Source organism: Ambystoma mexicanum, chromosome 2q, assembly GCF_040938575.1.
Source record: "Ambystoma mexicanum isolate Mex_15411 chromosome 2q, UKY_AmexF1_1, whole genome shotgun sequence".
NCBI classification, from domain to species: Eukaryota; Metazoa; Chordata; class Amphibia; order Caudata; family Ambystomatidae; genus Ambystoma; species Ambystoma mexicanum.
The window spans coordinates 552,936,074-553,224,431 of record NC_090924.1 but is presented as its reverse complement, the minus strand read 5'-3'; the positions used below and the strand labels follow the sequence as shown (position 1 = coordinate 553,224,431).

At 46.2% G+C, this 288,358-nt stretch overlaps 1 protein-coding gene across 4 annotated transcripts; it reads right to left on the bottom strand.

Moving 5' to 3' along the window:
* Positions 1-112,327: 112,327 nt before the first annotated feature.
* Positions 112,328-276,606, bottom strand: DNAJC19 (DnaJ heat shock protein family (Hsp40) member C19). 4 transcript variants are annotated; one of them, XM_069647701.1, is made up of 7 exons: positions 276,426-276,606; positions 244,512-244,557; positions 240,919-240,970; positions 239,097-239,170; positions 187,525-187,604; positions 167,489-167,559; positions 112,328-112,775 (listed from the first exon to the last, which is right to left on the bottom strand). In XM_069647701.1, the coding sequence occupies exons 2-7, from the start codon at positions 244,512-244,514 to the stop codon at positions 112,705-112,707; spliced, it is 351 nt and encodes a 116-aa protein (XP_069503802.1). In that variant the 5' UTR covers positions 244,515-244,557; positions 276,426-276,606; the 3' UTR covers positions 112,328-112,704. The 4 variants fall into 4 exon arrangements, with proteins under 4 accessions (XP_069503802.1, XP_069503801.1, XP_069503804.1 ...); XM_069647700.1 differs by lacking the exon at positions 276,426-276,606 and adding an exon at positions 256,626-256,862; XM_069647703.1 differs by lacking the exon at positions 276,426-276,606 and adding an exon at positions 252,147-252,242.
* Between the last annotated feature and the right edge of the window lie 11,752 nt (positions 276,607-288,358).

Here is a 288,358-nt window from a genome sequence, read left to right as displayed (position 1 = left end):
TATATATCCCTTTTTCTTCCCAGCGTCTGAGGTGTTGCAGGTCCATGTCGCATCTGCATAGGTCCGAGATCATTGGTATGTCTGGGGAGTAGTGATGTTTTGCGTGGGCGAGTGCCTCTGCTCTGTGCCATACTTTTCGCCCTAGGGCAGCCAAGAAGGGGGCATTTCGCATCAGGTGTCTGGGGGCCCAAATAAGTTCCTTCAGATGGATCGGGGAGACCAAGGGTTGTAGCAGGGGCGTCTCAGATGTGGTGTCGTCTGCTAGCCACTTGGTCACGCTGCCAAATAATATTTCTCGAAGTTTGGGAGTTGAATTCCCCCCTGGCTATGCGGTAGGACCAAGGTGGTGAGTGCTATCTTGCGTCTTCCTTTCCCCCATAGGAAATCACGGAGTATCACTTCTAGCAGGTGAAAAAAGGAAGCATTGATGTAGTAATGTACATTTTGGAACCTGTACAGGAATCTAGGGAGGACAATCATTTTAATTATTGAGGCTCTGCCCATCATAGACAGGGGAAGTTTTGCCCAGAATTTCATGGATTTTCTTAAGACGGGGATTTCTGATTTCGTGTTGTGTTCGTGCATCAGTGCAGGGGTGTGCATTATGTGCATTCCCAGGTATTTAAACAAGGTGACCTCCCACTGTATCCCCACGGAAGGAAGTTCTACAATATTCTTGCTCTTGAGGCCAGCTAGAGGGAAGAGGCAGGACTTCGCCCTGCTAAATTGTATGCCTGAGACCTTCGCAAAGTTGTCTAAGACTTCTAGCATTGTGGCACGCTATTGTGTGGGTCCGTAACATATAGCAGCAAATAGTCTGCATAAAGTGAGATGATGTGGTCCAGTCCCCCCAGGCGTATCCCAGCATCGAAGAATTGTTTGCGAAAATACATGGCAATAGGTTCCAGTCCTAGTACATAAAGTATGGGGGATAGTGGACATCCCTGCCTAGTGCCCCTGCATATGCCCCAGACCTCAGATACATACTTTACGGTTTTTACCCTAGCCCTGGGTTTTGTATAAAGTATCTTGATGCACCTAATGAACCCCGGGCCAAAGCCGAAACCTTCTAGAACCACTACGAGCCATTCCCAATATATAGAATTGAATGCCTTAATGGCATCAAGGGATAGCAGTGCACATGCCTCCGTGCTAGCCTCAGTTTGGTTTATAACCTGTTGTAATCTGCGTAAGTTCATGGTCGTGTTCCGGCTCGGTATGAAGCCGCATTGATCCATGTGCACAATCTCTCCTATGATTCTAGCCAACCTCTTTGCTAATATCGTTGTCAGTATTTTCACATCATAATTGAGCATGGCTATTGGGCGGTAAGAGCCGCATTTGTCGACAGGTTTGTTAGGTTAAATGATCAGGATCAAAAGGGTCTCTCTCATGCTGTCGGGCAATATCCCTCTCTCATATGCTTCTTGAAAAACCTCATGTAATAAAGGTGTTAGGGAGGTCTCGTACGCTTTATAAAACTCAGCGGGTAGCCCATAGGTCCCAGGGGTCTTGCAGTTGGCCAGCAGTTTAATCGCCTCTGTTATATCTTCGGTCGTGATGTCTGCATCTAGGGCCTCAGTCTGTTCAGGGGTTATTCTGGGGGGTCCTATTTCCTCCAAAGTATCTGTGATTTGGTCTCGGGGAACTTGGTCCTTGTGGGAGTATAGGTGTTCATAAAAGCGCTTGAAGGCGTCGTTTATGCCTTCTTGTGTTTGGAATTCATTGCCCTCTGCATCCTGTATCTTGGTGATTGTGTGCCTGGGGTGTTCTTTCTTGCACAGCCAGGCCAGCATTCTACTCGGCCTGTCGGCTTCTGTGTGTGCTCTGTTAGTCTTGGTGGTGTAGTCAAATTTAGCTAGTCTAGCCCATGCCGATGTGCATTTAACTCTAAGTGCTTTGAGGGTGTCCTCTCTCTGGTGAGTGTTCACCGGGGTGGCCTCAAATTGCCCAATCTCTTGCTCCCACTGGTCTAGTTCGCCTCGCAGCTGTTTTCTAATACCTCCTGCTTTTGTTATAGTTTCCCCCTTATCACTACTTTTAGGGCGTCCCACATCGTGCTCAGGTGGTCGACACTTCCGGTATTTACCTCTATAAAGTTATCTATAAAGTCGTGCAGCTCCTCTCTGAATGCCAGGTCACCCAGGGCGTCAATCGGCATTCTCCACATAGGGATAGGGGGTCTAGGGCCAGCGTGGTTCCATTCTACTAGAAGTGGCGAGTGGTCTGAGATGGTTCTCCCTAGGTGTTGTTCACTGTCTATTTGTGACAGGTGTTCTTTGCTAATGAAAACGTAATCTAACCTCGTATGAAGGTCATGTGGGGAGGAGAAGTACGAGTATCTCCAAGCGTTGGGGTGCTGCTCCCTCCATGTGTCAGCAAGATCTAGTCCATCTATTAATAGGGATAGGGCTACCGTGGCTGCTGAGGGACCTTTCGGGTGGGGCTGGGACCTATCAAGGTTGGGATCTCGTACACAGTTGAAGTCCCCTGCCCAAAAAAAGATGCTGTGCCTGTATGGGGCGGTTTTGGGATACAATGAGTTCAGATGTGCCGGAATAATAGTGTTGCGAAGATAGGAGTTCACTATACATACCTCTTCCTGTTCTAGTCGGCCCCACAGTATTGCAAACCTGCCTTCCGGATCTATCTCGGACTTAATAAAATGGAATGGGAGTTGGGGTGAATCCAGGTGTATACTCCTCTGGCATATTTGGAGTAGGTGGTTCCAATTCCTTGTCCTCCCCAATGCTCGCCTAATTTGGCCAGAGAGTCCGCTGTGCAATGTGTCTCCTGCAACAGTGCTATTTGCACTCCCTTTCTGTTCAAGTAGGACTTGATTCTGTTCCGGCTTGGGAACCCAAGCCCCTCACGTTCCAAGTCATTATTTTTATTCTAGTTGCCATGGTGGGTTAATAGGATTTCCACTGCTTCAGTCCAGCAACCGTCAACCTCTTCCGTTCGCTCACCCCTTTTTGGCTTCTTCCCTCCGTGGCCGTCCTCCCCGGCACCACCTGTTACACCTGTTGGAGACTTTTTAACTTAACTTGAGTAACTCCCATTGTGTGAATGGGGAAAACAAACAAAAAACAACTCGAACTGCCCCTAGCAGTTGCTTTCAACTTGCAGCACTCAGGGGGTCCCGAGCCTTCAGGCCACTCCTGGCCTTCCGGATCAGGTAGTGTGTAGGCGGATTGCCTGCACAGATTCCGGTAGGGTGGGGCGCCTTTCTTTTATTTCGCGTGGTCCTCCGAGCTCCTGTCCGATCTGGCTTACTTCACAGTAGGACTCAATTGTAGTATAATTGTCTGCTGTCTGTATTCGTGTGGGGTAATAGCTTTGCTCTTCTTGCCATGGTGGGTGTGTAGTCAGCCCATGTCTGATTGTGGTGGTTCCTCCTTGCCATCAGCCAGGTTATTGTGTTCGAGTGTAACGCTCACCTGATTCCCACGGAGGCGCTGATCCCGGCTGGGCTGCTATCGTTTCTTCAATTGAGAAGCGTAGAGCTCGGCCGACTCTCAGGACTGGGCTTCCTCTTATCGAATGTCTGACTTGCAGGGTAAGTTTTCTGCAGGTGGAAGAAAAAGGGTTAATCACCATTTGATGGGATTCCTTCTCCCACCAATCGCCAGTTTCTCCCACAGCCTAGCTTTCTACTTGTCTCGGCGAGCTCTCACCTTAGGCGTATAAATGCTGAGCTTTCCATCCTGCGTCTGGTGCAGGGGTGCATGGATTCCAGTTACGTCACTGGATGAGTTCAGTGTTGAGGCTCAAGTCTTTTGCGGCCTTAGTTGTGGCACTGGTGCTGGGATGCCGAAGAGCGATGCCGCCGTTACTGCACAAGTGGATGCCTGTAAGTATACTGTAGTCTTTAGGCTTTAAAAGATGGGCACCTCAATAATGTCCCTTTTCCTTTGTTTCAGGCCTCGGGATGCTGTGGGTGTAGTTTTCCGTTGCCGCTGCACGTGCCGATGCACGTAAGTATAATGATCGTTGGCCGCTTTTAATGGCACCCCTAATAATGTCCTTTTTCTAGTTTTCAGGTGCCGGGATGCTGTGGTTGATGCGGCCACTTCTGCGCGTGCAAAAACTGGTAAGTTAAGATGAATGCGACTGCCTTCACCCGAACCCCTATTTAATTATGTCCTTTGCCTTTCAGGTGCAGAGAAGCTGCTGAAGAGAAGGACGCGGTTAGCTCCGTTGCATTCACGGATGGATCAGGTAAGCGGGCGCGGCTGCGAGCGAGTTGCACTTTTCTAACCTTATGTTTATTCTTTGCAGGTTTTGCCGGTGACTGGATTCCGGGATCTGGTAAGTATTGTTCTGTGTCTTTCTTCATCCACAGGTTGCTGTGCGGAAGCTGAAGATGACTCTGGACCTGGAATGCAGGAGCCGACTCGGTGAGCGTCCTGCTGCTGCTGCAGAATAACGCGAAGCACGTGTTTTCCATCGGGCGTGGTTTAAATAGCAGAGAAGTGCTTCCAGTGTGTGTTCTTCCACCGGTTCCACCCAGGTAAGAAAAGAGTTCCTGAATGGAGGGAATAGTTCCTCCCAGCCCTGATGGCTGGGGACTTCAACCAGACTGGATTGTTCTGGGTAAATATGCAGCATGGTCTGCCTCAGGTAAGTCCACCCAAGCATTATTACACTGTTTATCAATATGAGCCCGGCGCCTATGGCGCCGGGACTGAAACCCTTCATGAGCCTGGCGCCAAAGGCGCCAGGACACGGTCCAAAGGGCCCCTGTAGGGGTCTGCTGGGTCCGGAGTAGTGGAAGACAGGTCTGCTTCCGAGGGCGCTGGGCCAGTCCTGGCCCCTCGGGAGTAGCGCCCATGACAGCACCCCCCCTCAAGGCCCCTCCCAAACTTGTCCTCCCCGGGGGTTTTGGTTTATCGGGAAAGGTTCGGTGAAATTTCTGGACTAGACGAGGAGCATGGACGTGGTCATAGGGTTCCCATGACCTTTCCTGAGGTCCGTAGCCTTTCCAGTCGATTAGGTAGAATAGCTTCGATCTGATGATTTTAGAGTCCAAAATGTCTTTTACTTCAAATTCGGGCTCCCCATTCACTTGAATGGGCTCTGGAGGATTGGTCAATCTGGTTCCAGGTTGCATGGGTTTCAAAAGAGATACGTGAAATACAGGATGTATTCTCATATGGGTTGGCAATTCTAATTTAACGGCCACTGGATTAATTATGGCCGTAATTGGATATGGTCCCAGGTATTTGGGGTTGAAGGTGCGAGGCCCTTTAAGCGATAAATGTTTGGTGGACAGCCAGACTTGATCCCCAACCTGGTATTGAGGGGCATTGCTTCATTGTTGATCTGCTCCTTTTTTGTACCTCTCTTTAGCTTGTTGTAGATGTGCAGTCGCTTCCTTAAAAGCTTGGGTAATCACGGTGTGCAATTGATCCACGGCGGGTGTTCCAAGATCTTGAGGTGGATCAAGGTTGGAGGTTCGAGGATGAATCCCATACAAGATGTAGAAGGGACTCTTCCCGGTGCCCGAATGAACTGAATTGTTGTAAGCATATTCAGCTATCCAAAGGATGTCCTTCCAGTTACTCTCCGACTGTTGTAGCATGCATTGTAAATATTGCTCGAGAGTCTGGTTTGTTCTCTCGGTTTGCCCGTCGGACTGGGGATGATGGCTGGTCGAAAGTCTTACATCAATTTGAGCTAATCGACAACAGCTATGCCAAAAGTGGGAAATAAACTGGCTCCCCCTATCTGAGATTAGTACTGACGGGAAGCCGTGTAGCCGGACGATGTTTTCAAGAAATACTTTGGCTAGGACTGATGCTGAAGGTAAGCCTTTTAGCGGAATGAAGTGGGCCATTTTAGAAAACAGGTCCACAATAACAAGAATGATGTTGTACCCGGAACAGGAGGGTAAGTCTGTGATGAAGTCCATGGAAAGGGTATGCCAGGGACACGGTGGGATGTCTAATGGTTGCAGAAGACCAGCCGGCCTCTTCTTCTGACCCTTGTTTTGAGCGCACACACCGCAGGACATCACAAATTCCTTTATGTCTTTTCTCCACAACGGCCACCAGAAGTGTCTCTTCACCTTTTCTGTGGTTTTGGCAATGCCAGGTTGACCCTCAATTAATGAATCATGATAGCAGGAGATTACCTGTCTTTGTAAATCGGCGTGTGGTAGGAACAATCGTCCTTGGAAATAAGGCAAGTCATTGCTTACGGTGAAATCTTTTCCTTTTTGTAACCAGTTCAGTAAGTCTGGTGAGGTTACAAGTTGTTTAGTTTTTTCTTCAATATCCTCAATGGATTTTGAAGAAATCAGACCCACGACCCTTTGTTCAGGAATTATTGGTACAGGTTCTGGATTGGCAACGTTATCTCCCATTCCAATTCGGGAAAGAGCATCCGCTTTGCCGTTCTTGTTGCCGGCGCGATAAGTGATCACGAAGTCAAATTCAGCAAAGAATAGAGCCCAGCGAAGCTGTCTGGAGGATTGAGCCTTGGCGGTTTTCAGATACTGCAGATTTCGATGATCGGTGATCACTGTGACGGTGTGTCTGGCCCCGAGGAGATAATGCCGCCATGCCTTAAAGGCTGATTTAATCGTTAGAAGCTCTTTGTCTGTGATGGTGTAGTTGATCTCAGGCGCCGAGAACTTCCGAGACCAGAATGCCACAGGATGCAGTTGGTTAATCTCTGGATCTCTTTGTGATAGGACTGCTCCCATTGCTAAGCTGGAGGCGTCGGTTTCAACGATGTAAGGGAGGTCCGGGCGTGGGTGTTTCAGTATTGGCGCCGATGTTACTCACCGGACGGGAAGTAAACCAATCGGTGGCCGGAAGACACAGGACTGCACTCTTGATTGAAGAGCTAGGTCGGGGCCTCCAACCTAGCCTCCTCTCTGTGAGGGCACAAGACCTTTTTAACGATATGACCCTCTGCTGGGTAGGACCAGGCAGATGGACTGATCGCTCAAAAGGGCGGGGAGGATACGCCGCCAAGAACCCAGCTGTAAAGGAAAAAACAAGAGGTGAGCAATTGGAACTGTAAGAAGAATCCTTTCCCTTGATACTTCTTTCTAGTAGTACCTGAGCTATGCCCTCCCCTTGTTTAAGGCAACCGGAACCACCTATAAGTAAGAAAGGAGAATGTAACCTATACTAATGATAGTGGTCGCTTAGCTACGAAGTATGGAATCATAAATTAGAGAACCCTTACCACGGCTGTGCTGTTGAGTCTGAGTTGTCCAAAAGAGTTCAAAAACGGAAGTGCAAAATAAGAAATGGGTAGGTTAGTTAGGGAACTAAACCCGGGCGGAACGAGGGCCGCGCTAGAGTCGAGTGGGTGCACTATCTGCAAGGCGTCCCTGTGCACTACTGAAGAATGTCCAACAGAAGTCTGATTGTGGAGATGATGGGAACAACAACCATAAGAGACACTATGGAATTGGAGAATTGTAGGTGATGGTTTCGGTGGCAGGCAAAGGCAGTCCGTGATGGAGAAAATAGGTCTGGTACACAGGTAAGTAGTTTTCCAAAAGCGGCAGGCAAAGGCAGTCCGTGAAGGAGAAAACAGGTCTGGTACACAGGTAAGTAGTTTTCCAAAAGCGGCAGGCAGAGGCAGTCCGTGAAGGAGAAAACAGGTCTGGTACACAGGTAAGTAGTTTTCCAAAAGCGGCAGGCAAAGGCAGTCCGTGAAGGAGAAAACAGGTCTGGTACACAGGTAAGAATAGTAGGATCGAAGACGGAACTTCTAAACACCGGGATGCAACTTTAATCAGAAGCAGCGTCTTTCCCGGTTGTGCGGTTTAAATCGGGAAGGGGAAAGGCGGAACCGGACGAAACCGAGGTTCACGCATCATCGCCCATCTGCTGAGAGCGGGAGGCGGAAGGCTGGGAATCGTAGTTCAACTTGCCGCAGGGCGCCGCGGAGTGAGCCGAAGCCACTATTTTCCAGGGCAGTTGCCAGTGGGCGTAGAATGGATTTGCAATGTGACGCATGCCTTTCCGAAGGGCAATAATCCTCCTCCGTGCCTGCCGAGGCGTAACAGCATCCACCCCCAAAGGCGGCACCACCCCCCTACGAGCATGAAAGCGGCGAAGCAGGGCCGGAGCATGTATATTAGGTAAAGGCTCCCAAGATCTATCCTCAGGGCCAAAACCTTTCCAGTCAACCAGGTAAAAAGGACGACCCCTCCGAAGTCGGAAATCCAGGATATCGGCCACCTCGTACTCATCATTACCATCCACCCACACCGGGGCCGGGCGTATCGGCAATCGCATGTTGGCCGGACAAGGCTTCAGCAAGCTGACATGAAACACAGGATGCTGTTTCCAGGACGAGGGCAATGAAAGACGTACAGCAACTGGATTCAAAACCTTAGTGACAGGAAAGGGTCCTACGAACTTGGGTAAGAGCATCCGTTTTCCAGGCATTCTCAGGTTGCGTGATGACAGCCAAACCTTCATACCTACACGGTAGTCGGGTGCCGGTGCCCGATGCTTGTCAGCGAATTTCTTAGCTTTGGCCTGAGCATGCAGCAGGTGTTGACGAACAACCTCATGAATGGACTTGAGGTCCCGAACACACGCATGAGCCGCTGGATTGTCAATTGGAAGATCAGGATCCAGGGGCAAGGACCGTGGATGGTGTCCGTATAGTGCAAAAAAGGGAGATACACCAGAAGCGGCATGCAGAGAATTGTTATAAGCGAATTCAGCAGGTGGTAACAACGCCAACCAAGACGACTGGAAACGAAGTGTGAGGCAGCGCAGGTATTGCTCGAGAGTGGCGTTGAGCCGTTCAGTCTGCCCATCAGTTTGTGGATGGAAGGCAGAGCTGAACCTGTCATCAATGCCCAGAGATGCCGTCAGAGCCCTCCAGAAACGTGATGTAAACTGCGGTCCGCGATCCGAAACCACAATAGAGGGCAGACCAAAGAAACGAAATACGTTCCTAAGGAACAATGAGGCCAAAGTCGGAGCAGAGGGCAAACCCACACAAGGAACGAAGAGTGCCATTTTTGTGAAATAATCAATTACCACCCAGATGGTATCAAAACCGTCCACCGGTGGCAGGTCCACGATGAAATCCATAGAGACCATGTACCATGGTTTGTGAGGAACCGGGAGTGACTGTAACAAACCCATAGGTTTAGACCGGGAGACCTTACATTGAGCACACACAGAACAGGAGGCCAGATAGCGAACCACGTCCTGTGACATAGACGGCCACCAGGCCCAACGCCGAAGCAAGTCCAGAGTCTTCTTTTGGCCTGGATGAGCCGCTATCAAGGAGTCATCGGATAAAGCAAGGGCTTGGAGACGTGCTTTCCCCGGGGGCAGAAACAGGCAGCCCTGAATATAAGGAAGTCCTCATACCACATCAAGGTTTAGGACTACACATTCTTCTTTATGTGTATTCACCCAGTCCGAGATTAAAGAACGGAGCAGAGGACGTGGAGTACACGCACATACGACCCTAGAAGGCAGCAGAAGAGGGCATTTGGGTTTGCTTTGCTCCGAGTGAGAGGGCAGGCGAGACAAGGCGTCGGCACAAACGTTGAGACGGGCTGGCCTATACGTGATGGGGAAATTGAACTGGGAAAAGAAGAGGTGCCAACGGGCCTGCCGGGCAGTGAGACACTTCATTGATTTGAATGCCAATAGACTCCGGTGGTCAGAGAAGACAGTAACCGGATGACGGGCCCCCAATAGATGATGTCGCCATTCGGCGAAAGCGTCCTTGACTGCCAGCAATTCTCTTTCCGTGATAGGATAGTTGCGTTCGTATGGTGTCAGTTTCCTCGAAAAGAATGCCACCGGATGGATCTCACCCGAATCCTGACAGGGTTGTGACAGAATAGCCCCGATGGCCATCCCAGAAGCATCAGCTTCCACAAAAAATGGCAGGAGCAGATCGGGATGTTGCAGCACTGGCGCTGAAGAAAAAGCCGCTTTTAAGGCCTCGAAGGCAGATTGCGCTTCTGGTGTCCATCGGTATGGCTTTTTTGAGCTAGTTAAAGCCGTCAAAGGAGCTGAGATGGTAGAAAATGAAAAGATAAAGCGCCTGTAAAAGTTCGAGAACCCCAGGAATGACTGTAGGGCTTTGGTTGTAGCAGGGACAGGCCATTCCAAAACGGCCTTAACCTTGGACTGGCTCATCCGGATACCCTGGTTGGTAAGGTCATAACCTAGAAACTCAACCTCCGATGAATTGAAGATACACTTCTCGGCTTTGACGAAGAGATGGTTCTCTCTCAGCCTTTGTAAGACGAATCTCACATGTCGGGTGTGTTCACTCTTGGATGAGGAGTAAATCAGTATATCGTCTAGATAGACCACAACAAACCGGTCCAGACAATCGTGAAAAACATCATTCATGAAGGCTTGAAAGGTGGCCGGGGCGTTGCACAACCCGAAGGGCATCACTAGGTATTCAAATAACCCATACCGGGTCTTGAAGGCGGTTTTCCACTCGTCCCCTTCTCTTATGCGGACTAGGTTGTAAGCACCCCGCAGATCAAGTTTGGTAAAGATCACAGAGGAACCCAGCTGATCCAAGAGTACAGAGATCAGGGGAAGAGGGTACTGGTTCTTGACTGTGATGGCGTTTAATGCCCTATAATCAATACAAGGGCGAAGGTCACCCTCTTTTTTAGGAACAAAAAACAGTGGAGACGCTGCCGGTGATCTCGATGGTCTGATGAACCCTGTAGCCAATGCCTTGTCAATATACTCTTTTAGCACTTTGTCTTCTGGCAGTGTGAGCGAATAAACCCTGCCGGCTGGTATTTTAGCCCCCGGTACCAGGTCGATAGGACAATCATACGGCCTATGTGGGGGCAACTGTTCTGCTCCACCTTTATCGAAGACGTCTCGAAAAGAAGCGTATTCCACAGGGATGCTAGGCTCAAGGGCATTGGTAATGGCACCAATCAAGGCCATCGAGGCCACCAGGGCTTGACAGGAAGTGCCGGAAATGCTACTAGTCTGAAAACAGCTTTCGTTACAGACAGAGGAAAGAAACTGTACCACCTTCCTGGCCCAGTCAATGTCGGGATTGTGATGTTGTAACCACGGAATGCCCAAAATTACACGAAGCTGGGGGGCCTTAATTAGGTCGAATGTGAGTGTTTCGGTATGTCCATCGTTCGTCTGCATACGGACGAGGGACGTACTTTGAGTAACCAGACCCGAGACCAGAGAAGAGCCGTCTACCGCATGTACGGCTTCAGGTTGTGGTTTAGAAACCACAGGAACGTTATTGCTCAGGGCATAATCATAATCCATATAATTCCCAGTAGCACCGGAATCAATTATAGCCTGAGAAGAGAAAGAACAGTCAGTTGAAGTGGAAAATACCACTGGCAGACTGACAGGTACGGTAACTGCCATATTCGAGTCCAAAGATAATACCCCCGGCATAGGGACTCCTGCTATCGCCAGGTTCTGGCGTTTCCCGCCTTCTTAACGGGTCTTTTTGGACAATCCTTGAGGTGGTGCTCCGACGAACCACAGTACATGCATAAATTGTTGGATCGACGGTGTTCACGTTGTGCAGGAGACAACAGACCACATACCGCCCCTATCTGCATAGGTTCAGAAGAAGCAGAGGAAGGAGGGTTAACAGAATCAAGGGCAAGGGGAACTGGAGTCATATTTTTCCGTTCTCCCTTCCGTTCAGATCTTCTAGCGTCTATTTGTAGTACTAAATCAAGTAACTCCCCGAATGTAGTAGGAATCACCGGCACAGTAGCAAGGATGTCTTTTAACTCCTCAGACAATCCTTTGTAGAATACCACAGATTTCTTTTCTTCCGGCCAATCCGTCTCGGCTGCCAACTGATTGAACCTAGTGAGGTATGTAAACAGGGAAGACGTACCCTGACGTAAATTTAGGAATTCTAGATCCGTGGCTTGTGACTTGTACCGGGTATCGAATACCCTATTCATGGCTGTAATAAGAGCATCACAGTCATACAAAACATAGCTATTGGATTCAAGCAAGGGATTAGCCCAAGCTGCCGCCGTCCCTCCGAGGTGCGAAAGGATAAAGGCCGCCTTTGTGGTGGGATTGGGAAAGGCCGAGGGGCGGCAAAGAAAATGCAATTTGCATTGGTTGATAAATGTCCGGTACTGCTTTGGGTCACCCGTAAAGCGTTCCGGAGGAGCCAACGGGAATTGGGTGGCCATCAGAACGGGGCCCGAGGTAAACCCAGAGGCGGAAGCTGAATGGGCTCCAGAACCTGAGGCAGTAGCACCAGACGGATCAATTCCCAGTGTCTGGGGTGCAGGAAAGGGCCTTATGTTGTCAATCCGTTGGTGTAAGGCATCATGTGCGGCAGACATGTCTGCCCGTAGTTCGGATACCAAATGAACTAGAGTGGCCAACGGATCCGCTTATGCTTCTTCCATGGCTTCTGATTTTGTTACTCACCCGACGGGAAGTAAACCAATCGGTGGCCGGAAGACACAGGACTGCACTCTTGATTGAAGAGCTAGGTCGGGGCCTCCAACCTAGCCTCCTCTCTGTGAGGGCACAAGACCTTTTTAACGATATGACCCTCTGCTGGGTAGGACCAGGCAGATGGACTGATCGCTCAAAAGGGCGGGGAGGACACGCCGCCAAGAACCCAGCTGTAAAGGAAAAAACAAGAGGTGAGCAATTGGAACTGCAAGAAGAATCCTTTCCCTTGATACTTCTTTCTAGTAGTACCTGAGCTATGCCCTCCCCTTGTTTAAGGCAACCGGAACCACCTATAAGTAAGAAAGGAGAATGTAACCTATACTAATGATAGTGGTCGCTTAGCTACGAAGTATGGAATCATAAATTAGAGAACCCTTACCACGGCTGTGCTGTTGAGTCTGAGTTGTCCAAAAGAGTTCAAAAAAACGGAAGTGCAAAATAAGAAATGGGTAGGTTAGTTAGGGAACTAAACCCGGGCGGAACGAGGGCCGCGCTAGAGTCGAGTGGGTGCACTATCTGCAAGGCGTCCCTGTGCACTACTGAAGAATGTCCAACGGAAGTCTGATTGTGGAGATGATGGGAACAACAACCATAAGAGACACTATGGAATTGGAGAATTGTAGGTGATGGTTTCGGTGGCAGGCAAAGGCAGTCCGTGATGGAGAAAATAGGTCTGGTACACAGGTAAGTAGTTTTCCAAAAGCGGCAGGCAAAGTGCAGTCCGTGAAGGAGAAAACAGGTCTGGTACACAGGTAAGTAGTTTTCCAAAAGCGGCAGGCAGAGGCAGTCCGTGAAGGAGAAAACAGGTCTGGTACACAGGTAAGAATAGTAGGATCGAAGACGGAACTTCTAAACACCGGGATGCAACTTTAATCAGAAGCAGCGTCTTTCCCGGTTGTGCGGTTTAAATCGGGAAGGGGAAAGGCGGAACCGGACGAAACCGAGGTTCACGCATCATCGCCCATCTGCTGAGAGCGGGAGGCGGAAGGCTGGGAATCGTAGTTCAACTTGCCGCAAGGCGCCGCGGAGTGAGCCGAAGCCACTATTTTCCAGGGCAGTTGCCAGTGGGCGTAGAATGGATTTGCAATGTGACGCATGCCCTTCCGAAGGGCAATAATCCTCCTCCGTGCCTGCCGAGGCGTAACAGCCGAGGTGAATTTAGCCTTTAGCTCTTGGGAGGCTTGTTCTGCTTCTGCGGACCATTCAAAGCGTTTATTTTTTCTTAAGAGGGCGGTGATGGGTTGTACCACTCGTGAAAACTCTGGAATAAATCGACGGTAAAAATTGGCAAAGCCTAGCATGCTTTGAACGCCTTTCACGGAAGTAGGAGACGGCCATTTGAGGATAGCGTCTGCTTTTCTCGAGTCCATGTGGACTCCTTTGGGTGTCAGAATAAATCCCAAAAATTCGACCTCAGTGACATGAAAAACACATTTTTCCAGCTTGGCAAAATGTTTATGTTGGCGAAATTTTTCAAGGACCGCCCTAACATGATTTCGATGGTCAGCTTCTGAAGATGAGTACACAAGAATGTCATCTATGTAGACGACAACGCAGACATCAATGAGCTCTCTGAGGACATCATTCATAAAATATTGGAAGGCGGCCGGTGCATTGCATAGTCCAAAGGGCATCACTTGGTATTCAAATAGCCCATACTTAGTGCGAAAAGCCGTCTTCCATTCATCTCCTTCCTTGACCCGTACCAAGTGATAAGCTCCCCGGAGATCAAGGGTACCGGTTTTTTACTGTTATCTGGTTCAGAGCACGATAATCTATACAGGTTCTGAGGTCACCTTCTTTTTTTGGTACGAAGAACAGAGCCGAGGATGCAGGGGGCTTCGACGGACGGATAAAGCCATTGGCCAGGTACTGGTCTAAATACTGTCGCAGATGAAGGTTCTCAGGCTCGGTAAGGGCGTAAATCCTACTGCAAGGGGGAGTTGCCCCGGATAGCAAATCTATCTGACAATCGTATGATCTGTGGGGTGGCAAGGTGTTAGCCTGTTCCTTTTGAAAAACATCTTGGAACTCTCGATAATCTAGAGGTAATTGTGGACCGTCAGCCATTACTGATGCTAGGCCAATGTTGGGTCGTGGATAACAAGTTGGTGTGCACTCTGGGAACTTTATCGTCTTTGCTCGCCAATCAATCTGAGGATTGTGTTTCTCCAACCAAGGAATCCCTAGAATTACTTGGAATTGAGGAGCCTTGATCACGTCGAACACAATTACCTCCTGATGCCCGTCTTGGCCTAGTATCGTCACTTCAGTAGTGGTATGGGTCACTGGTCCGGAGGCGATTTCCGTCCCATCCATCGTGGTAATGACGTCTTTAACCACCTTTGGACAAAGAGGTAAGTTCATCCTGGAAGCCAATTCGCGGTCCACATAATTTCCAACTGCTCCGCTATCAATGTATGCCTTAATTGCATGCAAACGATCCGGTTGCTCTGGGTTTACGAGGACCATTGGCATTATGAAGTGCAAGGTCAAAGAACTGGTTTTTACGCTCGGCAAGCGGACCTCTACACTTGTCGGGAGAGGTCGTTTCCCGGCTCAGGCTTTTCAGAACTCTTATCAGAAGCTCCCACTGTCTTCTTAGGTGGTTTCACCGGGCAATCTTGAAGAAAATGTCCTGAATTTCCACAATAGAGACATAGTTGCATTTGTCGTCTCCTGTCGCGTTCTTTCTGGGTTAGGGGACCCTTTACAACCCCAATTTGCATAGGTTCGACGGCTTCAACTCCTTTGGTGTGACTTTGAGGCTTAGGGAACACTCGTGTTTCAAACCTGGATCGATCCGCCTTTCTGTTTTGTAGTCTGTGATCCAATTGGACCACCAAATCAATGTACTCTGAACAATCCTGAGGAGGATTCACTACCTGGGCAAGGACGTCTTTGAGTTCGCCACGCAAACCCCTGTGAAAAAACGTGATTCTTTTGTTCTCAGGCCATCTGGTTTCCACGATTAGCCTATTGAATGATGCAATGTAGGCCATAAGATCTTGATTGCCCTGTCGTAGGGAAAGGAGTTCATTGTCCAGGGCCCGCCCCTGGGAATGCCTTGCAAAAAGTCTTTCCATATTTGCCTGGAAGGTCGGGATATCACGAAGGATCGGGTCATCCTGTGTAACCAGAGGGATCAACCAATCAGCGGCACTGCCACTAAAATACGAAAGCACAAAGGCTACCTTAGTCTGGTCAGTCGGAAAGGCTGCAGGTCTACAAAGAAAGTGCAATCAGCATTGATTTATAAACACCGCAAACCTTTTAGGGTCACCAGAGAAGCGTTCAGGCGGTGCCAATGGCACATTTCCGGGTAGGTTGATTTGAACAGGATTGGCTGAAGCCGCTGGGATATAGCTCCCTCCTGAATTAGGTAGCGGGGTTTGCCCCGCTTGTGTCTGTAATAACTGTCTGGCGAGATCATCAGTTCGTTCTTTTGATATTATCAATTCCCTCCTAAGGGCTTTCGTTTCCTAGCGGGCAGCATGAACTTCAGCTCTTAATTCCCCTAATAACTGGGCCAGTTGGTCTGTGTCAGAAGTTTCCATAGCGCCTGGGTAGGAGGTTATTGGTGGGCTTCGCGTTCTGTAACGCTCACCTGATTCCCACGGAGGCGCTGATCCCGGCTGGGCTGCTATCGTTTCTTCAATTGAGAAGCGTAGAGCTCGGACGACTCTCAGGACTGGGCTTCCTCTTATCGAAAGTCTGACTTGCAGGGTAAGTTTTCTGCAGGTGGAAGAAAAAGGGTTAATCTCCGTTTGATGGGATTCCTTCTCCCACCAATCGCCAGTTTCTCCCACAGCCTAGCTTTCTACTTGTCTCGGCGAGCTCTCACCTTAGGCGTATAAATGTTGAGCTCTCCATCCTGCGTCTGGTGCAGGGGTGCGTGGATTCCAGTTACGTCACTGGATGAGTTCAGTGTTGAGGCTCAAGTCTTTTGCGGCCTTAGTTGTGGCACTGGTGCTGGGATGCCGAAGAGCGATGCCGCAGTTACTGCACGAGCGGATGCCTGTAAGTATACTGTAGTCTTTAGGCTTTAAAAGATGGGCACCTCAATAATGTCCCTTTTCCTTTGTTTCAGGCCTCGGGATGCTGTGGGCGTAGTTTTCCGTTGCCACTGCACGTGCTGATGCACGTAAGTATAATGTTCGTTGGCCGCTATTAATGGCACCTCTAATAATGTCCTTTTTCTAGTTTTCAGGTGCCGGGGTGCTGCGGGCTTTATATCCATTGCCACAGCACGTGCCGATGCATGTAAGTATAATGATCGTTGCCCGCTTTTAATGGCACCTCTAATAATGTCCTTTTTCTAGTTTTTAGGTGCCGGGATGCTGCGGTTGATGCGGCCGCTTCTGCGCGTGCAAAAACTGGTACGTTAAGATGAATTTGACTGCCTCCACCCAAACCCCTTTTTAATTTTGTCCTTTGCCTTTCAGGTGCAGAGAAGCTGCCGAAGAGAAGGCCGCGATTAGCTCCGTTGCAATCACGGATGGATCAGGTAAGCGGGCGCGGCTGCGAGCGAGTTGCACTTTTCTAACCTTATGTTTATTCTTTGCAGATTTTGCCGGTGACTGGATTCCGGGATCTGGTAAGTATTGTTCTGTGTCTTTCTTCATCCACAGGTTGCTGTGCGGAAGCTGAAGATGACTCTGGACCTGGAATGCAGGAGCCGACTCGGTGAGCGTCCTGCTGCTGCTGCAGAATAACGCGAAGCACATGTTTTCCATCGGGCGTGGTTTAAATAGCAGAGAAGTGCTTCCAGTGTGTGTTCTTCCACCGGTTCCACCCAGGTAAGAAAAGAGTTCCTGAATGGAGGGAATAGTTCCTCCCAGCCCTGATGGCTGGGGACTTCAACCAGACTGGATTGTTCTGGGTAAATATGCAGCATGGTCTGCCTCAGGTAAGTCCACCCAAGCATTATTACACTGTTTATCAATATGAGCCCGGCTCCTATGGCGCCGGGACTGAAACCCTTCATGAGCCTGGCGCCAAAGGCGCCAGGACACGGTCCAAAGGGCCCCTGTAGGGGTCTGCTGGGTCCGGAGTAGTGGAAGACGGGTCTGCTTCCGAGGGCGCTGGGCCAGTCCTGGCCCCTCGGGAGTAGCGCCCATGACATCGAGCCACATGTTTGCTGTGGCTGGGGTCTCCAGAAATATCGCTCTTCCTTTGTACAGAATTTTGAGGTGCGACGGGTAGAGCAACATGTATTTTAGGTTGAGCTTTCGTAATTGTGCTTTAATTGGGATGAAGGAGTTCCTTGCTCGTTGCACTGTGGGGGTATAATCTGGGTACATGACTATTGTCCAGTCTTTCCTCTTGATCTCTCCACCTTCTATGGAGTACCGCAATATAATTTCCTGGTCACGAAAGTTTCGAATTTTGGCAATGATTGGGCGCGGGTGTGAGCAGGGTGGGGGGCGTTTCTGGAGAGATCTGTGGACTCTTTCAACTGAGAACCCCTGGGTGAGGTTTCCTGGACCAATTTCCTGTTGTAGCAATGTTTCGATAAATTCTGTCGGGTCTGGGCCTTCCAAGTCCTCTGGGACCCCCAGTATACGAATGTTATTTCGGCGGGCTCGACACTCGCCATCCTCGGAGCGTGCCTCCAGCCTTGCCACGTTTTGTTCCAAGTCTTGGACTTTTATCTTTAGGTCTTGGGTACTCTCCACGTCGACTTGCAGGGTAGTTTCTATCGCCGTGACCCTTTGAGTTAGGTTTTGGGCATCCTGACGCATGAGCTCTATGTCTGATTTCACCTCCTCTATCTTCCCTTCGACTGATGTGCAGAGGGCCGCTATTGCCTGCAGGACTTGCGTGTGTTTGAGGTCCTCTTCTTGTTGAGGCGGCTCTTACGAGGTCTCCCGGTCTTGTTGTCATTGTCTTTGGGGTCTGACTGTCGTGAAGGAATCCATCGTAACCAATTGCGGTTTATTTTTGGGGGGAGACATCTCCGGTGTCCGGTCCCACAGTCTCTTATGCCGGGTCCGGTTCCGCAAGCTATGCAGGCCTTCCCTGCGGCTCCTGGTTTGCGTTATGGTTTTCATGTCTTTTGGTGGACAGTAGCGGGTCCGTGGGTCGAGTTGGCCGCCCCCGCTTATTGGTTGGCCGTGTGGGGTGGGGTCCATCGCGCACCCGTGCCCCAAATCTGGGTGGTGGGGGGGTCCCTAGTTCTTTTCTGCCTCACTTACTGTGTTATATACTGGCTCACTGAGCCCGCTGTTTCTACGATCTTCCCATCAGCTCCGCTCGACTGCACCACGAGTGCGTCTCTCCGGCCCTCGTTCCTCCCGTGGCAACGGCTCCCCGGAGTGCCTTTGGCGCCGGTATCGCTGGGCTCGAATTTCAGTCCCTGTGGTTTCTCTGCAGCTGGGGAACGAGTGGCCCGCCCCGTCGGCTTCGGTGTGGGAGAGAGTCCTTTGTTGGCGCGCTTCGCAAGGTAATTTAGGCCTCCGTAGCTTCATTCTTATTCTGCAGTGGGCGCCGCCATCTTGTGGGTCCCAGGGGCTCAGCGTCCAGCTTCGCGTTTTCAGCTTTCCCTGCCCCGGTTCGCCCTAGGAACAGGGTCGAGTGTCGGTAATCGGTTCCCCTTCGATGTTGTTTTTTAAGTTTGCAGACCAGTTATAGCGATATTAGCTCAATTTACAAGGATCTCGGAACGGAGCTCCGCGGGAGCCTGTCCTTACAGCAGGCGTGCTGGCCACGCCCCCTGCTCCGGCTAATGATAATAGCTTAAATGTCTATGCCAATCTCCATGCCCAAAGTTTACCCATGGATGATAACTATGCCATTAGCCAATATGTTCTTGACAATTTTGCTAGCATGAATGTCAAAGCCACCTCTGACAAACAAAATGTATATGTGGATGTCAACCCTACCAAAACTGCTGTACTTACACAAGTTGCCCTACAATGGCCACCAGCTGCTCCCCCGCCCCAGACCCGGTGCAAGTGGCACGCTGTATGTGAAGTGATTTCAATCCAGTACACACCCAAGTCAAAGCCCAGCATGTAGTGCACAACTGCAACCCTTATTTATTTTTGTCTATAAATTCAACATTCTGAACGATATACCACTCATATCACACCCTTCTCCTGGAACCCCACCCACCCCCCGGTCACACTGAACCAGGAATCAGGCTAGTTTGCAAAGGTAAATATTTATTTAGGTACTTAAAATTTTATCACAATGTTTTAATAGATAAACAACAATCACCAATGGGGTGACAGAACACTGAATAATATCTTTGATACACTAGGAATAGGTAATGAGCAAAACAAATGCAGCACAGAAAATAATACTTTTGTGTTGGTTCAGATCAGATAGCACTATGGTTAGAGGTTCCCCCTGCAACACCCCTCGACCCCCAATAGGCAATGTAAATAGATGTGAGGAGAGAGCAGGTATTCAGGAATAGCACAAATCAAACAGAATATCAGTCCCACTTTCCCCCAAAAAACAAAAGAGAAAAACGGAATTGACTTTTCAGCTGTCAACGTAGCTTTTAAAATTGTCTTTAGAACTGACTGGGCGAAAACACCAAATGTGGTCAAAAATACTTACATTGTTCTAAATTCTTATGGGAGCCGCTTTGAATAGGTGCAAACAATCACAAGCAATGATTTAGTCAGCAGAAAACATTTGAAAGCTTAAGGTCCAGGTCGGGAGCGGTTTAAAGCTATTTTACACGTGTAAACCTTCCAGATTTTTAAAATCGTAGCAAACCTTTCATTGAGCGATATTCGCAATAACGGCAGAATCGCACTGTATTGCAATGAAAACTTGACTATGAAAAACCGAATACCACACAGGGATCTTACAATTACTTGATCAGGGTGACCCGCCTGCTAAGGAAACTCGATTTCTTCAGATGAGAAAAGGGTCAGCGCAAAGATGGTTCTAACAATACTGGTTCTGAAGGAAAGATAGGATGGATTTGAGATAGGGATAAGACAAATTAAATATACTATGTGCCATAGTTCTTCCTATTAATACTCACAGGATCCGTTTTTAAATCTAACCGTCAGTTCTGGTCATGGATTGGGTCTGGTCTAGGAAAGACAGCACATCAGGCACGGGACTGGATCCTCTAGGCCGGTCGCCGCATTGGCACAGGATCTGCCCTCCTAGTCTGGGGGTATTTCAATCAGATGGATGGCGAGTTCCTCAGGCAAGCCTAGTGGTGGCAAGCCAGAGGATTTCAGGATACTGGTTCACAAGGCCTTCTCACACCACACAGCGCTTTACTGAGTGGAGAGAATAAACTTGGGGATTTGGGCCTTGCTGGTTTGATTGTTCTTTATTGCTGGGAAGAGTTTTTGACATCTGGATCTGGAAGAATATTAAAGCTGGATGTAGAATGCTGGATCAGAATGCTTCGCAGGAATCAGGAAAGTGGCTGGATCAGTCAGTCCCTATGTGTTGTCAGCTGTCTCTATTTATCCTATAAAATGACATCACAAAGGGGGTGTATGGGCCGGCTTAGCTAAGCTTGCCCCTGTGAGCTGGGATAGGCCCACACTTCATCCGCGCCTTGCTATTTGAGTGATTGGATCAAGGCCGGATGATGTCACATTTTATGATTTGCTTTACAGTCCTCAGAGACCTCCCTTTAGGCACTGGTCTCAAAATCGGATTTGATACTAAATGTACATTTCTACATTGGTCACCTTTATACAAATCCCACACAAAGATGCCATATTTTATGTAGCAGCTACTCCTCAAAACCCTGCAGCGGTGGGATCTTGTCTCAACTTTCTGCAGAATTTTGCCCTTTTCGCTATGAACACAATTTCCAAATTGTATGCAAATTTCCACAAATGTGCGTGTTTAACATAGGGATATGCATGTACATTTTCACAATTCTAACAGAAATAAATTTTGCATAAAACCACATATCGTGCCATTCCTATCCAGAGCATGTCCTTGTTTATTCCTTCCAGAGGCCATTTATGACCCCCTTCACACTTCCAGTTTCCTGGCTGCAGCTTTGTCATTGTTCCTTTGCTTTCTGTAGACAAGATTCTGTTCTAACCTGCAATTAACACCTCCCAGTGAGTTCCTGCTGAGAGGAAGGCCCTCCTTCTGGGAGAAAAACCTGCTTTTCCAGTTCTTGCAGCTTCAGCCAGGCTAATTAACTTCTTAAACCCAGCAAGAACCAAATTTGTTACATCAAACATACATACATTTCTTCGTTGGCCTTAAATCTGTGGGGAAAAACACAACTAAAATCTGTATTCCTTTTTGGCAACAATCCTTTTTAAGTTTGCTAATCCAGCAGACTTTTTAGTTTAGTTCATTTTAAAGTTTCCTCAGTACTCCTGTGACAGCTGTCATTCAGGTAGCCCCGGGTACTGGACCCAGATTTTGGCATAGAGGCTGTCAGTTTTCAGACTTTCCAGTTTGTCTGAAGAATGTTTTGCTCTTCACATTGGGACTTGCTGTGTTCAGAATGTTTCATTAGATACATGCATTTTAACACCAGGCAAGAATTTGGATGTTAAAAAGTGCTGTGTTATAGGCAATTTGGGGTTCTTAGCAACAAAGCAAATGTCATGTGTGGGCACATTTTGAGGTTTCACTTGCAAAGTGCTGCTTTTCTCTCTGCACTCTGTTTGCTGGTCATGGGACCCACTGGCACATTTCTGCAGGGTGTGCTCTATTCCACTGCACATGCATCATGGGTGGTAGGTTGTGCATCCCTCTTTTTGTGTAGGTTTTTGGCACGCACAAGTGTTTTGCCGCCATTGTTGCTGTTTCTTTCCCCGTAACTGGCAGGGTGATGCCGCATAGCATAACGGAGTGGGTCAATACATCCCACAACACACCCTCTCCCAAGCACCCTCCAGCCCAAACTCCTAAATGCAAACTGCCTACCGGATAACTCGGGTCATGCACTCGCTATACAAATAAACGAAATACGAAATGCAACGACCCATAGCCCCCTTGCCACTTATACCCATTCCAAATTTCTGAGAGCCAGCCCCAGCAAGCAAACCGCTGCTCCACCAGAGACCACCCTACCACAGATCTGCTCTATAGTCCCACCTTACTCCCAAACCTGACTTGCCTAAAAGGATGAACGTGAATATATTTAGGAGACAGAGCTCAAGGACAACAACAAACATAAATTCCTACATATAATATCTAGTTAAGAACAACAACTAAAAAGCAAGGATTTCGTCAATTCCCATCAAATGGTAAGATGACACGTAAATATACAGTACATTCAACCCATATACGTGTATGGTGTACACGTGCAACCTGTAGATACAAAGAGAAAGGGGGACAGATAAGGAGCTAAGAAATAGCTAAGGTACATCTGTCTATTACCCCAAAAGGGGAAATAAGAGAACCAAACGATGGGTTATAATTACCTTTCGTGGTGCTCGTGGGAGCTCACAACATAAGTCAATCAAGTTGTAATCAGCTAGACAATTGCTAAAAAACTGTAATAAATACATGAAAAACCTAAATCAGTGTTTTTTGAAGGAGCTTAAAAAACGGTGTTCGAGAATTCCAGTTAGTCACGACCACCAGTAAGAATGATTTAATACAGTGGTGCTCACCTGACTGGAGATCAATGCGTGGACTTATACGTATAGTCGTGGCAGAAGGAGATAGGAGGGGCTCCTCAAGTAGCTCCACTCGAGAGGGTTAACTGTGGCCGCCGCATAAACATCGCTGTAAGCTAATGTCCTCTCTTCTGTCATCTTCAACAGTTTTCGTGACTAATAGAGAATACTCGAACAATAATGGCAGCTATTTCAATTCTGAATAAAGATGATATAGCAGACTCCACTCCTAATACAGATGAATGGAATGAACTGGTACAATTAAAGAAACGCCTTACAAGAACCGAATTCCATGGAGCAATTATGCTCGAGTATTTGAAAAATAAACCGCTCCTGCAAGGTTTGACAGTGATGAACGAACCAAGACTCTTTCTGGACAAAGAGAAATTCCGGGTCCAGTGAAGTTACATTGCAAACCGATGTGGCCGCGATTGGCTGATATTAATTATCGATACAACGAAAGAAACAGCATTAAAAATTGAGGTCGAATTGGTGAAGATTGAAGAAAATATTAAGAAACAACTATCACTGGAGACCTATAGGAAAAGGTTAGAAGAAATTGAAAAAGAAATGAAAGATTTCAAAGTGAACAATACCAATGAAAGAATACAACGACTAAAAAAAGATCTGGCTCGTTTCGCACATGAGAAAGCATTCCCTTATGTCAACGTTGAATATGTAAATAAGACCTTGCAACAAAACGGGCCAAATAAGAATAACAGACGAGTAAGATTTAGAAATACATCTTACAGTACCAGTAATGATAGCACTGACACTGATGATAGTGGTGAAGGAACATCTACTGGGAAGAAACAACAGACGAATAGAAGACGAGATAGACCAATGAGAGGACCAGGCACTGGGAACAGAAGAGGCAATCAGGGCCGTTTTTTATATCAGGCCCCGAATCGCAGCAAGTCGGACGAGGGAGCAAAACAAACCCAGAGCGGGAATCGCTTCTGATTAACCTCTCGAATTATCAACCCACAGAGGTAGAACTAAAAGTGCTGAACAAAGGATTAGGGTACGTAACAACCAAAGAACATGATCCATTCGAGTTCTGGATGGAATTCAACAAGTTACTTAGAAAGATCCACTTACGGGAATTCTTTGCACAAGAAACCAACATAGACAGTGACAAGATGGTGAACCATACAGGACTCCGCAATCCATCTACTTTTTGTCCACCCTCCTGCAGTTTTTCTCCCGAATCTCTCATTTTTGAGAAAAGAGTCTACACTGAAGTGGCTATTCTAGAAGCTAATCACTGCAAGCCTTTCCAAAATCTTACTAAAGCTGAACAGGGAGCACTAAATTCAATAGCCAACAACCCGCCATTATCATTAAAAAGGCAGATAAGGGCGGGGGTATCGTGATGCTTAATCGGACTGATTACATCACTGAGTGTGAAAATCAACTGGATAATACCCACTAATATAGACAGCTTAAAGAAAATCCCACTAAAGAACTCCTGGGTCTGATCACGGAGAAAGTCACCAAAGCCAAAGATCGAGAGTGGATTTCCAAACAAGAGGCTGAGTTTCTTATTAATACTAAACCCACCACACCTATTTTCTACACCCTTCCGAAAGTGCATAAGACTTTGATTAAGCCTCCGGGCAGACCTATCGTGGCAGGGATTAATTCTATTTTTGAACCCCTCTCCACTTTTGCGGATCACTACCTGAAGGGGTATGTACAGAAGATGACCTCGTACTTGAAAGACACCAGAGATGTGATTAACATCTATGAAAATCTCAATTTCAATCCCAAGACTATGCTCCTACTGGGTTTCGACATTCTATCCCTCTACACTAATATCCCGCAACAAGCGACCTTAGAGACAGTGGAAGAAATTCTACTAAACAGACTAGATCAAGATCCAGTTCCCACCTCGTTCATACTTTGGTGTGTGGAAGTCGCCTTAAAAAGAAACTATTTTGAGTTCAACGGGATGCATTACCAACCGAGTGTCGCCAATCTATATGTGGAAACTTTCGAAAAGTTTAATATATATAGCGATTGTAACCCGTTTAAACTGAACATCAAAAAATGGAATCGCTAAATAGATGACATCTTGGTGATATGGGAAGGAAATAGTGAGCAAGCAACTAACTTTCTGACATGGATGAATAATTTGAATCCCCATCTTCAATTCACGATTACTATGGATAGAGAAACTACAAACCTCCTTAATTTGACCATCTTCCACGCAAATGGGTCTTTGCAAGTAAAACCTTATCATAAATCTACTGATAAGAATTTGCTTCTTCAATATACCAGTCACCACATTAAACACCTACGTGATAATTTACCATTTGGGCAATTTCTGCGACTTAAAAGGAATAGTTCTAACAACAGTACCTACGAAATTGAAGCTAGAGTGTTGAGTAAAAAGCTCAAACAAAGGGGTTCCCCTAATAAATTGATTAAACGTGCAGCCAAACGAGCATTTAACAATAATAGAGATGCATTGTTAGAAGACAAACCCAAGAAAGCCAAGGATGAAAGAATTGTATGTGTTAACACATTCACGGATCTTAGTCTAAAAATTAAAAATGTGATAACCAAAGAGTGGACAATCTTCAAAACCTCTAAAACTCTGTTACCTACACCAATGTTTGCCTACAAAAGAAGTACCACTATTGGAAACAGAATAAGTGGAAGTAGACTTAAACCACAACCCCACAATATTGTGAATCTAACTACACTTTGGGGGTTGCCACCTGTAAGCGGCCACTATCTGTGTGGAGCCTGCGGAGTATGTAAACTTACCTGCAAAAGCAAAGAGATTGATGTAGGACTCTCCAAACCTTGGATAAAGAAAACTTTAACTAATTGTAACACCAATTATGTAGTTTATCTAATAAAATGCAGTTGCAGTCTGATGTAAGTAGGCAAAACTATACGCAAGATCAAAGTGTGGATTATGGAACACCGAAGCTGGCTCAAAAACAAAACTGATAATGCACCTATGGTTAAGCACTTTATTCAGGCCAAACATGAATATGAAGACTTCACCTGGACTGTACTCTTGACACTTACAGGTGGAAACCCACAGACACTAGAAAACAGACTCTTGAGGAAAGAACAAGAAATTATTTTTAGATTACAAAGTGATACTAGGGGTCTGAATGACTCTGTAGAATGGCATAAAATTCACTAATGATCATGTACCGAGTATCATAAAAATCATAATTGAAGTCAACATGTACATGTTTATGTACAGAACCAGGTTTGAATATTTGGTTATCAAATAAACAGATGTCAAGTAATTCTGAAATGTAATACACAAGTGATCAAGAGTCGACATTAGGGTTTGTTGTAGATGCTCTAGAAATCACAGTGTACTCCATTAATGCATTATACCTCAATGGGCAATAGGTGAAACAGCTGATTACACCCCATGACAGATAAGATGCAATTTTTAAAATATGGATGGATTTGTTGTAATATGGATGAGAAGTGTTTAAAGTCACTGACGATAGCTATGAGTCCCATAGCAACTCTCAATGTATTTGCAGATCATGGATACAAGTGTTTAGCATTTTTCTATATGAATGGTAGGCTTAATAGTGAAATTCTACACACTTCCTATTCCTTTGAATCATGTACCTAAAGGTCTCAGTGCACGTGATGTTGGCCCCGTACAACTTTGTCTTTATAATTATTGGCAATGACTGCATGTTACACTAGTCACAGCAGAATATAACACGTTAAGCTTGAGTGTTTACCTTTGCCAAACGCATTCAAACATGACCGCTCTGTTTTCCCTACTACTTTCTACCATGTCCGGATTTCCGTGCACATGTTCGCAGGGTTACCATAGTAACTATTATAAACAGAGACTGCAGCAATGCGCGCTAGCTAAAGACGCTGCATTATACCGTGGACACTGCACTAGAGGCTTGCCCAATATCTACGTACCGACAAAACACACAAGAAGTACGTTAATGCTAGACTTTGTTTTGTATAGAATAGTATCCTTTTATTAGGTATGAGTGACGGTAGCGATGTTTATAGTTATGGGTATTTCCCTTTTGCTTCTATGTCGAAGATCGATGCCTTGCATTTTGCAAGTTTCTACAGCCTGAGGGACACACGAGCCGATTCTGCCTGCCAAACAGAACAGGTGGTAAGCGTTTTTCCCTGCACCATTTAGATGCTCCACACGGGTGCCTTTCCCACGGACATGTTTCTGCACGCAGTGGTATTTGGGCTTCTGGATTTCCCTGCACTTATGCCGGTTACAGCCCTAGTGGCTCTGCACGAGTTTGTTATCGCACCTACGGACCTTAGTTTTTTCGGGGTGTCATTCATTGGCTCACACCCAAGGCCCCCTTTAAAATGCACATACAGAGATTTTTGCCTCCCCCTACGGGTAGTATGCTATTTAATCGATGATTATTTTATTTTAGCTCCTTATGCTTATTACCCAGACGTTTATTACAATGACGCCTAGGCCCCTCTCAAATTGATGAGGATGTTATATTTATCTGTTCATGGATGACTGTGCACCTAAGAGCCCCCCTCCTTTGTATGTGGTTCTTTATAGAGACTCTTGGCCTAAGGCCTTACTCCGCAGTATCTATCGACTTACGAAGAGTGGCCACAGTTAACCCTCTCGAATGGAGCTAGTTAAGGAGCCCCTCCTATCGCCTTCTGCCACAACTATACGTATAAGTCCACACATTGATCTCCAGGCGGGTGAGCACCACTGTATTAAATCATTCTTACTAGTGGTCGTGACTAACTGGAATTCTCGAACACTGTTTTTTAAGCTCCTTCGAAAAACACTGATTTAGGTTTTTCATGTATTTATTACAGTTTTTCAGCAATTGTCTAGCTGATTACAACTTGATTGACTTATGTTGTGAGCCCCCACGAGCACCACGAAAGGTAATTATAACCCATCGTTTGGTTCTCTTATTTCCCCTTTTGAGGTAATAGACAGATGTACCTTAGCTATTTCTTAGCTCCTTATCTGTCCCCCTTTCTCTTTGTACCTACAGGTTGCACGTGTACACCATACTGTTCTACTCACATAAAGGTTGATGTTTTTAAGTTGGATTTTCGTAATTTTGATAAACTCTCCTGATGAAAATTCTCTGAGTAAACCTTCCAAGAACAGAAACATGTCGAGACAATGTCCTGGATATGTACAGGATTAGAATAACCTATGTTATCAAATGATAACCAGAAACCGAAGTACATTGTCATTTGTTTGCTGAATATACTGTATATTTACGTGTCACCTTACCATTTGATGGGAATTGACGAAATCCTTGCTTTTTAGTTGTTGTTCTTAACTATATATGTAGGAATTTATGTTTGTTGTTATTAGATGAGTGATTTAGAACCTTCTTATGTGTACTAAATTAAAGATTTAAACGTTTTTTAACTTCCTGATTGTGGTGTACAACCTGTCCTTGAGCTCTGTCTCCTAAATATATTCACGTTCATCCTTTTAGGCAAGTCAGGTTTGGGAGTTCTACTCACATAACAGTTGATGTTTTTAAGTTGGATTTTCGTAATTTTGATAAACTCTCCTGATGAAAGTTCTCTGAGTAAACCTTCCAAGAACAGAAACATGTCAAGACAATGTCCTGAATATGTACAGGATTAGAATAACCTATGTTATCAAATAATTACCAGAAACCGAAGTACATTGTCATTTGTTTGTTGAATGTACTGTATATTTACGTGTCACCTTACCATTTGATGGGAATTGACGAAATCCTTGCTTTTTAGTTGTTGTTCTTAACTAGATATTATATGTAGGAATTTATGTTTGTTATCAGTTGAGTGATTTAGAACCTTTTTATGCGTACTAAATTAAACATGTTAAAGTTTTTGAACTTCCTGATTGTGGTGTACAACCTGTCCTTGAGCTCTGTCTCCTAAATATATTCACCTTTTCCCTTCCCGGGTATAGACAGAGTAGTTTTTTGGGTTCCACGCTTGCAGTGGACCACTAACCACCGGGATTCCTTTTGAATTAACAGTGTTGCTTAAAAAGATACCTCGTACCCAAACGTTGGTGGAAGTTGCTCAAACCACTTTGCCCAAGCCCATAGATCTGCAATCCCTCCACCTAGGGAAGGATCCATACCTAAACTGTGCCTTAATCAATGCCCGCTCTCTACCTGCACATGTCCTTGACATCTCAGACCTCATTACCTCCTGCAACCTTGACGCCTCAACCATCTCGAAACCTGGCTCCATGATGTCTCTGGCACAGCCCTGGCCATTGCCCTCCCCGGGGGTTACACAGATGTAGTGGTGTGACCCTGGTGACCAAAGATTCCCTCCCGTTCAGATAAATCAACACATCCCTACAAGGGAACGTGGACATAATTTCCTTAAAGCCGTCACCCTCACCTAGGTGCACCATCATCTTCAACACCGTCTACCGCCCTCCAGGCCCATTCCCTAACTTCAACGAGGACCTCCTCCACATCTTGGAAGACAACCTTAATGATGTCTACAAAAATAATCCTTCAAGGAGACCTTCATTTGGGTCTCAATGATCCAGAAGTCTCCCATGCCTCCTCTCTTGCAAAAGCCCTCAAAACTATAGGCTTCAAGCACTGTGTCAGCACTCCCCCCACGCTAAAGGTTGCACCTTAGACTGGATAGTAGATCTTAACTGTAATCCCTCAGTCAGCTCCAACATGCCCTGTGCCTGGTCTGATCACCACATTATTCACTTCTCCATCGCGCACCACCATAAACCTAAACTCTCCACCATGCCTCTGCCTCCAGTACTTACTTGTAGTTCACACAAGATCACTAAGGAAAATATTGTACCCCTGCTGGATACACATACTCTCAAAACTCCATACTCTAACCCCGACATCTTAGCTATCGTCTACGCTATCCACTATTATGGACATGATCACCCTGATAACGCCATGCATAGCTAAACCTGTCAGACACTCAAACTCATGGTTCCCCCCAGACTTGCTAGAACTTTGTAAAGAAAAGTGCCATGCTGAATCAACGTGGCACAAAAATCCATCTGATTCTACAAGAGCAGAGATTACTAAAGCATACCAAATCTACAAATTAGTTATCATATCAGCTAAATCCTCCTCCAACTCCAGAATCACTAAAGAGAAATGCAACACTAGAGAATTATTAACTATTTTTAGGGAACTTGAGACCCCAGCTTTGCCCCCAGCTAGTCACCAAAGATTAAGCCTGGTTCCCCCGACATTCAGGCAGCCATGTTGAACAAAATTGACATGCTAAACAAAAGAACCCAGAACCAACAAGCTACACTCACACCCTCACCCTGTGACCATGCTCTAGACACTCATCTGGAGCGGCGACTGGAGGGGACTCCCCAGTTTCAATTTAAAGAGGTCACTGAAACCGAAGTCCAAGCCATCCTTAATAGCCTCAAACCCTCCAGGTGCAAAGGGGATATCTCCCCTGCCTTCATAATCAAGGACTGCGCAGTAGCCTTGACACCCTTTATCACTGTGTTCATAAACACATCCTTCTCCGCAGGCCTAGTCTGCACTAGCCTTAAGGACGCGTGGGTACGCCCACTACTAAAGAAAATAAAAAAACACGCTAGACCCCACCAATCCCAATAACCACAGACCCATTACCAAAGTTCCATTCTTGCTCAAAATTCTTGCTAAAGCGGCCCACCTACAGGTCCAACACTTCCTAGAAACTCATCATATATGAGGAATGAGGCAATCAGGATTCCGCCCGGGCCATGGAACTGAATCCACGCTGCTTGATCTAAATAAACATGGATAAGCATAGAGACACTGGAAAGCCTGCCCTCCTCCCAGACCTTTCAGCGGCCTTTGACCTTCTTCCACCATTTTCTGGCCAATTTCTCCCCAAAGCAACAGCCTGGATAGCCTCCTTCCTAAAAGGAAGAGACATGAGAGTGTTTGCAGAGAACCCCAATGCTACTCCCACCCCCAACCCTTGTGGAGTCCCTCAAGCCTCATGCAGATCCACTGCACTATATAACATATTCACACAACCCCTTTTTACATCATCAACTCCATCGGCATAGCCTACACTAACTATACCGATGACAGACAAATTCTTCTCCCGCTCACTGGGAACTATGAAGAAGAGTCTAGCTCGCTCAATGCAACCTACTCCACCATCCAAGCCTGGATGGTAGCTAGCCACGTGTGCCTAAATGGGGATAAGACTGAAATCCTCCTGGTAGGATCACTGTTGGTACAACAAAATCTCAATGAACAATACTAAGCCTTCATCATCGATGACATTGCAATCCCTGTCTCAGCAATGTCAAGACTCTGGGGGTTTACCTCGACGCCACCCTTTCTCTGTCATGTCAAGTAAACTTTATTGCCGCCACTGCTGCCTATGTGACGAAACTACTTAACACCTCTAAACCGTTTTGCACCATAGAGAACTGCCTCACCATTGCACAGGCTGTTATTGGTTCAAAGCTGGACTAGTGTAACACCCTGTACGCTGGCACCTCTGAGAAAAACCTCACGACGCTGCATTTCTGATGCCAGGGGAGCAGTACACTGGCTACCAATTAGGAAACAAATTGTATTCATATCTCTGTCCATTACCCACAAATGCCTCTCCAATGCGGCTCCCCCTACCTTTAACAGAAAATCACAAGAGCCCACTCGTCCAGACCAACTAAAACTCCATATGCCCACCGCATCGTCCAACCTGAAGTCAAACGAATGAAAGAAGGGGGCTCAAGCTTCCCCTACATTTCAGCCAAACAGTGGAACGCCTTGCCCACCCCACCCTAAGAGCTCAACCATCCCACATGAACCTCCGCAAAACAATGAAAACCCAGCTATTTGGATAGCCTTCTTGCCAACACTGTAATGTTGATAACTGTACACCTGTTTGTAACTTTGCTGTAACCGTGCCTCGATGCTTTGGGCTGTTTGTGCGCTTTATAAATGAAATAAATAAAAAATAAGGTCATGCAGTAGTTTTCCAGCGACTACAAGCACAGATGTGCACACTTAACGCAACTGTTACTCACGCTTCCTTATCATTCGTTAGAAGCTGTTTCTGCTAGTAATACATGAGGATGCATTTTCAGCGAGCAAGTTTATGAATAATTCTGCTAAGGCAGCAAAACACAAGTATGCGAGTAAATACTGCATTGGTGTTCCAAGTTTCTTTCTCCCTCCTGACTGCAAACATATAATTCAAAACGGAGTCCTCTCTAAGCTACTCTAGGCCTGGTGCTCATTGTAAAAGCACATAGGCCTTCTTGAATCTGCATAGTCTTATAATTTTATTTAAACTCACTTACAATGATATTGCACCAACGTTCTTTAGATAACCACGTACATATATCTGCCTTTTTATTTCACAATGTTATTTGTTTTTCAATTCAGTGTCATCTCAGTCCAGCCATTGGCAATCCCTCATTCTATGACAAGATGGAGGCGAGCATTATGCTTTGCTTCTTTAATTACTGCTCCCACAGCAATTCAAATGAAAACATTTTTTTGTTTTTTTTCAAATTTTATAACACTTTTTTGTTTCTTACAGCTTCCCTGGAAGCTTACAACAAACATAGGGGTAGCAGAGTTTCGAAATAACAGAAAAAATGTCTTTGGACTACAAATGCCCAAAATCCCATGAGTCATTGTAGTCCTGTACCACCCCTCTTGTTTGAAGTTTAGTTTATTTGTGAAGCGCAAAACCAGGCCCAGGGGCAACCGGGCGTATACTCTTGAAAACAAGTTACAGTAACAGTACATACATAATAAATTTACACAAGTACGTAAAAATAACATTTACACATTATAATACAAGTACATTATAGACTGTATATACACGTAACCTATATTACACATGGAAGGCAGGACTGGGTGTGGAGCCTCATAAATCATGGGAGAACAGCCAAGATTTAGCGTTGTTCTTGAAAGTTTGGAACGATGGTTCAGTTCTGATGGGAGTGGGCAGAGTGTTCCAGAGTTTGGAGGCTAGGACAGGGAAGCTCACACCACCCGCTTTTTGGAGTTTGAATCTAGGCAGGGTGAGGCTGTGAATTTGGGCTGATCTAGTGGGTCGAGAGGAGGTGTGAAGTGTAAGGCGAGAGGAAAGGTAGGATGGGGCATTGTTATTCAGGCATTTGTGGGTCAAGGCCAGAGTTTTCAGGGCAATTCTTTGTTTAACCGGGAGCCATCGTAGGTCAGATCTGACGGTAGAGATATGGGATCATCTCGGGATGTTTAGGGCTGTCCTTATGGCATTATTTTGTACAGTTTGCAGTTTATTGAGGTTGGACTGACTGGTCCCTAAGTAGAGAGCACTACAGTAGTCAATTTTGGTCATAACAAGTGTTCTGGCGAGGGTGATGCAGTTAGGAGAGTTTAGAAAGGGTCTGCAAGCAGTGATGAGTTTGCAAGTATAGGCTGATGCCGACCTTACTGCATTTGTTTGTCTGTTCAAAGAGAGCGTGGAGTCCAGATAGACGCCTAAAGTTTTAGTGTCTTTAGAGACCTTGATATCATTGCCGTCGATGATGGACTTGTATGTTTGATCTAATTAGTTAAGACGATGGCTTGATCCTAGTAGTAAGAGCTCAGTCTTTTCATCGTTAAGGCACAGTTCGTGATGTGCCATCCAGGCCTGAATGACCAGGCAGACATCATTCAAGGCTTTTGTGTTGGTTGTGTAATCACCAGTGATGGGAATGAGTATCTGGGTGTCGTCCGCATAATTGGTGTAGGCGACACCCAGATAGTCAAGCACATCGAAGAGGGGCTTGGTGAATACGTTATACAACGTAGGGGACACACAAGAGCCTTGAGGGACGCCACAGTGAATGGGGGAGGGGTCTGCTGATGCTGTAGGTGAAAATACCCTCATGGATCTGTTGCTCAGGAATGAATGGATCCAGGCATTGGCAGAATCAGAGAAGTGGGCCGCAGATTTAAGATGTTGGCAGAGTATTTGGTGGTTGACCAAATCGAATGCCGCGGAGAGGTCAAGGAGAAGGAGTAGTGCTAACTTCCCATTGTCCTTTAGAGTCTCCATCTGAGTTTTCAAATCATTCCAGGCTGATTCAGTGCCGTGTTTAGGACGGAATCCTGATTGTCTTAACCCCAGGAGATTGTTGGATTCGAGGTAGTCTTGAATCTTCAAGTAGGCTGCATGATCCTGGATCTTGAGCAGGAACGGGACCGTAGAGATAGGCCTAAAGTTAGTTGGAATGTTAGGATCAAGGGAAGGTTTTTTGAGAAGTGGGATTAGCCGCGCATCCTTGAGGCTGTCAGGGACTATACCCGTTTTGAAGGAGGCATTTATGAATGCTGTGATGAAAGGGGCTAGGTTGTGAGATGCTTCCTTGATGATAGGTGCTGGGCCAGGGTCACCTTGGCAGTTGGACGGTTTGAGGTTATTTATGATTCCTTCTACTTCGAGGGTGGTGAGAGGGGAGAAGGAGAATGGTTTATGAGAGGGATTGGCTTGGTGGGTGTTGGGTATAGGTGTGGTCAGTGGTTGATCAGACTGTAGGGATTTTTGTATATCTCTAATTTTAGTTTGGAGGGTGGCAATTTTACCTAGGAGTGCCGCTTGAATATTCGAACACCAAGTACTGTCTTTGGTACATGAGACAGGGGGAGCTGCAGGTGTCTCCAGTTCCTTAAGAATTTTGAATAGCTCCTTGGTATTTGATTGGACTGACACAATACGGTTGTTGTAGGAGTCTTTTTTAGCCTGGAGTAAGGCTTCTTTGTAGTTGAGGGTGGCTAGCAGAAGACAGTCCTTATGGGCGTCAGATGGGTGGCTTTTCCAAAGTGACTCTGCCATATGTTTTTCTTTGCGTAGCACTCTAAGCTGGGGAGTGAACCACGATTTGAGGTGAGCACGTTGTTTAGGTCTCCTAAGTTTGAGCGGGGCAATAGAGTTGATGGCTGCGAGCACTGACTGGTTGTAGATGTGTGCTAAGATAGTAGGGTCCAAACAAGTGTCAGGAGCATTGTTAAGGGAGGGAAGGATGATGTGGTGATCAGACCAGATGCAAGGAGCGTTCGAGAGTACGTGGATATTGCAATTGGTGTCACAGAGCCAGTCAAGGGACTGCCCTTTGGTGTGGGTGGGTTCCTATATATGGTGTGAGAATCCTAGATCTGTTAAAGTATTGGCGAGGTCGAGGGCTGCGGGATCTGTTAGGGAGAATTCTCTCTTTAGGCTGAATTTCCTAACCTAGTGAGTCCCCCAGCAGCTTTGCTGGATTTCTGGAGTTTGTTTTTTTCTCCTGCCAAGAGTGAGACTCTTTTTCTCCCACTCTTGGACATGATTTATGGTGTTCCTTTGACTGTTAATGTGTTTCATGGGCTATGGGGTCCTTTACTCCATAGGGTCTCACACCCTCCGTGCAGTAACACAGGGGTGTCATAGTGACACCCCACCATAGACTCCATACCCTGGGACTGACTACTGTCTCCCAGGGCATGTAAAGTCACCATTGGCTTTACTAGTCCCAAATTACTAACAGAAACCAGTACAAACCAATCATATTGTGGACATAATGGTCGGGGCAATTCGATTGCCCCGGGGTCTGTTAGTCGAGGGGGCACATCTTCGTCCTCCCTGATCGAGTTTTGGCTGGTGGCAGTGGATACTACTTTTTACATTCGACCGCAAGTATTTCCCTATGGGATTTTCCCATTGTTCGAGGCTACCAACTTTAATTATTTAATTCTCATAGCCTCGAACATACTGCCGGTTTATTTATTTAATATTAATTTGCCGGTTGGTATTTTTTGCCAGGACTCGATTCTAAAATGGCGTTTGTGTTCTCTTCTGTGACTCCAACCCAAGTCGAGCCCTTTGTTCCACTTTTTGGCGGGCTTCTCCACAGAAGCCTCCAAAAGTGGTGCCACTCTGTCTGGGTACCAGAGGGGGCGTGGGAGGGGGTTTAGGCACCCTGGAGTGAGTTACCTTGGTACCTCAAGTCGCACTCTTGTGTGATTGGCCCAAGTGGTGAGCCGGCCAGCATAAAAGCAGGGCTTTGGGGACTGGAACTTCAGAAGTCACCACAGGACCTGGGAATCCGACGAGGGAGAAGCTGAGCCGACCTACCACGACAACACCACTGGTGGAGCCCTGCAGAACCGACTCACCACTTCCCGACGACACAGAAGATCTCCCGGCTGGAGAGGCTTCTTCCCCTGACTGGTGGGCACAACCAGTTTACCTTTTTTCTTCGCACCCCAGAACGGTTTGTGGTCGAACTGCCCGTGCCAAGCACCCCAGCAGCCGGATAGCCACTTACCACTGAACCGCAAATCAACGGACCGCGCCTTGTACCTGAGAAACTCCACGGCTGGTTTCTTCCCTGGCAGTGCAACGGACTCCTGTCTTCCTCCCCGACGAGATCCTCTCTTCCCCCGGACGAAGCACTGACTTGCATCCGCTGCCAGGAACAACTGCCCCCGCTGGAGTGTTCTCACCACTTTAAGGTACCGTGTCCGCCAGGCCTCCCTTTCTAAAGATTGCTACAAGGTAATAATAACCCCTTAACCTTCTGGACTGGGCTGGCCGCCTTGACCCTCAAACTGGTCCCTTTCCTTGATCCAACTCCTTTTTGAACCGTTACAAGACCTTTGTGCACTGCAACCGTGTGACCTTGGACACATTTCATTTTGATCCTCTTAAAGCGGATCCGGCCAACTGAGTCTGAATTCATGGTGTTACTTTGCCTTCCTCTCTTGTTGTGTTCGTGAAAAAGTGTTGGGATCTGTTTCAATTTATTCTCTGCTTTTCTCTCCCTTTTTAAAACGAATTATTAGAGTGTCATTTACGTTAAGCGCTCACCGCTGTCTGAAAATAAGCGGGGCATACTTAAGACTTGTCTAATATTCTTTTAAGGGAGTGTATATCTTTTAGTGACCGTGTTTTTGAATTGCTTACTATTAGTGCCTGTGTATTTTTCTAGATGTGGTTTTAAATAAATAATTATATCTCTTTTACACCAAGCCCTGGTCAGTGTTTACTTATTCTATTGTGTTCTCTTGACCTATTGTGAATACTCTGTATACTGCCTAACTCTTCTTGAGGGAAGTCTGACTGCTCAGCCACAGCTACCAAGTGAATCTGTGTGGTACAGACTGCTACCAAGTGGGTTTACTGCCAAACACCTGTAGTCCTAAATCTTTTGCAGTGGTCCCAGAGGGAACTGCACAGGTTTCTGCCTAACAGGATCATTAGGGTCTTGGTAGCCTAGATTAAAGTCACCAAGGATAAAGGTTTGCGAATTAGATTTCGCTTTATCAAATACTAAAGCAGAGATGTCATCTACAAAGGTTGTAGGCGGACCAGGGGGTCTCTATATTAAGTGGATGGCGACCGTTTGGTTGGCTGAAAGTTGGAGTTTGACTGAGAGTAACTCTGCGGATTCCACATTGATGCTCGGAATAGTTCTGAGTTCTAGTGAGTTTCTATAGATAAATGCGATTCCTCCGCCCCTAGAGGTACGGTCGCATCTGATGATAGAGTAATCTGTGGGGATAGCCAGTGAGAGTGCAGGGCCTGATGCAGAGTGTAGCCAGGACTCAGAAATGGCGATGAGGTCAAGGTCCTGAGTCTTGATGAGGTCCGCAACGTCCAGTGCATGAGCAGCTAAGGACCTTGCGTTGATCAGGGCGGCCTTGATTAAGCCGACATTGCTTGTTGAAGCAAGGTTGGTCTGAGGGCTTTGGGGCGTAGGTGAGGTGGACGTTTGGGGGGCAGGCTAGGTATCAGGGTTTTCAAGTGTAGGCTTGCGTACATAGGGTGACCCTTCTTGCCCATGAGTCTAGAGCCTAGTCTTTTGTTTCTTGTCCAATCAGGGCTCACCCCTGTCCATAAGAGGGACCCTAGCAGACTCCCAACTCCCCTTTCTTTGTTGCTGCTCCTGAGCTAAGTACCTCTTACAATTGTACACTGAAATGATGTTTAGCTATTTGGTACTTTAGTAGTTAATTAGTAGATTTGGTGCGCTTCGCACCCACATACTGTGTGTTTATACATGTTTATTCATGGGATGAGCGCTTGCGTGATAGCGTTCTTGCATTAAGCGTTTAAGTGATTGTATTTGTATAATTCATTTACTTCATGTTCCAAGGCATTTTTGTTGGAGAGCGCCTTTCGCTGCCTCGTTCATCGCTGTGCCGTCCTGCAATCCTTTTCTTTGTGTGATTTCCTTCAGAGGAGCTGGGGCCGGAGCTGCGAGCAAATGCGCTCTCACTGGCCCTCAGCCCCACCTCTTCAAGCCATGATACGTGATCACTCGCGGAGCATTCCTCCCGCCAGGGTTTTAGGACCCGGCGGGAGCCCAGCTGCGAGCAAGCTCATCCCAGCAGCCTCCACGCACCGCGCTAAGCAGTTACTTCGCGATTGGAATGCCAGAGAGTGGTTCCACGCGGCACGAATGGAGCTCTGTAGGAGTACTAGATTCAATTTTTATGAGAAAAAAAACAGTTTTATGAACATTTCGTTTTGGAAGTCGTGTGGGCATATTTTCAGTAAGAACACCTGGGCATAAAGAAACAACAAGCAACACTGAGGTTCCACTATAAATATTGAGTGATGGCACAATACAGCGAGCTCAGAGGGTCCAGATCCACATCTCCGGAGTGGAGCTCTGAGGTTTGAGTAAAAGAACCCATACAGGAGGACTAGAGGTTAGACCATCTAGAAGCTATACTTAGTAAGCAAAAAGCCAATCAAGACCAGTCCAAGAAGAGGCGGGCGCTCAGCCCTGGCGAGGGGACCTCAGTGAGACACCCCGATTCTGGGGTTGATCATAAGGGAAGTAAAAAGGCTCGGCAGAGTAGAGACTCTGTGACGCCCCCGAACCAGCCAGAAGGGGTAGGCATGATGCCCCAAGAGCCAGTTGACCCGGTAAACAGGCTAAAGGAGGCCTTTCTGAAAAGGGCAACAGTGCCAGGCTCTCGACCCCCTGCCCCAGGGGTGTACAATTCAGTGGATAAAGAGGATGTCGGGTACACACCAGATGATGAAAGTGGAGAGGAGGATATGAACACTCAGAAACCTGAGACACAGGATCAGCCCCCAGACGAAGAATCCTTGGGAGACATGTTCGATCCGGAAGCGATGAGCCATTCTAGGTCTACAGACTGGGTGCCATCACCCAGAGTTGCCCAGTACATGACTCTCCACATCAGAAAACCTCTCGATCGTGAGATCAGATCAAAGATGAGGGCGGAATTCCCCAGGCCTGAGCTTCCAGGCAAAGTAACAGACACCCCAGATCTCGACCATAAAATGGTCACCTTTGTAACAAAATCCTCCAAGGATGTGAGGAAAAGAGTGGACAGAGCATAATAGGATAAACTATTAGACCTCTCCAAGATCATGGATCTAGCCGAGAGGGCCATAGACACAGGCACTCCAGTGGACCCCCAAGTACTAGCCAACTGGGCACAACGCGCAGTTTGCTTATTGGGGAATTCGAACTGTGCGCAATCTTCAGAGAGAAGATGCGGGGTCCTCCTAAAAATAGACAGTAAGCTAAGCGACCTATCATCCTATGAAGCTGGAGAAGGAGCAAAAGGCATGCTATTCGGAGGCGCCTTCGCCAGGGAGACGAACCAGTTTGTGGGAACATATTCTGCCCTGGAGAGGCTCAGAACTCCATCAAGATAATCTTTCCCGGGCGTGTTTTTTCCGGGACCGGACGCCAAAGGGGTTGAGAGTCCGGTCGCTTTACCTCTAACAGAAGGCCCCAGGGACAGAGGACCTAGTACTGGGAAACACATCAACAGGACAACTCCTTCCCAGCAAGGAGCCCTTTCCCAAGGAATAGAAGAGGGAGAGGAGCCTTCAGACAGCAGGGGGCACCAAGCGGTGAGTACTATAGCTGCTTCATGCAAAGTAGTGGGCAGAACAATCTGGTTTTTACAAGCATGGTGCAAATTATCAAGCGATGCATGGGTGCTGCAGGCGGTGTCAGGTATGTGCCTAGAATTCGTAGGCATTCCCTCACAGGTGCGAGCACCAACCCCTAGGTACAAATCTCAGAGCGAAAGAGCGCAGCTCTTCAGCGAGTTACATGACCTAGCAGTCAAAGGGGCAATAGAAAGAGAAGTGCATGAGGGGCCAGGCTTTATCAGCAACATGTTCCTAGTCCACAGAGAGGAAAAGGTCAGACCCATGATAAATCTGAAGAGTCTGAACGAATGGGTAGTATACAGACACTGGAAGGAATTCACCTCCTTCGGGATCTCCTCAGAGCAGGGGGCTGGCTTGTCCATATGGATCTCAAAGATGCCTAGCTGACGATTCCAGTGGGGTGCCGAAGTGTGGAGGTTCACTTGCCTCCCATTCGGGCTGGCATCCGCCCCGTGGGCCTTCCACCAAGCTCATGCGCCCCGTGGCAGCTGCCATTCGCGAGAGAGGAATAAGGATCATAATATACCTAGACGATATAATGATTCTGGGACAGAGCGCAGCACAGCTACGACATCAAGCAGAATGGGTATGCAAACTGGTAACTTCCCTCGGCTCCCTCATCAATTCAGAGAAGTCGGACCTCCGCCCCGCCCAGAGAATAGAATTCCTCGGCTTCATGATAGACACCAAAAGAGCGGTGCTGGAGTTACCAACGCAGAAAGTGCGAGCGATTCGGAAAGAACTAAGGTCCATGATAGCTGAGAAGGTTATTTCGCTTTGCAATCTGGCTCGCATAGTGGGCCTCCTAGCAGCCTCGATTCAGCCGATCTTTCCAGGCCCCTTACACTACAGAACACTTCAAAGGCTGAAAATCAGACACCTGAGAGGAGGGCTAGGCTATCATCAGTTAGTGTCCCAAGACCAAGATGCCGTGACAGAACTCCATTGGTGGTTACAGAACATGGAAGCCTGGAACTGCATAGTGATCTTCAGAGATACTCCAGATTTAGTAGTAGAGTCAGACGCCAGCAGAGCAGGCTGGAGAGCTCTGTGCAGAAACCTCCAAACGTGGGGAAAATGGTCCCAGGATGAACTCAAACTCCATATAAATTGTCTGGAACTTTCAGCAGGTTCCTTCGCAGTGAATGCATTTACCAGAGACTGTGTGAATTGCTGCGTCCTTCTCAAGATGGATAACATTTCAGCGGCCGGTATATATACAAGATGGGGGGAACCTCCTCCAGGATGCTGGCGGAATTAGCAAAGGATTTTTGGCATCATTGCTTGCACCAGCAGATATCAGTGTCAGCAGAATATTTACCAGGGGCTCAGAACATTGTAGCAGACTGGAATCCGCGATATCTGGTAGACTCCAGCGACTGGAGGCTACTCTCAAACGTCTTCAACCGCTTTCAACATCTATGGGGACCATTGGGTCTATTTTTGTTAGCCACCAAACTCAATACCCAGTTGCCCAGGTTCCACAGCTGGACGATAGACCCCGAAGCAGCAGGGATGGACGCGTTCCTCCAACAGTGGTCGGGAGCCGACCACTATGCATTCCCTCCATTTATCATGCTGACGAGAGTGTTAGTGAAAGTGAGGAGAGAACAGGCGGAGCTAGTGCACGTAGTGCCGATGTGGAAATCCCAGCCATGGTTTTCAGTAGTGATGGAACATTCTATGGATTTCCCGAGAGTGATCCCTCACAGAGCGGACATTCTACAGAGTCCCGGCGGTCAGTTTCACCCACTAATAGCGGAGGGCACACTGACGTTACTGGCGTGCAAGGTTTCAGGCAACGCTGGGAGCTGCCAGGCATTTGGCAACTCGCTGCAAACTGCATTAGAAGCTTGTGGGCATCTTGCAACATTTGGAGCTATGGTGCCGCTTGGACTCGATGGCCAGATAACGGGAACCTGTCACAATCCCAGCTATTGGGAAAGCTAGCCATGCTTCTATGTCTCATAGTGTGTAGGAGAGTTTCGGATGTGTAAGCTCTAGAGATAGACAGAAAAACTTCTGGCCAGATGGAGTAGCCTTCAATATAGCGAACAGAACAAAATCCAACTCTTCAATTATTTCGTATCCATATTTACCGGATAAGGCGCAGTGCATCAAAGATTACGAGGCAGCTACAGCAACATTGAGACCTAGGGGAGTGACGCAGCTGCTAATTGCATACAGAAAGCCATTCCATGCAGTCGCTACAGTCACCATAGCAAGATGGGTTAGAGAAATAATGCATTGGGCAGGTATAGATTTGTCGCAGTTTAGCGTGCATTCAGCGAGAGGCGCGATGGCATCCAGCGCATTTTCAGCAGGCGCGTCTATGCAGGACATTATGAAATCAGCCGATTGGTCTAATAAATGTACTTTTAAGACTTTCTATTTCAAGCCTGTCTCGCAGATAGCGAATATAGTGATTAATAGCTTTGAACAAGCATAATGCTCGCCTCCGTCTTGTCATACAATGAAGATTGTCCAGTTTTACAGCTCAGGTAGTCTTGATTCGTGGGTCATGACAAGGCATGAACTGTATTTTGATAATGTGTTGAGTAAAGGCCCACCCTTATGATCACGTCTCCATTCCTTCCAGGGGAAGATCAGAAGACAACCTTAGATCAGGATCGTAAGAACCGATCGAGAGGATCAAGTGTGAGGATATCACGTCATTATCTCTAGGCCATGAGTTCAGGGAGGATGAGCGGCTACAGTTTGTCTATGTTGGTTCAAGTTGACTGTTGGACTTGGTTCAGTTTTGGTTACCAGCCAAAGAAAGAGGAGTTGGGAGTCAGCTAGGGTCCCTCTTAAGGACAGGGGTCAGCCCTGATTGGACAAGGGGGGTGGTACAGGACTACAAGGACTCATGGGATTTTGGGCATTTGTAGTCCAAAGACATTTTTTCTGTTATTTCAAAACTATGCTACCCCTATGTTTGTTGTAAGCTTCCAGGGAAGCTGGAAGGAACAAAAAAGTGTTATCAAGTTTGGGGAAAAAAAGAAATGTTTAAAGTTGAATTGCTGTGGGAGCAGTAATTAAAAGAAGTAAAGCATAATGCTTGCCTCCTTGTCTTTAATATGATATGATAGGTTATTTATAAAGCACTTAATACCCAGAGGTTTCTAAGCGTGGACCCAGGGATCGAACCTGTGTTGCTCCGTGTCGTCTTGTTTCCAAGTCGAGCACACTGCCGCTGAGCTATCCTCCTTGGACAAATATAGAATCAAGACTGCCTGAGCTGTAAGCCTGGACAATATGCATTCTTCCGTCTCGGAAAGATAGCTTAGGGGCAACGTGCTTGCCTTGGAATCAAGACGACACGAAGCAACACAGGTTCGATCCCCAGATCCATGCTTAGAAACCTCTGAGTATTAAGCGCGTTATAAACAACCTATCATATAATTATTCCTTAGATTCGGTTTTATGGGAGCCCACCCCAGACCGTAATGTTCTTCCTGGTCTTTCACTGACATGCTAACCCACTGTTCTCAGGTACCCCTAAGGAGCTTATGTGTTGGCAGTACTGCTCTGACCACTCAAGAGTCTTTAGTACTGTTGGTATACTTGCCATTTCTACCAGATCTGGCGCCTGGCTCCAGTTAGCCTGTCTTCCTATTCTGAGTTAAGTCTCTTTCATTTGATGGCAAGTCTACTTTATTCCATTTGTTGGACTGTCGAATCCAGCCAGAGCTGGTAATGGTTCCCAGGAAGCCTAACTCTTGTTTTCTCTTTCTAGTGTGGTACGGTTTAATTAAAACCAGTTTTTGCTGCAGATCAATAAGATTATCAATGGTCACAGCCCTGGTACTCTCCCCCCCCTGTCAACTCAGGAACCCACTAGCACTGCCTTCCTGCCCCTGGATCCCTTTTGGTCTCTTGGCCTTCTTGGCTTGGCCAATACTGGATTGTTCTTCTTGACCACAGCTGCCCTGCACTTTCTCTTCTCCAAATCATCCAGTAACATTTACACTTCTCTACTCTTCTCACCAGCTGGCTTTGCTCCTTCCTAGTTGCGATCGCTTCCCTATGCCAAGGTCTTCCTTTACCCGATCGTGCCTCCCTCATTCCTTTCAATGGACCTCTTTCAATTCTTTCCCCCACATGATTCATTGCTTTTTGCCTTTCTCCTTTCTCCAGATGGTTCCTTTTCACTTGCTTCCTCATAGCTTCTCCTCTCCTATTTCCAGCTTTTATCACCCTCTGTGTACATGTTACTTTAAATTCTCTTCACTCATTCACTCAACAAAAGACAACATTAATTCCTTTGCCCTAGCTTACTCTATCTGGAAATATCCATGCTCCCACACTAACCTTCCCACTCCTCTTCACCCATGTGAATCATGTCACCCTTCCCATGCCACCAATTACAAGATAAAGAAACTGGATCATAACACCGTCCACCCCACCACCCTGTACAGCTATGCCCCTCTGTATCCTACCCCCGCTGTATATCTGTTCTGCTACCTCTGAAAAGCGTCAAGTTATGCATCTGTACTGTTGCCTACCTCTGTAAAGCTCTCTCTTGCGTATCAAAGCTAGGTCTTCGCTCAATAAATACCATCATAATAACCCAAGAGCGTGGCCCTTCTACATACTATGAGAGGTGGAAATTGGATTCATTATTTGAGCAAGTACATCTGCGGGGATCTCATGGATGGGGTCCTGAAATTGGCATAGATAGTTCAGGCCTACCATCAACCTCAGTGTAGCTAAGGAACTTTCAGTTGTCAATGATGGGCATGCAGCTCTGTGGCTCAGGAGCATAAATATCTGGGCCACCGTCTTGGAATTCCACCTTATTCTGCAATGGTCTCTTCTCCTCCTGGTGCCACTGCTTTTGGTGATCTGTGGTCTGAGCCATGCATTCTTGTTCTTCAATCCTAGTGTAAGCAAAGTTCTGAAGTCCGCTGCAAGCATGCACCCAGCATATCTCAGCATCGAAGGTACACAGGCCAAGATCGAAGTCATTACGAGTCCGGCGGTAAAACCGCCTGGTTACCGCCAGACTCGTATTACTATTCCGCCTCTGTGATTCCCGGAATTACCGGGGCATTACAACCCCGGTTTTCCGGGAATCACGGAGGCGGAATGGTGTTAATCCCCATTCCCATTGAGTCCTATGGGACTCGATGGGAATGGGGATCATGGAAACACCGGCAGCATCTCGTAATGCTGCTGGTGTTTCCTCGGCCGCATGCAGGCGGGCGGTGTTAAACCCGCCAGGTCAGATCTGGCAGGAACATCACCTCCCGCCTGCCGGAGTCGGGATCAGGCGGTCCGGAAACAACGGTGGTGGCGGGTTTACCGCCACCGTTATTTCCGGACCGCCTGACCTGTAATGAGGCCCTTTGTATCTCTGACATTTAGGGGGCATGGGGGAGGGGGGTTGGCAGTGATCATTTGTATGGAAGAAGAAACTGTGAAGGGTGGAGAGGCCCTAGAGGATCCACCATGTGCCACCTTCATGGGTGACATCAGGATTCAGGTGTCTATCCTGGCTTCCAGGGCTCCCCTTTCCCAAATTCCTGACCCGAGATGTATCAAAGATTACCCAAGTATCTGCGGTCCAACTGCAGCAAATTCTTCAAACTTACTTTGAATATTTCAACAGGCCTAAGATTCCTGCATTGGCAGCCTCTGATGTCAAGGATATCATTTAAGTCTTGTTCATTGTTCACTAGCCCTCCTGAACATAGGGCCAAGTTAGCCAATTGGTGTGATTGCTAATTCCCCCAGCGATCCTTACATTCAGCAAATCATCTTTTTAACCTTTAAACATTTCAAAAAGGCTGGGCTTGAGTTAGCATATTTGAGCACCAAAGCTACGGAACTGTTAGCAGGGAATGGGAACACTAGCCCTTTAAGGAAGAGGGACCCAGGACGATGGGAGGGAGCGGGAGGCGGGAGGGAGCAGGAGGGACAGGGGAAAAGGAAGTTAGTTTATAAGGAAGAGGAATAAAGGAAGGTTATGCTGGCTGCTGAGTAGTTTGTGGAGTGCATGAAGTGTGGCCTCAATAGAGTCCAACAACTGGCGACAAAGTCCTCGACCGCCCTCGTTGTGCGGGAGGTAGGACAGGCGAGCCCAGCAGGAAGACGGTGCGACAGGTGCACCCAGCAGACAAGCGAAGGGTCGGACCGGCCCAGCAGAAGTGACGGAGGATCAACGGCGGGACAGAGACGCCCAGCAGTGTGACAGAGGGTCCGGAGAACCCAGCAATGCGGTAGAAGGAGTGAGCCTGACAGCCCGGGAACCCAGCAAGGATAACCCAGCAGTGGGCAGCCCAGCGGCAAGGAGTGAGGTGCTCTGGAGGGAGCTGCAACGACGGAACAATGCAGAAGATGGCCCAACCGGCACTGGAGAGGAGGAAGCCAAGCACTGAAGTGCCATCCAGCACCGGAGCACGGGAAGCCCAGCAGCAACGAGTGAAGTGCCATCTGGCACCGGAAAGCGGGAAGCCCAGCAGCAATGAGTGAAGTGCCCATGAGGGTGCTGCAACGAATGAACAATACGGAAGACGGCCCATCTGATGCCGGAAAGGGCCCGAAACACAGCACGTCAGACAGCGGATGCAGAGTGCCAGGTCACTATGAGCAGAGAACAGCCAATGGTAAGAGACACTTGGCCCCAAACCACGCGCCGCTCATATGGCCAAACTGTCACAGATTGCCTGCAGCCCACGCTATAAGGCTGAGCAATCCAAAAGCCCAAGGTGGAACCCTCACCAAACGCTCAGGAGACCCACAAGGCAAAACTTTCAAATATTCACACATACAAGGCCAGGCCCAAACGGTCTCATAAGGATGAGCACTACAAGGCCCAAGAGGAACACTCGACAAAGGCCCATGTGCAAACCTTCAAATATTGCCAACAGCCAACGCTCCGTGCCACTGTCACGACCCTCGCCCAAAACCCCCTCTGGCAAACCCATTGGCCAGGTGGAGTCAGGACTCGGGCCTCTAGAGCCTGGCATCCTCTTCAAAAGCCCTCATGGTGCCAGTCCTGGCACCTATGGCGCCAGGCTCATACACCATGAACAACAATGTGCTTGGGAACTACTTTATTGTATTGTCAGCCAACATGGAGGCATCCACATAGCTTGGTTCCTAAGAATCAAGCTATGCGGTCTAATGTTTTGGGTGTGGCAGGCCTGGAACTACTTTCCCTGGTACTACTTTACCTGGGCTATATAAACCACACCCTGACTGCAGAACATGCTTTGTGTTACTTTGCAGCTTGCAACGTGACGCTCACCGTGTCCAGCTATTCCCTCGAACCTCGAAGAAGCAGAACCTGCAAAGAGACAAAAGGAACATCATTAGCAGCAGCATTATCTTACCTGCTATCTTCATCTTTAAACACTTGCAGATACTGAGAACAGCTTCCTCGAATCTGCACGCCTCCCGGACAGAACGACCTGAAAGAGGAAGATAGAGGCAACATTAAAGAAAGCTGTAGAGACATTTACAAATCACGAACTGCTCAAAAGGCTTACCTGGCTTGTCCCCTCTCGGCTGGCACCACTCCGGACATTCCTCTCGCGCTGAAGAACACTGAACCTACAAGGAAGGAAACACCGGTTAGCAAAGGCAAGACTTTGCAGCACTGCGCCTAGCGCTTACTTACCGCATCATAGCGCTCTTAATGCGCCATCATTTACCAGCGGGGCTCAACCAAGCCAGTTCGCCGTGCTGAAGCTCTGCATACCTAAGGGAGAAAAAAGAGCCATTTTAAACAAAGAAAGGCATGCAGGATAGCAACAAAACTAAAGAACAGCAATAAGACCTACCTGAACAATGTCAAACGGGCCGGCGTCAGTGAAGTAACTGGACCGCAGTCGCCAATGAAACAGAAGGCGCCCCTGCAAAGAAGGCAGGACGGAGAGCACGCCTAATTCTACCACATGGTGAGGAGAGGGTATCATAGGGACTGAAAGCATACGGGGGTGGAGGGAGGATACTTACCCCAGTCGGTCAGTCTTGAACACAGTCCTCCTGTATCTTCAGGCAGAACCTTCCCCGCAGACCACATCAGGGCAAAGCTGAGAAGCATACCAGCGAGTAACCAAGGTGGGTGGCGTCCCTGTGGATACCAGGTGAGCGTAACAGCCACCCACAAGGCCAGGCCCCAACGGTCACATAAGGCTGCACACTACAAGGCCATAGAGGTACTCTCAGCAAAGACCCAAGAGACGCGTGTGCCCAGGCCCTGTGACACCCACAAGGCCAGACCCAAACTCCCACAAACCTACCAGCCTACTAGAGAGACGCAAGACCACCATAGCCCAGGGCCTCCCCACAGAACAGGCCCCCACGGCCATACCACGCCCAGGTACCCAGAGCTATGGTCGGAGTGAAGGTCCAAACGACAGGCAATCCCGTAAACGCACCACTACAGAAGACGCTAAAGCCTCAGACACGGAGGAGGATGCCCACACGACAACAACACTGCCCGGCCTGACGCCGCCACAGACACCGCTTTACAACGCCAACCGAGTGGAAGGAAACCACCGTCACAGAACCCCGATCAAAATGGTTTACCAGGCACAACAAGCTGCTGATGCAGGAGCATGCGCTCTCGCAAACCTGAGTCCAGCATCCTAAGCCAACTTCCTGCGATGACCTAACCCGTTCACCCTGAACCCGCACCAGGGCCAAATATGGGCAGAATGGGTCTAGGAGTTCGAAGATTTTATGAGGGCGATAGGAGACCACGACGCACCAAACAAAATAGACGTATTCGCCAACCTGGCAGGAAAAGAAATAAAGAGCCTAATGAAGACAATCCCCACACAGGAAAGGACCACTTATCAACGCCTCCTAGCAACACTCAACAGCAAATTAATAGTACTCCCCAATAGAGACTATGACCGATATGCGTTCAATCAGTCCACCCAGCTCCCGCATGAATCAATAGGGGAATTCGTCATCCGCCTACAGAGGAAAATCCTACACTGCCATTTTGCCAACTTTAATGACGAGGAAGCAATCCATCTGAGAATCTTTGAAGGGTGTACATCTTCACTATTCAGAAAACACCTACTGTAGAAACCCCTATCCCTGCAGGAGATCATCGATCTGGCGCGAATATACGAAAGAGTCGACGGCCAGGCAGCAGCCATCAAGAACCCCAAAAAGAGTGAAATCAGGTGTCATGGCCCTTGTCATGGCCGCAATGGAGAGCCAGGATACACCAGGCACCCTGGATTACCGGGGAGATAAGGGTTCAGAAGCCTGCAACAATGCCCACCTGGTGACAAGCAATGCTACCGGTGCAGATTCGAAATACCCTCATAGAGGACCATGCCCCACCATTGGACAAAGATGCATGTGCTGTGGCCAAGAAAACCACTTCCAGGTGATGTGTAGAGAAAAACTACCAGATCCTGCAACCTACCGGTCACCGCCACTGCCAAATCTAGCCAGACAACCGGATCAGCCAAGAGAACCCAGCAACCGACTGACCCTTGACAGAGACCCACCGAGAGCATTCCAGGAAGGGTATCCAAACCCAGTGAAAGCCCACCCTGAAATGATCACAGCCCTGGAAGACCTGTACATCGAACCACCCAGGCGCCACTCAGACATGTACGACTATCAACCCATCATCGAAATGCAAACCTACCAGAACAATCCGGAGGCAGGCCACCAAGGAGGACATGGACTAAGTCAGGAATATGACGAGTGCAAACCCCAACCTGCGCTATGTTCTCGACCCGTATGAAAACCCTCCGCCAGGAGTGCTGCCAGAATCAGAAGAATTCCAACACTACTCCTACGACAAGTACAGTAGAGGGTATGTGAGGCTCATCTCCACCTCATTGGATGACACAATGGCACCTAAGGTGACCGTACAAATCGGAGGCATCCACAACGAGTTTGTTGTGGACACAGGGGCAACCGTCGACGTCATGAATGAACAGTTATACCATGCCATTGTGGCTGCATACCCACTGTGCAAATCTCACCACTCAAATTTTTCAATGGGGGTCTACCCACCTGCTACAGTCAAAAGGACAGTTTCTCTGTATCCTGTTCCACAGAGGTCGGTGAGTCTCCACAGCCATTCAGGTCATACAGAGTCCCTCCATAGGACACTGTCTCCTCAGCTATCGGACAGCCCGAGCCCTGGCACTGATCGACCTACGGTATGAACAATCAGAAGTCATACAGGGCCTCCAGCCAAATGCACATGTTGTGCAGCCAATAGCCCACCACACGCTGGATCTTGAGAAACTTAGAACCCTATTCTTCACACTCTTAGCGGGCGTTGGCATGCTGAAAGACACTGTAATCAGCTTACACATCGACCCAAGCATCACACCCGGTAACCCAACATCCACGCAGGGTTGGGTTTCATCTTCAGGCACAGGTGACGCAGGAACTGCAGCTACTCCTACGACACATAATTGAGAGGGAGGAAGGTCCTACGCCATGGGTATCTCCCCTGGTCATCGTCCCAAAAGACAATGGATGTCTCAGTTTGTGCGTTGACATGCACATTTCAAACACGGCCATCCAGCGTGAGAGACACCCGGGGCCCAGCATAGAGGACATGCTAGTGAGGTTAAACCAGACCACTCACTTTTCAAAACGAGACTTGAACCAGGGATACCACCAACTGGTAATTGATCCCGCCTCCAGACCAACCACAACCTTCGCAACGCACAGACTGTTTCGGTACAAATGTCTCAACTTCAGGATCTCCTCGGCTGCGGAGATTTTTCAAGAGACCATACACAAGCTAATCTCTCCAGTGATCAATGCCCTCAACTACAGTGATGATATCCTCATCTTTGGTATCAATCAGGAACAACTTTTTTTTTTAAAAAGTTTTTATTATTTTAAAAACAAATAAACAATACAAACCAAACTAGCAGCATTATTTGCGACAGACACATGAACATCAATTAATGCACGCTACTGCTCCCCCAATCCCTCCCCCCTCAAGAGCTTGTATGCGTTTCTCATTCCGTATCTGCTGCGTGTGGCCGGGTATCGCTTCCTTCCGAAGCTGCAGAATCCATTATTGTGCCCAACAGTCCTGTTATTAACTCTCTCCATGCCATCAGGTTACCCACTTCTTCTTCCCCGCACTTGCTACATGCCTCCTGCCATACTACCGTTTCGGCCTCTGCCCATTTTTGCAAATCCCGCCACCATACCTCAACCCGTGGCTTGTGGCACTGCTTCCAGCCCATGGCAATCCTTCTTTTTGCAAGCACATATGCCAGGTCCCTCAGTTTCCCAACATGTTTAGTATTCCGTGGTCTGGGAAACCCTCCCAACAGGCAGGCCCAGGCCATATCTATGTTGAGCGTGACCCCTTTATCTGCTAGTTTTTGTGCCACTTCCCCCCAAAAACCTTCAATCACTGGGCAAGACCAGAACATGTGTGTCATATCAGCGTCTTCTTTATCGCATTTTGGGCATGCTTGTCTTCCTGCATTTACAAACTTAGATATTCTCTTCGGGGTCATATAGGCTCTATGCGTTATGTATAACTGTATTTGTTGCAATCTGGCGTTTCTGGACACCTTCTTGTGGTATCCCATAGCAGGCTCCCACATCCCATCGGTCATCTGTGCCCCCACCTCCGCTTCCCAGTCCAGCCTCAAATGCGTCAAATCCTTCCCCACCCGGGTCATCACCATCTCATACAATCTAGAGATCTCGTGCCCTCCTTCTGATATGTCATATATTGTCCCCATTATGGCGTCTGGCTCCTCCGCCAGTACAGTCTCTGACCAGGTTTTACGAATAATCTGCACTAGCCTAAGATACGTGACATATTGGCCTTTGTGCAAGCCTGCCTCTTCCCCCAGTTCTTCGAAATCCTTAATGATCCCCTCTTGCCATACATCTCCCAATGTGACCAGCCCGACCGATTCCCAATAGGTCCTGATTATCATTATTAGTTGGTTGTCTTCCCCTGCTAAGGCCACTAGCGGCACTTGTGGGGAACACGGGTACGGGTTCTCCATCAGTCAGCATACTCTACGCCACATCTTCCACCCAAGCAACATCATACCCGGGCGTTCTTTCATTTCAAGTCTAGGCAACCAGATAATCTCCTTTAGGTAAAACGGAGTACAGTCCTGTCCAAACAGCCTAAGTTCAGGAGTTTCCTAATCAGAAAGCCATTTGGTTTCATATTGCAACTGACCAGCTACATAATAGGCCTCAAAATTTGGCAGCTTAATGCCCCCTCTATCATAGAAGTTCTGCAGCTTCCATAGCGCCACTCTATTTCGAGTGCCATGCCATAGGAAGTCTCTGCACATGCTATTCAGTTTGACAAAAAACTTTTTGGGTATCAAGTACGGTATATTACTGAAGAAATGTAACAGCCTGGGCAGGACCACCATTTTGAGCATCGCCCCCTGTCCCATCATCGCCAGCGGCAACTTCTCCCAAAACTTCATACTTGTTCGGATTTTTCCCACAGCCACCCCGGTATTATGCTAGTGTTCCTCCTCTACCGTGTGACACATCTATTCCGAGGTAGCGGAAGGAATCAACCGCCCATGGTACAGACAACACTGGCAACTGCTCCAGAGGGGTTCCTCTGTAGCTCCCCAATGGGAACATGCTCGAGTTTTGGGGGTTCACCACTATGCCGGACAGTTCTGCATACCTTTCCATAACCTCTAGAATATATTGAAGATTTTCCTCCGGATATTTCAGGTATAGTAGCAAATCGTCAGCATACAAGGATATTAGATGTTTCTCTCCCCCTACCTCAATACCTATCATGTCATATTGTTGTCTGAGGTACACTGCCAGGGGCTCCAGGGCTAGAATGTATAACATCGGGGACCAGGGGCACCCTTGTCTGGTGCCCCTGCTAAATTGCCATCTCTCGGATATAACCGATCCTGTACGCACCCTGGCCAGTGGCTCACTGTATAGTAATTTTGCCCACCTAACATAGCCCGGCCCCATCCCGTATTCCCTCAGGACCTCCAGCAACCATGGCCACCTCACTGAGTCAAAAGCTTTGACTGCATCTAGGGACACAACCACCATTTCCCCCTCGCTCCTGTTCCCCTCTTCAATCACCCGGTGGAGTCGCCTATGGTTATGGGTTATATTTCTGCTGGGGACATAACCTGTCCGGTCCGGGTGTATCAGTTTGCTAATAACTCTACGTTGCCTATTGGCCAGGACCGCCGTCAATATCTTGCTATCCTGGTTCAACATTGACAAAGGCCTATAGGAGCCACAGCTATGCCCTGGCTTGTTGGGCTTAGGAAGCGGCACAATTAACGCTTGTCTAAGCGATTCCGGCAGCCGGCCCATCTCAAAAGACTCATTGAGCATCTCTAGCGTAGGGGGGAGTACTTCCTCTCTATATGTTTTATAAAACTCGCCAGGGAATCCGTCTGCGCCCGGGGTCTTACAGGTGGGCAGCTGCTTCACCACCTCCTCCAATTCCTCTAAGGTAATCGGTGCGTCCAACTCCTCCCTTTCTTCAGCACTAATCTTAGGTAATTCCATGTCTTTTAGAGTTTCTCTTATCTCCTCTCGATTATCCCCTCTTCTGTCGTCATATAATGTCCTATAATAGTCTAAGAATGCCTCGTTGACTCCCTCATAGGTGTCAACTACCTCCCCGTCTTCTCTAGTTATCATCCTAATCGGGGGCTTAGGGGTTTCGCTCTTATATAAACACGCCAACAAGCGGCCAGTTTTATCCCCACCTGCATGTTGCCTCTCTACATACTTCTTATAGTTAAGGTTGCAGAGCCTTTCCCAAAGCTCTGCACACCGCTGCTGTAGTTCGAGTACAAGTTCCGCATCCCCTCCTGCCCTGTTGCTTTCCCGTTCCAACTCCACTTCTGCTTTCTCTAACTCCGTTAGGACCCCACCCTGTAGGCCCTTTGATTTAGCAATAGCAGTACCCCGCAATACCACCTTAAAGGCTTCCCAGAGCGTGCGCGCTGAGTCCACACTGCCTGTGTTTCCTCAAAGTACTGTGTGATCGCATCTCTGATATCTTCCCTGAAGACCGGGTCCCGAAGCGCCTCCGCCCGGAGGCGCCACGTCGGTATCCGCGCCCTGGGGCGGCAGTACTGCCAGCTCAGAACCAGAGGCGAGTGGTCCGACAGGACCCTCGCTCTGTAGTCTATTTGGGTGGTCTCTATCACCACATCTGGTGTGGCAAAAAATAATCAAGTCTCGTATGCAGTTGTTGCGGGGCTGAGTAATGCGAGTACTGTGTTTCATTGGGGTGTTTCAGCCTCCAAACATCTGCCAGCCCGAAGTCGTCGAGTAATGTCTGCAATACCCTGGCTGCTGGGGTGGGCCTATCAATCCTATCATCGGATCTGTCTGCCTTGGGGTTGAGCACGCAGTTGAAATCCCCTCCCCAAATAACCACTCCTCCCATACACGCGCCCAGATGAGTACATAGGGTTCTAAAATATGCAGCAGTATTTTGGTTGGGGGCATACGTATTTATAATGCACACCTCTCTATTCTCCACCAAAGACTTTAATATGACCAACCTCCCCTCTGTGTCCACCACCTCTTGTGTAAGTTGGAGCGGAACGTGTGGTGCCACCCAGACCAGCACTCCCCTAGCGTAGGCAGAATATGGAGAGCCTACTACAGTACCTCTCCACTTCTTCCCCACCAGTTCCAGTTTCTGCAGGCTCAGATGTGTTTCCTGCAACAACGCAATATCAATCTTCTGTCTTTTCAAGTACATCATGACTTTGTTTCTCTTTAAGTAACTGTTGAGTCCCATGACATTTCATGTTACGATCTTAAGGTCCCCCATAGCTCATGAGTGTCCTCTTCCCTTCCGTGTAGCGAATCCCCTTTGCCCACGTGATACAGATACAGCTCTCCACCTTTACTTGTAGCTTCTTGTACAAGCTCAAACTACCCATAACTATGTACACAACAACTTCCCCACTTTCCTCCCCACCCTCCACCCATCCCTTCCCCCACACCACACACCCCAACTGTTGCCCAGCTCCGTTCTCGGAACTCAGGCACCCCCACATCTAGCCCTGCAAGCACCAAACAATGCCCAGAGCTCAGTAGGGTGAAGTCGCCCTAATGGCCACTTAACTAAGATTACTGTGGGGTAAAGAGATCCGCTCTGCAAGGCTCCCATTAATTCAATAATAATTACAGTGCTCATAATATCTAGTGTAACGGTCTGACCTTCTCTACTGAAGGCTGCGCAATTGACTATATTCAAGTGTCATGGGTCCGTGCCACGCCACCTTGTGGCACCCTCCTCGTGCATTACTTATCTCTTCCATGCTCTTTCTCCGTCCGAACTTCAGACTCCTGGGGACATCAAAAAACAAAGTTTTGTGTTTATGTATAACTTTCAATTTTGCCGGATACAGCAACATGTACTTGTGGCCCGCCTCTCTCAGTCTCCGCTTTACCGTCCCAAAGATCATGCGGCTACGCTGCACAGACAGGGTATAGTCCGGGTAGGCCGTGATGTTTGCAGCTCCTCGTATAATCGTTCCTCCCTTGCGGAAGTGTTCCAATATCCTCTCTCGGTCCCGGTAATTAAGAATTTTGGCTATCACCGGCCTAGGCGGGTTTCCTTGTTAGAGCTCTATGTGCCCGTTCCACCGCAAATCCTTGAGATAGGGCTCCTCCGGGTATCTCTTGCAGTAGCATGGACTCGATGAACTCCGTGGGATCGTGGCCCTCCAATCCCTCCGGCAGGCCCACGATGCGGATGTTGTTTCGTCTGGCGCGTCCTTCCGCCTCCTCCGCTCTGCTCTCCAAGTTGTCCACTCTCTGTATCAGGGCATGCAATTCGGCCTTATGGGAGGCACAATCTGCGGTATTCAGGCTCACTTCCTTCTCAAGGCTCTCTGTGCGCTCCGCCAAGGCCCTGACGTCCTGCCGGAGTAGATTAACTTCCTCCTGCACCTCTCCGACCTTAAGGTCCAGTGCCGTTTTCAGCTCAGTGACGGCTAGTTCAAGTTTGGCTTCCCAGGCCGCCTTTAAGTCTGCAATCGCAGCTAGGACTTCTTGGTTAGTGCCCGTTGCCGTCATGCTGCTTGCAGGCGACTTATCCGTGCTCTTGGTATTTTCTTGACCAGGGGACGTCTTAGCGAAGTCGTCCAGGGTGGGCTGCTTCGCCTTCGGCCTCACCGTTCTATTAGACATGACCCAGAGGACCTGTATTCTGCACAAGTGACAAATGCGCACCCCGTACGCCTCTTTCGCTCGATCACCGTGCGGCCTGTTCCTTCTTTTGTTCCGGACATTGGTCGGCCATTTTGTGTCGTCTTTTGTCTCCGGCGCTTCTTATCTTATCCGCACAGAACTCTGCCGCCGTTCTTCCTACACCTTCCAAAAGTTCGCAAAGCGTGGTCCAATCATTCACACACCCACATGTGTATTTTCAGCAGTCGTCGGCCCGTCGTTGCGCACTTTTACGCCTGTATCATTTCAGGATCTCGGGAGCTCCTCCAGATCACGTCCTCCTACATGGCCCTTGTATTCACGCCCCCAATCAGGAACAACTTGATGATGCATTCACAGCAGTGTGCCACATCCTTCACACTGCTGGCCTCACGCTAAATGGACCCAACTCCTTCCTACAGATCTGTCAGTTATTCGGGGCCATTTTCGGTTTAGAAAAGAAGCTTTAAACCTTTTTTTCAATCAACAGTGGATAGCTTTAATTGGACAACAATCATGTTACCTGTTGCTGCATGTCGACAGTGCCCTCATGTGCAATAACAGTTGTTAGAATAAATATGAAATGAACAAAAAACTGGTGCACAGGATTATATTTACAAAACATAACGCTGGCATACAAACAATACAATTTGTTTTCTCATAGCTATATTTGTACCCTTAGAAAGTGTCCACAAGTTCCTGCCACGGGAGTCTCCGATTCTGTGGATTATGCTGGCAAGGTGGACTCTCCTTCTCTGGATCCTGGTCCCTTCATGTAGCCTGCTGTTCCAGTGCAAGCATGGGCTTCTGATCACTCTATTGTGTAATATTCAGCACAGGGTGACAACATGCCAAGGTTCTCAGGGCTGTACTACAAATGCACCACCTGTACAATGCAGGCAGACCTTTGGGAGCACAACTGCCTGTTCTGATGACAGAAAGGTAAAATACAAGTTTGGTTATAGTTTTCCTTAAGTGTGTTTCTGGATCATTGCTTGGGGGGTAAACAGATCTTCCATAGGGTTAAAATGAATATGGACATTGTGATAATCCAACATTGGCTCTTAATGTGGGGGCATTGCAGGTTCAGTGACTGTGAATGCATTCCATCTTTCTCCACTCGTCCATATACACAGCCATGACACTGCTGTCAATGATTCACACCATGAGAGGTGGAGGAAGCCTGGGCAAAGAACGGTAATTAAAGGTTTGTTACAGGAGTGTCTAATTTACTTCCACTTTATAGTCTCCCTTACTCCTTTATCTTGCGAGTTTCTTTTTTTTTTAAATTCAATTTTATTGGTTTTTAAAGACAACAGAGAGGTTGTTCAGAATAACAACTTTGGGCATATGACCCAATAACTCCAAAAGGAAGCCATAGTTCCCTGATATATGCACCCACCGTCGCCCCTCCCCCGAACTCATTGTCTCGGGACACAGGATCCGCTTGTCCATGGTAAACCTCTCTGGGCAGCTCCGACCGGGCTCAAGACCGTTGGTGGCTGACCGACTCCCATAAATCAAGGGCAATGTGTTATGTACTAAGGCGGGTTTCAGGCCGAGTCGAGGGCCCATGTGGTCCTCAGGGCCTGTCCTCCGTGTTGACAAACACCTCCATGAACTGTAGCCAATCAGTCTCTATCTGTACACTTGAGCCCTGTATCGCTGCTGTAATTCTTTCCATAAAATAGATGTTCTTGGCCACTGCCACCCATTCTCTCCTCGTAGGAAGGGCGGCCCTCTTCCATGTTCTGGCCCGAGCGGCTCTGGCTGCCAAAAGTAATGAGTGTGTCTGGTCCGGGAGTTTTTCCCAGTGTTCATTCCTTTTCTGTAGCCCAAATATTAACAGGATTGGGTCTCGTGGGTAAACCCCCTCTCCCGCCTCCTTGAGCCAGCTGAGCACTTCTGACCAGTAAGCTTGGACCTTTTTGCACGACCACCACATGTGCCAATAATTGGCTTTTTACCCACATCCGTGCCAACACACAGGGATGACACCCGGGAACATCCTTGAGAGTGTGATCGGGTCATACTGCCACCTGTGGAGGAGTTTGATGGCATGCGTCTTATATTGGCAAGAGATCGATGTCTTAAATGCCCTGCTGCAGAGTCACCCCCAGAGACTGTCCCCGATTCGACAGCCCAGGTCCCTCTCCCATTTCCTTCTAAGGCTTTTGGTTGTTCCCTCCCGGGGGGTCATAAGCGCTCCATAAAGGAGGGAGATGAGTCATTTAATTTCTACATGGGTGTCTAGGACTTTTTCGACCGGGGTGAGCTTTCTTTGTATGCATGGCTTTAGTTTCGGCTTCATCAGGACTCCCTTTAGCCATAGGTATAGGAGCGGAGAGAGTCTGCCAATTCCCAATGCCTCCTCAAGCTGCTGGATACTTATGAAGGCGTCCTCCCTCACCAGCTGGCCGACCCTACAGAGTCCAGCATCGAACCAGGACTGGTAATGTTCATGGCCTGGGATTTCTTTTAACACTGGTGAGGACCAAATGTGGCTCAGTGGCGAGGGCCACGTGGTCACCTTTTCTCTATTTCCCTTCCCTGCTAACGCTTTCCACATTGTTCCTAGTATTGGGTGGTCCCTGATTCTTTTTGGAAGCTTTTTCAACGGAACCCACAACCATTCACCTACTGTGACTGGGCACAGGTGAAAGTTTTCGAGGTAGACCCATTGTTTGTTGGGGTCCTATCTAAGGTGGGGGGCCAGTGCCCTTAGTTGGGCTGCTCTGTGATAGGTCTGCAGATCTGGGAGGGTGACCCCCCCTCTTTCTTTGGGGAGGGTGAGGGTCTTGTATCCTATTCTAGGTCTTTGGTCTTGCCAAATGAATTTCGTTATGCGCTTTTTGGCTTCTCTGAGGTATGTTTCTGGAGCCTCCAGTGGGAGCATCTGGAAGACATATAGCACCCTGGGGAGGAGATTCATCTTCATGGCGTTTATCCTTCCCATCCAGGATATTTGCCCCTTCCCCCAGCCCTCCATGTCCCTGAATAATTTAACGAACAAGGTGGGGGTAGTTTGCCTGACTCATATCCTCATTGGGTCTAACAATATTGATCCCCAGGTATTTTATCCCCTCAGTGTAGATTTGGAGGCCCAAGGGAGTCAGTTCAACCAGGTTTCTATCCGTGTCTGGTGCAAAGGGAAAGATCATTGACTTGCCTACGTTTACCCTGAAACCTGAGAAACGTCCAAACTGTTCAATAACCTGCAAGGCGGCTGGGACCGACCTAGAGGGCTCCCTCAGATGTAACAAAATATGATCTGCATAAAGGCCGAGTTTAAAGGTACGGTCTCCCATGTCAATACCCCGTACCATCGGGGAACCTCTGAGGTATTCTGCGAGTATCTCCATGGTCATGGCGAACAGGAGCGGAGAGAGGGGACAGCCCTGCCTAGTCCCTCTTTGAAGGCTATATATGCGTGACAAGTGCCCATTCACCATGACTCTAGCTGATGGGGCTATGTTTAGGGCCTTAATAGCTTGCCGGATCCCCTCTCCAAAACCCAGTTTCTTGAGTACCCCTTGTACGAACCCCCAGTCCACCCGGTCGAATGCCTTTTCAGCATCGATGGCCACCAGGACCGGGTTATCCCCCCTCGGTGCTGCCTCCCTCATGAAATGCAGAGTTTTACGAAGGGTGTCCACCCCCTGCCACCCCTGTATAAAACCCACCTGGTCAGAGTGGATAAACCCCGGCATATGGCCGTCCAGCCTCATAGCAATGATCTTGGTGAATAGCTTTGCATCCACTTTCAGGAGAGAGATTGGTCTGTAGGACCGGCTGTCGGCTGGGTCCTTCTTTTCCTTCGGGATCACTGTGATTAATGCTTTGTCAAAGGATGGGGGAGCCCTCCCCGTCGTCATTATGTTAGAAAATAGACCTGCTAGGAACCCCGCCAGTTGGCCCGAGAAGTCCTTATAGAAGCCTGCAGTAAACCCATCCTCCCCTTCAGGCCCGATATTGCCTGAAGTACTTCCTCCTCTGTTACCGGGGCACCCAGAGCGGACGCCTCTGTGATTCCAAGGATGGGGAGGGTAACCCCATTGAGGTATGCCTCCAGTGCTTCCTTCTCTGGCTCCCCTTTCCTCCCGTATAAGGTCTCATAGAAACCGGCAAATTTCTCTGCTTTGTCTTCCCGGTCCAATCTTTCCCCCTCTTCCCCACTCGCAATTCTTGCCACCCATCTGTCCGCACGCTGGCTCGGAAGTTTAGCTGCCAGCATGGCATTGGCCTTGTCATCTTTTTCGTAATATCTTTGACGCAGGTGTTGGAGTCCAGCTACAATTTTGCCCATCTCCAATTCGCTCATTTCTTGTCTCTTCCTTCTTGCAATGCCCAGGTCCCTCTCCTTCTCTTCCTCCCCTTTCCCTTCCGACCTCTCCAGTAAAAGTATCTCTGACCTCAATCTGTGCGCCAGGAGGGTCCTAACCCTCTTTTTGGATGCCCCTTCACTAATCAACCTACCCCTCCAGGTTGCCTTCGCTGCCTCCCATACTATCTCCCGGTTAACTTCTCCAGGATCATTCAGCTCAAAATATTCTCTGCCGTTATCATCTCCTCCTTAAAAACCGCATCCCTAAGTAGGCAGTCATTACATTTCCATAGGGATTCCCTGGGTTTCAGGTCTGATATGCTAATGTCTGACCAGACCAGGTTGTGGTCCGACCAGCTGACCGGGCGGCCCTCACAAGCGTCTATTCTGCTCATGCACTGGTTCTGCGTGAAAACAATCTATTTTCGTCCTAGTGCCATGGACTGCTGAGTAGAAAGTATATCCTTTTCTGATTGGGTGTAGCTCCCTCCATATGTCCACCAACCCATGCTTCCACATTAGGTCCTGGAACGCCCCATGCGGTCGTCCCCCTCTACTGCCTAGCGGGATGGTCTTCCCACTGTGGTCCAACTCCCGGTCAGCCCACATGTTGAAATCCCCACCCAGGAGAAGGAGCCCTTCCGCTTTGGCCATCACCTCTCTCAGGGCTTCTTGAATGAATTCCATCTGACCCACGTTGGGGCAGTATATGGCTGCCAAGGTGACTCTGGAGTTGTGCAAATTGCCTGACACCATCATGGCCCTCCCATCCGCCCTTCCCCACCAAATTACCTCAGTGAGCTTATGGTTCCTGTGTAGTATGATTCCAACTCCGCCTCTCTTTGTGTGGCCGGATGCCCAGAAGGTCTGGCCCACATGCGATCCTGGGATGGCCCTCTCCTCCCCCTTCACTGTTCTAGTTTCTTGCACGAAGAGAACATCTACTCCCACATTCTTCATTTCCCTCCCCAGAAGGGAGCGCTTTGCTGGGGAGTTAAGCCCCTTAACATTGAGAGAGCCCATCCTGCGTGTCTCGACCTGGCCCTTCCTCTCATTGTCTGCCATTGAGTCTTTGCCTTGTGTTCATTGTCCTCCCGGACCTATGGGGGCTGCTCTGTTCCCTTTTGAAGCTGGATCCATGCTGAGCCCGAGAACCCCTACCCCCAACTCCCTTCCTTCCTCCCTCCCCTGTTCACGACGCCTGCCAACGGGCAAGCCACCAGGGTGAATGTACGTCCGTCCACCGCAGCTCCCCTGGTGAACTATGTCCCCGGCCGGGATTGGTTAACTATTGCCCTTGCACGCCCTGATGGTGTGTCTTTATTCACCTAGTCCTCTCCTTCATTCATCGTCGGGGTGTTTGTTTTTTTGAATTTTCTCCTGCCCTTTGTCTTCTTCTTTGTGGACCAGGGGCCCTCTGGTTCTCTCCTGGTTTCTGGTAATGCCTGTATGCCCTCCTCGTTTCCTTCCTCTAAGGCGTCTCCCTTGAGCACCTGCAGTACTTGTGAGGCCTCCTTGCCACTAGTCACTCTGTAGTCTACGCCGGCTTGTTCGAAGGAAATGGCAAATGGGAACGACCACCTCTATTTTATGCCCTGGCTGGTGAGCCACTGGGTGAGCGGACGGCACTCTTCTGTGGGTGAGCGCGAGGGTGGACAGGTCTTGGTAGATCCTGATTGTATCTCCTTCAAAGATAAAGCTCCCCAGCCTTTTTGCCTTCTCCAGAACCTCCATTTTCTCTCTATAGCGAAGGAACCACACCACAATGGTCCTTGGGCCCCCCGCCCCCTCCACCTCGATGTGCTCTTTCCAGCTGGACTTCCTTGCCCCCCTGTAATGTGAAGAGTTGGTTTATCAGACCTTGGACTTTCCTTCCCACGTCGGCTGCTGTCTCCCCTCTTTGCTGGGTCACGCCCATAATGCACAGATTGTTTTGGCGTTCCCTATTTTCAAAGTTGTCCATCTTCAGGATTTTGTCCTCCTCCCTCATTTCTAGGTCTGTTAACCTCACCTCGTATTTCATGTCCAACAGGTCTGTCTGGAGGTGGTTATTTTCCATTCCTTCCATTTTTTCTTCCAGGGTATCCACTCTCCCTCCTCTGTGGACACTGCTGTGTGCGGGACGCCGCTGGGGCTTTCCAGTTCTAGAGGCAGGTCCGTGTCACAGAACGGGTGGGGAGCTCTTGGGATTCTCCAGGGCGCTCACCTGCACTGTCTGGCGTGCTGTTCGTAGTGGGGGGCCCGGGCTGGGCTCCTCTCCGCCCCTGGGCCCGTGCAGCCCTTTGTCTTGGCTGGGTAATGGCGCCCTCTGCTCGGGATTGTGTGTGTTGGGACGCCACCCCCAGCGCCCGACTTCTGGATGTGCTCTATTGGTGCGGGGGGGGGGCCTCAGTATTTGCAGGCTTCTCAGAGGTCCTCTGGGGGTTCGATGGCACAGTGGTGCGAATTGCCTCCCGGGTCCTGGGCGCGTAATAAGCTCCTTTCCGGGTATCTTCCCAATAACCCTCTCAGGGAGCTTCACTCCGAAACTGCATAGGGGTGGGCCCCTGTGCCTGCTCACTTAGTAGGGCAGACTACGCGGGCACAGGTCTTCTTCGGCTCAATTTCATACTCCCGGCCGGGGATTGAAAAGGCACACTAGGCCCTTTGGTGCTGTCGGAGCGCGAGCTTCACATGTCCGTCATGCTCCACGCCCCCTGGCGGTCTCCATCTTGCGACTTTCAACCTGGAGGGGACAGACCCAAACCATTGTTTCCCAGGAAAAATATTCTCTGTTTATTAAATTAACAAGTGCAATTGCATGCATGCATGCAGCCATGCTATTCTAGGTGCCACGCCCGGCCTTTCCAATCCTTTTCCATCTCCCAAGCCATATCTAATCCTGAAATATTCTAGGACTGGAGGTTATAATAGTAAATACCAGTCCTAAAATAAATTGGGGAAGACTTTCAGGGGTACAGGCAAGACCACCTCCCAAAAAAAAGCAAAATAGAATCACCTCCCTGGCGACCATTTTCCCAGCAAGATTATCACACAGAACCAGCTATAGTCTATGTTTTAACTGGGAGGTTGTAGGAAGGAAAGGGAACTATACTATAGTGAGTAACTTTAACGTATTCCTTCCCGTACACCCTCATTCTTATACGTTGGAGCCATTGTTTTCCAGCAAATATATTCTCCCTTTAATTAATTATTAAGTACAGTAGCATGCATTCGACCATTCTCTTCTAGGCATCACACCCAGACTTGCCAGTCCTTTTCCATCTCCCTAGGCCACAAATGATATGTAGGTTGTATAGAGGAAGGGGAACTAGGACAGTAATCCCTCTTTATTCTGCAACTCCAGCTACTCTGTCTTCATTTTCCTTTTCTTTTTCACAGATCTGCCGTCCTTCTGGATGCGGTGGAGGTGTTGGTATACTTTCTTTGATTTCCCTTACTTCAGTCCCTGTTTTTCCCAATCTCCCCCTCATTTCCTATGTTTGAATATCCTCTCGCCTGTTTTTCTAAGCCTTATTCACTCACTCTGTTGACTACCTTTAATCCTCAGGGCCGCTTCTCTGTTTCTGTGATGTTTTGGGTGCTATTCCCCAATTTCTTCTTCCTTTTGAGTCTGCATTGATTTCTTCTTGTGGACTTAAATCTGCATCTGTGTTCTACTCATTGCAATATTCAGTCCCTATCTCACTTTGAATCAAATCATTTCTTTAATATTCCTCCTCCTCCTATTGTCGGCTCCTCCCTTGATCTATTCTTAACTACTATTCCATTTACATCTTCTGTTTCTGATCTTCCGGTCTCTTCCTCTGATCACTTTCTTATTAATTTTTCTTTTCTCTTACCTTCTCCTCTGCCCTTACTGTCAACCTTTCACTGCTTTACTTGATGATCTTGATACTCTTTACCCTCTCTCTTCATTCACACCTTCTCAGCCTTTGACGAGCCAGTCCATTCGCTTGTTGAGACGTATCCTACACATAGCTGAGCCTTGTTGGCTAAAATCTCAATCTCCTGTTGAACTTGTATTTCTCATCTCTACATTTTGTCTAGGACTCTCTGCTCCTTACTGCTAAAAAAAAAAAAAAGTACATTTTTCTAATCTACAGAATTCCTTTTTTTTGTCAGCGTTGTTATTTGCATCATACTGTGAACCGCATTCTTGTGCCTCCTGCTCCAGATCCTGCTAATCTTTTCTCATTTTGCTAATACTTTTCTACAAAAATTTCTATCATCTGTTCTTCCATCTTTACTTTCTCTAACTGTTCTTTATCTCCCCCTAATTACTTCACTTTTCTCACTAATATCCACTTTCTCCCCTCTTATAGACACAGACATTTCCCCTCTTCTTGCTTGTTAGGAAATATTTCTCTTTACAACAACTTCCCTCCATTTTTATGGACACCCAAACTTATTTATTTTTGAATCTGACCCGCTATCTTTGAAGTACAATGAAGCCTCCGGCTTCACTACACTGGCTTTTGCTCATTTGTCATGGGGAAGCGGATATGTCATTCAGGCTGTCAGTACTGGGAAACATGTTTACCTTAGTCTTATTTTGTTACCACTTTTGGTAATTTGTTACCACTGTACCATGCATTTTACAATGCAGTACAATGGGGTATACTATTTATTATGCCCTACACTAACACTCAGAGGATTTTGGTTACTTTAAGTGTGCCTAATGGACAAGCTTGTGGCCGCAGTTACTTTTTGCTATTTTTTGGTGTATTTTATGTTAGCCTTACTGCGTTTACCACGTTTGGCTACCTATTGTGGCTAGTGCCCAACATTGCCATACCACAAGGTTTGTGTTTGCCCCATGGCCATCTATTCTCTAACCCTTCTTCCCGACCTGTGAGAACAGGAAACGTCTTATATAGACTTCCAGTGCCGGGAAAGCTGGAGGCTTTTTGCACGCTACTGCAGGGCCATGTGTGTTTGCTGCCAGGAAGTGGGTTTGGACTGTCTGGTCCCAATTCACAAACTGGTTTCAGGGTGTCTGAATGGCCCGCATGAGCTGTGCCACCAGTGGTCCTGATTGGACCACAGATAGGGTGTGTGTGAGGGCCAGATCTTTGATTGGCTAGTGCGACCTTCAGCTCTTACCTGCTTTTTTAGTAAGAAGAGGACCCCTGCACCCATTCTTCAGAGATCCTGGAAGAAACCTGAAGCAACCAAGTATACTGTCTAGCTGCAAGACATGTAGGGAGACTGTGGACCCATTGGAAGGAGGCCTGGCAACCAACGTCTGCTAATGTCCTGAAAGAGCCCTCTCGTGTAAATGCTCTTCAGAAGTCCTGTAAAGGAGCTTCAACCCTTGGAGTGGAGGGAACATCCATTCTCGACGTCAGCTTGGAGTCCTGGTAAGAGGAGCCCTCAGAAGTACCTGTGGATCACACAGTGGCTGACCAGCTCAGAGTTTGGGCTACCGTGCTGCAGATGTCACCATTCTGCATTGAAGCATGCAACTTTGGAGATAGATAGCTTGTGCTACAGGACTCCTCTCTACCAAAGTTTGTTGTGCAAGCATCAAGGGGACTCGAGATACGAGGTGAAGTGTGACTGTGACAAGTGTGCCCCCCTGCATCGGTGGCAGTTGTCCAAAACAGCTTTCCTGCATCATGTCCTGTGTTGAGCGAGGCCCTGCACCAAGTTCTTCTGCATTCTCTATCCTGAAGACCTTGCAACAGCATTTGTCACAGCCTGGAGAAGTGCTCAAACCTGCAACCCTTGGGCATCCAGAACAGTAGCTGAAGGAGGGAAAAGCGACCCTGGACTCTCTTCTGCCAAATCCTAAGAAGAATCAGAGTATGGGGGTGGGTTGTAACAGTACTTCCCTGAATCCCTATCTCCCCTTTAAAAAATTGGTACCTTTTCCAAAGTTTTCTAACAGTTTGGCTTTGCCATTGCTTGCTCGCACACACACTCCCAAAGTGGAAGACAAATTTATTAGCTAGGATAACTTGTTCTCTACCCTTTGGAACTCTTCATTGAACCCCAGAAGCCCTCCACTAACATGTTCCCATCTCACAAGACTGTATGGAACTTTGGTGAACTTTTGGGCACAAGGTTCCATACCATTTTAGGATAGACTTTTAAAAAGTTAGTGTTGTATCTCTGTGGACCTGTAGTGCTGCATACCAATATTTACCTTCCTTTGCAGGGGTTGTTCTGTATTGTACCCTACTCCAGTTATTGTATATACATGTATCATTTATTTAGTATTGTGTGATAATATTACATGTAATTTTTCATAGTGTTACATGGCCATAAAGAAGTATTTTAGAAAAGTTTGCCTAAGTGTGTTTCTTGACTTTTCACTGTGTACTTATTGAGGACCCCATACCAGGCTCACCCCTCCGGATACCTAGCCTTCACCACTCACTTTTCTATCTTTAACTGGTTTGGCTACAACTTCCAGAGTTGTCCCTGTCACAGGGTCGGACTGGGACAAGAAATAGGCCCGGACACCCAAATAAAACTGGCCCACCCTTCGCCTCAAAAAAGTGGCCCACACCTCGCCTCAAAAAAGAGGCCCAACCTGTGCCTCTTAAAAAGTAGCCCTCAAACCATCTACTGTGAATCGTTTCAATTCAAAATGCTACTTATGGAGGGGTCGTGTGTCTGTTACATTACAACACAACTCATAAAATAACATAACTTTGCATACAGTTCTGTGACAGGGTCCACAGCTCTGAGGCGCAGGCCTGAACAAAGTACACTACAAAAAATATGGTTGTGATTTCACTAATGTGATATACATTTCATACAAGAATGGATCACCATATGTATCATTAATATCTGTGTGTATAGATACATATTGGCAAATTACTGTGAATGCAAGCAGACGTCCAAGGTCAAATGATAATATCTTATTGTATAGCACTTACGTTAAGCTCTTTTTGTATAGAACAAATATGCATACAATATCACCCAAGCTGTGTTGGTACTCATTTATCGACCTCAGAAGGATGAAAGTCTGAGATGGTTCGAAGCTGCAGCCTGCGGATCACACACTCATCGCAGCAGGGAGCGCTCAGCCCACTGAGCTATCATATGGGCTATAGTAAAATGAGCAATTATTCTGTATAGCAATTATTTTGTAATTATTCTGTACATCAAGCAAATGGCCACAACTACAAGGATGTGAAAAGCATGCACTTCAAGTAGGAACGGTACTAAATGATGAGGCTGTGATGGCAAACGGTTTAACGGTTTAAACATAGCTTTACAGACAAAAGCAGAGAAATAAAATCTGCTGTGAAATTTGGCAATCCAATGTAGTGGCCAGAGTGGGGTAGACTAAGACATAGAAGCACAGGCTTTCATCCACCCTAACAGCTCAAGTGATGGTTATGGTACCTGCAGGTGGGCGTGGACCGTGGAGGGGAAGACCATGCACCCACGGGTGCCCACTTGTTCAGCTCAATCTGTGATGCTGGACACATCACGATTAAAGTCCATCCAGCCTCAGCCTGGGAATGCCAAGACGTGTCTCAAACACACACTGCTCTACCGAAACAAGGCCTTTCCAGGGTAGCAATAATGCACTCCCAGATATTAAAGCTACGCTTTGATAAAGGCTTGCACGGTCTCTTTCCTGGCACGCCTACATCAACGAAATAGCCCAATGACAGAAGGGCAGCGAAAAGTTTCAGTTTTGGCACCTTGACGCCTCCTTTCATGCATGGCCATAGTTACGCAAGCTGCTTCCCAGTGAGTTCTAAAAGTACACACGTTGTTATTCTCTGCCCATTTAATTCACAAACTTGTGGCAAGCAGAGGAAAGCTGTTGGAATGCCGTCCCTCCTGCCGCCACAAAGCTAAACTTAATTCTCAACCCGGTGACCAGGCCCTTTACAAATCACATGCCCGACCAGGGCCTCTAGAGCGGCGTTGTACCACCCAGCCTGCCTCGTCCAGCAGCAGCACTTTTATGTGAACCATGATGATCATTAACACCGACACCAGTTATGCAGAACGAGGCTGACACTAAATGGTCATTGTCAACATAACATTTTTTTAAAACATGCACGGTGCATCGACATGGCGTTCAGCAACACAGGTGCCAACCTTTGATGTTCGCCAAGAGAGCAGACATTCCTACACAGAGAGGAGCGAAGAGCCATACCCATGCCCATCTCGAAACAACACATTTTAATACAACCCATTTTGCATTAGGCATTTGAAAAAAGCCATAGGCTTTATACAGGAAGGTCTAAACATGAAACATTGCAGCAACTTACCTAACCTTCTGAGCTGTATTTAGACACAGAAGTCCTGGCCCACGCTGCTGATGAAAGCAGCTCACTGCTGCAGGCAGAGAGCAGAGTCTGTAACAAATCACTGGGAGGGAGCAGGCTGGGCTGAGGCAGCCCTGGCCCCGCCCAACCCTACCGCTCCCTCCTCCAGTGTTTTGAAACACTGACTGCTGCTGGCGCCATGGTGTCTCGGGCCACGGCAGTTGGCCGCCGGCCCGCCGCATTTATCAAAGAAAGGTAACACTCCAGTGTTACCTTTCTCTGCATCTGCAGCGGGCCGGCGGCGATGGGGCTGCAATTGCAAAGGATCTGTAAGTTACGTACTTACAGATCCTTTGCAACTTGCGTCTGTCAGGCGGCGAGGCGGAGGCCCTGGGGGCCGGTTCCTGAAGTGTGAAGGGACAGTGAAGCCCATAGCTGGGCCGGAGACCGGCCCAGCGTGGGCTTCAGGAACCAGCCCCCAGGTCTCCTCCATGATTTTGTATCGGCCACGGGCCGATTGGCCGACGGCTCGATCCGACCCTGCCCTGTCACTAAACTAAGTTGGCCTTCCATACATCTGCCCACCAGGCCAGAGTATAGAAGATCAGTCCTAACATTGCTATGGCTAATTCTACTTCTGCTCCTACAGACTCTCTTCCCTCTTCTTTGATCACTGCAGTCTATCCTCACCTCAATACCTTTCATACTGCTCTTTTTAACTCTTCTCTATCGAACTGTATTTGTCCTACTGTTGTTTTTTTAAAAAACATTTATTTATAGCAAGGCAGGTCAGGTTACAAGAACCATTGCATGGCAACATTGCATATCAATAGTAGGTCTACAAATCTGTATCCCCCCCTTTATTTCAGCTTCCCCGGGCCATAGCCTCAGCCCACCGCCCCAGCCTGGTGTGTGTCCCCCTCGATCACTCAGAGCCCATCGGGTGTTGATCGGTTTGAATGTCAGTGTTGGGAATCGTTGATCATAGTCCAGTACTGGGGCCCAAATGTTCTGGAAGCGGTGCAGGGCCCCCGCTCTCGCCGTGGTGACCTTCTCGGCGATCAAGATGTCCCAGAGTTTCCCCCACCAGTGAGCCATGCAGGGACCATCCGGGGACTTCCAGAATCGGGCCAGCACCGTCTTGCCCGCTAGGAGGCATTGCGTTAGAAGCTTTGCCCTGTTTACAGAGCGGGAGTAGATCCCGAGGACCGGGACCCCTAGCAGGACAGTTTCAGGGTCCAGTGGGAGGGTGGTCCCGGTAATCTGTTCGATGGTCGAGACACACCTGGTCCAAAATTGCTGGATCTTCGGGCAGGCCCAACACGTGAAAAAAAAGAGCCCGGCTGAGCAGAGCCCCTCCAGCAGGAGGATCCACTTGTGGATTCATGTGGTGAAGTCTGAGTGGGGGGGTAGTACCATTGCAGGGTGAGTTTGTAGGCACATTCCTTATTGGTGACGCAAGAGGAAGAAGAGTGGGTGCGGGTCCATATATCTACCCACGTTTGCTCGTCAATGGGAGGTCCGCCTCCCACTGGGCCATATATCGAGTTTTTGTCACCAGAAAGTCCCCCACGAAGCGTCTGTATATGGTTGAGGTCCTGCCTCTGGCTGGCAAGTCTCTGAGGGTTAGCTCAAGGGGTGTCGGGGGGCGGGTGGCCGCATGGAGGGTCTGAGGATGGGAGCACCAGTGGCAGAGCTGGCAGTACGGAAATCTATCCCCCACCTGGACCCAGAAGACCTCTTTGCATTGTTCAAAGGTACGGGGTTTATTCCCAAAATATAGCTGTTCCAGGGTTTCGAGGCCCCTATCTATCCAGTTTTGGAAGTTACGGGGATGGGCCCCCGGAAAGAAATTTGGATTATGAAAGATCGGTGAGAGAGGGCCATGGCCTCTCGGGATTCCCTTCCGTTTCAAGGCCCAGTCCCAGGAGTTTAGGGTATGTTTTGTCATCCGCAGAATATTCTTCCAGTGTTCCCCGAGGGGAGGCTGGATGTGTGGGAGGAACCGGAGGGGGAGCGGAAGTTGAGCTTGTTCTAGTTCCACCCATCTGGGGCAGGCTGTGCTTGTTTGCCAGGCGTGGATGTGTGCTAACTGCGCCGCTGCCCTATAAGCCTGTAGATCGGGGACCCCCAGGCCTCCAAGCCTGGCATTACCAATCAGGGTCCTGTGGGGGATCCTGCCCTTCTTGCCCCTCCATATAAACTTTGACATTTTCCTCTGTAGGTCTTGAAGGCCAGAGTCGGAATGGGAACGGAGAGGGAGGAGCAGGCGTAGAGGAATCTCGGAAGCAAGTTCATTTTGGTAGCTGTGATCCGGCCCATTAATGAGATTTCTTGCGTGGTCCAGCGCTTCAGGTCTCTCTCTAGTTCACAAAATAATCTGGGGAAGTTCGCCTGGTAGGGGTCCTTCGGGTTCGCTGGAATATGATCCCAGATAAGGGATGGACTGATCCCGCCACTTAATTGGACACAGTCTAGTCAGCGCCTCCCTTTCCTGCGATCGGAGGCCAACTCCCAGGGCCACTGATTTGGCAAAGTTGACAGTTTAGCCGGTGACCTCCCCAAAGTTCTTTATATCGGCTAGGGCATGCTTCGCTGAGGTGCTAGCTTCAAAGAACATTAACAGTACATTGTCCACGTATAGGGCAATTTTATGTTGAGATGGGCCCACCTGCGGGCCCTTGATAAGTTCATTCTGCCGGATCCTATGGGCGAAGGGTTCCATTGTGAGTGCGAAGAGAAGGGGAGATAGCGGACAGCCTTGTCTTGTCCCGCAGGACATGGGGATCGGGGCTGAGAGGGCGCCATTGATCCTCAGGATGGTTTTGGGGGCCTTATAGTTGGCTAGGACCATGGACAGGAACGTCGGGCCGAACCCAAAAGCTTCCAGGGTGCATTCCATGAATGACCAGTCACCTCTGTCGAAGGCTTTGGTTGCATCCAGGGCCATTAGGGCGAGACCCTGGGAGTTTTGGTGGGAAATGTCTATCAGTTCAGGGTATTGCCCCCGCAGATCGGTGGAGGATGAAGCCCGTTTGCTCGGAGTGGGTAATGTCCGGGAGTATGAGTGATAGCTGATTAGCCAGGATCTTAGAGTACAGGTTGGCGTCAATATTCAGTATGGCGATGGGTCTGTACGAGGCTTGATCTCTCGGGTCCTTCCCTGGCTTAGGAAGGAGGACCGTCAGACTCTTGCATTGAGGGAGTCACAGAACCCGACCCCTTGAATGAATTGAAAAGAGATACCATGTGAGGGATAAGTTGGGGTTTGAATATTTTATAAAACCTAGGAGAGAACCCATCTGGGTCCGGGGCCCGCGATTTGAGAGCCTTAATAGCTTTGTTGACCTTGTCGTTGGTTATTGGAGCCTCCAGCTGCTCTTGCGTGGAGTCGGGGAGGTGTGGCAGGGCGGCCTTTCGCAGGTATGCTTTTTGTTTGGATCGATCACGTGGAGGTGCCGTCATGACCTGGGTTAGGTGGTCCGTAGCTAATTGTAGTTTCATCAGCTCTGACTAGTGAGTCACCCCCTGTGGGTCTCGGAGCCCTGCAATGGTGTTGGTGCGTCTTGTTTTGGCCAGCCTGGCCACCAGAAGCTTGTTAGCCTTGTTGTTTTTGGCGTAATAGAATTGTCTGGTCTCAGCCAATAGCTGCGCAGTATGCTCAGCGTAGTGGGCCTCCAATTTCTTTCGGGCTGATCAAAGAGCTCGTTGAGATCTGGGGGACCAGCCGCTTTTCTTTTGGGCTTCCTCAGCTGACCACAGGTCTTCCTCCAGGGCTTGCCGGATGTGTCTCCGGTCTCGGTGGAATGCTACCCCTTGGGCTATCAGGGCTCCCCGAACCACAGCTTTCATCGCATTCCAGTTGTTAGCAGGGGAGCTATCTGAGACTGGGTTCTCCTCAAAGAAGTTCCTGATTGTGGTAGCAATTTTGTCCCTGATTGACATGTCGTTAAGTATCGGGTTGTACAGCGACCATCTGCGTGGGGCGTTAGCGTTGGGGCTCTGGATGCGAAGTTCCAGTACTACTGGAGCATGGACCGATAAAATCCGTGGGCCTATGGACACCTCATTGTTGAAAGCGATACTTTGGGGGGAGGACAGGAGGAGGTCAATTCTGGAGAGTGTCCGATGGACGAAGGAGAAGGAGTAGTCTTTCTCAGTGGGGTGAAGGACCCGCCACGTATCCACCACCTCCAGGGTTCTGAAGAGGCGCAGGAGGCTGAGGGCTTGTGCGCAATCGCCAGGGGTGGGCGGGTGGAATTTGTCCCTTTTGGGGTCTGGTACCCCATTGAAGTCCCCTCCTATTATTGTTTGGCCTTCTACAAAGCACGAGTCATAAAAGGTTGCCTGCCCCGAGTTGGGTGCATATACAGATACAAAGGTGTAGCGGTCCCCTAGCAGGAGGCATTTGATGGCCACGAAGCGGCCCTCTGGTCACATCATGGAGTCCAAAATATGGGGATGTAGGTCCTTCCGGAACAGGATCGCCGTACCCCCCTTCTTGGTGTCTCCCGAGGCAAAAAACTGGCGTGGATAGGCACTGGATCGAAGACGACCAAAGTCAGCCGGGAGGAGATGAGTTTCCTGGAGTAGCGCCACCCCGGCCTCCTCATCTTGTAATTTCTGAAGGATTGATTTACGCTTAGTGGGGGAGTTAAGCCCATTAACGTTCCATGAGAGGCATCTCAGCGTCTGACGCTCCAGGGTCAGGGATCCGGGTACTCCCTGCTCGGGGGGGGTTAGGGGGGGATACCGGGCTGTCCATTAGTTGCCATCATAGGGGTGATTTGGAAGTGACCTGTGCTGCACTTGCGGTTTTAACAAAGGCCCCCAACGGGAGGCCAACTTTTTAACTGGTGGCGTGGGTAACATTGTGGGTGTAGCCCCACCCCTGGCCAACAGGGCCAATTGAGACTGAAGGAATAACATGAGTATCCAAGGACTTTAAGATGGAATGGACCTTGGAAGGGGCATAAACAGTGGATGAAGCCCGCCGCACTGGGGGATCGTAGATCTGTGCAGGGCCGAAACCGATGCTTTTAGATTGGCCATGAGGGCGATGGGTGCCTGGGCAGATGAAGCAGTGGTGGAAATTTTACGTAGCTCAGGCTCCAATTACCTCCTGCTGTTGTTTCGGGAGGCCCTGGTCCACGAAGAGCGCCTGGGTTGAGGGGGGAGGATGGGCTGACTTAGGGCTCGCCGATGCTTCCGGACTCGGCGAGGTGGCTCCCTCGGGGGAGGCCTGGTGCATGATCTTAGTGGCATCTTCCAAGTGGGAAATTTTCCAGAGAGCCATTGAAGGAGAATTGCAGTGCCGTGGGGAAGAGCCATCTGTACTTGATTTGTCGCTCCTGGAGAAAGAGGGCCAGGGGTCGGAGAGCCCTTCTTCCTTGTAGAGTCAGAAGGGAGAGATCCTGGTAAATCTGAATAGGGAGGCCTTGGAAGGAGAGCTCATTGCGAGAGTGGCTGATGGCGGAGATGGCTTCTTTCGTGGAGAAGTAGTGGACTCGTCTGAGTCCACTCCTCTGCGCGGGCGCAGTCTGTGGGTCCGATCCAGCAAGAGCTGGGATTTGTCTAGTTGTGGGAGGAGGGCCTGGAAGAAGTCTCATATGTAATCTGGCAGATTTTTGTCAAGAACTGAGGATGGAACTCCACGGATCCGGAGACTGTTACAGCGGGCTCTGTTTTCCAAGTCCTCTTGTTTGAATTCGAAGATTTCACACTTGTCTTGGAGAGCTCTTACTGCTTGCTGGATATCTCCCAATGTGGTTGCCTGGTCTTGGGAGCGGTCCTCCACCTCCCCCAGCCTCTGCTCCACCTCGGCCACCCTGTGATCAGTTTGCTCCAGTTTGGTGGTGAGCTCTGACATACAGGACCGGAACTCGGCCTTAATGTCCGCCATAAAAGCCAATAGGTCGCCCCTGGTGGCTGGGGTGTCTCCCCCCTCTTGGGCGGTCGGTAGGGTAGGCTTAACAAGTTCAGGTTTCTTTCCCCTGTCTGGAGCGGTGAGCATGGTGGCAATGTCTGCGTTTTTGGTTGTTTTCATCTGCTTGGACATGGTGGCGGACCGTGGGGTGGAGGAGGAGCTGAAAAAGTCTATCACGCGTTCAAACACCAAGGCACCGGGTTGAGAGACAAGGATGCTGGTCCTAGGGTCGGCCAAAGCACGACAGCTTAGTGTGGAGCTTTGTGCGGAGGACAAGTCCCCTCCGTCCGGTGGAGGGCGGAGGTAAGGTACGCAGGTCTCGGGAGGCAAACAGATTGCCCAACACCCACTTGGATCTGGCCTGAAGAAGGAGCGTGAACAAAGCAGTGGGCCGGGGCGCCCCAGGAAGTGAGCAGCCGCCTCTGGAGATGTTCTGAAGCTGGAGGAAATTCCCTATCCAGAGACGGGGGTGGCCAAGACAGGGTGCCCTAGTATGGGGGGTCAGTTCAGCTGTGCCCGGGTCTGTGAGCGGGATCCTCAGGCTGGGGCTCCAGGAGGGCGGTGTTGTTGCTTAGTAGGTCCAGCTACCCCCAGGAAGCGGCATGAGAGGCTGAAGGCCCAAGACAGCAGGATGAGCAGGCCGTGAGGCCCGGGGATGGGGTGTGTGAGTCCCCCACGATGGCCATGCAGGGACCGCCCTACGTATGGGAGCCCAGCCTCAAGTCCACAGCTGGAGAAGATGGTGGGAAGGGGCCTCCAGGTCCCAGGCCATGGAGGAGGGGTCTGGTGATGGCATGGGCAGGGGCACCCCAGGAATGCAGCGTATGGGGTCCAGGACAGTTGAAAGACACCCTCCGGTGTGGATCACAGAGCGAGGAGCGGAGATTGGAGCGTGTTCTGGGGGCCGCCGGGGGGGGCAGCCCCTCCATTAAGAGATGGTGCACGCCTTGCGGGCTCCTATCAGGAAGCCCAGGAAAGATGTGAGGCGGGCCCCCAACCCGAGCCTTATCCCCCAGCAGCCTCTACCTGGCTGGCACCGTCCGTGCTGTTGTCCGCTCCGGTGCTGGAAGCGAGGCACTGCGTCCCGCGGGGCCGCGGCAAAGCACCCGCTTCTGGAGGGCCACGGGAGGGAGAGCCAGGGGGCCAGCTGCACGGTTCCTCCACCCCGGATTCAGTAGCCCCGGTGGGCCGAGTCGCTGCTGGGGGCAGCTTCAGGCGCCGTCACCCACACCTCCGGAGCTGGGGGAGAGGCACGGCCACCATTTTGGATAATCCGGCGCTGGAGTCAGCCCGGAGGACCAAGGCGAATAACTTCGCTTCTGGAGCGCGTTACACTCCCCACCTCGGCCCATAGGTGCCCCAGGCGTTCCGACGCCCTAGGGATCAGTTGGGCTCCGGCACAGGTGCATGGGACCGCATTAATGACCAAGTTGCAACGGGCTTCACACGGCGGGCCTCAAGGGAGCAGCCACAACGATGGCGCTCCAAGCCATGCCCCTCTGTCCTACTGGTTTTAAACATGCCTCTATTCTGAAGAAATCATTTATTTTGACTTTTATGCCCATACTTTATCTCCTGGCCAATCCTCCTATGCCTCAACTCTTTTTTATGGTGTTTGGCAACGCTCTGTTCTCGGACCTTTACTTTTCTCTCTTTATACTACCCACCTGGCCTGTATTTCTTCTTTTGGAGCCTACCCTTATCTCTATGCGGATGACTCCCAGATTTTTCCATCCATCTCTTCTTTCACTCCTGTGCTGTAATCCACTCTTTTATCCCGTCTTCTCGCCATTAAATCTTGGATGATGGCCCATTACCTTCCCTTTGACCCTTCTATTTTTCTGGTGCAGGTAGCTCCACGGTAATCCTGGGGTCAGATCCCCATCTCCAGGAAGAAATTGAGTGAATTGACACTGGCACCGTGTCAATTCACTCAATTTCTTCCTGGAGATGGGGATCTGACCCCAGGATTACCGTGGAGCTACCTGCACCAGAGAAATCGTACTGGCACAAAGACACATACCCATTGGAGGGCAGCAACCTTGTCACTTGACATACCACTGTGCTCATTACGTTATTTGAATCACTCCTTGAGAACGCCCCGATAGGTCGAAATACGTGTCAGCTGTCTAATTACCAATAAATTGGACTTGAAGCCATATCTGTACTTTGTTTTATGGATTTTTCAATTAGAATATTGGGATCTGTGCACTGACTTTACCTTCCGTTTTGTATCTCATGTTTACCTGTACTGGTGTTTGTTAGGGGACATCAGTGGAAGGTTACCAGAGCAGCAGGCCTGCATACTTTAACTAATTCTGGTACCAACTAGCGCATTGGCTACTCACGACCCCCAGCCTTTCTTACTGTAACATTTTACAAAGCACTTTCAAATGGAAAAAAAAGCAACTCCCCACCACTGCATTAACTTGAGGAGCCTAGGGGAGAGTATTATACAGCCTAAAGCCCAGATGTTCTACAGTAGAAAACGGTGGAACAGTGCCAAGCATGTATTCAAATGATCAATACAGGCATCCCACAATTAAAATCAGAGTCTTGTCTGTATTCACATTTTGAAAGTGACTGGCCATCCACTGCTCTACTTCAGTAAGGCATGGCCACAGAGAGCATGCAGATTTTTGATTGCGACTCTCCAAATGCACCATAATTTGTGTATCGCCAGCATGAAAATGTACATCTGAAGCAATGTGGCAAATCAGTTTAATGAGAGGACACATACATATTAAAATGAAGGGTGTGATAGGGTGGCAACCCACACACACTCAGTTGTAATCAGATTCACAGTGGCCTATAGAAAGTTGGATATCGATCAGAAAGGAAAGTTACCAACCAAGCTTTTTCCCCTTGAATGCTTGCTTGGGCTACCCGGTCAATCAGGAGTCTATGTTAGACAGTATGCAAAAGTCAATAAAAGGGCTGCTAGCCCGCCTGAATCCACTGCCTTTCTAAGGTAATCTAGAACTGACAAAATGACTACATCTGTATACCTAGCACAGCAGAAACAGGTTTGCTGATGGTCTAAAATGTTTATAGTTTCTAGAAAATCCTGCCAACTGCTGTGCTATTTTCTTCACCAATATGGGAGCACGGAGCAGGCAGATAGGGAGCAAATTACCTGATCAGAGGGATTGAGAGGAGGCTCCTTTAGAAGGGGCTTCACAATGGCCCGTTTAAACTTCAAGAGAACATCTCTGTTAAGAAAATCTATTCCACACTGGTGCCAGAATGAATACCTAATCATGTACATTCCTTATTCTTACTGGACAGGGATCATGTGGGAAACCAGACTTGATTTCGAATTTCCATTTAATAACTTCTTGAGTTGTGATCGAGGAGGCTACCAATAGTAGATTCTCTGGGTATAACTGAATTGTTAAACTGGTTGTCTATAGTCAAGACTGAACGGTTGCCGAGGTTAATCTTAATGGCACCCTGAATCTAGCATTTTATTGGGGAGTGGGGTGGTTAAAGGAAGCCACTTTATTACAGCTCTGAATTGTCACATGGTTCACTGGAGTAGGCTACAGAGTTGGTAAGCTTTTTGAAATAGCAAATATTTCCTGCTAAATATCAGTGGCAATATATTCAAGGCAGAACGATTGCTTAGCTGCTAAAATTGCATTCTTATACAGCACAATGTTGTGTCTGTAGAGTTCTCTTTAGGATCATAAGTTGAATGCCGACTGCTTTTATTTAGTCTAGCCTTAGGCCAGAGGTGAACCATTTGGCCATCAGACTTAGAAATGGATGTAGTCTGAGTGGGGAACATACAGGTGAACATATTGGTTGCCCATTTGCAATATTCTTTGTATGCCAGAGACCTAAATACCAGCGAATGGGTGTTTGTTTCTGTAAGGAGTTAGAAAAACAGATCTTATAAAGTCTACTCTTCCGAGAAATCATCTTAGTGGGCAAACATCTAGGCAGACCCAGATCTATTATAGGGGATACATTACTCACCGTAATCGTATTTCTGATGCTTGTATCTGCTTAGATTCACATGCTGTGCATAGGCCGACACCTAGTGGAAGCTGCAGAGTATTACAGTTTATTTTTCGAAACTCGAAAATGGGAGTCGACACAGGGCGTGCCTGTAATACTATCCCAAGTGTGACGTCCACTGTACCCATGATCCCTCACGCGTCTAGGACCCTCAGATTGTATTTTTTCTGACATGAGGAGTAGCGTGAGTGCAGATTATCCAAGCAGATAGAAAGCTAAGACTACAAGCATCCACGTGCCTTCTCTCAGAGGGAAGGAAGGGTGGGTCGGATTTGAATCAAAGCAGATACAAGCATCAGAAATACAATTACGGTGAGTAATGTATCCCTTCTGAGGCTTGTGGAATCTACTCAGATTACATGCTGTGCATAGATTAGCAAGCAGTGTTAGAAGAAGGAGGAAGGATGTGAGAAGGGTCATGAGCAAATAAATGTCTTAGAACCGCTTGTCCCACTTGAGTATCTGTCTTGGAATGAGTGTCAATGCAGTAGTGCTGAGTAGAAGTGTGAATAGAGCTCCAAGTATCTGATTTGCAAATGGTGTCAAGAGGTAAATTTGCAATGAAAGCCAGGATGGCCCCAATGCCTCTTGTAGAGTGGGCTCTTGGCATGAAAGGCAGAGTTTTTTCAGAAAGTGAGTAACACAGTTGGATACGATTCATAATGCACTTGGAGATGGCACCTTTAGAGACGCGATCTCCCTCTCTGCCTGTAGTTACAGAGACAAACAGTTGGTCTGTTTTCCTTAGCGGCCTGGTCTTGTCTACATAGTATAGGACCGCTCTACGCACATCTAGGGTGTGTAGTTTCACCTTAGCAGAGCTTTGGGGTTCTTGGAAGAAAGCCGGAAGCTCAATGGACTGGTTAATGTGGAATTTAGAAATAAACTTAGCTGAAAGCCTAGGGTGTGTTCGTAAAACCAGTTTATCTTTATGAACAGTAAAGAAAGGATCCTGCACTGACAGAGCCTGAATTTCACTGACCTTATCGATGTAATGGCTACTAAGAAGGCAGTTTTATATGTCAGGTGTTTGAGACTGCTTTTATGCATGGGCTTGAATGGGGGGCCCATGAGTTTAGCCAGCACCACATTAAGGTCCCATCCTGGTGGTGGGTTAGCAATTGGAGGGTCGAGTCCCTTTACACCTTCCATGAAGGCTTTAACCACTGGTACTTTCCACCACAATACCTTGTTATGGGAGGTGGTGTATACTGACAGAGCTGCCAGGTGTACCTTTAGTGAATTAAATACCAACCCTGCGTCCAGCAGGTGGAGCATGTAGGTGACAATAGTGGAAGGAGTGCAATCAACTGGGTTGATTTGCTTATTCTGGCACCAGATAACAAATCTTTTCCATTTGTCAAAATAACAGTGCCTAGTGATGGGCTTTCTAGATTCCTTTAGGATGTCCATGCACCTCTGTGGTAAATTGAGGTGTCCAAACTCTTTGACTTCAGGAGCCATGCTGCCAAATTCATTGAGCTGGGTTGAGGATGCACAGTTTGACCTTGGTGCTGGGATAGTAGGTTGTACCAGCACGGGAGTCTGATGGGTTTGCACGCTGCTAGCCTGCGCAGGTGTGGGAACCACGGATGTCTCGCCCACATGGGAGCAACTAGGATGAGCGTCATTGATTCTCTGTGCATCTTGTTGACCACCTTCATCATTAGAGGAGTTGGTGGAAAAGCGTAAGCAAACATCCCTGACCAGTTCGTCCACAGGGCGTTCCCCTTGGAGCATGGCTGGGGAAACCTGGATGCGAAGTCTGGGCATGGTCTGTTTTCAATTGTGGCAAATAGGTCTATAGTGGGGAAACCCCACTGTGAGAAGAGGTCTTCTACAACTTCTCTGTGTAGAGACCACTGGTGTTCTCTTGGGAGAGGATCTCTGCTCAAGGCACCTGCTAGTGAATTGAGATCCCCTGGAACATGTTGAGATGACAGGTAAATGTTCTGTCTGAGTGCCCATATCCAAATTTTCTGGGCAAGCTTGGACAGATTTGGCAAACGAGTCCCTCCCTGCTTGTTTAGGTAGAACATCGCTGTCGTGCTGTCTGTTAAGATCTGCACTGACAGGTTCAACCGGTGGGGCTCGAAGCGCTCTGAATACTGCCAGAAGCTCTAGCAGATTGATCTGATTCTTGGCCACTGTGTGAGACTAGAGACCCTGAGCTGTGTGGTGATTGTGTTTCCCCTTTGACAGGTTTTCTCTTGTCCACCAGTGAAGACTTTGTACCAGTGTTGGCGAAACGACCACTACATCGTCCCACTAACCACTTGCCTGAGACCACTGTTTCGCCAACCATTCTTGCATGGGACGCAGGCGCACGTGGGGGAACCAGGTAAATACATGACACCATCATGCCTAGCAAACGCATCGCTTTGCGCACCGTTATCTGGCGACCGGGCAGATATCGATGAGTTTGCAGTAGTAGATTCCGAATTCTTTCCTCCGATGGAAAGGCCAACCCCTCTTGAGTGTTTAGTACAGCTCCTAGGAACTGTTTGGAGGTGCTTGGCACCAGGCTTGATTTTCTCTCGTTTATGGAGAAACCCAATTCGTAGAGGAGGTTGATCGTTCTCTGAATGTTTGAACTGCAAATTACTGGGGTCTCCCCCGTGATGAGCCAGTCGTCCAGGTAAGGGTACACTGGGATTGCCTCCCTGCGTAGGTGTGCCGCCACCACCGCCAGAACCTTGGTGAATACCATTGGAGCCGAGGCTATACAGAAGGGCAGCACCTTGAACTGGTAGTGCTGACCGTCCACCTTGAAGCGCAGGAATCTTCTGTGCGCTGGGAACATGGAAATATGAAAATAGGCATCTTTCATTTCCAATGTTGCCATGTAATCCCCCCTTTTTTTAGAAGGGGGATTACCTCTTGGAGAATAGTAATGCGAAACTTTTGGGGCTTGAAATACTTGTTTGCAGGCGTAAGTCTAAAACTGGGCGCATTGTCAGATTTTTTTTTGGCACAAGGAAGTAAGTTGAATAAATACCCTTGTTTACCTTTTTTCCCGGGACGAGTTTGATCGTGTCCTTTTCTGGAAGATTGACGATCTCCTCGAGTAGGATCTTCTGGTGGTCCAAGGAATGTACTTTTTGTCGTGCGGGGTGGTTTCGGGGATGCTCGAGCAGTTCTATGTAGTATCCTGCGGACACTGTGGACAGCACCCATCTGTCTGATGTGATCCCTTCCCAAGCTTGGATGAAGTTGGTAATGCATCCCCCTACTGGAGATGCGTGTGAAGGGACTCTGATTGTGGCGTCACTGTTTTGCGGGAGGCGTGCCACCTCTGCTGGGGCTGCCTCTACCCTTACCACGGCCTCTCTTGTTTCCCCTGTTGTAACTCTGGGTAGACTGCTGGTTGTTACCCCATGATGTACCCTGCCCCTGAGAATAGTTGGAGCCTCTTTGTGAATTTTGGCCACGTGGGCGACGAAAATGACCATTCCCTCTTTGATTAGGGGGTTTGTTGGTCAACTGTCCCAGGGATTTCAGAGTCTCATACTCATCCTTGGCATTTTTTAATGCGTCCTCTACCACCTTGCCAAACAGTAGATTAGGCTCCACCGGCATGTCGATTAAGGATGCTTGTGTCTCGAGTTTAAACCCTGGCTGTCTTAACCAAGCATGCCTCTTAATGACAGTGCTCTCTGCTATTAGTCTGCCGGCGTTATCCGCTGCATCGAAGGTTGCCTTAAGGATGCAACTGGACACGGCTCTCCCCTCCGACGCAACCTGTGCCAACTGGCCGTTTAAGGTTCCGTTGCGGAGTCGATGAGTGCAGCAACTTGCTCCCACTGGTGGCAGTTGTAACTAGCCAGCAGAGTGGTGTAGTTGGCAATCCTAGCCTGGTAGGCGGATGTGGAGGCTACCTTCCTTCCCAACTCGTAAATCCTCTTGCTCTCCTTGTCGGGTGAGCCTCAGACGAAGATAGGGGCGTTCCCGCCCTCTTCCAGGTATTAGTCACTACCAGGGAGTCCCGTTTCACTTGCCCCCTTATGCAAAGCGGGTCTGATAGGGCTGCCCTGAATAATTTTTCGATTCTGGGTTTTACTGCCCTGGTGAGGTCAGGATTGAGAATGGAAAGATCAATTCTCCTTTGTATAGACTTGAGAATAGGGATGGTCTGGGCAATGGGTTTCTTTTCTCCTACTAGTTCTTCGGCAAAGTCCCTATCCTCCTGTGCTCCCTGAGTGTCAATGCTGAAGTGTTCTGCCGCTCTAGACAAAACCTCAATTAGGAGAGGTTGTTTGTTGATTGGAGAGTCGGTAACCTGAGGTTCTTTGCCTACCGGGGAGTCTACTCTGTAGACTTTTGAGTCATCTTCCTCCTCCTCCTCCTCCTCCTCCTCTTGGTCCTCGTCATCCCCATAGTAGTCCACCCCAGTTTGGTCGTCCAACGTTACCAATTCTGGATCCTCACCTTCTAGTGGATCCTCACTATACTGAGAGTATGGCTGTACATAGAAAGGGTCAAAAGACCGACTTTGTGTTGGTGTCTCAACTCGAGGTTTCTTACCAGGGGGTTGCTGGTCCCTAGACCCTAAGGGAGTAGCCCTGTCAGGAGTATAGGAGAGGAAGTGCTCTGGGTTCTTGGCATAGAAGTCCGTTAGTGATGACATTCTAGAGATAACTCCGTCTATATCCTCACTGGACCATTCTCTGGAGCTGGGGATAACCCTTTCCTGGGAGTATTTCCCTGCTATGACCTGACTGGACTTATGTGTTTGTGAAGGGGTCTTGGTTAGCTGTTTATCAGAAGACTTAGCGCTGTCTTTATGTAGCAGAGGTGCAGAAGAAGGTTGAGATCTTTTCTTCTGCTATTTTCCCCCCTCCCCATGAGTGGAAGAGTGCTTCCCAGGCGTTTTCACCTTCTCAGAGCTTTTCGACGTCTGGCGCCGAGATTCGGGGGTAGAGTCCCTATCCTTAGAGTGAGGACGTTGGGATCCGGGAGCAGGCATTGAGCAGTCTGCTGACGCCAACTCCTGGAGCGTGGCCTGGGGATGGAGGTCAGCTTCGTCTTCCGACAATCGTACCTCCATAACTTTGGTGAGTGAGGCACTCTTGGCAACAGTGGATGGTTGCCTGGTGTCATGCGGCGATCTTGACCGAGAACGCCCAGAGGACACCAATTTGGTGGACTGTTCTTTGTGTGCCTCTTTCAGAGAACTCGACACGTGCGTCGAGTCTCGGTTGGACTTCGAGTGTTTAGTGGAAGTGCTGTGGGTAGCGCTCATGTCGCCGGGTGTGCTCCCCATAGCTGCCCTGCCGGACAACCTTCCGAGGTCGGGGACTTGCGCTTGGCTGTCTTTCGACACCGCGTTGCCCTCGCCATCCGATAGTACGGTGTTGCTGCCATCACTGAAGGTGCCCTCCTCTTCCATGGCCTCTCGTTGCCTGGTGTGGTGGGCCCAACGTTTGGTCGAACAGTCCTTTAGAGTCTTAGCCTTGAACCGGCTACACGCGCTGCATTTCGCCTCGGGGTGGTCCCTCGGCAAGCAGAAGTTACAGGTGGCGTGTCTGTCAACCCAAGGGTACTTCCAGTTGCACTTGGGGCAAAATTGGAAAGGGGTACCCTCCATACGCACCCTGTGGCAGCGGGCTAGTGTATGTAGGAATATATATATAAATATATGTGAGTGTAGAGTATTTACCACCCCCCACTCTCCCTACTTGAAGGGCCGAGGCCAGAGGCCTTCCAAGACCCGGGCCAAGGCGAGAGGCCTTGCGAGGCCCAAAGTCCGTCGTGCAGCTCTCGACGGTTGTTTTCTTCTCCGGGCCAGCGTCGAGATTCGAAATTCGGTGACTCGACGTGGGAATGGAAGAAACGGGGAAATATTATACTATTTGCAAAAGTATGGCTAAAAGCCAGGGAACTCTGCGGAATGCTTCCGACAAGTATGGCGGAAAAAAACAATTTGAGGGTCCTAGACGCGTGAGCGATAATGCGTACAGTGGACGTCACAATAGGGATAGTATTACTGGCACGCCCTGTGTCGACGCCCATTTTCGAGTTTCAAAAAACAAACTAATACTCCGCAGCTTCCACTAGATGTCGGCCTATGGACAGCATGTAACCTAAGCAGATTCTACCAGCCTCAGAATATATATATATATATATATATATATATATATATATATATATATATATATGAAATTGACCCCTTAACTGCCTATGGTTCTCTCCCAGTGGCAAGCCCTTTTTTGGTGATTTTGGGGTATGTCACCATTCAATCTCTAGTAACTTTTTTGTTAGATGCGATCTCTGCCAAATCTGGCCCCTTTTCTTCCCGAATCTAGGCAGTCATAACGCCAACAAGGAATCCTAGTTTCCTGTATTGGGGCCAAAATGAGCCATTTTCAAAAAATGCCAATAAAAGGATGTACCAAGAAGCCTGTGTTTTTTTCCTTGTAAGAGCTAGGAGCAAATGGTTTGCTGTTCTTAATTCACCATTTTCCAGGATTTGAAGAACAAGTTGCGTGGAAACAAACATTTTTATAATGTTACCATCAGTTTTGTGAGAGGTAGGCGATTTACCCTTTTTTTCCCCCAATAGGACAAGCGTGGACGGAATGGAAGAGGAGGGTAGGCTAGCCGAATGGGAAGACAGAAAGGCATACATTTCTGAAAAGTAGACAAAATTCCAAGTTTAGGAAAAGGTCATTTGCGCAGGTCAGGCAACTCTGTAGGTGAAATTCCCATAGATTAGCGATAAATTGGAAAAACGACAGAAAAGAAAAAAGGTATGTGATGGACATGATTGGACCAGTAAGATAATGGCTTCTGTAAATAATGAGAAAAGCAATGTTCCGATACATTCCCCCAACTCTTCTAGTTAGGAAATCAAGCATTTTTCGTAATGTTTCACAAAACAAGCATTACCACAAGGCAAAAACTGAGCCATGGTATACAGGAATTTTTATGCTGACTGTCTAAACAGATGTACTTTGCATGTGTAAATAAGGAAAACAGATGTGGTTAGGAATGGCAAGCACACATTTTTTGAAAGAGCACAGGCAGACCTTTTGAAGGGTAGGTGACTTGTGCAGGTTACAAAAGCGTACAGTGGCTAAAGCAGCAACTAAATGTAGATTACATTTGGGAAATGAAAGGGTTGTATAACAAAGTACAGTAGCAAATGTATGAAAAAGTTATGAAAACAAAAAGAACACGACAAAAGTCCTACCTTTCTACACTCCCACAGGTGTCCCGATGAAAACGATACCTCACATATGGGGGTGCACCTACCTGGGCGCAAAGGAAAAAGGCCAAACCACTGGTACATCAAATGCCCGGGGAAGATTTGGGCGTAGGGTGTCACAGCCACCAAGGAAAACGGGGACCCCCTTGCATTTCTGAAAAGAAGACACCCGTGGGAATCCACAGAGGTCTGACTTGCGCAAATCGCCGTAGAATTTATTAGCAAAAAGCCCTGGCAAAGACCGAAATTTAGGGGGAAAACACACAATTTTCAGACATTTCCCACCTGGAAACCACTGAAACACATTGTAAACACCACATGTCCTACCTTCACACGTTCCCACAGGTGTCCCAACGAAAATGGTACCTCACAAATGTCCCCAGCCTTGGGCATCCATCTCCCATGTGGGTGTACCGTCTCAAAGCACAGCAGCAGTTCCAGAGAGCCCCGGAAGCGTCCCCATCCGTTCAGAGGGAAATTCTGTAACGCAGACCAGCCAGAGCTCCAGGATGGTTGGGGGCGATGTCTCCAGCTTGGGCGACTGTCTACCATGTGGCTTGACCGTCCGCAAACATAGGCTGCACCTCTGGCTGGGCTGCTTTATAGCTTTTCCCTCCGGGGTTGAATAGGGACCCTGCCGGGGACCCCCAGAATGGCCGCTGGATTAGGAGACGTTCGACCCATATGGGAGACAGGCGCCAGAGGCATTAGCTCCAAACATCATGGAGTTCTGGCTGGCCTGAGTTACAGCTTTTCCCTCCGGGGAGGGATTGGCACACTGCCAGGGTTACCCTGGTGGGAAAAAGCTGTAACACAGTCCAGCCAGAACTCCAGGATAGTTGACTGTGATGTCCCCAGCCTTGGGCATCCATCTCCCATGTGGGTCTACTGTCCCCAAGCACAGCAGCAGTCACAGGGAGCCCTGTCAGGGTCCCGCCCTTTCCCGGAGGGAGAAGCTGTACCGCAGGGCAGTCAGAGCTTCAGGATAGTGGGGGTGGGGGGGTGGGATGTCCCCAACTTGGGGCGGCTATCTCCCATGTGGGTTGACCATCCCCAAGTGCAACAGCAGTCGCAGGTAGCCCCGGCAGGTTCCCCATTCCTTCCTGGATGGACATTCTGTAATGCAGTCCGGCCAGAGCTCCAGGATGGTCAGAGGTGATGTCCCCGTCTTGGGCTGCTGACTCCCATGTGGGTTGACCACAGGGCAGGCAAAACGTACTGCCCCTTCTCCCACTTCAAAAACAGATCCCTGGTAGTCTAGTGGCATTGCTGGGCACGGATCGAGGGATCTGCGCCCAGCAATGCTTCAAGGAAGGCGTTGTTGGAAAGGGGACAGTCTCCCCTTTCCAACAACACCTGCCTCGATCAAAACGGCATGAACATTTCACTGATGCAGCCTGTGACATTTTGGAAGTGGTTGGCAAGTCATCCCTTGCTATGAGCTGGCCAAGCCTCAGGGTGCTGGGTTGCTCCAGTTGCTACATGATGTGCCTCCCACGGACTTCATGGACTGAGCTCATCATACCTTCTGAGACGCTTCATCAACAATTCCATTGGAAGACGCAGAAAACTTGCACCAAAAGTGGACTACACATCCAAGCAACCCTCAGTACTGACCGAGGCAAAACGCAAACTAAAGTTACGTCTGACCCAGAAGCATTGTCCATGTACCCTTCTAATCAGCGGGAAGGAACATCTCAACTTGACTGCGAGCCATACAATCAGGCAGCAACACCTCAGAGCCGTGCAAAGGATTCAAGATGGCATTCACGTACATACCCATAATTAAAAGGGCCAGCAGTTGACGAGAATATAATGAATTTATATTTTGCCCAAAAACAAGCATGTAACAATGGTAGAAAAAGCCAATTAACAAACCGATGTAGAGAGGACCGATCAGGAGACGACATGCTGGCAGGGAGAACTTTCACCTTGGTAATCTAGTGAGTTTTGGCATGTCAATATCTCGATTCTCCCCCTTTGCACACCCCCATCACCACCACCTTAGAATCCATAAAGTACGAGCTCGGGAAGGTGCAACGTCATGTAAAAGATGGTTTGCAAACTATAGACCATGTAAGCCAAGTCTTGAAATTAATCCTTGTACAATTCTGCGATGGCAGTCCCATAGCACCCATTTTTCATCTGGCATCTCATAAAAGCCATGAGTCAAGATTACTATAAAAATGGTAACCTAGTCTTTTGAGGTGTGTTCTAGGATGTATGGGGCAGACTTCAGGCGGGCAGACTGGTAGACCTTTGTATTAGCATGATTGATGAAAAACACAGACAATGGGCCTCATTACACGGATGGCGGAGAACCATGGCGCTATTAGCGCCATGGTTCATGCCGGTAAAATACCGGCACCGCCTTGGCGGAAAGGGGAATTACCGCCCCATTCCAAGGTTGGCGGGGCGGTAATTCCCCCTTCCACCATTGCCCTTCCCCATTCCCATTTTTGGCCCAATTAGCTCCCTGGGTCCCTTTGCGGGTTGGTTTTTAACCAACCCGCAAAAAGCAGGCGTTAAATCCCCCAACCCGCAAAGGGACCTCGTAGTAAGGCGGTAAGGATTTACCGGTACCGGTATTTTACCGGTACCGGTAAATCCTTACCGCCATCCGTGTAATGAGGCCCAATGTCTTTGGTTTTAGTGCATTGATACATGAGGCATGTGTCCTCTAAAGCAATGGATCTTAAAAGATTTTTCCTCTTTTTCAGAATAATTTCCTATCACTGAACCTCCTGCAAGGACTGCATCCCTAGAAACCTTTTGAATGAGTGCAATTCCAAACAGCCCTTATCCCTTGAAATTTACAAAAGTAAGTAGAAACATAGCCCCTGGTTTTTTTTCCAACTGTGGGCACCCTCCATTCAAGCAGTGTAGTATGGCTTTTGTTTCCTTTCTGAACTATTTCGGTTGCTTTTTCCCTTCCCTTTTCGATACTCTTGCTTCTGGTGCAGAAAGTGCTACATTGGAAATATACGCAAACACCAGAGTGACACGCTGGAGTAGAAACCATCACACCCATTTCTTTGTACAATTCCCTTAAAAGGGACAACTGTGGCAGACTATTCCACCCTCAGTCGTGTGGAATGATGTGGCTGGCCAGACATGAAAGATAAGGCTTCCTTTTCTCCATGATCACTGTCTTTCTACAGTATTACCAATATTATTGGTCTGCTCGCAATCATTGTGTCTGATAAGAATAAGATCCCCCCCCCCCCCCCCCCCGCTTGTCGATGTCAATCTGCCTCTGGCCAGGAAGTTGAAAGAATTCTACAGGAAGGAATAAGTACCACCAAGGAGGAGATTGGAAGGTTGGAGGCAAGATCAATGAGGTGATTGGAAGCTGAAATAAAGAGTAGGCTGGAGGGAGAAGATTTGAGTTATTTAGGAGAGGGGGCAAGAACCCGAATGAGGGAAAGGGATCCAATTAAGAGGTGGGATGTTCCGAGTAGTGCAAAAGGATTTGGTTTCAGGAGAAGGTTAAACCAGACAAGGGTGAGCCTGTCTCCGCAGGAACAAGACTGTTGGGACTCATTAAGGATGAACGGAGGGATGGGTAGTTAGTGAAAAAGCCGGGACCCTAAAACAGGTAGGAGACTGAATTTGATTACTAGCTAAATGTCTACTTCAGATTGCCAGCTTCCTTGTGGACACTCTGGGACAGGCAGATATTAGTCAGCTCTGCCTTCACCCTGCTGCATATCTATCATACATTTGATTACACGTCCCACACAGCCCTGGGGTTAGTTGCTCTTCTTGTAGACGAAGAGGACAAGAAACCATCAAAAAAGAAAGTCAGAAAGAAGTGCCGGGACGCCATGACACCTACTGAATTCGGAGAAACATTACTCTAAAGTCGTGAACCTTATAGCCCCGTAGGAAAAACAGTCTGGTAGACTGAAAAGGGGGATAGAAATTACCGGTTCGCAATCTGATCATTTTTTTTATCCATTCTGGATCACAAAATGTCCCTGTAGAATGTCATAGTCTAATAAGACACACTCAATAGAATTACAGCAGCAACACTGACTGCCATTCTCCATCCCCTCTTTATGTCATGCGTAAGATTGACCACTACCAGTTCTGTCCCCATCGCTGAATGAAAACCTGCTTGTCAATCGTTCATCAGCTTTGAGAAAATTCTGAAGTTGATGAATTAACACATTGCAGATGCTTGGTCAGCAATGGTAGACAAAATATCTAAAGGAAGCTGACAGGGTCTGCTTGAGCTAAGAAAAGTGTTCTTAAAGAGAGGCAGTCCTGAGACAAATAAAGTTCAGGTGGAACAGAACCGTTGTCAACGGATGAATTCAACAGTATGTGTATTTCCACAGAAACAAACTAGATCCAAAGGAAGATTTTGGTGGGCCAAATTTACTTGGGTTATTTTTTTCACTTGTTAATAAAAGATTTGGCTGAAGGGATGTCCAAGAAGCAAATGAGTCAAACTTGGGTAATTATTGCTGGCACCTTGCATATATTTTCTGTCCTAGACTGAAAGGAGCAGAGAAAAGGGGTAATTGCTACAACAGGGATTTGTTTTCTGGTCTTGTCCACCCTGTCATACCTAAGACACTGCTTGATTTTGGCTGAATGTGACTACCAAACAAAGGATGTTCGGATAGAGCACTGAAGGTTCTATTTTGCTCAGTGGAACATTTTGTGATGCATGATCGGGTGTTCCCATGGTCTTCATTATCCTCTTCAGTGGCATTTCCCAAGGACTCCTACAGTTTCTTAATCAGGTTCTCCAGATTGCCATGTCATGCACAAGTCCTTCTCTTTAACAGGCACATGGGTCTTGGAATAGCAGTGATGTTGCACAGGAACCCTCACAAATAGATATTTATTTCGTCTTGGTGGTGACTGGATTCTCTGTTGGGCATGGCTGTGAAAAGATTTACCTTGGTTTGCGTATGTTACTCAGTCCAACAGTTCCTTGGCTTCTAAACACAAATCCCCAATTATATCAATTTGCCACATACAGCTCCCCACAAAGCCCTCACATAATCCTCCAGGTTTGTATCAATGTGGTGCGCTAATATTTCCTCTAGCAATTCGTGCCTGAATATGGGACAGACTGCTTTAGGGAGGTGCCACTGACAGTTTGCTCCTGGACAAGGCCATTAAAAAGCCATCAACAGCACTGATGGATTTATTCTACTACGCTTCATTGCCTACTTCGAATTAACAGGACTGTTGATCTGGTGGCTGCTAATGGGGAGAAGCTCTGCATATATGTGGGTTAAGATCGATTTTTACAATCTGGACGGTGGACAGATTTTTGGAGGCCGCTCTAGTTATAGTGAACAGGGAACTCAGAGGTTTGCCAAAACCCAATCAAGGTACGTGGCTGAGTAGTCAAGGCTTATTCTCTGAGGGGTGTGAGAGTGGGGTCAGCTGCCCTCACAGTATGGCACACAATTCACTTCAGAGAGCCCTGTGTAAAACGACTTATTTATTATAGGCCTTCTGAACACACTTCAAAATTAATCCAAAAGGTAGTATTATCACAGCACTCTATGATATATATGGGATACATTACTCACCATAATCATATTTCTGATGCTTGTATCGGCTTGGATTAAAATGGTCTGCATAGGCGGACATCTAGTGGAAGCTGCAGAGTATTACAGTTTTTCAAAATTCGAACAGGGACGTTGACAGGGCATGCCAGTAATGCTATCCCTAGTGTGACATCCACTGTATCCATGGTCCTTCACGCATCGAGGTCCCTCCGATTGTTTTGTTTCTGACATGAGGTAGCATCAAGTGTAACATGAGCACAGGTGTATTCAAGCAGATATGTATCCGACAAGCTCAAAGCATACGTGCACCTTCTCTCCACTACCTTCTCCTAACACTGCTGCTCGCTAATCTATGCACAGCATGTGAATCTAAGCAGATACAAGCATCAGAAATACAATTACAGTGAGTAATGTATCCCTTCTGAGGCTTGTCGAATCTGCTTAGATCACATGCTGTACATAGATTAGCGAGCAGTGTTAGGAGAAGGTGGTGGGTTGTGAGAAGGTTCAATGACAAACAGATGTTTAGAACCGCTTGTCCCACCTGTGTATCTGTCTTGGAATGGGTGTCAATGCAGTAGTCCTGAGTGAAAGTGTGTATTGAGTTCCATGTACCTGCTTTGCAAATGCGGTCTAGGGGGACATTTGCAATAAATGCCAGAGTAGCTCCTGTGCTCCTTGTGGAGTGAGCTCTTGGCGTGAAAGGCAGTGTCCTGTCTGACAGAGAATAGCACAGTTGTATACATCTGACTATCCATCTGGAGATGGCATTTTTGGAAATGTGGTCTCCTTCTCTGTCTGGGGCGATGGAGACAAACCGTTGGTCTGTTTTTCTTAGCAGTCTAGTCCCGTTTACAAAGTAAAGGACCGCCCTCCTTACATCTAGTGTGTGGAGTTTTACCTCAGCTGAGCTTTTTGGGTTCTGGAAGAAAGCCGGAAGCTCAATGGACTGGTTCACATGAAATTTATAGATGAACTTAAGAGAGAACCTTAGATGAGTATGTAAAACCAGTTTGTCCTTGAATATGACAAAGAAAGGATCCTGCACTGAAAATGCATGCAATTCACTAACTCTTCGTATGGAAGTAATAGCCACTAAGAAGGCAGTCTTGTAAGTCAGGTGTTTAAGACTTGACTTGTGCATTGCCTCGAAAGGGGGTCCCATGAGCTTAGCAAGTACTACATTGAGATCCCATCCTGGTGGTGGGTTTGAAATTGCAGGGTGGAGTCTCTTTACTCCCTCCATGTGGGAGGTGGTGTAAGCCGACAAGGCCGCCAGGTGGACCTTTATAGAGTTGAATATGAACCCTGAGTCCAGCAAGTGGAGCATATAGTTTAGAATGTGGGATGGGGTACATTCTATGGGGTTTATTGGTTTAGACTGGCACCAAATTACAAATCTCCTCCACTTGTTGAAATAACAGTGTCTAGTGTTTGGCTTCCGTGCCTCCTTGAGGATATCCATACACCTCCGTGGTAGTTTAAGATGACCAAACTCGATGACTTCAGGAGACACGCTGCTAAATTCATCAAGTGAGGTTGCGAGGGCACTGTTAATCCCCAGTGTTGAGTGAGTAAATTGGTCTGGCACAGGAGTTTAATGGGAATCGCAGATTGGCAGTTTGCACAGATGTGGATACCATGGCTGTCTTGTCCACATAGGAGCAACTAGGACGAGCGTCACTTGTTCCATGTGGATCTTGTTCACCAATTTGTTGATGAGGAGTCTGAGGGAGGGGGGAGTGTAAGCAAATCTCCCTGACCAGTTCATCCATAGGGCATTCCCTTTGGAGCCTGGTTGACGGAACCTGAACGCAAAGTCTAGGCATTGTTTGTTTTCCCTTGTAGCAAACAAGTCTAGCGTGGGGAAACCCCACTGAGAGAAGAGGTGTTCTACGACCTTTGTGTCTAGTTGCCACTCGTGTTCCTCTGGTAGGGGATCCCTGCTCAGTGAGTCAGCTAGAGAGTAGAGTTTCCCTGGAACGTGTTGTGACGGTAGGAATATTTCCAAATCTGTTGTGCTAGTTTGGACAGATTTGGAGAACATGTGCCCAGCCCCCTGTTTGTTGATGTAAAACATTGCTGTAATGCTGTCAGTGAGCACTTGCACCGACTGGTTTGCTAGGTGTACCTCGAATGCCTGAAGGGCCTTGAACACCACCAGTAGTCCCAGCAGACTGATGTGGTTTTGCGCCGTGGCATGAGTCCACAGACCTTGTGCTGTGTGATGAAGGTGATAAGCCCACTACCCGGCTAGAGACATCTGTCGTAACTATCACCTGCACTTCTGGATCGTGGAAGGGTTTGCCCTTCAACAGATTTTCCCTTGTCCACCAGCAAAGGCTTTGTACCAGTGTTGGCGAAACAACCACTTGATCGTCCCATTGACCGCTTGCCTGAGACCACTGTTTGGCCAACCATTCCTGCATGGGTCGCATGTGCAGGCGTGCGCGAGGCACTAGGTAAATGCAAGATGCCATCATGCCTACCAAACACATAGTTTTGAGTACGCTTAACTGGCGGCCGGCCTGATAATGAGGAATTTGCAATAACATATTTTGGATTCTTTCCTCTGACTCCCTTCCTCTTTTGAGTCTATTACAGCTCCTAGGAACTGTTTGGTTGTGCTTGGCACTAGGCTAGATTTCTTCTTGTTTATTGAGAAGCCCAATTGAAAGAGAAGGTTGATAGTTCTTTGGATGTTTTGCCTGCAAATTTGGGGAGTCTCCCTGTAATCAGCCAGTCGTCCAGGTAAGGGTACACTGGGATTGCTTCCATGCGCAGGTGCGCTATCACCACCACCAGTACCTTTGTGAATACCCTTGGTGCGGATGCTATTTGGAAGGGTAGCACTTTGAATTGGTAGTGCTGGTTTGCTATCTTGAACTGCAACAATCTTCTGTGCGCTAGGAACATTGAAATATGAAAATAGGCATCTTTCATATCCAATGTTGTCATGTAGTCTCCCCGCTTTAGCAGGGGGATTACTTCTTGTAGCAGGGTCATGCTGAACATTTGTGGCTTGACATAGGTGTTTGCAGGGCGTAGGTCTAATACTGGGAGCATTGTTAGATTTTTTTGGCACAAGGAAGGCGGTTGAATAAATACCCTTGTTTACCTGGTTCGACCGGAACGACTTCTATGGTGTCTTTTTGGAGCAGCATTGCGATTTCCTTGAGAAGGATGCGTTGTTCTTCATTCGAGTGAGTCTTTTGACGCGGGGATGGTTCTGTGGTCGCTGGATTAGTTCTACACAATAACCACCCATTTGTCTGAGGTGATTTCTCCCATGCTTGGGTGAAGTTTGAAATATGCCCCCTTACTGGAGAGGCATGGGAGGGCACCTGAAGCGGGTAGTCACTGTTTTGGAGGTGTGGCTCCACCTCCCCCAGCCACGGAATCTGCGCTGTCCCCTTTGGTAACCCTGTGAGGCCTGGGCTTGATTGTTAGCTCTGCCTTCTGCCGCTACCAGGGCCAATTGTTCTTAAGGGGTTCAGGAGCTGAAGACAATGCATACACCTCATCTCATTTATGGCAGTTATAACTCACCAGAAGTGTGGTACTGTTGGCGATTCTTGCCTGAAAGGCAGCCGAAGAGGCTACTCTACGCCCCATAGTGTATGGTTTCTGACTTTCCTTGTCCGGTGGTGCCTCCGAAGAGGCGAAGGGTGTCCCTGCTCTCTTTCTTGTTGTTGCAATTACAAGAGAGTCTGGTTTGAGCGGTCCCCTGATATAGAGAGGATCTGTGGGAGCCGGGCAGAAGAGCTACTCGATGCGTGGATTAAATGCCTGCATCTGGTTAGGTGTCTCCAGAGAGGGCTGGATAGATTGCAGGATGGGAATTAACTGCACGACTGCTTTTTTATCCCCTAAAATGTCCTCAAAGTCTTTGTCTTGTTGAGTTTCCTGTGTTTTTATCTGAAAATGCTCAGCTGCCTTGATGAGCAGGTCGTTTTGTAGTGGGATGTTGTCTATTGACAAATCTCTACTGGGGAGGGGGGGGTCTAAGGTGACGGGAGAGGCTATGTTATACATATCTTCTTCCTCATCGTCAATCACCATAGTCCTGTTCTCTGCCCGCCTAAGCTGTATAGGTGTCTTCATTGTCGTTATCTGGGTCATACAGATCAATGAAGGGTGGGTCCTGCTGGGGTGGGATAGCCAGGGTATTAGGACGAGACCTTTTAGGAGGGGGCATCTGCAGGGGTTTGAGAACCAGAGGCAGCTGTAGTGGGAGGGGTGATTTGAAAGTTTTGGAAAGAATTTGTGTTCTTTTAATTAAAAAAAAATGACTATCAATGTCCTCACATGTCCATTGGGCCAAGCTTGAAATGGACATAGGGCATAATGGAAAAGCCTGACCTTGAGGTGTGACTGGCACTTGAGGTGAGGGTTGATCCTGGTTCTTTAGAGCTGCTGACAAGGATTCCTCTTCCAGTGGAAGTGAATCCTTTTCCTTGTGTGGATGGGAATCCCTCTCCCATGGTGTTGAATGGGACCTTTCCCTATGAAGGGTCATAGAAGAGTGCTTCTTGGACTCCTTACCCTTCATTAGGCTTTTCGGGACGTGTTTAACCAGGTAGGCGAATCCTGACTATTTAGGGCTTTTAGCCACCTTCGACGAGGCATGTCGAACTTTGGCTGTGGAGTGACCCGACGTCTCGTCTGCCGACGTGTGATGTTCGGGAACTGATTTAGACATGCCTCTTTCGACAGTCGGGCCTGTCATGCGGCGATCAGGACCTCAGGTGCCCAGAGGACCTCTCCCTAGTTGTGTGTGGGCCCTGGTCGACGAACGCATCAAGTCACGGCCCTTGGTTGTGTGTTTAGTGGTAGGGGCAGTGTGAGCACTGATGCCGCCGGGGGTCGTCCCTGTAACAGGGCCGCTGGCCTGTCTGTTGGGGTCTTGTGCTTGGGAAGCCAACGTTTCCCCGTCCGAAAATGTGGCATTGCTGCCATCGCTGTAGGCGCCCTCCACATCCATGGTGGCCTCAGCCTGCATGGCGTGGTGGGCCCAGTGCTTCGTTAAACAGTCCTTTAACATTTTAGGTTTAAAGAGCTTACAGGCTTGACAGTTCACTTCGACGTGATCCTGTGGGAGCAAAGGTTGCACACCAAGTGCTTGTCGACCCAGGGGAATTTTTTGTTGCAACTTGGGAAGAACCTGAAAGGGGTTGTATCCATAATTAAATGAAATGGCAGCTAGGCGAAGATAATGTAAGAAAAGGGGTAAACACATTATCCAATGTCCTCCCCCCTCTCTCCCTACTTTGTGGGCCGATGGCCGAAGCAGCCCTCCAAGGTTGAAAGGATCAGTCTTATTCGACGATCATCTTCTTCACTGCTGTCGGAGAAGTTATCGGTATTTGGCGAGCGAAAGATATAAAGGATAGGAAGAGTAACTAACTCCGAGTAATCAATGGCATTATGCTGAAATCAGAACTCTGCGATTTTGCATTTGTCTACGATGGCGTAAAAAAACAATCTGAGGGACCTCCACGCGTGAAGGACCATGGGTACAGTGGAAGTCACACTAGGGATAGTATTACTGGCACGTCCTGTCGACGTCCCTTTTTGAATTTCGAAAAAAACAACTCTAACACTCTGCAGCTTCCACTAGATGTCGGCCTATGCACAGCATGTGATCTAAGCAGATTCCACAAGCCTGAGAAACATATATACATTCACCATAGGTTTAAATATACATCAAATAACTTCGTTAGCAAAAGCAGGTAGGTATTTCAGATGCAGTAAATAATGGAACCAGATCACAAGACAATCTAATTTAAGAAATCCAAACTCTAAGCAGATTGGGGCTTGTTTCTCATCAGAATGACATCTCTATAGCGTTTCAAAAGGCTTCTTTTGGTGATTGGTAAAATGGTTGTAGAACTTTTAAACTGAGTAAAGTATGCATTTTCCTTTCTTCCAGACCCAAGGATTGAATACTGCTCAGGGTCCTTGGAGATGAGGTAGAAGAGCAGAACTACACAGGGCTGGATGCTGGACTACTTCAGGAGTCCTCTGCAGATCTTCAGCAGGGTGTCCTTCAAGGGACTCTTGGCTCCAATGATAATCTGAAGAAATGGCTGCAGAGGTTCCCCTTCTTAAACACAACCCAGGCTGGAAGCGAGTCCAAGTCCACCAAAGGTAAGGATCTGCACCATTCAAACAGACAGTAGTCGTCCAATCAGGGACAACTACTGGTTTCACATTTGCCCCACACTAGACTGTCCCGCCCACTTCCTGGGCCACACACAGAAAATTCTTAGCTGCGAAAGCAGCACCTTTCGTGTGCGAGTGCATGACCGTGTAAGGAATTTCCTGACCTGGCAAAGCAGGAAGACCAAACAATATGGCCAAAGAACAAGCAGAAAGCCTTGTGCCACAGTCATTTTAGGGCACTAGCCACAATTAGTAAACGCGAATGTGCACATCAAAAATAATACAATAACAGTAAAAAATGTACTGCTGGCACCAGCTTGTTTATAGGCACATATAAAAGTAATCAAAAATCCCACGTGTAACAAGCCAGGGTGATACAAAAGTATTACCATTGCACTGCAATGTAAAGTGTTGTGCACAATGTTAAAAAAGTACTGGTAGTCTGAAGGGCTGATCAGTTTCCGCACAACAATGAGCAAAAGTAAAGTGAAGGCTTTACTTCACTTCAAAACGTGAGGACAGAATACAAACAGAGCAACAAGAACGGGATCCCATAGGAAACTATGGAGGGAAAGTTGAAAAATCTTTCCCAACAGTGTAGGGCAGATTGTTGATCGACTTATTTCCTTTTTCCTGTCCTATACGGTACATTTTTCCACCAATATATGCTCAGATTAAGAAAGGATTTGAATAATAGGCTTCTACCTTCTAATATTGGCTCTTTTCTGGGATGGGATTTCAATTGCGTTCACCAAGTGCAGATTGCTTTGCTGATTCCTCCCCTTAGGAATAGAAACCCTAACGTGAGCAAAAATTAATGTCTGTGTCTACATTTGATGGTCTCCTTCCAAAATCCCCAAGAGGGTTTTGTGGATGCATGAAATAAATTAACTAATGGCAGCCCTCCTTGTAGATTGTTTTAAGGTTATACGATTTGCAGTTTCTAACAATACCCTTTAGATGTCACAGTTTTATTAGGAGCCTCACAAACGTACAATGTCCACAGGAGCAGAGTCCAGCAGGTAGCTACAAGGAGCCTTCAGCCCTGGGCAGCAGCCTATAGGGGTCCTACACACAGTCTGAACACTCAGTCTACATATAAAGTTGAACTGAAATATTTACCAGGTTTAATCTTAACTCTGGAAAAAAGAAAACAAAAACAGTACACAGGCACGCCCTTATAGAGCGTGCAGTAAATCTCAAACCTGTCCCTGCTTAAAGTTAAGGCAGATAGGACATGCTACTAATGGGATGCATATACTGGTGTTCATTTATACATAGGATTCCCAACCTGAAGCAAGGGACTATTTTAAGTATTTGTATCAATGGACCAAACAATGTTTAGGAACAGAACACGCCACAGTGGAACAGAACTTGAATCAGAATGTGAGTGACGTTCAAAATGGGGCAGGCACCAACTGTTGGCCAGTTAAAAGTGAAAGACGAGGAAATTAAATACTCTTAAAAGATTACACAGTTTTACACTGTGCACCACTGCAAACTGCATGATCTCCAGGCACTCAAAGTGGATGCATGTGACAAATGAGGTGTAGGAAAAGTACATGTTTGGTTGGCAATGAGAGATCACAAAATGGTTATTGTGATCGCTACTGGCCAAAGTTCTGCATCATTAAGAACAAATGAGAATTATTTGAGACAATTGTTATAATGATTCATTTATAATCCACTTCAATAATATAAACAAATGGTTTCTATGCACGGGGTGGTGTTTCGAACCTGTGTTGCACTGCGTTGTCTTGCTTCCAAGACAAACACGTTGCCCCTGAGCTATCCTTCCTCCCCAAATGCTGGCATGCAGTCTTGTGTTTGAGCATTATTAAAATGTTAAACCGGGATAAAGTGCTGATTTTACTAGCTCTCAATGGCAATGCATTATTAGCATGAGATTATGAAAGTAGAGCACCTCCAAGTTCGAAGGATTTAAGTAGTACTTATCAATGAAAAATGTACTGCAGTTCAATCATTAACCCTACATGAACATCCTAAAAGGTTCCTATATTCACATAAAGTTCGTTTTAAAAGTAAGATTGCCAGTTCTAGCAATTGATACCAGTTAGGTATGTTTTCTAAAGTCCAATTGGGATTGGGCTCCAAGACTTATCACTTGGTTATAGGGCCCCAACTTCTGATATAGGCCTGCAGTACCCAAGGTTGGTATTTATTTATTTTTATTTATTTATTGGGTTTTTATAATGCACCTATACACTAGGTGTTTCAAGGCGCAACAAAAAGGAGGTGGGAGTGGGGGGGGGACAGGGGTGGTCGGTCGAGAGACAGGGATGCCAAAACAAAAATGGTCTTATCCAGGCCTTGTGACATTGAGATCGTGCATGCGCAGTAAACAGAAGTGCGGAGGAGATGGGAGGGAAGAAGTGCCGTTGGGTTAAGCAAGTGCCTGGGGAGGCCAGGTGGACAGAGCCAGGTAAAGAAAAGAGTGCAGGGGCAGAAGGTACACATGCTAAGCGTGAGGGAACAGGGCTGTAAGGGCTCAGGGTGTGCAGGCCCAACCAGGCTAGTTCAGGGGGGAGGGTGCCCAGAAGACCAAGTGCAGGTGGGCGGGGGGTGGTGCAGAGGCCTGGTCCCCTGTAAGAATCGGAAGGAACCAGGCAGCCAGTCAAGAGGCAGAGGGGGAACATTAGAAGGGAAGAGAGAAGAAGGAAGAGAAAAAGGATGGTCTTGTGAAGCTTACGAACTAAAAGGCGATCTGCCTCAAGTCTGAGAGGGGCAGGGAGGCCATTCCAGATGGAGGCACCTGCGGGGGAGAGAGATCTACCCCCTCCCCCCCACTCTGCTTGGAGAAGCGTCTGATTGCAGAGAATTGGAGCTAGAAGACCGAAAGGCTATAGCAGGGAGGTAGGGAGAGAGTTGGATGTAGCGGGTTCCCAGGACCCAAATGATGCAGAGGGTCTTGAACTTCATCCTCGCAGCAACCGAGAGCCAGTGTAGAGATTCTTGAGCTGGAGAGATGCAGTCCCTGGCAGCTCTGGAGCCAGATTGGTGGTCGTGGAGAGAACCAACAGATTCATTGTGGTGGATAAGCTGGGAGATGACCAGTTTCTCCAGGAGTTTGCCCAGGAAGGGGGTAAGATAGAAAGGGCGGTAGTTTGCCAGACAGGAAGTGTCAGCAGAAGGCATTTTGAGGAGAGGATGCACAAGGGAGTGCTTGCGGAGTGACAGGAAGGAAGCAGTGGCAAAGGATTGCCTAGAAACCTCATTAGGTGTTATGGGAGAGAAAGAGGAGAGGAGTAGGAAGGTGGGAAGGGGCAAGGGGGGCAAACAGAGGTCTAAGAGCACGTGAGTAAGAAGGATGCGGTGTAGAGGAGGGGACAGGATGTCCTGAGTTTTAGTAATGAAGTGCAAGGCCAGTGAAGTGCAGAGGGCCAGGGATGGCAGAGGAGAAATGGAGACTGCAGTAGGATTGGCGAGTTCCTTCCAGATTTTGAAAAGTTCTGCCGTGTTGTTAGTGGCCCCAGAGATGCAGGCTTGGATATAGGCCCTCTTCTTCGAGCAGATGGAGTCTGTATTGCTTTTGGAGCAGGCGGCAGGCCAGTTTGTCAGAGGATGTGCTTGAAGCCTGTCACTTCCGCTCAGCTGCTCTGCACTTGTGTTTCAGAGAGGCCAGGTCAGAGTGGCAGAGCAGTCAGGCTCATTTTAAGAGGAGGAATGCGAGCTGTAAATCAGAACATACACAGATCCAAAGTAATGCTTACACACTTAAAAAGTTATCGAACTTTGTTCCACCAAAAAGGACATCTTGTCGGAGGTGCGAGCCGCACTGCACAGGGTGGGAGTTGAACGGATTCCAAATCAGGGTTTCCTTGAAAAAAGTTGCAAACCATCCGTGTCTTCGTTAAAACGTTTTTATTTAGAAAAATTCATTTTCATTTACAAAAATAGTATATAATCATGGGTTCACAACCCAAGCCCGGCAACTGATCACGAGAGGCCATCATAGGGACTTAAAAAGTTATATCATAATTATATATATTTGTTTTATAAATACATAAGGCAAGTAGTAACCAAAGAAATACTGTATCAACTAAGAACATCAAACACAATAGGGTAATAAGGAGAAATAAAGCAGGGGAGTAAATTATCAGGTACGTTTCTATCCACACATAGGGTGACTTCAGTCAGGTCAGTGAAATCACTTATTTGCATCACTCTACATTATTCAGTTATAAGCAAAGTCAGAATGTAAAAAAATGTAAAAAAAAATGAAAAATAAATAATCAACATTAACAGGTAAGCAACACTGTAGCTTTTCCTTGAATGTTTGAGGAAGTCTTTTCCACAACTAGAAAGGAGTTCTTCAGTTCAGGATTTGGAGGGAAACAAGCAAAGACAAAGCCAGTAGGAATTAAAGATTTACAAGCGAGGCTCAAGACAATAGGAAAGCTGTTGAGTCTGGGCGACTGAAGTCGGGTGAACGCCAAAACGGCGAAATTAGTACTCCAAAAGCAAAGGAGTGACACAATGGCTCAAGGTAAGTTTACCCTGATCACCACAGTACCTTGAGTGAAGAAGCAGACATAGCAGGACGCCTTCTGGATGCACAGCTGCAAACCCGGTCTCCTAGTCCTTGGTCGTGGTGATGAAAGGGTGGGGGAGGGGTGGACCCCGGTTGGGCTCCTGCTGCAGTATTCGAGACAGGGACTACCAAGCAAAGCATCGGTTTGTGGTTTTGGTGCCCTTTTCTCAGGAGCGAACGATCACTGCGAGTTGGAATTATCTCTTTTCTCGGTCATACACTCTCGTGAGGGCACTTGGAGGAAAGGATTTGTGCTTCTGGAGGACCACACGGATGCCCTCGAAGTTCCAGCGAGATTTATCCACGGCAAGGCACTTCAATGTGGCCGTGGTACTCCGGGTATTGGTTTTTGCAGCCCTGGAAGGACGGGGGATGGCTCAATTTGAAGAGGGCCTTGAGGCTGGTTATGCCCACCAGCCCAGAGGAGGAAGTCATCCTTGGCAGAGCTTCCTTGTCGATTATATGAGGACATGGCATTTATTATGCACCTGTACTCCAGTGTTTCTCGGTGCGAAAACAAGTGTTTCTAGGATTCAAAAGTGGGGTCAGGACAGCAGTGTACTTAAATGGTGCTTGTGTGGTTATTGGAGGAGCTGCAGGTGTCTCTGGTCATCTTCTTCTGAGCTTCAGTTCCAGTGGTCGACATTGCCTTCTGTCCCAACAGCCTCACCTTTTATGCAGGAACCCATTCATTCAGTCGTATGAACTTACCTGGGGGTGACTGTTCTTGAAAGAGAGCCAGCCACCAGTTCAAACTAGGTCCAGCCAGGCATACCCTCAGACAAAGGCCAGAGAGGTTTCGGGCTCCTCTCCTACTTCCTGCCTCAGCAGACACACTGGAGCTATGGCAGGCTTCACAAAGGACGCCCGCCAAAGGAAAAGCTCAAAGAGGATCCATCCTCACTTGGATTTGTAGAAGGGTAAAAAAAGGAACATACAAATGAAAAATTGCGGAAATAAAAATGGGACCATTTTGGTGAAAACGGTCACCCAAGGGTGCTGTACTGCAGCTGTGAATACAGCCTGCGAGTAACTTGCACACAAATTGTATAAAAAGGTAACAACTGCCACCAGCCATTTAGGTTTGTCTGTTAATGTAACTATAAAGGTTACAGGAGCAGTGGGCAAGGAGTTACAGTGTAGCTACTCAGAACTCCGCATAAGGTGGGGGTGCTGATCCCACAAACAAAGGTAAGAAAAGTATCCTACTATCCTTTCCAACAGAAGTTCAAGGAAAAGCAATATGAAAATAAAAAGGGAAGTCCAAGGGACTCCCCAGCAACAGTGCACATAGGGTGCTGTGTGCTGCAACAATTCATAAGATGCCTGTAGCGAAATACATGGAGGAAAGCATGACTCCACTAAAGTAAAACAAGGATCCCAAGTCAGAGCAAAAAGAATGAGTGAGTGGTAAAAAGTTCCAGAAGAGAATAAATCAAAAAATACCACGAGTCAGGCAAAAGTGCTGGGGTCTCAGGTTGAGGGGAATTGGCACAAGAACTGAACATTCTCTCTAACAATACCTCAGAAGTAATTTCCTCCATTCGATAGTCTTCAGGATATTCTTGCAATTCGTAGTATGATTTGTGAGGAGGAAATATGGAAAATTACTGTTATTGTGTGTTTTTTTAATTTACAGAAATACTTTTTTCAGGTTAGTTAGGACAGTTTTTCTAAAGTCCACCCAGGGGGCTTTATAAAACGATTCTGGAGGCAATACAGTAAACTCCAACTGTTAATATAGACCTGTACTGCAGGTAGCATGGACAATCAGTCAGGTTTATTTTAGGAGGGAGAGGAGGCTTTTATTTGTAGCATACATATGGTTCAAAGAAATACTGATAGACGTATGTATTATAAGAATAATGGTTTATTTTATATATACACAAAGTGAATTCTTAAGAAAAGTAAGTACTATTATCATTTATTGACACAATTATACAAAACCAACACAATACTTAAACCTCATTTACAATAGCAGTATGAAGTTCAAGGTGAGTAAAACCTAGTTTTTTAGAATGGCAGTATGCTATTCATGGGGAATAAAACCACATTAGTAAACTTTTAGAAAACGGGATGTAATTCAAGGTAAGCAGACCCTATCCTATATAATTTGTATTTATTTATATAGCGCCTTAATCCAAAGCGCTTTACAAGAGGAACAAGTGAATACAACAAGCAATACTTGACAATGAATCTAAACCAGAAAACAGTACAACAATTTACATTTACGAAGAGGTTAAGTACTAATAGGGACAGAAGGTAGGAGGAGAGGGTGGGATGGGTTAGGTGATGAGAGGAAACAATTGGTGCTAGGGGGGAGACTGGAAGAAATAGGATTTTAGAGGGGATAGTGGAAAAGATAGGATTTTAGAGAAGTGTGAAATAAGGCATAGGAGGTGATGGAGCGGACGGCAAGAGGAAGGCGGTTCCAGTAGAAAGGAGCAAGAAGTTGGAAGGAGCGGAAACGGGAGGGGGCACGTGGAGTAGAGAGAAGGAAGAGACCTGTAGAACGGAGAGAACGAGAAGGTGTATAGAAAGAGAGAAGGGAGGAGAGGTACAGAGGGGCAAGACCATAGAGGGCTTTGAAGACTAGGCAGAGAAAGTTACATTTGAGCTAGGAGTGGAATGGGAGCCAGCCTAGTGAGTTAAGAGAAGAGGAGATGGAGTCGTGAGGGCAGAGGAGGCAGAGGGAGCGAATGGCAGAATTTGAGGGGGCGGGGGAAGAGATGAGAGGTGGGGAGTCCAAAGAGAAGAGTAGAGCAGTAGAAAAGTCTGGAGAAGAGTGGGTGTCAATGTGCAGACCAAGGTTACAGGCATGAGGTGAGAAGGGGAGTTGGGAAGGAGGAAAGAGAATGCAAGGGGGAGGGGAGGAGGAGGAAGCGTGTTGGCAGGGAAGAAAAGGAGTTCAGTTTTATCTGCATTGAGATTAAGGAAGTGAGAGGACATCCAAGATTTAATAGCAGAGGCGCAGGAAGAAAGTTTATGGTGGATGTCAGGAGAGAAGGAGGAGAAAGAGGAAGAACTGGGTATCAAGCATAAAAATGATGAGACATCAAAGGAGGAGATTAAAGGAGAAAGGAGGGAAGTATATAGCGAAAAGAGAAAGGGGCCAAGGACAGAACCTTGGGGAATGCCATGGTTGAGTGGAGAGATTGGGGAGGTGGAGCCACCCCCAAGAGACTGAGAAGGTGCGGTTAGAGAGATAGGAGGAGAACCAGTTAAGAACTGCATCTTTAAGCCCAAAAGAGGAGAGGGTGGTAAGGAGTAGAGGATGGTCGACAGTGTCAAAGGCAGCAGAGAGGTCCAGTAGGACCAGAATAGAGGAGTGCTTAGAGTAGCAAGCCGAGAGGAGAGAGTTGAGAACAGAGGTAAGAGCAGTTTCAGTAGAGTGAAGAGGACGGAAACCAGATTGGGTGGGGGGGGGGGTACGAGAGAATGGTTAGAGATGAAGGTACAGAGTTGCGAGTAGAACATGCATTCTAGGAGCTTAGAAAGGAAAGGTAGTAGAGAGATGGGATAGATGCAAGATGGGGATTAGCAGTAGGTTTTTTGAGAATGGGGACAATAGTCGCATGCTTAAAAGGAGTGAGGAGGGTGGAGGTGAGAAGAGGTGTTGAAAAGGGAGGTGATATAGGGAATGAAGAGGGGGTAGATTTTGGGGGTGAGGGAAGTAGGTATGGGGTCAGAGGGAGAGGCAGTGGGGTGGGTTTTAGAAAGGAGGAGGGTAACATCAGATTGAGTGATAGGGGTGAATGAGCACATGGAAGGGGGCTGAAGGGGGAGGAGAATAAGAAGGGGAGGATAGTGTGTCGGAGATGAAGGACTTTGTTGGAAAAGAAGTGGCAAGATCAGAAGCAGAGAGGGGAGAGGCAATGGAATGATCAGGGGTAGGTAGAGAGAGAAGCCGAGTTAAGGTCTGGAAGATAGGGTGCGGGTGAGAGGACTGAGAGTGGAGAAGGTCGGAGAAGTAGGTGCATTTAGCAGAGTTAAGACAAGAGTCATAGAAGGAGTGATAGTAGAAGTAAGCAGTTTGGTTGGGGGTGGTAGGGTGTTTGAGCCAGGAGCGTTCAAGGCACCCAAGAAGGTGGTGCATGGAGGAAAGATGAGCTGATAACCAGGGCTGAGCAGGTCGGCGAGAAGGGCGGAATGAGGAGAGGGTAAAGATGATCAACAGTAGAGGAGAGGGAGGAAGTTAAGGTGGATGAGGCTTCCGTGGCTTAAAGAGAAGAGAAGTGGGAGAGAGAGGGGAGGGAAGAGGAGCAGGAAGAAAGGAAGAGAGAAGGGTTGAAGTTGCGTAGATCACACCTGAGGAAAGGAGTGGAAGAAGAAGGGGAGAGAGGGGGGTGAGGGGGAAAGAGAGCAAGGAGTGGTCAGAAAGATAGTTAGGTAGAGAAGAGATAGGAGATGTAGAGAAGGAGGAGGTAAAGATGAGGTCAATGGTGGAGCCTGATTGGTGAGTGGGAGGGGAGAGAGAGAGAGAAGATGGGAGTTGAGGATGGATAGGAAAGGAGGAAGGGTTAGTAGAGAGATGGAGGTTGAAATCGCCAAGAATGATTAGTGGGGTGGGGCGGGGTGCAATGAGGTCAAGAAGATGGTCGAAGTCTTCATAGAATGAGCCAAGTTGGCCAGAGGGTCGATAGATGATGAGGAAAGATATAGCATGGGGAGAATTACAGATTTTATACATGAATTCAAAGGAGGGTAGAGAGGGAAGAGAAGTAGGAGAAGGGGGAGGAGATAAAGTGGGGGCGAAAGAGAAGGCCTAAACCACCTCCCCGGCCAGAGGGGCGAGGGACGTGCGCAAAAGAAGAGCACGAAGAAGGGAAGCTGGAACAGAGGTGTTGTGGAGAGGGATCCAAGTTTCGGTGATGCAAAGAAATTGTAGACTGAGGCGCAAGAATAGGTCAAGGACAGCAGTGGTTTTTATTACAGATTGACTGGGTTAAAGGTATCAGAAGAATTGGAGATATGTGGGTAGATAAGATTGTGGTGCCGGGACGATTGGGAGAGGGAGGGGGGTAAAGAGAGGAGATGACCATGATAATGAGATATAGAATTTTGATGCGGGAGAGGGTAGGAGGGAAGGGAGAGGGGCGGAGCAGAAAGGAGGAGGATCGCATAACAGAGCAGTATTTAGATCAGGGGCAAGTAGAGAGGAGTAGTAGGATCCTGTAGGCTGAACTGAATGGAGTCAGTAAGGGATGCACCAGAGGGTCGAGGCTTCGTAGAGGGGTGAAGCAGTGAAGGTGGAGGATGCAATAGTCAGTGGTAGGAGGAATCGACTTCTGGAGTTGGAGAGACCACGGCTGCAAGAGAAAGATCACAGCGAGGGCCGAGGCTGCAGAGTTGGAGGGAGTGACAGTCCATAGTGGAGGAGCTGCTGAATGAAGGCTGAGGGCACAGTCTACAAGAGCGGTGGAGGTCACAGCAGTAGAGTCACTAAGGCTACGGAGGCTGCAGTCCCAGGTGATCACAGGAACAGTGTGAGCAGATGACAAAGTGGCACACAGGAGCAGCAGGAACTGCTATTACAGAGGTTCTGAAGCCAAGGGGGGCACAGCCGAAAGAGGTTGCAGGCACAGCGACAGGATGTAGAGAAGTAGTGGCCACAGGAACACTGCATGCCGTGGCAGGAGAGGCACTGAGGCTGTGGTCCTAGGGTGGTCGCGGGCATTGAGGCAAAGGATGAAAGAGCAGTCACCAGGAGTTGCAGGGGCAGCGACTGCAGAGACACTAAATCCAAGAGGGCAGCAGCTGAAAGAGGTTGCAGTGGTCACAAGAAGCAGCCTCAGGAGCAGTACAGGCTAAGGCAACAGAGACCTTGAAGTTGCGAGGGATGTGGTCTCAGAAGTCAGCAGGAACTGGGATAGAGGATGACAGAGCAGTCCCAGGAGCAGCGGGCCGTGGCCACAGACAAAAGCTGTGGGGGCTGCAGCCAAGAGATGACACTTGTGGCAAGCAGCACCCAGGAGCAGCGGGCGCTGTAGCCGAGAGAGGACGCTGGAGGCAAGCAGCACCCAGAGTAGCGGGGTCCACGGATGCCAGAGGCACTGGAGACAGATGGAGGCCAAAGGAGCAGCAGGGGCCGCAGTAGCAGAGGCGGCATACAAGGTGCCACAGACCGTGGTGGTGGGCCGTGCACTGGAGGCAGAAGGGGGAGACCGATGGAGCAGTGGGAGTCACGGCAGCAGACAAGGCACAGCTGTCCGAGGTGAAAGGACCGTGCACCAGAGACAGACGGATGAGACCAAGGAGCAGTGGGGGCAGTGTATATGGAGGCTGCAGGCGTAGGAGGTGGTGGTAGATGGTAGATGAAGCAAGCCAACAGAGCCGCTGAAGACAGATGGGAGTCCAGGGAGCAGCAGAGTCGGTGTATATGGACGCTGCAGACGTAGGAGGTGGTGGTACATGAAGCAAGCCACCGGAGCTGCTGGAGACAGATGGGATAATAAAAGACCAGATGTAGGTTTGTCCGATACAGTCATGTACAGTAGAGACTGCCCGCTTCGCCTGTTGCCCTCACTACAGGGAGCTGTTGCTTTAGGAAATATAGTGGCCGTACTGTTAATGAAAACCTAAAAAGTAATTTTTTTCCATTAAAATGAATTACAACCAATCACAAACAAATATACCATAATCTATTAACAGTTGGAAAATTCCTTTCCTTACTCAGGGTTTGACACTAGTTGGTAATAAACTATGTTAGTTATTCCGTTCCAAGAAAACTACAGTTATACCAACACTGTAACAAGTAAACACCCTGCAACATATGTACTTATTTTTCTCTTAGGAATAATACAGTTCCTCTATTCTGAAAAGTAAGTGTTTTTGTAACAATTCTAAGGTAAGCAAGAACTTATGAATTACTTTTCAGAGGGGCAGTATGCAACCCATGGATAAGAACTCAGAATACCCATTTATAATGGCAATAAGCTATTCAAGGCGATTAAAACCTTATTGGTCTTAAACTTGTATACTATTTTTACTACAGGAATATGTAGTTATACCAATGTTCATTTTTCAGAGGAGTGGAACACAATTCTAAGGTAAGCAAGAATTCAGAAAGGCAGTAAGAACCTAATGTTACACATTTAGAATGGCAGTAAGCTATTCAAGGTAAAACCACACTGGTACACCTTTACACTTTATTATTCCTGAAACTGAATAAGTAATATCAACTAAGTAAGTAAATAACATCTTATACTTTTGGAGGGGCAATAAGCAACTCAAAAAGGTGAGTAATAACTTATAAAACTTTGTAACTTATTCTATTTCAGGCATCAAAGTTACACACCAACTCCTTTACAAGTAAGTACTTTGCAACATCTGTTCTATTTTCTAGTCAGAGGCCTAGACTTAAAAGTCCTTCCCTATTTGAAGGCATGAGCGTGACACTGGTAGTCCAGAGGCCAACAGTAGGCAGGTCACGATAGGGCTCAGATGCAGGAAAGTCAGAGTTCCAGAGGATTTCTCGTCGAACAAGTAAGTACCAATTTGAGTTAGTAGAAAGTGTTCAGGGGCTTTGTAGAAGGCTCCCTGGATGCGTTCCAGCATTAAGCCTGGGCAAATGGTAATAGCGAACTCCCAAACACACAAATCCCCCACTCAGCCACACAGCAGTGACCCAAGTCTTTAGGTAAGTATTACCCTAAGCCACACAGTACCTCAGCAGTGAAGAAGAGCTTGCAGATGGACGCCTTTAAGATGCAGCAACACAGAACCCGGTCTCTGGATTCTAAGTCGTGGTGACGAAAGAATGGACACTGGATGGGAACTTGCAGTAGCAGAAAGAAAAGGCTCCCAAACAAAGGATTCTTCAGTGCTTCTTGCGGCTTTGGATTTGGCACACTTTTCAAGGTACCAGATGAAGGATGGTCTATCAAATTTGCCTCGCTATCTCGGTTCAGCACTCTTGTGAGGGGACTTCAAAGAGTGGAATCAAGTCTCTGGAGGTTCAGCAGGAGTCGACCAAAGTTTCATCAGGATTCGTTCTTCGGAAGACGTTGCACAGCACTCAGGCTCGAGGTCCCAGGTTATTGGCGGTTTGCAGCCCTGGAAGGCCACACCTCGTTGTGGGATGTCACAAATTGCAGGTGGTCTTAAGACTGATGGGGTCCCAACAGTCTATGGTTCAGAGTAGTCTTTATTGTATGTTCTCTTCCAATGGTTGACTTATCTTCAGCTCCAAGATCCAGGCCAGATATACATGAACCAACACAACCTCTGCAAACTCAGCAGTTTATAGAAAGGGGCAGGTGGCTATCCAATCAGGACAGCCAGCCCCCCAGTGGGAACTGGTTTCTCTCAGGCACACCAGGAGACATTCATAGGAGGATAGCTCAGGGGCAATGTGTTCGCCTTGGAAGCAAGACGATAGAGCACCACAGGTTCGATCCCTGGGTCCGCGCTTATAACCCTGTATTAAGCACGTTATAAATAACATCCGATATCATAAAGGGGAGCAGAGTTTCGGACTCCTCATTCACTTTCTGCCTTCACAGACAAGCTGGACCCTTAGCAGGTTACACAAAGGGTTTCAGCCGAAGACAAAAACAACCAGGACCTCCCCCACCCTGTACAGCAGAAGACCGACCAAGAAAGAACAAGCACACTAAAAAGGGCCCAAAAAAAGAAAGAAGCCATCATTCTACCAGAATGGTGCCCCTTCTGTGCATTACTGTGGCTGGTTTGACAGCCTGTGTGTAACATTCACACAAAGTTCAGTAAAGTAGGTCCACTGCCAGCAGCCATAATAGGAACAGAAATGTTACAGAAACAGTGAGAAAGGGGATACCATGCATCTCCGCAGCACTCCACGTAAGGTGGGGTGTGCTGGTCTCATATAAAATGTAAAGGGCAACCCACCAACACAGAAAGTGATGCAATAATAACATGTAGATGGCCAAAAGGTTACAAGAAAGTATAGATTCAATACACGAGAGTCAGAAAAATGACACCCATAAAAGGTTCCCACTCAGGAACATGGAAAGTGAATCCACAAGTACAACAAAAAGCATGGGTGTCTCACAGTGGAGGAGATCTAGCATAGAAATGAAAATCTAACAAGGTTAACCTAGGCACATGGTGTGACAAACCACATACACTTACAGCATGTACCCCCTCCTTCTGCCACCCCCCCCACCAAAAACAAATATATTTAAAAACAAACTACCTGTAAAATGTGGCTGCTTACCCTTTGCATCTATTGGGGGGTTTCCCTTTATCACACTGATCTATATAACAGTATATATTACCACAACTGTGTAATTATTCAGTCTACTGGGCTGGCAATATTTCCCTGTCCCTCCCCCTCGCACAAGGTCCCCCACGGCTCGGTGTCCTTGGTCATCTCTTTTCACTCTACACTTTTCCTCTTGCTGCCATATCTTCTTTTGGTATTTACCACCACTTCTATGCAGACAACCCCAAACTCTCTATCCTTCTCATCTCAGATTCACGTCAACATTTCATCCTGCCTACTGCCCATTCATTCCTGGATGGCCGACACTACTTGGTACTAATTTACTCCAAAAACTGAGGTGCCATTCTTTCCCGCCTCTTCCATCAACCCCCTCCCCCAAGTTTCTATTTCCATCTCATCTACCCATCTCTTCTGTCATTCGTAATATTGGTGTTCACTTGGACCCCTTTTTTACACATCACATCTCTCTCTCATTCATGTAGAGGACACCTTTTTGATATCCGCAAAGACACCTTTTCCTTCCTTCCATGATAAAACACCTAATTTCCCCCCTCATCTTCACTAGACTTCTATTGCTTCTCCTTCTTTGGTCGTCCTGTCTCCCACTTATGCCCACTCAAATCTATCCATAATTCCTCAATCCGTCTTTTATTTTCTTTGTTGTCTCGGGGCCATCACCCCTCCCTTTCCTCTCTGTGCCGGATTTTCTTTCACTCTCAGCTCAAATTTAATTTCCTGTGCTCTCCTCACTTGTGTCTTTCTATTCGCCTACTCGCTCAAAATTGCTCTTTTTACCGTCCCTCGTTCCCACTCTATGCTCTGTTCTGCTTTCGTTCCTTTACTCTACTAGCCCCCCTTCAATGGAATGCGCTCCCATTGGCCCTTTGCTCTCTCCTCTCCTACCTTCTGTTCCAAACACACCTTAAAGAAACTTTATAGCCACCTAAAGGCTTTATTGGTTTTCACCCATGCTAGCATTTGATATAATGTTTAATGTTGGACAGCGATTTGCTGTAAAGGTACTGTATACATACAAAATACAACCATGTGTTTTGATTAGCTCTGTAAAAAATATATATTTATTATTCATAAGTACAATTAATTAATAACAAATCTCTAAGTGTTGGGATTCTTCCATTGTAGCAAAACTCTGAATTCATCCAACAGGACTTTCCAAGCCAGATCAGAAAAAAAGGAGTTCAAGTAAAAGAAAGATTACTATCTGAGTGTAAAGCCAGTTTGAGTCAGGCATATTCTTAAAACATGTTCTCCAATAGAACATAACATACCACTTGATGTTACTTAGTTTGTTTCAAATTATGCTGCTTCAAATTATGAAAGTTCTTGTCCTTTTTTTACCATAAAAATTACAAAGTTCATGCATGCTAGCACATTTTGAAATTAAAACTTGATTTTTCTTGGATTCTCTACTTCTTTGCCTGGCCATCCAGAAGATCCTTAGCCTCATTTATCTTGGCAGCCAAGTAAGGGGATCCACCTAAAACAGAATAAGCAACTGTTAGAAAACTAATCTCGGTATATATTTATTTCAAACATTAACAGGTTTCATTACGCCGCTGCTATTAACTCATTAAAGAAACCAGTGCAAATAAAATACATTCTATATTCCTCGTTTAGACTTTTTTTGGGTACCATTACTTTTGAATGCAGATATATGGTTTGTGCGGGTGCAAAGCAACCACGGATCGAATGCTCATTTCATAGAGACCTGAGAACTACTGCAAAATGACAGATTTCTATCCCATCAGAACCATTCATGTTCCCATACAAAACCAGGACACGGAACACATGACCTGATTAATGGATTCACTTTTACGTCATCAAATGAACAATTATTTTTTTTTTTTAAGTGGGTGATGAGATAATAGGCCGCAAAGCAGTGTTTGAAAACAGTCCATTCTCAAGAGGACACTAATGAAGGGTCTTCAGAGCTCCAAAACCCCACTAATAAAAATGAACTTCAAGGGCCCAGCTGCAGAATGTCATTTTAAACTGCTCAACAGCCTCAGGCTTTCCAGAGTAAGCTACTTGAGAAGGTCAATATTTAACAGCTTCAGACCAAGTCCATTAAAGGTTTGTCATGTTTTTAGGCCAGGGATTAAAACGTACGTGTTGTAATGTGCTGGTGCTGTGGAATCTTGAGTTGGTGGAATCTTGGTGTGGAGTGTTGTCTTTTGAGTATTTAGATTCTAAGGGGACAGTTAGAGAGAGTGAGCTGAGCTGTGTGGATGGGCCAGTGTCTCTTCCCTGTGTACTCAAGAACTTACTTGTACATCTGGGCAAAACAAGGTTCCCGTTTGGTGTATGGTGGAAGGACCCCCACCTTGGTCACTTCAGTACCCCAACCACCTGGGCTAAACCTGTTGGTTCAGCCGATAGCAGAAATCGCCACACAACCCAAGAACGAAAATACAAGGTGCCTATTTGTTAGGGAGAATTTTCATTACAGTGCCAATTCCCCTTTAACCTTACAGACCACCAGCTATTTTGCTGGATTCAGGGGTTTCTAGTTTTTACTCCAGAGGGGGACCTTTTTTGCACTCCCTCATGCGTTTTCCCAACTATGAGTATGGTAAACTCCATAGGCATCTGCTTTTGCATAGTGAGATAAAGCACCTTTGTGCAGAGCCACTGAGAAGTCCCATGGAGTTCTTTTAATGTTTAATTACATTTTCTTGGGTGAACTATTGTTCACAATAGTAAGATGACTCCTGTCTTACTTACCTTTACTTTATGGGTGCAGCACACACCACCCTATGTGGAGTGCTGGGGGGGTGGGGGTTACCTAGTAATTCCTTTAACCCATTCCGCATGTAACATTTTTTATACTAACTCAATGGAATAGCTGGTGGCAGTGGTTTCTTTTTTACTACCTAGTTACATGTCTCGGCAGGCCGATACCTCAAATGCAGTGCTGCACACAAGGATGACCATTTTCCCGAAATGGCCCTGTCTTTTTACGCCATTTCTCCTTAGTTTCTTATAGGCTTTTACTCTGTTTGCATCAGATTTGAGCCCTTTGTGTAGTCGGCCTTTGGCAGGCTTCAGCCATGAAGCCCACCCTGGCTCCAGTGCACCTGGAAAGGCAGGAAGTGAGGGAGGTTCTCGAAAACTTCCCTGTCCTTTGTCTCTAGGTGTGCCTGAGTTAAACCAGTTCCTATTGGCCAGCTGGCTGGACTGTAAGGCCAGCCACCCTGCTGGGCGATTGACAGCCTAGGGCTGTTAATGAATGGGAACTTGCATCAAAAGCAAGTGTTTTGGGGACTAAGAGCAGTCGACCACTGGAGAACAGAATCCGAAGCAGAGAATGAGAGAAGATGCCAGCAGCGCCCTCCTGGATCCCGAAGTGCCCGGTGAAGCCCTGAAGCTGTGCTGACCCAGTTTTCAAAGGACAGGGAAGACCCACAAAGGACATCTTCCTCCCTTAGGCTGGTGGGACCAACTATCCTTGAGACAATATATTTTGGCACAACCCCCGACTTGCTGCGACTTTCCAAGGCTGCAGAAGCCCAATATCCGGGGTACCTCGACCACTTGTTTGTGCATTGACTTCCGAATCCAGCCAGATCTTCGTAGGCATCCAAAGGACCCTGCAGAAGCAAGAAATACGCGTCCAGAGTCCCCTCACCAGAGTTCAGATCCGAGGGATCAAGGAAATCCTAACCAGAGGTTTTTGTTCTTAATTGGCGCTGAAGAAAAGTTGCCAAAACCATGATGAGCCACTGAATCGATGGAAATCCATTGCTGCTGAGTCCCTCTCACTCAGGTGCTGCCGCAGGAGACTGCCAGACGTCCTCCCTTTCATCACCACACCCAAGGACCTGGAGCAAGACTACTGCATTGCATCGTGAAAGCAACCAGCTGGAACACTTGCTTCATTTTCAAGGTACTGTGGGAATTGGGGCATTTTATCCAGTTGCCATTTGGGGTGCTTTCTACCTTTGGGAGTGCGATTTAACTCAACACCAAGTTGACCTCAATTTACCTGCATTGGCCTTACAGCTTGTGCTTTCCAAAGGTGACTCCGCTCGAGTTGCTGTGATTTCTCCTTTGAACACTAAGAACATTTTTCTAATAAGAGCATCAGAACTTTGTCAATGTCCATTGATGTTGGCTGTCTTGGCTCCCTAAAGACCTCCTGCTGATCCTAATGGCTTTGGCTGTGCTTGTTCCCTTACAGGCCTTAAATGTTGAACACTTTAATGCTGGGATAATGGACTGACTGCATCCTTTTGGGAGAATCTAACGTTTCTTATAACCTATCAGTTTGTTCTAAATCTAACCCTAGCCTTTCCTTCCCGAGAAACTCAATATTGCAAAGGTGATACTATATAAATGCTATACTGACCTCAACTGAAGCCACCTCTGGGTGCTGAAACATGTGTAACATACAAATGACTTACTCCCCCTTCTTTATTGTTCACTTTTTTAATTAAATGCTACCTTGGGATTAATGTTATAGCCAAGTAGTGCTTTTCAAAGAATGCTAAATAACCGTGTATAAATAATTAATTATAACTAAGTGTGCATTTGATTGGAAACTTGTATTTACTAGTTTCATTGCATAGCTCTACACCTCAGATTACCCCTCTTAAAATAAGCCTGGCTGCTCAGTCACATTACCAACTTGTGTAGTACATGCCTATATTGAAAGGTGGGTCTATTACCAAGGAGATGAGTCTTATGCAGTCCCACACCAGTTGGACTGCACCAATTCTTACCCAACACTATTTGCTGGATAGTGGCTAAAAAGTAACAGCATTTGCGCTACTGCTATGTAGATTGTTGCAAATCTAAGTTTGGTTTCTAATATGCTCCTGGCAAGGCTGCTAGCCAAGTCAAGATCGCGGTTCATGCCCATCCTCAAGGTACAAATGCGCTTTAGAAGCATAATGTGTCCATTTGTAGACGGCAGTTAAAGCGTGCACTTTCGGTCGAAATTAACCAACAACATACATTTTTGTGTATATACGTGAATGTGTGTGGATGTTGTGAAGCTACACATTTTAATAGGCATCCACAGACTTGGAACACTTTACAAGGTGTATTTGACCTAATGCCATGCCAGTCCGTGAAATTATATTTTCTTTTAATCTTCATTAGCAGTCAACAACTCCAGCATATGAGAAGCACACAGCAATATGATCCAATAGCTAACATTCACATATCCTGTGTGAAACTGTACATTTTTTATATAAACCGATGCACGTTTCACGCTAACTTCTTAATAAAGGCATGACACATTTTTGGAAGCCATTGATCAGTTTAATCTGTGTAAGGTGAATTTGTTTTCATCAATTATCAAGGGTTGACCACAGAAAATGGTCCTTTAAAAACGGGCACTTCTTGCTAACAGTTAGGTTAGATTTTCATTTTTATGCCAAATCTCCCTCACCTGTGAGACCACCACCACTTTTTGCTGGACCTGTGGATTATTTTTCTATGCTCGAGTGAGTGGGAATCTTTTTCGCCACTCACCCTCTTACTCTTTTTTATGGGTGTCCTTTTTATGACTATCCATACTTTATTTTTGGAATTCTACTTTCCTATAACTTTTTTGGCATCTGCATTTTCCTATTGCAGTATGCAGCACTTCCTGTGCAGTGTTGCTGGGGTGCCCCTTAGGCTCCTTTTTATTTTCTCTTGAGTTCCTTGTGTGAACTATTCCCAAGGGTAGAAGGATACTTTGTCCTTTCTGCAATCCCCATAGTGAGATCAGCACACCCCACATGATATGGAGTGCTGAGGAGATGCATAGTATCCCCTTTGTCACAGCTCCTGTAACATTTCTGTTACAGTGACAAGCTTACTATTACGGCTGGTGGCAGTGGACATGCTCTACCGACTTGCGCGATTTCTACTCGCAGTGTCAAATCAGCCGCGGTAATGCACAGAAGGGTCATCGTTTCATCCAGAATGGCGGCTTCTTTATTTTTTCGCCATTTTTAATGTGCTTGGCTCTTCTGCCATCCTGGGAGAGTGATGTCCTGGTTTGACTTTTGACTTTGGTGGGAACCCGTTGTGTAGCCCAAGGCTCCAGAGTGTCTGTGACCCTTTGTCTTCTGGCATGCCTGCCTGGAATCAGTCCTAACTGGGAGGCTGTCTGTCTTAAAAGGACAGCCTCCCCACGAAGTTTGAAAGTAACATGTGTGCTGATTGGCTGGGCTCCTTGATAATGGCCTTGATCTGAAAGCTGAAAACAAGTCAACCACAGGAGCTGAATCCGATGAGAAAGAAGAGAAGACAGCTGTAGCCGATTTCAGCGACCAGAGATACTGGCTGTGTAACCGCTGCCTGTGCTGACTCCTTCCATGCGACCTGCGAGTCCCAAAGACAACTCCTCCAACCCTTAGACTGGCGGCACCAATTAGCTTTAAGAAGACCGGCATTTTGAGCCATGCCACGATGAGCTGTGCCCTTCCTGGGCGGCAAACCGCTATTCGCCTGGTATCTCCAGGCTGAGTGTGCCTTAGTATGTACGAATCTCACTGAAACTTCGGTGGACTCCTGTTGGACCTCCAGAAGCAAGATTCCACTCCTTGAAGTCTGGACCGAGATAGCGAGGCAAATAGATCAGACTATCGTTCCACATCTGATGCATTGAAAAGGGTGCCAAATCCACAGAGCCGTGAGAAGCACTGAAGAATCCTTAGTTGGGAGCCATTTGTCGATTTAGGCAGCAAGTTCCCATCCAGTGTCCTTTCTTTCGTCACCATGAACAAGAATCTAGAGTCCTATGCTGCTGCATCGTGCTGAGGTTGTGTGTGACGGAGGGTAATACTTAAAGTCTTCTGTCCTTCAGGTTATTTCACCAAAATTCCAGGGCTAGCAGAAGTGACATCAAACAACCCTTGACCCCACTGAAGACACCAGAGGAAGTGATGTAATTTGACCATCTCCACCCAAGTGACATCACAGGAAGTAATGGCAAATGACCTTCAGATTTTTTTTTTAGATGCATCTAGCACCCGTGTTTCCAGGTGCTCTTTTTTCAGCCAGATATAAGACACAGAGGCACAGAGGGAGGCATGATTTGTACACGATTACACATTTGGGGAATGCCATTTTCCCGATTCGACGTGGGGACTATATGTAAAACATACATAATGCAGTATTTCTAACAGGGTAACCGAAATCTGTAATGCAAGCTACATCTAGTGTATGAAACATCTATAGATCAATGGACACAGAAGTATGGGTTATCTGTGGCATTGCTGTGTTAAACAAGCCAATAAAAGCACTGACCTGGGAGGCGTGCACTGCTGTTTAACCAGGAGAAAAATGCTGAGAAAGGCCTTAAAGGAATGGTTCGGTCAAATTTTTTTTATTGTCCCTACGGGTCGGCCATGTGTTTTTAAGCCTAAGTCGCATGATTTTAGAAAAAATTTCCTATGGACCTTACCCAAGTTTGTCCATTAAACGCACGCGAAAACAGGCACCAGGGCGCTGCCATTTTGTGATAATCCTATCACTTGCCCCATCGGCCTGGCTGACCTGCTTTTGCTGCACTAAATCATATCCCCCGCCCCCGAGCCTGTCATCAGCAGACGCATACCGCCCATTTCACAAGGACAAAGCACGTCTCGTGTCAACAATCAATGCTCTTGAGCTAATGACGTGTCGCCATGGAAACGGCAGGAAGCCTCTTTACTCAAGTATAAACAGACCGTTTCACAACACACAGCAGCAGATTTTCGAATCCATTCCTCTCTCTGTGTTACTTTTAGTATTCTGTGACTCGTTTCTGTGCTCTGGTCAGCTACCTTTGCCGCTTATAGCCCGTGTGAACACCTGTACCATCTAAGCCAACATAATATATTCTCAATAAAGCATGCACTAAATAACACTTGTTCAAAGTCTTTTAGTAGGTTATGTCTCTATAAAAGTCACACATATCTATACTATCAATTAACACACTCGTTGAAGTGTGGGTCTGTGCTCACAAGACTCTCCGGTATGTGTCATTTGTTATTGATAGGCAACGATATACTGTGGTAGGGGTCTAATGTTAGTTGGGGATCTGCTAGGTGGGCATCATGGCGTGGTCAGTGGTCTGGCACATGAAGAGAATACCTTGCAGGGACACAGGGTCAGAATGGCAGTAAGTTTCCACTGGCGAGGGTGCATGGGCAAGGACACGTTTGTGGAGATGAACAAGCTATGTGCTTAGTTCAGGCTGGTTCACATGCAGGACAGTGATCTCTGAGGAAGATTGATGTGTTACATTTATTAGCTGTTGAAAATACCTCAGGAGTTTTCCAGTCAGAGTGGGAACGAGGGTGGGGGCCATGTGCTCTGTACTATCGCAGTGAGGCCTGGTCACCAAGATGGAGTCGAAAGGGGGTACAAAAATGGATGCCCGTGGTCCCATCTACGCGAATGTCAACCAAAATTATCACATAAGGGCAAGGGGTGAACCCACTACTGGAGGCACTTGGTCCGAGTTTCTACTGAGAAGTAAAGGATGAAAGGGGCCTGATGGCCCCTCGCTCCCACACACTTGCTTGCACGCCCACCGGCCCATCCATCCACCCCTCCTCCCATATCAAAGGCATTTCGCACCCGTGCATGAGCGCTGCCATGGTGTGCTGTCAGGGGCGATAACGGCCAAGGTGCCAAACACCATGTACACTTCAAAAGGTATCCCACGCCAAAGGGGCAATCGCTCACATGGCCTCCTCAGACCCCGTGTCTGCAGGCAGGCCCCCCCTGCAAACCACATAATACCATGACACACACACCCGTTTTTAATACTTTATAAACCACTTGATATTTCTCATGAGAACATCTTTGTGCTTTGCAAGTCAACTCCTGAACGTTCTACCTGAGAAGCACTGAGATCTATGCTAATCTGCTCGTCGTCGTGCCATCTGTGACCGCTTCGAGCAAACTCGTCAGTGTGCTACCTGTGGCCATCTACCTGTTCTCCTGCAACATACTGCTCGGCCTGCTGAATCCAACTGTTTGTTGGTCAAGGTAAGGCCATGCATCCTAGTCATATTTCGGTCATTTTTACATTTCTATCCATTTGCGATTAGAGTACCCAATAGTGCTATGTTAATTTGGCTCATTGCTATTGACTTGAGTTTCAATTGTTATGCTATCGATAGATCTATTTATTTTCATCTGTGTCAATTGTCATCGAACTGCATCCTTCGGGGGTCCAGTCTATAATGTAAGCACGTTTCCTTCTCGTGCAAGACAGAACATCCAAGGGACGAGTCACATGTTCAGAGTTTAGTCACATCATTTACAAATTTCTGCAAATTATGCAAACACTAAGCCGCACATGATGAACTGGTATAGTTCCGGCGAGTAAAACAAACTTTGCACTGAACATTGTATGGTTCATTTACTTTTGTATCACATTTTTATTCATCAAGATTGTTTAATAATCTTGATATTTACTTTTCAGAATTTTCAACAATGCCCAACTGTTCGATTAGCGGTTGCCCTTCAAAGACCCACTAAATCTGAAGGCACTACAATGCATGTATTCCCGAAAACTGTTGATCGAATAAGAGAATGGGTCAGGCATTGCGGATATCCACTGCATGAGCTTGAAAGTAGAGTCCAACAAGATTTTGAGGACAAGAGAGGTGATCGATACCGCATCTGCAGCTGGCACTTTCCCTCGAACATGTACGCCACATCTTGGGTAACAAAGAAGAATAAACGGCGAACGACACGAAAATTGCTCGCAAACGCTATTCCTACTCTATTCGTCCACATTCCGCCACTGGTGAGTCAAGTGTCACTTTTTAGCTTTAGGCCTTGCGGTAGTGTGTAGGTAGCCGAACTGATTCATTGATATTTTAGGTGTTTTTTCCAATTTGTAATACTTTCGACATTGATATGAGTGTATAGCTTTTTGAATAATGACATTTATCAATATATTATTTTTAGATTTCATAACCCACAAACGAAATGTATATATGGGCACAGGGAACTGTGCTATATTGCGCATTTTCAAAAGCATTACTCAAGTATTCTGTCTCCTTACATAGCAATTTTAAATATTGGCATTTCATTATCAAACAATAATTTACCTTTACAACTGCTGGCCTATCCCTTGAATCTGAAGCAAGAACATTCTACTTCCGTGACGTGCTCGCAGTTATCAACCACTTCTAGCGCGTATCAGGTAATCTTACTTGGCTATTCCGCTACAGACTTGTTTTATGCATGTCAAGTAATAGTTTTTATGTATCGTGTGCTTATTTTACCAATTCTTTGGTTAATGCTTTCCAATTGATATACACCTTAGCTGTCCTCCCCCGGTGTTTGTTTTCAGTGTAATTAGTGTTATCCATACTAATGCAAGTACTGTCTTTCAGGGAGATGCTGAAGCGTCCACCATATTGACAACAGCCCTAGATGTTCTTCAGCAGCACGAGGTATGGATACTGACAGCTCCATCGACCGTGATCATCAGGACTGGAACACTTGTCATTTGTTCTACACCATGTTTCATTCGTGGTTAGCCATTGATATGTACCTGTGCGGTCGACCCCAAGTGTGTGTTATGTTTTCAATATTGAAATCCTTACTAATGCAAATACTATGTTTCAGGCAGTTGTTGAAGCGTCAACCCCCGCACTTGATGCAGAGCCTGACATTCAAGTAATTCCAGGGGAAGTGGAAGCGGGACCATGCGGATACGAATCAGCGCAACAGCTTTCGGAAGTGCGCACCACATTGACAACATCCCTAGATATTCTTTAGCAGCACGAGGTATGGATACTGATAGCTCCATCGAGCGTGATCATATAACGTGATTCCATTTGCTATACTTTCTTCCCTATTAACGCAAGTACTGTGATTCAGGGAGACGATGGAGCTTCCACTACAATCACAACATCCCATTTAGATGATGCAGATGTAAAGAAATCGGAGAAATAAGTCGATTAAATCTGATCATATTTAAATATTCCTTGATTCTTTTAGACAAAGCATCATTTGTGGTTATCTCTTTATATGTACCTGTGCCATCGACCCCAAGTGTGTGTATGTTTACAATATTGAAAACCATACTAACTCAAGTACTGTGTTTCAGGGAGTTGCTGATGCATCCTCTCCAATACAATCATTCATGGCAGTCCATGCAGAGCCAGAGGTATGGATACTGACAGTTCCATCGAACTAGGTCATCAGACCTCGAATACTTGTCGTTTGATTGTTCCACACAATGTTTAAATCGTGTTTGGCTATTGAGATGTACCTGTGTGTTCGTCCTCACGTGTGTTTTATGCTAACAATATTGTGATACATAGTAATGAAAGTACTGTGTTTCAGGAAGTCGATGGAGCCTCAATCCGTGCTGTCTATGCGGATACAGAAAATATAGTCGTTGCAGCGCAACAGGAAGGGAAGAGATGCGGAAACGAATCGGAGCTACAGCGTGCAGATGTTGAAGGTCGAGTCAAAAAAGTTGCAAAGAAAAGAAACAAAAATAAGGTTAGTTACAATCAGTTCATAACTTTAGAATTTTTTTTGTGCTGGGGACTATTTTATGTTTTTTTCCAGTCAATTGTACTATACTTTATCTTGTGTTTAAACTGAACATCCCTTTTCCAATCGGTCCTCTAGTTACACGTGGGTGTACGAACTATACATACACAGACAGTGAAGCGAATGAGAAATGTTGCTTGCCAGACCATTTACACTATGGAGGAACTATTAATTCAGACGCTGCGTGTTGAGACTAGAGATGCTCATGTCGAATGGCCAGAACATGAAATGAATGTGTCCGGAGAATCCAGTAAAGTTGTAATGGACCATTGCTACAGCGCGACTGCAACACCACAAGAAGATGATACTGAATGTATTGAAGATAGCTCTGAAGTAGTCGCAGATCAATTCACACAATCTACACCCGCCAAAAAAATGCCACCCAAAAAGCTGTTGCCAATGTGGTGTTCTCCCATCAATGTTGAATTAACAAATGTTGAAATGACAGAATGAACCAGCAGCAGCATTCACCGACGCATCAGAACCGGATATCGGCGAGATTTCTTTCAATGCTGCTGATATGTCCTCAACGATGCAGTCTGAAACAAGTGTGATGCCGGATGACAGTCTGAAAGAGGGCAAATACATAGTATTCAACAGTTGTTTGATGGATATTATAAGTATGCTGAAATGTGGACATTCCGTCAGAGGGAAAGTATGTCGGAAGCCATTGATTCATGTTACTCGTCAAAAACAAGGCAGTAACGTCACAATACATGCCGACTATAAATTAAATCATACGTTCTCATGGTCTGCACAACCGATGCTGGGGAAACTGCCAGCAGGCAATCTACTGTGTGCAGTTGCATCACTTTTTAGTGGCTCCAGTTTTAGAAAGTTAAAGTCTTTCTTTCAGTTTGTGGGACTCCATTTCATTTCGAAAACGCAGTACTACAGATACCAACATGATTATCTATTTCCGGCCATTAGTGATGCTTGGAAAAATGAACAATTGTCTCTAGCAAGTACATTCGAAGGCAAACTATTCAGGCTAGCCGGCAATGGACAGTGCGACAGCCCTGGATTTTCTGCCAAGTACAGCACCTACCACTTTCAGGACATGGATAGTAAGAAAATTGTGAGTTTGGTGGTCGTGCAGGTGTCCCAATGTAAATCCTCAGTGGCCATGGAGAAACTAGGATTTATAAAAATCAGTGAAATATCTACAATCGAGGGGAATGCACATCGACCTCAGACACGTTTCAATTGCCAAGACAATGAGAGAGCAGTTCCCACATATTAAACATCAATTTGATGTATGGCATCTTGCTAAATCAATCAATAAGAAAATCTCGGCTGCAGGGGGAAAACAAAAGGTTTGGAAAGTTTCACAGTGCTCCCAGTCTACCAGCAACCATCTTTGGTGGAGCTCTAAAACTTGTGAAGGGTCAGTGGAAATCCTACTTGAAAAATGGCGGTCACTGATGCACCACTGTACCAACGTTCACCGCTGGACAGAAAACCTACATTTCCACCATTGTGAACATGGCCCTTTGTCTCCAGAGGAGGCACGGAAGAAGAAGTGGTTGGTTCCATCTTCACCCACACACAAAGCCATTGAGAAGATTGTTTTCGATAAAACTCTCAAGAGATTTGTGGGGGCTGACAATTCTGTCACACAGGAGGTTTGGAAGTGTTCCACAATATGTGCTTAAAGTACAGGCCAAAGCGCTTGCATTTCAGCATGCAGGGCATGAAATATAGGACTCTACTTGCGGTCTTGGCCCATAACGAGAATGTGTGCCATGAACAATCTAGAACTACAGGTAATGTAGGGATGCTTCGCTACACTACGGCCTTTGCAAAAGAAGTAAGCAATGGGTGATCAAACCAGTCTGAGGAAATGGAGTTCGACTTTGTTAAAGGCCTTATTGTTGCTGTACTCGAGAAGCACAGATATGGAATTTTGAGCGTTTGTGCAGAGCACTGATGCATTGCCACCAAACATTGCCACTGTGCCATGTCCACCCAAAGAAGAACTCGTTGAGAAGTACAAATCCCGGTTTAAATCATAATCTGATTGTCTTTTTGTAAAAAAATGTTATTGTACAGTGTACATACAAAGTATACAAACCCTAACCCCTACCTTCTCCATCCTGGGTGGCGAACAACCTGGGTGGCAAACAACCTGGGTGTCATCTTTGACTTCTCTCTCTATTCACCTCATATCGCTGACCTTGTCAATATGTGTATTTACATATTTTTGTTGATGTAACTAAGTTTCGCAATCTCATGTAAATGCTGCGCACTGTTAACCGAGGGGAGGCTTGCGTATTGCAAATAATAAAACAAACAAATACTTTCAACTCAACTCCTCGGGTACTTTATACTTTCCCTGACCTTCCCCCAAAAAGTCAATATCCCCATAGTTATGGTTCTCTAGGGCTGCAAAGCTCGCGGACAACGAGGACAAAATTGGGGGCCTAAAGAACACGCCAAGCGAGCCATTGCAGATGGGGGAGAAGCCAGTTTGCATTTGCACATTGAGGCCCAGTACATAGATGGATTTGAAAATTCAAGTTCTCACAGATGGCTTTACTACGGGATGTTGCAAAGTAAGAATGTATGCTCATTTCGAGTGAAGATCAGCGACTTTGATTTTCAGCTCGCGGCCTGAAGAGGCCCACAACTCGCACTGGCATTATAAGGTTCTATTGTTTGACCTTGATAGACAGGGACCATGCCGAAAGGACTTCATTTGAAGGAGGTGGGCAATAACGTAAGACGATAAGGCAGAAAATTCGGACCGAGTTTCATGTTAGTTCAGTCTACGAAAAATCGTTGTCACGAGCACAGTGGGATTTACGGACTGCATTACGCAGACACACAATGGAAATTGCAAATATAATCTAAGTAACTCTTTAGACGCTATTATACCGGAATGAAGAATTAATGCATGGATGAATGAATGAATGAATGAACGAACGAAGAGCAAGTAAAACGTTTGTGGGATCGGCTTTGTACCGGGCACATGGGCATGCAGGTCCACATTCCACACGCATGTAGACAGTCGTTTCTCATTGTGCGTTAACCTTTGATTTATTTCGTTAGTTTTCGTATTGATTTTAGAGCCGAACATTCTCCATTGCACTATCCTTGCAAGCAAATAGTTTCTGATGGGCCGTAATAAATAAAATGAATAATAGTAATAAAGATCGGCTGGCGAGACTATTTATAATTTTTATGTTTTCAAAACAGCTATATCCTACCCTACTGCTACTGCCACCAGTTTCAGACCCCAGCAGATAGTTTTTTCAACCGCCAGCTGCAGCTTCTCGTAAACAACTGCACCACTTTGACGATCTTATGGGACGATTGCCAAGGGCCCATATGCCCTTAGGCGGTACTAGCGGCTAGAAGCAACATATCAACCTTTACGCTGGCCTAGTGCCTAGTTGATGGAACAGCCTTGCAGTTCACCGTGCAACCAAAGTGCTTCTTTTAACGAAAACCAACACCCTGTGTACCATAAAGGAACAGCGCGTGACTCACGATAAACTTAACTTTTACGGATCGAGAGAAAAAGAAAAAAAAGAAAAAAATTAAAAAAAATCAAATTCTGATTTAATATGCAAATTGATGAATATTCTATAAACATTTAATGTCAAATAAATGTACTTTACCAAATGTACCCTGTTGCTGTTTGATTTTAAAGTACAGTTTCACATTCCGAATTGTGGTGCGCTGTGTTGGTTTCCGGGTTCTCTGTGAAGTCGCCTAGAAGACGACTGGGCGCGTTTGCCTACGCAGCACAGTAACGTCACGGAGAGAGGTGGGGAATATGAATGTTTTGATAATGTCACGTTCAGGGACGGGGGATATGATTTAGTGCCGCAAAAGCAGGTCAGCCAGGGCAATGCGGCAAGTGCTAGGATTATCACAAAATGGCAGCGCCCTGGTGCCTGTTTTCGCGTGCGTTTAATGGATGAAAACTCGGGTAAGGTCCATAGGAAATCTTTCTAAAATCGTGCGACTTAAGCTTAAAAACACATGGCCGAACCGTAGGGACAATAACATTTTTTGACCGAACCATTCCTTTAAAATTAAATCATTGATAAACAAAATTTCCTGGTTATAAATGTATATATGATTCAGCTACCACTACGATAGAAGAAACCTATTAGGCTGGTCTGCATGCACAGAGGGGAATGCATCTGATAAGGTTACCTTTGCTGGAGTAGAATACCTGGGAAAGGTTCTTTCAATATACCCAAGACCCCCGCCCCATAGTTTTATTATCTAAGCTTAATACTGGGTGCTAGAGGCCTTTAAAAAAAAATAAAAAAAACATTTAATGTACTATCGTACACAAATTCATAGCACTGCACAGTTATTTAAAATTGAGAACACCCACGAGTTTCTTCTCACCGGGGGACTCACTGGCAGACTTCAAGGAAAGCACTTCCCACTACCCCTTTGTCAGACCCAGTGGTGCCCAATGGCGTAGCACAACCCCCCCCTCCAAGCTCCTTAACAGTGCACACCACACCCCGGCCCAGTCCGGACCACCACCACCTGTGAGCAATGTCCATGATTATGCTGTTGCAGGGGCATGCATTACTGCAAGTGGAAGAAGTAAAATCTGTTTTTTCAATCAAAGCTTAAATCTTTAATGTAAGAGATAAGGGTGCGGTGCCTGGTAGACAAATAAACCAGCCACCAGCGGTGGCTGGGAAATTGTTTTTTGGAGGGTGTAAATATTTGCCACAATTATGTGATTGAGACTGAGCATAACGAGGGAGCCCAAACTAACACAAATGGGTTGGGAGGTGGACCGGGGGGGGGGGGGATTCTACTCCCTCCCCAAGGAAAATGTTTTGAATAATGGGTTAAAACGGTGCATTACACAGCACACTGGGAAAATGTGGGTAAAGGCCAAAGATCGGTTTTGTGGGGTGTAGAGCAAATCATGAAAAAAAATACAATAGATGCAAGTCATCAAAAGTGCACAGGGCATTTCCCAACGTCGGTCCCTGAAATATATGCCAGTATAATCTCTTGGGCCTATGTCAAATCGGGCTTCAGACCTAGACAGGGAACGGAAACGGTGCTCCTTGACCTTAAAAACGAAATGTACGCCATGATTGACAATGGGAATTTAGCCATATTACTTCTCCTAGACCTTTGCACCTTTGATTTAGTGAACCACAAAATACCGTGTCATCACCTAGACAGCACATTCCAATTCTCACCCAAATCGATCGCTTGGATAAAATCCTTCTCTGAGTGCACAATGAGAGCTTTCTTCAATTTAGAAAATGCCGCTTCAGCCCCAGTTCTCTGTGGTGCACCCCAAGGATCATGCGTGTCACCAACGCTTTACAATATTTTTACCAACCCCCTGTTCGACCACCTAGATGAAACCGGAGTGCCCTATTCAAATTACGTGGATGACACGCAGATCCTACTGCATCTCTCTGAAGACTACGATACGGATTCCACCACTCTCCACTCAGATGATTCAATTTTGGATGGCCCAACATGCACTATGTCTAAACAATGACAAAACAGAGTTACTACTGGTCGGCACCGAAACACGCCTCAAAAAACTTGACCGAAAATACAAACACTTCATAATAGACGGGAATACTGTCACCGTCTCGAAATAAGTCAAAACATTGGGAGTGTATCTGGACTCCTCCTCAACCTTATCCAGACAAGTCAACTCAACGATCACATCGGCAGCTTACACTGCCAAGCTCATCAACGCATGTCACCCTTATCTGTAAACCGACAGCTGCCTGACCTTAGCGAGAGCCCTCATGCTGTCGAAACTCGACTATTGTAATATTCTCTTGGCTGGCACATCGACTAGCAATATTAAAAAACTTCAGGTCACCCAAAACATCACCCTACGGGCTGCCTTAAACACCCTAGAAGAGAGCATATCTCTGAAAGAAGACGCAAAGGTTGCTTACTGCCGATTCAGGACAGAATCAGATTAAAAACGATGGCCATCACACAAATGCCTTACCAACATAGCATCTAAATATCTCACAAACCTGCTTATTCCAACCTAAACCACTAAGTTCACACACTCCGCCTCAGCCTACCTTCTCACGGTACCCAAATTCTAAAGAACCAAAGCCGGGGGACGCAGCTTGCCTGTAGTGGCACCAAAAGGCTGCTATGCCCTCCTTCTAGCCATCAGAGCTGACCCCTCCCACTGTTTATTCCACAGAAGACTGAAGACCTGGCTCAAAACATCCAACCTGTAGTACTCCCACAGTGGGAGCACTCACCATATCCACGACTTACCATTTCTGCACTAATGACTATAGCACTCAGAACTTATTCACTGGAAATAGTTAATTATTGTAAATATGCCCAATGTTACCTGGAATGGCTTTGAGCACGCTGCAAAGACCATACAAACAGGGTGGGTTAAAGATACCAAATGTTGTACTTTCTGGCCAGCTGCAACATGTTGTACAATGGATGGCAGCCGATCCGACGTAAACAGCGCTGCTGCAACCAATTATAAATAGGGCAATACTTTAGAGACCTCCTTTGGATCCCCGCCATTGGAACAAACTGGTAATCCTTTTTTGGTGGAGTTGGTCATCTGAGTTTGGAATAGGACTTGTAGAGTTATGGGGCTAGTGGACTCGCTCTAGCCACAGATACCGATAGTGGCGATCCTAGAAAGGAAACCAGGTAGTACGGCAATAGTAAGAGCAGGATGGGAAATGCGTGGAGTAGCCATGGTGGGAGACCTGAGGAATGAGGGAGGGTGGAAGATGTTTGTGGAATTACAAGACGTCAAGGGCATACACGCATGTCAGTTCCTGTTGTATAAAACAGTAATGAAGATATTTCAAGATGGATGGCCAAACACAAAGGAGACTCTAGGGAATGAGGACATTGAGCTGTTGCTCACTGTGGCGGAGGGCGGACATGCCATTTCTAGAATTTATGAGATATTGATAGACCAAACTTCGCGATCAGTGTAAAGCGAAATGGGAAAAGGAATTGGGGAAGATATTTGAGGACAGAGAATGGAAAGAGGCAACATTGTACCACAAGAAGGTCTCTAGGAATGCCAGGCTACAGTTAATACAATTGTACATCGCACACAGGGCATACCTCACACCTACAGTCATCGCAACATTTAAAAGGTGCAACCAGACAAGAATGTCCCAGATGCAGGGCGAAAGATGCTGGGCTCATATATCTGTTTTGGGGCTGCCGGACAGTGCAGGGGTTCTGGAGGGGGGATGGTGCACAAGGCAGCCCAGGGAGGTATATAGCTAGATATTCAGACACCAAAGGCTAGCATGCAAGGTCGTTATAAGAGGAATGTGAAAGAAACTGTTGAATAAAATCAAAGATTTGATGTACCTATTGGCTAAACCCGGTATAGCTATGAGGTGGAAAGACACTAAAGAGACGAGCATAGCTAGATGGTGGATGGAGTTGGAAAAATTGATTATAGCGGAAACAGGGGTTTGGGAGAAGGCACTCAGTGAACAAAAAGCTGATGTGGGAATGGATTTGCAACTATGGATAGCGTTGACTGTCGCACTGTTTGCAAATGAGAGGCGAGGAGGGCGTGGAGCTGGCACCGGGGGAGGTTGATGCGATGGGTTAGAAAATGCATAACTAAATCGGTTATATAGGCTAAGTGGGAGTGTGGGGTGAAATGGTAGAATTAGACAGGGTGGATGAACAAATACGATGTTTGTTAGAGAGAATTCACAGAAATGTTCGAATTCCTCTCTACTTTAAGAGACCCCCAGCACTTTTGCTAGACTTTTCATTTTTAAACTGGAGAGAGTAAGACCTTTTCCCCAGTCATGTATTATTTTGTGATTTAACACGGTTTCATTTGGTTTTTGGAGTCTGACAAACTCCATAGGCATCATCTTTACATTCAGTGCAGTGGCACAGGGAAGTCTTAGATTTCCCAGAAGTTTAAATACCTTCTCTTGGTGAAACTACTGTTTCTAACAGCAGTGAAGTGAAATTGACTTACATTTTGTAACTTTCTAGACCCAGCACACACTATTTTACCATAGGGTGCTGGAGGGGTTACTTAGTATCCCCTTTGTCTAGTTTCTCATGTAACATTTTTATGTTCCCCTTTCTACAATTAATGGCTGGTGGCAGTGGTTTACTTTTTACTACCATTGTGTGTTTTTACCGCAGGCTACGTTGGCAGCTGCAGTAGGGCACCCATGGGTGACCATTTTGTCAAAATGGTCCCGGTCTGCTTTTTTCGCCATTTCTTGCTGGAAAGGCCCTTCTTGAGATTCACGCTGCGAGCCAAACCACGTTTGGTCCCTTTGTTCATTTTGTCTTTGACGGGATTCACGAGTGAAGCCCACATCTGGCTCCAGCATGTCTGGCAGGGGCAGAAAGTGAAGGAGGTGCCCGCAACTCCCAGTGCTTAATCCCCTTGGTTACAGGAATGCACCCAAAGGTGATTGGCCAGCTGGCTGTCCGGCAAGGACGGCCACCCTGCTGTGTGATGGACAGCTAGGCAGGAATGAATGGGAGAATCCTGCATAAAAGGCGAGGCTTTTTGGCTTCGAAGACAGTCGACCACTGGACGAAGGAATCCGAAGAAGAACTTGGAAGTGACGCCTGCTGCAACTTCTGGACCGTTTGTTTGCCTGGTGAAGCCCAGCTGCTGTGCTGAAGCTCTGAATTTGCCTTGACTAGAGTAGCCCTGCAAGGATGACTTCTCCCCTTGAGTTGGTGGGACCAATCAACTCCAAAGTGAACTTGTTTGGACATCCTCTCTGAGCTGGCTGTACTTCCACTGCTGCTGCTGGAACCGAAGCGCCAGGGAGAGGAACACCAAACAAAGAGCATCACTTTTAAGTCGGACCCGAACATGTGGAAGATCCTCTGGACTCCCAGTAAGCAGGAGTGACCAAGCCTGAGTGCTGGACCCTAGATGCGAGGAAAGGCCAGAGTGGTATTCGAGAGTCCGCAGTGGTGCTATTTGCCGAGACGCAAGGAGCTGAAACTGCGAAGTTCCGCTGAATAGAGGTGTGTCCTTTTCTGCTGCTGACCGTTCCATTGCAGTGTAGGAGTCCTCAGACATCCTCCCTCTTGTCCCCATGACTGAGGCCCAGAATCAGGATCTACAGAGCTGCACAGGAACAGAAACCAGCTGGAACCATTTCTTCTAACCAAAAGGTACTGTAAAGTTTGAGAGGCCTTACCTTTTGTTGTTGTAGCCTTACTTGATCTCAGTTGAGACTTGTCTTGGTTGCTTCTGTAGAGTTGCTTGCATCTTCTACCACTCACAAGCCTCCCAGCTTGTGACCCTACTTTGATTCTACTTTTTCTACAAAGACCTCTAAAACATTGTGCAATATGTTTACTAACCTGCAAGAAGTGCTCCAGCTCACCTAGACTTTTGCCCAATTGACATTGGCGGGCCTGGCTCCCTGAATGACTTCTCTCCTCTGCTTGTGTCTTACCTTCCCTCCAGGAAAGGGTTCATTTACTTTGCATTGGGGAGTTCAAAAGTACTTACCCGTTTCAGAATATTTGTGTGATCTCTTGTTTTATTCTGAAATCTCTTTACTTTAACACTAATCTCAGTATTGCTCTAAATGTACCAGTGATATATTAATGTCCACAGTCTCCTAGCTATTATTTTTTTAAAAACTTTTTATTTTTGATGGCAGAGGCATACATGGCACACACATCAGAATGGATATTTACATGCAATAAGTACATACAATGACACCGTAATAAAGGACAGTCAACATGCCGGGAGACAGGCCAGATTGAACAATGTGCATTGACACCATACCCCACCACCCCAGAGTTCGATCTCAACTCCCAGCAGAGCCACTATCAGAGGCGCTCGCTTCCTGGCCATTAAGGTAAGAGTTGAATGCAATCCAAATGTTCTTGGGGCGAGAGCGTGTGGGGAGCATTTCAAGGTATTCCTCCTCGCAATCCCGAGACCAGGTGAGCGCAGTCTCCTAGCTATTTAAGTCGGTGTCTGTGTGCCATCCCAAATCGGTATTTGCTGATTTAGAGAAACTAAGATGTGATTTTGGAGTCTATGTGTGTGTTACTATTATATTGCCCCTTCTGAAGAAGGCTTATTCAAACTGACTTAAATAAATAATTGTTTAGTCAATAAACCTTGAGTGTAAGTGTTTATTTTGATACTTGTCACTGTGAATCTCTGTGCAACTCCCCTACTGCTCACACTGACCCCTCTTGAGATAAGTCTGGCTGCTCAGCCACACTACCAACCTGTGTAGTACAGACTTATACCAAAGGTTGGGTTCCTATTGCCACGAGTCAAGGTTGTTGTAGTGCACCCTAAGGATACTGCTCGAAATATTGCCTAACAATGTCAATATGCTGAATAATGTTATGTTGTTGATGTTTACGAAAATGCAATAAATATATTTTTTTAAAACAAAAAATGTTACCTGTAAATCTCATTTCCTACGCTGTTGCCTGTGGTAACACCTATACATTGTATTACCTTGCTTCTTCAGCACCCAGAAACCCACTGGTTAGTTGAGCACTACAAACGTTAAATACATTAAAAAAATAATTATGTGCATGCTGGCTGTGCTCATACATTGTCATGTTGGCTCCAACATATTCCCATACAAGACCATACTTCTTTTCGCTTTAAGGCGTTGTTCTATAGCATCGTTACTGGCACTGGGCACAAAACTGGCTCTGCCAATATATGCTAGTACTCCCATGCAAGTACATACTCCCGTTGGTTTGGCCATTACAAGTGACATGTCAATAGGAAAACCTGTCCAAACTGATTCCAATGTAAGCCAGTCTAGACCCATAAGAACACTTATCTTGTTCGATTCATCATAGATGCTCAGCTAATAAAATGTCATGCTACACTGAATATACAGGCCGCTACACCAAAACATCAGTCTAGCAAGGCAACATTACTTATCATGCTTGCTTTTTTAAAGATGCTGAGTAATACATGTCATTACGCAGTAAGCAATGGCTAGACTGACTGCACCAAAATGCCAGTCTAGCCAGGGAAAGCCACACATGAACTTGCCTTTGCCCAAAAATACTAGTAAAACATGCAAAGTCAATAAAGGATGTGGCAATAATGCTCCAGTGATCCCTGGTCTCCCAGGGCCTTACACCCATGCATCCCCTTTCACCCACCGGTCACTCACCTATACATCTCTCGCACTGGACACAGGCACATACCAAACCCCACCCAGAACATTCAGACACGCACCATCACATTCATACTCATTCACTCAATAGTCACTCACACCTTCTCTTACATGCACTCATTGGATTCTCGACACAGGCACACACCCACCCAGAACATTGAAAAACACACCATCACAATCATAATCATTCACCCACCAGTCACTCAATGATACGCCCTTTCTTACCTCCACCCATTGCATTTTCTACAAAGGCCACACCCACCCATAACATTCAAAAGGACACATATCACACTCATTCAACCAGAGTTCCATTCACATAAATACATCTGACACACACTTCACACATGCAAAACACACATTATATTACAAAAATAAAAAGTCTTCTTACTTTTTTCTTACAGCTTCGGTCCGTCCTTGCAGGCCCCCTCGGGTCCACCATGCTGCTCACAAACAGGAACCAGGAAGCTACAATAGCTTCCTGGTTCCTGTTTGTGGACTGCAAGGAAGCTGAGGGAGAAGGTGTTGGAGCTCAACGTGGCATATGTGCCATATGTCATGGTGAGGCCTGGGACCCACCAGACCTGTTGTGGCGGGGCCCTGTGCCGCAGGAGGGCCCGCTACACCAGGAGCACCCGTTTAAAGAAAAATGTTTTAAAGTTGGGGTCACAGCAGCAACCCCCAAAGGATACACCTGGTGTCCTTCCTGTGTGGCTAGGATGGTGATTTGTTTAGTTGGGAGTTCACTAGGGGTGTCACGGTATTAGTTTTATGACGGTATGATAACCTTCTTGCCAAATGACGGTATATCATGGTTATCGCAGTATAGCAGGTGGAGTTAACTAATCTTAACAAATATTTTAGGTCATACATTGTCAGATTTATCATCACAAATAAAACCAGGCACCCAGGGCCAGAATTGGGCTTTTCGACATACTTTCCACTGAAATGCCACCCCTTGCTTGCAAACACAAACACACTTGCGGCGATGAGGAGAGGGGGGGGGGTAGCCCTGCTGCGACTGGCAAAGCAAACTGAATAGCTTTTCTTAAGTGGTCATTCAGGCTTTTAGTTCCCCCACTGGCTAATGGTGAAAATGAACATGTTGCCATCTTGATAACCTACATGCCACAGATCAATGGAGGCTGATGGTAGTATTAGCTTGTACACACACACACACACACACACACACACACACATTACAGCCTTTAGTTTACTTGCGGGCCAAAAAGTGTTCAGTAATCACGGACATGTTACCCTGTGGTCTGGCAGCAGGGAATACCTACAGAGATGAGTGAATTTCACAGTGTGACTTATTATATGTAAATTCAATGATAGAACCAGGGAAATCCCCCATTTTCATATGTTCAGAAAACATTATTCATTATAAATATATGAACCCCAAAGTCGCCAACCCAAAGTAAACCCTTTTCCTTCTTGGCACGGTATTTATTCTTCCTATTGCTAACATTGATTTTGTATCAGGCACGTGTGGTTTTTATGGAATGGCATTAAAAACTGCTCCAACTGAAACTACTTGGCAGATGGCACATTCAACAGTGCAAGACCAAGACTGTGCAGCACTTGCTTGCTGCAGCCTTTCCCAATCAGATTAAAAAGCACACTTAACGTTATACCGGTATAAACAATGACAGTTATTATTGTTCAATTAAGTGGTTCACGGTATCTTTAATGGTATACCGTAATACCATTACATCCCTAGAGTTCACCCATACTGTTCGCCCAGGCCCAACGCTGGAACGCATCTAGGGAGCCTTCTACAAAGTCCCTGAACACTTTCTACTAACTCTAACGTCTGTACTTACTTGTTGGACGAGAAATTCCATGGAACTCTGCCTTTCCTGCATCTGTGCCTTATCCTGACCTGCCTACTGTTGGCCACTGGACCACCAGTGTCCCCCCTTCTGCTTCAAAGTTACCCATAGCTTAGAATAGGGAAGAACAAGTATAAGGCCTCTGACTAGAAAATGGAACACATGTACTTACTGGTTATCAGTTAGTGCTGTAACTGGTTATCTCCGAAATGGAATAAGTTAAAGTGTTATAAAGTTCTTACTTACCTGTGAATGGTTTACTGCCATTCTGAAAAGTATACAAAGTTGTGTTCCACTATTCTAGAAAAGAACAGTTAATACTGCATTATTCCTGAAACTTAATACATGTAACAGTGTATTACCAATAGGGTTTTACTCACCTTGGATAGCATACTGCCATTCTAAATGTGTAACATTAGGTTTTGCTTACTTTGAACTGCTTACTGCCTTTATGAGAGTTCTTGCCTTCCTTAGAAATGTGTTCCACTATTCTGAAAAGTAACATTGGTATAACTATATATTTCTGAAATAGAATAAGTATGAGAGCTTATTGCCAGTAGGGGTTTACTCACTTTGAGTAGCCTACTGCAATTTTAAAGGTCCAATACTGAGTTCTTACCTTTGAAGGGCATACTGCCTTTCTGAAAAGTAATTCATATGTTATTGCTTACCTTTGAATTGTGTTCCACTATTCTAAAAAGTAATATGGCTGTAACTATCATTCCTGCAAGAAGAATAAGTTAAATATTTTGCAAGGTACTTACTTGTAACATTGTTGGTATAACTATTATTTCTGGAACTGAATAAGTAACAGTTTACTACCAACAGGGTCTGCTTACCTTGAATTACATAGTGATTCTAAAAGTCTCCTAATGTAGTTTTACTCCCCTTGAATTGCATACTGCTATTCTAAGACATGCATTACTTACCGTGATAGCATTTCTGATGATTGTATCTGCTTTGATGCACATGCTGTGCATACAGTTAGACATCTAGTGGTAACCGCAGAGTATTGCATCTCGTCTTTCGAGGATCGAAAGGGGACGTCGACATGGGCGTGCCTGTAACACTATCCCTAATGTTATGCGTAGTGTACCCAAAATTGCGCACGCGTCGAGGTCCCTCGGATTGTATTTTTTTTGCCGTGAAGGAGCCTTAGAACTATCGTGAGTACAGAAAGAGAGAAGAAGTAGTACGATGTCTATGTTCCTTCCGTCCGAGCAGGGACGAAGAGTGGGCGCATGTGACTTAGCAGATACAATCATCAGAAATGCTATTACGGTAACTGATGCATGTCTTCTGATGCTTGTGAATCTGCTTAGAATCACATGTTGTGCATAGACTAGCAAGCAGTACCCAGAGTTGGTGGTGGGGTGCGAGAAGGAACAGTAGTGAAAAGATGTCTTAGTACTGCTTGTCCCACCTGAGAATCAGACCTAGCGTGAGTGTCTAGGCAATAGTGTTTTGTAAAGGTGTGTACAGGTTGCCGCTTTGCAAATGAACTCGAAGGACATTTGCAATGCATGCTATGGAAGCCCCAGTGCCCTGAGTAGAGTGTGTTCTAGGCTTGAAGGGCAGATCTCTCTTGGCAAGAGTGTAACAGAGTGTGATGCAATGGACAATCCACCTTGAGATGGCCGATTTAGAGACAGGGAACCCCCTCTCTACCAGCCGCCACTTAAACAAAAAACTGGTTCGTTTAAGTGGTTTAGTTCTTTCCAGATAGTACACGACTGCCCTGCGCACATCCAGTGTGTGAAGGCTTCTTTCCGCCACGTTAGTGGTGTTCTGGAAGAATGTGGGTAGTTCGTTAGACTGGTTCACATGGAACTTTGAAATGAATTTGGGCGCAAACTGTGGGCGAGTGCGCAGAACTACTATCTCTGAATTGTGACAAAGGGGTCTAGAATTGAAAGGGCCTGTAGTTCACTGACTCTCCTTATAGAAGTGACTGCCACTAGGAAGGCGGTTTTGTAAGTGAGTGCCTTGATGGTTGCCTTGCGCATAGGTTCAAAAGGAGACCCCATAAGTGTGGTTAATAGCACATTTAGGTCAGGTTAGAAATAGGGGGATGAATTATTTTAACCCCTTCCACAAAAGCTTCAATTACTGGGATCTTCCACCACGACACCTTCTGCTGGGACGTGGTATAGGCTGAAAGTGCAGCTAAGTGGACCTTCAGGGAATTAAAAACTAAACTAGAGTCTAGTAGGCGAGTCAGGTATAGTACAATACGAGTGAGCGAGCAGTCAATGGGATTGATGCTCTTAGAATTGCACCAGATGATGAAGCGTTTCCATTTATTGGAGTAGCAATGTAGGCTTTCTCGCTTCTCCAAGTATATCCATGCATCTCTGAGGAAGTTGGAGATGCCCTAACTCTATGACCTCAGGAGCCATGCCGCTAAATTGAGAGTTTGCGGGCATGGATGACGTGTTTCCCCCTTGACCTTAGATAGCATGTTGTATGGGCAGGGTAGTTTCATAGGAGGAGAGTGACATCTCCATCAGATGGGAAAACCACATAGGGGCCACCAACATCATGGTGACTGGTTCCTGTTGCATTTTGTGCTCAATCTTGTTGAGTAGGGGAGTCTGTGACGGGGTGGTGCGTGCGGGGGGGGGGGGTTAATGAGAGTCAGGGGGAGGGGGGGCAACCGTAAACAAATTTCCCTGACCAGGTTATTCAGAGACTGTTCCCCTTGGATCGTTCTGAGGGTACCTGGAGGCGTAAACTGCGCATTGTGAGTTCGCCAAAGTTGTGAAAAAGTCGATCTCTGGGGAGCCACATTCTGTGAAAACGTTGGAGACGATGTCTTTGTGCAGTCGCCGTTCGTACTCTAAGGGTAGTGGGAAGTCTCTGCTGAGCACATCTGCCAGAAGATTGAGTTCCCCTGGAACATGTTGAGACAGTAGGAACATCTTGTGTTCGAGAGCTCACTTCCAAATGTTCTGGCACAGTTTGGATAGCCCTGGAGAGTGAGTGCCCCCTTGTGCTTGTTCAGGTAGTACATGGTCGTGGTACTGTCCATGAGGACCAGTATGATATGATAGGTTATTTATAACAGGCTTAATACCCAGAGGTTGCCAAGCGCAGACCTGGGGAATCGAACCTGTGGTGCTCTGTGTCGTCTTGCTTCCAAGGCGAGCATGTTGCCCCTTAGCTATAAGTACTGCCTTTCCTTGCAACTCTGAAAAGCCACAAGGGATTTGAATACCGCTAACAGCTCCAACAAGTGTATATGGTTGGATGCTACTGCTGGGGACCAAACGCTGTGCGCCGTCTGTGAAAGGAGGTGAGCCCTCCAACCACCCCAAGAGAGATGCGTCCATCGTAAGAGTGGCTTCTAGTACCGGGTGATGAAGGTTTTCCCCTTCAAGAGGTTTTCCCCCCTCGACCACCACTGCAGAGACAACCACTAGATAGTTCTATTGTCCGGTGGCCTGACACCACTGGCTGTTGAGCCACTCTTTCATGGGGCGCATGCGCAAATGTGCGCGAGGGACTAAAATGCAGGATGCCATAATTCCTAACAGTCGTATGGCCTTGCGTACCGTCACCTCTCGACCGGTTACATATGGAGGGATCTGAAACAGCATGTTTTGGACCCTCTCGTTGGAGGGGGAAGACGAGGCTGTCTTCTGTCTGAATTAGGGCCCCCAGAAACTGTTTGACTTGGCTGGGGTCTAGGCTGGAGTTTCTAGTTTATGGAGAAACCCAGACTGAAGAGTAGGTCTATAGTCTGTTGGGTGTTTGACAGGCATGTTCCATAGGAATCCCCCTTTATAAGCCAGTCGCAGAGGTAAGGAATGGATTGCCTGAGCATGTGGGCTGCTGCAACTGCCAGCACCATTGTAAATACTCTTGGTGCTGAGGCGATGCCGAAGGGAAGAACCTTGAATTGATAGTGTTTGTCCTCTATCATGAACCTTAGGAATTTCCTGTGTGCCGACAACATTGAAATATGACAGTATGCATCTTTTATGTCCAATGTTCCTATGTAATCTTCTTGCTTTAGCTGAGGGATTACTTCTTGCAGTTTTACCATTCAAAACTTTTGAGGTTTGACAAATGTGTTCGCTGAGCGCAAGTCTAGCAGAGAGCGCACGGTGAGATCCTTTTTAGGTACAAGGAGGTACACTGAATAAATACCCTTGTTTACCCATTTAAAATGGGGACGACTTCGATTGCGCCCTTTTCCTGCAGGATCTCGGCCTCTTGCAGAAGGATTCTGAGGTGTTCCGGTGTTAGACGTCTGGACTTCGGTGGTCCGAATCGAGGTGGCCGGCTGAACTCTATGCAATAACCGGTCTTGAGTACCTACTTGTCTTTGGTTATTCCCTTCCACTTGTCTGTAGACTGCCCGGATGCATGCCGCTTACGCAATTGCAGGGAGGGCTGCCGACCGCACGGATCGGCGGGTGCAGTCTAGGAGCTCGGCATACCTGTAAGCACCTTGGACCGTTTCGATGGATCCGTCGAGGCGGTACTGGGGGTTGTGTGCTTGCTTTTATGTGTAGCGGGTGCTTCCCTGTCGCCGGGGTGTACATTCCCCATAGCAGCACTGATGGCTCGGAGCGCTCGCACTTTGCGGGCATGGATGAAGTGTTACCCCCTTGACCTTCGATAGTATGTTGTATGGGCAAGGCAGATTCATAGGAGGAGAGAGTGACATCTCCATCAGATGGGAAAACCACATCGGGGCCACCAACATCATTTTGTCTAGGATAGGTGCGGCTTCCAGTTCCTCAGGGAAGGCAGAGATGACCCACTTCAGTGACTCTCTTAGCCTAAAGTATGAAAACACATCCATGGGGGTAAGTTCCCCTCTAGCCTTCAACGCCTCCAGCATCAAAAACTGACCATCAGGGAAGATGTCTCATAATCATGTAATATGTACGTTTATTCATGCAACTCACAAACTCTCTCGCTAGTCAAAGGGATCCCCGGTATGTAGAAAACCGGTAATTCTGGCGAGTATATTATTCCCGTTTGACTTTCGGTTCTATGCGAGTCCATGCCCTACTGGTCAGCTCCACCATGTCCTTCTCCTTAGAGGCACGGTCGGGTGCAGTTATTATAGTCGACCTCAAAAGAAAGGGGGTCCGCCAGGTCAGTTTCTACTTTCAAAAGTCTGCAGTCTATCCTGTCCCCAAACCAGTAAAGGAGGAACCCTGCCTGTGCTGCCTCGTAATATATTTTATGGTATCGAAGCTCCAATCCACCCTCCTCTAGGGGCGCTAATAGTTTCTGCCACGACACCCTGGCCTGTTTACCCGCCGAGATGAAATATTCCTTGGGTGCTCCATGGGCACATAAAGGAACATAGAAAATGCAGTCACAGTGTCATTTTGACCAGAGATTTTCTCCTGTGAAGGTTGAGCGGGAGGTTCGCCGCTTTAGCTTGGTCCACTATGCGCTTATAGTTATGGGTCGAATAACTCCCCTGGGGTCTGTGCTATATTGATCCCCAAGTACCTTGTGGATGGAAAATGCCATTGAAAGCACCAAGAAATCTTTGTCCTGAAGATGGCCTATTTATCTTAAGAGTCAAGACACTAGGGATAGTGTCCAATGTATAAACAACAAAAAAAAAGGCTGAAACATGTCGACAATCTGAGACACCCACAGAAATAAGTCTGTGCTCTCCTTATAACAAAGTGCTTATCAATTACACATGCTTTTTTGTCGAACCCCCTTTTTTCCCAAATCTGTGAATTGTTGTATTCTGTATGTTTTACATGTACATTGTCCGAGTTGTGAATTTTACCTGTGCCAATCATGACAAAAATGAAATTCAAATGTTTATGAAGTACCTTATTTTATTTACTCTTTTGATAAACAATAAATAAGTTCCTGATAAGTCCCATCACATTCTGTGTCCAGTAACATTGATTATTAAAGCGATATATGTATAGTCTTTAAGCATCACCACCCTAATTGCAAGGTGGCATAAAGAATGTTAATCATTCTCATTTTTATACACATACTTGTTGCCTTTGGTTCCCTTTTGAGCACTGATCTTCCCTCCTCCCCCATTAACCAAAAAGTGGAAACTTACCTGATTGAGGTAATAATAGAATCTGATTATACAAGTTGATGAGGGATATGGGCCGGTATGAGGAGCAATCATTCGCTTCCTTATCTGGCTTCAACAGCACAACCACCACTGGCTGCCTGAGGACATCTGATAGCCAGCCGTCCTTCAAACTTTGATGGTATACTTCCAGTAAGCGGGGAGCTAGTTTCCTAGAGAAGTGTTTGTAGAATTCAGCCGTATACCCGTCCGGGCGGGGGACTTTGCCTGACAATAGGGACTTTATGGCCGCCATGACCTCCTCCAGTGTTATGGGGCGGCCTAGACACTCCCTCTCATCTGAGCACCAGTATAGTGGAAACTTGATCCAAATATTGATCGATCTCCTGTTCTGAAACATGTAACTTAGAGGAATACAATGGTCTATAGAACACACAGAATTCCTGAACAATCTCAGTCACCAAATGTATCTTCTACTAGCTTATTGTTAATTGATAAAACCTGACCCTTATTCGCGTCCATCCTAGTGGCTCCTCCCCTAATATGCAAACAACAAGGGGGGGTCCTGGGAGACTCTCTGCCAGACACGAGTCCTGGTTACAAGAGCCTTACCCAGAGTCTTTAGCTCACTATCTTTCACAGAGGAGAAATATCCTAAACATATCAGTGTTTGTCCTGCCCTGGGGCAGTCCAGCACCAAAATGCTAGGCAATTCTCTGAACAAGAGTACCAACAGCAACCCCAGACACATGTTTCGGTCTGGTTGAACCTCATCAGCAGGGTGTAGCTGTGCCTCTCCAAGAATAGTGAGCAAGGGGTCCACGTCTGGATTCCCCTGGTAACTGAGGGTGAGACCCAAGGTTACTTGAAATATGCAAACAAGGGGGGGTCCTGGGTGACTCTCTGCCAGGCAGGAGTCCTGGTTACAAGAGCCTTAGCCTCATTGCATTTTTCCCCTGACAGGAACTTCACTTCCCCCTGCGCTAGCTCCCTAAACGCATGCAGTTGTACATTGTCCTCGGCTTGCTCCGCCATTGATGGTGTCGGCACCACCTTTGGCGATTGCTGTATTTGAGTCTCCGTTTCGGCAAGTTGTTTACGGATCTGCCTCCTTTGATATACACTCCACTCTAATCACGCATTTAAAGCTCTCCTACAAAGTTGCAGACGATTTCACTGACTCAACATTTATTTCAGAAAAGGTATCAATGGCCTTGACTCTTCCAGTCAAGCCTTCGCTCTTAAACTTCCAAGGCGGTCTCCCATCCCCCGTCCGGTTATCTCCATAACCAGCAACACCAGGGCATGATCTGATAGTGTACGTGCTAATATGGACACCTCGGAGATCGCACCCTTTAGTGTGCTAGATATCAAGAAGTAATCTAGTTGGGAGGCGAGTTGTGAATCGAGGAGTGAAATTTATACTCTACCTTCTATCAACGTCTGGACCTCCAAATATCATGCACTTCCCATGCCCAACACATATCCCGCAGCTTACAGGTCACCTTCGATGTGTGCCGCTTGTTCTGTCCTGGTACACCTCCATGACGGCATTAAAATCCCCATCCCACAGGACCTCCCCTGGTGCTGTCCCTTCTAGTTTGCAGTTGATCCACCCCAGTGTCTCTGTTGAGTCCTGATTAGGACCATAATTAACCTGAGTACATTTCCGACCTTGGATATGACCATGCATCAAGAGGCCTCTCCCTTTCCTATCCTTAGTCTGTGAGACCAGGCAGAACCCAACAGAGTTCTGCAATGGTATAGACCCCCCCCAGGACTATGAGGAGTAGGATGAGAAATAACAATGGCATCCCCAGCTCTAACCAAATTTCGATTCTCCCGCCGGTGTTAAATGTGTCTCATGGAGGAACGCCACATCCACCCGGTGGCGCTGCATATATATATATAACATGTGTATCCATGTGGCTTCCGTGTTCCCCCAGAACATAGTTCGTACTGTGACTGTAGACCATAGTCTTTGGAGGAGAGACTCCCTTCGACCTACTGTGCACCTTGAATTTCAAACTGCCCAACATTTCCCTCTCTTCCTCCGCCAGCAACCCCAAACTTCTGGTTACCACCTAGCCCCCTTTTCCCTATGACAACCATGTGCTCATGCTCGAGGGGGGGGGGGGGGAGGGGTGTCTGCCAGGACCTGGTCCTCCAAGCAGTATTCTTCAATAGTCATTGTCCCAGCTGCTAGTGCATAGTGACCATCGCCAACCAGTGTGGCAGGGAAGAGCATAGCATATTTCATGCCCTTTCTCAAAGTCGTCTCATTAAAAAAAAAAAAAATATCTACAAATGTTCTCCTTTTTATTTGTACTGTATCTGAAAAGTCTGGGAACAGCCAGATCGATGTGCCACGGTATACCAGGTGGCCTTTCTCTATGGCTTTTTGTACGGCAAGGTCCATGTCACATCAGCCGGGCTGGTGCTACTGGTATCGGTGCCCTTCCACTGGGTATACAGTGAGCCCTCTCCACAAACACCACTGCTGAGAAGTCTTTGCCACCTAGGACCTCTTTCAGTAGATTTTCCACCAGTGACCATTGCGTTGATTCATCCCCTCGGGCACTCCCACAATCCTCGGGTTATTCCTCCGGGATCTAGACTCCAAATCATCTGGTTTGTCTGTTAACTCTTTGATCGCCCTCTTAATTGTGGCCAGGTGCCTTCCAGCGGCACTGGTTTCATTCACGATTGTGGATACCCAACCTGTCATGACCACTGTGAGGGGGGCACAAGCAGACTCCCACCAGAACCCTGAGGGCCATAAAACCACTGCAAAAGGGCTCCTGGAGCCAGTCCTGGCACCTTTGGTACCAGGCTCATGTAGGAAGGAAGGGCTGTTCAAACTAGGTCCCATTTATGTACATGGGCCAACATGGAAGCACCCACACAGTCTAGTTCAAAGAACCAAGCCATGCGTTCTAGTGTTTTGGGTGTGGCAGGCCTGGAACTAATTTACCTGGGCTATATAAACCACATCCTGACTGCAGAACACGCTTCGTGTTATTCTGCAACCAGCAGTGTGACAATCACTGTGTCCAGCTCCTGGTCTTCAGCATCTTCCTGTAATCCTGCAAGAACAAGATTACTCTGTCTTACCTGAGACAACACCACTCAGCATCTCAACTGGGCTGCAATCTATGGAAACCGAGAGGAGAAGAAACATCACTCACCTGTGAGTACTAGCTTAAGGACTTCCGGCGAACCGCTACCACAGCTGCTGTTCGAACATTGCGACCTGCAATAACGAGAAAGGGAAAAAATAATATTAGAACGTGCGCTTCCAAAACATCGAATTCCATCAGTCTTACCTGAATTCCATCGCGCTACGCCACGCTTCCATCCGGAGCACCACAGCAACATCTGCAAAGTAAGAGAGACATACTCAGGTTTGCTTTCAATATTAAACAACCGCACAGCACTGTACTTGCCTTAACGGATTCCGGGGGCCTGTTTTTCATGGCGCCGTCATCCACTCGCAGCACCACAGCGGCCTGTGAGGAGGAGAAGAAGAAAACACAGGTTAGTTTTGAAAGACAAAAGGCGCTGCGCTTCGCACTTTCTCTTACCTAGAAAACATGCCTCTCCATCCGGCACACCAGCATCAAGACCTTCGCACTAGAAAAGGAGATAAAGACATTAACAAATTCCCATCATAAACGGAACAAAGACTTACAATTAACAAACCTACATGCCTACCAGCAGATTCGGGGTCACAGCAGGCTTGGGCCCAAGGAAGGCATACTGCACCAGTGAAGCAACTCGGCAGCTCGCCAACAAACGTCAAGCACCCCTGCACAAGAAAGGCAGGATGGATAGCTCACCCTACAAATAACTAAGGTGAGAAAAGAACCCAGTGGGAAGGGAATCGGTCAGAGGGAGGTGGGAGATTCACCCATTGGAGGCAGTTATCACAAATCCTCCCTTCTGTAATTGCAGATTCATTAGTCAGCACTGGGCAACTATGCATCCACGGTTCCAGATCTCAGAGCCTTCCAGACGCCCCCGGGGATATCAGGTGAGCGTAACAGACCCTCCACTTGATCTAAGCGTTCTCCATGCTTATCCAATCTGACCTGTATACGATCCACCTTACAGGTCAGGGTGTCAATTTTGCCGTCCAGTGATTGTATGCTCGCCTGTACCTGTCCCAGCATGGACTTGATATCGCAGAGTGCTCCATTCGGATAAACCAAGGTGACCTGTAGACCTCTGTTTGGAGAGCATTCATCTGATGTTGACGGTCTTGCTGGGGTGGAGACCTCAAAGTGCAGTTTCGACTGCTGTTGTGATTTCACCATGATACTGTTCATTAGTTTGAAGCAGTTCAGCAGTAGTGTGCTGAGTTCTCCAATCCAGAGGAGCACGGAGAGCTCCTCCCGACTATCCCCTGGTGGTGGTGGCTTCACTCAGCTCTACACAATGGTGTCCCAGAGCCTCCCGACCAGAGCTGCACCTCGCCACCATATATTTGAACTTTGATGAACGTCAATCCAGTGCCGCCAAGAGGCCATTTCCCACTCCTCGGTATAACAAGCGGACCTGCGTGGCTTTTGTCCAGCTTGGGATTCTCACGGGGAACGGCAGGTCACAAGCCATTACAGAAGTGTTCCCCCCCCAACTGTCTGGGTTTTGATCGCAGCAGGTCCTCGCCACCGCCCAGGTGCTCCCCTTTGCCTTTGGTACCTCTGAGATCAGAGCTGCCGTTCACCACACACTTCCCAGTCCTTCACAGGCAGCTCATGAACTCGTCCGCAGCTTCCTGTCTCAGCCGCGGCGTTCACACCCGCACTGGATTCCCCACGGGGCTCCTGCAGATGTTCTTGCCAACAGCTTGAGTACTGCTACCGCCACACGTAGCGCACCCATATTTCGCACAGTGGGCCCCCCAGGTCAGCGCGCACCATGCAGACCACAAATAGTCACCAACACAGTGCGGGACATTCAGGATTTAGACCGGATTTTACAGGGCTGTTTGGGAGCACACAGGCTTGCAGCCATCTTATCTAGACTCTCTAGCGCCCCCCCACCCACTTACCTTTTTAAAGAATTTTCTTTACCTATGTATATATAAAATAAACCATTATTTCTACATCAGTGTTTCTTTTGGCCATATGTATGCTAAATGTTTTTTGTACCTCTATACAGCCCCCTCTCCTTCCTAAGATAAGCCTGGACGCTCTGCCATAGTTCGCACTGCTTCGAGAAGTACAGCCTTATAGCAAGAGTTGGAGTTTCTGTATTGCCCCATGTATAGTTTTACAAAAACCCTTTGGAAGGACTTTAGAAAAACTGCCCTAACCCTCTTCACTCTGTCCTTGTGGGTTTTAGAAGGGAAACTGCGATATAGCAGTCGACTTGAACATGGGCCGAGTATAGCCATTCATAATGCAGGTCCTTAGGGCTAAGGATTTGCCTCAGACATTTCCTGCAATTTTTTTGCTAAGACGCCTTAGCCCTTCGTGAGCAACATGTGTCTGAGCGTTACTTGATGTTATGTTCCGAAACCTCCACTCACAGACTTGAAAAGGCCATCGGCATGTGGACACCTTCACCGGCCACCAAAATCGCAGAAAGCAAGAAAAACAAAGAAACTAGACAGTCTAATGAAACGACTGTCAGACAACAGCCTTGATGTACCTGTAATTCGTGGGTGGCAAACGGCCAAGGTGGATGGGTGGCCCATTTTTGCTTCCTGCTTTGATGCAAATGATTATCATCCGGTTAAGTGTTCTAATCATGTAAATCTATGAGCTGTCCAAAAGCAGGAGAAGAGTGTTCCAGAAAATTGTTTTCTCATTCCCGAATATGTAGCTAAACATCCAAGGGGTGGGAGGTGGTGGTTTCACATTATCCGCTTAAAAGAAAAAAACGACTATTTTGGATCTGTTGATTCTATGGAAATATCGGCATCAAGCAAAGATTTTCATTTTGTACTTGAAACCCAAGCAACACAAGCTTAAAGAATAGAGACTATATTTGCCAAGAAGTTGCAGGAAAAATGAAGTTCAATGAGCTATGGCGAATCAAATGCATTTTTTCTTTTTTGCTGTAACTTTTCACAAGCACAAAAAAATGTTGTAAGCAATAGAGTCTTAGTGACCAAGAAGTTAGAGCTTTGTCGTTCAGCAGCACAATTGCATCGTTTCTTAATGCCACTCAAAATACCTCCTTCAGCTACCATTCTTTAGGTGTGCAGATGACTTGCATCAATATATTTAGGCATATCTGGCTTAACTGCATGGATGGTTGCATCCACTTGCCGCTTTAATGTTATGTCTAGTAATACTTGTGGCTTAGAACAGCGAAACATCAAAGAACTTGGCAACCAGGGAAGTGGCATCTTAATCATTTAAATACACTATATTGCAAGAAACCCCCATTTCTGAAAATTGGCAATAACTTTCTGGGGAATGGTACAAACAGAACAAAGAGGGGCACCAACCAATGAGTGTCAAAGCATCAAATTGGGTACACATGCACTTTTTGTTTACTAAGGTGTATGCATTTATTAAATTATCCAATATCAGAAGATGAAGCCCACAAAAAAACGTAAAAGCATTTGGCCTTTCAACAGGTTTAATGTTCGTCTTTCCTTTAACATATTTTGCACTTATGTTTAGTGCTAAGTGTTTGTTAATCAATTATCCATGATTGTTTTTTTAATTGATTAACAATCTGCAAAAATACCTGCAAGCCCCACACTCCAATAATCATGTCCGAGCTCACAGCCACTTCTTCCCTCACCACTCACACAGAATCTAGTCTGTGGCAAACTGAATGCATCTCAGTGACACAAGTTACTGCGTGAACATAGCAAAAGAAGACGGCTCAAGTAGCTTGCTTACGTGCCTTTGATGTTGAAAACTGGCACCAGTTTCTTTGAAGAAGCCATCTGGTATGAAAATAACAAAAGAAATGCATCCTGTCTGCCTCTCCCCCAAAATCTGGATTAATACAAAAGTTTGACCTGCAAGTGGTGGTGTTGAATTGAGTGGGGTAGTGGAATGATGGGGTGGTGTTTAAATGGTAAAAAGCCAGACACATATTTGAAGGAAGACCAAAACAACCCACTTGCAAAGCAAAAAAAAAAAAGCACAAACATCAAAGCCAGACAATGGTGAAATTAAGTTAGAAACCAACCCACAAACATGTAGCCCACATTCATTAAAAGTAAATGTAGACATTACTCAGTCTACAACTTCCACTCATAAAAAGAAGATTTGCACTACCACATGGCTAACCTAAGTGGCTGAAAGAAACAGGCTAACCGGGAAATAGCTATGCTCGTGTAGTGGGCGGATCTCTAGTAATGTGATGACTAAGATATATGAGCAAATTGGTAGTTTCATGTACTGGATTGGAGTGATGATTGCCAAGGACATCTGTAGGTTGATGTGGTCAGTGGTAAAGCACTTTTCCTTCTATATGGTTGCATGCTTGTGAGAGAAGGTCTGTGGTTCTACTGGTGCCCAACTAATGTCCTCACATAAGGGATATAATATTCCCTGATTAAACTGAACACTAAAGTGCCACAGCAGAGCGACCTTACAGATCCTCATCACTACGTGCATTCCATATAGTTGATGCTTGAAATGAGAATGCCCAAGTGCCCCATTATGTGTTTTGTGAACATGGAATAGATATAAATGTTCGGTCTGTTGATGAAGTGCTCCTAAGAGTTTATACTTCAGTTGTTTTTACAACAGAAAAAGTGGGTTTAGATCCAAGGATTTAAATTGCGTTTATTACATTTTCAGGCAACCATTGCAATTCTCTCAGGGCAGGTTGAACGTGTGATTGTTTAACCAATTTCGGTATTATGGCTATTATAACGTGTATGTGCTGCAATTTAGCTATGGCGTACTTGGGTGAGTTACCCATATGCAGAACTGCAGTAGTCCAGCAGCTAGGATATTTATTCATTAACTATCAAAACAATGGGAGGTGAAGACATGGAGGTGTTTAAGATGAATGATAAGGTTTGGGTGACTATTTGGGGCAACAAAAAGGAATGTATTATTTTTACTTAATTTTTGGCCACCAGTGCTTGTTCTACAGTGGTTGGCCATATGGCTAGGTTCATTATAATTTTTTGCGAGCTACACGTTTAATTGTTTTTGTTGTATTCTATCCATTTAGTCCATCCAGATGCCTTTCAGGGTCATGCAGGTGACCATTACCAAGCATCTTTACAACTTCTTGTCCAAGCGCAGAAACATGCATTTCATGGCATAGTTGGAAAATGTAATGTTGAATCGGTGAAAAATCATTGCAAACGCGCGAGCAAGCAGAGTCTGAGGGGCCAGGGGGTCCCGATTGCCTCCACCAGTTTTCCCCACTCAAAAGGACTGGTGTGGCAAAGCCACGGTGAAGAAGCGTGAGCAAGCACAGTCTTTGCAGTCCCTGCAAGTAATTTAACTCCCTGTTGTACTCTCTGAACACCAACCCTTTGTACGGACTTCTTCACGCCCTAGTAGTGATTCAGTGCAGCGCTGTGGCTGTGTCGTTCTGCAGACGGGCTGCAAGCAGGGATATTCTACTTGGCAATTGTTAAGATGGATTTCTAAACTCTGGCCTGGTGGGCAGAGTTTAGGAGGCCACCCTAGCTATAGTGAACAGGGAAACACAGAGTTTAGTCAAACCAATCAAGGTGAGCGTGGTCAATGCCAAGTCTCCGGAGAGGTCAGTGGAGTCAGGGGTCCACAATGAGTCCACACAGTGAAATATACTAGGATTACATTTAGACAGCAAGTCCAAAAATACTATATTTTAGGCCCAAAAACTCACATGAAATGGAATCAAGCAGGTAATATCACACAACTCTAAATATAAAACATATACACAGTAGAGCTGTGCTGAATAGCATATGTAGTATTTGGCCAAAGCCGAATAGTTGCTTTATTTAATAAATCATGTTCACTTATTAAAAAAACAATTAAAGTGCAATTTTAAATGCATTCTATAGATTTATTTCTCTTCATTGTAATTAATGTAGCATCTTTATTTAAAGTATAAAAGCCAGGAAAAAAGCTGATTTAACCAAAATGAAGTGACTAAATTTACAGACGGTTGTTGCATATTCAAAACCAGTGCCAGTCAAAGTAGGATGCTTCACAAATGTAAAAGGACTAGGTTGCAATGAACAAAAGGGATATTGCAATTTGCAACTGCCTTTGTGAATCAGGCATTCCCTATCCAGTTGCAAAGTCGCTGCGTCAAGTGTAGAAACTTTTTTCCAGCTTGCATAGAAATGTATAAAATGGTTTATGTCGGCTCATGCAGGACACAAGTCAAGAGGAAATCTGAAATGCGTGAACTCCATCTCACAACTTTTCATCCCACCCCTCATAGGCCAAACTAAGGAGAGGACTCTCCAAGAGAGGCTGCTGGTGTTTGGGTAAGCACCTGTTCATTTATTACAATTGATTATGCACATCAGGTCTAACTATTCATTGCATAGAAATAAATACAAAAAACATAACAATTCTGGATTATATTTAAGGAAAGTTTGTTTATGTAACTGACGGGCACAAAAATAATTAAACAAATTATAGCAGCACTAAAATATATTTTAACTAGGGCTGTACCGAATAGCATATTTATTTAGTATTCAGCCGAATACCGAATAGTTTGTCAACTATTCGGCCGAAGCCGAATAGTTGCTTTATTTAATAAATCATGTTCCAAACTTCAAAAAACACACTTATTAAAAAAAACAAATAACGCACCATAATAAATGCATTCTTTACTTTTATTTATTTTCATTGTAATAAATGTAGCATATTTATTTAAAGTATAAAAGCCAGATATAGAGCAGATTTAACCAAAATGAAGGGGCCAAATGTACAGAAGATAGTTGCATATTCAGTGCCAGTAGTAGTAGGAGGCTTCACAAATGCAAAAGGACTTAGTGAATCAGATGCATTGCATTCTCTATCCAGTTGCAAAGTCGATGCGGTCGTGTTTCGCAACTTCTTTGAAGTTCACATAGAAATGTATAAAATGGTTCATGTCGGCTCAGGCAGGACACAAGTCAAGAGGAAATCTGAAATGCACAAACTCCATCTCACAACTACTCACCCCACCCACCCAAACAAATGCTCACTTCTCACTTATCCTAGCCACACATTCTCGCCAATACATAAATATATGCAATTTATAATTCCTGACAAAATATCATATAACGTTAAACTCATGACTCAAGTCCTTAATAAAAAAATAAAAAAAAAAGGGGGGGGGGGGGGGGGACTATGAAAAGGTGTTCCTGTATTGTTGCAGGCTAAGAATAAAAGATGAGCACCTTTTTTGTCCAAGAATCTGTAACAAAACATGCCCTAAAGAGCAGATTACAATGTAAGATATTTTTCAGCTGTGTGATTGCAATTTGTCTGGTCTAATTCTAGTCAGTTTTGCAAACTGAAGTCTATATTTGCCTTTCTGAGTTCATGTTGCATTGTATTCAGATGAGAATGTCAAAGTAGTCGGCAAGAGCCGAATAGCTTTTTTTCAGCCGGAATTCGGCTGAATACTTACTCGAAGCCGAAGTTCAGTACACCCCTAATTTTAACCTTTACTTCATACTTGATCGAAATATAGTCCTATTCTAACCAATATATGTGTGGCAGTTTTCCACTAAATTTGCTGTTGCTTTTGTCAAATTTGTCTTTTTGCCTGTGTAGTGCTGTTTTTGTTTTGTTTCGATATCTTTGGGCAATAAAGAAAGCTGCTTGGAGAGTTTGATGTGTTAAACCAGCAGCAACACCTGAATTAATCTGAGGGGCTTGCATTTCTCACACGATTCAGCCTTTTATTCTTCAAAATGTCATTTCACAAGCATCACATTTTTACTACTACACAGCAATATATATTAATCAGACCGGTGTGCAAACATACAAGGAAATCTGCACCTTATATTGAACTGCAGCCACCTGGTGGCTTTGAGAGGGTCTCCACAGAATTATCCGTCCCAGGAATATCCGTACTAGGCAGGCAAGTCAGAGTCCCCCGGGCCTAGCGGTTCAAAGAGATCAGTCTCTGCATTTGCCGCACACGGCCAAAACTATGCATGTATAGACTTCAAGCAAATGTCTATTCTTTGCAAGCAGAAGATATTTCAGTTTTATAGCCAGGCAGAGTTAACTAGGTGGGTCGAGGAGATAAAGTATTACCACAGAACGTTCCCGTTCTTCTCCAAACACTGAAACACACAGCTGCAACACTGCGCAGCGCTCCGCGCATGCGTTGTGAATATATGAGAATTCACTTGAGTAGAAAGACGACCGTGAGGTCCACAGGGAGAGCAAAACGACGTTGCTTTCTCAGAAACACACAGCTGCTACACACCGCGCCTATGAGCATGGCTGATACTACCAAAACTGTGCTATTACAGGACAATTCACCATTTGATTCCTGCTTGGAAAATATTATAGAGGAACTTGGCAATATTCACTCCTCTATTTTGACACTTGACTCCCGCTCCTCCAGCATATAATAAGAGCTTAAAGGTTTTAAAAATTATATTAAAACATTCTCTGGCAGACTAGACGATGCTGAAGAAAGAGTTGGTATTGTAGAGGATAGGGCGGAGGGCCTTGAGAACATGCAACTGAGACTCACACAACTGGAAGGTGAAGTCACAGAATTGGAAGACAGAAACCGTAGAGGCAACCTTCGCTTCTACGGAATCCATGAAAAAGTGAAGGGGATGACCCCATCAATTTCCTTACCAAATGTATCCCCTACACATCACCTTTTCACCCCCATTGGAACTGCAGTGTGTTCACAGGATTAGACCCCACTTCTCCAGCAACAACACTTTGCCAAGACCCTTCATTGCCTGCTTTTTGAGACATCAACAAGCGCGCCAAACCCTGGTAACTGCCAGGAAGAATTCCTCAATGCTTTTTCAGGGAAACAAAATCTTCATTTCCCTTGACTTTTCTAATATCATCCAAGCTAAGGGGAAAAAGATTCCTTGATATGAGACCTCTCTTGAAATCTCTTATCAGATGGTGGTCTTGTGGATCCTGCAAAGATGATAATTAGCATTCCGGATGGGCCTACCAAAGAATTCACAGACCCAAATGATCTCTTTAATCTACTTCAAACTTCACTGATAGATACAACCTCCCTGAACCCCTCTCCCAACACTTCCAAGCCGGATCCTCTACTTCATTCACCTACGTTCAGAAAACCTATGAATCAACACATTAAATTCACTCCAAAGAGCAGCAGATCAGTTTCTTCAATTCCATTTGACGCACCATCTACCTCAACTCACATGAGGGACAAATCGAGATCTCCCATCAAATCTACTGACCCGTCTCTTTCAACTTTGCAAACTTGAGCGACTGCATGATTGGGCTGCACTTCACCATCACCTTATCCTTTGTCGAATTATCTTGTTCACTACGCAATAGCTACATTGGCCGTTCTACTTGTTCATACTCATCTCCTGCTCTTTGCTTCTCTTTGCCTGTGCTTATTCCGTCTCTGTACTTTGATATCTCCCCCATGAGACTCTTGCTTGCTTATTTTCGGACTAATCTCACCTTATCCCTCGCCATCACTTATTCTTAGATCATCTTGCCTATTCTTATATATGTTTTTCCCTTTCTTGTCATGTCCCTTTCCTCCTGTTCCTCCCCTTGTACTCTGGTGTTACCACAATATATAGTAATTTTCACTGCTGTGATGTATTACATTTCTAAAAAAAAAAAAAAAAAAAATCATTCATTGCTATGGCTAGGCAACCAGACCCTGATGTGGGTGTATGCTGTGAGGATGTGCAACCTGGTGTGAGTGAGATGCAGAGCCCCTCCTCTCAAACAGAGCCTGTGGTAATATCTGGTAGATTGTCTTGCACTCCCCGGCTGAGCGGCATTGCTGACAGGTCTATGGCATCCAATACGGATTATAAATAACAGACAGATCTGTCAGCAGAGAACTCACTAGTAAATTGTAAGACTCGCCTTAAGGACATGGAGGCTCATAACATCTCAACAAGTTTTGCGCTAAAAATATTGCTGAAACTGTCTCATAACATCTTGTGTTTGGTTGAAAAGAATGCATCAGTACTCAAACAGATGTCTCTAGCCAATGGCAGCCGGGAGGAACAAATAGAAGCTGTGCCTATCCTCCTACCTCTGGTTCAGAGTATACAGGGGGTAATAGCCTTAGCCAATTTGGAATCCACACTAGTGTAGATTTTGGCCGGGGATACTTCTGATGAAAATAAGACATGTGAATTAACTAAGAGGGAAAAACTAAAAATCAAAAAGGATGGCCTTAGAACAGAAAGGCCTAACGGCTGAGATTGAAGCTCTTAGTGTCAGTAAATCTCCTCCTAAGCAAGTTCCCTCAAAAAGGGCTAGAAAGGCAAGAAAAACAGGCACTAAAACGGGAAATCTTTCTTCTTGAGTGCTAGGGGCTGCAACCCAGAAAGAAAATGCCTATACCTTTTAAAGGTAACGGTAGAATCCAGTTTCAATGATTCGCAGTCTGATCAGTCCGAGGGTCGGAATGATAGTACCTCCCCTCATGGAATCCCCTATTCTGAAGCCAATGAAAGTAAAACCCTCAGCCCATGAAAAGTCAGCCTTGGGGCAGGGGAGCACAGATACAGATGGATGAAAAATGGTGAAACTTCCTAAAAATTACTCACCATATCTGCTGGATGGAAGAAGTTAAAGAAACCTATAAATAGAAGTATATTGCTAGAGAGCCTCCACTCCCAAATAACACCTTGAGTGGTAAAAAGTAGCGACTGCGTTTGTGAATCTGCTTGATTAAGGCTTGACAAAAGTGCACTGCTAGTCTGAGGCAGTGGATTCCTTGATTAGAAGTGTCAAACCAGACAAAGAAATATGGGTACGATATTGATGTAGATATGAATTAAATTCCAATTGCCAGCAAAGGAAGAAAATGATAAAACTTGTAAATCTGGAAATAAAATGGCAAAAGATGACCCAATCAAAGCCCATTGCGAATGGCTTTGTTCTTTCCTCCCACCCAAGGATGAGCTAACTTAGGCATTGCCACGTGGAACACTCAGGGGCATGGCCACCTTGCTGGAACAATGGGCTTCTATAAATTGATTGAGGATATGGATGTTATGCTACTACAGGAAACATGGCTCCTTAATGCACCTGTATATGATGGTTTTACTACATATTGGAGAGCAAAAGAAGGGAGAAAAGGGTAGACCTTTTGGGGGCCTGGTTAGTAATAGTATTAAGTCTGAGATTATAATACTCCGATTGTTAAGATCTGTACAGGCGGTGGCTTTGATGTACTATTAGTAAACATCTATGAACCTGCAGGGGATGAACGCACAATTTACATACAACTAAATGTCTTTCAAATGTGATATTGGGTGGCGATTTAAATGCCTCATTGGTTCACAATCAAACTACCAATGGGAACCAAGATGGTAGGTGGTGTGACGTGGAAATTAAAGCAGAAAGATGGAGCTCCCTTCTTGAAGAAATTGACCTCTCTATGATGAATAGCCTGGGAAAGGGCCAGAATGGTGTGGATCCCACTTGGACAAACGGTCGCTATTGTTCCACCATTGATTACATTTTTGTGAATGCCTCACTGCTTGATACGGTGTCCCAATATTCTGTTAATTTCTGTTAATCACCCCTCTTTCAGGGACCATTCGCTTTTGAGATGTGTGCTTGGTGTGAAATCTGGAGAGCCCGATGGTGGATAAAATCTGGGAAGTAAATTTGCTCGGCAATGGCAATAGGTTGGGGTGGTTTGATTGCAATCTGAAGAAAGCCTGTAATCTGAGTAAGTGTCTCCAGATTCAAGATATGACTAAATTTACAGCTAATGAAATAGTAGACTGGATCGCTATATGTCTTCATGACATGCCTATTGGCAGTAGTATCCCCCCACATCTGCCAAAATACATTATGCTAAACCTTTTGATAAGATAATCCATGTAGAAAAGAAAGAAAATGAGAAAAGTGGTTAAAGCAATTGACTATACTGTTCCTTCTGGACTTACCTATATCCAGGCTAAGCAAATGATTAAAAAAAAAAAAAAAAACTATAGAACCTGGGTTGTCAGATATAGAACCTCAAATGACAACATAAATGGGCAACATACGGTGAAAGTCCTCTTGGCGGGAGACAAACTTGGCAATTTCGGGCAATGCTAATCAGGATGTGGCATGCTGCATTGATAATAAAACCTTGGTGACTTATCTGGAAGGGAAGTTTAAAGGGAAAACTGCCCTGCTTCATAAAAAAAAAACCTATAAAAGACTGATGCTGTGTGAGGACGTCATTGCCATTTTTAAGAAGCTTAACACATCCAAGGCCCCTGGCCCGGATGGCCTATGCAACATCATAATAAAGCAAAATGCTGAAATTTGGTCGGATATCCTACTAATTATCTTTCGTAAGATCCCGGCTAGAGGAGTAATACCCAAATCTTGGAACACCTCGATCACCATACCTGTCTTTAAAAGTGTAATCACAAATCTACCTATGAATTACCGCTTATTAGCATTGGCAGATGTGCCTAGTAAGATATTCTGCACTCTGGCTCTTCGCGAAATTAATAGGTGGATGATAAAAATGTCCTGAATAAAGCCCAAACCGGATTTAGAAAAGGCTACAACAGTGGATAATATCCTGATGGTCAACATTCTGGTCAAACAAGCAAAAGTTTCTGGGGAATTGCCCTTGTATATTCTCTATGTTGACTTCTCATTGGCATTCGACATGGTGAATAGAAATTTGCTATGGGATAAACTCAACCGCATGGGTACCCGAACATCTGTTTTATATATGTAGGTTGATGTAGAGGAAAACACCGCCAGTGTAAGATTGAATAATACCAGCCTTATGTCTGACCCTAAAGCAGTCAAGATGGACGTCAGACAAACCTGTGCCCTGGAGCCCATTTTCTTTAATTTGTTTGTCTGATTTTTGAGGATATTTTTATTGAGAAAAAAATGCCTTCCCTAGAATTGGGGTAAATATATTAGGCTGGATCTTCTATGCAGACGACATTGTTATTTTTGATAACGCCTTCAATGGGATATGCAATAGCGCTAAGGCAGTGTTTGCCTATGCGGAAAAGAATCGCCTTAAAGTTAACATCGAAAAAGCCCAATTCAAGGCAGTAGGACATGAATGTTGTAATAAGAATTCTATCCAATGCGACATTGGTATTATCAAGACGGTTAGCTCCTATAAATACCTGTGCCAAGGTATTGTGACAAATAAAGGCATTGAAAGAAACTTAAACTTAATAAACGTGCAAAGGCTCTTTCAACCATGGGACTGGCTCTCTCCTTTTCCAAACAAAAACTGTTGGGTATAGTTTGAGTGGTATTCGCACCATCTATAACCAAAAACTAGCATCTGCTTTCCTGTATGGGCTGGAGGCTTCGCTAAGTGATTGGTCTATTTGGGCAGATATTGTCGGAGGCCTGATATGGCGTCGTTTTCTGGGTTTAAGTAATTATACCCCGGTGGAGGTCATCAGGCTTGAGATGGGTTTAACCTCGCTCTCTACCCTGATTGAGCTAAACAGAGCAAAATGATATCTTAAGATCATGTTTTCAGACCCTGACTCCTACCTTTCAATACTTTGTTCAGTTCTGGGAAATGGTACGTGTGTAGCTTTGGAAAGATTTAAGACCAGGAATGAGGGCCTTTTTTACAAGACTATGCTGGAGAATATCGAGAGGGGGGTGCTGAAAGCTCTGAAAACCTCTGCTAAGCTATTTGACTGGGTAAGGACCAATGAGAGTGGCAAATTTGAAATCTCTATCTACCTTTGCTAGAATGCCTTTTAAGTTGGGGGTACCTCAAGAATACCTAAGGTTACTCCAGTCTGCTAAAACCGGAATAATCTTCATGAACATTAGGCTAAATAGGCTTGATGTCCTGGAAGTGAACGGTGCCTGGACAGGGATTCCTGAACACGAAAGAATCTGTAGGATCCGCTGTAATGGACAGGAAGTGGAATCACTGAGGCATGTTCTAACTAGACGCAAAGGTATGGTCCCTGTGTATAAAAGCTATTATTCTGACCTGGTAGAGCTAGATGAAATAGCTGGAGAAGTCTTCTGGTTAGAAAGCCTATCAGGACTGAGCCGGAGAAAAATAATTGCAATAACCCAGGTATGGAAAATTGCTGATGGAAAACTGAGGAAGTTTGAGGCGGACACTAAACTATCGGAGGTTCTGTGTAAAAACTGAGAAAAGAAAATGGAGGTCTCCCTCCAAAGAAGGTGATGTCCTTAGGCCCCCTCTTTCTTTTTCTCTTTCTCGCTCTTCTTCCTTCGCTCCTTTCTCTTTCCCTTTTAAAAAATGTGATTGCGTTTTAAATTATTACAATGTAAATAAGATGTATGCGATTTTATTTTTGTATATTTGTGTAAAAGGTTTGATTGTTAAACTGTATACACAATAGGCAGTTGTGTATTAGTAGCGGAGTAGAGTCCAAAAAAAAAAAACACGTAAAATATGGAGTGCAATATGCAATTCAGCCATCGGGAGCCAGTAGCGAATGGGCTGCGGTGCGTAGTTGAAGCCCGGAGGTAATGTGATTGATGGACCGGGCTACGTGAGGAGAGCTTCTGCTTAAGGGGGAGCAGGGAGAAGATTACCACGGAGATATAAACTATTAGCCATATGAGCAAGCCACAGTAAAGGCAGGAAGCAGTTCATGGATCACTGTGCATTCACATTACAAGAAAACAGGTGATTGCCCCGATACAAACAGCAGAAAAGTGACGCAAAGTGAGGGAACCACCTCTGAGGTGAAGTGCCACAAACCCTGTTATGGAGGACACGCCGTATGGGAGTCGGGTGTCAGTAAGTCTCCTCTTAAGAATCTTCAGGCGGATGCCCAGCAGAGAACAGGGAAATGTCAAGATGAAAGGCGCCTGAAGAGACACAGGCACTAGGCAGATTAACAGCCGAGTCGGCGGCAACAAGGTAAGGAAGTTTGTTGTGGCAAAAGCCACAGAAAGGCTTTACGAATTGTACCCCGCTACCAACAACACTAAAAAGTAGTATTAAACAATAAATGCAGACCGAGCTAGATGTTCATAATAATGAAACCGTCTCAGCTCTCGAAGCTCCACGACTATGGGGCCATCTCTGTTGCCGCTTGGGTACACCCCGCTCCCTTACTTTGTTTTTTTAACAGAGTACAGTTTTAGAAGAGAAAGCATTCTCCTCCCAAAGATATTGTTAGGTAGTTATTTCATGTTAATGCCAAATCTCATCCACCTGTGAGATCCCCAGCACTTTTTGCTGGACTCCTGGATTTTCTTGTCTGTTCTGAGTGAGGACAAGGGCTGTTTTTCCACACTCACTTATTCTTTTACTCTGACTATGGGAACCCGTGTTCATTATTTTTATACTTTGAGTCATGCTTCCCTCCATCTTTTCCAAGGCATCTGCAATTTACTTTTGCAGCACACAGCACCTTTTATGCAGTGTTGCTGGGAGTTGCTTTTGTATTTTATTTTACTTCTGAGAACAAATGTTCCCAAGGATAGGGGGATACATTTTATCCTCCTTACCTTTTCTTTTGTGAGATCAGCAGACACCACCTTATGTGGAGTGCTCAAGGGTTACACTGCATCTCCTTTCTCACTACTATTTTTTGGTTACAGTGGAAAGCTCATCTGAATGGCTGGTGGCTGTGTATATATTCTGCCGACTTGTGTATTTTTCCTTCCCTGGCTTTGTTCACAGCAGTGGTCATTTACAACCCCTGATCCAAAATGGTGGCAGTCTTATTATCATCAGTTCAACATGGCTTGTCCTTCCTTGGTTCTTCTGCCGTGCTGCGTCGGGGAGTTCCTGGTTGGACTGGTCTTCAGCGGGAAACCTTTGAGAAGCCCACCAAGGTTTCAGAGTTTGTGAGGACAGGAACAGGGGAGGATCCAGAAACACTGCTGGTCTTTGTCTTCTGGCATGCCTGGTTGGAATTAATTCCAACTGGGAGGTTGGCTGTCCTGAAATGACAGCCACCACCCAAAGATTGAATGTAGCACGAGTGCTGAATGACTGGGTTCCCGACTAGAAGGCAAGGATCCTGGTGCGCAGAGTCGACCACTGGAACTGAAGATCCAAAGAAGAACAAAACCAGAGACAACTGCAGCACCTTCAAGCAACCGGAGAACCTGCTTTAGTGACTGCTGCTATCCTGACCTAGTTTTCAAACTGACAGGAAAGCTCAGAAGAGGACTACTTCCTTCAGTAGACTGTTGGGCATAATCAGCCCTAAGATGACCTGCAAATCAAGCCATCCCATGACGTGCTGCAACCTTCCTGGGCTGCAAACTGCCAATACCCTGGGACTGCAACCACTTTGCAGTGCATCGTCCGTTTACTCCTTCTGGACAGCCAGAGGCAAGATTCCACTCCAGATTACTCTCACCACAGTGAAGGACCGAGCAAGCGAGGCGAATCGACCAGGCCATAACCATTCTTCATTGGTGTCTGTGAAAAGGCACCAAAACCACAGATCCGCATTGGAGCACAAAGAATCCTTTGCTGGCCCCGCTCAACTGCTGCTCCGAAATCCCTTCAAGAGTCCCTGACCAAGAAAAGGAGACTGGGACTGCAGCTGCTGCACCGTGAAGGTGTCCACCTTCACCACCCCTCAGGTACTGTGGGGCTCTTGGTAATACTTACACCGATTTGTTTTGTCTGATTCCAGCGTTTGGATGTTCGCCCAGGCCCAACGCTTGTACGCATTCAGGAAGCCTTCTCCGAAGTACTTGAACCCTTTTTGACCAACAAAAGCTTGCTACTTACCTGCAATTGAAGAATCCTTTGGAACTTTGCCTTTTCTACAGCTGTGCCTTACCTGCTTTCCCGTCAAACACACATATGGGTATGGCCTTTTGTTATATGAGGTCGAGCTCCGAAAATTTGTTAGAATTCTGAGATTGCAATATTATTTTCGTGACTTATCTGAAGCGAGGCAGGATATGTCAAATAACACAGGATTAAAACCTCCCTCGATTTTCGTACTGTTGTCCTCAATGGTCTGTCCCGAGATACTCGCTTTTGAAAACAGAAAACAGGATACTTATGGAAACTAATGTATTGTTTTCCACAAAGAATCGTTACACAGACAACCTAACCAAGGAAGAGATTGGCGCTGAAAAACCTAGTGTCCGCATAATTTCATCAACAAACCAGCCGATAAAGGCAGAGGCCTTGTCCTATGGTATGGTCCAGAATCCTCTATGAAGAAGAGATTCAGAAACATCTTGGCAATGATACATTTTATAAACCAATTGACTCCAACCCCACAGTGAGATTAAAAGCAGAGATAGACAGCCTTATGACGCATGCATGGACTTGAGGTTGGATTATCGATGAGATAGCCTTCTTAGTCAAAACTTACCCCACTACACCAGTCTAGCAAAGATCCATAAAAGCGAAACGCGCCCTACGTGGAGACCGATCGTTTCTGGATTTGGGTCAGTTTTAGAACCTTTATCAACATATACAGATGTGTTCTTACGCCCTTTCGTGGGCAAAATGAAGTCCTATGTACAAGACACCACGGCCATGATCAGGATACTTACCAACCTTATCATTGACACAGATGGCATCCTTGTCACTCTTGACGTAGAGTCTCTTTACACAAGTATCCCTCAAGAGGAGTGTATGGAAGTACTACGGACATATTTGGACAAAAGAGACAATCGAAAAGTACCCAGAGTTAATTTTAGAATTTACATGCTTAGCCCTGATGGAGAACTTCATGTATAAAGACATTTCTATAAACAATGACAAAGAACAAGCATGGGAGCTACCTTTGCTCCTGATGTAACTAACCTATTATGGACAATTGTGAGGCAAAAATCGGTCTATGATGACAATATCTACAACACATCAATATAGCGATGCCAGCATATAAGAGGTGTTCCTGGTATGGAGGAGGTCTTCGGAATCCCTAGAGGAGGTCTTAGACGAGGTCTTACAATGGTTGAACATCCAGAACCGGTCCATTAAGCTTACTACGCATAGTAATATGCAGAGTATTCCATTTTTAGACCTAGAAAATAAAAGCGAGGAAAATCTCATTGGTACTACACTGTACAGAAAACCCTCAGATAGAAATACACTGTTAGCGTTTAATAGCTTCCATCCACTTCATTTGAGGGAAAATTTACCGTACTGACTGTTTTTACGGACCCAATGGAACTGCAGCAAACTTTCAGATTTTGACAGTAACAGCAAAAATCTGAGCAGTCGATTGACAGAATGTGGCGATCCCTAACAGGTAGTACGTAGTGCACGAAAGAGGGCCCGCAATGCCGATGGAGACATGTCTCTCCAAACAATCGAGAGACCAGAAATCAGATAAAGTAACACGTGTGACAACATTTACTCCATTGAGCCACTATAGAAGAACCATTCTCAACACTGATACATTCTGAAAACAGATAGTTTCCAGCCAGAGAAAACTAGATTCGCACTTAAGCAAAGTAAAAGTCTAAAAGATAGACTCGTCCACACTTGAATCCACAAATTAATCTCTGGAATTTGCCACCCGTGATTGGACATTTCAGGAGCGGGAAATGTTCAGTCTGAACCAACAAGAAATAAGAAGGGGATTGATCTATATGGAATCCATTGGAAGTTCAAATCCACGAATTGCCAAACAAAATGGACGATATATGGCATCACATTTCGATGTGGACTCATTTTGCTAAACGTAAAAGAAAGCCAACAGCGAATCTGTGAGCACAGATCATGTGTAAAGAATCTGATAGCGGACAAGCTTCTGGTATCTCATTTCAAAGCCAAAGGACACAAATACACATATATTCTGGTTCGTCATTCAGGTTCCTCATTCCGACACTAAAAAGTCCTCCTCAAGTAGGCTTTAGGAGGGGGAGGGGGGGTTGGGACCTGATGCTCAGAAAATTGGAACACATGTGGATCTATCGCTTAGACTCAGTGAATAAAACCTTGAATGTTGCGATTGGATGGAGCCTTTTTTCAACTAAGCGGTTTACTTCCACAATGCAGTTGATCACATCCGGGACCCTAAGCGACCCCATGTCACCTGTCCCCAGTTATAGTTAAATGATCCCTGTTATGTGGTGGCCCTTTGACCATACTTGGGACACTGAGTGTCTCTAAATCAACTGCCCTCAGTCGTAGTGGAGTCATTTCTGTTATGCGGTGGCCCTTTGGACAAAAAACATTTTGCCATAAGATCAGGCAACACATGAGACCATGGCCTTTTAAAGTTTGGGTTGCCTCTTCCTCTTTGGTCTGTTAAGTGGTGTTCTGTTCCCCTCACTTGATTAAAAAATAAATGATACAATCCCAGGACAATTGGCATCATTAAAGATTACAAACATGACTTGACAACTAAATTTGGACAGCGTTACTTTGTTTCAGCATGGGTAACCTGACCCCTTGGCATCTGTGCAGATGTAACTACGTCAGCGTATATAAGGATTAAACACAGGCAGTCCATGTGTATTCGAGCTGGTATAGGTTTCCCAGCAATGGCTTACGAACAGTGTCGCCTTAAATATTATTATTTCAGGATTTAGAGACCCACATGTTTTGTTTGCAGAAGCATAACTTGAGTCAGCAAACCTTGCCGCTCAGGTGTGTAAATCACGCAACGAATGGACACAATATTTGTGAAAGAGGCTTTTCCAGTCTTGTTCTTGTTAATGCTGGCATCGATTGATATACAGTAGCAGGGCATTTATATTTGCTTTTCCGTTCCCATCTTACACATAGTGCCTATGGAATACTGTTGTCTTAATTCATCTCGACAACAGTAGGAGTAATATCTTTCTGCCCCTTTTCAGAGGAGGAGTTTGAGTGATTGATAACGCTCCGTCAGGAATCCATCTCGATTTTGCAGCAGTAATAATACTCTGCACCATGCTAACGACGTTACCATGTATAATGAAGATATATTTTGGTACAATATGTTGTTTAACTCAAGTAGGCCGTTAACATAGTCCAGTGGATAATAGGGAACTTGTTGCATCTTTTTCACCCTTCTCTGCAGCGTTGATAAAAGAATAAATAAAGTCCAACCACTGATTTGATAACAGTGTAATAACAACCAGCCCACGACATGAAGACATTTTAGATGGGTCAAACCACAGCCTGTAGAGATAAATTAGATGTTCTTTCATTGATCAGTTTTAGAGTTATATGCTTGTGCATCAACACTTATTGTCACTACATTTGATTTTTAACAGACTTGGGGCATCTCCTTACTATCCTGGGAGTCTAGAATCATACCACATCGCATTGAGTCATAGTGTCCTGAAGAAAGCTCAGAGAGGGGACAATATGTATGGAAACTGGAATCGATGTCAGTTGATCTCTGAGCTGGAAATACAAAAGTGTCGACAATTGCAGTGCCCTTTAGATCAACATAGTGCACCAAATCACACTAGTTACGAACCACACTATTTAGATTGATACCGTACACATTACAATGAGCATATGAACTACACTTAGCACTGTTTTAATATTGTTTTTGTAATATTGATGGTGAATACATTTTGTTTCATTAATTGAACTGATTTCTGATCAAAACGACAGGGGGATCAATACCCCAGTCTGGCTGTTGGCTATTATCTGTAGCATTACGGTTGGGGTAGCCCGTACTCAATGGTGTGTATATGATATTTACCTCCTTTCCCTCCAATCTGAATTTGAAGAACTCACATCTATCTAGGGATAGACTGGTAAAGCCTTTAGGCATCTGAAAAGTATTAAAAGTCTTAATAAGCGTTTACCTGCTATTGTTGGTGGTGTTCATTCATCTTACTCCTACAACAGAACATTCAGAGTTACTTTAACAGCGGTTAACTTTTGAATTGCATTCATTGACCTTATAAGTTTTCACTGTGGTTGACCAGCTTGAATTTGTATTTATTCGTTTATATAGCGCTTTACGCCAAAGCGCTGCACAATTGAACAACTTGATACAAACATAATATAACGGTACAATTATTGCATTGGTGTTTCCCTTAGTTTGTTAGCTTGAAATAGTACTTTCCCATCTTAAGATTTATCTTTCCCTTGTGTGTATATAACAAATAACTATTTTGATCTAACTTTGTGGTTCTTTGCGCCCATGTATATTCCAAGTTCTCTGTACTGACCTACAGCTCACATCTCCCTCCTAAAATGAGCCTGGCTGCTCTGCCACCCAACCAAAACCTTGACTGATACTAGAAGTTGGAGCTCTGTATACGAAGGGGATAGTTTTAAAAAGTCCTGCCACAGGTGGAGTTTAGAATAACTCCCCAACATATACTATTCACTGACAGATATTACTTCCAAAATATGGTATTAAGCAGAGCATGGCGCAAGATGCCTGTTAAACGCAGAATAATGATATATCACTCCACAACTAAGTATTTATCTTTTGTGCATCAGAACCTTTCCATGGTACGTGAATGTCTCTTTTAGGTGAGTAAATCTTGTCCGGAGATGGTCTGTATTATTGCAGTATGAGATAACTACAGGAGTTCAAACATTACTTTTGAAACCGTGTCAACTTTTCTGTTGCTTCTGCGCAACATTAAAGAACAGTGATCTCTTGGCAAGGGTCAAGCTTGCACCTGGAGAACCCGCTCACATGAGTGTCAACTGAAAGACAGCCCGACAGATTAACCCGAACATGTCCCAGTCAGGGCTTTAATTTGATCCCATCTTTACTTGGTTCTTCTACTTCTGTCTCCTTATAACGACTCTGGTCAGATTCATAGCACATTGGCTCTGCTGGACTTCAACATTCCACCGAATTATCTTTCGGATGAATCAACATACTCTTCATGCACACAAAAATCGTTCAGTCAGCCATAGCAGAAATTGCAATATTTTACAACACACTCATCTCAAAGGACTACTAATGTAATCAAATGCAAGGTGGCAGTGACCACATTAATACGATGGAGCGCAACCTCACTCACCCTTGAATGGCCCTTGTTCATGCGGGTTACACATGCACACTTAACCCATTCATATATCGATTACAGTGCACAGGGTACACTTTCTCTTAAAAAATATACGAGCCAATTATGCTGTGCATTAAGCCACTCTCCACTGGCAGGATTGGTCCACTTCTCATATTAACTATGAATAAACCTTGAGGGACAATGATGCCTAAAGAGACCATGCATGGTTTGCCATCACAGCACATGCATTTTCAAGTAAGGTGGTGCATGGCTTCAATCAGTTTAAATGCTGAACTCCAGTGCGGTTTAAACGCCTGACTCTGGAAAAGACATTCCAAAAGAATTGAAAATAAATCAAATAAAAAACAGTACCAATAACATCCAACAGGAAGTAAATTATGACTGCAGAGAAGCGCTCAATCTGGCCCTTGGCCAAATGGATGTGAAGTAAGGAGTCGAGGGCTCTTTGGAAATTGAAAGATACACAGCAGTTTTAATACAAAGTACAATATAGGGTGTTGCCCGATATCGGTGCAAATATGCCGACGATAACAGAAGGGAGAGAATGTGCGTATAAATAAGGGGCTCACAGCCAGACATTCTTAAAGTACTTAATTACTGTATATGTGTCATCCTGTTTATTGTATAGAACATTCTATAGAAGATTCCTCCAAGGCTTCTTTGCTTACCTTTATCTGGATGGTTCAAAAGCATTACCCTCCTATGGGCTTCCCTTATCTTTACTTTGTTAGCAGTGGGGCTAAAAAATGAAAAGACGAAAAGAAACCAAATGAGTAACAGTTTATGTGTTGCATTAACAGTCATGTTACTGGTCTATAAACAGTACGCATTGTTTGAGACAACTGATTTGACTTCACATATCAGAAAAACACAGCAGGGGTTGTAACTGATGCCACCATCCCAGTAGAAACAAATTAGAACACTACTGCTAAAAGAGGACTCTGCTTAATACAAAACGTACACACCATGTTATGTTAAAGGCTCTTATACTGTGCACTGTCGCCACTGGTTTCTTGGCGCTCCAATATCAAGTTATATCATGCAATATAAAGCATAGACCGGTGGACTGAATGGCATAGCATATAGGAGATCCTTGGAACGGAGGTGGAAAGATACAGACAAAAGGTACGGGGAAACTGTGCAGTGCATCGTCGTCCGAAGATCGAATCCTCTCGAAACTTTGGTGTACTCCTTCCAGACCACCAGAGCCAAGATTCCACTCATTGAAGTCCCCTCACTAGAGTGATGGACTGAGAAAGCAAGACGACTCGACCAGGCGGTAATTGTTCTTCACTAGTACTTGCCAAAAGGTGCCAAAATCTCAGAACCACAAATAATCCTTTATATGAAGCCTTTTCACTAGACTGCTTCTGCAAGATCCCTTCCAGTGTCCCTTCTTTCGTCTGCCTGACCAAGAATCTGGTGACCAGGTCTGCTGCGTGGGGGCATCGTGCTGCATCTGCTTCTTCAGTCCTAAGGTACTGTGCAACTCCTGGTAGAACTTACCGAGAGTTGTTTTGCTGGAGTGCCAATTTGTGTGTTTGGGAGTTTGCCAATACACGTTCGTCCACACCCTATGTGCCTACAAGGAGCCTTCTCCGAAGGCCCTTAACCAGGTTTTCCAAATAAAGCTTCAGCTACTTGCAACTGAAGACTTCCTCTGGAACATTTGAACTTTCCACAGCTTGTGCTGGTTTTTCCCCTCCAAACTGACTCAGACTCTCATAACGTAACGAGATGGGGATCGACTACTGAAGCCTAAGGTCTCTGAAATAATTACAAGTATTTACCTACTTTATGTTGGTTTTGTTTCATCCATTTGTACCTGAAACTGATATTCTGAAAGTCATTACAAAAGATGTACTTACCTTTGCATTGTATATAGACATTCTAAAAGGATTAGAAAAGTGATTTACTTTTGTAAAGATGCAATAGTAGTTCTAAAGTTACTTACTGTGTGTTATAATTCTTTGGCCTCTGCATACTCAAAGTTCTTTGTGCTGCCTACAGCCCTTTCTCCCTCCTAGGGTAAGCCCGGTTTTGCCGGATCCTGTCCGCGAACGGCTCCATGGACAAGGCACAAACCATTGGTGATAGGGGGAAACCTTGCCTAGTGCCTCTAGTGATATGGAGGAGCCCAGATCTAGAACCATCAACGCTGAACTGCATAGTGGGATTACTGTAATTGGCCATTATCCATTTTGAGAAAGTTGGCCCGAACCCAAAGTGTGTCAACATCTGACTAATATACTCCCCCCCCCGTCCCCAGATCAAACGCTTTATACACATCCAAGGACAGTACCGCCATACCCTCCCCCGACCTGGATGCACTTTCTAAAAGGTCTATAGTCAGCCTGAAATGGTCTACTGTTCCTCTACCCAGGATTAACCCGTTTCATCGTGGGCAATTATGTCTGGGAGGTACGGTTTCAACCTCAACGCTAGTATTTAATATAATTTCCTGTTGTGATTCATGAGAGTAACTGGCCTGTAGGAGGAAGCCTGGTTTGGGTCTTTCCCAGGTTTTTGGACTAAAATAGTTAATCACTCTGCCATTGACTTGGTTACTGTGCCCGTGGACAAGGAATTGAACAGAGCTGTTAAATGTGGGGCGAGGATGTGGGCGTTCATTTTATAAAATGTTGCTGTCAGGGCCTGGTGCAGTGTTTTTTTTTTTTATTAGACATTTGATAGCTTCTATGACTTCCTCCGATGAGATTGGGTTTTCCAGGGCTGACAGGGAGACTGCTGTTCGGGGTCTTTGGGAGGGTAAGTAGTCTGACAAGCCCTCACGCTGAGCAGGGGGGTCCGACATTACTGCTCTGTGGTGATTGACCAATTCTTCCATTTTGTCTTTCTCGCTGTAGAGCATTCTTCCGTCGGCTCCGATAAGCCTCAGGATTTAATTCCCATTATTGATTCTTTTCAGTTTATATGCCAGTAACCTGTGCACTTTATTGCCTTTAGTGTAGGCTAATGATTTAGCGGTGCGATCAGCCCAGTGCATTGCGAGTGCGGTTTTAGCCTTCTTCCATGCTCTGTTTTCCGTGACCTAGCGATCTCTTATATTTTTAGCCTTGCTCATACAATTGGCCTCATTAGAGCAGAGTAAAACCAGGTTAGGTATACTTTCATAATACAATACATAATTCAAGGGCAGTAGACCCTATTGGTCAGAATATACAGTGTTAGTCAGTTGTAGACACACTTAATTAAACCAACACTGTTACAAGGATCTCCTGCAACATATGGAACTTTCTTCTATCAAGAATGGATACAGTTACATTACTAGTAGTACTAGTAACAACAGTACAGAGCTAGTAAACTAACTCAATTTCTGGAGTGGCTACAAGCCACTGAAAGACACATTAACTCACTAATCTATTTTAGAAGTGCACTAAGCAATTCAAGGAAAGCAAACTCCAGTTACAGTTTCAGAAGGGCAACTGCGATTCAATGTCAGTATAACCTATTGGTACATGAACTATCCACTACCTATATCCTTGGTATCACTATAGCTAGTCATAACAAAGATACTTTTCAGAGTTGAAGGATATCATTCTAAGGTATGTAAGTGTTAGGGATCATTTTCAGTTTCCGTGGTAATTCCCTTTAACCGTAGAGACCCCCAGCTCTTTTTGATTTGTAACCTCCTGAGGGAGTGGCGCTTTTTTGCCACTCACTCTGTGGTTTTCTCTGACTGTTTTTTCTATTGTTCAATGGAGTCTGGTAAACTCCAGTCACCTGCTTTTTGCCTAGTGACACACAGCACCCTCTGTGCAGTGCCACTGAGAAATCCCTTGGAATTCTCTTAATGTTTAAATCCATATTATTGGGTGAACTACCGTTCCCAAGAACAGTGAGCTAACTTCTCTTTCTTTTGTGGATCCAGCACACACCACCCTATGTGCAGTGCTGGGGGGTTACATAGTAACTCCTTATCCCACTTCTCATGTAACCTTTTGTTACAATAACTAATTTGTATGGCCGTTGACAGTGGTTATTTTTTACTACATTTTGTACAGGGTACTAGCAGGCCGATTTCTCAGCTGCAGTAGTACTGCACCCATGGGTGACCATTTTTCCAAAAAGGCCCAGTCTTTCTCCTTCGTCATTTCTTGTTTGTTCCTTCTGGGCTTTTACTCTGTTTAAAAATAGATTTGGGTCCTTTGGGCGTTTTGCCTTTGGCAGGATTCGGCCCTGAAGCCTGTCCAGGCTCCAGTACGTCTGGAAAGGCAGGAAGTGAGCGGGGGTCCCGAAACTTCGCTGTCCTTTGTCGCTAGTTGTGCCTGACTGAAACCAATTCTGATTGACTGGCTGGCTGTCCTACGGGGCAGCCACCCCCCAGGTGAGGCCGTCAATTAATGGATTTCACATAAAAGGTGAGGCTTTTGGGACTACAGGCAGAGTTGACTACCGGAACAAGACATCTGACGAAGAGGACAAACAGGGATCCCCCAGTAGCACCTTGCAGGACCGCAAGACCACCAGTGAAGCCCTGCAGCTGTGCTGACCCAGTTTTCATCAACAGGGAAGATCCGTGCAGGGTTACTTCCTCCCTTGGGCTGATGGGACCAACTAGACTCGAGACCAGTTTCATTTTGGCTCATTCCCCGACTTGCTGCGACTTTCCTACGCTGCAGCATCCCAATGCATGGGGACTGCTGACCATTATCGAGCGCATCATCTTCCAGAGAATGTATCCAGCCAAGCCTTCGTGGGCACTTTCCAGGACCTCCAGAAGCAGGAATCTTTCGTCCAGTGTTCCCTCACCAGAGTTCAGGACCAAGGAAACCCCAACCGGAGCCATTTGTTTCTCGTTGGCGCCAAGAAAGAGGCACCAAAATCACAAAGCTGTAGAATCGTGTGGAATCCATTGCTGCCGAGTCCCTCTCCGGAGTTCTGCCGCAGAAGCCCACCAGACGTCCTCCCTTTCGTCATCACAAACAAGAACCAGGAACAAGGGTCTGCATCACTGCATCAAGAAGGCAAAGAAAAGTTCACCAAAACATTCCTATGCTTGAACCCTGTTCCTTCACAGGAGTTCCTTTTCACAAAGCTTTTCACATTTGAAGCTGAACCGGTTCATAGTGATAATATCGAATTCAAAAATCTCGAAAACCAAAATCTCGAATACAAAAGGCCGAAAAATAAAATATCAAATTTTTTTTTCAATGTGTTTTTTTTTTAAATGGGGGGGTTCCCCCCCATTCCCCCTTTTTTTTCATTTTTTTTATTTTACCCCTTTTTTTTACTTACCTGACCGCAAAAACATATATAAATAAATAAATAAAAAATTCGATATTTTTTTTTTCGATATTTTTTTTTTTGGTCTTTTTGTATTCGATATTTTGTTTTCGAGATTTTGACTGACTACCAGCTGAACCATATCCGGTACACACAAACTGGATTATGCATTCAGGGTTTGGTTTTTACTTATCTTTGGCTCGGGAGCGCCATGTGGTGACCCAGAACGAGTAGCAGAAGTCAGTACACATGCTCTGGCCCTGGGGGGGCACAAACACTTCACAGGGTTCATCGCCACGTCCCAGGGCTACCAGGCCTCTGCTGTTGAGCCTCACCTCTCAACTTGCTGTGTCCACTCCTGCCGCACCACGCCACACCCTGCCTGTGCCCCTGAAGTCTGCAAAAATCAGCACCAAGCAGTTGAGCGCATTTTCAAGCTCGGGCGGCACATGCTGTATGCGGGTTGCCGCCAAGACTCCTGCAAAATGTAGTTCCTGGTCACTCCACAGCTCACCAATCCTCACACCAAGGGAGAGGCAGGAAGAGACCCTATCCTGATCAGTCTTTGGTTGCTTGTGTAGTGGGGGAAACAAGACTGGCAAAAGGGCTACCCTTCCAGGAAAACATATCCAGAAGGAGAGGATAATCATTTGCAGAAGAGTATTAAAGAGCACCAATCTGGTTTTCCCTGAAAAGTGGTTGAAAGATTTGAAGCTACAATTTGCTGAATGCTGTGAAGCTGTTGTAACCTTGTCAGCTAACATCGACCACAAAAGCACTTATTGTGAAACACGGTTCAGGCAGGGGAGTATACCCGGTTGGCCAACCTTTGGCGATTGTAGGCCTGGCATGGAAGCAGGCCATGTGGAAGTTAATTAAAGGAGTGCTACAAGGTGGTCCTGACAGAGACATTTTAGGTTGTTAGAGGTACTAGAGGAAGAGCCGTGCAAGGCTGTTGTCGAGAAATTGTATTTCTTTGAGTTATCAGAGTGGCAAATCATCATGGCCAAGACACACATTGCTGCTACTGAGGAACTGAGAACCTGTTCAACGAAGAGCCTTAGTGCTGGAACTCTGATAAGTTGAATCGAAATGTATTGGAACTTAGTACAAATTGTGATTTCCTGGTGTTCTTTCCTTGAACTGTGAAGCAGAATCACATTTGAACCTGGGGAAGGGGAGTCCGCCCAGGTTATGAAGAAAGACTGACGGTTACATTGTTTTGAACTGCGATGTATTTCCTTGTTTATTTGTTAAAGTGTGAGGGACAGATATCTTTTGTTAGAGCATTTCCTTTAGTTTATTTTAGGCAGGCAAATCCTTGTCAGACTAGGGATAGTGAGGCGTTCATACAACCTTATATTATAATAAAATGGCATTTGTTGAGAAAACTTGACAACGTGGTCCGCCACACATTTATGACCCCACACACCGTCGAATCGGGACAGTGGGAACTGGTTCCTTCAGGCAAGGTGAAAGGGCTGCAGCGTTTCCTGCCTTCTCAGACACTCTGGAGACTCGCCAGTGAATACAAAGGATTCCTGCTGAAGACAAAACTTCAACCAAGGTAGTTCCCGTCTAGAATGGCAGAAGACCATCTCAGAAACAACAAGCAGGGGGGCGCTGTTGAGCAGCCAGCAAGATGGCCGCTTAGCTTTGAAGCTCTGTGGCCCGTTAGCTCCAAATCCGCCTCAATCAGCGGTTCCACAAACGTATTGCTACTGAGACCCTGAGCACTCTGCTGCCCGCCGCCTCCACATCATCCTGCCCTGTTTTGGGGTGAAATCGGTGCTTGGGGACTGTTATACCGCCGGCTGAGGCCTCCGGGCCGCGCTAATCCTCTGCTGCTCATCCCCCCCATCGCCCTCCGAGGGATCACTTTACGGCGGCGGCCTGGCTTCTCCATCTGCCGGCGTGGCGTGCGGCTGCCTGAGGCACGGTGGTTCCCCCCTCGCCGCCCCTCCGCCCTGAACTTCTCCGCTGTGTGCAGCCGAGAGGCGCTGCTTTTGGCACCCCCGCTTTCCCTGCGGGGGTGCGCCTCGGATCCTGGCCCGTCAGCGCGCCTTCTCCCGCCAGCCCGCTCCTGATCGTGGGTGGCGGTGACGGCGCGGGCCCCCGAACAGGCTATATTCGAAGCGAATTCGCCGGGGCTGCTGGAGTGGCCCCCCGCACAGACAACATCCTGTCATCCCCGCCGAGTTTGCTGGGACTAGTGGCCGTGCCAGAGCCTCCTCGCCATCTTGCTCCTGCAATTGACTGGGCCCCCGCTCCTGGATCCACAGCTACAGGTGGGAGGCCTGCCACCACCCGGATGGTCATCTGCACTTCGCCCCGCAGTGTCCCGAGGTGAGGAGGTTGGGGGAGCGGTTCACAGCGCACTGAGCGCGTCTGTGTCTCCCTGATCCTGCGCCTGTCCCGTTCCACGCACACCAGTTTCCCCTGCAACCACTCACCGGATGTTGCCGCCACCCTCGGTGCTCCATCAATCTCCTCTTCTCCTGTCTGCGAACATACTTGCTGAGCCCTGGGTGCACCAGGCGCCTGTGACCACGCTGCCCTCCATTATTGGCTCCCTCTGTCTGGGCTTCCTGGCGCAGAGGTGGGCACCGCAGGATACAGATCCTCCCAGGCCGCACTGCCGCTGGAACACCTCGCTTCCCTCACAGAGTGGGCCCACCGCCCTAAAGCACGCCTGGTGCTCCTAGCTCCTGCCTCCTATGCAGTTGCCGACTCATCGCTGATTAAGGGCCCAGTCCCTCTACAAACCCCCTGGGCCCTGTTGCTGTCCTTCTACAACACACTCTCTGCCTACTCAAGCGCTTTCAAAGATGTCTGGCAAAGCACGTGGGGCCAACAGGGCTGGGGCAATGGATAAGTTCGCCAAATCGCTCGCCAAGCAAGACTAGGCTGGGGCTGCTCTTCTTCAAGACGACCCGGATGCATCCTCCTGCTCCCCTCAGCCGGACCTCACGACACTCATGGAGTCTATGGCCAAAAACTTTGCGTCATTTCATGAAAAATTAGATGATATTAACGCCAATGTAGCCTCACTACGTACGAAATTGGATCAGCATGGCACTAGGCTGGTGGAAGCCGAGACCAGAATCGGGGCCACTGAGGACGAGGTACACATTCTCCAAGACACGGTCTCTGACTTGGTGTGAGATATGAAACAGGTCAAGGCGAAGTGCGACGATTTAGAATCTAGATCCCGCAGGAATAACATCCGTATTGTGGGGGTTCCCGAGACAGCCCTTAAAGGCAAAATGGAACTTGCAGTCGAGGCCCTTCTGAGAGACCTCCTGGGCGATCCCCAACTCTCTCCCTTCTTTACTATTGAGCGCGCCCATATCTCACTGGCCCCGCGCCCCAAGCCGGGCGACTTCCCCAGACCAATTATTGCCAAGGTTCTCAGCTTCAGAGATAGAGACCATATTCTGTGGCCTGCCCGAGAAAAAGGGGAACTGAGACTTGAATCCCAGGTTATTCGCATCTTTCCCGACTTCTCGGTCAGCGTTCAAATGGAGCGCAGACAATTTAATGGTGTGAAGAAAATGCTCAGAGAGAGGAAAGTTGAATATGCCATGTTCCCTGCAAGGCTGAAGCTCACCCACCGTAATAAACTGTACTTTTTCACGGTCCCTGAGGAGGCTGTGAAATTTATTGACGCCCACATACCCGTCCCTGGCCCGGATGGTGACCCTGTGGATGAGGGTTGAGCCAGCCTGCCATGTACCCGTTACTCGAATCATTGTGGTACTATTACCACGCCCGACATTTGCATTCTCTTGCAATCTCATGTGTTCTCTCCTCTGCATATTCACCTACTGCCGTAACGCATTGTGAAGTCTTATGAAACACAACATGGGCCACAGCTGCACGGGTTACGGCATATTGTACCTTCAATGTGATCCTCTACTCCTACAACCCTTACTTGCCGTACCCAGCCATGCTGTCTCCCCTAAGACTTAACTTAGTCACCGCTGTACTTTATTTGGTGTACTACACCGTTCAATTCCTTTATCAGGCTCACGGCAGCAGTTTCCCCCGCTGCAGTTGCAATGCCAAGTTTGGCTTGTTTTGTTCATTGGCTGCTCTCCTGTTTGGTGTGGGGGCTGGTCCGGCCCCGTTGGGTCGGGCACAATAGCCATGGAACCTTGGGTGGGTTTTCAGGCACTGCTGTGTTGGGGGAGGCAGTGAGGGAGGGGGAAGGTGTTGTTGGGGGATGTTTTAATTACAAAAATGGTGAGACAATGGTAACTGTTGGTGTGACACCTCTGGCCACGGTACTGGTGGCCGGCACTGGTTCAACAAGATATGACACACATTACTCGGATCCCCCCCTAAACTGTTACTGAATGGCCATTAGGCTAATGTCTTGGAACATCAGAGGGCTCAGCAACTACACAAAGGCACGCAGGGTCACGGCATACGCCCAGAGGCACGGGGTCAAAATACTTCTCTTACAAGAAACTCATGCTCTCGCACAATTGTCATCCTCTTTAGCCCCAGCATGGGGTCCCAATAAATACTACACTGTGTTCTCCTCACAATCCAGAGGGGTCCTCACCCTGATTCACAAATCCCTGGAGTTCTCCCTTCGCACCAGCCATATAGATGCCCAGGGCAGATATGTGATCCTCCACTGTTTCCTTGCTAACACAGAATGCCTTCTGGTCAACACATATGCCCCATGCATTGATGTACCCGATTTGTTTGACCACATCTTCGACATCCTCCTGGGCTATATTGGGGTTCCCATCATCTGGGGGGGACATGAATCTCATTCTGGTCTCCGACCTGGACAGATCCGGTGTTGCACCCAGAATATTGTCCAGAGCCGCTCGCCGTCTCCATGAACACATGCTCACTGCCGGTCTGGTGGATGCCTGGAGAGTACTCCACCCAATGTTGAAAGAGTTTACATTTTATTCCTCTGTACATGACAGTCATTCCAGGATTGATCTTTTCCTTCTCTCCGCCGGGCTCATGGGCAAAACACTTATCACACAGATTCTGCCCCGCACACTCTCCGATCACGTTGGACATTACTTTGCACCCGCCCCCCCCCCCAGCACTCTCACTGGCGGTTTAAGTCTGACGCACTGCACGATATAGTCTTTAAAGCTGACATCCTCGCAGACATCACCTCGTTTTTTGATAGTAACAAACGCCATGACACAACGGATGGGGTGAGATGGGAGGCCTTTAAGGTTTTCATCAGGGGCATGTGTATCTCCAGGGAGGCTGGGGTCCTGAAGGACATTAGAAACTCTCTGCGCCGCTCTGAGTCCAGACTTGGGGAGCTAGAGCGCGAATATGCGACCACCCCCTCTCCGCCCAAACTGGCACAGATCAGAGCTGAGCTGGACCGGTTCGAAACCTTCGCCCACAACGAGATAAAATACCTTGCCCGCCCCAGTGCGGCCCGTAAATATGGCGATGGTGAGAGGCCGGACCTTACCTTAGCTCGCCCGCGCCGAGGGAGGTAGAGCTCGGATCGATAATATCATTGACAATGACGGAGTGCGACATTGGTCGGACCTGCCCATCCTTGAGACCTTTGCAGACTACTACGCAACCCTCTATGCCCAGCAACCAGAGCACAACCCGCAGGATCTGGATGACCTCCTAGACCAGATTCCAATGTCCCTTATATCTCTGCCCACCAAAGAACAATTAAACGCCCCCTTCACCCTTGACGAGATCACCGCTGCCATCTCTGTTCTCCCTAAGGGCAAAGCCCCCGGACCCGATGGCCTGACCGCTGAGTTCTATCAGGAGCACGTCGCCCTCCTTGCTCCACGCCTTCACGAGGTCTGGGAGGAGTCGTTGCGTCTCTCTGCCCTCCCCCGGTCCTTGCACGAGGCCGTTATTACTTTACTCCCCAAGCCGGGTAAGCCCCTGGATGAATGCGGCTCTTATAGACCTCTATCCCTTATCAATACCGACACCAAGATCTTCGCCAAAATCATAGCAAATAGATTCCTCCCCATCATGAAATATCTGATTCACCCAGACCAGAGCGGCTTCGTCCCTGGCCGTTCCACGGCCTTAAACATTCGGAGATTATTTAACGTCATCTCTAGAATTGACCCCCAAACCGACGCTGTGGCCGTTACGCTGGACGCCCAAAAAGCGTTCGACATGGTCTCGTGGCAATACCTGTGGGCGGTTCTGGAGAAGATGGGGATAGGTCCATACATGGTATCTTGCATCAGACTATTATACACTAACCCTGTAGCCAGAGTCCTGGTTAATTCTCACCGGTCGGCTCCCTTCTCCCTGCACAGGGGGACATGACAGGGGTGCCCGTTTTCTCCCTTGCTATTCGCGTTGGCCATCAAGCCCATGGCTGACAGTGTACGAAACAACCACGTGCGCAAAGGGATTCGCCTGCGTGATACTCCCGAGATTATATCACTGTACGCCGACGATGTGCTTTTATATATTAGGGACCCCTCAGCCCACCTCGACCCGATGATGCGGGAAATTATCAAAATTGGCACATTCTCGGGCTTCACCATAAATTACTCTAAATCAGAAATCTTCCCCCTTACTCCCACAACCGCCCAACCTACTTCCGAATTCCCTCTCAAGTGGGCACCCGAGGGCATCAAATACTTAGGTGTCCATGTATCTCTCTCTAAATCCTCCTTACTGTCCGATAACTATGGGGCGGCCGCACAATATGCTAACACCAAGATGGAGAGATGGCGAAACCTCCCCCTTTCATTATCAGGGAGACTGTCCCTAATAAAAATGGTAATTGTCCCAAAACACCTGTACATATTTGCTAATGTTCCACTCTGGCCTGGAAAACAGTACTTTGCGGACCTGAACGCGGGGTGTGCCGTTTTCTTTGGCACTCGGGGGCCGTACGCAGAAAGTGGCAGCATATGACCCTGCCTTACGAGAGAGGTGGCCTTTGTGCACCCGATCTCACCCAGTACTGGATAGCCGCCCAGGCCCAGCACGCTACATACTGGTACCATCATCAGGACCCCCCCCCCACATGTTAAACTTGAAATCCTGGCGACCGAAGAGGTAAATGTCATGTCCTTGATCCTTTTTCACTCGTATCGATCGCAGGCCCCTGCTGATCCAGTGGCCTCCACCATACGGGCATGGCGGCAGATTCTCTCGCCTGGTTCTGGCTCCCCTCCATATTACAAATGGCTTCCCCTCTGGGCTTTCCCTGGCCTCACCCCCACACAGGATAAACTCCTCATGCGTCACTGGTCCGACCTGGGGTATAGATCATTCTCCGACCTGTTCCCTGATGGGAAATAATTCACCCCAGACACTTGGAGGCCAGGGCACTCCAGCTCCTCACTGGAACTGCTGCAATACTTCCGACTTAGGGCGGCAGTCCAGGACATGTGGCCGTCATATCCGGATGAACCCCGAGTCCCCCGAGGTCTGCTATATTGCCAATTCCGCTGGTGGTAGAGGTCTTGTATCCTCCTTGTATAAAATGTTGATGGCGCGTGCGGTCGAACCCCCCCACACGGCTCCGGACGCCTGGAGCCGTGACCTGGCATTAGACATCACGGATGATATGTGGACCAAAATGTGCATGCATACTCGCAAGGTTTCTCTTAACTCCAGAGTCAGGTGTATTCAATACAAGATGCTCAATCGCCTGTACTACACCCCCTACGCGATTGGGAAATTTGCCGGAGATCAGTCCCACCTCTGTCAGAGATGTAAATCTAACAAAGCGGACCACGCACACATGTTCTGGTCCTGCGGGCGCTGGCCCCGTTCTGGAGGGCGGTGCTGGATACCCTCTCCGAAATAGTTGGGTTCTGTGTGGATCCTGAACCTTTGGCTCTTCTGTATGGGCTCTGGGAGGGGGCTGATGCGAAGCGGGTGGCTACATTTTTGAATGTGGCGGCGATTGTGGCTAAGAAATGCATCCTGCAATGTTGGAAGCGCAGATCCCCCCCCCCCCTTCCCTAGAAATGTGGCTAAAGGCCGTCACCTGGACGCAATCCTGTGAAGGGGATTACATTAACATGTTGCCTAGTAATGCTCGCCCCCAAAACATATGGACAGAGTTTTGCAGCTACTTGAACTGCAAGGTGGAGCTGGAGCTACTGTCATCCCCCCCTTCTCCTGATCAGGGGATGGATCACTCCTCACGATAAATGCTTCTATTGTAATCAACTGTTGTCAAGATTGCATATGACCCTCTGTATAACTCTTGCTGTATCATTCATGCTTCAACATGTAGTGCGTTTCGTTGTTGTAACCTGTACTCTACCAACTGCTACTTCTTGCCAATAAAGAAAAGTTTAAAAAAAAGAAACAACAAGCAAATGAGAAATGGTGAACAAAGAAGGATCCCATCACTCTAGCAGAATGGTGACCCTCCTATGCAGTTCCACAGCTGATGCGACACCCTGCGAGTAATAATGACTAAAAGTCATAAAAAAGTGGTTTCACTGCCACCAGTCATTCAAGTTAACTTGCAATTGTAACACATGATACCAGGTAAGTGAAAAAGTGGCTACAGTATCTCCCCAGCACCCCACTCCACTGGGGTGTGCCGGCTTAGTATATCAAAATGTAAAGGCGATGCAAATGCCACTTTATCTCTTGGGAACAGTAGTTCACTCAAGAGGTAATAAGATAAATTACAAAGGGAAGCCCAAAGGGGAAACCCAGCCTAAACCCAAATGCTGTAGGGAACGATAAGTAAAAGCACACACCACAGAGATATAAAAAGGCCACCAATAAAATGAGTAAAAGACTACGTGAGAGGGGTAAAAGATTGCCACTCACTTAGGGACAAGGACAAATAATTACCCAGTCCAAGCAAAAGGTTCTGGAGTTGACACAGGTGAGGAAGTTTCATCATAAATATGAACATCTTACCCAACAGCCATCTAGAGATCCTAGAATATAAGTAGGTTACCAATTGATGTCGCAAAGTTTATTAAGAAGGTCAGATGGGTCTCATTTATAAAAGATGTCAAGCTCTGGAAAAAGAGCTTAAAGAAAGACTTTTCATTGTGGAAACGATGGGTCTCCTTGGTGGTCTTGAAGTATCTTTGTGAATCTTTGGTAACGGGTATAGAATAGATGTAACCGGATGTTCTACTTTTAATAAAACAATTTCATCCATGTCTAGCAATTCTTTATCAAGCCACCCTTTCAATAAGGAATGATATTCATCTCCTACAATGCAAATTCATAGAAGTTAGGATATTGTAATTGCCTGTTGGCTTCTGCTAAATAGAGTTGTTCGTCCCACATAACCACACCACTTCCTTGATCAACTGGACAAGTCACTATATTATTGTCATCCTGAAGAGCCTGAATGGCTTCTCTTTGACCAAAGGAGAGGTTTAAGTGTTTATATCTGGCTTGTATGGGAAGTTTACATATTTTAGTATAATTTCCTCAAACACTTCAATAGGGCCATTAACAATGTTAGGGCAACACATTAATTTGCATTTCAAACGACTTGTGCTTTAATCTGTGTGCATGCCAAATGTAAAGTGTGTCATTGTCTAAAATACTATGCATGTCATGATTAGCTAAATTATCTTCCAAGTCAGCTAAATAAGTTAAACTAGCAATATCTTTCCCCGACAGGGGATGAATCTCCCTATTATCAGAGTTCATAGTAGAAGAGACAAATAGTATTTGATTAGTTTATGTTTTGGCACACATTTAAAGACCTCAATTCTTGCACCAGTGTAGTAAAAAGCATTGGTAGGACAATAGGACAACACCAATTTGAATGGTGATTCTTCTATGGGTGTAATTATCTTAGAAGAAATGTTATCATTTTTAAATTTCCAATTCCTTGTCCTCAGTCCTCGACCTCTGGCCTCTCCCCGAACAGGTTGTTCGAAGTGTTTCTCCAGGGTCGTTTTCCCCTCGTCTTGGCATTTTATTTCTTGCTCCACTTCCACTTCCCCTTCACCTTCCCCTTCCCCTTTGTTGGTGGTCTGCCTCTTCCCTTTCTTTCAATTTTGTTGGAATTCCTATAAAACCTTTAGCCGGACAGGTCTGGTTTCCTAATCTGATGTTTCTAATTCAGAACTGCTGGCTTCTTCAGATATTGGTTCACATAGCAGAAATGGTTAGGTGCGTTTTCATTTTTTTTTTCAAACATTTTGGCAAATGTATATATTCTTCCTTGTTCATAATGAGAGGGTCACCGGAAAGGCCCTCATGTCCTCTATACACATGTCAGCCCAAAGGATAAGAAACGAGAGGTGCAACTCACCGTTTGGCCAACCACCGGGTGAACCAGTGTATCCCACGTATGGGACCAGATATTCTTAGGCAACTGTTCAAACCCTATCCAGCTGATGTCTTTGCAGACACGGGTGCCTCATCACTGGATCAGGTTGACTGATCATAACCATCCATGCTGACGTCACTAGTGACAACACAACAAAGCAACATTAGTCACGAAGTAAACTTGCATGCCTGCACACATTTATGAAGACACATGCACAGATGAACATGCTTATACCGTTCCGTAGATAGAGGACATACACATATGCATAGCGTCAAAAGCTTATCCTTTTCACTAGCCAAATGCAGAAACGTAAGACAGCAAAGCATACATTGAGCTAGCTTGCAATCGCTTCATCGTAACTAACCATAAGGAGTTACGAGGAGACATAAGGAACCTCCAATGGCTCAATCAATACGAAGCTCTAAAAAGGGAGTACTAGAACATATAGGGAAACCATAGAAGGACTGTAGTGAATTTGCATAAAGCCATAGGCCTCAAAATAGGGAAGAAGAGATGCAGCGCAAAGCACAGAGCCGGTGTTAGCAGCCAAGGACAGGGGTGGGTGGAACATTTCTGATTTCCGAGGCAGTGAGCCATCTGCGAAATACAGAACAAAATACTCAATAATTGCAGACCGAAAAGCTCAGTTTCATGGTCCTCGCCCACGTGACCGTCACGATCCATGCCCCTGACCCCCTCAGGTAGAACAGCTCCCTGGCAGCAGTGGGGCTAAAGCCCTTCACACTCGCCCCAACGGCCTTAAAACTCCATCAGAAACCTACATGGAGTCAGTCCTGGCGCCTTTGGCGCCAGGCTCATTACCAGGAATGAAGCAATACCAGTTTTGGACCTTAATCCAACATGGAGGCCTATTACACAGCTCAGTTCTTTAGAGCCAAGTCATGCGGTCTAGTGTTTTGGGTGTGGCTGGGCCTGGATCTACTTTACCTGGGCTATTTAAACCACACCCAAAAAGCAGAACACGCTTCGTGTTATTCTCCACTCCTGCAGCGCAACGCTCACCGTGTCCAGCTCCTGCTCATCTGCTTCTCCGGCGGCCCGATCCTGAAGCCCTAGATCTGGATTCCATTAATAACCTCGAAGAACAAGACAAGAACAGCATTAGCGAGCAAGAACACTTACCTGTGAAGTAACTCCACCCTGCGCTTCGCTTACCTCGCCCATCTCCGGAATTTGCCGCAACCTGCAAAGGTAAAGAAACAAGGACAGCATTAATAACAATTCTTACCTGGGCAAGCAGCGAGTCCTGGCAGCACCCTGCGCTTCTCTTACATCAGCCATCTCTGGGTTTCACCGCAACCTGCAAGGGAGAAGGAACAATGTCAGCATTAACAAAGCACTTACCTGGGCAAGCAGCGCTTCGATCGCTCATCACTCCGGAACATCACCACAACCTGTACAAAGAAGAGAAGTGAACACAGGTTAGCAATTGACACCAAGAAACAGTGCAGCGCTCCGCACATCAATAACTCACCATGGTCTTCCGCCATCGGCGCGGCAACTCAGAGATCGCAAGCATCCCTGTGAAAACAAAAAGAGACATTGTTGGGGAACAGCATAGTGGAGCAGGACTTCGAGAAGACAGAGAAAATGGAGGGAAAGAGACAGAATAAAGACGGAAAAGACATTATAACTCACTTAGAAGACAGCAAGCAGAGTCAGAGTCACAGCCGATCTGGACCCGACATAAGGGCACACGGACCAGTGAAGCAACTAGGTCCACGGAACGGCCGCACCAACCACGCGCCCCTGTACAGTGACGCAGGACAGAGAGTTCAATGCACAAAAACCTGAAGGTGAGCAATAACCCCAAGGGAGGGGATTTTGGACCAGAGGGAGGTGGGAGTCCACCCATCACAGAACCAGCATCTTAACCCTCCATTCTCCTTTTATAGGCGCTACCAAATGTCTGGCACATAACGAAGCAGAGAGAGGTCCGGGATAGCGCTTAGACCTCCATCCAGTATCGCGTGCCCCCCCTCCCCCCCAGATACCAGGTGAGCATAACAGTGACCCAGCCGAGCCGAATATTGGCCATATACTCCTGGTGGGAAGAGGAGCTGTAGTGTAGTAGACAAGACTGATACATGCGTTGTCTGCCGAAGATTGCAACAAGCAGGCACTCTCCCAGGCCGGGTGGCTAAATGAGTGGCAAAAACAGGGACATACCATTATCTTGAAAAGGTGCACTGAGCGTTGTGACAGGACAAGGTCCCAGGCCTAGGGAGACTAGCTGCAGCCAATCCAGACGACCCAACCCCGGGGTGGTGTGCAATGTTCCAGGGGCCAATGGTCATCGTGTGACCCTGAAACAAAGTAATACATCGTTTTTGGGGAAGTCTCAGATGAACCCACCAGGAAAAAATCAACGGAATAACTCATAGGGAATTATCACCCGAGCTACCCAATGGAGACAGCCCTTAGGCTTTTGGGATGGGTTGGTGTTTGAGATGTCACTAAGAAACAAAACCAAGTGACATACTCGGGAGCTGCGATTGCCGGAGATTGTGTGGTTTCCTGTATGATCCCCGTCTTTTGAAGAATAAAGCCTGTTTATTTGCCCCATGGCGGAGTTCTCCGTTATTGCCCGTGGGGGTGTGGGGGGGGGGGGGGAGGGTTCAGATGTGCCACAAACATACTGCTAACTTGTGACACTAAGTACAAACACCACCATCCTCTGTTATACTGTTACAGTAATCTATTTTGCCCCTTTTAAATAAGATTTGTTTATGAACTTGGATCTCTCCATCACAGCTCAATATTTTCCTCAAGAAGCGACATTCTCTTTTTGCATTCATCACCACCATTTGAAGAAAACTCTTCTTCCATTGTTTCAATATTTTGTATGATCTTCAGCTTATCTATATTTATCAGGCTTTCCATCATCTTGAAAGAAAAGGTGTTGTGTTCTCAGTCCATTCCTTAATCAAGGATCGATATTTAAAAAGGCACACTCTTTTCGCAAGGTCAGTACTAAAACACAGTAACACATGTAGAACACAATGGCAAGTTCCTTACGTAATAGACCATGGTGTAATAACTTTTAGAATCACTTATACAGTAACACATCTCTTAGTAAAGCCATCTGAACTAAAGATGTATACTTTCCCAACTTAAGGTAACATTTAATAACCTTCTTTAGTCTGTTTTAAAGAGGCGAAGCCTATCTTATGAGACTCTAAAAATGTTCAGAGAGGCACTAGGCCTCGAGAGGTTAGGAGTTGCGCAGGATAGGCAGGATACAGTTCTCAAGATTCCAAGGTTCAAAGGTCGCAGGATCTCGTCTAGGTTTGCAGGCAAGTCAAGTTAGCTTCTGCCAATAAAGGGGATCGGGATGTTCCCTTGTAGAGTTGCCTAGGGCAGGGTTAGAGTACAATGGGTTGTCCACCCCAATGTGTCTCATTGGGAGCTCTGGAGGCGTGCGAGATACAGCTATTTGCAGCCCCCAGGAATACAGAATCAACAAGCAAGGCTCCAGGTAAGTTTTGCTAGGAGCAGGACAGTACCTTAAAATGAAGAGGTCATTGCTGCAAGATGGTTCGAATGTTGAGGCAACAGCAGACCCAGTTAGTTTTCTCTGTCTTGGTGACAGAAGAAAGTGACTTGGTGGATCTTGCGACAGCTCTTGTGCAGAAGACGCACAGCAAAGGATCTTCTTGGTTCTGGCTTGTTGGCGCCTTGAACAGGCTCGGTTGAAGGGCAGATGTTATGCTGGCAGACTTCTTTTCTCGGTTCTTGTCTCGTATGAGGGAACTTTGGGGAGCTGGCTAGAGTCATTGCAGGTTCGAGGCAAATTTGTTCTTCGGGTGACAATGCACAGCACAGTGGCACAGGACCCTAGGGATTAGTGAATTGCAGGCAGTGGAGGTTGCAGCTATTCCAGAAATGGTGCAAAAGGCAGTTCGTCATGGGACTGGTTACACCAATCAGTCCAAGGGAGGAAGTCATCACAATCGGATCTTCCATGCCGCACAGAAGTGGAGGTCAGGACAGCAACGATTACTCAGCAGGCTCTGGCAGTTGCTATAAATTGCTGTCGTCTTCCTTTTGGCTCCTTATTAGATTTCTTATGTTCCAATGGTCGACTGAGTTTTTGCTCTTGGAACATGGAATATATGCAGGAACACTGGCAGAGTCCACCAATCATAGCCCATGCAACATTGAAAACTTGGGGTTGGCTGTCCAAGCGGGACAGCCATCCTCCCAGTTGGATCTTGTTTATCTCAGGCACTCTTCAGGACAAAGGACTGGGAAGGGGGTTCAGTTGACCCTCCCCACTTCCTGTCCTGCCAGTCACTCAAAGACCATTTGTGGACTTTCCATTGGAAGCCCAGCAAATACAAAGGAACTAGAGGAACTTCCCCCACCCAGGTAGGTAGAGGGCTACCAAAAACAAGCACAAGCCATCTTGTTCAGGGCTTTAAAAAAGATACATCCACCATTTTTGGTCAATGGTGATCCTGTGTCCCCTTCTGCAGCAATGATGACAGCCTGCGATAAATGTTCACCAAAAGTAGTGTAAAAGGTGAAATGCCAAAAGCCTGAAGAGAGGGACTTAACAAAAAGCTACTTGAGAAGTGAGAAAAGGCAGACAAGGTTTCCCCTCAGCGCTCCACCTAAGGTGGGGTGTGCTGATCCCACAAAAGTAAGTACAGGTAGGACAAAAAGTATCCCTCTGCCTTGGTAACAGGATGTTAACTAAAGGAAAATAAAGAAACATTACAGTGGAAGCTCAAGGAGCTTCCAGTTACAATGCACGGAAAGTGCAGAGTGCTACTCTAGTAAATTGTAGATGCCTTTAAAATTGGAGGAAAGCAGGATTGCATAAAGAATTACCAAAAAAACTGTAAAAAGGGTTCCCATGATCAGAGTAAAAGAAAGTGAATGTGGGAAAAGGAGCTCCCTCACTCAGGAGAATCAGACAAAAATCCATGAGTCAAGAAAAAGGAGCTGGGGACTCGCAGGTGGATAGAATTTCACTCAAGAAAAACCTACCATAAGACTGCTAGAAAGCAACCTAACACGATGCTCCAAGTAAGTTAACAGATTCTCAAATTGCAGACCAATGATGGATTCTTTACAGCCGACCATTTGTATCCCTGGATACCAAATCAAAACGAACAAAGTCAGGTGGTCTCATTATGTATAGTAACTGAATAAGAGATGCATTACCTCACTCCTAGTACTAAAGCTGCCTCCCGTTTGGTCATTTTGGGCTCAAATCCTCCTTTGTAATAAGAAGAACCGAAGGCCTAAATAAAAAGAGAAACAAAATAATTGAGTGCAACAGAAGTTCCCTAAATATAGAAGCTGAAGTAAAAGCAGTGGTAAACAAATGTTAATTCCTTTACATTTTAGGCTGGGTCCCTTATTCTGAATCTGTGTGCAATATTGTACTCTTGCGAGCACTATTCACTTCAGAGCCAACAACATTTACAATATACACTGGTCCTTCTGTGGTTCATCTTGGCCAACTTAAATGGACATATTTACTTTGGAAACATTTTATATTGCTGTGCATTTTTGAAAGTCATAAAAAAATAAAATAAAAAGTGTACAGCTGTACAACTGGAGAGGATGCTGAAAACCTAAAATGTCAATTTCTCCTCAGAAATGCAACAGAATGCCAAAATTAAGCAACCTTTAGTGTGATTTCTGTAAAAAGATAGTTACAAATTCAGATAAATCAGGTCAGCCAGTAATGCTGCTGAATCCTGAAAGATCAGAGAGCATTGAGTAAATCAGTAGAGAGTTAAGCATCACATTAAATGTAATTCTTCTAGTACCTCACATAGGGTTAACAGATCAACAGACCAGCCAACAGAAGGTTTGTACTTTATTATGGAAGGGTGTTAGGACAGTTTTCTAAAGTCCAATTAAGGTTTCATAAAACCTTATATCTGAGGCAGCTTATAAATCCATTCTTAGTATAGGGCTATACCACCTGCAAAACATTTTGTAGCATAGACAGAGCAGGCAGGCTCATTTTAGGAGGGAGAGAAGGCTGGAGCTAAAACATTATGTATTGTAAAAAATAAAGGGTTTATTTAAATATAATTAGTTAAATCTTGGGGAAGTAAGTTCTAGAACATCTCATATAAACACAATTATACAAAATCAACTCAATATGTATGGGTTACAACCCAAAGTATAACCTCATTTAGATTACAATAAGCAGTCACAGTGAGTGAAACCAACAACACATTCGGAATGTCAGTCAGATATTCTTGGGGCGTGTAATCAGGTTAGATATACTTTTAGAATACAATCCGAAATTCAAGGGTACTAGACTCGGTCAGTCATGCAGTGACACTCAGTTATAGAAATCACTTAATAAACCAACCCAGTTACAAGTATACACCTTGTAACATATATTACTTTGTGGAACACAGTTCAGAGCTAATAAAGTAACTCATACTTTCTGGAGGGGGCCTCAAGCTACTCAATTATCTGTAAGAACACTCAACTATAATGGAATGCACCAAGTAATTCAAGGAAAGCAAAATCCAATTACAGTTAAGAAAGACAATGTACGCCAAGGTAAGAATGAACTCATTACACCATTTCAGGAAACTACCCACAAATTTAGTTGCTTGCACCCACAATTGTTACAAATGATAGTAATGATAAGTCTATTGTTTAACTAGTAGTAGCACAGTAACATTTAGTTATAATTTTACTCTATTTTAGAACTGCCTCTACAACAGTTTCAGGGAAAGCACAACCCAGTGTTAAAGTTTAGAAGAGCATCAGCTATTCAAGGTAAGTAAAGACCCAAATACTTGAGGGGCTACAAGCAATTACATTCAAGACAGTTTTAAATCTCGATAAATAAGAAAAAGGGAATGCAAAACTCAATGGTACACTTTAAGAATAACAATTATTCATAGTAGGTAAACCCTATTGGTGAGCTTGTACACTCAGTTAATAATAATAAAAATAGGGGGGTGCTGTTGGGCAGCCAAGCAAGATGGCTGCCTGAGCGAGGAGCTCCAGCCCCACAACATTCGCAATCCACATTAATACGTTTTTGCCCATTGCAGGAAAAACTGACACCAGCTGTATATTGCCAAGTGTTCCAAGCAGCTGAGAGCTAATTCTGCAAAATATCTGTAGTGCTCGAGGGAAGCGGCGAGCTACTGAAATACCAATGCTGCCGGCTGTTGAACTATACAGCAGAGTGGGTGGCTGCAGGGCGCATCGCCGTGGGGAAATCGATCTGCGTTCCCCTGCCAGAGGTGCGGCTGATGACCTGCCCAACGTTGGTGCCTCGGCTAGTGAGGCGCAAACCCGATCGTTCCGAAACCCACCGGGACCCTGCTGTGGGGGCCGCGGCTGGAGGGCCTGACTGCACGCTCCCTTGCAGCATGAGCCGATTGGACTGCTGCAGATATTAGCAAGGTGCAGTCCAGTCGGCTGCCTAGATCCTACAAACATCAGGAGCATTCCGGGCTGCCCCCCACCAGCGGAGGCTCTGGGACACCCTGGGCCAGTGGCCAGCTTGTTGGCCCACACGGGGCACTACGCACCAGTGGCCGCCTAAGCCAGGTCAAAGACCAAGGCGTGGGACACGCTGCTGCAGGTGATCGTCTCTGTGGCTGGTGGGACCAGGAGCAGCGAGGATTCCACGACATACACGTTATCGAAGTCATGGAATACTGAATCATGAAGTCGTCGCTGCAGTAGACATTTTCTTGGGCCATACCACGGTTGCCGGCGACCGCCCGCAGCAGCACTTCCTGCTTTGGGGTGAGCACACGGAGCAACAGACATGCTATGAACAGCAACATCGGATCCTGATCAGGTCACTCGGGGAGCAGCGACGGTCCGCAGGTGACTGATGAGGCTGCCATTCATCCAGCCTACGGTATGTGAAGATCACCCGGGCACAAGTAAGGGAATGCTTTGCAGCGGTTTTAACCCACGCCGGACACCCTGAGATACATTAGGAGGAGGTGGTTGGGCTGAGACGCCCTTGGTACATGCACAAAGGCGCAGGAGGACAGCCCAATACCATCAACTGGGGGGGACGTGGCATCAGGGGCCTGCCGGTATGCACCTGCAGCGCCATATTCCTCACCCGGCCCAGAGGGCTGGTTCAATCCCCCCCCCCCCCCCGAACCCTCACCTCGCCCCAGGCAACGAAGAGGCTTGTTAGGGAGAATTCTCAAAAAAATATGCTAATTCCCTTCACTTTAGAGACCTCCAGCAACTTTGCTGGATTTTGATGACTTGATTTTTTACCTGGAATGAGTGCAAGCCCCCCCCCCCCCACTCATGTATTTTGATGTATGTTTTACACTTGTGTTCTTGGATTATGGAGTCCTCTAAAACTCCATAAGCATCATCTTTGCATGTGTGTTACACAGCACCCTCAGTGCAGTGACACATCTTTTTGACTTCCCAAAGGTTTCAATACCTTCTCTGGGATAAACTACTGTTTCCCAGAGAATGTAAATTGAAATTGACTTTACTAGTCTTTCCAAATACCTAGACCTAGCACACACCATCTTACAATTGAGTGCTGGAGGGGTTATAGTATCCCCTGTGTCTAAATACTCATATAGCAGTCAAATGCTACCCTTTCCTATTGAAAAGGATGGTGGCAGTGGTTTTACAACAAACTACCATGATTTTTCCTGACCGTGAACACTGTTAGCTAAAAATTATGGGAGCCATGTTTTTCAAGATGGCACCTTAAGCCCTTTTCTTTAAACAGGTCCCGGTCTTCTTTTCTTGCCGTTTCTTTTTGGAAAGGTCCTTCTAGTGTTTGTCTCTGCACACCAAACCAGGTTTGGTCCCTTTGTTCGTGTGCCTTTGGCAGGCTTCAGGACTGAAGACCGCCTCTGGAGTCCGAGCATCTGGGTTGGGCAGGAAGTGAGGGAGGTGCCCGAAACTCCCTGTGCTTAGTCTCCTAGGAGACTCAAATGCACTCCGACATGACTGTCTGGCTGACTGTCCAGCAAAGATAGCCCCCCTGCTTGGCGAGTGACAGCTAGGCTGGAATGAAAGGGAGAGAACTGTTTAAAAGGCGATTCTCTTGGACTGGAAAGCAGAGTTGACCACTGGAACGGAAGAACCGAAGACGAGCTGGAAGAGGACGGCTGATGAACTGCCAGGAACCAACATCTTCAGCTGCATTTTGTTCTTCATACTAAAGGTACTGTGCCAACACGATTGAGAGAACGCCAATCTCGCGGTGAAAGTTTGTGAAACTTTCCCAAATTGCGGGCCTAATCAGCCTGTGACCCGACATATGATTCTTTTTCGCCTAAACTACTTCCGAGAACTTTTGCAAAGGCTTTACCGTCTGATAACAGAACTGCTCTTTCCTATCCAGAACACTAGCCCATTGACTTTAGCCTGGCCTATTGACTTGAAGTGAACTCTTCTGGTGAGCTGAAATAATTTGCACTGTCTAACAAGTATATCGGATCTATTCTACTTAACTTGTCCCTTTTGCTCACTTCTAAGTAACTGAACTGCCATTTTGCTCCTATTTCAGGGGAGCTCAAACTGAGTTTTGTGTTGAAGTGTATTTGTATAGAATATTAAGTTGCCTCCTTCTAGTGAAATGTTTTCTAAATAATTGTGTAATAAATTAATAAGTGTTTTACCAAGAAACCTGGAGTATAAGTGTTTACTTGAACCACTGTGATTCAAAGTCCTCTGTGTAATTACTTGTACTGCTCACATTCACTCTTGAGTGAAGCCTGGCTTCTCAGCTCGCTACCAAAAACTGTGTGGTACAGACTTATACCAAAGGTTGGTTTGGCTAACACCTGTAGTCCTAATTGTGTGTAGTGGTCCCAGAGGGTACTGCATGCAATTCTACCTAACAAGGCGGTACACTTTAGCACATGGAGCGGCTGGAACACGAAACAAAGGTTAGTGAGATTTGGCCCTGCACCTGACCACCCAGCCATACGACCACACTTATCCATTGCCGGTCTTAGTACGCACCCTGAGGCGACCTAACCAGACCCATACTACGAGAGCGCATTTAAATTGGCGCGGCCCGATACGAGCTGCCAAATAACCTTTGGATGGGAGGACTGGTGGTAAAATAACACTGACTCCTGTGGGGGCAGCAGAGGAAAGTGCGGCTTGAACCCGTAGGCACATCCTGGAGTCAAGAAGGGGGTGGGGGGGGGGGGAACAAGTGTGGCTACACTAACCACTGGGGCCATGGTGGAGAGGCACCTATAAGACGTGGAGTGCCAGTTAACGCCCCCTTCACCACGATAGCTGTTGAGCTCCCAGGTTGCGCGTGACAACCTTGCGAGCCGGACTCAGGATGGACATGCTGGCGAGACTAGCTCTGAGACCATGGGGGCCACATTTTGCCCAAAAAACAGAGAACCATCCCTGGGGGCCTGTTCGCCCCCCACAGTCCCTAGCAATCGATAAGGCAGAGAACCATTTTCTTGATTGTGGCTTTCGCACAGCAGACCTGCTGCTTGATGCAAGCGCCTATAAAACTCTGATCTTGCCGTGGTGACATCCCTGGTGGAATTAGGTTGACCCGTCACCGATGATAAACTGCGCAATATTCTATTAGGAGGGAGACATAGGAACACCAATAAAAGGAGAACTACATAATGGTGCAAGAGGCAGCCAACAGCACATCTTCCCCGATTGAATGCCGGGTAGATACTCAGCAGAAGTCCACATGACTAAGGGATCCGGGTCCAAAAAGAAAGGACCGATGGACACATACACTAGCACCCCTGCTAAGACCTCGAACCCGGTTGAGGCTCCAAGTCAAGATGAACAACCCTCTGCGTCTCACACCACCAAAGATGACCACCTCCTCGCTGTATTGTCTCCACCCTTGGGTCCCTGAAGTCTAAGCAGGAAAAGGAAGGGGCACGAATCACAGTGGTTGAAGCAAGGGTCAGCGAAAGTGAGGATGAAGTTATGAAACATGATTGAGACATTGCACAGCTGCAGCTTGAATTTAGCAGAGTTTGGAATAAATGCAGGGACCTAGAACCGTGATCTTGAATAACATTCGGATAATCGGGGTCCCAGAAGTGGCCTGTAAAGGCCCGATGGAACAATTTCTAGAACGCCTGTTGAAAACACCATTTAACTCCTCCAGATTTTCACAATACTTCCTGGTGGAAAGGACACCGGGTCCTGGCTCCTGTCCCCAAACTGGGGGCTCCTCCCCACACTACACTCGCTAAACTGCTCAATTATCGGGACAGGGATCTCATCCTGCGTATGGCAAGAAAAAAAAAAGTGCATTGCTCTATGAATCCTTGGAGAGGAAAAATATATATCCATCTCCTGACTTCTCCACCAATGTACTGACTAAACGCAAACCATTTGATCCAGTCAAAAAACAATACAGGAGGAAGGGCTCACTTCTTTGAGGACCCCAAAGAAGCAACAGCGTAAATTGAGTCCACGATCTCTATACCCCTTCCGAGAAGAGAACGCGATGGCAGGGGCAGTCCCCCTGCAGGCAACAATGAGCCAGACAACATGGACAATGACTGATCGCCCCGTTGGGGCTTATGCCTTAGCTACACAATGATTATGGGCACAGGAAATTTTGTTTTGTGGCTCGTGGTGATAGGGTGGCCGTCCGAGTAGCACCACAGAATGCACACAATGCTCCCCAAGGGATATCTAAATGTGTTCCATTGCGTTATGGGTTTGATCGTCAAGTTAGGGGCGATGATGTGGGAGGGGGATAAGGTCAATGCGAATTGTGAATGTTAGGATCTAATGGGTTTATGTTCAAAATTTGATGTTTGAATTAGAAAAACAGTGAAGACCACACAATAATCTTAGAATTAACCCAGCAATGACTGGGTCTCACCTAAGCATACTCAAGCCGTGATAGGAACTAACATTACATTTTTGTCATGGAATATCCCTGGGTTCAACCACCCTTTTAAGGCACGGAAGGTTACTGCATACATGGACCATCAGGCACCCAAAGTAGCGATGCTAAAGGAGGCGCACGCCATGGGGACCCTTAATGACACATTTGCTAAAACATGGGGTCCACCACGCTGCTACACCAATTATTTATCAATAACGGGGTGGCGGGGGGGGCAGGGTAATGACACTAATACACCGACCTATACCGTTTCAGGAAACCAAGCGCAGCATAGACCTGCAGGGCAGATAGGTCATTTAGTGGGGCGAACTAGCAGAGGCCACCACAACCTTAAACACATACGGCCCAAATGTCAACGACCCTGAGTTCTACGTCCAGATCTTAGACATTCTGATGGGGAAAATCGCCAAACACGCATTATCTGGGGCGGGGGACTTTAATCTGAGATTAGACTGTGCCATGGACAGATACAGAACTACCCAAAGGGAACTAACACATGCAGGCCGGATGCTGTCAAACATGATGAAACATCTAGACGTAATGGATGCATGGCATGGGCGAAACCCTAACACACGTGAATACACATACAACTCATCAGTTCACGACGCACACTCGAGAATAGACTACTGGCTGATTTCTACTTCATTTATGCCGCAAGTAGTAGAGTGTAGGATTCTCCCCCACACAATCTCAGATCATTCCCCTATCATTATGACACTGACATTGAGCGGCCAGGCCGCCCCACGCCCACTCTGGTGTATGCCGACCAATTTTCCTGGAGACATTGCACAGCGGTGCGGCAGAATTTTTCCAAAGGAATGAAGGGACTGTGCAACACCATGGCATGGTCTGGGAGGCCTTCAAGGTTTGGGTCCATGGGGAAGTTATCTCATGGCCTCAGGAGCTGTAAAGGAAACTAAACGAGCACTGGAAAGAGTGGAAGCTGACCTTAATAAAACTAGAAGTCGAATATGGCAACACGCAGGATCGTGCCCTGCTTGGTTGCATTAAAGGGAAACTCTTGAAATTCAGGGAACTTGCAGACAGGGAAGTCCAAATGCTTTATTCTCCTGTATGAGCATGGAGATATGGGGATGCCGATACGGGACGCCTACTGGCGAACACGATCAAAAGTGAGAAAGGGGTACAGCATATTACTGGAATATTGTGTTCCGACCGAACTACCCTGAATACCCTTGAGGCCGTGAATAGCGAATTTCACAGGTTTTTATGAATCCCTATATTCGAAATCAGGCGGCTGCTCAGCTACAGGCCTACTTGGACGAGATGCCTCTAGTGGTACTACCGGTGGAAGCCCGACAGGCCATCAACCAACCACTGACCACCAAAGAGATAACTGATGCCATTAAATTGCTTCCGTCTGGCAAAGCTCCTGGTCCAGACAGACTGGGAATCATTTTATAAAAAGGAGCGGAGCTCCACACTTGCTCCCAAATTACTGCAAATATGGGAGTAGTCGCTGCAATTGGGTTGACTCCCACCCCCCTCCCCCTCTCAGAAGCAGTGATTACAGTACTAGTGAAGCCAAATAGACCGGCAGCTGACATGGGCTCATTTAGGCCATTGTCCCTTATCAACTCGGACTCAAAAATCTTTGCCAAATTGCTAGCCACTCTGCTCCTCCCGCACATGACAAAAATAGAGCACTCTGACCAATGGGGGTTCATTCCCATGCGATCAACAGTACTTAACTTACGAAGACCATTTGGTATTATCTCACAGCTCAACCCGAATGCACAAGCAGTGGCAGCCTCACTGGATGCAGAGAATGCTGTCAATTCAGTGTCGTGGCAATTTCTTTTCTCAGTGATGTGGAAAATGGAACTGTGAGAGTTCTTTATTCAATGTGTCCTACTATATACCTCCCAGGCTGCCAGGGTCCGTACCAGGACCACATTATCTCCCATGTTTCTGCTTGGGCGTGGCACGAGGCAGGGCTGCCCGTTATCCCCACTGTTCTCACTCACCATAGAGCCCTTAGCGTGCATCATGCGCCTCAAACACATACACAGGACCACCGCACATCACATCACTCTATGCCGATGATTCGTTAACATACATAAGAAACCCAGCTACAAACCTCATCTCAATTCTGGATGAAGTGCGTAAATTCACCATCTACTCGGGATACCGCATAAATGAAGCCAAATCATAGCTATTTCCTCTGAATGAAGGCACCACTGCCCCACCTGATTAAGCAGGACTCTGATGGGTCAAGGACAAACTCAAGTGCCTGGGCATAGTGGTTACACGCCAACACCATTCCCTTCTACTTGAAAACCACAAAAATATATACAAACACTGGGAGATAAATTGAACCTATAGGCTAGGCTTCCAATGTCACTATACGGCAGGCCGTCCCTTCTAAAAATGATTGCGGTTCCCAAGTTATTATACTATTTCACTAACATTCAAGCCAGGCCAGGATGTGCATACTTTGAAAAGCTGCGGTCACTGACAGTCAGCGCCTTGGTGTGAAGCACTCTATAAATAAAACAATCAGTGGGATTCACATGGGGCGTAGGAACTCCACGAATGAGGTGGGAGGCCATGACCAGACCATATGAACAGGGCAGGCTCAAGTCCCAAACTTCGAATTGTACTACGAAGTATCACAGGCACATTTGCCGGACAACATTGGTACTCCCCACATGATTGGCTACTGCTTACGAACCTAGAGGAATACAGCGCATCCCCTGTCGAGCCTTCACACTATTGTCCTTGTCAATCGACATGCAGACACCCTCCCGTTTGATCCAGTCCGTACGACAGTGAACACCTGTGCCAGAATATTCAAGAGACTGGACAACACTGCGCCCTACGTCGGGGGAATCCCGCTTTGGTGCTGCCCAGGACTCCCCCAACAAATGATAAGGCCATTCAGAGGGGATGGGACCCCGAGGGCACACTGACAGTGCATGACCTCTTCCCGGAGGGCTCTTTTGCGAAAAATTAGGGATTAGCTCCATTAAGTCACTACAATACTAAAGAATAAGAACAGCGGTCAAGAGACGCTGGCCATCTTTCCCGACTGAACCTGAGGAAAGTGAAGTGCTAGGCATGGTGGTCACAAGTGGGAACCCCAGAGGGCTAGTGTAAAGATTATATAAGAAATGCCAAGAAGCGCAGCACCAACCCCAGCACGCTAGAGAGAGGTGGGAGGCGTACTTGGGTATGCCATTGGACGACACTCAGTGGCTCTGGTGAGGTCACTTGACCAAAGAGGTATCCCTCAACGCCAGACACAGACTCATACAATTTAAGATATTAAATAGGTTGAATTACACCCCTGCAAAAAATTGCTAGGTTCACCCCCACAGCGTAGTGGCTGCGCCAAATGCAACGCTGAAGTGGCCGATGCACAACATAAGTACTAGAGCTGCCCGCGGGTATCCCAGTTTTGGCAGGAGGTCGCAGCCTGTCTACATGAATGCACAGATGTCCCCCCATCCCCCTTCGCTGACACTCCCAACATACTTGTTTTAAGATATAGGGAAGGTAACTATTAAGTTGCAACGCCTTTTTAAACTTCGGTGTTTAATGGCCACAAAATATACTACTTCAATGGAATTCAAAGGCTGCTCCGGCCATCAAAATGTGGATTGAAGAAAGGACTTATGCCAATGAGTGCGAGGAGGCCTATGTTTCGGTTGTAACACCGAGCTGCAAGCCTAAAGACATTTGGGAACCTTTCCGAGAATACTTAAGGAAACAGAGCAGTTCAGTAAAAGCCATGCAAAAGTTAATGTATTGAGATATGCTGTACGAACAATAACTACATGTACGGCCACTAAAATCTCTACAATTATGTAAATACTGTATGGATGTTCTAGACTGTACTTGAGGATGTATGTCTTCCACTGCACTAAAATAAAGTTACAAAAAAAACAGTAACAATACCTATTACTTTTCAGAAGGGGAGGGAGCACCATTCAAAGTTTGTTAAGATAACGTATAATTTTTAGAGGGGCAGCATGCAACTCACAGGTAAGAATTACCATTTAGACACTAGGTGTTGTAACTATCGCTGCAATAGAAGTTACCAACTGATTTACAAGCGAGTACTTTTTCACTTGTTATACTTTCAAGACAGAATCCTTATCTTATAAAGTCCTTCTCTAGTCTATAGCATGAGCTTTATCAGAGGCAGAAAAGGGACCCTAGTGGTCTGGGTGTCAGCTGTGGGCAGGTCAGGATAGGGTTCAGATGCAGGAAAGTAGAGTTCCACAGGATATCTTCCTGAACAATTAAGTATTAGCTTCAGAGTTCGTTAGAAGTGTTCAGGCACTTCACAGAAGACTCACAATATGTGTTCCAGCATTAGACCTTGGCAAATGGTATGGGCAAACTTCCAACCACACAAATCACCCACTCAGCCTCACAGGATTGGCACAAGACTTGAGATAAGTATTACCCAAACCAACACAGTATATTAGGAGAGAAGGAGAGTTTCTGAGTGGATGCCTTCAGGATGCAGCAGCACAGGACCCGGTCCTTGGATTCTTGGTCTGGAGACGAAAGTACTGGACACTGGATGAAGACTTGCAGCAGAAGTCGTCAGAGGAGGCTTCCAACAAAAGGTTTCTTCGCAGATTCTCGCCGCTCTGTGGATTTGGTGCCCTTTTTCCAGGAGCCAGATGAACGAATATCGCTGGTCGGATTCTCTTCACTCCCTCAGTCCGGCACGTCAGGGATTCGAATTGTGTCTCTGGAGATACAGTAGGAGTCCACCATAGTTTTTGGATGGAATCGGACGGAACACCATGCACTGCACAATGGCTCGAGATCCCAGGGTATTGTCGGTTTTCCGCCCAGCAAGGTCGCAGCATGTCATGGGAGGGCTCAAAATGCAGGTCTTTGAGAGACTAGTGGATCACAACAGCGTCTGGTAGGATTCTTTGCATTTGGGACCCCCAGGTAGATTGGAACGAAGGGTGACATCTGGCTCTGGTTACACAGCCGGCTAACCGGTCGCTGGAAATGGTTACAGCCATTGTTTCGTAATCTTCCTCTTCAGATTTGGCTCCAGTGGTCGATTTGTCAGCAGCTTCCAGGAGCGGAGTGTTTAGCAGGAACTACAGCACAACTTCTGCAAACTCTCCCTGCAGTTTATAGAACGGGGATGTCAGGCTATCGTATCAGGAGGGCCAGCTCCCCGGTGGGAACTGGCTCCTTTCAGGCAAAGGGAAAGACAAACGGCTGCAGAGATGCGGACTGCTCTCTCGCTTTCTGCCTTCTCCTACACTATGGATCTTCGGTGGGGAATACAAAGGATTCCTGGGGAAAACAACATTTCAACCGAGGTCGTTCCTACCTAGAATGACAGAAGAGCACCTTAGAAAAAACAAGTAAAAGAGAAATGGTGAAAAAAAGAATAATGGCCCTTCTGTGCGTTACCAAGGCTGATTTAACAGCCTGAGAGTAATCAAGACTAAAAGTCAAAAGTTAAACCCACTGCCACCAGCCATTCAGGTAAACTTGCAATTGTAACTAAAATGTTAACAGGTAAGTAAGAAAGAGAATACATTGTATACTCCAGTATTCCACATAAAATGGGGTCTGCTGGCTTACTACAATTAACGTAAAGGGGATGCAAATCCCACTTTATCCCTTTGGAACAGTAGTTCACTTAAGTACATTAAAGAGAAATTAAAAGGAAGCTGCTGCATTTCAAATGTGGTGTGCTGCCACAGTACATTACAGTCAGTCCAAAGTTATAGGAAACTAACTCCATCACACATTATGGAGGGACATAAAAAGGTCACCTCACTTGTTATGGGGAAACTGACCAGTCTCTTTCTTTTTACAGGTTATCTATTTGGGTAACTTTTTCGTATTGCACACAGCACCTTGCAGTGCAATGGGGATACCTTTGTATCACCCTAGACTACACTCAAAGATGGTTTGGTTACTTTTTAAATGTGCCTAAAGACAAGCTGGTGGCAGCAGTGACATTTTGACTGCATTTTATGTTAGCCTTCCCACGTTTGGCTACCAACAGTGGCTAGTGTCCTAACATGGCCGTGCCACAAGGTCTTTTGATTGTTCTTTGGCTATTTTGATCTGTGTTCTTCCTGCCTTGCCAGGAAATTCCTTTTATGGTCAATCATTTGCATAGAAAAGCCTTCCTTTTCCCAAGCTAGTATATATTTTAGACAGCCCGCGGAGGCGGCGTGTAGTTATGGTTAAGTTGCTAAACCCATAGGAAGAACACTTTTTCAGCGGCTTTTAACTTCAGTCCCCCTGGAGGTATCGTCAAACTTAAAAAGTATTTGGCTGGCTCTGAATTGTCTCGTCAAGTGGGTGAGGTTTTGCGGACCGAAGTCTCATTGGCCTGCGGTACGCTGTGCTGTCGGCGAACATTAAGCGCGGCTGGTGGTTGGCTCGAGGGAAGTGTGCTGTGCATCAAAGGTTTTGGGAAACGCTGCCATGGTGTATTGGAGGATAGTGTTGCAGTGCGTGTGCCAAGGCTCCAAGCCATTGTGTGCATGGCTGGGCCTCTTGTACGTAGCAGTGTGCGCAGTAAAATTAGTCATATCTGGCTCCGCTCTGGCATCCCATTTCCCTGTTCACCACGCAGTCAAAATGTTGATTGCAACGCAGTGTGCAGTGAGGGGAGATGTGTCAAAAGTGTTCCATGACGGCGGCATGTTGTATCGAAGGACAATGCGGCGGCGAAAGGAGCTGAAAAACAGTGTACGACATCTGGAGGTGGGAAGAAGGCATGGAAAGGGTGCGGGAGTGAGAAGTGCTTCATGTGATATATCTCATTAGAAGACGGTGGTGTGCCAGCGCTATCCGTGCATGCTTCGCCAATGCGTGGATACCTCAACAGGCAACAATCTTGTGTGGTCATTGAAGGCAGCCTTCGTTACGGCATGCCAGCTGCAGCGGGAATGTCTTTCTGTGATGAGTGGTGGCAGGCATTTGCAGAAGGGGAGTGCATTCCACGAGACATGACGATTTAAACATAGCGTGTACTATGGTGTGCTGTGTGAGGTAAGTCCGTAGCCCCATTGATGCATGGCTGCAGCCCTAGCACAGAAAAGTATGTCCACTGGTTGAAAAGCCACATTGTTGCTTTAGTGTGTGGTTCGGCAGCAGTGCACACAATGTTGGTTGCATGGGTGTGGTGATTGGTAGAACAACCTACAGTTGTCGGTGGATGGGTGGAAATGCTGCCCTGACCAGTCAACGGAATAGTGTACATATGGAAGAGGTCAGTGCAACTGGTTCTTATATGTGCTTGCGTAGTGTGCATTGCGCAGATTAGTAAGTGTTGCAGTGCACTACGCACCATTGGTTCTATACACGTACTAGAGTGTTGGAGCAGGCCAAATGTTGTGAAGATTGTCTTGTTTGGTTGGCATGCTTATAATGCTTTGTGATTGGAATTGGGTAGCGGTGCCAAACGGTTCCCAGTCAATTGGTCGAAAACATTTGGTCGACAGGACAACTGGTCGACACCATTTGGTCGAATTTTTTTTTTTACCCCTTTTTTGGGGCGGTCCCCCCCCCCCCCAACCCCCTTTTTTTTCTTTTTTTTCTTCCCCCTCACGAAAACCCACAAAACACATATATATATATAAAAAAAAAAAATTCGACCATTTGGCATTCGACCAAATGGTGTCGACCAAATTGCAGTCGACCAGTTTGCTGTCGACCAATTGACTGGACACCGTGCCAAACACAGCGATATGTTTCTGCATTACGGTAAGTGAAATAGGGTTGTAACGGTATACCGGTACAAAAACCGTTGTCAATTCCATTTTGTGTAAATAACCGTTACCTTGTTTGTAACGGTAAACCGATTGAACTGATGTTTTTGTTTTGCAAGTGTACTGCACTTCAATGAATGCATTGCAAATTGCATATAGGGCTGGGCTGGCTGTGTTGTTCACAGTGAACCTGGAGGAGGTGGAGTATGCCCAGGCCCAGGCTCGGATGGGCTGATGCATTGCAAATTGCATATAGGGCTGGGCTGGCTGTGTTGTTCACAGTGAACCTTGAGGAGGTGGAGTTTGCCCAGGCTCGGCTGGGCTGGCTTCATCAAGCCTGGGAGTGGAGGAGGTGAAGTTTGCCCATGCTGGGCTGGCAACAGTGAGCCTGGAGGAGGTGGAGTTTGCCCAGACCCTGGCCCAGGCTGGGCTGGGCTGGGCTGGCTTCAACAAGCCTGGGAGTGGAGGAGGTGGAGTTTGCCCAGGCTGGGCTGGCAACAGTGAGCCTGGAGGAGGTGGAGTTTGCCCGGGCCCAGGCTGGGCTGGGCTGGCTTCAGCAAGCCTGGGAGTGGAGGAGGTGGAGTTTGCCCAGGCTGGGCTGGCAACAGTGAGCCTGGAGGAGGTGGAGTTTGCCCGGGCCCGGGCCCAGGCTGGGCTGGGCTGGCTCCAGTGAGCCTGGAGGAGGTGGAGTTTTCCTGGGCTGGAACATTCCGGAATCAATGCACTTGTCACTGTCAGAGACAGTTGAGGCTCCGTTTGTGCTCCATATAAACCCTGCTGTCACACTTCCGAAAGCTACTTGCTGTGCCGGATTTCAAAGGATCCAAGAAGGTAAGCAGCCCCCACACCAGGTCCTCTATCCTCTTTTTCTTCCCTCCCGTCTCATGGCCTTCTTTCCTGCTTCTCCCCCTTTGTTGAAATCTAGGCCCAAGTGATGAATGTGCCCTTAACACGTGTTAGTGCAAATTAAATGTGTTTTTATTCTCTGTGTTATTGTGAGCCTGAATGAATGTGCATGGTGTGCGATAATCTGTTGGCAGATGAGGGTGAAATGCTACTGAGCGCATGATATGGTATGGCATTTATAACGCGCCTATAAACAAAAGTGTTTGTAACCTATTACGGAATCACTCGTTTACAAATACCCACTTAGCATTCACATTCACAATATATCCTTTATTGAAATCAAAACTGAATCCCCACTCGCTGTGCTTTTAAAAGCTCTCCAGATCCCGATAGCACGCGCCTCGCTCGCTTCTGCCACTTCCACTCTCACAGCCAGGCGTTCGGAGGCTGAGAGTCTCCAAACTCTCCAACTCAGATCTCACACCCTCTGCAACCCACCCCCCATGGGGAAGAACTCAACGCATACATGCCATTCATGGACATGTGCGCAGGGCATTTGTGTAGGTAAAAACGCACACGTTTGAATGTGTAGGTGTGGGTGAATATGGAACATGCATCGTGCTAAGGTTGTTCTGAAATGCATTTGTATACGTGCGTCACGCCCAATGCATTACAATACCTAAGTACACAGTAGGTGGGCACTGCCTGCCATACGTATTATTCATAATTATGTAGTGCCTTTACACACACTATAAAACCTCAAACCAATCAATTATGTGCACGCAGTTAACTTTCCACAAAGATCCTACATGTGAAACCGGAACCACGGGCCAAACCGTCTTACTTGCCCTGGCTGCTCTCCCGAGCTCTTTCCAGCGTTCTCTCTCTGTATTTTCTTTTGTTACACAATGCTCCATTGAGTGCTGGTTTGGATCGTACTGTATACGTTCCATACAGACACACATAGCTAGAAGTTTTTTCTTCTGGTCCACATGAGCATTCTGCATCCAGAATCACTGCTGAGTGTGGGAATCGGAAAGCCAGCATTGCAGACAACCGACTGCAGTGCCCACTTACTTCACCCAACTACTGCATCACACTCCTATTTCATACAAATGTGCTGAAATAGAGCTCTGAAAACGTATTGTAAAAGAGTTGGCATTGTTAGCAAATCATGTTCCATTCTTGTACAATTTATAAATAAAGGCCAATATGTCGAGAATGTAGTATGATATGAGCCTAAAAGCTTAGAGTGCTTGATTATTTCACTCCTAATAAGGGAAAACTTAATTTCCTGCCCAATGAAGTGTACTACTTACAAGATGGAGAGGAGACATGAAGAGACAGAGAGTCAAATGCGTGTAGCTATTTTTTGACACGGGCATTGCGTTTTTTATGCATAAAATTTGAAGCTCTATATTTTTAAACAATTGAACCCGTTTGTGTGCATCAAGCAGGGAAATGTGCGCTGTCATGATAAGTTGCCAGGACCAGCTCTGAACAAAGCGGAGCTATTGCTAGAGCAACAAGTTGGCCCCTGGCGCCCGTACCTTGCCCTTCATGCCACATTATGCCCACACCACTACCAGGAGTTCTAGGGGCCTACTATCTGATAGTGGAGACTTCTCTCTGCTTCAAATTATGTGTTAGGGTCACTAAATGCAGTTTAAACGCATTATACGGGAAAGGAGCGTCATCACGTCATGTGTTTACGGTTGCTCCATGCAATACGGTGTGAACACGAGTGCTTCAATTGTGGCCCCTGCACACATACAAAGGTTGTACACTTTAACATTGCAAGTTACATTTGCTCCTAGGGTGAGAATTCACTGCAAATATATTGCTCTTTTCTGATTGTGATCCTAGCAGTTGGATGAAGTACCAAAAGAACAATGACCAGCTGATTTGAACTAACGCATTTGAAATGTATTTCATTGTACCTCAAGCAGATATAAATGGGGGTTAATTAATGCACCTTCCGCCTGCTGGCGCAAGCAGCCTTCCAATTAAGTGTTTTCAGAAAAGATGAAACTATGAATGGATCAATCCGGAGTCAGATTAATATCTAATTTATAATCCCTCTAATCACAAAACGCCCATAATTAGCTTTCTGCTAATCGCACTGCCAGGCGGAAACATGTAGGTCTCTCTTATCTAATTAAACAATTATCTTTTCTTATCAGTTGCCATTGCTTCTGGACGAAATACAGTATATATTACAGTATATATATATATATATGCCAGTCGACGTTGAATGTTGAAATGATTCGCACACAGCAGACTTTCCTTTATTTTCTTAGTCATGGATGGGGGACACTATGTGAAAAATTGTTTGAGTTAATTAAAGGAGGCAACCCTCACTACCACACACACACACATTATTATGGACTGAATACGAAGGAACTGTTTTCCTTAGAAAATGTACATATTCTGCATTTTAAAAATGTAAATTGCACAAAAACGGAGAAACTGCCAGTTGTAAATGGGAGCGCGCTATTCAATAGGTGGCCTTGCGCTTTCCGATGAAATGCCCTTGCCCGCATATAATCCAGCGATACACGAATGAGTGCACGACAGTTCTGTGCAGGGGGGTTGGTGCACAGCAAAACATGAACCAAACCTGCATGTTTGCACCAGGCCAGTCTTCTGGATACAAGGACAGAATATATACTTACCTCCTCGTATGTAACCCCCCTGATCTTACTAATTGATATTTGCATACACCCTACAATTCATCTAGGAGATATTCTTGATTGCTATATACATGCACCCTGGTGTGAATAGTTGCAACTATATCATTTGAATGGACATACATACACTTGCATATGAACCGCGTTATGCATACACCCATGCATCATTAATTGGTTGGTATATATTATGCACATGTATATTACTAAATGGTGCAAGTATGCACTTTACCTCTGTTAGATGATTAAAATATAAACTCCAATATCATGAACTGATTTACAGCTACAGTAATGTTTGCATACACCAGTACTATTCACTAATAAAAGAATGAAATCTGATATGCGTGTGTGACTGACTGTATAGTGATGGGCCCAGCCAGTATTTTAAAAAAAGGGTCCTCCACATGTCAAGATTGCAGTGAGGGAAGGGAACATGTTTGGGAGGGGAAGGTTTTAAGGACCAGGACACACTCATTGGGCAAGGTCTAAAATGTATTCTGCCTATTTGTTCTTTTCTAGCCTTGGTGAAAGAATTTAATTTTCCTCGTGTAGTACATCAGAGGAGAGAGTGCATTGGCTGAGAGCCTGTAGGAAAGCAGAGCGCCTTCCGCATCTCATGTTACAATTGAGGTAAGATGTGTGGGGCAGAGAGGAAGAGATGAGCTGACTACTGCTAGCGGGAGAAGGGCCTTGTGTGGGCCTATTGATTGTGTTGCCACTATATGCCGGACAAGTAGGCTACATTTTGTTTTTTGTTGTCGTTGCAAACGCGCTTCTAGCACTTGCAGACTCACTCCTATTCCAACCTCCAACTCCTTCCCAGTACCTTCAATCAGGGGTGTACTGGCCTATAGAGAACTCTGGAGATTTTCCAGTAGGCCTCTGCACTCTGGGCCTCTTTTGTGTGATAACCTATTTTATTTCCACATTTTCTCATGGGAAAAGGGTTGGGCTTGTTGAAAATGTGTAATATGGGGCCACTTTGAAAATTATTTCCAGGGCCCCTTTTGGTCCAGTCCACCCCTGCCTTCAATTTGCCCCCCTCGTTCCCCAACCACACTCTGTGATTGGGCCTGTTGCCCTGTGTTAACATCTGCGAGGGTCCAAGATTTAACATCGTGGCTAGAAGGTAAGTTTGGTGCAGCACTACTATGCCACTACCCATCCAAATGAGTCTGTCCTACAAAAGATCTTTGTGAGCAAGTTACCTCACGGGTCATATGTTAATAATTAAAAACCTAACCTCGTATGATCGTATACATGCACCAAATAGTGGAGGTTTGTTGCAAAGAATCTGCATATCTGTTTGTTAATACACAACTTATTTTATTACATGTCTTCAAATCACTGAAAGTATAGTGGGCTTAAATAGATTTTTCAGGTCGACATTATTTTGCATTCTGGGAGTCGACTTATAGCTGTGTTTGCAGACTTTGCTTGATCCCTGCGGCTGTCACTTTCCTCCTGTATTATCACCTCAGTCATTGGCTTAACAATCATCTGTTCCACCCACTTCTTAGCTATGGCATTTCGCAGGCCATGGGTAATTGGGCATGTAGTGTTTCACATCCATGCTGGGTGGCCATCTCTTTTGACTCTTGATTCAAGACACAATATGGATATCCAGCAGGGATCTGAAACACTAAATGCACATTTGCCTATCCCAATTCCCAATCCTTCTTTGTCACTAGACTCACTACGGCATTCAGAGGCACGCACCTGTTGGAGTAGAGTAGACATTATAATGGAACAAAAAAAGGATCTCCACTTTTCTTTTTCACATTATAATGGAGACAAAAGAAATACAGCTGGTGGGTGGGGCTCGTTATATTATAGCCAGTAGCCACTGATTATTTAAGAGCCTTCAATCGGCGGCCTGGGCCCACCCACCTGTATGTATTTCTTTGTCTCACCCTTATGTATTCCATTTCCTGTCTGTGACGTGTAAAGTAAAATGTCACATCATCAGACATCACATGAGGTGTGTGTCAGTCTAAAAAGCACTTGTACGGTTCTACTTAAAAGGAGAGGGGATTGACCTCACAGTTAGACTAATAACTTGAATCTATCAGAGTTAGTGACTTGTTGATGTTGAATAGTACTGTAACTGTACGATCACTGCCACAGACTGAATCAAAAGTCAATAAGGCTATTTTATTTCCAATTTCAGCGTCAAATAGTGAGGCAAATTTATACAAGTGCAGCTAGAGCAACTGTTAGGCGAAGTAGTGAAAACAACCAAATCCAACAATGATGGAAGAGGTAGATGAACACCATGACACTACCGACACCGCCGGCCCATCATGTGAGGAAATGTTGCTGTACCCTCCCATGAAACGTAGAACTTCAGCAGTGTGGATCTACTTTGGCTACGCTAAAATCAGAGGAGAAATAAAAGAAGATGGCTTTCCCATTTGCCGTGCCTGTGCCAAAAGAATTTCAGCTAAGGGTGGAAACACATCTAATATGTTTTACGCATCTTCGAGAGCATCATCCAGCCCTTTTTCTAGAAACCCAGCCGTCCATCAAAAGGAAAAGACTTGCTCCTCCTGCCACTTTCACTACTACAGCAGACACCACAGAAGCATCATCCAGTACAAAGGTATTTTTAGTTTGAAACTTAACGTTCATCACCAAATAAAATCGTCATGATTAGGAGCGTAACATGTGCATTGCGCACTAGTGCAGTGCACTGCATCACACAGGCCCAGCTTGAACTGGTGAGGTGCTGCTGCCTTGGCGCTGGTGTGTGGGGCTGTCCACTTGTAGATGATTTTAACTTACCTACCTTAGTTTACTTTTGAGTTAATTTTTTTTGCATTTGCAGTGGTGCCGTCAATCCCCAGAAAACCTCACCCAATATACAATGGAAAAAATGTTTGAGAAGCAAAAGAAATATGACCGTACCTCTAAATCTGCACAACAAATGAATGCTGCTGTTGCTTTCTTCATTGCAAAAGATATGGTTCCCTATTACATAGTAGAAAGACCAGGTTTCAAGCATTTAGTAAACCAGCTGAATCCTAAATACGAACTTCCATCACAAACATTTTTTTCTGGAAAAGAAATCCCAAAATTGTATTCAGCTTTGAGAAATGAAGTGCAGGAAGCTGTTGGCAGAGCCAGGTGGTTTGCAGCAACTACAGATCTTTGGACAAGCAATGGTGGCAAAGGGGAGCCATACATTAGCCTGACACTCCACCACATCTCATCAGAGTGGGTCATGTAGTCTCACTGCTTGGAGACACTGTATGTGCCCGAAGACCGTACTGCAGAACACATAGCTGAAATATTTGAAGGCATGCTACAACAATGGCAGGTAGACATTAATAGACTTACATGTATTGGCACAGATAACGCCTCAAACATGAAGAAAGCATTGCAACAGGTACTTAAAGTACCACACTTAAGCTGCTTTGGCCACAACTTAAATTTAGGCATTCAAAAGTGTTTAAAAATTCAGCGCGTTGACACAGCAGTGAAAAGTTGCAGGCGGCTGGTTGAGTCATTCAGCCGCAGCTGGAAGAAAAGACGAGAGCTAACCTTAAAACAAACTGATCTCAACATTCCTAAACATTCCCTGATTCACGATGTAGTCACAAGGTGGTGCTCAACATACGACATGATAGAGCGCTTCACTGAGCAGCAGCAAGCGGTGTGTGCAGTTCTTGCGGCAGATAGAAATCTCTGGCATTTGATGCCAAAACAAAATGACATGATGAACCTTGAGGACATTTCATTAGTACTTGGATCGGTCCACATGTTCACAAATTCCCTTGCTAGTGGCACACGTGTCACCGCATCAGCAATCAGACCAATATTAAATCATTTAGTGAATAACGTTCTGGTTTGTGCTCCCACTGATCGTCCACTAGCGAGAGAAATGAAAGAAACTATTGCAGCAGACCTGAGCAGTAGATACGAGCCACCTGAAACACGATTGTTGCTTGACATCTGTTCATTCCTGGATCCAGGTTCAAAGAACACTTCCTCAGTAATGTGTCTGATACAACAGAAGCAATAAAAGAAAATGCTTTACAAGAAAAACACAGCCTGGAAGAAGGTGAGGATCAGGAATCAGATTTTACCACTGCCACCATGACAAGAAATGGGACCCCCCCCCCAAGGTAGTGAAGAACAACAGAGTGAGCAGCAGCTGCAAAGCCTTGGAGTTCCATCACCAACTCCAGTAGTAGCAAGCAAAAAAAACAGTTGATGTTAATCCCAGAAAAGGCCTAAATGATTTACTGTGGGAAATCACAGAAAGTGTGAAACAGTCCACTTCTATGGCAGCAGACTGAACCAGAAGCAGAAGCAGAAGCAGCAATCATTGCTCAAGTCGAACACTACAAAGCTCTGCCAATCCTTCCGGGAAATGAGGATCTGCTCATTTGGTGGAAACAACATCAAACGGAATTACCCATTCTGTCACACCTAGCCCAAAAATACCTGTGCATCCCAGCAACTAGTGTTCCTTCTGAACGTGTCTTCAGTAGCAGTGGCTACATATTATCTCCTTTTAGGAGCAGACTATCTACAGAGCATGTAAACATGCTGGTATTTCTGCATCATAATTTGTGATTTTTTTTATTTTTCTAAAACAAAAGTGGTTTGTTTGCTGCTCACTCAGACTTGCGTTCTAATACCTAGAATCTTTTCAGACTTTGAGTAAGCAGATATATGATCCTTTTGACAGTTTTACCTTGGTAGTGTAGCTAAAACATAATTCAGCAAACCAAAAGTTTTGGCATAACCCCTGGGCACCCCTTCTCTGACCATTGTTCAGAAGGAACAAAACATATTGAATTTGCAAATTGGGCGTTCTTCCTTTTGTGATGGCCGGTAGACCTTGAAAAACGATAGTCTGGTCTGGGTGATTGCCCAGAGCTATGCCTGCAGTTGATTGATTTTTAAAACCTTCCAGCTATCCTACTTTGAGACCCTAGTGTCATACATGTCTTGGCATCCTTCTTCTTTTATTAAACTTCTAAAAAGGTTGAATTGGTTTACAAAGTTAAATTGGACCTCCTGCTCCTTTGAGTTAAAACTAAAATAAATGTTTGTAAGAAGAACTAAGACAACTTCTTGGTGATGTTTTCTTGTTTGTGTATGGTGTCTTGTTGAAAATGTGACTTTTCCTGTCAAAATAATATTTAAGACAATGCTTATACACACGTGCGCGCTATACTGCGATATCCGCGGTATACCGTCATTTCAAATGAAGGTTATCATACCGTCAAAAAATCAATATCGTGACATCCCTAAAGTGAAACACGCGTCCTTGCCTCCCTGCTTTATGGTGCGGCGGTTGGGTGGCAGTGCTGGTGCGTATTTTGTCTTTGTGATTTCTGGCACATGCCTATATGGTCGCCTGCATAGCTCGGTAATGTTGTGGCGAGTGTGTCCAAGGCCTAGATTGTTGGGTGCATAGCCGAAAGCCATAGGCCATGCATCTAACAGCATAGGCCTTCATCACAGCCACCACAACATAATGTTACTCACTCTTGCAAATGATACTCCCAAATCAGTTGCAGAAATACAAGCAGAACTAGGCATCCATTAGAGCAACCTTGACATTCAAGAACAACGTCTAAGATCCAAGTTCACACCACCTTCTTCGACCGAAAATGTGATGATACCTTCTATCAAGCAGTTACAAAATGACATTCATGATTATATTGATGGAGATACTAGAGGCTAAAAAAGCCGAAAATATAATTTAACAAGGGCAGAAAGAATTGCTTTGCGTGAACTAGCCCAAGATACTCGTATTGTAATCAAAGAAGCCGATAAAGGCAGGAACATCGTCCTCTTGAACAGAGGACTATATACAAATGGCCAATGAACACTTACAGATGCCAGGTTGCTACAAACAATTAACTACTAATCCCACTCAAACAGTCCAAGAACTGGTAGACCTGGTACAGAATGGTACTCAAAGGGCTTACTAACAGATAATGAAAAAGCATTTCTAATCCGATCTAAACCAATGATGCCTACGATGTATTTTTTGCCCAAGGTGCACAAAGACTATGAATGCCTCCCTGAGGTCCGTCCGATAAGAAGTGGACAAGGTGAGGCAATGGAGGGCAAGTCTGAATATACTGACTCAAACAAAGATTTGGTGCCCAGATTACTAGCATACCTCAAAGACACTACTCAAACACTCCTGGCCTGATTCATGGAACGGTTTCCTATGGGATTGCGCCATTATAAAGCACTTCCATGAATCAGGCCATCAATCTTTTACGCCCTCAATCTTTTACATTACATTTCTTGGCAATCTCAATTCTACTTGGCTACACTAGATTGAAATCTCTATAAACTTCAATTCAGCACAATTTAGCATTAGATACCAAAGACTTTTCCTTCCTGACCTTTTCTGCCTCGCATACCACTCACATTCAAATGATACAATCTGTTTTCGAATTTACTCTGAGTCATAATCAATTCCTCTTTATACACAGTATTACCTCCAAACCAGCGGCATAGCTAAGGGAGCAAAGTACGCCCAGTCTCTTGCTAATCTGTTCATCGGCTTCTTTGTACACACATACATTTAAAACATGCACAAATACTCAGAGATCTATTTATGGAAACATTATATTGACGACGTTGGTTATATGGAATGGCTCTAATGAAAGATTTTCAATCTTTCCCGAATAGCTCAACAGAAATACCTTTAGAATTGAATTTACAGGGCAAATCAATGCAGGAAACAGTCTTACTTGACCTTCATATCTATATAGAGAACAATACCTCGCACACTAGCACGCATAGGAAAGCAAAAGCAGTTAATGCAATTCTGCATGCCTCAAGCTGCCACAAAAAAAGCAGTTAAACAATATTCAATGGGTGAATTCCATTGTGCCAGACATAACTGCAGCTTGGAGCAAGCTTTTCAAATAGAATGTGAACTGCTCGGGCAAAGATTCAAGAAACAAGGGTATTCTGGTAAATGCATAGACAAAGCTCGGTCTAAAACAAATCTTCTCAATAGGAATACTTTGTTAAGTAAAGAACCCTTGCAAAAAGGTTGATACCGAGAAGAGATTAGCTTTATTACACAATATTCGCAAAATAATAGTCATCTCTATGGGCTACCAAATAAACATTGGCATCTCCTAAAGTTAGACACAGATTTGACAAAATAGATCACATCACGCCCAATTTTATTCTTAACCAAATCAGACTCTGAAAAATAAACTAAGCCTGTCGTTTCTAGAACCTAAACTCGACAGCAGGGCTGTGTCCAATGGCCAGATTACAGGATTCCACAAATGTGGAAACTGTCATTTCTGTCAATTTGCGCTTTCATCTACAAGAAACTCATGGAGGTCTGCAAATTAAGATTAAGAACTTTATCAACTGAAAAACGAAAAATGTTGTTTATGCAGTGGTATGTGTGTGTCACACTCACCTGTGTCTCTACAGGAGCGATGGACGAGCCTCCCTTGACCCAGAGTCTTCACTTCCCCCGTTTCACCCGGAGGAATACCTTGATCTTTAGTAGGGTGTGCACTCCATCCTGCATTTGCAGGGGCGCAATTCACTCATGTGATTGGTGCCAATGTTTGTAGACTGAGTTCAGATGCGAAACGCCGTTTTCTGCCTTTACAGCGAGGCCGAGAGTGCAAGGCGCCAGTTTCTTTACTGGCTAGAAAGTCCTTACCACAAGCGAACATTGCGGAGAATGTGGAGTGTCCAAAATTGTCCGTATTGTCTTTGTTTGCCGGTATGTTTGGGGCTAGTAGTGTTGCGTGTAGAAGCTAGCTACTGGTAGGTTTGCGCAGCGCCTTCAATTCCAGCGCGCCTGGTAATGTCTCTCCCTTTCCCTTGCAGGAGAAATTATGTGGTATTAGCGCCTCGAGTCCAGGTTCAGCGCTACTGGAGACTTGGTGGTTAGGTAAGTTTGCACAGAGGCTTTTGGTAAGTATGCACCGCGTAGAGAGACCGCAGTGAAATAAGTGTCTGCGTTATTGGAGCGAGCACAATGAATAATGTCTCTTCTTTCTTACAGGGGTTTGTGCGCTCGTGCCCAATCTTGGATTCCAACGTTGCGGGAAGATTCGGCGAGTATGCGCAGCATTACTGATGTGCCCGTGTTAAAGCTGTTCTTCTTTGTTCTTACAGGTGCCAGTGTAGAAGTCCCTTCTGGACTGGAGATAGCTGCGGCGTGGAGTAAGAACCAGGTAAGCTGAAGCTGAATGATCCAGAGCGGGTAAGGAGAAGCAGGATGATCCGGAGTAGGTAAGCAGATGCTGGATGATCCAGAGCACGGCAAGTGTATTGCTGATACAGCTCACAGTAAGCAACACAAAGCACTGGAAGAATCTTGGGTGTGGCTTATATAGCCAGCCACACCCAAACACTAGAGAGTTCACGAGTTATCCTGGTTACCACTTCCTGTTGCCAAACAGGAAGTGCATGAAGTTACTACAAACACTAGGAAGGAATGAAAGGAGGGATTTGTTATGGGTTCTTTGTGTGCCTATGCCAGGCCTGCCAAGCCTCCACCCAGCTTGCCCCAACTACCTGCCTGATACCCATGACAGTGTGTGCAAGAATATCTACGTAGGACGCACAATTCAGGAGTTACGCGTCAGAATACGGGAACATTTGGCGAATTTGAACCGTCAAGATCTCAAGCTTCCCTTTGCCACTCATTGGCAAACCTATTACCAAAGTGACAATCGCAAAGGCATTCGCTTTGTGGGCCTACAACAGGTTCTAGCACATACAAGAGGAGGTGACCGCCAATTGTATTTACGTAAATTGGAAGCACGGATGATTTGCAAATTAAGATGCACTCGATTTGGACTTAAGGCACACAAACTGAATGTCTTTTTAAGATGAAAAAATTCCTTGGGAGATTTGGTTCTCTGGGTGTAACCCTGGGGCAAATTCATAGGATTAAGTACCCAAGCATCTTTGCATGAACATCTCTGTGGATTTAGCATAATGCAGATTTCCAAAGTGTATACTATTTGTTAGAGCTGCCTAAATGAAGGGAGCAAGAGACATTGTATTAACCTATTGTTGCATTTTGATGATCGGCTAATTAACAATAAGTTAACCCTTTTTAGGTTAATTTATGTAATTTCTTAGGAGACTTGGAGAATACTACTCTACTAGTCAGTGAACTTATGTCATTACCAGAGCAGCCTAATATTAACTTATTTAGATGTGGGGAACTTAGTTATATTAGATAATGATCAGTTGACATTTCTTTTGTGTTAGACCAAAGACATTGAGTATTGGTAACAGGAAATTAACTTCATTCATTTTTCTATTCAATGTCTATCAAATATTTGTTTCAAATTGTATTAACATTGGAATACTATTAATTATGCAAGGATATCAGGGACATGGGAAGAATCAGCTATACGTATGGCTCACACAATGTAAATTCTCTGCCCGACCTTTAGCCAACTCTGAAGGGAGCAACACGTGGTGCGCAAGCTTTCACATGATTAATCCACAGCAGCTTATGAATTAGACAGACAAACTAGAAGTTTACTAACACTATAATAAACAACCATTCTGACAAGACAATAAAATTCAGGCCGCAACATACATTTCTACAGAAGTTCAGAAACAAAATTTATTTGTGAAATTGCATGCCACGTCACTAGTCATGTGACAAGTTAAGAATGTACTAAAACACGGACAGTTACAATGGCTACTACAAAGATGACGAGTCTGCCAAGTTAATAATACCTAGGTTAAAGTATGCACTCCCACAATAATTTTCATAAATAATTCCTGTTGTAAAACTGTATGTCAGATGACATCACGTGACTCACCCACGAATGTATAACAATGAAGGAGCGGAAGACGAACGGTTACCGTCTCTGCTCAGAGTTACTAGGACGCAATGGAAATATTTACATGTCCAAAAGCATGACTACTGATAAAATGTGTTATTAAGATACCGTATGTCTTTTTGGTCCAGCCCACAACGGCATTAGATTGATGCACATGCTATTTGCTTACTCTATTTCAGTTGTTGCATGATCTAACTCTAAATAGAGACGCGACGAATGTGCCGGTCATGCAATAGTGCGAAAGCAGTTCTTAAAAAAAGTTTGGGGTTACAAGGATGGATGGATGGATGGATGTATTTATATGCCTTTAAGCGTGACCACTGGTAAGAATACACATCACTATTAAGATACTGTAGGAGCTCTCTGGTCCAGCCCATATGGGCATTAGATTGATGCACGTGCTTTGGGTTTAGTCTGGTTACTATAGAAGTCGTCTCTAAATAGAGACGTGATGAATTTGCTGCTCATACAAGAGTACGAAAACAGCTGTTAAAAGAAAACAATAAGAGCTCGAAAGTGTTGCAAACTAAGTAAAGCAGAGCTGATCTGTCTCTTCAGAATTAACTATTGGTAAGAACACTTTATGAAGTGGATCTAGAAGATGTGCAACTCACACTATTAATTAAGGGCATATTTATTTAAACCACATGTTGCATGTGTGTTTCCCCTTCTTTCACTGCAGAAGCTATATGATAATCTCCACCAAGAGATGAAACTCACATTCTGGTTTTGGAATTCAGATAGAAACCGAAGTTGCTTGTGGTGCTATTCCAACCTCTAGTATTATGGACTAGCTCCAACACAGGAACGCAATAAGGTAATTTCAATAAGTTCCCATTGTTAAGCAAAGTTTGAATGCAGTACCCTCTGGGAACACTACAAGCAACTCTGACTACAGGTATAGGCAACCCAACCTTTGGTAGAAGTTTGCACTAAACAGTTGTGGTAGCGTGTTGAGCAGCCAGGTTTATCTCAAGAGGGGAAATGTGAGCAGTAGTTGAGTTACACAAATATTCAGTTACAGGTATTCAAATGAGCACTTACACTCAAGGTTTCTTGCATAAACAATTATTAAAGTATCAGTCAGTTATAAAGTCTTCTTTAGAAGGGAGCAATGTAATAGTAACAAAAATACACTTCAATACTGTACTCTGAGTTTCTAAATCAGACAAGACCCTTTTGGGATGGCCCACAGACACAACCTACACCCACAGGTGACATCAATATCAAGGGTGCTGGGGCATTACTACCTTACTGTTGGCATTCAGAATACTCTTAAAAGTTGGTAAAAGGCAAAGGTTATTTGAACACAAGAGATCACCAATATTCTTAAGCAGGGCAAATACTTTCAGATCCTCAAAAGAGTCATACAATTCAATAGGCTAAGCCAAAGTCAATGGGCAAAAGTCTTGGATAGGATGAAGCACTTCTGGTAAGTAAATGGACAAGTCTTTGCACAAGTTCTTAGGAGTCTCTGATAAAAAGAAGAATTAAATGTAGAGCCACAAGCTGATTAGACTTATGAGTTGCAGAAGTTATAAGCACTTACACAGTAAGAGGTAAGTTCTCTTAGACTTGTTTTACAGTACCTTAGAAATGAAAAAAAAGACGCAGCTGATGATTTCTGTTCCTGTGCAGCTCTGCAGCTCTCACTGTTCCTGGGCCTCAGTCTTGGGGACAAGAGGGAGGACATCAGGGACTCCTGCACTGTACTGGGATGGTCAAAACTTGCAACCGGCAAACTTCACTTTCAGTGGATGTTTTGCATTTCAGCTTCTCGCAAATAGCAACAAGGCGATTCCTGGCTGTCAAGATGGACTCCTGTTTCCTGGGAGTCCGGAGGACCTTCCAAACGTTTTAGGCCAGCTTAAAAGCAACACACACAATCTGGTGTTCCTCTCCCTGGCTATATGGTTTCCAGCAGCACTCTGTGTAAATTCAACCAGCTCTCAGATGGATGACCAGGTGGCTTACTTTGTAGTTGATTGGTCCCACCAACTCAAAGGGAGAAGGCGTCCTTGCAGGGGCTTCTGTCGATGCGAACTTGGCATTTCAGCACTGCAGCAGGGTTTCACCGGGCAAACCAATGGTCCAGGAGTTGCAGCAGTAGTCCTCTTCAAGCTCTTCTTCGGTTCCTTCATCCAGTGGTCGACTGCCTTCCAAGCCAAAAGACTCGCCTTTTATTCAGTTCTCTCCCATTTATTCCATGAGCATCTAGACAAAGGAGATACTAAGTAACCCACCCAGCAATCTATTGTAAGATAGTGTGTGCTGAGTCTAGAATGTTACAACAGTAAGTAAAGTCAATTTCACTTCACTGCTCTGGGAAACAGTAGTTCATCCCAGAGAAAGTTATTTAAACCTTGGGAAATCTAAGACTTCCCTGTGCCACAGCACTGAAGGTACTGTGCGACACTATGTAAAAGATGATGCCTATGGAGTTTGTCAGACTCCATAACCAAATGAAACAGAGGCAAAATTCACATTCAAATACATGAGAGAGTGGGGAAAAAGGGTCTCACTCTCTCCAGGTTAAGAAAAGCAAGTCCTCAAAATCCAGCAAAGTTGCTGGGGGTCTTTAAGGTGGAGGGAATTGGCACATTTCTGAGAATTCTCCCCAACACCCATTATTTTGTTAGTTTTGACGTAAGCAGAATTATGGAGAAGGGGATAGTTGAATAATGAGGTATAAACAAGACATGATCTGTATTAAGGAATCAGTCAATGAGGTTGGCCTATTTGTCTCGCCAATTAATGGTCAGCACTCTAATATGGACTCAGGAGGACACACCTGCAACATTACAGTATATATTCTCAGTGGGCACCACTTGGTTGTTAGGGGTAATTTATCCTCTTTCACTTGAATAGCCCTGTAGGAGTTGGTGGCTGTATACAATGTACCACACTCTTCAAGATGAAGACTCTATACAATTAGAACTTTTGTATGTTAAGAAAAAGTATCATCAATGACAAGAGTTGAAATGGGTCAGATTTGTATCGATGAAGTAGATCGGAACTAATGTACCAATGTAGGAACAGTACCTTGATTAGTTTGAAGTCGGACAGGTGATCTGATGTCCAAAAACTGATACAAGAATTGTGGATACAATAAGTGCCAAATGATATTCATTATTTCTTTTGGTCTCCCCCTTCCTCCAACCTCTTGTTTTTCTCATTGTCTTGCTTCATGAAATTTCATTTTTGCATTTACCAGAGAATGTCATTTGATCAACATACTCTGCCCCGAGGAAGACCTTGGAGGTCGAAACACATGTCAGCAGCATTTCTAGTCTATTGATAATTTCAAATGTTTGACTTTGAATTTAAATGTGTCTCATGTTGAATATTGTAAACTTCGTAATTATACCCAGTGTACAGCGCGTACTTGTGGAACTGCTGTTTTATTACAACCATTGTTACTTACCTCCAACTGTAGGGAATCTAGAGGGATCCTACCTACCACTCAACACTGTACTTTGCTTTTCCTGCCTTTCCCGCTTAACCCCTGGTCACTGGTGGCCCAGTAACCCCTCTGAACATTGAGAGACTCGTACCAGGTAGGGTTGGCCTCATAAAACAGGTTGGATACAAAGTTATAACAAGTTATATGCCGTTGAAACAGTTTGCATATATGTTCAGGGGTTTTTATGATGCGATTTGTTAGCCTTAAAGCTATTCTGAATATACTTATCTATGAATGTCTATGGTTTACCTTTGTTAAGAATATTTGAAGTGTTCTTACTGTAAATTTATATTTTTCTATCTACCTGAACTTAGAAATATAACAGTGCAAATTAGTGTATTTAAATAAATACCTATTTTTATATAACTTGACAGCGTTTACTTGAACCAAAGTATGCTCAAGTTCTGTGTATCAACTACAGCCCTCCTTATCAATGGACGAGCCACCAGGCTTAGTCTATCAAACCTTTTGTTAGTTCAGGCCAAACCTAAGAGGTGTAACCCTGTTCACCCAAGGTGGCCTTTCCTAGGTTCTGCCACAGGCAGTACTTGTGTAAAATCCCCTGACAATAGACAAGGGGACCCGTGAAGCCTTGCAGTGGGAGGAACGGTTGGCTTTAAAATTCTGCAACAGAAGGGATGGCCATATGCTGAGCACTATTCATGATGAAAGTACTTGTCTCGTTGGCGTGCAGGGACAGGCTCCGGCAAGTGCCACAGCCCAAGTGTTTTCTGCACTAAAACCAGTACATGGGGGTGCTGACAGAACAGACTAATTACTTGAACCATATCATCCAGCATGTTAAAAAAAAAAAAAGCAGTTGGTACAAGTAATAGTCAGTTCACATTATGCATGTAGCTACTCACAATGCATACGTTTATCGGGCAGCTGCTCCAGGCCACAAAATGTCTTTCCTTCAGTTTGAAGATGCAGTTGCAAATGCTCCGAAATGTGTAGCACATGTAGTAGTTTTCTACTTTGAGACAGTGGAGACCGTTGCCATTTTGGATGAACACCACTTGGTAAATAGAACGCCTCCCTCTGACCCCCCCCTCCCCCCCATCCCCTTCACACACACCAAACAAGACATAGCCCTACAGAAAATGTGTGTACCAAGAAAGGAAGGATACTGTTTTACTGTCCCAGTGCCCTTTCAAATCAGCCCTCTGCCAAGACCCTTGCTTGATTTTATTTATTTTATTGTGCATTTGAAAAGGCACTTATACATCAAGAAGTAAATTGTGTTTTAAAGCGCCCACAGGGCAACAGGAAGGGAACATTGGAGTAAAATTAGATGTAACACTAAGATCGAGGCAGACCTACTAGGCCTTTTGAGCGAAGTGCAGAGAGAGAGAAGGGGTGGGGAAGTAGGGTGCAAGTGCTAGGTGTATCAAATGTGAAGTGCTAGGGCCCGAGTAGCTGTAAGTGCCTAGGTGGAGTGGTATACCACCAATAAATAGGTAAGTGCAAGCATGTGGTGGCACAGATCAGTGTATGCCAAGGCAAAGTGCTGGGGCGGGGGGGGGGGCAGAGGCTGTGGGTGTTTGGATGTGGGAGGTCAGCACCCAGGCGGACACAGAAGGGCACTGGTCACCAATCTCAGCAGCTGTAAGGTTTAGCAGAGGAGAGAGGGGAGGAGGAGGTGAAAAAGAAAGTCTTGGAGGAGCTTCTGGTATTTGAGGAGATCCGGCTCAAGACGATGAGGGAGGCTGTACCATAGGAGGGATCCTGATGAGGAAAGATCAGCCACAAGCTCAGTTTAGATTTAACACAGAGAGCTGGTTGAGGAGAAACAAGACAAAGATCTGGAGGGAGAGTATTTTCGCGAGAGCAAGTTGCAGATAGCTTGGTCCCCGGGCCCCAGACAGCATTGTGGATGATGCAGAGGAATTTGAATTTGATCCTTGAAGCGACCAGGAGCCAGTGGAAGGTTTAGCGCTGGAGTGATGACGTCCCTGGGCTTGAGGCCAAGGATAGGTCTCACAGCCCTAATCTGAATTAGCTGGGAGGGTCCTAGAGAGGAAGAGGGTAGATTAAGGAAAAGGCTAGTGCAGTAGTCTAGCCTAGACAGAACCAGAGCTCTAGAAACATTGAGCTTCTGGAGGAAGTGAGAAAAAGAAGGACTCCAAGGTTTCTGTCTTCAGATGAAGCAGAAAAGAGCCCATAGAAGATGGCCACAGTGAGGGAGAGAAAGAGGGAGCAGTCGCGATGGAAGGCTCTCACTCTTGCTGGTGTTGAGGTAGAGATCATTAAAAATACACTAGGACTGGATGGCAGCTAGACAGTCAGGAATGATGTTTTAAGTGAGAAGAGGATCAGAGTGAAGTTAGAAGAGTTACGCGTCATCTGCATAACACTGGAAGTTGGGGTAGAAGGTGGAAATGAGGTGTTGTAAGAGAATTCAATTCAACACTACAGCTAAGTCAATGCCTAGTCTGGGATACTGAATGGAAACCCTTATTGATATATCTTTATGTCCAGTTCATGAGTTCTGGATGACTACCCCTATATAACACCCCTCTCTTAGAATCCCCCTGACCCAAGAAGTAGTTCTGTTTCGCAAGTTTAAAAGGTTTATTTGAGAAATAAAACAAAATATAGATACCACGCTTTTATAATAAATAATCGATATCGCCCTTATAAATATAATGTTAATCAACAATGGGTAAACTGACACTAGCACACTTCTTTATAATCAATGAGGAGTTAGTATAGGATGGATCAAGTAGCAAAAATACTTTTATGATTTCAAGGGAAAAGCAATGAGGAATAAAATGCAGTACAGAAATACTTGAGATGATTTTAGCAAAAGATAAGATAATCACTTTTTCTCTGGCAACTCACCTCCCTCCCCGATGCAATGTAAGAAATGGAAGTAGATGGAAAGAGGAGCTCACAGTTCTCAGGCATGCAATCAAATACAATACGAAATTCAGTTCCCCCCCAGCAAGCTTAGAGAAAACCGGTATGAGTTTTAAAACACAGGCCCAAGTGCTTTGAATGTGGTGGCAATGAAGTGAGAAATATGATGAAAATGCTTTTAATTCCCTTTAGGAGGTTCAGGGTGAGTGAGAGATACTTGGGATGAGCTCAGGCTCACTTTAGCAATGATTCAGGGATGGTTATTAAGAGGCAAACACATTTTTAGCAGAGAAAAGCAAAAAGCTGCTATTTTTTTACAGGTAAAGAAAGCAGGCCAAATCGCAAATCGCGGCAAAATTCTCGAGTGCGTGAATTGTGATTACGGCAAAAGTATAAGGAGTAGCAAGTCGGTTCTAGGTTCGTTGGAAAGCTGAGATTCTAAGCTTTCAGAGGAAAGTTAAACCAAGTTCCAAGACAAACGGTCCCAGAGATGCGGACGATTTAATAAAGGTAGTTTTTCGGATTTAAAGTAAAACTCAAAATGACAGGTGACAGCTTGCAGCTGCAGAATTGACAGGTGACAGTTGTGCAGCTTTAAAAATGACAGATGACACGATTTCTAGGAGGCAGTTCTACTTAGGTTAAAATAGTTTGGATTAGATTATTTTAACTAAGAGATTGGTTCGGTACTCACAATATATTTTGTGCAGGAACCGGCCTCGCCACGGATCTGGTCAGGTTTTGGACTGGACTCCGGTTCTGGTCTCGGCACTTCACAGTGATCTGGGTCAGCTCTCTGGTTCTGCTCACAGCGGTCTGGGTCACTCTGGATCTCTGGACTGGTCTCTGGCAATTGTTCTTGGCAAAAGAATTCAAACAGCTCGCCCGGCTGTGGAATAGTTTGCAAATGATTTTAAGGTTGCTGAGGCCTGCTGAGAAGAGTTCTCAGTTTGTGGGTTTAGGCCCTTGCTTTAAGTTCTGAAGTAAAGTTCTGGTCTTTGGAGATTGATTGATTTGAAGTCTGGATCTCTGGATGTGAAGTAGTCGGTGAGCATGCTCCGCAGCAAATGGAATTGAATGTCTCTACCTGTCCCAGCAGTCTCTTTTTATGTGTTTTGAAAATGGGTGTGTGCCTGGGCCTAGCTAAGCCTGCCCCTCTCTACTTGTCATTGGCCCAATTCTCCCCTCTCCCATGATTTGGGGGAAGGAAATGGATTGTCAGCATGATGAAGTCTGTTTATGGGTCAGAGGATCCTCCCCAGGTCAGTTTGCCCACAAATCTATATTTGATTCAAATACATCCTTCCCCGATATACAATTTGTTGAAATTACATGTGCACATTATATATTCCTTATGGTCCATGCTTGTCCGCCTCTGATCTTCCTGGGGGCTTGCATTCAAAAATGACAACATTTTGCGCTTTTTAACTGGTTTTGCAATATCGGACATTTACCCAAAATTACACATGTGCGCAAGGAGTATGGACATTAATTAATGAAGTGTCAGATTTTTAACATGCAGACATTTGGAGTGAGACCCTATTTTCTGCTAGCAACCCCCCAGAATACACCACAGGGTCCCAACGCCTCTCAAAATGTTCACAGAAAAATCACAAAAATAATGATATTACTTATATAATTCTGACAAGTCGACACTACGAGTCATCTATCTTTTTAAAATTATGCCCTGGTCAAAAAGGGGTGTGGCTTCCCACATCACAGGGTGAAATAACTGGTTTATCCACTTCCCCCCAAGCTCAGCTGCTAGCAGAGGCACTGCCCCTCCCAGTTTCCCCTAAGAGGAAGCCACTTTACGGCCCCCCAATATAACATTGGCTGAGTCCAGGACAGGCCTTTGTTCAACTCCCTGTAGTCCCCAGCTGCTCCACCCCTAATCTAATCAGAGAAGTGACAACTCCTTTTGGCAAGGGGCGTGGCTGAACAGGTTTCAACTCCTGTCGGGGGTAGTTGTCAGGCAGAATCCAGTTTCATTAAGCCAGGTTTCAGCTAAATGTCACTTTTTGTTCCCAGTTTTCTACATTCAAATCGAAACTGACAATTTTTACATATACATTAAATAATTACTTCCTTCAAGTCATTTCAGAATATAGTTTTACATTGTATCCACCTCTTAGCAAGTCTTTCCTTGGTTTGGTTTTGTTTCATTTGTTCAGTTTTACACAAAAGTCTGGTGGTTTTAAAACGCCGGCTTTCTGATAGTGGTGAGTACTGGTAATGCAACCATTTTTGGGATTAAGAAAATGAATTCCCCACAGTTCTGAGTTGATTTTTTGGCAATCAGCATTGCCATTCCCAATGGTTTCAGGCTACTGTGTGTAGCCCACTGTTGGTTTTAGGCAGTGCCCTCCTGTGCTCACAACATAGGCAAAAATGGGTGGCAGCCTATTCTTTATGTTTTCCCTGTGCACTCTCTGGGGAGTTCTGGCCATCATGATGTTTTCCATGCCAGTACTGCACAGTTTTATTGTAGGGCTTGGATGCATGGGTAAACACATCCCACAGTGTGCAAGCAGGGCAAGATAGTTGGTAAAAAGCTATGGATAATAATTGGAGCCTTGGGGGACACTGCAGGTGGAAATGGAGATGGGGCAAAGTAATCATGCAAAGGAAAAGTATTGGGAGATTGGGTGATGCACAAGTGTTTTCCACATAGGATTGTTGTGTTGAGACAGTGCCAAATAATGACGACCACATGGATAGACTTCCTCCGTAAACTTTTGGGGCAGCTAACCCGGCATCGCTGGGTCTTGGATTCCTGACTAGGTCTTTTACTGAAGACTGTCTTCCTCTTGCCTCTTTTCTGTCTCCTACCCAGATCTCTGGACCTCATCTCATCTCTACTCTATCGCATCCTCTCCCATTAATGGTGGCACTAGATGGGGGAAGTGCTCTTGGCGGGCTTCTCCTTATTCATATATCATTAAGTTCTATCACAATGGCACCATCATGGCCAAGGTTCCTCAACCCAACCTCTGCCTCTTTGGCCATCAACTTCCTTCCTACACATGCTACTCCTTCCTCTCCCACTGTCCTTCCTTGCCCTCCATGTGGGGTACCACACCCGTGTACCCCTCACCATAAAACATTTAAAAGGCTGAGACCTGCTTCACCTAGCTACGCTAAATGCCCGCTCTACAATCAAACACTCTGCCGACATCACCATCCTCCTTGAGAACCTGGACCTCAACATCCTCGCCCTCACCTAGACATGGTTCAAGGCCAGCTCAGTCACTGCTTTTGACTCCCTTCTCCCTGACAGCTACAACATCTATAAGGGCTGGTTGGTCCCACCTCTTCTGAGCTCCCATGTCGAGCAGAAAACAGAGTCAGGACAGCAGTGGTCGGTTCATGGTTCCTGTAAGGGTTTGCAAGCGTCTGTTGTCTTCAGCTTCCTTCTGCCTCAGGAACCTCACCTTTTAGTAGGACTTCCCATTCACGCCTCTGAAAACTCTACATGCAGTTTACAGAAAGGGGTGGGTGGCTGTCTCATCACGACAGCCAGCCCCCTCACCCCCAAAATGGGAACTGGTTCCATTCAGGCACATCAGCAGGCAAAGGACATGGGAGTATCAAACTCTTCCCCTTCTTCCTGCCCCCAGAGACACACTGGAGCCTAGGCGGGGACACAAAGGGTTCCCACCAAGAGTCACATTCAGACCTCCCCCTCCCAGAATGGTAAAAGAAGGGCTAACAAAGGAGAACCACACAAAAAAAGGTGAAAAAAAACAAAAAAACAAGACCCACCATGTTAGAACAGAGTTGACCTTTTGTGCATAACCGAGTCTGTGAATACAGTCTGCGGTAGAACATAGCACAAAAGTTGGTAGAACATGTCTACTGCCATCAGCCATAACTGTAGGGTTGTCACTGTGACCAAAAAGTCACAGGCGCTGAGAGAAGGGGGAATACTAGGTATCCCCTTAGCACACCACAAAAGGTGGCCTGTGCTAATCTCTCATAAATTAAAGTTTTTGGAAGGATTGTTAGGAATGTTTGTATGCAGTACCCCTTGGGTGCACTACAACAAACCCCCCCCTCCCCCAGTGGCAATAGGAACCAACCTTTGGTACAAGTCTGTACTACACAGATTGGGAGCGTGTTGAGCAGCCAAGCTTATCTCAAGAGGGGTCAATGTGAGCTGTAGGGGAGTTACAGAGACTCACAGTGACAAGTATTCAAATAAACTCTTACACACAAGGTTTCTTGATTAAACAGGTATTCGTTTATTTAACAGTCAGTTTGAATAAGCCTTCCTCAGAAGGGAACAATATGAAGCAACAGACAAATATACTTCAAAATACACATTCTTGGCTTTCTAAACCAGCAAATACCCATTTGGGATGTGCCACAGACAATACCTACACCCTCAGTGGACTTCAATAGTTAGGGTGCAGGGGACATTAATATATCACTATTGCACTTAGATTATGATTGAGCGGAGTGTCAAAAGAAAAGAGGTTTCAGAATAAGACAAGGGTTCACACAATTATTCTTAATCAGGTAAGTAAAAAAAAAAGTCAGTTAACTCTTTAATAATAATAATAATAATAATAATAATAATTTAGCATTTATATAGCGCTACGAACCCTCAGGTATCTGAGCGCTGCTTATTATTACCCACGGTGTGTGGTGCTCATTTATCGACCTCGGAAGGATGAAAGGCTGAGTTTGGCCCTGCCGGGATTCGAACCTGCTCTGCACGGATGTCAAAGCGAGCGCTCTACTCGCTGTGCCACTCCCTAGAAGGAAGGCAAAAACACATAAGCAGAGGAGAAAAGAGTCATTCAGGGGTCCAGGCCAGCCAATGTTAAATTAGCAAAAGTCAAGGTGAACTGAAGCACTTCTTGCAGGTAAGTAAAAGTCTTGCACAATGTTTTAGGAATCTTAGTAGAAAAAGTTGAATCAAAAACATACTTTCACATGCTGTTAGGCCTGTGAGCAGTAGAAAATGCAAGCAATTCTACAGGAGCAACCAAGACAAGTCTCAACTGAGAACAAGAAAAGTAGCACAACAAGAGGCAAGTTCTCTTAAGACTGTACAGTACCTTTAGGTTGAAGAAAAGTGCAGCAGATGGTTTCGGTTCCTGTGCAGCTCTGCAGATCCTGGTGTTCCTGGGCCTCAGTTGTGGGGACAAGAGGGAGGACTTCTGGGGATTCCTGCACTGCGACGGTCACAACCGCAACCGGCAATCTTCAAACAAGTGGCACTTCGTTGTTTCAGCTCCTCGCGTCTACTGCAAATAGCAACACTGCAGTTCTTGACTGTCGAGATGGGTGTCGAGGTGGCTCAGGCTCGGTCAGTCCTGCTTCCTGGAGCTTTTGTCCATTTTAAAAGCAATGCACACAATCTGGTGTTCCTCTCCCTGGCTATTCGGTTCCAGTAGCGACTGCAGTGGAAATTCAACCAGCTTCGAGGGGTATGTCCAGGTGGCTTACTTTGGTCCCACCAACTCAGGGGAGAAATTACGAATTCTCAGTTTCAGCACAGCAGCAGTGCTTCACAGGGCAAACCAACGGTCCAGGAGTTGCAGCAGGCATCACTTCCAAGTTGTTCTTCGGATTCCTTTGTCCAGTGGTCAACTGCCTTCCAAGCCAAAAAGCCCTGCGTTTTATGCAAGTTTCTCCCATTCATTCCAGCCAAGCTGTCAGTCACCCAGCAGGGTGGCTGTCCTTGCTGGACAGCCAGTCGGCCAATCACCTAAGAGTGTATTCCTGTTTCCTAGGAGACCAAGCACAGGGAGTTTCGGGCACCTCCCTCACTTCCTGCCCCCGCTAGATACCCTGGAACCCGAGGCAGGCTTCACTCGTGAATCTCGCCAAAGGCAAAGCGTACAAAAGGACCAAACCTGGTTTGGCGTGCAAAGTAAATCTCAAGAAAGACCTCTCCACAAAGAAATGGCGAAAAAAAGACGACCAGGGCCATTTTGACAAAAATGGCAACCTTGGGTGCTTTACTGCAGCTGCGAACGCAGCCTGCGGTAAAAGCACACCACAGTAGTTAAAAGTAAACCACTGCCATCAGCCATTCAACGAGGAAAGGGTAACATAACATTGTTATGAGAGAAGCTAGACAAAGGGGATACTAAGTAACCCCTCCAGCACCCTATTGTAAGATAGTGTGTGCTGGGTCTAGAAAGTTACAAACGTAAGTCAATTTCACGTTACTGCTCTTGGAAACAGTAGTTTATCCAAGAGAAGATATTTAAACCTTTAGGAAATCTGAACAGTAGTTCTTGGGGAAAACGGAAAGAATATTTAAAAATAAATAAAAAGGAGAACCCAAAGAGTTCCCAGCAACACTGCACAGGGTGCTGTGGGCTGCAAAAGTGTAACAGGTGCCTTTAATTTGGAGGAAAGCATGACTCCATTGCATAAGGTAAAACAAAGAACAAAGTTCCCATGATCAGAGCAGGTAAGAATGAATGAGAAGGGAGTGTGTGCGGGGGCTCGGGGGGGCGGGGGGGGGGGGGGGTTGAGAAGTCCAGCAAAAAGTTCTCAGGGTCTCACTAGGAGAGGGGATCATGCATACAACTGATCAATCTCCCTAACAGCGAGTTTGTCTGACTTTGTGTATGTCCATAGTCTGAATCAGTTTGTACAACATAGAAATGCTTATTTTTTTGAACAAGGGACATATGGGCCTGTGGGCTCTAAATGTGGCACGCATTGCATAAGTAATGTAATGGCACATCACACACAGCTGATTGCATGCCATCCCAACTAAAAAAGCGGCCTTTCGCATGTAGATTACCAACATTAAGGATGCCGACCGCGCTCCAGACCTGATCAACACTCTTGCCCATGGAACGGGCAACATCGGTAGTCCCCCCAAAGGGAGACACCCATCGCAAATAGATGACAGCTCAAGCCTAGCCTTCAGCCTTCCCCATGCTCTCCAAGTTGCCCAACAGGGTTTAGCGGATGTAGAGCTTCACATCTCCTGCCCTCCAAAAGTGATACTAGCAAGACCGGCTCTAGTTGGACATACGATAGTGTGGTGCCATCCCCTGATCAATATTTGCATAGAGCACCTGCACAGCTATGTAGTATAATTCAAAGCTCGGTGATGTTCTCCTCATATTGTCTGGTTAGGTGCGTCCACCTAACCTGAACCAAACCAGCCCACCCAAATGTAAGAAGTGCACACTGCTAGTTCTTGAAACAACGTGGGCCAGGCCAATGTGTTATGTTGTGAAAGGTTTAAGTTACTTACCTGTAACTTTTGTTCTTGAGCATGTGTCTGGCATGGATTCACATGCTCATGAATATCCCCCGTCGTCAGGCTGGGAATCCTCAGTAAAAGAAAAACAGTTAAACTTTTGTTTAGAGAAGAAATATAGTTTTAAAGATAATCACTGTCTTCTGGGTCATACTGCCCCCATCCAATGACAGTCATCTCCCCAAGCGCCACCCTTGGTGGCCATCTTCAGATTTGTTAAGCACGTCAAGTGGCAGTATGAACCAAGAAGAGCCACAGAGGGGAAGGAGGGAGGGTTCGAATGCAAATCCAAGCCAGACCCATGCTGGAGAACAAGAGTTACAAGTAAGTAACTTAAACCTTCTCCAGCATGGGGTCTGGCATGAATTCACATGCTCATGAATAACGATTACACAGCAGTACATATACACAACCACGGGAGGTGGCAAGGCAACAGAAGCAATAAACACACACCCCTGAACAGACTCACCGCAAGTGAACAGGTTGCGTAGCACTGCTTGGCCGACCCAGAACTCCTCCCAAGAATCCCTGTTAACGCAGCAGAAACTTGTGAAGGTGTGCGTTGACCTCCAACAAGCAGTCCTGCAGATTTCAAGCAGGGGCACAACAGCGAGAAATGCGGTCGCTGCTGCAATGGCTGTGGTGCAGTGGGCTCTCGGGCAGCCCGGAAGAGGCTTATTAGCCAGTCGATGACAGTGCATGATGCAGCCGGAGAGCAACCTGGAGATGGAAGCCTTCGACAAGGCCTTTCCTCGATTTACAGGTCCAGAATTGACGAACAACCGAGACGTTTTCCGTTTGTGCGTACCACATACAACTTCAAGGCATGTGCAATATCCAGAGAATGAAACACCCTTTCCGCTGGCGATGCCAGATTTAGTAAGACCGGCAACACCAAAGGCTTGTTGAGGTGGAACTCTGATGGCACTTTCGGCATAAAGGTGGGGTGTGTACGCAATACCACCTTTGTAGCCTGGAAGGAGAAGTATAGCTGTTAGCAGGGCCTGGATCTCCCCGACCCGCCTTGCAGAGGTGACTGCCACGAGGAAAATAGGCTTCCACGAGAGGAACTTCAAGGGGGCCAGATGCATTGGCTCAAAGGGTGCCCCCATGAGTTTGGTCAATACCACATTGAATTCCCAAGCTGGAGCCAAAGCCTTTTTGGCGGAAAAGTCCTGAAGACGCCCCTCATGAACTCCTTGACTAGCCTGAGACCACAGGGAGGTCTACCCACTGTCCTGTTGTAACAGGATAAGGCGGCCAAGTGCACCTTGATGTAAGTGTGAGTCAGTCCAGCCTTGGCCAAGGAAAGCAGGTATGGTAGGAGCTGCAGGGCCGTGAAACGCAGGTGAGTGATCTTCTGTGCCTGCCACAATATGGAGAATCGCTTCCATTTATGACTGTAGCACTGTAATGTGGAGATGCTCTGGCTTTGGCTAGGATGTCCTTACATACCATTGGCAAAGAATAACGTGCAAATTCTAGGGCTGCAGGAGCCAGGCCCCGAGGTTCAGCGACGCTGGGTCGTGGTGTAGAATCGTTCCCCCTTCTCTGGCGAGAAGATCGGGAAGTAGCGGCAGCCTGTTGGATTGTGCCATCGACCGGTGTAGCAGGTCCAGATACCAGATCTGTTGCAGCCACGCTGGAGCGACAGGTTTCATCCTGCAGTGACACTGTCCGAGTGTATGATCACTCGTAGCAGGAGTGGGAACAGAGGAAAGGCTTAATGTAAGAGTCCCTCCCACTGAACGAGAAAGCATCCCCCATGCTTTTCGGCTGCTGGAACCTCCTGGCAAACCTTTGACATTTGGAGTTTGTTGCCGTCGCAAAGAGGTTGATCTGGGGATGACCCCATTTGAGGAAAAGAAGAGCCACGGTCCTGGTGAAGCTCCCATTATTGGCACGAACATAGTTCCCTGCTGATTGAGTCTGCAATGCTGTTCTTGGTGCCCACCAGATGGAAAGGGACGAGAAACATGTCCTGACTAGCGGCCCAGCACCAACGGTCCTGGGCCTCCGTTAGAGAGAGCAGGAGAGTGCGCTCCACCCTGCTTTCCGGATGTAGAACATGGTAGGGGTGTTGTCCTGAAAGATCTTCACCACCTTGTCAAGCGACGTTCCAGAAGACGTTTCGAAGCTCCAAGACGTTGATGTGAAGAGCCTTTTCTTCTGGCAGCCAGAGACCTCTGGCATGCAACGGTTCCGGTGTGGGCTCCCCAACCTTCCAAGGAAGCATCCGTGGTGACCATCTCCTGGGATGGCAGGACTTCAACAGAGCATCTTCTGAGAGACGAGGGCACACTCTGCACCACCATCCCCCCATGGAACGCTCATTGAGGGTGTTCTGGTCTATCAAGGATCCTGGGGCCTGCAGCCACCTCGCATCCAGAAACTCCAGGATAGGACTCATCTGCAGTTTGCAAAGGCTGACTAGATTGAAGCAGCAGGACATCAAGCCCAGCAGCACTGTAGTCGACCATGCCACTGACAAGCGCTGTATATTACCCAGGATGGCTACCACCCTCTCTTCCGATGACAGACATGTTACTTTGTTGAGTCGGGCTCCCAGAAATAGAGCGTTCTGCAATGGCTCCAAGCAGGAATTCGGATAATTTATGAAAAATCTCAGATCCGTCAGCAGACGGCAGTTCTCGCTGTGAGTTTGCTCACCAACGCGTAGGAGCGGGATCGGACAAGCCAATTGACCAGATAAGGGTAGATGTGTTTGCCCTTAGGACAAAAGGTGCGCCGCCACTGGAGCCAAACACTTTGTAAAGACCCTTGTGGCTGAGTCAGTGCCTTGAACTGATTGTGTCATCCCTGGGCCACAAAATGAATTTGCAGTGTTTACGGTGAATGGGGACGTATGTGTCCTCCAGATCCAGTGATGCCAGGAAGTCGCCTTGTTCTAGCTAGGCGAGCACATGCTGCAACATGAGCATCCTGAACATTGGGACCTCAAATATCTGCTGAGACGTCTCAAGATTGAACTCCACCTTCCTGTCTTCTTTCGGATCAGAAAGTATCTGCAGTACACTCCGAAGCCCCAGAGGGGTTGGAGGACAGGCTCTATCGCCCCCTCCGACTCCCCCATTTATTTTTAACATGCCATGGACCTCCCAAAGAAGCTGCGCCACGTGTTTTTCTTGTTGAATGACAGGGGGAACCACAAAGGTGTGATCCTGTCCGAGAGCGTCCAGCACCCATCTGTCAGTGGTGATAGTCTTCCACACGCTGACGAACCTCGCCAGCCAGCCTCCCACTGGGGAGCACAAGTGGGAGCCCGAATTCACAGCCGGTTCAGGCCCGCTTCGGTTTCAGGACCCTGGTCTGCAGAGATGCTGTCATCCGCTACCATATGCCTGTAAGCAACCTCTGTACGCTTCTTGGTCGATAAGGGGTGTTACATCCTTTGGAGGACCTGCTGGACTGTTGTCGAGGAATGAAAGGACGCTGACGTTGCTGCACGGTAGCCAGTGAACGTGCAGTCTCTGTCTTGATCACTTGCAGAGACTCGATGGTCTTGCCAAAATGGTTCACCCCATCAAATGGCATGTCCAATAATTTGAACTGAACGTGCGCTCTTAAGTTGGTGGCTTTGAGCCATCCCTGCTGCCGAAGAGACAGTCCGTTGCCCATTTGCCAGAAACCTGTGTCTGCGATATCCACTGCCACGGCATGGCCCGAGGCCACTTCCCGCAGCAGCGCCAGAGCTTCCACTTTCTTATCGTCAGGTAAGAAGTCCAGAATAGGGCCCCATTTATACCATAGCTCCCGGTCATAGCGGGACAAAAAGGCCAGGGCGTTAGCGGCTTTAATGGTGCTGGCAGCAGTATATATGATCCTTTTCTCCCCCATCGCGACCAGTTTGTTCCCCTCTTGTTCCGGGAGCACCATGGAAGAAGACGACGACTGGCTCAACTATCGTTTTCTGGCCACAGCTGAGACCACAGTCGGATGAAGGCTGGGACTGCAGGCCCTTGGGGGCAGAGTCCGGGACCCTGTATTTCTTCTCCAGCCTATCCCTATTGTGGGATGTTTTTACCCACTTCTGCTCTGCGTGCTGCAGCACTCTGTTAGGAGGGTGCCAGAAATAACAAAATGGCCGCAAAACCCTTGTACGTGCCTAAACTTCTGAAAACTGTACTTTGCAACGCCCAAAAAGATGGCTGCCCAATCAGCCACGCATGTTGTCAGTGGTGGAACAGAGATCTCACTCCTGGAATATATCACTGGGCCCCACAACAAGTGGAAATGGAGTACAGAAGGGAAAAGCATTGTTTGGCTAAATGAAACCCCAAAAGCTTGCTTTAAATCCTTTTTTTGTTGCTGAAACTGCAAAATGCTGGTACAAAACACCCTCAAGCATCCAAAATTCTTGCTGGGTGCTACAATTCACTTAGTTAAGAAATCATTGTAAACTTGCAGGGTCCTGAAAAGCTGAAAGCATAAAGGGATTTCCACAGCAAAAGTGGCCCGTCTGTGGATTTCAAAAATCTCTGTGCAGCAGTGGACTGCTGAAATGACAGCTGCCAAGAGCCTGCCTGATTAAACTTTAAACATGTATAAACTGAAATCAAATGTTTGCAATCTAAGAGGCCGGTTACTGAGAGTAACCATCTTGTAATTGTTTTGATCCCATGGTTTAAAATCTTGAATCAGAATTCTAGCTGCTATTTTGAAATCACAAGTTTGTTTTAAGCTAAGGGAAAATGCAACAGAATTAACAATATCAAGCCTGGCTAAAAGCTACCAAACTGGAATATCAGGTTTCTCCATAGAAGGATGGCCTTCCCTCCCACCCACAAGGAAATCACACCCAAGCAGTAATTATAGGGTTTGGAAAGAACTTGGTCTACAGAGGCAAAAGGGAACAATGGACATTTTCTACTAAGGAAATGCGGGGTGTGAGGACAGTCGTAAATTACTTCTGCCAAGAGCAAACAGGGAGGAGACTGCTTCTGGACTGCAGGGAGACAGAAAGAGGTGGACCCGAACAACCATCTGTGGCTGAACCTTCACAAAGAACATTTTCTTCAAAGACTTATAAATTTGCAGGTGAAAATTATACAAAATATAAAAGTAACAGATTGGTGAATCTAAATTTTGGCTGCACGTTTCAAGAGGCGGCAAAATCGTGTGACATGTTCTGGAAAGAAATGGCAGAAAATGTGATTTTACAACAAATTTATTTTCGCTAGAAGTCTGAAACAACACTTATGCCCATGTTAACGCGCACACTTGTAGAAATTTGCTTAGAAATTGGACATTGTGTTCCTGATGAAAAGGGTAAAATTCTGTGAAAAGCTGAGCCAAGATCCCACAACTACGGGGTTTTGAGGGCTAGCTGCTATATAACATATGTAATCTGTATATCTGATTGTTATAGAGGTTGCACATGTGTAAATATGTATGGTGCCAAAAGAAGAGTTTGTGTTCAAGGGGCTATGGGTGGATTCTCTGCCTCATAAAATCACACCCTAAAGGTGACACACTGTTGCTCTCCACACCCTAAAGGTGAAACACTGTTGCTCTCCTCCTACCAAGGAGGAGAGGAGACTCTGGCCCAATCACCTGTCAAAGGGGCGAGCCTAGGATAAACCAGTACACACCCATTTATCATAGCATAAATAGAGACAGCTCACCACTCAGAAGGACAGACAGATTCACTCATTATCCTGATACTGGCAGAGCACCCTGCTGCTGAACTCTACACCTTCCTTGCTCCAGACTCCAGAAACTTGGCAAAGCAGAACCCCATTGCATAGCTGAACCATTTATAGCTAGGCCTCAAATTCCAGAACCAGAACCCCACAAACCTAAGGGGAAACATCAAAATACAGCCGGGCTGCGATGTACTGCTTGCCTGCTGAAAGAATCATCATCAGAACCAAGAAGGGCTGATCCAATCCAGTCCTGTGGCGTGCCGTGGCCAGCGCGCCTTGGCGATTGCAGATCCAATCCGATGTGCCCAGCTGTCTGTCAAAGAACCAGATCCCATTCCCTGACCAGAATCTTGACGGACCAGAATCCTGACGGTTCCGTTTAAAAACATATCTAGTGAGTATCTATAGATAGAACCGTGTCACTAGCAGAAGTACCTTGCTTAGTTAATCCCCATCTTAAACCCTTGTAGTCAGAACGTGTATTGTTAGGAGTACTTTTGAATTACTTGAACTCTCCAAACCATTCTATCTTCCTCCTGTAATAGTATTGCTAAAACTATCTTTGTGCTGATCTTTTCCCATCTGAAGAAGGCGAGTCCTTAGCAGGCAGTCATTCTGATCAAGTGGCTGTGTTCCTGTGGGGCATTCATTTTGTTCATAGTCATCCTCTAGTGTAAGAAATCCTTTTGTCATTCTAAAAGTGCATTCCTGTTTCCCATTCTTGCGCCTATCTCGGAAAAACAACCTCCACTAAAACGTCCTCAGTTTTTGTGCTAAAAACGCTAAATCGCATCCAAAACCGCACCCCAAATCCATACGGTTCTCCCGTTATCGCGCAGTGAAAAGTTTGCCGCGATTTTCGTTTTAGGGAAATTCTGACACGTGTAAAATGGCTTTTGATTACTTCCGACTTGATTTTCAAGATTTCAAAATGGTTTCTTGGTATTAAATCATTGCTTGTGTTTGTATGCAACTATCCAAAGCGGCTCCCATAAGAATTTATAACAATTTCAGCAATTTAGATCATATTTGGTGTTTTTGCCCAGTCCATTCTAAGATAACTTTAAAAGCCATTCTGACAGCTTGACAGTCAATTCCGTTTTTCTCTGTGTTTGCTGGGGGAAAGTGGGATTGATATTCTGTGTGAATTTTGCCATTCCTGAAAACCTGTTCTCTCCTCCCATCTCTTTACATTGCCTATTGGGGGATGGGTGTGCAGGGGGAACCTTTAACCACAGTGCTATTTGATCTGAACACACACAAAAGTATCATTTCTGTGCTGAATTGTTTTGCTCACTATTACTCCTAGTGTATTAAAGAGATTATTCTGTGTTACATCACCCCATTGGTGATTATTGTGTACCCATTAAAACATCATGTGATTAAATTGTAAATACATAAATAAATATTGTAACTTTGCAAACCAGCCTGATCCCTGGTTCAGTGTGACCGGGGGAGGGGGGTGGGGGTTGGGGCGTTACAGGAGAGGTGTGTGATAGGAGTGGTATATCGTTCAGAATAAAGAACTTTTAGACACAAATATATAAGGATTTCAGTTGTGCATTAAATGCCAGGTGTTGACTTGGATGTGTGCCGGATTGAAATCACTTACACTATTGGGCGGCGCATACTCAGGATCTTCATCAGGGTCAAGCCCTTTATCCCAGATATCGTCCAGCAAGGGGCCACACATGATGTTCTTTCGCCTGGACTCAAGTCATTGGTAAAGGAAACCTACCTTTTTAGTCTCCTCAGGTACCAGATGAAATGGCTCCGAGGCCCTGGACATCATAGCATGAAACGAGCCAACCTCATCTGGTGGAGAGGCCCTGTTGGGTTCATCCGTTGCACCACAAAGGCTCCCAGTCTGCTGGTACGAAGCCATCTCCCTCATCAGGGTCCATGGCCGAAGCCGCCGTATCCATGCTCGTGTGGGTTGCCGGGTTCCCCAGTCGGCATCAAATCCCAAGGTGGGGTGTCGTTTGACGCATTGGGCCCAGTAGGGTCTTTTCCTTGTGCCGGGGTGGCCTCCCAGGCTACATGCTGGCGAACATGTATAGCAGTTTGGGCACAAATATAATTTTAATTAAGGACAGCCTACCTGCCAATGACAATGGTAAGCAACTCCACCTTTGGCAATTCCCTAGTAAGCACTGGTGTTCGAGTGATCACAAGAACCGTGCCCATTTAAACCCCAGCCTGTGTGCTGGTTCCTGTGCTCAATTGGTCATTGTAAATATTTCAGACTGTTTAGTCGCATGCCTGAGTACTTGCCAAACTTCACCACCGTTTCAATCACTTGTGCCACGTTACTGTCAGAATCCCCGATATGTAGCAAAATATTGTCTGCATGCAACAATAGGACGTCTGCCTTCCCTCCAACAGGCATACCTGTGCGACTATGTTCAGCATGCCTCTTGTCAACCAGTGGCTCGATGACGAATGCAAACAGCAGAGGGGATAACAGCAGAGGGGATAACAGGCACCCTTGCCTAGTCCCCCCCCCACCCCTCCAAATGTAACACCTGGGAGTCATGTCCATTAGCTCGAACCCAGGCCAAGAGATGCGCGTAAAGCAACCTCACCCATGAGATGAACCGAGGTTCAAACCCATAGTTGGAGACCACCTGAAACAAGAACGGCCGCGATACAGTACTGAACACGTTTTGCATATCCAGGGATGTTACAGCTTTTAATTCATGCGGTGTCTGTGCTACAGAACTATAGAGCCATTGAAGGGTCAATGCTGTAGAGCAGCCGGGTATAAACCCTGATTGATCAGGATGGCCCATCCCATATATGGCACTAAGGAGGTAGAGCTGGCTCGGTGGGAAAAAAAATCTCATTCTTAGCAAATATTTTTGCAACTGTATTTATGAGGGACAGAGGCCTGTAGGATCCACAGTTCTCCACCGCCTTGAGCAAGAGTATTATAATCACTTCCCGCACTGTCTCGGGTAGCACCCCCTTAATGAGTGCCTCCTCCCATAAGTGTAACAAGTGTGGGCACAATACATCTAAATACTCTTTGTAAAACCCTGCCCCAAACCATCAGAGCCCATGGCCTTCCCGTTGGGCAAGTAAACTGTGGCTGCACAAACCTCCTCTACTGTCATAGGCACCTCTAGTGACTCCCGACAAAGCAGGGTAGTTGGCATCCTGCTCAAATACTGTTCGGTCTCGGTTAGAGTAGTGCTCCCCTTGGGCTGAAAAGTCGTAGAAAACATTGATGTCTGCATCAACATGAACTGTCGAGCCATCTACTTTCCTGATAAAAAAGGTATATGCGTATTCCCAGACACCGTTTTAATCGGGCAAGCTAATATTTGACCGAGCCAGTCAGCCTCCCCGTACTTACTTCCTAGCTAGCAGCGGCCTGTCCATGAACTTCAGGTCCCTCTGCACCATGTCTCTGTAAGCATTCAATGCAGACTTAATCTTGAGGTGCAGGCCTTGCGACAGGCACAGTGAAAAGTTCCCCAACAGCACTTATGCCTTAGTTTTCCAAAAGTACATTTAAAATTCCATGGTCACATTGTTACGTACTTTTTTGCAACATAGGATTTGGGTTCAAAAACTTTGCATTGAACTGTATGTGCACCGTCAGAGACTTTTGAGCTACAATATTAAATTGGGAGGTCTTCTGCCAGTTTTTAGGCTTGTTGCGTTATGTGATTGAAGTATGAGGGACTGCATAGCAAATTGGTATACCTCTTCTGCCAGTTCTTGCTGTGATATTTTGTGATGTATAGGAAATTTGGTTTTTACGTAGACAGTTTGTGGGTTTAAAGATGCAAGTGGTATAACAAATGTGTATGCATGTGGTTTCATTTTGAGTACGACTTTGTGCTGTGTCCTGTCCCATCCCATGGTTAGTGTGTTTGCAAGAATGGAGGGTTGCTGTATCTTGTCTCTTGCTCGGATGAATGCATCCGAATTGAGCTTTGATATAATGTCTATCAGTGTTCAGGTGATTGGAACAGTCTGTCCACTTTCAGGATTAAAGCTCGGACAGTGTCTGGTGAGCTGCCTGGCTGGAGAGTGAACATTCCAGTAGGGATCCCCATGCTTCGAGTACTTATGGATTGTCTTGCATGTGACCCCTGTAACGGACAGAAAATGTCCTTTCTGTACAACCGCCTCAACACAGGAATGCAAATTCTTTGAAATCCCTCTAGACCTGCAGAGCGATATCTTTAGTTTACATATTCTGCAATTGCCCCATTGGTACTCACAATATTTACCAGTGCTTTGTGTAAAATGGTGCATGTCGCACCAGAAGCATACTTCTTATTTGGTACAATGCTGCCACTGAAAGAGTCACCACGCAGCGTGAAACTAAATTTGCCATTTAATGCAAACAAGTTTGTTTGCAGTAAATGGCAAATTAAAGTTTCCACCAACCACCTACTTGCCAGCAAGGTAGAGTAGCATGCAAAATGTACTTGCCCTTTATAAAATCTGTACCTATGCGAGTGGATGAGTAGATTTTGCGAGGCCTGAAACAATACATTTGTTTGAACAGTCTAAACCTAAAAGATAGAAAAGGTATTTTACCGATTTAGGGAGACTCTGAAAAGCGTGCTTTACTTGGGGTTCCATCTGCTTCATAGCCTGCAAGGCATAGCGACCTAAAACACAAGCAAACATTATTGGCTTTTAACGTAATTCAAAGCAGTCCCATATAAAAAGCATGTAAATTTGTAACATGAAATTCTGTTGCACTGGCATAACAAAATGCCATTGTTACCGACCCCTTTGTGCTCATGCTCAGAACATGGTAATCAGTTAAAAAAGGAGGAGGATAAAGGATCTACCTTAAATGTCATTGAGTGAAAAATGCAGCTTGGGACAAGCAATCGAGAAAATGCTAGGCAGTGAGATGACCTAGGTGGAAAATGATTCCAAGTAAACGCATGGCAGATGGACATCATCAGCAGCCAGACAGGAGCGATGATGATATGTTATGGCGGTTACATGCATAAACCTCACCCAAAGTATATAGGTGGTAGCGAGAAGGAGGCAATATGACAAGTAGATACTTCTATAGTGCTTGGGTCAGCATAAGTTTGAATTGAAGTGCTTAGGGAGTGGAAGGTGATCGACAGGAGGCATAAAACCCCATGATGCGAGTATGCACATTACACAACATGAAGTGAAAATCGGGAGGTGGTAAGTCTACAAGGGAAAGGGGTTCATGACCCAACTCAGGTAGAAGGACCAGACGGATAGAGTGACTAAGTGCAGGGTGCATTGTAGGCCTCCTACTAAAGCTGTTGCTGCAGAGAACACCCTCTGCTTCCCTGCACTCCCCAACCCGTACAATGACCTGCTAAGCCCAGAGTTAAAGAAAAAATAAATACAGGGGGATATCTGGCATCATTTGAGATTAACACCCACACACCTATACACAATCATAGCGCTAAATTCATTCTTCTACATGTTCATCTGCTACCAGGGCCTCCCTTTGCATGTACGTGGTGGCAGTGTTTCTACTAGATCGGAATTTAGAAGGTTTTGATTTGTGCAACTACTGGAGGCACAGGAGTAGCCTTACCACAAGAGATGGGAAAGTGACAGAGGGCTCTTTGATAAGGGGGTAGGAAGACTGGTGGGTTGCTAGGTTTCACTGCCGATGTGTATGCCAAGGCCATGATATAGAATCGGGAATGCGTCTGAGAGAAAGCTCAAACATAAATCCAAATAGACTGCAAAGGGGGGTGGTTCTAGGTATGGTTGGGGTGGCAACGTGTACACCTTAAGGGGTTGTGGGGGCAGGGGGACTATACTTTGTTGCCATGAAGTATAAGTACTTAAGAGTAAACCATAACTCTGAGGGATAGTTCCTAAGAGCTGGATCATTTTATATCGCTTATGTCTCTTTGAAGCATCTTCACAGAGATGAGGGGGGGGACGCAGAGTCAGGTTAAAAGGGGCATAGAAATGCAATCGAGAAGTAGGAAACAAGCAAAAAGTAGACAAATACGTGACAGGTTCCCCAAGCCGCCTGAAGGCAGATTCAAAGCATCAAGAAGAGAAATGGCAGAAGAAATAGGATACATGTAGGGTACTGGTAACCATGCCACAGGAAATGAAAGCAAAAGTACCACATCCATAAGTTTTAAACTAAAGGAACCGGTGAAGTCCTGAAACCAGATAGCTGCCATAACACTGCAAAGTCTATACATGTGTGGTCTGCTTTTTTAAACAAGATAATGGTTTGGCCATTAAGTTCCTTTTTAGGAACTTAATGGGCAAGTTATGAGAAGAAGGAGAAGAAGGAGAAGAAAAAAAAATAATAATATATATGACACACACACACACCTCCAAAGTAATGCAGACAACAAAAGCAAGCACATCGAAATTTACTTTTCCTAACCTGCAAATCCGGCGACAGCTATAGTCAAGCCTGCTGCTACCACAGTACTGGCCTGCAAAATATTACAAGAAAAATACTTTAAACGAGCCCATTATTATTTACAGTCGTGCTAGTGAAGGAAGGTAAAGATGTGATTCACAATTATTCATCATTTTAAATCTCATATGCTTTAAATCTTGATGATAGGTATACAAACCAAGAATACAAGAAAATAGAATTTCTAAACTAAGGCACAACATATTTTCAAAGTATGGTAGTTTCAGTTAAAACATTGTACACAATATTAAGGCAATCTTCAATTCTATACCAGGGAAAATGCACGCATTCTCCCCTGCACACAATTTTCGGTCTCGTCAAGAGTCAACTATCACTCGTTAATGGCCAATACAAATTGAGCCCTACCTTAATTACACATAAAGCCGCATTACAGGATAGAGACGCAGTCAACATGGACAAAAAACATTACTTCCAAGGTCAAATATATCCCCATACACAATTTAATAAACAAAAATACCCATTGCATACTGTTCATGCATTTTAAATTCCTGAACAAAGATTCACAAGAGAAAATGTACTGATGTACAGGTAAAAGGGCAAAAGGAACATTGATCAAAGCAATCACATTGACGCAATACAACAAATTAAAATGGAAACTAAAGCACACTAAAGGAGCCCTATTAGTTGTCCAAAAGGTAGTCCTTTACTATCAGCAAAGTATACAAATGAGGAAAAACACTTTAGAACAGTTTGCGGGGGTGGCCAAGAAGGCAGCAGTGCAGGAGCTTCCTTACTGAGCTCTGAGGAGGCCAGTGTCGTTAAGTAGTCTGGATGTTGCGATCTATCCTGGGGAGGTCCCCACCCGGAGGGGCCCCACCCGCTGTTGGCGCACAATGTGTGACATCGGTGCCAGTGGAGGACCTAAGAGAGGGTCATGTCCTGATGCGCTATGTGGGCCTGCGGGGCAGGCGGTCGGCAAGTCCCGAGAGAGCTGTGCTCCGACGTCGGTCTTGCGGCCGGCACTCCTGCTGAGGGATGGAAGAGGCAGGCAAGCGAGTGAACTGGCGGCGGAACGCGCAAGCCCTACTTGACACGAGTAATGCTCTTCACCTTACGAGAAGTGGAACAGAACAGGAGATGGACATCTTGGGCTAGTCTACGCAGCCTTAATCCCAGAGGGGTCGAGACTCTCCCGAGTTTACCAGATGACAGCACGGCTGCACACCAACTCGCAGGCCTGAGAGAAATCTATAAAGAATAGCTGGGAACCCCTAATTGCACAAGCATAGATTTAGCCTTGCACCCATCGGGCCCAGTCTTTCCCCACACCTTGATCCACGGTTGGCTAGCATAGGAAGCAGACGGTAGAATGGCTAATGGCAAGGGCAAGAAAAAAAGCATAAACAGCCGGCTGTTGATTTCTTCACAATGCACAGTAGACAACCGGGTTCAGAGGAGAGATCAATGAGGCGAACGGAAACCGAGTTTGACAAATTTAAGTGGTGCAAATGGAAAGGAGAACCTCTACACTCGAGCAGAGAACCACAGAACTTGACCAGTAATCTGCCCAAATATCCTAGTTGGTGCAACAAATGGAGAGTGAAGTGAAGGCGCTAGTCAAGGGGAAGGCAATGCTGGAGTACCCTGAAAACGTATTAAGAGCAAAGCAGGTCAGCGTGATTTGGTGTTCAGTTGGTGCATGACCAGATTGCCTTTGCTACAACATGGCTCCCAGACATGCTGGTCGTGGAGGAAGACCCCATTTATGCTGATAAATATTATAGAATTAAAACTCAGGTAGAAGATGCCCATTGTCAAATATATATGAGAAAGAGAGACCATATGAACCTCAAGTCACCGGCAGAGGTAACTTACACAGAATTACCCATCACTTACCAAGTTCCTAATTGCACCTTCTTGCATGGGGATTGTTTACTATTACAGCTTTATAGTTCCTAATGCCTTATGTTTTAGGGAAGAACTGTAACTTTTGGTACAGGTTTTGGGAAGTCTAGTCCAGACTGGGACTGTGGGATAGCACGGCTGACATTGCCGTCTACCGCTAAGTGCTACAATGCAAGCCTTTCATTTTATGCTGCGCGGAGCCTGATCATGACTTAGTACTCGTTACACCCTTAACAGCTGTCTGCCGTCACTTGCCACATCTCGCTTGCCTTTTGCACTCTTGGCTCCCTCTAATTATGCATGCTCTTCGTAGCAAACCTGCTGCATTGGTGTTCTCCTTTGATCACCCTGCTCATCTTTCTAATCACCATTACCACAATTTTGCACAGCAGCAGTGATCCAATCAGGGACCACTGTGGGGTCGACTCATGCATGCACATTAGGCATACATGGTATGTGGATTCAGACCAAACAGTCCCAGCCCACTTTCTGAGACCACTAGCCTGCGAAAAACAGCTTTTCGAGGCAAATGCAGGACCATAAAAAGGGAATACCTGAGAGGTTAGGAAGAATGCCAAAGTATAAGAGAAAAACCCTATGGCACTGCCATTTTTAGGACACTAGCCACAGTTAGTAGCCAAACACGAATGAGCCAACTAAAATATATCAAACCACCAGCTTGTCTTTAGGCACATTTAAAAGTAACAAAAACATCCTTTAGAGCAGGTATAGGGCAATACAAAGTATCCCCACTGCGCTGTATTGAAAGATTATGTGTGCAATATGAAAATGTTAGCTAAACGGCTGTCAAAAGACAAAAGGGAAACAGTTTCCCAGCACTGACAGTCTGAAGGACTAGTCCGTTTCCCCATGACAAATGAGCAAAAGGCCAGTGAACTTCCCTGTAAAGAGTCAGGACAAGGTGTAAAACAAAAGCAAATGTTTTGGGGGTCCATAGAAAATTGAGAAAAAGTTGCGTAAAAGATAAACTTTGCAAACAATGGAGTACTGGACAGGGTAAAAGGAGCTATTAGAACAAAGCTTGATAAAAGCACATTTAATTGGGGTGGAAACTGTTGAAATATGCAAATTTGGTAATGAAGTAAATGTCATACCTTGCTAGACAATTTGTAATGTAAAGATGCCATTTGAATTACTGCTTGGCCCTCAATGTACATACCTGGTCTGCATAGCACAACCAGTTCAGATCAACAGCCGATAAAAATTCTGCAGACCAGAATGCTGATTCAACCATGAAGCTTTAGTTTTTCTTGCCCGTCTAGTCCAAATGAGTCAGCTTGTGGTTTCCACTACAGCAAATCTGCCCGCTTTACTCCCAAAGAGGTAAGCAAGAAAGGTATCAGTGGACCATCTCAAACCTGTTCCAGTTTGCGTCATTGCGTTGTATCAGAATGTGTGTGCATTGCCATTTGAAGTACCAGAGGAGGAGGAGCTGGTACTACATCACTCTAGAGCAAACGAAGATTTATAATATGCCACAACTAAAATCGAGAAGTGCAGAGACCCTTCCCAGTTGGACGCAAAAAGGAATACAACCCTTAACATAAGCAGTTCACTTGTGAACTTAATAAACATAACGTACACCATAATGGCAAATATCTATTTTTATTACAAATAAACCATCTCTTTATGCTTTAAGACTTCTGCACTCCTTTATCCATGAAACCTACCATGAAGCTGTAAAATAGGCCTGAATCCACCGAGTTTGTCACACACCTTAAAGAAAAAAGAACAGGGTGAGAGCATTCTAGACTTTATACACATCCATCCTCGTCCCCTGGGTCATTTCCGAGTATCGCAATGTAAAACACACAGTGAGCCTGCTACAAGTGCACAAGTGTTCTGTGGTAGATGAATCTAGGAGAGTTAAACCGTGTATTCCTATATATTTATTTTTAAATGCACTTCATACGTTTTAAACAGAGAAACAAAAATTTCACCTTTGACATTTTAGTATTACAATAGTACCTATAATGGTAGTAAATAAATACATATGGCCGGTAAGTGATACACTGCTCCAATTGCCTATGGATTAAATTTTCAATATTAGAATACTAATCCATGTGGAACAAATCTATGAATAGCAACCAAGTCCAACACTGTTCCTCAAGGACATCTCTCAATAGCACTGTGGAGCTTACAATAACACGCCATGTACTGATGCATTACTGTACAATAATAAATTAGTAACTTAGAATATATAACATGGAATTGATGTGCAGGTTTCAAGGAGGAATGAATCCAAGATGGCAAATGTATTTATGCAACAGTAAGTTCCACTCAGAGGGGTCAGTGTCTTCACTACTTTATTGCCCATTGTGGGTAAAGCCTTATCCTGATGCAGCACAACAAATCATTTCTGGTGCGTAATTTGCCAATGTTGGGGAATTTGATGCCACCCACATGCTAGCCTTCCGTCACCAGATTAAGAAACCCAAATTTTCACATTTATAGTTCACACTGCCAGAAGAAAATGAAGGTATTCAACCTAGCAGACGTATAAATGTGTTACAGGAGTTCCGTATCTAGAGTTCGGGGGTTCACCCATACCCACTGCCCAGCCCTAACTGCTTGTGCACCGGTAAGGAGTCCTTTCCAAGGTCCCTACTAACCTTTTATTCCAATAAAGCATCCTACTTGAAAGTAATTGATGTATCCTGTGGAACTTTACCTTTTCTGCTGCTGCACATAACTTAACATCCCTCCTCAAATGACTTTGGAAGAACTCTTAACTAGTTAGGGAATGGACTACTAAAGTATTGGAATCATTAAAAAGGTATTGCAAAGTAGTATATTGCTTTTGCTAGTGCTGAATAGATACCCCTTTTTCCTTACAACAGAACATTGTCCGAGTGACTTTACAAAGTGAATTGATGTACCATTTAACTGTGTTCATGACTGGTACAAGCCACTACTATTGAAGCATTCACCTGAAAAAGTGTTGCTTATGTTTACCATTTGTGTTGGTTAGTATAATAGTATTTAGTCACCTGAATAGAACTTTGCCTCGTGTATATCAAATACATTTATATTTTACATTAACTACAAGTGTGTGGGTGTTTCTTTGAGCCTGTGTTTTTGCAGAGTTGAGCGTACTTACCTATAGCTCACATCCTCATCATAAGAGAAGCCTGGCTGCTCTGCCATTCTATCAAAGCTTTGGGTTGTATAGACTTTTACTACGAGTTGGGGCATGTATAGCAAGGGATTGTTTAGAGAGTTTCACCTGCTGGTAGACTTTAGGAAAAGCCCTCAACAGTAGGTGATGTACATGCTCTGTGAAATATTATATTGTAGCTGCTTTGAGCAGGCATTATGCGATCACAGCTTGTCATACAAACACGTTTTGGGAACATCTCTCCAAGCTTCCGTCAGGAAAGATTTCTCTTTTGGCAAATTTCCCACCATAGTTCCAAGGACCCTGAGGTGAACCAGGAGTCGGATGAAGTAGTGGCACCGTTTAAGGGTGTTTATTCAATTAAAAAAAATAAAACACCAATTTAGCCCCATCGCTATGAGGGAGTTCCCTACCCAAGAAACTAAAAGTAAGGGTGCTCTTCAAAGTCCAAGAGGGGAGTCACTCCCAGAGAGGTCCCACTTACCCAGACCCCTATGGAGGGTCTTGCAGAGCAGCCCCCCCCCTCCCCCCTAGTCTCAAAGGGGGTGGCTCCCCTCTGGGAGAGTGGGCAAATAGTCCAGATTCGTCACAACACCCAAAAACCGTTTTTGAACCGGTCCTTATTTTTTAAAGTGAAGTTTTCAGCTTCACTCCCCTGGTCTTTTGCTCATTTGTGTTAAGGGGTAACTGATCAGTCTTTCAGAGCATCACTTCTGGGAAACTTTGTTTACCTTTGCACTCAAGTAACTTAACATTGCACACAGCATTTTACAATGCAATGGGGATAGTTGTGCATCACCCTAGATTTTTACACATTGGATTTTGTGTTACTTTTATCTGTGCCTAAGTCAAGCTAGAGGCAGCAATTCCATTTTTACCATGTCTGTTAATTCTAGAATGTGCATTGGAGTTTTCCACATCCTGAATGCAAGACTACAACTACCATAGTGCAAAGTCATTCAAACTTTATTAAAAAAAACAACAAAAAAAAATGGAGTTTTGCATTGCTGCAATCAACAAAGACAGCAAAAGAAACGGTCATAAGGGCACCAGTTTTCAGTCCTTGTTATTCACAACCATACAGTTCTATGTTTTAATATATGTCTATGTTAAATGGGTGAGGTCGACCACTGCTACAGAAAAGAATAATGCAACTTACCGGTCATAGACCCATGCCAACTCTGAATTTAATACTTACTATATTAATAAAACAATTAGAGAGTGGGGTAACATCAGTACTTGTGGTCAGTGCCATGTGAATTTGCAGACTTGGCGCTGGACTACACTACAAGTTAGCTTGTCATTACTACTTAGTAGTTCCAGCCTTGATCAGTGCGACTAAAAAAAAAGTTTTTTTTTTTTTTTAAATCAGATGTCCCAGTCAAGGAATGAACAAATACTGCACGCACAAACTCACTGGTTCCCCTTGCCCAGACTTTGTGCATATCTGTCTTTTCTAGGCCACAGACCATTCTTACTTTCTTTGTGATGGATTGGTGCATGCTGCACAATTCACACAAATTGTGTCTTAACAGGCTGAACTACATTATTGAACTACTTGCCACTATTTATATTTATTTGTTATAGTGATCTAAATGCATTCACATCAGATTACACTCTAGCAGGGAAACCCCCATTAAATGTTGGAGGATGGGGAAATAAAGTGAGGGGTCAAACAGTGGGCACAAACATGGCTAGATGCATTGGGAGCTTTGTGACCGTGTTGGAAGAGTAACTTAGCAGCATCACTTTTGCAAATTACATTTCTTGTGTACAATGACAGTTATGCTGGTGCTACCGGCAACTGCGAATGACATACTCTCTGGCTATCAACTCCACTCGCACCCACAAATAGTTAAGGATCCAGGAAACCTGCTCGGTGTAAGAGGTAATGTTATCCTACCGTGCAGATTCATGGGATATGCAAGCATAAAGCTGGTGTTGATAAAAATGTATTTTAAATCCTGTGCTTGCTCGACTCATTACAGTTGAATATGCCAATATTTTTTAATGCTTTTAAAATGCCAAGCAGGTATGAAGGCCTTTATAGTTAGAATATGGAAAATAGGGATATGAGCCAATCTTCACCATCTTGTTTATGTCATTCGAGGCTGAAATGTTTTAGAGAGAAAGCATCTATTTTGTGAACCTCTTACAGTCGCTACTTTTACCAAATCAGCCTATTTGTGCAAATTAATGAAAACATTTGTCAAATTATTTGAAAAATTCAAAATGAACGGGTGTATCTAGTAGGATTGCAATTGGGCTAATAAGCAGAGAGGGGCACATGGAAAGCTGCTCAATGCAGGGTAGATCTGGCAAATCATCTGCTGTAGATCCTCCAGGAAGTTTCAGCTTGCATGAAACTGCTTGGAACAATTAAAAGGCTAAAACATTTTGATTAGGGTCAATAACGGGAATAGGTATAAAAAGGAGGGCGACACCTTGAAAATAAGGCTCACCTGAGAGCTAGTTGTACAGTGTTTTTGAAATGGCTATGCTATACTGATAAGTCGCATAAGGTGTGTGTACCTGCACATGTGATGGGAACAACTGTCACATGCTTATACAAAAGCCAAAACCTGCTCGTTTAGTGTGCATTAGAAGCCTAAAATAAATACTGCATTTTGAATACATCCCTGTCCAAGTCTAAATATTGTGTGCTTCCCTGCGTGTATTCATTGTGGATCTCTGGCTGCACTCTGCTGAGAATAGCCTGGACTGCTCTCCATTGCTACGCTACCTTAATTGGGGGTTGGCTAACCTGAGAGTTCCCCAGTTCACTATAACTAGAGGGTGACCTCCTAAAATCTGTCCACCAGGCCAGATCATAGAAATCCATTTTAAACAGCTACCTACCAAGTTATGCTTTGTATTAAATAATAAAATGATGCAGGTAATTCCATCTCTGAAAGGGCAATCTGTTGATCAGATTGCCCTTTCATCCGCTCCACGCAAAAAACAATGTGCACTTGTGCTTTGTTGCATCAGTACCCTGATATTAGGGCACCTGCTCTACCAGTGGCAGACAGCAGGTTCAAGAGGTCACAGGGGCCCATTTGACAGCTGCAGTGACAGCCAATCTCTGCAGCGCTGGAGCTGCATTGACAATTTGCACCTCTGTTCCAAAACCCTATAACTAGGAGTCCACCTCGTACTGGCAGAATAATCTTTAAAAATAAGCCATACCCGAGTTATGGCATAGTGGATGGGATTTTCATAATTATTACAGGCGCAGCCAGTGCTCCAGATAATATTTTGAGGTGGGAGTATTTTACTCCCCATTTTTAAACATTTAAAGTAAATGTGATTTCAAGAGAGTAAAAATGACTTTTCTCCTTTGCAAGAGAGTAAAATGTATGGGTCATCCAGCCAATGCGTGCAAAAACTGTATGGAAATCATTACTATGTGGCAGCTTTCTTCATTGTGACAGAATGCACCTTTCATTATTTCTCTAAGGTCTGGCCATTTAATCTCTCCTGTATATATTTAAATGTTGAAAACACAAAAAACTAGTCAATTACATATTAAAGCAAATATGAATTGCATTGTGTTTCGAGGTTTGATAGCAGAATTGTCTTTTCATGTTTAATGAAAGTCCTAATTTCCTGGAGATATCACTACCTAATGGTATGCCAATGTTATGATACAATAGTGCAGAGGCAAGTACTCCATGTAAATTCTATATCTAATCTCATGGTCAAATGGTCATTTACATAGAGCTATTGGCAAATGCTGTACATAGAACATATTTATGACAATTATCACCGAACCGTAGTCGGTACTCTTTTATTGACCTGGAAAGGATGAAAGGCTGAGTTTGCCTTGCAGGGATTCAAACCTGCAACCTACAGATCACGCACAGATCGCAGCAATGAGCGCTCAGCTGGCTGAGCTATCTTAATGGCTAACATCCTTCAGAGGTCAGTAAACTGAGTTTCGACTGAACTATAATAATCACAGTGCCTAGATGTTGGATGAACCATGTATGAAGCGCTACATAATGTTAAATACCTACCTGGGTTATCACAGGGACAGGTTTTGCAGAGTTTCTATTTCAATTACAAATGTAACTTTAATTTGTTTGTTTTTGAACAGCGCTTGCACTTCCTGGAGAGTCAGGTTTTGGATTGTAGTCTTGAAGATCTGAGAGGCTATAACACCTGTGATTGGTGTAATGGCAAACACTCACCCTTGAGCAAAGACTCTGCTGCCACTGACCATTTATAGTAATGTACCCCATTGACTGCATGTTTGATGGGGTGTAAACTAGAACGTGCATACTCATCATTTTACACACTGTTTGTATAATTAGAGCGTACATTAAAGTGGGCAAATTATCTGCCTCCACATGATTATGCACACAGCACAGGAACTCTAAAAAATACAATTGTGTAATACTGGTTTGTTTTACTGAAAAGGTTAATTCTTAATTGCAACTCAGTTTTCCATTTTATTAATTATACAATCCTAAAATGCTTGGAAAATTAATATGCTCATTGCTTACGTTTGCTTCATGAGCATCAACACAGCAGAAACTGAATGGAAAGAAATCATTCCTTTTATCACATTGTGCATTTTCTTTTTTTGAAAGGCTTCAGAGAAATACATTCTGTTTTAGAGGCTTGCAATTACATTAGATAACACTTTTTCTGGTTTCTGTCAAGTAACCTGACCTTTGCACTGCCCTCTGTTCTAACTTGTGTGTAAATGTACACAGGAAAATAATAAAGCTGTCGTATTTACAAGATTTTCTTGCGTAAAAAGGCCGATTACGCACCTTATCTGGAGGCCTGGGCGCAGCAATTTGATACCACATTTCAGATCCTGGAAGTCGAGCTCAGCTGTGGAAGGCGATGGGAATTCTGGCCAGACAGGCTCAGCCTGCCAAATGACAGGACAGGAACCTGAATGGACATGCCTTTTTTTGTAATCCCTTTGCGAGGGCAGGTAACACCCTCAGCGAGGAACAGCCACAGAACAGGTAGCTGCCCAGGCATCGAAGGAGCACCCCCATAAGGGAGTAGCTTCACAACCAGGTGCTGCATTTCTCAAAGTCCTTGGTGAGAATTGGAGGGTTAGAGTAGAGAGGACGACTGTGTACCCTCTCTCCCCTTCCTGGCCCCTCCACTTCCTTTTGGGTAAAACACTTTGGTTTGTGAGGTCAGAAGGACAAAGTCCACTTCATTTAAGAACAGATATTGGACCACTAAGGCAGGCTAGCTTTATTCAAATCACCTGCAGACGTTGACCTTTAAAGGAAGGCGTCTCACACCACCACTTTGATTCACTCTGGACCACCACTGGGGAAGGATTCATTATACCTATTTTGGGAGAATTTAACTTTCTAATGTCCTCAATCACTGATGTGAAGGAGCAGTCCAAGGCAGAGGAGAGCTCTGCATCCTACCCAATTCCAGAGCCCATTTGGAGTGAAACTTGCTGTGGACCAGGACTTGCTGTTCTGTACCAGAATGTCCAAGGGGTGGCAGAGCAGACCCTGAAAGGACGCACCCTGTGCAAATACTCCTGAATTGGGTCTCACAGCATCCGGAGGACCAGATCTGCCAAAGATCCCTGTTCTGCCATTTTGAAAAGGGTCAGACTGCTGTCAAAGCATAACTAGATACCATGGACACCAAGCTCGATACAGAGGGGTCCAGCAGGTGCCAACTTCTGACACTACCAAATAATTTCTTGCATATTAAGCCACTCAACACTGCATCACTCCCTCTGCTCAATGCCGGGGACAGCTGCAGAGTCTTGCTAACTCTTACCAGGGGTTACACCATGACTCGTTCCGAAATCACTCTCGAACTGCTGCTTCGCTGAACCACACATCGGGGCAACAGGATCGCCATTTCAACAACTGCCGCCTCACCGATGACTTGAAAGTGTCACTCGTCGACCCTTCCAGAGTCGACCCGGCCTCAAAGAGATCCTGGTGAGCACCCGGACCTGAGCCGCAGAGAGCCAGTGCATTTGAACTCACTCAACGCCCACTTGAACACACAATCCACTGTACACGAACTGAGCTTGATCGCTCGCACCACTGATCAAAGCCGTTCAACTGCATAAAACCCAAAACAGGGTACTATTGACCAATAACTCCCCCCTTGTACTATTTGTGCCATAGAGATTTTTCATCCAAGAAATTATTTTAAGAACATTGTGATTTTCACTTACCTTAAACCCCCAATTCATTACCCAGAATGCTGCATTGTGCCATATTTGATTATTCTCTGCTCTTTCCCTCAGGGGTGGTTTTTGTGTAGTGTTTTTCCATTTTATAAAACACAACATCTGCAAAATAAAGTAAATCTATTTCTACAAAACCTGGATTGGGCATTCCCTTTAATTTTGGATGGTTAGATTTGGTTTGCTACGGAATCACAAACAGCCCTCTTATGAGTAGTGTCTTCCCTCTGCCCACTGTAGGGTGTCCTGACCCACGTTTAAGCTACCCTGCTACAACATTTGGTGCTGTGGGCTTAGGAAATTCAAGATGGCGGAAAACCCACATGTGCGCCGAAATCCAGGAAAGCTGCGCAGTTGTGCGCACACCAAAATGGTTACCTAACTTGCCACCCACCAGGGTAAAGAAAGGTCTTTGTTAACAAAATCCACTTTTACTGATGTCAAAAAGTTGCTGAAATCGTGACTCATTGGACCACTTTAAAGATTCAACCCTTTTTGTGGGGTTCCACATAACCATCTTACTGTAAGGAGCCCCATCAAAACAATGTTAAGCAAGGATTTACTACCATGTAAGAACCATTCCTGTTTAGAATGCATTAATCCAAGAAAATCCCAAAAATGGGTGCAGTACCAGTACTCAACACTATCCAAAAGCCGGCGTTTTAAAACCCACTGTGTGTTTTTCTGAAGGCAAGCAAAATGCCTATTTCAAACCTTGCAACATGTGCAAAATATTCACTGAACACCAGCAGACATTTGGCAGAATGGAGTTTTGTGTGCCTACAAAATCTGGGAAATGAAGAGCCCAAAAACAATGCTTATAACAAAAATGCTATGGAGTCAGCAGCTTAAGCCTAACTGCAACTGGATTTAAAACCACCAAAATCGAAAATGTTAAATTAAATGAGTGACCTATGTTTGGTGTCACATGCCTTTGTAACTGTTGAAATGTCATAGTTTTGCACTTAGAATCAGCATTCTAGCTGCATGTGTAAAATTACAAGTTATTTTAAAAGCAACAAAAAGTTAGCTGAAGGTCTGGCTTAAGGAACTTGATTTTGCCTAGCAACGGATCCCATCAGGAGTGAAACTTGAGTCACAACTATGTTCCCAGGCCAATGTTCCTTTTGCTGCCCACACTAAGGATATGCCATCTATCTGATAATTGAATTTCCTGTGCTCTGCCAGAGAGTGAACAAAGCCCTCTCCACTCAGGCAAAGGTTTTTATTACAGACGTCGTAAAAAGTGGCTTCCTCCTGGAGAAGCTGGGAGGGGCACTGCCTGTGAGAAGCAAGCTGGCTTGGCAGAAACTGGAAAGACTGGTTTCTGTACCATGTGACCTGAAAAGACACACCCCTGCAGCAAGGATATGGTTTATTAAAAGGGGGATAATTCATAGTGCGGACATGTGAAAATTTTATAAATGATACCATAATTCTTGTGATTTTTCTGCCCACAGTTTAAGACGTGGTAGGAACCGGTGGTATGTTCAGGGGGGTTTTAGCGGAAAAGTGGATATTACTCTAAATGTGTGCATGTTAAAAATCTGAAACTTCATCAGTTAATGTCCCTACCCCCTGCACACATGTATGTAAAGTTGGGTCCATGTCGGAAATTGAAAAAGCAGTTAAAAAGTCAATTATGTACACTCTTTGAATGCAAGCTCCGAGAATGAGCAGATTTGGACATAGACATGGCTAAATTCAGCCACACCATGTATATGTAATTTCAAACAACTGTGTAACTCTGAAGTATGGATTTTGATCATATATATATTTGGGTGCACAGATGATAAGGGAGGTTGTTTCAAGAGATCATAAAATGACATCAATCTGACTCACAGTTCAGTTTGCCAATCAAGCGGAGGAATGGAAGCCTGACCAATGACGAATGAGAGGGGCAAGTCTAGTGATGCAACACACACACCCATTCTCAAGAAACAGATAAAAGCAGAGAGTCAGGACACATAGAGAGATTCAATTTCATCTGCCGCTGGAAGCCCTGCCGGAAAAATCCATACTTACCTCCATCAAACTCCAGAAAGCCAAACTAGAGACTTCAATCTATCCAGAGCAGAGACCAGACCAGAGAGAAAGCAGTGCTGTGCCTAGCAGAGACCAGACCAGAGAGAAAGCAGTGCTGTGCCTAGCAGAGACCAGACCAGAGAGAAAGCAGTGCTGTGCCTAGCCGAGACCAGACCAGGCGCTGTGAGCAGAATCCGGAAAGACCTGACCAGACTGAAGATCGTGACCAAGTCGCTTTCCTGTTCAAAATCTCTTGTGAGTACTTAGCAAAACTCAGAACACATCTCTTAGTTTAAATTCATCTAATTCAATCTATTTAACCTAAGTAGAACTGCCTCCTATCTGTCACCTGTCATTTCTAGTAAAATTTGTCATTTTGAAAAAGTGTGCGTTTAAAATTTACAAAACCAAAAACGACCTTTACTAAATTACTCATATCTCCGCAACCGTTTGGGCTAGAGACTTGCAATAACTTTCATTTGGAAGCTGAGATCCCAGGCTTTCCTAGGACCCCAAAACGGTAGAGATAGTCCTTGCGGTTCCTTTGTAATAGCGCTCGGCGCATCCGCGAATTTTGCCGCGATTTGCAATTTCTTCACATGTAAAAAAACTGCTGCTGCCTGATTTCATTTGCCAGAAATTCGTTTAACCTGCTAACTATCCCTGCATCATTGCTAGTGTGAGCCTGGACTAATATTAACTAGATACCACTCATCCTGAACCTCTAAAAGGGAATTAAGAGCGTTTCCAGCATATTTCTCATTCATTGCTAGCACCTATCAAAGCATTTGCCTGTGTTTTCAAACTTCTGTTTAAGCTTGCTGGATTGAACTGAATTACAGTTGATTGCATTTCTGAGAACTGTGTGTTTTCCTTCCATTTCCTTGCCTTGCATCAAGGGGGGGAGGGGAGTAGCCAGAGAAAAGTGATTACATTGTTTGGTTGAAATCATATTGCGTATTTTCTGTACTGCATTCATTGAATATTGCATCCACCTGAGCCTACATAAAGCATCCTCTACCACATTATACTTTTGTTCCTATTTACCAGTGTGCTACCTTATCCATTTCATGTCAACTCATTAGTGATTAAAGAAGTGTGCTAGTGCCAGATTCTCCGTTGTTAATATTTACCATATCAGATTAAGTGTGATATTCAATTATTAATTTATTAAAAAGTGTGATATATATTTTAATTTATCAAATAAACCTTTTAAACTTGCAAAACAGAATTACTTCTTGGCTCAGTGGGGTCAGGGGGATTCCAAGAGAGGGGTGTTATACAAGGGTAGTCATCCAGAACGCATGAACTGGACCTAAAGATATATCAATAAGGGTTTTCATTCAGTATTCTAGACTAGGCGTTAACTTGGCTGTAGTGCTGAATTGAATCCTCTTACACCACAATACTACCAAAGATAAATGAGGCATCTCTTAGCTATTAATGCGTTACTTTTAGGAGTGTGTTGCTCTAGGTCTCTAGCACTCTAAGTGGGCATTTTAGCCCCTACTCATCCCTGTACTTCTGCAGCGGCAGGGAGGAATCCACTTAGTCACACTCGTGGCAGAGGTTGGGATTTAAGACAGATTGCACTTACAGCTCAGTAAGCAAAAATAAAAGTTAAGAGTCACTGCCATGGTATTTTTTAATTACTACAATGTGGCTCTCCATCTGCATAGTTCAGGGCCTGGAAACAGCCTATCTGCACAAGCTCTGTGAGAGGTTGGGTCTTCCACATGGCAGTAAGGTTAGAGAAACTGAAATTGCTGGAAAAGAAAAAAAAGAAGTGTGGTAAGATGGTATGAGGCGTGTGGGACGGGAGAGGGCAAATGTTACTTGTGCGCTCTCATCCATCCCATACATCACAGGTGCACCCAAGCTGTTCCTTCCCCAAGAGGTCATAGTAGAGGAAGGGGGTGCCTACTGCACCTGTCACTTTGCAAAACGAGGAGCCATTTTCAAGGTCATTCAGTGTCCGTCCATTGGGTTGATTGGGGGGGGGTTGAGGGGGTGTACGCCGACAATTATATGCAGCTGGGGAATGCAGCTGGGGAGAATGGCCAAAATGAAGCTGCCAAACATACAATAATGGAATATGTTATGCAGGGGGTGAGGAGCGGGACAGTTTTTCACAATGCACAGCAGAGTACAGCGCTGGTTGCAACAGGACATGATATTCCATGGTGCCACATGCAACCATTAATGAGGATAGAGGGATCTGTCTTTCATGACGGGCAAGGGGGGGGGTACAGAGAAATGGTAGTGTCGAGCAGAAGGGTTAGTGGAATTTGAAGATGATGCAGTGGAATAAATCAATGCCAGCTGTAAGGCAACGTGGAACAAATATGTGCATGTGTTAACCTGGATAGATGAGACACCAAACAGTACACAAAGCCTCTTACACTATTTCCCTTATGTTTCAGATACACAGGGTCAACATACCTAGGCTCTAATGCTGGCTGCACCAAGGTGATGGACATTCCAATACTGAAGAGCGGACGGTGGCAGTAATGGACCACTGGTGGGCACGCGGGCTCAGGCGTACGCCCAGCTCCCTCCCGACTGGTGGGAGGTTGTGGGGGGTTTGCTCTGCATCGACAGTGCACAGCCCTGGTCGTGCCTCGATTGGAATTGGTGCCCTCCTTCCAGTGATCACCCTGTGGTGCTCAAGAGGAAGATGGCAGGGGAAGAAAGGATACAAGGGGCTTGAGCACCAGCACTGAAAAGAGAAAAAGAGACAGGCACAGCATCAACTATTGAGCCTTAATGTTTGCCTGCAATCTCCCTACATTTTCACTTTTTCTCAAAAAGGCATCCACGTGTTTTGCATCTCTTCTGCTTCCAGGGGTCCAAACAGCAGCTAATGCTAAATGGCTGCAGGTGACCCGTTATAAGCTGTTACAACTGGCAGAATCGACCGAGAAAGGACTAAATACGGTATGGGAAGAGATTTGGGCAGTCAGACTGGTGGCACTACAGAATAGAAAAGTGTTGGATATGCTTACTGCAATGGAGGGGGCCGTTTACCACAAGATAGAGAGCAGCTGCTGCACAATAATATCAGCCAATGACACGGCTAATGGAACTTTGACGGAGGCCATAGAGGAAATTCATACACTCCATGAGACTATGACCAAGGAAACAAATGCAATATTGTCACACAGCTGGTTTGATTCTCTTTTTGCTTGGGTCCCGGCATGGGCCGTTTATTATTTACTTATTGTTATCATCCCCCCACCCCCATGTACTGCACTGTCCCTGCCCCCTTCCCACGCACTTGCACGATCTGAATGACAACTGGCCTAGTAGGATCGTTCTCCATCCTCCCTCTGTTCCCCTCCCTTGCCTCGTCGTACCTTGAAAAACTTGTGTATAGGCGCGTTATAAATGACATATCATATGGTTGGTGAACATTTTCAAATTAACTGTCCCAGTGCTCATTCTGTTGCTCCTCAAATTCTGTGCTGGTCAGCGAATACTAAGAAACTGCAAAAACAAAAAGGGGGGGGGGCAGGAATGCCCCTGAATATTGAAGAGGGATAAGGCACATAGTAAACACTTGGGCTCAACACAGTCTGGAGCAAACTAGCATAATGCACAACAGTGGTTACAATGCCCCGGATGAGTAGGATTCCTTTTGGGTGCATGCTCAGATGATGGGCAAGAGTGCGAGTCTTAACTGGGAGAGTAGGAGGACCAAGGGGAACATGGATAGGGTAAAGAGGTTGCGGATCACCAAGGAGGTAAATAATATTTCTTTTAAAAAAAAAAAAAAAAATCACAAGCAAGAAGGTGCCGATCGAAGGGGGAAATGTGGTAAAGGTGTAAATTCAGCGCTGCCAAGGGCAGCGGGGGGGGCAAGGGGGAGGTGCACCAATTAATTACATAACTGATGGAGGGGCAAGAGGGGGAGCAGCATGGGAGGAGGCACTCCTGTGGGTACACAGGGCATAAGGACAAGGGGTAATGGGCATAAAAGGTAGTGTAGCACGGTGTGATCAACACAACAGCCATTTTCGGGTATAGGCCTTCTCTTTTTGCAGCCACGGGCCTCATGTCTTGGGTAAACATGAATTTGTCAAGCGCTCAACTACAGCAGTGTGCTGGAGAAATGTTGCAGGGTGGCAGTTCCCAGGAGAATTTAGCTGCAGTGGAATGAGACTCGCTAATATGCGAGTCTTTGTAGGGAATTAGAAATTAAATGCAGGCAAATAAAAACCAACCACGGTGAAGTACGCAGTTTCTAAATGCCCGAATCACCAGGAAAGGTCTCGGCGTCCCTAGGGTGCAACAGTGTTTTGTGTTCTTGCTGATGTCTGCAGGGCATCTCATTGGTCTGATGCTGTGGGAATGTATCCCATTTTCCAAGTTTTCGATGTTGTGTGTGTCTGATGGGGGCTGATCAATTGCAGATGAATAAAGTTCCAGTAGTCAGCACAATCACGAAATGCATTTAAAGGTAATTGTGCAGCGGTGGCCGAAGGTTTGCGACGTCACTATGGGTGGAGTTGGACAATGGGGGCCAGGATAGCATGAACCAATTACAATAATTCAATATATGCCTGGCTATAGGGGACTGACTTAGTAGTCCCACCAATCAGCTTTTGTAAAATGTTTCAAATGTGTGTATGCAAATCAAGTCATTTGTGTACAAAAATGTTGCACGGTGTGGGTGGCTTTGACAGCTCACTTCACACAGTTCAGTTCCACAGGGTTGTTTGAACCGTGCTTTCCCAGGTGCGTTTTGGCCCTAGCTATGCTCCTTCTTGGATTACTTGGTGTGCCTGTCATTACGTCGCTTAGAGGATCCCCGAGACAGTAGCACCTGGTATTCACTGCCCACCTGGGCCATGAGTGACACTATTCGGCGCCTGAAATGAAAATGCTGTTTATCCTTTAAATGACTCAAATTCTAGGCATTTAAGAGTTGATAGAGACCCTTAGTCAGGGGGCAAGGTCATGGGAGGGTTGACTTGAGACAGAGGGAAGTGGGGTGTGTGGGGGAGAAATGGAACCATAGGGGGAGGGATCTGAAGACTGTTGAACATCACTGGGTACATTCTCAACAAGGAGAGGAAAAACAGCACAGTTGATTTTTTTTATGTCGGATTGTGTTGCTAAATCTAATGATACCATGCAAAGGCAAACATTTAGGACCCATAGTTTCTAGTGTGTTTCCAGAGACCTACCTTCTGAGTGCCCACTTACTCCTCAAAGACCCTTATGGCACAATGGACCCCAACATGCACTATCAACTAGCAGCTCACAAAGCCAACCAAGCACCACATGCCAAGTACCAGACAAATGATGGACCAGAGAAACAACTCACAAGGGAGCCAAAGACCAGAGGGGTTATGGGCCATATGAGCAGAGGACCAGAGTAGAGCAACCTACAAAAGGACCAAGGACCTGAAGCGAGTGGGCCACCACATAACAAATATTCATAGGGTTGACTGACCAAAGGAGAGTGACTTTCCAAGGAACCAAAGACCATTGGGGCGATGGACAAGATAAAAGTGAATCGCCGGGGATTCAAGGACCAGAGGGTGGACAAGAGGAGCAACTCGCAAGGGAGCCAATGACCAGAGGTGTTGAACCATACATGTCAAAGACCAGAGGAGAGTGACCCCCCACCAGAGTGCCCAGGACCAGAAGGGAGTATGCCTGGAGGAGAGTGGCCCACAGGGAAATCAAGGACCAGAGGGGCGATTGACCAGAGGAGCAACTCACAATGGCATTGCTGCCAAGTGGGCACCTATCATGCACAATACCATGAGCAAGTCCTGGATTTTCATTTTGCATGGTGGGACTTGTAGGACCACACTTGTTAAGGTAAGATCGAAAAAACCAGTCCCAGCATTAAAAAAAAGAAGTGCCTGAACTGACTCACAATGTCACATATGGCATGGGGATACATGGCAGGTTTGCAAGTGAGCCAAGCATCAGGGGGCTGAAGGACGCAGAGCCAAGGACAAAGGGGAGAGTGGCTGATCAAGGAGGAGTTGGGCGAAGAACCAGAGGCCAAAAAAGCCAATTATGTGCTTTCATAAGCATCATGCATCCAAGAAATAAAAAAAAGGCTCCAATTATCTAAAATTCTATTATAATAACTGCTTTTGGTTCTAACATATGTTTATATTCTCTCTATGTACACCTGCGTAGTTAGGTTTCTTCATTTTGGGACCCATCTGTGGTGTTCTATACATATGCTTATTTTTACAGCTTATTTGGTTGGGAGTAGTTTGTTTTGAAGGGGCACTCAGCTTATTATTTCCTTCTAACCTTGCACTGGACTCCAGCGCTTGAAGATTTTGTTGGACCCTGCTGGAAGAGTAGTCCTTTCTAAAGTCCTCCAGTTGTTTGATGTAGGGTATTTATTGAGTGTGGAGATAGCTTTGGGAAGCAATGGAGCAGTTTACAGGTCGTAGGATACGGAGGTCAGCAGATATACAAGGGAGTGGGCAACAATAGGGTGTGGGGAGGCCAAGGCAATTTTGTCAGCAAGGGATCAACAAGCAACTTAGGGAGAACAAATGGATTAGATGACCATAAACACTTAAAATCAAGGCATAAATTAGTTTTCAAAAACTGATCAGCAGAGTTTGCTAATGTTCTTGTATAGCAAACAAACCCATTTGATTAAAAATATTGGTACACCATTGCTAATGTCACCAGTGGTTATTTGTTCCCATGACATACAATGAACATTTAAACAGAATTTTTTTTCGACTGCTGACTTAAGACATTAGTGAGATGATGAATAAGGCCTTGCAAATTCTTTAACATTCCACTAGACCTGCAATTCGAGTAACTTAGTTTACCTACTCATGCTAAGAGAAATGCACTTGCCCCTTGGCAACGGATAACAAAAAATGTAAATGTGCTTTCTGCAAAATGGTGCATGTCATCACAAACACACTGTCAATATACATACTAAGTTAAAGGATACCATAATGACAAGATTTATTTTCTGAACTCCAATATCCATGAGGACTTAGTGTGCATAGATATCTTGGGGCTGGGCTTTATTAAGGAGAATAATCTAGAATTGCTTATGCATTTGACCTCTTTACATTGTTTGATTGAACCATATTGACAAGAGAGGGTACACACTTCAAGGGATGAGAGAAGGATGACGGGATAACCAGGCAATCCACACCACTAGAATCAATATGAGGTTGATAAGGCTTCACTGATAGACACGTGAATGGAAGAGTTTTGCTAAACCCCATTCCGGGAGTACTCTGTCTAGACGGAGATCTTTAGTTTCCATATGAAGCACCTTAATGTAGAATCCCTGGTTCTGACATATTGAGGCGAGAAAGTTTTGGAAGAATTAATTAAGCTTTACAAATAATATCCACTGCCGTGGGACAGTATTTCACAGAGGGAAGGTACACTTAATTTCCCATATAAATGTAGACGGTTACAGCTTACTCAAAACATGACGTCATTGCCATCATAACGACATGACGCAATGAATATACGTCGCTATTTGAAGCGGCCATCTTGCCTTGCAGTGTTTACAGACAGCGGGGAGAGATCATGGAATTCAAGCGCTCCCGCTTTTGTCATGACAGAGATCAGAGTGAAAGACAACTTATAAGGTAAAGACTATACTCTTTTTAGTAAAAGTCAGTTTTCCCCTTTCTTCTTTATGTATCCTGGCTCACTAAAGGACTTCCTATGGACATTTTGTGAAGCCATTTGTACACCACACTCAGAATTTATCGAGAAGGATAATTAAAATCTTTGACCACATATGAAGGGGACAACAACCATTAGGAGTTTCTTCGATCATCATTGAGTCATACAATTCAATGACAGGGTGAGTACTTTGACACAAATATCATGATTACCTAATAAGGGATCTAGAGGTTTCCATCCACTAGCCCCTTATATTCCATTATAATATGTATTGCATCCAGAGGTGGAAGACCACTCATGCTCACAACATTGGATTAGAACTACTCCACCCAATCACAAATTGGGCTATACTTATGGAATTAATAGAATTCCATTTTCTAAGGTGAAGATGAGGTTTTTTTTTTTTTTAACTTCATTCCATACGTAGATGAGAAACGGAAGATATTAAATAGGAAAAGAGATCTCATGTTAATGTCCTAATTTTGTAGGTAATCAGGGACCGATTGCTACACATGTACACCACTTGGCTCCAGATAGGAGCACTATTTGAACACTGAAGTGGACAGACAGACTATGAAGGTAGATATACGTTTACATTTGAAGTAGACAAATGGTTAACTGTTTGAGTAAATTACCATAAAAGAACTGAATAGACCCTTTTTTTAAAATTTGATTATGTATAGAATCAATGTCTTGTCAAGATCCCTGTTGAAGACAGGTGTCTAAATGCGTTGGGTTATATTCAATGTATTTACTGAACAGAAATGTATTATGTACTGTTATTGGAATACCTTGTGTTATGACTACAGTTTTAAACTGAACTGATTTACCTAAATCTCAAACTATTTTAAGATCTACCTTTAAACTCGTGGCTGATTTATTGGCCTGTGAAAGTGTGCAGGGGATGGGAGTTCCCTACTCATGGGAACTTTTTCTTGCTCACCGTTTTAAGTGATATGCCCAGGCAAACTGTGCGATTGTATTATCCAGAGTAGTAATTCATTACACCCATGAGTGCGCCAAAACACAGTGAACTAACCAAATGAGCTTTATTGGGGTCTCTGGCATTTAGATCTTGATTATTTTGCTAACGCTGCCCTTTGCCAGGAGCTGGCTCTGCTTTTATTCCCGTCACATAGAACTGGTGCTGCTGGCTTTCCAATGGTGTATTTTCAAAGTCCATTCAAGGGAGAGGGGGTCTTCTCTGCGCTCTTCCCATCAATGAAATCTCACCTCTTGGATTCCATCTGAAATTTTGCATTAACCACTCAGTGGGATATTTAGTCATCTGCTGGTGGGTCAATGCGGCTGCAATACTGCATGAGAACACTTTCAGTAGAGTTGATACTGAGAGTTTACCTCCAATATTCCATAGCAAAGAAGCTTTATTTTTAAATGTGCGTTATCCCCCTCTTTGTTCCATTCTGCTCAGGCCACCAATTTCTCCGGTTTGCAATTCCTTACTTAAGCAAGCACAATGCTTACGGAACAGCTAATATAAGCATTTACCAAGCCCAACCAGGGGCATGTGTCAGGCACAATACTGTAAATTAGATTACGATTGTCCTTTAAAATGTGAAGCCCAGGCTTAAAAGTGGTTTGGCAACTGCTTTTCTTAGCTATGCAAGCTAACAAACATTTTACTGTATGCACAAAAGCCCTCTTTTTCCTGGAGTGTTAAATGCCAATGATACATGCCCTTTAGCGGAAGGAGCTCCTGCCGCCAAAATGTATGCTAAATCATGTGCGCACTCAACTTACATCAACTGTTTCAGGAAGGCACCTCAGTTGTGGGAACCCGTATGTGGAGTTTTTTTATTACTCAACTGCTGTGCATGGTGGACTAACCAGTCCCACCGCATCTCCCGTATTTTTTGGTTTACTTGCATTCTCTTAAACGCAGACCCTTTTAGCCTACCTATTCCTAACACAATGTTCATTTGGAAAATACTAGACCGCTGTTGTGGGCAGTGTTAAGCTTGCAACCTTTATTAAATAACATTTGTGCTGTCCATAGAAGCAATCTTTTGCTGCCAATTTGAGTTATTTGCAGCTAATAAGCCCAAAGACTGCCTGCCAATCGTAACCGAACTGTAGTGGACTAGCTTACATGACCTTATTATCGATTACAGGCACGTGGCAGTCAAACTACCTCGATGAAAATGTTAGCCTTTATATCAACGACAGGCTAGTTTGCTCAGAACTGCTATTCAAGTCAATTTTAAAATCCTTAGTGGTGCCTATCGTTTGCTAAGATGGAAATGAAACACCTTGCAGCTTTCGGTTATTTGCCCTCAACGCACAAACCTATGCAGCGGGCATCCTAATGCATTCCCTGCCAAAGAGCTAGCCTGTACAGGAGACGAGGAATGTGCCTAGAAAGCGTCATACGATAGGATTGCAATCAGGAACAGTTGCAGTTATGTTGTCATTGAGGATCCTTCTAGTTAACGGTGGGAATACATCAGAGCCCCTCTATAGCTGTGAGACCGCAACATGGAGTGGTTATGAAGTGGAGGGAAATTGGGGCTACATTGCATGTTTTGAGGGTCGGGTGGCGGGGGGTGATGGGTTGTTGAACAGATTAGTGAGCACACTAATACATACACGATGCAGCAGCAACGCTTCTGATATTTCTGCGACTTCGCACTTGGGGATATGAACATGGTGAGGCTGTCCAAAGTGTTTCTTTTTTTTAGTTGGAACATCAGGGGTCTAAACCACCCTGAAAAAGTCTGACAAGCTGTTTGCGTACATTGAAAGGAATAAGCTGCAGGTGCTAATGTTGCAGGAAAGGTGTACTAGAAGCTCAGTGCATGAGACGTTCCTAAAACAGTCGAGCCTGCACGAATACTCACCGGTGATAGGGGGTATGACACCATTTCATAGGGCTGTTAATTATTTTGTATCGTCACTGTGTGACCATGTCGGAGAGCCATGTCATAGTTCACTGCCAGAATCCTCCTCGGAGGATATTCCTGGGAGCAGCAGCCTAGATACCAGAAAAAAAGTCAATTCGGGAGTAATTACGGTGAACAATGTGTGTAGTCTCGCTGTTGGGGATGTAGGTGTCTCCATATATCTATCAGATGCATGCCCCCCATAGCCTTCTTAAGAGAGACAGCCTTGGAGGCCTCGGCTAGGGTCAGTGGGCTTGTCCTATCAATGATCCCCTTCAAAACTACATTAAGGTCCCCTGCCTCTACAAGCTCTCCCCTTTGAAATTGAGCGATATGTGGGAGTAGAACTGATCTTGGTAATGATTAGGGCCATACAGGACACAAAGGTGAAATCTCTACCTGCTAACCGTATGTTCAACACAATATATCTACCTAGGGCATCCTTTGGACCGGTTGTATACAAATTGTTCGTTTTACAACTGTTCGAATTACAATTGACCTTTTCACAATTGACCGAATTGTGAAGGTCAATTGTAACATATATGTGGGGGGAAACCCCCAACAACCCCCACCTAACGCCAAACCCTATATATATATATTACCAAACAGATATATATATATATATATATACTGTCCATTGTGAAAAGGTCAATTGTGACCCTTTAAATTCGGTCAATTGTTCATTCGAACAATTGTAAACGAACAATTTGGGTAATACCTTTGGACCGTCCCCTGTTGAAAGAGAAGGGAGCTAGCTATAAGGATCGCAGCCCCCACCCCCCTGTTTTCTGAGTGGAGGAAGTGAAGTATTGATGAGGCAACCAGCGGGATCGCAACTGTGGCCAGTGTCGCTGCAAAAGATGGGTCTCCTGAATTAGGGCTATTTCAGCTTTTAGGTCTATATGGTTGGTTAGCATGCTTTTCCTCTTTCTTGGCGAGTCTAGACCCTGGACATTCAAGGACACGACCTTCACATCAGCCATCTCTTGTAATCAATATATCTACTGGACCTGGCCAACCTTCAGAACCATTCACAGCTCTTTCCCCCTCCGATTCGGACCTCCCACCAAATCACCCTACCAGCCTCCATTTGCGGCAAGTCAATGTTCGACACCTAGTCTTTTCCATGTTTTCCACCATCTTGAATCACAAAAAACACCACACCACAGAAAGGAAAAACTAACAAACAACATTAACAACCCCTTGTGGGGTGAACATCAGGCCCGTTGCCTGAATTAGGGCATACACTCCTAGTGCCGTTATTGTTGCTTGCTTACAGTTGCATTCCTATTGGCCTTTTTTCAGCTGTCTTTTCCATTAGAATCCAGGATTCATAGCTGTTTTTACTGCTGGTCAAAATACTCATCTCATTTCAACCATAGTCTCATGAGGGGGACCCTCAAGTGGGGGCCTCAGAGTTCACGCTCCTCTCTCGCCTGTCCATCTAGGGCCTGCAGCGGTCCCTCCTCTTGCTTTTCCTCGAGTGAGATTGGCCCCAGGTAGATGTCGAAGGTCCTCGGGAACTATCGTCAGGCAAGTGCATTTCCGTCTCCGGTATCTAAAGAGTCTCTGCTGCCGCCTGGAGGGAAGTAAATTGGTGCTTTACTCCCTCCAGTTGAAACATGATGGAAAAAGTATATCCCCACCTTTATAGAACACCCTGGTCACCTAGCCGGTTTGTTAGTGGCCTCATGAGCCTGCTTCTTTGGATTGTCCCTTGAGAAAGGTCCTGAAACAGTTGATGGGAGGACCCTTTATACTCCAGGCTGCATTGTTCCCTGGACTTCTGGAAGATCAGGTCTTTAGTCTCTAAATCCGTTGGGCTGCGAACATATGAACCCCCCCCCATTAGCTCTATGCTACCCAGCGCATCATTCACTCACTGCTGCAAGGTCCGGGCCTTCAAAAGGCATATGGCTCCACTTTGCTCCAGGGAGAGAGACTTACCCCCAGCATCTGACGTTGCAGCTCCCGTGCCACAATCATCTGTCCCTCTGCTCCCCGCTAGGAATTTCTCAGCTCGCCAGCCGCTCAGTGCTCTGGTGGTCTCTAGGAGATGGAGGCAAGGCTTTGCGCCTTGGAGCCCCAGCGTTAGGTAGCTTCTGTCCGGCTCAACTTGCAGCTGCTTCAGCAGGGAGGTCTCTGTTCCTCCGATCGGTATCTTGGCTGAGGGCGCCATCTCTGCTTGGCTCCTGCATCAGACACGGTTCCCCTTGTTGCAGTCAGAATCCCTTTCGCTGAATATAGCTGGACTGGGCCTTAACCCGCTCTCATGGCCTCCATTTCGTCCCTCACTGAAGCCACGAGATGGGGCCCAAGGGTCTGCGCTCACCATGGGGCTGTTCCGCTTCCAAGGATCTCGGGTTGCCAAGGATCCAATCACACAGCAGTTCATCTCCACATCGCTCGTTTTCTGTCCGTGATCTATGTAGTTAGGAGGCTGCAATCACTGTGTAGCTAACGGGCTCACACCACCATCATCCTCCAGCCAGGCCACCCACCCCCGTACCTGGGATTCTTAACCCAATCCCCAACCAGACACTTGCGTTCCTTAACAATGAAATTCTCATCGAGCACGACCTTATACTAACACTGTGCCTCTTCCACCAATCTCACCACCTCTTCTCAGTCTACACTCACACGGACGCCAACCCCATCCATCCCAGACACTATTTTGCCCCCGGCTGGCGTCCTTTCAATGAAAGCAAAGGTGACGCTTTAGTAACCGAGTGGGGTGTGATGCAGTAACTCCATACCGTGTGTTTGAAAACTGCACTCCACAACAACCCCAACCTCATAGCCAGTTGAATGCCACCCTTAAGAAATCTATTGGCATATTCCACCAGCCCATTCGTACTGGGGTGGTACAGGGCTGTGCACGTGCGTTCAATCCCAAACTACAGCAAATATTTCCTCATCGTTTCTGAACAGAACTGCACGCCATTATCGGTTACAATTTCCATGTGAAACCCGTCACGAAAGAAAATCTCGAAAAATGCCACTAACTTCACTGCGGTTGGTTCCCTTGCCTTCTTCCACTCTACACACTGAGTGTTAATCCACTAAAACAAAAATGAACTTCAAACATTCACCCAGCCCTTGAATGGGTCCCATTATGTCCACTGCTGCCTTTTGCCAAGGCTCCCTCCTGCACAGGGCGGAGAGGTGTCTTGCACACGACCCTACTCTTGTTACTTGCTAAACAGCTCCTACAATTACTTATTTCTCCATCTACCCCACCATCCATTGCTGGGCACCAGTAAATGTCTCGGAACCTTTTTGTGCGATTGACGTCACAATGCCCTTGGTGAGCAATTTCTATTAGTTTGTCCCAAATACCTTTGGGTTAGTCACTTTATAAGTGAGTCACTAAAACTCCTGAGTTTTCCTCCAACCTAAGCCAATTCATCCCGGACTTCATAAAAATGATCAAAATTACTATCCACATCATTCCTGCAGGGCCACCCTGTCACCGTCCACTCCGCCACTTTGCTAAGTACTACATCATCTCTCTCCGCCAGCCTCCATTCTTCTTCATTCAAAGCACTCTGCTCAATACTGTCAACAATCATTTCTTGGTCCTTTCCTTCCATCTTTTCACCCCCACTGCCACAATGCACCGGAAGACAAGAGAATCTGCCACCACATTCTCCTTAACGGGAACATAGCACATCTGGAAATAATAATTCTGCAATCCTAATATCCATTTAGAAATTCTGGGCAAACCCTTGTCCCAGCTCCCACAATTCAACTTCTGTAGCAAAGGTCTGCGATACGTTTTTACTATAAACTGTTGGCCCCACAGGAAGAACCTACAATGTATAATGGCCCAACACCACGAAAGTGTGCGTCTCCCTCATCCCCCTCCCCAACAACTTTTTTTTTGCTGCACCCCTCAATGGCCTAGACGCAAAGGCTATCATATGCTCTTCCTTCCCACCGTCTCGTGACAAAGATGCTCCCAGAACCAATAAGCTGGCGTCCAGTCAACAATGTCTTTCGTCCACTCACAAACCCCCCTAAAGAAGGTGCATTAGAGATCCCCATCACCTGGAAGGCTTCCATACATTCACCTGACCACACAAAAGGTAACCCCCTTCTTCCGCAATGCTCTCAATGGAGTCGAGAGGAGGGCAAATAATGAAAAACATTTGTGACAAAACTCTGCCATGCCCATAAACAATCTCAACTGATCCTCATCCTGCGGTGCCGGGGCCTTACTTATTGCTTCTACCAAACTGTGCTTGGGAGATATTCCTCAAGCCAAAATCCTGTACCCAATTTACTCTACTTCACATACCCCAATTTTACGTTTCCTGCGCTGCACTGTTAAACCAACCTCACATAACCTAGCGCTGCACTGTTAAACCAACCTCACATAACCTAACCAGAATACTCTCTCAACACCATGTCATGTTGCTCGATACAATCAGCAAAAATGAGGTCACCCACGTTATTAACAACACCCTCCAAAACCATCTCCATAACATGTTGAAAGACAGCCGCAGCTGAAGCCAACCCAAAAGGCATCCCAATGTACTTTAAGGTTCCTTCCGCTGTGATGAACACCAACCTCCCAACACTCTTGTTACAACGGCACCTGGTGGTAAGCAACAGACATATCCATAACCGTGAACCAACTTGATCGTCTCAACACAGCCAGAACCTCTGATATGACCGGCAAGGGGTGTCTCACTTAAATGTTCTTTTTCAGGTCTCTCAAATCGACACAAACAGATCTTCCAATTGCTCTTTGCCACAAGGACCACCAGGGACAACCAATCCGTTCCATGCACACGTTTTATCACTCTTCTTTGCACAAGTCCATGAGGTTCCACACGTAGCTGCTCCTTCAGGTGGTGAGGAACAGGCCGCACCTTATGCACCGCTGGCTGTGCACTTGATTTCATCTTAATACAGTGTTCAAAGTCCCTTCGTTTTCATAGATTTTCCGTGAACACAATTGGGACTTCCAAGGCCCATCTATCGTCTACCTCTGCTATTGGCACTGTAACAGATGCACTTGCTTGGATGCAAACCTTTAAGTTCCACTGTTCCTCCCATCCAAATAATGATGATCTTTGCCACCAGGATATCTGCAGTGCTTTCCCTGCCCTTTTAGCCAATGACCCCCTGAAATGTCCCCACCAGTTCAATCAATGTCTCACCGTAACCACACGGCTGGATGTGGGTCGGTTCCAACTCTTGTGTATCCTTAGAAATGATAGGCCAAGAGGAAGCACTGTCCACCTTCTTTGAGGTGTCTGATCCATCAATGCAAAATGTGTGCACAAGGCCACCCATGCCTCCCGAAACCGCTGAAATTTCAAATACATGGCAAGGTTTACTTTCATCGCTCTGAGGAGTTGGCGCACCTTCTTGCTCACACTGGGTTTGTCTGTACTCCACTGCATTGATGGTGTTCTCCCTACACATGCGTGCAAAGTGACCTTTGTGCTTCCATCTGATGCGCTGGCCGCTCCATGTCTCGGATTCCCACATCTGAACCGGTTCCCTTCTCACCACAGTGTTTCTCTTCTGACTTACTGCACACACTTCCTGGCCATGCTTTTCTATTTTCATCTCCTTCATCTACTGTCTCGTCTGATCAATGCTCCCGGTGAGTTCCACAGCATGCTTTGTAGTCAAATCTTTTACCAACAACCTTTCTTGCACCATGGCATTATTGGTGCAACTGATTTCTGATGAGAGAATTGGTCAATGCACCAAACTCAAAAAGGTATGGCTCACTGGCCTCAACGCAGCCATATACCGTTCCACTCTTCCACTGGCTCCATTGGATTCACAGCCTCTGAAAAAATGTGTGCCTCTCAAAACGTCAAATTTTTCTTTGGTTCAAATGTCCTTCAATGTTCCTCACTGCCAGGGTAAATTCATCCAGGTCCCCTGGTCCTTCACCCTCTGGCGGGCCATCAGACATGCTGCAGCCTTCTGGGCCGGGATTATGTAGCAAAAAGGACAGTTTTGTGGAAGGATTAAACTTGTGGCCATGGTGTATGTCTAAAACATTTCCTTCCACCTTTCCCACCTATCAGCAGTGTGTTCCAGGTTCAGCTATGAATGGGGGTGGGGCGGTATAGCTGCTGTGGCCATGGTTAATCTTGTTCCTACTTTTCCCTTTTTTCTAATCTTTTATTTTTGTACTGTATTGAAAGAATCACCTTAGTTGTTTTCAATTCTCGCACAGCACAGTCACATAAAAATTGCCCGTCAACACTGCCTCCCTTTTCCCTCTTTTTTCCTCGCTCTGCTGCGAGTTGCAGCGCGTCGTTGTCTTGGCAACATTTTAAACTATTCCAGCTGTGAAGAGAGGACGCTTGCGAGCTCCTCATGTCCTTTCCTCTAAAGCTTTTGGGCCAGCCGCGTAAGCTCCTAGGCCTTGGTCCTCTTCCTTCTTTCCCGATGAAGGCCACCGGTACAGGGGTGGGGACGAGCGCACCACCACCCTCTCCTCCTCACCTGGGCTTGAAAGGAGGGGTACTGCTTCCTCCGGTCCCTGCTGCTGTATGGAGGGCCATCTTGTGCAGTTCTTCATCGTCGCCAGGGAGGAATTGTGGGACGCCACCATGAGTCAGATGAGGAGGCAAGTTACTTATTTGAAACAAGAGCGCAGCGGGCACCACTGCCACTTGTACCAAGCTCTCTCCTAACGGCCCCAGTGTTCCAGAACCACATCTGTTCTCCAACACACATTAGCAGGACGTAACAGTAATGCAGTCACAACATTTAGCAATAGTGACTTGAGAGTATACGTGTCAGAAGAACAGGAGCTGGGGAGAAAAAAAGCCCCCCCACCTCCCCATGTCAACTCATGGGTCAGTGGTTACGGTACTCAGGTGACATAAAGACAGAGTCTTAGGAATTATTAGGCTGCAGAGTTGCCCGTACATAGCCTCGATTTACGCAGATAACGTGCCAATATATGTAAAAGATTGGACTACTAACCCGCCAATGATAATGGCTGATGTTCTTAGGTTCGGCGAGTACCCAGGCTTAGTAAACAATTGGGCTCAGTTGCAAATCTTTCCCAGGTAGCTTCAAGACCACTGGGCTGGATATAAAATAGTCGCTGAATAATAACAAGTATTTGGAGATACAGGTCTACAGGGATAACGAGAGATTATATCTAGACCATGTTGGTAGATACCTGCAGAGCCTGAAATCCAAACACCAATTTCTCTGATGGGCTTGACTGCGTTGCTTAAAATGGTGGTGCTACCAAAACTCCTATACTACTTCCTGAACATCCCCATAGCTTTACAGGGCTGTTTCAAGGAAATAAAATCAAATGGTGACTCGCTTCATATGAGACCTGGGCAGGGTGAGAATGAAAATGGTTGACATGACTAAACCATACGAACTAGGTGGACTGAAAATTCCAGACTTTGAGCTACCCACATGTTAGAATTGAGAGAAGGGTGGTTTCCCCAATGCAGCTGGAGGCAGCTTTACTTAGCGTAGGGTATGCAGACTTGTGTGCATTCAATCCCCTTGGAGCAACGTTGCACACGTGGCAGAGGATCTTGAAGAGACTTGTCCCTTTGGGACATTCTAGGTGCCAAATCAACACTGGGCTTGGCAAGAAGTAAAAGCTGGGTGAGGGTGGATATCAGATACGTGGTAGACTTGCTTAGGGATGGGAAGCTCCCATTCGCACAGGAGCTGCAGAAGATGCTGGTGCGCAGCCCGCTTGTCCTACTCCAATACATGAGAAAGCGAGCAGCTCAGTGTAAAAATTGCATGACCTAGCCTCACACAAGAGAATTGGCTTTATGCACATGGCACAGACAGTATTTTACAACTTAGTCCAGAATGAAGAGCAAAGGAACCGCCGCGGGTGCGCTGACAGTCTAGATGTGGCACACTGCATGCAAGCTGAAGAGCGAGGTATCATTCAAGACCAAGTTTAGGCAAATCAGTTTTAAGGTTCTAAAAATGCTACACTACACACCGGCAATGTTGAATAGGTTTGGTTGAGATGCTATAGGTCGCTGTCAGAGATGCAAAACCCTAGAAGTTGATCACCTACACATGTTCTGGTCATGGCCCCAGATCTCAATTTATGGACAGATGTGTGCGCAGAGTTGTCATTGATGGTAGAACTGTATGTACCTATTGACCCATGCTGGGTCCTATTGGGCTGCTATGGTAAGATGAGAGGAATCGAACATATTTCTTCAAATGGCCGTTGGAAACGGAAGCACTCCCCTCTCTACCAACGATGTAGAATTGGCTGACAGCTAACAAGGATGTGCACATCTCGCTACAGCCAGCCATGAACCGTCACATGGACATATGGCAACGCTATCAGGCATATGACGCAGTGGCCCCATACCTGCAAACCAAACAGGTATCTGCAGCAATATATTAAAGAACCATTTTTGCATAAACTGGAAGCTTTGAGTTGCAATGTGTCCAATAAATGGGTGCAGTGTAATCTATAACCCAAAAAATGTACTACGCCAATGATGAAGCTATTGCATTAAGCCACCAAACTGTTGCTGTTATTGGAATACATCTCCGGGAGGGTCAAAACACATCTGCGAAGTATGCACACTAACCCGCAGCACTAGCTTGTCCACGTGATAGTCTTCAAAAACTATAATATGACAGACAGGACTATCATCTGTTATTTTTAGATAACCGTTCAGGCAGGAAGGTTGTATAACTACAAATAATGGGGCCGACCCACCATAACCAATAATCTGCCTTCACTGCGTACAAAAGCATGCGTTCTAAATAAATCTTATGAGCTGACCTGATCTTTGTAGCGTGCCAATCTTCTAGCTATGCTAATAATGTAGTTTTCCACTAAACACCCATCAACAAACACAGTAAATATTACGTGGTCTATGGCACCATCTGGACCAAACAAACTTATGTAGAGGCCTTCAGCGTAACCGGATGTTGCAACACATTTTTTCTGCCCTGCAGAAGTACATGGATGAGTAGAAACTTAAGCGCCCACTAAGTCTTCACACTTCTACAAACCAAGAACCAAAACAATTATAAAAACGTAAAACAGGAAGTTAAAAGAAAATTCTGTTGCCTTTTGTGGTCATGTGGGCTCTTGGTGTGTGGCAGTGTCAGGAGCCGAGCTGGCGCTTTAACCCCTACTCATTGTTGTATTCCTGCAGGGCAGAAGTCAATTAGTCACATTGGTGGCAGCAGTGATCCAGCGGCACGGTGGTGTCATGGGTCAAATGGAAGGTGACTAAGGTCTTGAAATGTCTACTGGCGGTGTGCAAATTGGGTGAGCACCAGGTCTGGTCGAAGTTCGACAGCGGTTAGCGGGTACCAGGATGGACAGGCGCGTCGATTCTATGTCGAGGCTCGGAGGTCACTGTGCGGAAGACTCCGGGGTAGGTTGATCAATTTACAGGCACTGTGATGACGAGGCTGGTACTTTGGACGGAGCCTTCAGCAGTACAAGGCAACTATACTTTGTTAGTTCGAGCCAAAGCAACAATGTGCTTTAGCTAGTGCAGTGCGGCAGACGAGAGTCGAACAGGCAAACACTGGTTCAAAGAACAATGAACGCCAAAAGGCAGAGTCAAAGAGTCCTGAAAGTTCGCTCAATGCCGATGCTCGAATCACGGCTCACAGCGGGTCGACGTTGAAAATAGGGATCTATGCTGTTCTGGCTTCTAGGTTATGTGACTCCCACTCCAGGGTCCTATGGGCCACGTTAGTTCTTTCCCTGCCTCCCAAACATTGGGGAGGCTGGCATACACACACACCTTCAGGGGTCCTGCAACATGGTATGGTCCCAGGCACCAGGGTGGCTGGCAGAGATGTGGTCTTGGTCCAGCAGCAGAATTCACCCCAATGGTGCCTAGGGATGGTTAGGGGACAGTGCTCGCCTCTGCCTTGACCTCACAACTGGAGGACTCTGGAAAGGACTGCTCTACCAGCAGGGTCCAATGAAATCTTTCAGGATTGGAGTCCAGAGCATGATTCAATGAAGTGGTGCGAGATCCCTTCATTTTAAAAAGCTAGAACATCACAGGTGATTGGACTAAAGCAATCCTGCTTTAGGGGTCCAATCCCTACTCTTTAAATTAATGGACTTTGCCCTCCTGACATCATACCAAAGGGCCTTGTGCAACAGGAAGTGAAGGGACAAGAAAAGAAACAAGATGGCAGAGGTTTCCTTAACACTTCCAGCTCTCCCTCTGGCTACACTAACTCTGCCCCTTTCCCGTCTCAATAGAATCAAAGGACTTTAGAAATGCAGCACCCTGGTGGGAGGTCTAGCTCCTGGTGCATGGGTGTGCCCTTCAATTCCTTTTCCCAAGCCAGCTTCTTGTGGAGTGGCTGTCGCTCGGGAATGGGAGTTACCTGCCCTTCCAAATGGACAGACAGAGACAATCTCCCCCTCCCCCGCAAACTTTTGTCCTGCCGTAGGCAGTGGGAGCCTTGCCTCAAGTGAATACACAACTATTTCTCAGCTAAACTCGGCCCACAGGGCTGGCGTATCATATCAAATTGAATGTGACTGAGATAACTACGAGGTATTCTGTCCACCATACCCTAACATCTATGGCTTATATTTACAGTTTACCTTGCCACCAGGTCAGGATCCCTAGAGTTATGCTGTTTTTGGAACAGGGGTGCATATCTTAAAGCAGCCCCTGAATGACACAGACGTGGCTGTCGCTGCAGCAGTTAAGAGGGCACTTGTGACCTCTGAACTGGTTCTAGGCCACTGGTAGACCAGATGCTGAGCATCAGATCACAGGTACACACTATGTTTTTGGCATGGAGCTTATGAATGATTTCCCTTTCAGAGAAGGAATTTATCAGCATCATTTTTTTTATTTAATTCAAATTTTAAAAAGCCAGGGCTACTATACCCTTAACAGATGGCAATTCCTCGCAGATTTGTTTTCTCCTTGCCAGGATAGTCCATGCTTTGTCATGTTGTAGCAATATTTTCGTGCTGGAAGGGGTGTCCAGTGCCCTGCTGCCTCCGCCATTCTACAACCAGTATCTTTTAATTAAACGTATCACATGATGATGCACAGAGGATACCAGTGCTTGTGGACTGTGAGCACTTAGTAGTGTGTCTTCCAAGCCTATGTCGGGCCCGCTTACATAAGGTCACACAGCAGGTGTATTTTTCTTACCTGTGACCTCCAGACATTCCCTGCCATGATCGGTACTACCGTTCCCGTTTACAGTTAGCTGTCAGACATTCTACAAAACCCTGACTTGCTGCATTCAATGCATTTACTTAGGGTTCTCTTAAATGTAGGATTTAAACCGTGGTCAACAGGTTCGAAGACCAAGCACCGAACCACTGTTCTACGCCACAGCACTTATTACTGGTAACACTAATGCTTTATGCCACCTAAAAAGGAAACACTTATCAGCCATAGTGAACTGGCTGCAATAGTTCTAGCCATAAAGGTAAACTTTGCCTCTTAAAAAGTGTTCACCATTCCGTGCGCTCAACCATTAAAATAGAAATGGCAAACATTCTGTATCAAGCACACGCTGCTGGGATACCAGGACGCAGAGGACACAACACCCTTGTGCCGTAACCCAACACAGCTTTTTCAATGCACCTACATGCATTAATATCTCCACGCTAATAAAAACAACAAAACACTGGTTAAACAGCAAGACAAATAAAACACAAAAAGTGCTTCACAAAAACAAACACCCTCACCTCTCTCAGGTTAGAATCTAGATCCAATCCGAGAAACGGAATAGTGAAACGCCCCACCGGCTCTTCTTCACGTGACTTTGGGCACGTTGCTTTCGCTGCCCACGCACTTTGCGTCTGACGTCATCTCGTCCCATATCGTGAACAAGGATGGTGCTGTCCGCCAGGCTAGCGGCCCCGGTGGAATGTGCGTGCTCTTAGGCGGGTGCCAGGCTAGCGGCCCCGGTGGAATGTGCGTGCTCTTAGGCGGGTGATATTTATAGTTGCATTTTCTTTCGGGAGACCGGTAAAGTTGCTACAACAAAACACCAGATGGAGACGGTGAACTAGCGGAAAATGATCTTTATTTTCAACATTGTTTTCATCTATTTACAGTACTGTGAGGGCCAAGAAAGGGACAGTTGATGGGACCATGGATCGTGGCGTTAAACGGATCAATTGGGCTAATAAAACGCTCACATTTAAAATTAAAGAAAAGTTTAATGCTTACTGATGAACAGTGTGTGTTTGGGTTATTAAACAGTTGGGTAGGATGGGGTGATCTTACAGGGGATCTGCTGGGGCTATGTGTGGTTCGGGTGAGGCACAATGCATATTGCTCTGGGTTCGTGGGTAGGGATGGTAGCATCTTGGTGTAGGGAGGGATGGGGCCATCACAGTGTGGAGCTGGGTGGTGGCATCCTGGTGTGTGGCGGAGGATGTTGATTCATGGTATGGGTCTAGAGCAGGGGTGCACCACTGATTTTGACAGAGGGCCGAAAGTACATTACATGATGGCTATAGTGGGCCGAAAAGTAAATGTGAGTGGGGCGTGGCAGCAGGCTTTTTCAACCCCCAATTTGTATTAAACACATGGCAAAAGAATACGTTTTTGAGGAGTAACGATTTTTATTTGTATTTCAAACTTACATTTTGTACTACACAATTTCCATTGTTATAATTTATTTCTATTTAGTTATTGTATATTGTCTGTTTAATTAAATTATATATTTTTTATTGACCCTTGATTGGACATTCCTTTATTTTGGACTGCTATACTTAGCTGTTTGGGTTGCCCAAGAGGAGTTTGGCCTTCGTTGAGTCCGGTTTCCTCCAAAAGCAAAGGATGTACATCTCTTAACTGTGCCTGTTTTAGCTTTATTATTGGGTTCACTCTTGGTGTGCAACACTATGCCCCATGGCCCCCACCCACAACCAAACACTATGCCCCATGGCCCCCACCCCTCAACCAAACACTATGTCCCATGGCTCCCACCCCCAGCCAAACCCTATGCCCCATGGCTCCCACCCCCAACCAAACATTATGCCCCATGTCCTCACCCCCAACTAAACACTATGCCCCATTGCTTCCACGCCTCAACCAATGTACCTTACATGCTGCCTATAGAGGGCCGAAAAGTAAGACCTTTGAAACCCCAATTTTCATTAGACAGTTGGAAAAAGAATACCTTTTTGAAGGTGTACCATCTTTATTTGTATTTAAAACTTACATTTTGTAGTATACATTTCCCATTCCATTTTTATTATTTCTTTCTTTGCAAATGACATATTGGCACTAGAATAAATATGCAAATCATACAGGATGAAACAGTGAACCAGACATACTTGATCAGTGAGAAACATTGCAGCGTTTCTCAGCTGTCAGTTTCTGGATCTCGGGCTCCAGTGAGGTTGTTCCTACTCTGTTGGTCAGTGAGTCTTGTCCTTGGGCTGGATTTATGTCGTTTCATTTGTGAAAAAACTTGCTCACAAATGTACTGCCAAACATAGAAACCATCTTTAATGCTTCCTGTGACAAATTGGGGAATTGTGCAGTGTCCTGAGACTGATAGAAGGCTAATAAAGGCATCTCTCTGTACTTATTTTTGAGGGCATTACAGCATTGAAGTTCAATCACTTCCAGTTGCAGTTCAGGTTGCACACTGTCAACATCAGCAGAGAAAGGGTCTGCAAAAAGTTTATTTTTATTTTTAAAATTTTTATTTTTGTTGGCAGAGGCATATAGCAAACACGTCCATCTGAGTGGCAGTAAATTCAATCCATACATGCAACAAAGCAGTGGTAACAAAACAATGATAGAACAGCAGGTGGGGAGTAAAGGCATCACAGTATATCAAGAAGGTACAGTGCGTTAATGTGTGATTTGGGAGGACTCTTCCTTTGAGAAGGTCTCCTCTAGGCTGTGGAGGTAACTGTTGAAGGCAGTCCAAATGTTTTTGGGGCGGGAACGCGCTGGGGCATATTAAGAAACTCTTCTTCACAATTGCGGGACCAGGTAAGTAGATTTAGCCATTTCTGGAATGAGGGGGGAACAGGGGCTCTTCCAGTTCTGTAGAATACACTTTTTAGCTACAATGCAGCCCACATTAAAAAATGTGGCCATACATTTAGCCCCATCGGTCTGCCACACCCCAAACAGAACTCCCGTTGGTTCTGGGTCGACAGCAGTGTCACAGATCTCAGTCAGTTTCTCCAGGATCTTACCCCAGAATTCCGTAAGCATCGGGCACACCCAGCACGTGTAAATGACGAGCATCTTCTGCACCTCAGCGAGGGCAGAGTTGTGGGTTGGTTCGAGCGAAACCTGGAGATCCTGTATGGAGTGTAGTACAGCCTGTTAAGTAATTTGTACTGTATGGTGCGGTAGCGAAAGTTGAGGGAGACTCTACTAGTGTGTGAACACATCTTCCCCCACAGGTGATCTGTTAGCTCCAGTTCATTCGCCCAGTCATCCCGGGCCCTGGAGGGCTGGGGCGGGGCACCCAGTAGCAAAATATTGTATAGTGAGGAGACCACCCCACGGGCGCTGCCCGAGTTAGCAATATAGGGAATCCCGGGGGAGTCCGGGGGTTCGTTAGGGAAGTCAGGCCAGGCGGTGCGGAAGGCAGCACGAAGCCTATAATATTGCAGAAGTTCCAGTGCCGAACCAGAGTGATCCGATCTCCAAGTCTGTGGCGTAATAAACTGCCCATCCGGGTAAAAATCTGTTAGAGCGAAGTACCCCAGAGTTTCCAAATGATGCGCCAGGGTCGTATCATGTGTGGGTTCCAGCCCGGGGAATCTCCAGGCGGGGAGCCACTTATAGTATGGGTGGTGGTCGGCACAAGAATTAAATATTCGACCCCAGGCATGCACAGTGGTTTGAACCGGGTCAATGGGGGAGTCAGGCTCGTATTGCCGATGCAGTATTAGTGACATAACAGGGGTGCTCGCAGCCGCCAGAGTTTCCAACTTAACATGGGGACGAGGAGGAGGCCCAGGATACCAATATGAAGCGAATTGTGCCTGAGCTGCGACCCAATACCGCATCATGTCGGGGGCGGTGTATCCCCCTCTATCGTATGGGAGTGTCATGTCAGACCATTTTTTACACACCGCACCAGAGTGCCATGAGGACTGCGCACATGCCTTGTGCAGTCTTGTAAAGTATTTTTCCCGAGCCAAATAGGGACATTACAAAATATGTGCAGTAGTTTGGAGAGTAGTATCATCTTGATAAGTGAGAGTCTGCCGGCCAGCGATAGTGGAAGGGAGCGCCAATGCTCCATTTTGGCTTCAGCTTGTTGTGCTGCGGCTAAGTAGTTGTCTGCTAGTGTTTCTTTAGTCAGGGATACCTGGACCCCCAAGTACTTAACCCCCTCAGGTGACCATCACAGCGGATATTCAGTGGCAGGTTGTGGAGTGGACCTGGTGAGGGGAAAGAGCTCAGATTTAGTGTAATTTATGGTAAATCCAGAGTGTGTGCCATATATAGGTGATGTGACGTAGTATTGGATCAAGGTGATTAGCGGGGTCTCTAATGAACAGTAATACGTCATCGGCATAGATGAAATGATTTCAGGAGCATCTTTCAGCCGTATCCCTTTGCGCGAGTGGCGTGCCCTGACGTGATCCACCATTGGCTCTATCGCCAAGGCGAAAAGAATCAGGGAGAACGGGCAGCCCTGTCGGGTGCCTCTGAAGAGTGGGATCAGGCCAGAGGTCTGAGAGTTGACACAAACCCTGGCTACTAGAGAGGTGTAAAGTAATTAACTATATCCGATCATGTTAGGTCCAATGCCCGTAGTTTCAAGTACCAACCACATATACTTCCAGGACACCATATCGAATGCCTTCTGGGCATCAAGTGTGACCGCAACTGCATTGGCGCCCTGGTCAATTTGCGACATGAAATTTAGAAGTCTTCTAATATTGTGGGACGTGGATCTCCCAGGTAGGAAACCTGATTGATCATCATGGACCATATATGTCATGACTGGGAGGAAGCGGTTGGCAATTACCTTAGGGAAAATTTTAGTGTCTAGATTCATCAGCGAGAGGGGTCTATATGACCGGCGGTTTATAGACATAATGTCGACAACAAAAATGTCGACAGTCAAAATGTCGAAAAAAAAATGTCGAAAAAAAAAATGTCGACTTTTTTTTTCAATGCATTTTTTTTTTTAAATGGGGGGTTCCCCCCAGCCCCCCCTTTTTAATTTTTTCCTTTTTTTTAACTCCCGAACCCCTAAAATAAATATATAATTAAAAAAAACGAAAGTCGACATTTTTTTTTCGACATTTTTTTGTCAACATTTTTGTCTGTCGACATTTTTTTTTCGAAATTATGACTGTCCACCATGACCGGCATTCATCGCTGGGTTTGCCGGGTTTGAGCAACACTGTGATAGCAGCCTCGCGTAATGTGGGGGGGAGAGTCTTTAGTCGGAGTGCCTCGTCCCGTACCTCAAGCAGCTTAGGGGCCAGCACAGCAACGTGCTCTTGATACAATTCTGCCGTAAATCTGTCGGGGCCCGGTGCCTTGCCCTTAGGGAGACTGGATATGGCCTCGACAATTTCATCTAATAGAATTGGAGCTTCCAGTTGGTCTCTGGTTGCGGGGGAGACACATGTCATGGGAATTTGCTCAAGGAGGTCTCACATATGGAATTCACTGTGTTCAGTGGGTTGGGAGTATAGTTCCGCGTAGAATTCTGTTGGTCAGACCATTGTATTGCCCCCCCGACTATACTTAACACAAGTGATCTGGGTTTGGCCCCACTCTCCCCTCGCCAAAGCGTCTAGTGTTTTACCGGGTCTATCACCTTTCCCATACCCCCGAGCTGCCTGAGGACGGCTAAAGTACTGGACTTCCCTTGTGGCATGTTCATTAAATAATTGCAGCTCTTCACTAATCTGAGAGAGGACAGCGGGGTCAACTGATGCCGTGTGCGCCCGTTCTAGTTCGTTTAGTCTAGATTCTGAGCGGCTGAGGGCTGCTCTGATAGTTTTGAGGACTCCCGCGTCCCTGGAAATGGCCATTCCCCTGATAAAGGCCTTGAAGGTGTCCCATCGGATTCCCATAGTGGTGGATTGGGGTGTGTTGTGTTCGAAGTAGGACTGGATGTCAGCAGGGATGTCTGCCTTGAAAACAATATCCTGCAGAGCAGCCGACTTAAATCGCCACGTGTTGATGGTAGGTGTAGGGGCTCCCAGGTCCAGAGAGAGCAGGACTGGAGCATGGTCCGACAGAGTGCGGGCAAGTATACGTGTGTCCACTACTCTGCCCAGCATCCGCTTGACAATAGGAACATGTCTATTCTAGAGGAACTGCCGTGAACTGAGGAGTAGTAGGTATGTTCTTGTGCCTGTGGGTGCAGCATCCTCCATACATCACGAATATCGAGCATTGTGCAATGAGCTAGTAGTCTACGTGACGCAACAGACAGCAGTCTAGGAGCTGTACCAGTTCTGTCCAAAGCAATGTCTAATATGAAATTCATATCCCCGCCCCAGATGATCTGTACCCCCACATAGCCCAGTAGGATGGATACCACCAGATCTATAAAATCGGGCGAGTCTACATTAAGACCGTAGGTGTTCACCAGGAGGTACTCCCTATTGGCTATTGTGCAGTGCTTAATGATATATCTACCCGCCGTGTCAATGTAGCTCCTGTGCAGTACGAACTTGAGCGACTTGTGATCCATTGTCAGGACCCCTCTGGCCCGCGTGGAGTATGAAGTGGAATATCTGTTGGGGCCCCAGGATGGTGCCATACACTTCATAAGAGGGCACATAGCGTGCGTCTCCTGTAAGAATAATATTTTACATCCATGTCTGTTGGCGTAGGCCATGATTGTACGGGCCTTAGTGTAATTGCTCAAGCCCTGAATGTTCCAGGACATTACTGTAGTAGGCATTCTAGGGGTCTAGGGTGCATCCCAGCACTGTCGCTGTGTAACATGTTCCTAGCGAGAGTCGCCAGTATGCATGTGCCCCGATGTAGTGTAGTCTGCCAATCTGCCTCTGCCTTTTCCAATAACATTTCCCAACTCATGCCCACCCTCCACCTGCACGACCCCTTCCTTGTAGGCAGTGTATCCAACCACCCACCTCCCTATAGAACCAGAATCCCCCATGGAATGGGGGTCAGCGATGGATTCCCAACGTGGATCCAACTCGCTAGTTGCCCAACCGGGTGCCAACACCCATCAACAGTTTAAGAAAAATCAACGTTGCAATCGCAGTGGGGTGCGCTGTTGCCGTGTGGTGGACCTGGAGCAAACACAGTTAACATAGAGTATCAAGCAGTACATGAAACAATAGAACGCATAATAATCACATGGTCCCACATCAGTCTATTTAGACAGAAAGCAGAATGCCCAAATCCTGGGTGTCATATGCCCAAGGGTGTAGGAGCAGTTGAGTAAACACAAAATCAGATGCGGGTGAATGAGGGCAGACAGGCAGACACTAGGGAGGGACCGCAAACAGCCTCGAATGGGGCACTTGCCAGGTGTGATTGTTTCAAGTAACAAATGTGTATGCGTGATTGAGACAGTGGAATGTTGTTACCATCAGCACATTGAAGAGTAAGCGATAATGACTAGGCTACATGATTCCTGGATAACTGGGGCTCAGTCATTGATCGTAGGGTCTTCATTCACGTTGTGGAGTGGTATCTGAGACTCTATGAATTTCACGTCTTCCTCCGGGACGGTGAAAAAGTACAGTTTTTCCCTGAAGGTGATCTTGAGCCGGGCCGGGAAAGGGATTGCATAGGGGATATTGCGTTCTAGTAATAATTTCTTGACTCCTAGGAACTGGCGTCTCTCCAGTTGTACCCCAACAGAAAAGTCAGGTAATATACGAATGGTATGTGAGTCAAGGTGGAGTTCCCCTTTCTCGCGGGAAAGGCGGAGGATAAGGTCCCTATCTCTGTAATTGAGGATTCTGGCGATGATAGGCCTGGGGAAGTCTCACGGCTTGGGGCGCGGTGACAGGGCCCAGTGAGCTCGCTCAACCGTGAAGTATGGGGACAGGACAGGGTCTCCCAGTAGGTCTTTAAGCAGAGTGTCGACAGCCAACTCCATGCGCCCCTTGAGGGTGTTCTCAGGGACCCCGACAATGTAAAGGTTGTTCCTGCGCGAGCGGGATTTGGGATATTCACACTTCGCCTTCACAGTTTTCATGTCTCGGGTCAAAGTGGCCACTGCGTCCTGCTGCAAGTGTAGACCGTCTTCATTTGCCCCAATACGATTTTCGGCCTCAGTGATTCTGGTCCCCGCCTGGTCAACCCGCGACTTGAAGGATGCAACATTGGCATTAATATCGTCAAGTTTTTTGTGGAAAGAAGCAAAATTCTTGGCCATAGATTCCATTATTGCAGTAAGGTCGGGGGTAAGTGCATTGGAGGAAGGCTCGTGTTCAGGGTCCTCCTGGGCGGATGCAGCGGGCTCGGGCGCTGCACGGTGATGGCCTTTGCAAATCTGTCCATGGCGCCCACCTTATTGGCCCCTCTGGATCTATTAGACATTGCAGGTGTGTTTGGGGGAGCCCAAGCGGCTTGAGCCCTGGGTTCTACAGAGCGCAGGCATGCAGTGCCAAGTTTAGTGCCCAATGAAGGAGCCAGGAGTAGGAGACAGCCCAGCAGTTGCAATCAAAGTCAGTTGGTGATGGGGTTGCAATGAGGGTTTGATGGGGCCGGTTGCACCGGGGAGCAATAAGGTCAGTTGATCATGCAGCCCTCAGCGTTGAGAATATCCAAGCAGTGGGGAGTGGTGTTTTGAGGCGGGCAGGGCAATGTTTGGCGCAATAGTGAAAGTGAGGCGTCTGTCAGCCCAGCAATGCAACGTTGGGGAAATAATGTCGCTGTGAGCCCCACGGCGGGTGAATTGGGACATGCACGACATCCACCATCAAACCACGTGAATCAGGGGGATCTAAGGCCGGATGCGGCCAGGCCATAAGCAAGGAGGCAGTGTGGTGGCCACTGGGTAAATTGGTAGTGGCCAAAGTGTTACAGGTGACCAGGCGCTCCCGAGAAGAGTGAAAGATTCTTGGTGGGAGGCCACTGCCACGCAGATGAGATCAGGCTGAAGTGTTAGCTGGGGCCTCAGAGACAAACGTGCCGATGAACACAGTTCAGGCCAGGCAGGGGGGGCACCCGCGGTGGAAAGGCACCCACTTAGGTGCTATATGCGGGAGAAATCAGCTTCACCCCCCCAACTCCTCATGTCTTCCGCGCGCACGGATCCCAGCCCGCGGGGCATGTCATCCAGCCTCAGGGCCGCGCACGTCCAGCACCCGAGGCCCCGGTGTAGCTCCGGCCCACAACGTTCAGCAGGCGAATTGGGGAGAAGTTGCAGACCGCTCCACAGGCGCTACGGCCAGGGCAGACCGCAGCGCCGCAGCTCGGGGAGGAGGGGTGGTCGCAGATGGGGGCCAAATCTCCGCGGCCACATGGAGGAAGCGCCGCGGCCCTCGGGGGAGGGGGGAGACCAACTCTCCACCGCACGCAAGGACCAGGTAGCCGGGCGCTAAGGGCAGGCAGGCAGGCACAATTAAGCCCAATGATGAAGCGGAGCGCGGGCTCCCACGAGAAAGGTCTGCAGGCAGGCCCACGGCAGCGCCGGGGATCGCCCGCGCAGCCGGGCCGCAAACTTAAGCGAGATGCAGCAGGTCTCCCGAAGCCCGATTCCAGCCGGGACTCGGACAGGGCAGGCAGCGAGGGTTAGGCAGTAGCCTAGTTAGTTTTCAGGCGATGGCAGCAGGGAGAACCGCTGATGAGGCCGGATTTAGGTCCACTCTTCACGGAGCTCTGCAGCTAAAAAACATTTTGCAGTTCCTTCAGGACCTTCACATGCCGATACATCCTACATACTTGTCATGGGGGAAAACCTCTGCACATGCGGGGTAGTGTACCAGCATCCCTTTCTCCAGTTGGGCTGTCAGAAGCCTTAACTTTATTTCAAAGGCACAAACTGCCTCAAACATATCCGATATTAGATTTTGGCTTCCTTGCAATTTTAAATTTAAATCATTGAAAAATGGCCTGTCAGGTCAGTCAGAAAAGCAAAGTCATGTACCCAGTCAATATCTTGAATAACAGAAGTGTCCATTCCCTTTTCATCAAGGAATGCTTTTATTTCGTGCCATAAAGCAAAGAATCACTTCAGCACATTGCCACGACTAAGCCATCGAACATCGGTGTGATATAGGACATCACCATAATCCGCCTTTACCTCTTCTAAAAACGCCTGAAACAATCTGTGATTTAAAGAACATGCCCGGACAAAATTAACAGTTTTCACAACAAAGTCCATCTCTTCAGTGAATTTCAAATGTTTTGCACATAATGCCTCCTGGTGTATGATGCAGTGATAATTTTTTTAATGGACAGCCTTGTCGCCCAAGTGCCTTTTCAAGCACCCAATAAAACCATTTTGCTCCCCAACCATGGCTGGCGCCCCATCAGTCATCACACCTACCAGAGCATCCCATGGCAAATTTAAATCATCGATGACTTTTTGAAAGGCATTAAAAATGTCAGCACCAGTAGTCCTGCCATGCAAAGATACCAGAGAAGCCAGTTCCTGAAATACTTTGCATTGATTATTGACCGCCCAAATGAAAAATAAGAGTTGGGCTGTGTCACTTGCATCTGTGCTCTCAACAAGGGCAGCTGAAAAGAACTTGACATTCTTACACTGCATTTTAGTTGGCTGTAACAATTGTCAGCCATGTCTACAGTACGCCGCTGGATACTCATACGTGAAAGGGGAACATTTGTAAAAGCATCTTTTTTTTCTTGACACACTGCCTTGCAAATCTCCATCAGGCAGTCTTTTACGAAATTCCCATCTGTGAAAGGACGTGCTGACCTTGCAATAAGCTGTGCAACCTTATAACTCGCAAAGGTGGCACATTCAGATTCTTTTTCTTTCTGGGCAAAAACACCCAGTTGCTTAGTCAGCTGTGTTTTAGCTCCCCAGCTTTCTTAATTCTTGCTTCCCCCTGCAAATCCTTATATTGTGAATGTTTTGTTTCACAATAGCGGCGGATATTATATTCCTAGGGGACTGCTATGCATTCGAGACAAATGAGTGCACATTAGGTTTGGACTCGATGAAAAAAACTTCTCAATCCACTTATCCTTAAATTGACAGTGCTCCTGGTTTTTACTGCACTGAACATTGGCAGGGACATCTTTGGAGCACAAACAGTGATGCAATGCACCCTGGGGCCTGGGTACTGAGATGGAGTACCAACGGTAAAGGGCAGATTCAATGGTACTTCGGGGAGATACAAACTCCACTGTTATGCTCCCACTACGACAGTCCAAGTCTAGAGTATATACAAATTATATACTTTTTAGAGAAGCATAGAAGCAACAAAAGAAGAAGATCAGATAAAGAACATAGCCTTTCCACCATTCCTTTTCATGCATGTTTTGATGGATACTTCGTTCAGCAATAGAGGGCTGCATAGCATATCAAACTGCTATGTTTGAGATTAAGGTGGTAAATGCAGGGATTGGCTGGCCCTACTGCAGTTGCCATTTGAAACACAGCTTCTCCCCACACCCCAGCTTCAGATGTCCTGTCAGTCTTCATGTGGTTTGGGAGATCTTGCATGCGACTGTCTCTGTCCTGGCCACCCCCCCCAACTCAGCACACAAACTCACACGCATGCACCCATACATACCCCATTGTGCAGAAGCGGGCACACCTAGTCCCATTATCAGGTGCCCCAACGGATTATGCATACTTCGGATGCATCACTGATTCAGATCTCAATATTAGTTATAGCTGTGTATGTTCAGTAAACTGTTTACAGTTCCACTTTGTTCTCGTCTAAATAATCTTCTATGAAATCCAATATATTTGTATTTATTTGTATTTATTTTGTTTATATAGCGCCTTACACCAAAGCGCTGTACTTCATAACAACATGATACATAAAACAATAACAGTGGAAGCAACTTACAATAATGAATCAGTCCAACAAAACAGTGAGAAGAGCAATTAAACTGGAGGGAAGAGGGGGAGCTCAGCAGTAGAACTGAGAGGGAGAGGGGAGGAGGAGAAAGGGGAGGGAAGGGAAGGGGAAAATGATGAGAGTGGGGAGGAGATGATCAAGGGGAAAGAGGAAGGAAGGAGGGGGAGCAGGAGGGGGAAGGGGTTTCATGGCAGTGAATGGAGAAGGAAAGACTTTTTTTTTAAACTTCAATTTTTATTCAGGTTTACAAAACAGTGTTTAAAAATTCCCCAAACCCCCTCCTCCCCCGTACCCCACCACCTCAACTTGTACCCACCCCCCCAACCCCATGTCCAAACCAAGTCTGTTGTTCCAAGAGACTTTTATCGTGCTCTCCCTCTCTTCGGGTGTGATGCAGCTAGTGCCCATGACTCCGACAGGCCTGAAGCCGCCTTGCCCCGGGTACCGGGCCTCCCTGTCATTTTTTGCACAGCTCTCAGTCTGGTTTGCCCCATTGGGACCGAGCTCCCCGCCCAGGATTCAATGAACCTCCCATCCCCAGGATTGTTGTACTCCGTACCAGTTCGTGAGGAATGAGCCTATGTCATTGTTCACCATGGCAGTCAGTTTGTCCATCACAAACATGTTTTTTACTTTTTTCATCCAATCTTCCTTAGAAGGGGGCTCCAGGCTTT

Excerpts from the sequence above, each read along its gene's own strand:
- DNAJC19 (XM_069647700.1), bottom strand. The coding sequence starts at position 256,663 with ATGTCCATCACCTTGGTGCAGCCAGCATTAGAGCCTAG. Across the intron at positions 244,558-256,625 it reads CAGCCAGCATTAGAGCCTAG|GTGTGTGACAAACTCGGTGG; the intron begins GTATGTTGACCC and ends TTTTTCTTTAAG. Across the intron at positions 239,171-240,918 it reads AGCTGTCGCCGGATTTGCAG|GTCGCTATGCCTTGCAGGCT; the intron begins GTTAGGAAAAGT and ends CTTGTGTTTTAG.